At 38.8% G+C, this 277,496-nt stretch overlaps 2 protein-coding genes and 3 pseudogenes across 7 annotated transcripts; 2 read left to right on the top strand and 3 right to left on the bottom strand.

The window, feature by feature from the left end:
- Positions 1-35,813: 35,813 nt before the first annotated feature.
- DNMBP (dynamin binding protein) lies at positions 35,814-161,555 on the top strand. Of its 6 annotated transcripts, none has more exons than XM_074233166.1 (17): positions 35,814-35,913; positions 61,244-61,399; positions 68,290-68,412; positions 85,191-87,224; positions 130,441-130,634; positions 131,345-131,444; positions 136,100-136,247; positions 145,668-145,685; positions 145,811-146,010; positions 146,511-146,641; positions 149,128-149,232; positions 149,574-149,702; positions 150,289-150,621; positions 151,482-151,661; positions 153,092-153,290; positions 156,714-157,255; positions 157,497-159,832. In XM_074233166.1, exons 2-17 carry the CDS (start codon positions 61,255-61,257, stop codon positions 157,680-157,682), a joined length of 4,767 nt encoding a protein of 1,588 aa, XP_074089267.1. In that variant the 5' UTR covers positions 35,814-35,913; positions 61,244-61,254; the 3' UTR covers positions 157,683-159,832. The 6 variants fall into 6 exon arrangements, with proteins under 6 accessions (XP_074089267.1, XP_074089269.1, XP_074089268.1 ...); XM_074233168.1 differs by lacking the exon at positions 35,814-35,913 and adding an exon at positions 36,026-36,047; XM_074233167.1 differs by lacking the exon at positions 35,814-35,913 and adding an exon at positions 59,246-59,805.
- Positions 82,984-83,840, bottom strand: LOC141521055 (non-selective voltage-gated ion channel VDAC3 pseudogene; annotated as a pseudogene).
- LOC141520450 (ATP synthase F(0) complex subunit C1, mitochondrial pseudogene) lies at positions 136,344-143,872 on the top strand (annotated as a pseudogene).
- A 1,267-nt stretch (positions 161,556-162,822) lies between the features above and the next one.
- Positions 162,823-233,549, bottom strand: ABCC2 (ATP binding cassette subfamily C member 2). Its single transcript, XM_074233172.1, has 32 exons — positions 233,350-233,549; positions 222,195-222,368; positions 212,895-213,020; positions 211,232-211,366; positions 210,540-210,659; positions 209,927-209,982; positions 207,112-207,343; positions 204,198-204,373; positions 202,309-202,486; positions 201,038-201,292; positions 197,355-197,420; positions 196,388-196,525; positions 194,741-194,887; positions 193,016-193,100; positions 191,883-191,949; positions 190,241-190,367; positions 188,682-188,858; positions 186,732-186,899; positions 185,588-185,768; positions 184,147-184,276; positions 183,537-183,672; positions 182,598-182,817; positions 182,318-182,472; positions 178,924-179,079; positions 177,850-178,049; positions 176,282-176,408; positions 175,816-175,917; positions 173,684-173,827; positions 172,715-172,873; positions 167,941-168,107; positions 163,855-164,049; positions 162,823-163,529 (listed from the first exon to the last, which is right to left on the bottom strand). Exons 1-32 carry the CDS (start codon positions 233,380-233,382, stop codon positions 163,403-163,405), a joined length of 4,659 nt encoding a protein of 1,552 aa, XP_074089273.1. The 5' UTR covers positions 233,383-233,549; the 3' UTR covers positions 162,823-163,402.
- A 28,288-nt stretch (positions 233,550-261,837) lies between these two features.
- On the bottom strand, positions 261,838-262,405 carry LOC141519915 (coiled-coil-helix-coiled-coil-helix domain-containing protein 2 pseudogene; annotated as a pseudogene).
- Positions 262,406-277,496: the final 15,091 nt, after the last annotated feature.

Consider the following 277,496-nt stretch of genomic DNA (forward strand, 5'->3'; position numbering starts at 1 on the left):
GCAATGTTACAGTCTTGCAGTGTGTCTGACTGGCTGAACTGACCAACGCAAGCTCGGAATGTTCTCCTACAGTTTAGTACAAATTTAGTATCATAAGGATCTATCATGGTTCAGATTCTTCAGAGCTTGGATCTTTTTTCTTTCTAGGACATCCCTAGAAATGAATTAAGCTCCACAAGAGTTCAAAGTCAAGGGATATGTCAAATGCTCCTGGCATTTTAGTTATAGTGTAATGCAGACCAGTTTTATATCCCTTAAAAGAGTCTTAACTTCTATGCTGTAAACAATTATGTTTCCACAGAAGGATGCTCAAAGATAGGAAATTCAATATCCTCAAAGAATTAATTTCATGTTTGCTATTTACAAAGCACTGTACTAGGCCTGGAAAGACAAAAGAAAGATTGAAAAAGAATTTGTACTCAATAAGGAGCTTCTAGTCTACCAATTTCAGAATTTCCCCTTGTATCTCTATTCTCAGTTCCTCTTTTATCCAAACTTTTGGGATCTGATCAAATACAAAATTCTAAGCCAGCTTATTTTCTTTTTCTTTTTCTTTTTTGTAAGACAATGGAGTTTAGTGGCTTGCCCAAGACCACACAGCTAGGTAATTATAAAGTGTATGAGGCCGGATTTGAACTCAGGTACTCCTGACTCCAGGGCTGGTGCTCTGTCCACTGTGCCACCTATCCACCCCAAGCCCCCTTATTTTCCAGAGAGATCAGTTTTCTGAGAAATTTATGTATGTTGACCAGTCTCAATAGAAGACTGTCTTATAATCAGAGTGCCAATTTATTTTATACTTTTATAAACTCTATTAATCCTCCTTGAACTCACACACCCTGATGAGTCATATCCCCAGAGCAAAGTTAATAATGATGATTCTAAGGGGGTTATACTATCATAAGTCTCCAATATCAGTACAAGGGATTATCATCCCATCATCATTTAATCAATGAGCTTTTACAAAAGTATATTTACTGCTGGGAGAAGCTTAGTGGTTCAGTGGACAGAATTCCTATCCTGAAGTCAGGTAGATTTGGGTTCAAATGCATCCTTAGATACTTAGCCAAATTGGGCTGAATACCTTGGAAATAATGGCATTAACTTTCTTACCTGGAAAGTCAATTAACTCCTTTTGCCTCAGTTTCCTCATCTATTAAACTGAGTTGGGAAGGAAATGGCAAACCACTCTAGAATTTTTGCCATGAAAACCTCAAATGGGATCATGAAGAATCAGGGAACTGAACATTAACTGCCAAAAATATACCAAGAATAGAAGTTACAAAGCTCTCTTGTCTTTTCAAACTCTGGTAAGAAGTGGATTCATTCTCATTGTAGTTAGCTACCAAACAATTGAGCTTCCAGGTTTCACTTCTTTTTTCATATATATTTTATTCGTTTTCCAATTATATTTAATAGTAGTTTCTAATTTTTTTGGTAAGGTTTTGAGCTTTACAGTTTTTCGTCCATTTCCCTCCCAATCCCTTCCCCTCCTCCCACCTATAGAAAGCAATCTGATAATCGTTACATTGTTTCCATGCTTTGCATTGATCAAAATTGAATGTGGTGAGAAAAAACATCCCTGAGGAAGAAATAAAATATTTGAGCAAAATTATGTAGTACATAAGACAACTTTTTAAAAAATAATTGAAGGGAATAATCTTTGCTCTTTGTTTAAACTCCAGTTATTTCTCTGGATAGAGATGGTATTCTCCATCCCAGTAGCCTAAAATAGTCCCTGTTTATTGCACTGATGGAATGAGCAAGTCCATTAAGGTTGATCATCAACCCCATGTTGTTGTTAGGGTGTACAGTGTTTTTCTGGTTCTGCTTATTTCACTCGGCATTAATTCATTCAAGTCTTTCCAGGCTTCTCTGAAATTCCCTCCCTCTTGATTTCTAATAGAACAATAGCGTTCCATCACATACATGTACCACAATTTGTTCAGCCATTCCCCAAGTGTGATGGACACGACCCTCGATTTCTAATACTTTGCCACCACAGAGCCGCTACAAATATTTTTGTACAAGTGATCTTTTTACCCCTTTTCATGATTTCTTCAGGTTATAGACCCAGGAGTAGTATTGCTGGATTAAAGGGGTTGTGCATTTTTATTGCCCTTTTTTTAGGTTTTTGCTAGACAATGGGGTTAAGTGGCTTGCCCAAGACCACACAGCTAATTATTATGTGTCTGAGGCCGCATTTGAACTTGTGTCCTCCTGAATCCAGGGCCGGCACTCTATCCACTGTGATACCTAGCTGCCCCTTTTATTGCCCTTGGACATAATTCCAAATTGCTCTCCAGAAAGGTTGGTTCAGTTCACACAGGTTCACTTCTAAAGGCAGCAAATCTGATGTATGATTATGAGTCTATTACTTTCAGGATGGGTCAAGGAGGTCCCTTTTCAAATAAATCCTCAGATATCAACTCATCTGTACTCATCTGACAAATCTGAAAATGGACTCTGGCTCCTGGACTTCTGTAGCCTTTGACACTGATTGCTCTCTTCTTGATATTCTAGATTTTTATGACATTGCTCTCTCCTGGTTCTCCTTCCTATCTGACCATTCATTCTCATTTTTCTCTGCTAAATCTTAGGAAGAAGTCAAGTCAAGCTCACCAGTCATAGATGTCTTACTCAACTTTGTTTTGGTCTCTCTTCTTATAAACTTTCACTGCTTAAACTCTTCAACTGCCATGGATTCAATTATCATGTCTATTTAATGATTCTCAGATCTACCTCTCCTGCCTTAAACTGTCTGCTGACTTCTGTTATGGCATCTTCAACTGCCATTTGAATGTCTCAGACAGGATATTTCAATATTTCATAGATGTTCTAAACAAAACATCCTAAAGTGATCTGAAAGCATAAGTTTGACCATGTTCAATTCCCTATAAATATACTCAAAACTCATAGATATTCCCTATCACCTTCATGACCAAATAGAAAATCCTGTTTGGATTCAAAGCCTGTCTCTCCCTTCCTTTTCCAACCTTATATCTTACTACCACAATTCCCCTCTCACTCCCCCACAGACATAGATACTCCAATCTAGTTACATGAGCCTCTTTGCTTTCTGTTTGTCCATCAAGAAACTTCAAATTCCTAAATGTGGGCATTTTCGCCCCATTCCTGAAATACTCTCCCTCTTCATCCCCGCCTCCTGATTTCCTTGGTTTCCTTCAAGGCCCAGTTAAAATTTTACCTTCTAAAGGAAGTTTTCCTTATCCACCTTAATTCTAGTGTCTTCCCTCTGTTTCTTATTTCCACTTTCCTATATATAGATTGTTTGAAAATAGTTTGCAAGTTGTGTCTACCAATTAGGCTGTATACCTTGAAAATAGAGCATTGACCTTCTTTTACCTTTCTTGATACCTCTAACACTTAGCATGGAGCCTACCTCATAGGAGGATGCTCACTAATCTAACCTTTGGAAGGTCATAAAGTCTTATCTATCTCCAATACTCTACCTAACAAAAGAAGCAATAGGTCTTTAATTCACTGGCCCTGTGGCAGCAGCCCCAGTGAGGTTCACCAACTTCACTGGTTTTTGTATCCTCATTACAACACAACCAGGAAAGAAAGAGAAATTCAATTTGGTCAGTTATCAACTCATCAGCCAGTCAAAAGTCTGATTCTTGCCCTCTAGAACAAACTAGAAGCAATTACAAAATGTCTGTTCCAATGTCCATTTAGAGATTACATCAGATAAGCACACTGTAGATGCTTATAAATGTTGAGTTTCCTAATTTCTGTTTCAATTAATTGACAATTTTCTGGCATAACAACTGACATTTTTCTGGGAGGCATTGTGGAATAGTATAAAAGAAAGCTGAATTTGGCATCAGAGTATATGTCATTATCCTTGAACAAGTTCCTTGATCTTTAATCCTCAAGTTTTCTATAAAATGAGGGGATTAAGGACACTAGTAGATGACAGGTAAGGTCCTTTTGAACTCTTAAGCCTAAAACTATCCACAAAAGAGAAACATTTTAATAATGTATGTCTGCCAAGGAGACGAAATATAAAAAACATCTAATTCTTAGTGATTATAGACACTTAGTAGCAGTGTGACCCTAGGCAAGTCACTTACCATGTTTACATCAATTTCTCACAAAATAAAGCTGGAGAAAGACTCCTCTTTTATGATTGTTTTATATCACTCATTTTGTAATTTTTCCCTCTATCTTTCCTATTTGATTTTTAAAATCTTTTTTTTAACTCTCCCAGGAATTCCTTTTGGATTTGATAATTCACATTTTTCTTTGAAGCCTTACATGTTCTGAGTTTTTCTAAACATTACACTGACTTTCTATGGTCAGGTTCTTTTATTTGCTCATGTTTCCCCCAATCTATTTCTTGTCTTTTAACTTCATGTTAAAGTTGGACTCTGCTTCTAACGTGGAGGGACACAGTCCCAAGTTTCAGATTTTATTGCTGCTGTTTTCAGAGCTAAATTTTGGCACCTTTTAATCATTTCTTCCAAGGTGTGTTTACTATTCTGGTCTGTGAGTAATCACAAGCATTCTTTTCTACCCTAGACTGTGACCATGGTCCTAGTTGTCCTGGGGGGGGGGGGGGGGGGGGGGCAATTAGGTGGTACAGTGGATAGAGCATTAGCCTTGGAGTCAGAAGGACTGGAGTTCAAATCCAACTTCAGACACTTGACACTGACTAGCTGTGTGACCTTGGGCAAGTCACTTAACCCTGATTGCTTCACATCCAAGGCCATCTCCAGTCATACTGATTCATATCTGACTACTGAATTCAGATGATTCTGGAGAACAAAGTGAGGCTGATGACTTAGACCCCCCCCCCCCACCTCCACTCAAATCCAATTAATGTGCTTGTCCTGGCATCACCTCCCTGATGTCATGGTTGTCTTTGAGAATGAAGGACAGACATCACTTCTGTGGTTGTGAGTTTTAGTGCACTAGTGCTCCTCCACCCTGCACCAACAACCTGGATCTCCACATAGGCAATGCAACAGAGTTTTGCTCTGTAATCTGCTCCATTGTTCAGCCTCCTTACCATCTGTGGGCTGAGCTCCAAAAGCTGATTCAGTCACCCCCAAGGCCTGCACCGGCTTGCCAAGGTGTGGCCTGCTCCTGGTTATCTAGACCTGCTCTATATGGTGCTCCACTCACACCAGTGAGATAGAGACCTTTCCTGTCTACCCTCTAAGTTGTTTTGGGCTAGAAAATTATTCATTTTCAGGCATTATGTTAAGTTTATTTGGAAGAGAATTTGGAAGAATTCAGGTAAGTTCCTGCCCTTACTCTACCTTCTTTAGCTATTGCTCTCTACCCCAGGGAATCTGACTTTGTCAAAGGAGCTTATATCAGCTACCAGAATTGAAATGTCTTCCCTTCTTGTTGAATGTTTTAGCATTCCTTATGTATCAGGGGAAGGATATACAATTTCATCAGTATAGAGAATTCCTTGAATTAGATCTTCTTCCACAATAAACAGATTCCAACATTCAGTTTATGCTTTACAAGATAAGTCTTTTGGAATGTTACACCAGAGGGTTATTTGACTTGCCCAAGGCTACACAGCTAGTAAGAACCTCCTGTCTCTAAGATCAACACTCAACCTACTTCCCCACACTGCCTCTGTGCAATAGTCCCTGCCAGCTACCAACAATCTGATAGGACCATAGATTTAAGAACTGGAATTGAGTTTAGAAAGTATCTAATCCAAACCTCCCATTTTACAGATGAGAAAATGAGGCCTGGAGAAGTTATCAAAGTCAATTCCAGATCACAAAATAACTTAAACAACATAGCTGTTTCAAACTCAGATCTTCTGACTCCAGATAAATTTCATAAATATAGCTAAATGTTTACTCACATGGGTGTATATATATGTGTATGTGTGCTTATAAAATTCTCATTATCCTCCATTTGAGCAAATAAAAGAAAATAAAGACCAGGATACCTAGATAAAATATAGAAAATGTTCATTTTAGCTATGTCTAAAGGCATGTTTTTTTCCCTACATTTTAAATTAATCACCTTTCTTTTTGGAGGTAAATGTGGTGTGATTCATCTTGATTCATTTGGACTTAATGGTTTATTGTTTTCATCAGCATTCTAAAGTCTTTCAAAGTTATTTTTCTCCATAATGTTATTGTACAAATTGCACAATACATCAGTTCAGTGGGGTCTTCTCAGTTTCCTATGAAACTGCCTGTGCCAACATTTGTTATAGGACAATAATGAATGCATTCTTTCCACAGCACTGCACTACTTCCTATACCACTAGAACCTTCATAACAGATGTTACAATTGCCAAGATGATAATTTATCATATGAGTTAAGCATTAAGGCACATGTTTCTCTTTAGTGAGATTCCCTAGGCCCATTTAGGAACTAACCCCCAACTTTATCAGCAACAAAAGGGGGGAGGGGAGAAGATACTTCAGAGAGTGTTATTTTCTGACCTTGATCCTAGTTTATGGTATAGTACTCTATTTGGGATCTATAACCCTCACTGACTACACTTGTTTTCTCAATTACATGTAGACAAGTTTCAGTATTCATTTTAAAAATTTTGAGAATCTAATATTCTCCCTCCTTTCTCCCCTTTCTGAGATGGCAAGCAATTTGATAACAAGTTGTATGAATGCAATCAGTAAAATATTTCCATATTGGTTATTTTGTAAAAGAAGACAGAAAAATTCTATTCTGCCCTGAAAAAAATAAAGTGAAAAATTATATATTTTGATCCTGCATTCATACCCCATCAGTTTTTTTTTCCTCTGGATGTGGATAGCATTTTTCATTATGAGTCCTTTGAAATAGTCTTGATCATTATATTGCTAAAATGAATAAGTCATTCATAATATATTGTTGTACAATTTTCCTGGTTCTGTTTACTTCCCTCTGCATCATTATGCTGTATTAGTCTTCCTTAATTTTTCTGAAATTGTCTTTATCATTTCTTATAGCACAATAGTATTCCAGCAAGTATTGGTCTGATCAGGCACAGTTGGGCACACTTTTAACTTGATTCTAACATAGTGATGTCATTTTGATTCTCTTTGAGAATGAAAGACAACAACCAATTCCATAATAATCATATTACAACTTATTCAGCCATTCCTTAATTGATGGACATCCGTTCAATTTCCAGTTCTTTCACTGACTACTTTTATTGTCACAGCAACTCATTTATGAATTCTTGTCCTCACCCAAGTACTAGTGTGTTATAACAGAGAGCTGGCCCCTAAGCCAGAAAGAACTGAATTCAAGCCCAACTTTTCACATATTGTCTGTGTGATTCTGGGTAAGTCATATAACCTCTCAAAGCTCTAGATTACTCTGTTTTTTTTTTTACATTTTATGTTTTACATTTGCATTTAAAATAAGGAAATGCATGCAAACACTTTAAGAAGGTTTATTTTAGATCCATGCAGGCAACTTTTCAATGAGTATTATATCATTAAATGAACAAACATTTTCCACTTACATGGAAAAGGAAGTAGAAGGAAAATAACTACAGCATTCCACAGTATTTATAATATTAGATAAGTATTATTTAACCTAAGAAAAGACATTTTAATCTTTATAATTTATTACATTGTGGAATCCCTTTATAATTGGGACAGCGATTTCCTGATGATTATGTTAAGATGACTATCTCCAAGCAGGTGACAAGACCCAGTTGCTGAGGACTTAAAAGTATTTTTGTTCTCATATCCAGAGCAAAGCGGTTTTAAAAATAGATCAGCATTCAAGAGATTCCTTCCAACTTTCATATTTATCACATTTTCACCCTGAAATTCACAGAAGAGCTCCTCAAAGAACAGCTCCAATAAATGTATAAAATAGAGCTACTGCAGCCAAATAAAGATCTGAATCGTGGAGGCTGATGGGGACATATAGAAGGGCAGGAATCATATTCTTGGCTATGGCAAGTCAGAAGTAGGCCCTATAACCAGTTTTCACTCAAAAAAGTAAGTACTTTCCAAGTAGTACAGTATACAATAGCTTTGAACCCCCCCCCCTTTTTTTTGCAAGGCAATGGGGTTAAGTGGCTTGCCCAAGGCTACACAGCTAAGTAATTATTAAGTGTCTGAGGCCGAATTTGAACTCAGGTACTCCTGACTCCAGGGCCAGTGCTGTTATTCACTGCGCCACCTAGCCGCCCCCTTGAATTCTTAATCTAACTTTTTTCTTTCGAAAAATGAAAACACATTGAAAAACATAGCCTTAAACATGTAAAAACAATTACAAAAAAATAACTGAACTGTAATGATTAAAAGAAACAAGTGATTTTGTCCATATATTATGTTGGCATATTCTAGTGCCACAAAAGTGTCTTTTATCATTTAATAAGAAAAGATATAAACACAAATGTAAACAAATCATTTTCCTAATAGTCTGACTTTGAATCTTAAAGCACTACAAAAATGGTGATTATAATGATTGGGGCTGAGGGGAGTGTCTTCATCAGGACCCCCTTCACATCAGCAAAATCATAGGTCTAGTACTTGGTCATTTCTAAAAGTTGGTCATTTTTCATCGGTTTCACAGCACTTCAGGCCACTGCTATTTATAGAAAGTCTATCCAGTCATTTTCTCCACTAAAGTCTCTATTTATCCCTTGGAAGTGAGCCTAGGTTCTCAGGCTGGGTCAGCAAAGGCCATCTCTAGCATGTCCTTCCATACTGGAAAGATATCAGATATAGCTGAGGATCAGCCTAGCTATGTTCAGAAAGGTTCATTAATATCAGATTGATTACTAATCATAGCAACACATAAAACTACTTAGGAGGGAAAACTCATGCATAGTCACATATGTTTTTAAATATTACTCATGTCTTTATCTGAAGGTAAACAAAATACCTGGATGGAAGCTTGGTCATTTCAACATTATCAATATTTATCTTGTCTTAACAAGAAGAGGAGCTCCTCCCCTTCTCAGAGGCCTCTCTCCTATTTCTTTCCACATGTTTTTCATTGTCAGCTTATCTGTGTGGCAATATAGCAAGCTCTTTCTCCATCTACCACCTTATCTTTTTACTGTTTCCACTCCTGATGTATTTTGAGCATTTTAGGGGGGGGGAAGGGGAGGGAGGATAAAGCCCTACTTTCTGAAATATGTATTTTTTTGGTTAAATATTGAAACAAGGCTTTTAAACTTGTCTTCAATTCTACTTCTAATAATAGTTGGCTTGTATGTTTTACTTTGGATAGCTTAGGTGATGAAGTGGAATCAAGAAGACTCTCTTCATGCATTCAAATCTGGCCTCAGATACTAGCTGTATGGCCCTGGGTAAGTCACTTAACCCTGTTTGTCTCAGTATCCTCATCTGTAAAATGAGTTGAAGAAGGAAATGACAAATCATTTCAGTAGCTTTGTCAAGAAAACCCCAAATGGGGTGACAAAGAGTCAGATACAACTGAACCAACTGAACAACAACAAATGTAGTAAAGTACAAAGCACTTGAAAGGCATCTCATTTGATCCTCAGGCCAACTCAGTGAAATAGTCACTATGAATAAGGTGATGATGATGTCCATATTATAAGCTAGGACTCTCCTGTGGTTATATAAGGGAGCTACTGATGAGAGCACTGTTCTTAAAGTCAGGAGGACCTGAGTTCAAATCGGAGTGCAGACATTTGCTAGCTGTATGACCTTGGTTAAGTCACTTCACCCTGATTGCCTCATATCCAGGACCAGCTTTAGTCATCCTGATCCATATCTGGCCACTGGACCCAGATGACTCCAGAGGAGAAAGTGAGACTGACAACTTAGCATATACCCCCTCCCCCCATCAAATGCATGTCATGGCATCATGTCCCTGATGTCATGGTCTTCTTTGAGAGTGAAGGAGTGGGGGCAGCTAGGTGGTATAGTGGATAAAGCACTGGCCTTGGAGTCAGGAGTACCTGGGTTCAAATCCAGTCTCACACTTAATAATTACCTAGCTGTGTGGCCTTGGGCAAGCCACTTAACCCCATTTGCCTTGCAAAAACCTAAAAAGAGAGAGAGAGAGAGAGAGAGAGAGAGAGAGAAAGAGTGAAGGAGTGAAGGACAAACATCATCTTGGTTACTCACGTACATAATATCTGAAGGTATCCAGCACAGTGTTCAGGATACAGTAGGTGATAAATGTTTGCTGATTAATTGATCTGAACTCAGGTCTAGTGCTCTAACCCCTATTCCCTTATATCACAGTATAGACCAGTGGTTCTTAATCCTTTTTGTGTGTCATATCCCTTTTTGGCAATGTGTATTGAAACCTAGAGACACATACTCAGAAGAAAGCTTCTAAATGCATAAAATAAAATACGCAAGATTAGAAAAGAAACCAATTTATTGAAATACATTATCATCATATTTTTCAAACATTCAATTGAAAAATCCTTGTTATACAGGAAAGAGTCTGAACATAGTCAACAGGGGAAAATTAAATAGGAAGAATTCCTGACCTCAGACTCATCACATTTCAGGGCAGAATTATCTGTTTACAATATGAAATTTTAGGTGTGTGTCAAAGACAAGGGGGAAAAAAATCTGCATAGGAAGTGAAACTAGCCTCTATTTCCTGTGAGGGTTTGCTTGATCAGATTCAAAGAGAAACAGATTGCTGCAGACCATGTGGTGACTTAGGAAGTCACTCTGACTATATCCTATTGAATTTTTTATTTATTTTATTTAAACATTTCTCAATTACACTTTAATCTGGCCTAGCATTTTGTGGGCAGGGAGTTTGTATAGAGAGAGAGAGAGAGAGATAGACTAAATATTCTCTTTGAGAGGTAGCAGGAGTGAGTGGCCTGAACAGACTTGCTATCAAGAGAATTGAATCCTGCCTTATGCATGAGCAAGTGAATGAATGAATGGAAAAAAGAATTTTTTATTAAAGATTTTATTTATTTTGAGTTTTACAATATTTCCCCCATCTCACTTCCCTCCCCCACCCCCCCACAGAAAGCAATTTGTCAGTCTTTACATTGTTTCCATGTTGTACATTGATCCAAATTGAGTGTGATGAGAAAGAAATCATATCCTTAAAGAAGAAATATAAAGTATAAGAGATAGCAAAATCAGACAATGAGATATCAGTTTTTTTTCTAAATTAAAGGGAACAGTCTTTGAACTTTGTTCAAACTCCACAATTGTTTCTCTGGATAAAAGATGGTATTCTCCATTGTAGACAGCCCCTGATTGTCCTTGACTGTTGCACTGATGAAATACACAAGTCCATTAAGGTTTATATCACCATCATGTTGCTGTTAGGGTGTACAGTGTTTTTCTGGTTCTGCTCATCTCACTCAGCATCAGTTCGTGCAAATCTCTCCAGGCTTCCCTGAATTCCCTTCCCTCCTGGTTTCTAATAGAATAATAGTATTCCATGACATACATATACCACAGTTTGCTAAGCCATTCCCCAATTGAAGGACATTCACTTGATTTCCAATTCTTTGCCACCACAAACAGGGCTGCATGAAAAAGAATTTTAATAAAATATCATATACAAAACACTGTACTAGACAGGAGCTCTCAAGGAGCTCACATTATATAATGGGGAAAGACAATCTGTAGTAGAGGTTTCAGCTGCAAACCAGATGGAAAATTCCAATGAGCCATACTGAGCAGTGGCAAGAAAGAAAAATATGTATTAATTCAGTTTTTGCTACATGTCAGGTTGTATGATAAACACTTTACAGATATCTGACTTGATCCTCACAATACTGTGAGGTAGGTACTATAATCATTCCCATTTTACTGATGGGGAAACCGAGGCAAATGCTTTAAATGTCTTGCCCAGGGTATCTAAACCAGATTTGAACTCGCCTTCTGTCTGATTCTGGTCCAATGCACCATTCAGGCAGATGTCATATTTTATTACTAAATATTTGGCATCATATTTTATTACTAAAACCCTATTTCTGATGTCCAGTCATTTGATAGTAACAGGAACTTTGATGGACTTTCTTTTCTGGGCCTTCAGTAACTTTGGCTTCTGAGAAGAGCGAATAGGGTGTGGGTGTGTCTTTGTCTGTCTGTGTTGCATTTCTTCAAAAGGAGCAAGTCAGGTGGCTTGAAAATTTGCCTCTTCCCTGGGATTGGGCTTCCCTGCCAAATGATGGGAGTTGGTGGCAGGGACAGTGGCTCTCCCCCCCCCACCCCACCCAAGGGTTGCTTCTAATCCAATGAGCATTTAGCCATACATCAGATGATAGAAGAGAGAAGAATGCTGTCCAATTGGAGTCTAGGAGTCTTGGGTTTAAAGTCGTTGGCTAACACATGTTGTCTATGAGGCCTTGACCATACCACCTACTCTTCTTCAACAAATCACCCAACCTTCCAGACCATCATACATTTAAGACCATCAAACAATAGTTGCTGATATGCATTATTGGAGGGAGTTCTCACAGGTCTAGCCCATGGGCAATGTCCAGGGAATGCAAAGATACAAATGAAAAATGTCTGATTTAAAGATGCTTATATTCCTCTGCTGGGCGGAGGGGTAGCAGGGTAAAAAGAAAAGTTAGAGCAGATATAACACATACATATAGAGATATAAGTAGTAATACCCTGCTGTGAAAAGCATCATATTCCAAAGGCCAAATTGTACCTATTCTACCTTAGAGATTTTATTTTAGATGAAAATTCTGAGTTCAGTCATTGTCTCTCTGAGGCCTAGTTAGGAAAATTCCTAAACCTAGGTAGAAACTGGGCTCTCTGCCTAACCTAACATTTATATCTACCTCTAGTTAACCCCTGGCCTCTTTGTGATAAAATTCTGTTTATTGGAAACACTGGAATAATGAAACAGCAGATTATGTTATAATGTCTGTTGATATAGAGGGATCAGGAGGGGAAATTGAGGAAAGAGTACACCTATGCCCTTGGTATTACCTTTACCACTCTGAGATACCTGTAGAACAAGTGAGTTTTCTTGATTTCTCCTTTCTGTCATACAGCTTCAACTTGCCTTTGCTCCTCAAAGGTGCAGTCAAGGGGGTAGCTAGGTGGTGCAATGAATAGAGCACTGACCCTGAAGTCAGGAGACCTGACTCAGACACATAATAATTACCTAGCTACATGACCTTGGGCAAGTCAGTTAACCCCATAGCCTTGTTAAAAAAAAAAAAAAGTTCATTCATTCTATTAGAAACCAGGAGGGTTGGGAATTCAGGGAAGCCTGGAAGGATTTGCAGGAACTGATGCTGAGCAAGATGAGCAGAACCAGAAAAACATTGTACACCCTAATATGGGGGTAATGATCAACCTTGATGGACTTGCTCGTTCCATTAGTGCAACAACCAGGGACAATTTTGGGCTATCTGCAATGGAGAATACCATCTGTATCCAGAGAAAGAAGTGTGGACTTTGAACAAAGACCAAAGACTACTACCTTCAATTTAGAAAAAAAAAAAAACCCGTTATCTTCTTATGTAATTCTACTAACCCTTATAATTTATTTTTCTTCCTTAAGGATATGATTTCTCTTTCATCACATTCAACTGAGATCAACGTATACTATAGAAACAATGTAAAGACTAACAGAATTCCTTCTGTGGGGAGTGGGGGGAGGGAAGCAAGAATGAGGGGAAAATTGTAAAACTCAAAATAAATAAAATCTTTCTAAAAAAATGCATTCAAATGCAGATTTCAACTTCTGGGAACCCAAACTCAGAATCTCTAAACTCCTCCTCCATCTCTGCACCAATTCTGAGATTCTTTATCTAAATAGGTAGCTAGTATTATCGAAGTATATATACAGGCATACCTAAAATTGTATGTTCAGTTCCAGACCCCTGAAATGAAGCAAATATAGCAATAAAGTGAGTCATGTGAGTTTTTTTGGTTTTCCAGTACATATAAAAGTTGTGTTCATTTTACAGTGGTCTATTAAGTGTACAATAGTATTTATGTCTTAGAAAATGTACCTAGCTTAATTTAAAAATACCTTATTGCTAAAAACTGCTGACTATTATCTGAGCCTTCATTAAGTCATAATCTTTTTGCTGATGGAGAGTCTTGTTTCAATGCTGATGTCTACTGAACTAGTCAGGGTTGTGGCTGCTGAAAGTTGGGATGGCTGTAGAATTTTTTTTTTCCTTTTTGGAGGCAATCAGGGTTAAAAGACTTGACCAGGGTGTCATTGCTAGTAAGAATCTGAAGTTGTATTTGAACTCAGATCCTCTGACTCTAAGGATGATGCTCTATTCATCACACCAACTACCTACCAAGCAATTTCTTAAAATAAGACAACATTGAAGTTTGCTCCTTAGATTTATTCTTTCTCTTATTTGAACATGTAGAAGACATTGTAGGGTTATCCAATTAGCCAGATTTCAATATTGTTGTGTCTTGGGGAATAAAGAGGTCCAAGGAGAGGTGAAGAGATTGTGAGAGAGTCAATTCAAGGAGCAGCCAGAACACACACAACATTTATTGATTAGGTTTACTGTGGGTGAGATCTGGGGTGCCCAAACAATATAATTGTTTTTGTTTTATTTTGTTTTTGCAAGGCAATGGGGTTAAGTGGCTTGCCCAAGGTCATACAACTAGGTAATTATTAAGTGTCTGAGGCCGAATTTGAACTTAGGTCCTCCTGACTCTAGGACTGCAAACAATTACAATAGTAACATCGAAGATCACTGATCACAGATCACTATAACAGACATAATAATAATAATGAAAAATTGCAATATTGTGAGAATTACCAAACTGTTACTCAGATACATGATGCTAGCCCATGCTATCAGAAAAATGGTGACAATGTGCTCAATTCAGGGTTGCCACAAACATTGAATTTTTTAAAAAAGGCAAAGAGAAATAAAGCAAAACACAACAAAAGGATGTATGCCTATAATTACTATATTATGTAGTATATTTAAGTATTTATATATATATAAATTAGAACTGGAATCTTCTATTCAGATTGTTTGATTCACTCTAAACATATTCTCTCCTAATTAAGGTGTCAGCTAAAATGGGGTGGTTTCAAACCTGCCTTCACATATGAAAGGCTTGAATGAAGCTAAGAGTAGAGGTGAAGAAGTGCATTCCAGGCAAAAACAGTGTATGCAAAAGACATATAAACATATATCTCTCTCACTCCTATGTGATGAGTGAAGGTAATACCTTATAGTGCCTACCTCCAATGTTTATTGTGGGGCTTAGATAAGATTGCTCTATCAATGTTAGCTATTGTTAATAGGGCTTCTTGCATGGCAACCACCATAATAGAGTGCTTAGTGTTCGTGGTAACCAAGCTGCAGGTATTTAGACTGCTGGTCCTATCTCCACCCATCTCCACTAGTGATGTAGCACCTCATTGACCCTCCACATACTTCCCCTCCCCTCCATGTCCCCAGACTAACTTGAAGAAATCTAGCTAATTGTTCCTCAAGTCAATCCGGAGACTCCCCCCCCCCCCCTCCAAGAAAATTCAGAAATATCAAAGCCATTTCCTGGACAGCTTCAGCTGTCAGAGGGCAGTTAAGGTGACTCTGATAACTTAGTTTGACATAAGACTTCTTGAAACTAAAAATATGAAAGGGTACATATCATATATTCTTCTTATTCTGATATGATCACAAACAGTTAAGAAAAGAGACACGGAGATTTCCGTGGTAAATAGGAAAGGGGGACGGCTAGGTTGCACAGTGGTTAAAGCACTGGCCCTGGAGACAGAGTATCTGAGTTCAAATCCGGCCTCAGACACTTAATAATTACCTAGCTGTGTGGCCTTGGCAAGCCACTTAACTCCATTGCCTTGTAAAAAAAAAAAACCTTAAAAAAAAAAAGAAAGGAAATATGACCTTTTAGTATCTTTGTCTGACTTAGTGGATGAGCTGGCTGATATCATTTCCTTTGCTGACTAGATTTCATGTTTTCATATTAATCACAATAACCTTTTCCTTACAAGGGAAACATGTCAGCAGCTGGAACCAGGGCACATTAAATAGAATTCCATTGCTAGGACATTTAATACCTGTCTAGATAAGATAATAGAAAAGGTATATGGGGAACAGTTCACATATGAAGATATAAGTGAATTCCAACAACTCTAATTTATATTTCTACTGACCATTTTTTCTACTTTTTATTTTTGTAAATGAGACTAGATCCTCCAAATTTGCTCAGAATAGAAGTACAGCAGTCCCTCAGGGCAACAATTAAGCAGCAAGTTTTGACCTGCTCAGTTCTGACCTAGGCTGATTTGTCTTTCTTTAGGAAGCCTGAAGACACCCCTCCTCCCCTCTCCCCCGTTCCCCTCCCAATTTCCATCAATATTGATGTCAGATTTAGTGTGAACACCAAATCAGTTGTAGCCTTATTGCAATTCAGAACTCTCCAAGTGATCCTCAAATCTCAGGCTACCTGGTTATTTGGATTTATAAACATGAACAACCATGTCTGGTCATATTTTCTTCTTATAACTCCATACTGGGCAATGCTATAGTATTACATAGTTTTATCGATTAGAGAAAAGCATTTCAAGCCTTTGAAGTCATAATGTATTTTTTTTAAAATAGAACTCTGATCAGGTAGCAAGTGCTTAAAATCTTTTCTTGATGCATTTTATTTTTTTCATCATCTTTATTTACAAATCCATCTCTTTGCTGCCCTCCCTATGGAAACCAAATTTTGTAACAAAGGATTAAAAAGTGAGACATTAAAAAGCAATTCAGCAAAATTAAAGAACAGATTCACATTCGCTAAAATGAAAACACATTTATTATTAAGAGTTTGGGGCCGGCTAGGTGATGTAGTGGATAAAGCACTGGCCCTGGAGTCAGGAATACCTGAGTTCAAATCCCATCTCAGACACTTAATAATTACTTAGCTGTGTGGCCTTGGGCAAGCCACTTAACCCCATTTGCCTTGCAAAAGCCTAAAAAAAATAAAAAAAGAGTTTGATACATTTCAGATCCTGGGCTAAGCACTGCAGATACAAAATAAGGCAAGCAAAATATTCCCTGCCCTCTAGGAGCTAAAATTCGAATAGGTACACAATATTGATGGCAAGAAGGGAGAAGGAGAGCAACAACGAAGGCTGGGAAGTAATTTGGAACCTGGTGCAGATAAAAATAAAGGCTCACCTGACAGTATCTGCAATCTTCTGTAAAGAAGAGAGAGGTACATTTCCTTCTCTCTTCACTAATGATACCTACATAGCATTCAGTTTCTTTTTCTCTTGTTTTTCTCTACTTATACTACTTGTAATCACTATATGTATTACTTTCTGTATTCATTGTATACACTGTACATTGGTTCTGCTTGCTTCACTTTGCACCATTTCCTATTGTGTTCTAATGCTTTAACCTTAGCAGATAGCTTTAGCTGAAGTAAATATTAGGTTCTTTTAGGAAAAGGCTGTGACCCATAATCTAAGTTTGGCAAAAGCCTCAATTCTACTTTTTGGACCTGATTCTTCAACAAGGCAGAATATTTTTCTGCCTTTTTTCCTTATTCCCAGCAGCAGATGGCAGTTCAGAGCAAAGTTCCATTTGTGCTATTCAGAAGCAGTGGAAGCAATATTCAGCATCATTTTGTTAGTGGAATCTGCCTGGCATCAATTGACAGTGGAGAGAGAGGTACAGCTTTTTTTATAGTTTATTCTTTTACTTCAGTATCATCTTGGATTATTAGTTGGACTCTTTCTTGGCAAGTGATTTCAACTTAACTATATAATATGGTTAAAAATCAAATTCTTATTTTCTATCACTATGCCATAATCAGGTAATATATATCTGTCCCATAATCATAAAATAGCTCTGGTTTTCATGGTTTTCATATTTCCCGAGTATTAATCTCAGAAATCTCCATTTTTTCATGTACATAAGAACCTTTGAAATGCAATCATCTTTTTCTGTTCTACTATGTATATGCAATTATCTGTCCTGTTTGATGTTTATTAAATTCAAAATAAAAATTAAGTAAAATGTTAGGTCAACAAGAGAGTTACATATTAAATTTATTAAAAAGAAAACAAAAACTATATGATGGAAATTCAGTTTCATTTTTCAGCCTCTGCCCTCTATTCACTTCAAAGCTCTATAACTTGTTTTATGCAAATAAGCAACTGCTTGGTCTGGACACTGCCACAAACTTAGCTGAACAGCTATTTGCTAAGAATACAGAAGCCGACTTATGATCTACCCTAGTAAATTTTACAGCTCTACCAACATAAACTGGTAAAGTTTTGATGTACTACATTATATATAACAATTTGTAATCAAGAAGACATCTAGCACTTTGTAGTCATATTAAGAAGTGTCTAAAATAGTAATATAATAATAATATTAAGTATAAGGGTCCTAAGGTTGAGGTGAAGGTTAGAATTATAGTCAACTTGCTTTTTCAATGAAAAATAATTAAATGCGTACTATTTACAATGCAATGTGTGATACACTAGAGTTAGAATGATTTTTTTTTTTGTCTCTGAACTCAATCTTACATTCTAGTAGGGGAGTCAATAAATATAATAGGTTAGTAGAAGTCATCAAAAGGATGTTTTGCTTTGGGTTGATGAATGGAACTATAGGAAAATTGGCTTGGCATGTCCTTTCTGCTAGCTGTGGCAGTATTGATTTGATTATGGTTCCGGAGCTAAAAGAGTGGTGATAGTGCCTCCCATTCAGTATCAGAGCACAAGGCAAATTTCAGTTATCCAAAGAGTGTATCAATAAGCAGATGTCTATAAAATGACTGGAATGGAATGTGACAACTGGTTGGAGGTAGTTTTAGCATAATTCCAAATTTTTCTCTAGGGTGGTTAGACCAATTCACAGCTCCACTAACAGTATATTATTATATTCTAATGTATTATTGTTTTGTTACAGTGGCTCCAGCAGCACCTAGTTGTCACATATTTATTTTGATATTTCACCTACTTAACAGTATCAAGGCTGGGGGTTCAAAAGAAGAGTAAGTTAAGACAGCTTATTGGATCAATGAATAGCCAGAATCAGTGTCCTTGCTGGTATCTTTTGATCCAGGGCTGGGCTTGTCTCTGACAAAGTAGGTCCAGGGTATGGAGCAAGAGTCAGGCAGAGAGAAAATGAAATCTCTATTTTTCAGGGAGCATAGGAAGAGAGTATGATCACTAGATCTTGTAACCTAAGGTGTTGGGAATGAGTCCAAATTAGACATAACATAATAGGATCAGTGTGAAATAGTACAACTCAGATATTGGAGTCAAAGGTTGTGAGTAACCTTCTGAATTTTTCAAATAGCCAAAGAAGATAAAAGGGGTTAATTATAGCACCTATTTCCAGGGTTGTTCAGATAATCAGATGAGATAGTTTTAAACTGATTAGTACAAAGTCTGCTACACAGTAGGTGCTTAATACACATTTATCCCAATGGTCCACATTGACCAGGTTAATACAATGTGTAACTCTTGTTATTCTTATTTTTTTATTAATTTGTATTTTGAATTTAACAAACACAAAATAGGATGGGTATTTGTGTGTGTATATATATATATATATATATAGTAGAATAGAAAAAGAGAATTGTACATGGAACTGCAAGGCTCATATATATATATATATATATATATATATATATATATAAGCTGTTTTTCTTTTTTAAGTATATAATGAAATCAAAATTCAGCCTTTAATGCCATTCTACTTTTCTGAGATTACTTCTGGTCTTTCTCTGTCTTATTCTCTCTTTCTTTTTTTTTTAAGTTTTTGCAAGGCAATAGGGTTAAGTGGCTTGCCCAAAACTAGGTAATTATTAAGTTTCTGGGGCCAGATTTGAACTCAGATACTCTTAACTCCAGGGCCGGTGCTCTATCCACTGTACCACCTAGCCACCCCTTGTTTTATTCTCTTTTGAGGTTCTCTTCTCTTTTTGGGGGGCATGGGACCTTATCCCATCCCTCTTCTTCTTCCCATCACCCTCCCCCTATTGGAAATAAAAGAAAAAGAAAACTATTATAACAAATATGTAAACTCAGGTAAAACAAATTCTCACATTTGCTGTGTCCAAAATGTTTGTCTCTTTCTCAGGAATTGAGTATAGTAGTTTGTCATTTCACAGATTAGCGTTCTTAAAGTCTTTCAAGTTTAATTTTCTTTAAAATGTAGTTTTTGTATAACAGGGGACTGGCCAATGAGGGCAGTAGATATGTTAAGTGAGTTAAATGGAATATGGAAGATTGACTAGGAACAAGCCAAAGAATTCCCTGTTTCTGGTCCACAGGTTGAAGAAATGAACTTTTTATTGTCTATTCAGCACAAACCGGATGTGCAGTCAAAAGATATTAACTGGTCAAAACAAATCTGTCTACTACTCAAAATCTGATTTTACTTAGTTTTACTTGGGGCCCACAGAACATTCCCAAGATTCCTCACACAATTGAAACATTTTCTCTAATTACGTAACATCATTCTTATTGTTTAAGAACTTTTTTTTGCACTTAATCTAAACTGATGATTGATTATTTGAGGCATGTTCTCACCTGGTTAAGGAGTCGGGAGTAGCATTTTTATCACTTATTTTTAGTGGGGTGGGGTAACTGGATTTATTCACTCAGTCTCCACCCTTCTACTGGAAACTTGGTAACACCCTGTGGAGCCTTTATAACATAAAGCCAGGGTTGTAGTTTGGGGGAGGGGGGAGAGGGAAGGACTGAGAGACAGATGAGGGATTTGGCTAAGTGCCTTTTGAATGAACACCCAGTTCTAGCTTAGCATTAGTCAATAAAAAGTCAGTATCTCTACCATTTAGTTAGCAGATTGGAAATATTAATAGAATATCTGCACTGGTATTCTATTTTTCATTTCTATTCTGAAGTGGAAAGCAGATCTTCCTTTCATTCTATGTCATCAGGCACTTCTATAAATGAGATTTTATTGACCAATCCCATATTATCCTTATAAATTATTCTCATTCTGCTCAGCTAACCTTTAATCAATTCATATAAATCTTCCCAGGTTTCTCTGAATCCCTCCTTGTTGTCATTTCTTTCATCACAAAAGTATACCATCACATTCCTATACCTTACTATCTATTCTTCAATGGACAGGCATGTATTTAGTTTCTAGTTCTTTGCCACCACAAATAGTAATTATAAATATTTTTGTACCTCTGAGTCTTATTCTTCCTTTGGTCTTTTTGGGAAGTTAGTGACTTTAGGAGCTCTGTTGTCCAAATTGCTTTGGGCACTGTTTTGTTTAACTCACCTAAAAGTCTTGAGTTCATTTTATTCTTTTTTAATCATTATACAGAACTATTTTGGTAGGTCCTAACAAAATAATTAGGGAGGGAAACTTGGTTTACCTAAAGTAACCTTCATCATTCACTGTGAGGGAAGTGGCTACTCTCCCAGTTAGGACCAGGGATTAAACAGGTTATTTGGAGCTCTTCTCAGAAAGGATTTCAGTTGTGACAATCACCTGTGTTAGCTTCTAGTTTTAACATTGTCTTCTCTTCCTGAATATTTCTGTTCTCAAGATCTATCCATTCAATGTGATCTTCTGAAGCAACTACCATAAACAAGATACTACACTAGGGGGGGGGCAGCTAGATGGTGCAGTGAATAGAGCACTGACTCTGGAGTTAGGAGTACCTGAGTTCAAATCTGTCTTCAGATACAATCATTACCTAGCTATGTGGCCTTGGGCAAGTCTCTTAAACCCATTTGCCTTACAAAAACCTAAAAAAAAAAAAAGATACTATGCTAGGTAGGGATAATGAGGCAAAAAAAGAAAGGACCTTTAAGTCAAACAATATTTGATATAGATAACAATGAGAGCCAAAAAATTTTAGATTTAGAAGTTGTCTACTTTCAACCCCTGTTACTATTATTCTGCAGATGGAGAGAGTGAGATCCAGAGAGATAAAGAGACTTTTCTGAAGTCATCATATAGGGTAACTAAGTAGCAAAGGCCTAATATGAGGCAGGTCTTCTGATTTGCAAATCTTTGACTCTAAAATGTGAATATATATATATATAGTTATCTCAATATAATTGGTTTCTTTGCTAATTGTATGTATTTTATTTTGTACATTTTAAAAATTCTTCTGAGAAGGCCATTGCTATAACTGAAGGCAGAAGTATTATAATTTATTATTCTAGAAATATGAGTAGAAAGGACAGAAAAATGTATAAATGGGAAAATCATTCTGACTCACCAAGAAGTGAGAACCAAACTGATTGAGAAAGGTGAGCTGGGAACCTTGACAACTGTTTAAAAGGTCCCTTTTTTTGGTGTATGTGTCAGATACCAGGACTATTGGAAAAGTAGCTAAGCTGAAAATGTATTGACCAATCCGAACAAACGATTTCTAATTAATGAAGCTGTCACTTTCTGTAGGAAGCAGCAACTACCACAGGAAACAGATGGCAGCTATGGAAGTGGGATGCAGTAAGGAGAGTACTAGGCTCTTATCTATGGTGGAATGTTGGGAGGGCATGTAGACCATACCAAGGTCCAAGGAGGATGACACAAGATACATGATGCAGAGGAGCAGACGCAGACCTTGCCCTTCAGTAGTACTTGGCTATGTGATCTGTATAGGTTCTGAAAGATAGATGGGACTTAATGGAGGAGGCTTAGATAATAATTTTTTTATTTGCTGTGTATAATCTATAAATCTGAACCTTATTAGTTTGGTGCTGGGAAAGAAACTGAAACTACCTAGATAAGATCAAGGAAGGAGGCCAAATCTAAAGTTCCCAGGGTGTAGGCATGAGCCATAATTGTGATTTTATTATTACTAAGCTTCCCAGATTCAACCTGATCCATCTGTCCTTTAATAGATTTATGGGTTATGCATTTCTTCTGTAGACTATATAAATAGTATATCTCATAGTTATATGTATTAGGCAAAATGGTGTAGATAAATGAAAGATCTGGAGTCAAGAAGACCTGAGTCCACATTCTCCTTTAGATAATGTGTGAAATGCTGCCTGTCTCAGTTGTCTCATCTGTAAAATGGGGATTAATAATAACATCTGCTCCCTAATTGTGAAGTTAAAATGAGATAGTATTCATACAGTACTTTGCAAACCTCAAAGTGCAATATAGATGCCAGCATTTTTTGGTCAATAGTCAATTTTTTACTTACATGAAAAGATAGTTTCAACATTCATTTTTGTAAGATTTTAGGCTTCAATTTTTTCTCCTTCTATCCCTTTCCTCCCCCCTCCCCAAAACAGCTCGAAATCTGTTAGAGGTTATACATTTATAATCATGTCAAACATATCTCTATTAGTCACTTTGTGAAAGAACAACAGGGAAAACCAACAAATAGAAAACAAAATTTTTTAAAAGTGAAAATAGTATGCATCCATCTGCATTCAAACTCCATAGTTTTTCCTCTGGATGTGGATGGCACTTTCCATCACAGGTCTTATAATATTGTCTTTGATCATTGTATTGCAAAGATGAGCCAAGTCTAAAATAGTTGAACATATAATGTTGCTGTTACTGTGAAAAATGTTCTCCTGGTTCTTCTCACTTCACTTAGCATCATTTCATATAAATCTTTCCAGGTTTTTCCTGAAATCTATTTGCTCATAATTTCTTATAGAACAATAGCATTCCATTATATTTGTATATCACAACTTGTTCAGTCATTCCCTGATTGATGGGCATCCCTCAATTTACAGTTCTTTGCAACCACTAAAAAGAGCTGCTATAAATATTTTTGAATATGTGGGTCCTTCCCATTTTTATCATCTTTTTGGGATATAGACCTAGCAGTGGTATTACTGGATAAAAAGATATGCACAATTTGGTTGCCCTTTGAGTTTAGTTCCAAATTGTTTTCTGAGGGGGGGGGGGTGGCTAGGTGGCACAGTGGCCAGAGCACTGGCCTTGGAGTCAGGAGTACCTGAGTTCAAATCTGCCCTCAGACACTTAATAATTACTTAGCCATGTGGCCTTGGGCAAGCCACTTAACCCCATTGCCTTGCCAAAAGAAAAAAAATACTAATCTAATCAAAACTCTTTTCCAGAATGATTTGATCAGTTCACAATTCCACCAACAGTGATGCCAGTATATTATTATTATTATTGTACTTAATAAAATATAAATTATTTAAAAGTAGTTTTTGCTTGTGTTTTCACAGACAATAGATATAACTGCTACTCATTTCCACTAACTTGAAGTGCTAGCAGCAATAGTTAGTAAATAGGTCAATAAGCTTTTAATAAATATGTGTCAAAAATTGAGCTAAGATCTGGGGATAAAAAAGACATAAAACTAAGATCCCCATTCCAAGAACTTCACATTCCAATGCAGAAAACATCTAAATAGCTATATACAAACCAGCTATATATAGATATATGTATATATATTTAACAAGTAATGATTACAGCAGAACTACAATCATTAAGAATCTGTAAGTTTTTATATTTAAATGGTTTTTTTTAAGTTGTAAAAAATTGGGAACCATCAATCTAGCTGATGTCCCATTTGACAGATAAGAAAATTGAGGAATCATAGCCCCTAACTCATTAAGTTACTTAAAACAGCTGAAACTTGAGCACAGGTCTCCTGACTCTACAGTCAAAAATCTTTCCACCACACTACACTGACATTCTTAGGGAATAAAGCTCCTTTATAAAGAAGCTGGATGGGGGGGGGGGGAGGCAAAATATTCATAAATCATTTGAAGGCGTGTTGGTATGCATCGTGTGGCTCACAAGCAATGTTTTTCCCCTGCCCCCCACCAGGCTGCCACTATGGGTAGAGGAAGACAAAAATACCTCCTGACAGAGTTTCTATTTATGAAATGGCCTTAAAGGTAAACAGGGATGACCCTTTATAAAATTGTGAAATGAGCCAACCTTCTCTCCCTCTTTCCCTTCCCTTTTTTCCTCCCCTCTCTTTTCCTTTTCTTCCCTCTCCTATCTTTTCCCTTCCCTCCTTCCCTCCCCTCCTCCTCTTCTTCTTTTCCCTCCCCCCTCTCTCCAGTTCCTTCCCTTCTCTCCTCTCCTTCCCTCCTCTCTTCTTCCCTCCTCTCCTCTCCTTGCCTCTCCCATCTTTCCCTTTCTCCCTTCCTCCTCCTCCTCTGCTTTCTTTCTCCCCTCTCCTGTTCCTTCCCTTTCCCTTCTTTTCTATTCTCTTTTCCTCCTTTCTACTCCTCCCTCCTCTTCCTCTCCTTCTGTCTTTTATTTCCTGCCCTCCCTTTTCCATATCCCTTCCTCTCCTCTTCCTGTTAATTACTGCCTACTCAACTGGAAACACCTAGTCTCCAGTTTTATAACTATTTTTTTTAGATTTTTTTTAGATTTTTTTTGCAAGGCAATGGGGTTAAGTGGCTTGCCCAAGGCCAAACAGCTAGGTAATTATTAAGTGTCTGAGGTCAAATTTGAGCTTGGGTCCTCCTGACTCCAGGGCCAGTGCTCTACTGTGCCACCTAGCCACCCTATAACTCTATTTTTGATATGACAAAAGTAATCTCACCCAGTTATTTACACTTGCTGATGAACTGATGACATTTAAGTGGGAATGAGTTTCATTCAAGTGAACTGTTTGTATGAATGAAAGATTTATTAAGTAAAGAGATTTGGGGCAGCAGTAGCCAGGTAGGTGGAGATTTTGAGGACTCAAGAGGGACCTCACTTTAAAAGTTGCATTTAAGGTTGGGTAGGAGTAAGAGATCCCTTACTTTGTACAAAACAAGCTATTGCCTGGCTTAGCTCCAGCTGCTAAAGACTCATTATTCTTCAGGAGTTGTTCCCAGCCAAGAAGCTTCCATCACTGGTTTCTTGCAGGATCTGAAGCCTACACCAATTAAGCAACCCTTCACCATGCAAGCATCCTCCCTTTATCCCTAGTAATTGGTGTGGTAGTAGAACACTGGCCTGGGAGTAAAAAAACCTGGGTTCAATCCTGCCTGGTATACTTACTAGTTGTATGAAAGTAAGCAATTCACCTAATCTCTTTCTCTCTCAGTTTCCCCAACTGGAAAAAGAGGAAAAGGACAGTACCTATCTTGCATGGTTGTTGAAAGGATCAAATAAGATACTATTTGTTTTTTTTTGTTTTATTTAGTATTTTGTTTTTTCCCAGTTACATGTAAAGATAATTTTTATTTTATTTTATTTTTTTTATTAAAGATATTATTTGAGTTTTACAATTTTCTCCCAATCTTGCTTCCGTCCCCCCAACTCCCACCCCTCAGATAGCACTCCATCAGTTTTTACTTTGTTTCCATGTTGTACCTTGATCCAAATTGGGTGTGATGAGAGAGAAATCATATCCTTAAAGAGAACAGAATTCTCAGAGGTAACCAGATCAGACAATAAGATATCTGGTTTTTTTTTTCAAAATTAAAGGGAATAGTCCTTGTACTTCGTTCAAACTCCACAGCTCCTTATCTGGATACAGATGGTACTCTCCTTTGCAGACAGGCCAAAATTGTTCCCAACTGTTGCACTGATGGAATGAGCAAGTCCCTCAAGGCTGAACATCACTCCCGCGTTGCTGTTAGGGTGTACAGTGTTTTTCTGGTTCTGCTCATCTCACTCAGCATCAGTTCATGCAAATCCCTCCAGGTTTCCCTGAAATCCCATCCCTCCTGGTTTCTAATAGAACAATAGTGTTCCATGACATAGATATACCACAGTTTGCTAAACCATTCCCCAATTGAAGGACATATACTGGATTTCCAATTCTTTGCCACCACAAACAGGGCTGCTATAAATATTTTTGTACAAGTAATGTTTTTACCCTTTTTCCTCATCTCTTCAGGGTATAGACCCAGTAGTGGTATTGCTGGGTCAAAGGGTATGCACATTTTTGTTGCCCTTTGGGCATAGTTCCAAATAGCTCTCCAGAAGGGTTGGATGAGTTCACAGCTCCACCAATAGTGTAATAGTGTCCCAGATTTCCCACATCCCTTCCAACAATGATCATCATCCTTCCTGGTCATACTGGCCAATCTGAGAGGAGTGAGGTGGTACCTCAGAGAAGCTTTAATTTGCATTTCTCTAATAATTAATGATTTAGAGCATTTTTTCATATGGCTATGGATTGCTTTGATCTCCTCATCTGTAAATTGCCTTTGCATATCCTTTGACCATTTGTCAATTGGGGAATGACTTTTTGTTTTAAAAATATGACTCAGTTCTCTGTATATTTTAGAAATGAGTCCTTTGTCAGAATCATTAATTGTAAAGATTGTTTCCCAATTTACTACTTTTCTTTTTGATCTTGATTACATTGGTTTTATCTGTGCAAAAGCTTTTTAATTTAATGTAATCGAAATCATCTAATTGGTTTTTAGTGATGTTCTCCAGCTCTTCCTTAGTCATAAACTGTTCCCCTTTCCATAGATCTGACAGGTAGACTAGTCCTTGATCTTCTAATTTGCTTATAGTATTGTTTTTTATGTCTATGTCCTGTAACCATTTGGATCTTATCTTGGTAAAGGGTGTGAGGTGTTGGTCTAATCTAAGTTTCTTCCATACTAACTTCCAACTATCCCAGCAATTTTTATCAAAGAGGGAGTTTTTATCCCAGTGGCCGGGCATGTAAAGATAATTTTAAACATTTATTTTTAGCATTTTGAGTTCCAAATTCTCTCCCTTCCTCCCTCCCCATCCCCCTTTCATTGAGAAGGCAAGAAATTCAATACAGATTATACATATGTTGTCACGTAAGACATTTCCATCACAATCATGTTGTAAAAGAAAATATAGGCAAAAAAGCCTGGCAATAAAGTATGCTTCAGTCTATATTCAGACATCAATTATTTGGGGGGGGGGATGGAGAGCATTTTTTCATCCTATGTCCTTCAAAGTTGTCTTGGACCATAATATTATTCAGAGTAGCTAAGTCATTTAGAGTAGATCATCTTACAATATTGCTGTTATTCTGTACACAATACACATCACTTTGTAAGATAATATTTGTTTAAATTTATTTTTCCAACATGCAAAGATAGTTCTCAACAATCATTTTTGTAAGGTTTTGAGTTTTACATTTTTCTCCCTCCTTTCCTTTCCTCCTCCCTTTCCCCTGACAGACATCAATCTAATCTAATCTATACATGTTTAAGTATATTAAATATATATCTAAATTAATTTTGCTTTGAAAGAAGAATCAGGACAAAAAGGGGGGTAACCACGAGGGAGAAAAAACTCATGATACATATAACATTAAAAGATTTACAAAGAGTAAACTTTGGTCTACATTCAGATTCCATAGTTCCTTCTCTGGATGTGGATGGTGTTTCCTATCACAAGTCCTTTAGAATTGTTTTTGATTATTGTATTGCTGGGATGGGCAAGTGCATCATAGTTGCTCAGCACACAATGTTGCTATTAATGTGTACAATGTTCCTTTGGTTCTACTCACTTCCCTCAGTTCATGAAAGTCTACAATTGGTTTTATGATTATAGATTTAAAGCTGGATGAGATTTTGGAGGTCATCTAGTTCGACTGACTTATTTAACAAAATCTGGAAACTGAGGCCCAAAGGGAGGAAATGACTTGCTGAAGATCAAACTGGTAGATGGAACTTTGATTCTCTTGATTCCTATCCAGCTCTCTTTCAAGCTATCATACCACAACTGCCTCCAGGCTTTCAGAAGCTCATTATATTTTTCCTGGCCCAGCTGTTACTATTTTAAGTAGTATTTAATTGTGTTTTTGTACTCTAATCCCTCTTTTCAGAAATCCTAAAATAAAATCCTCTGCCTTTTATATTGTCAGACAATGCATTTGCTACATTAATAGTGATATTTTTATAAATCTTAATCTCTCCCAGAATTATCTTTCCAAGAGACTCTTTGGGGGGCTGCTAGGTGGCGCAGTGGATAAAGCACCGGCCCTGGAGTCAGGAGTACCTGGGTTCAAATCAGGTCTCAGACACTTAATAACTACCTAGCTGTGTAGCCTTGGGCAAGCCACTTAACCCCATTGCCTAGCAAAAAAAAAAACACCTAAAAAAAAAGAGACTCTTTGGAGTTTGGAACTAAAATATGCCAGTATTCATAGTCACTTCCTAGTATACCATTTGTAAATGAGTAACCTCAGTTAACCCCTGATAGAATGGAAGCTCCTTGGGGGCAAGGTACTACCTTTGTATTTCCTTCACCTAGCACATTGCCAGGCCCCAGGGGACTAAAAAATGCTTATTGACCTGATGATTAACTGGGCCATAAAGAGATGAAATGGTCTTTGTGACTAAGCAGCATGCCACTTGTATCCTTTGTCACTGCTCACATGAGGTTGCTACTTCTAAAGGTGCTAAGAATGTAGAGAGAACGGAGGAAGAGCCCTGTAAGGAATCAAAGCAGTTTGCTGAGGAATATCAGGTTATGCCCTATACTTCACTATCATACCTGGTTCATTCTGACAATAGCAGCATCTTTAGGTGGAATTGTTGTGGCTCTTAGGACTTTCATTTAGAATTCTGATATTTTAAAAGATAACACTCCAGAACTCATTGTGCAAAATCTTCACTGCAAGTTGTTTCAGAAAAATTTTTAAATGCAGGAGACTACCTTTAAAACAAAATTCAGATTAAATAATCTGAATTTAAAATAACTTCAGATTTAATAATAATATGCAATAAAATAAGAATTAGATATCAATATTCTAATAAATAAAATAACATAAAAATTATAATATGACAAATTCTAATTCAGAACTGTTCTAAGTCAGAAGACTTAGATAAAGAAATAGCTGGTATAAGATCAGATACTCTAAAGTAATGCACAGATGTATTTTTACTACAATTAAGGATTAACTCAAGTCAACTAACATTTATAAAGTGCCTACTCTGTGTGTAAAACACTGTACTAGGTGCTGATAATATAAAGATGTGAAACAACAAAGGTTCTGCCCACTAGATTATAATCTAAGAAGAGATGGAACACACACACACACACACACACACACACACACACACACACACACAAACACACACAAACCCTTATATGGATGGCAGAAGGTAGACTGTGAGCAGGACCTCCAAAAAATGCTTTAAAAATCTGGGAAAGGAAAAGAAGTAGTTTTAATAGCCAGATAGGTAGAGGGAATATGTTCCCAACATTTGAGATAGCCCATAAGGTTATACAGATATAGAAGTCAGGATAAAGTTATCTAGAAAAGTGAATAGCAAAAAAAAAAACAAAAACAAAAACTGAATAGCAGAGTTTTAGCAGAAACTCAGAGTCCCTGAAGGGGAGTCCTGTGAAGTTAGGAGGGGTAGGTAGTTTAGAGCCATAATGAGAAAGATCTTAAGTACAAAGTTAAGGAGTTTGTTTATATTTTATCCTAGAGGAATTAGGGAGCCTGGGAAGTTTCTTGTGTATAGATGACTTGTGTAATGGAAGCTGATTTTCATTGCTGCATAAAGGACAGACTAGAGATGAAAGCCTGGAGGCAGGGAATCCATTTAATAAGCTTTTATAATCTAGTAATGAAGGAATGCTCTATGGTGATAGCAATGCAAACAGAGAAGACGGTAGTTACATGTGAAGATTATTGACAAAGTACATAATAGAATAGATGACTCTGAGACTAATTCAATATAAGGATGAGGAACATAGAAGAGACAAAAATGACTGAATTTTGAACTTGGGCCACTAGAAACAGTGGTGCCATCAACAGAATTACAAATATTGAGAGATTTAAGAGTCTGGAGGCAAAGGATTTAAAATTCAGTTTTTAGTGTGTTGAATTTAAGTGATCATCCAGGTTGTTGGAAATAGGAAATTAAGAACTCAGGGAATGAATTAGTTTGGATATATGAATTTAAGAAATAATCACTGGAGACATGGGAGTGGATGAGCAGCTAGATGTTGTGGATAGGATCTTAGCTCATAGCCAGAAAAGCCTGGGTTCAAATACTCCCTCAGACAGTTACTAGCTCTGTGGCCTTGGACAAGTCACTTAACCTTTTTCAGACTCAGTTTCCTCATCTATAAAATGGAGATAATATCACCTACTTCTCATGATTGTTGGATGGATAAAATGAAATAAATGTAAAGGGCTTTGCAAGTCTGAAAGTAGATGACTAGAAGCATTCAGAGAGTATAATATGAAGGCAAAGTAAGATAACAAGAAGTTTGTAGTAGCATAGTTTTCAGAACCACAAAATCAGAGAATCCCAGAGGACTGGAAGGGAAATCCACCAGTTCAGTTCCTTCATTTGATCCTCATGTAACATTAGCTCACAGTTCATCATCTTGGTCATGCCTTCAAGTTTATCAATGTCGAGATCTCATCTGACCAATACAGTGTCATCACTTCCCTAATCCTGGATACTTATGCCTCTCTCTCACTGTCTTTCTCATATTATACCTCTCTTAATGGACATTAAGATGACTTTAGAGGCAGCTAGGTGGCACAGTGGATAGAGCACCAGTCCTGGAGTCAGGAGGACCTGAGTCCAAATGTGACCTCAGACACTTAATAATTACCTCGGTGTGTGACCTTGGGCAAGTCACTTAACCCCATTGCCCTGCAAAGCCCCCCCCCCCCACGACTTTAGTTTTTTTGGCTGATATACCACCTTACTAATTATTAATTCATATTGAGCTCTATTTCCAACAAACTGTTATCTATGCCCTCCCCCCATTTTGTACTTCTAAAAGTTAATTTTTTTAAACCAAATGTAAAGCTTTTACATTAATCTCCAATCTACTCTCCACATAGCTGTCAAAGCAATAATACTAAAATAATAATACTAATACAATCCCCCCCCCCAAAGCTCCAGTGGCTACCTGATGCCTCTGGAACCAAAAATCAAATACCAAACTTTGGTTTGGTATTTAAAGCATTTAACAATCTGGGGCAAACCTATATTTCTAGACTTATTATATATAATTTCCCTTTTAACAATCTATGTTCTAAAACAGAATTACCTCATGATTTGTCCAGGCTGTCTACCTCTTCCCCTCCTCCAATACCTAAAATCCACCTCTTCCATTTTAGTGGAATGGAAGTTTGGAGCATGTCCAGACCACCTAAGATGGTACCACTCTTGTGGAAGGCACTAGGAGACTTCTGGAAAAATGGAGGACAAGGGTGAACATTTTGTGTTGAACTATCATATATCTCTGAGTAGCCTTTTTCCATTGGCTGTGGAGTCTGAAGAGTTTAAAAATAGTCTGAAGGGCTTTTTGGGCATTTAGGTCTGAGGGTGAAGAATTCTTTCCCTTAACACTATGTAAAAGGAGAGAGTGGGGAAGGGATGCTTTCTTCCCTCCATTCTCACCCACCCCCATTTTAGGCCATATGATTCCAAGAAATGAGCCTAAGTATTTGGCACATTTGCTCATTTTTTTTTCCATTATAGTTTCAGGGAATAGAATCTCGGATCTGACCCAGAAGCATGAGCCATGGGGATCCAGGAATCAAAATCCAGGCCAGGTGTTGCAGACAACCCAGTAGAAGGAAGCCTGGAGGAGCAAGGGTCTAGGGATGCTAGCCAGCCCAGCTGGGTTTTGGACTTGAACTTGGTGGTAGGAATAATACTGTATAGGAACTGAACTAAACTGTGAGCTTAATCTCTCCCTCTATCCAGGCCACAGTAATATTTGGGGGTGAGAAGGGGGAAGAGAATTATGCCCAAATGTATGGGGGGTAATATTTATTGTTATAGTTTTCAAGTAAATTCTTTCAAAAAAGCTAATTTGATGTTGAGGTAGTTAAATAGAATTGGGGCACTAGCAATTTGTGTCCTACAATGGGAGGAACAAAGCTGGGGAGGCTTAAGCCAAAGGCCAAGACTCCCCAATATCCTTCAGGTAGTGGGAATTCTGTGTTGGATAACAGGCCAACTGGTCCCCAGGGTGGACCTAGTCATAAAAGTTACATTAGAATTCTTTTGTTGAGTTTCAGTTGTGTCCAATTCTTTGTGACCACATTTGAAATTTTCTTGGCAAAGATACCGGAGCAGTTTGCTATTTCCTTCTCCAGCTCATTTTATAAATGAGGAAATTGAGGCAGACAGGGTCAAGTGATTTGCCCAGGATCACACCACTAAGCAAGTATCTGAAGGCAGATTTGAATTATATTTTCCTGGTGCTTTCTATTCACTTCACCTCCTAGTTGCCCTTGGAATTATTAAATTTCCTTCCAGATTCCCCAAAGCCTATCTCCTCCAGTAGGTCTTTCCTAAACCCCTTAATGACTCCCCTTATTATAGAAATGACTTTTTATACTATTAAAACTGAGGATTTTCTAATTCTTTACTGTTTGTCTTACTGCCTCCTTCACCTTCCCCACTTCTCCCCACAAAAATTCCTTGAAGGCAGGGAATATTTTCTTTGAAGTTCACCTGTGCAAATAGGTAGTTAACAAATGATGGATGGTCAAACTGACCTTCTGTCTCACCTTTTGCGCCTTGGTCAATTGGTGCTCAGGCCTTGGGAGAAGTAGAGAAGGTATTGCAGTCAGGTGACCTGGGGGTGGTGAGTAGCAGGATGGAAACAACAAAATGATTTGGAAGGTAAAACTGAGTGATCAAAATAAATAGGATGAAGGCAGGAAGGTCTCCAGTATTTTGGATGGACACAGTGGCTAACTCTTGGGAGGGTAGAGGCAAGAATCACACATATAGCTAGGATGCTATCTGCACCATTAGTGGAAATTCTGAAATAGGATCACAAATGTGTTTTAATATTTGAAAGGGCATACAAAGGGTAACAGTAGAAATTCAGCAAGGGGTTGAACCAGACATCTCTAACTTCTATGGTCCATGTTAAAAAAATTTAAAATCTTCCCAAGTGATTAATTTTTTTGTCTTAATAGTTTTTTATTTTCCCCCAATAACATATAGAGATAGTTTTCAATATTCACCTTTTTTTATTCCCCCACCCAGTTACATGTGAAAAACAAGTTTCAACATTCACTTCCAAAAGCTTCAATTCTAAATTCTCCCCCTTCCTTCCACTCCACTTCCCCTATTTGAGAAAGCAAGTTACTTGATATAGGTTATAAATGTGTAGTCATGGGGAAGCTAGGTGGCCCAGTGGATAGAGCACTGGCCCTGGAGTCAGGAGTACCTGAGTTCAAATGTGACCTTAGTAATTATCTAGCTGTGTGACCTTGGTGAAGTCACTTAACCCCCACTGCCTTACAAAAACTAAAAAAAGGTATAGTTATAAAAAAATTGCTACAATAGTCATGTTGTAAATGTAAACATATCCCCTCCCCCAAAAAGAGAAACCTCAAGAAAAAGTGAGAAAAAAAAGCATGCTTCAATCTGTATTCAGATACCATCAGTTCTGTCTTTGAGATGGACAGAATTCTTTATTATTAAGTCCCTCAGAGTTCTCTTGGGTCATAGCATTGATGAGAATCTTGCAATCTTGCTGTTATTTTGTATACAGTACATTCCCCATAGCATCTGCTCATATGAGTTTTTTAATGGAGAGCATCCTGTTCATCATTTCCCATAACAGAACAGCATTTCATCTCAGTCACATACCACAATTTGTTCAGCCATTCCCCAAGCAATGGGCATCACCTGAATCTCCAGTTCCCTGATATCAGAAAATATAAATATCCCTATTCATATAGACTCTTTTCTTCCTGTATTTCATCTGGTCTGGAACATAGACCTAGCAGTGGCACCACTAGGCCAAAGGGTAGGCATGGTTTTTGCCCTTTGGGCAAAGTTCCAAATTGCTCTACAGAATTGTTCAATCATTTTGTAACTCCTCCAACAGTGTGTAAATATCTCACTTAACCTACATTCCTTCCAATATTTGTCATTTTCCCTTTCTGTCCCATTAGCCAGTCCAATAGTTGTATCTCAGAATTGTTCCAACCTACATTCCTCTTATCAATAGTGAGTTAGGACATTTTAAAAAAATGATTTAAATAGATTGCATTGATAACCTTATGTGAAAACTGTTCATATGTCTTGTGATCATGGGGAACAGCACTTATTTTTAATAAATTTGACTGAGTTCTCTACAATATTCACCTTTGTAAGACTTTCTGTCTCTCCCTTTCCCCAGGACAGCAAACAATCTGATATAGGTTGTACATGTACAATCATGTAAACCTATTTCCATATTAGTCATAATGTAAAAAAAAAGGAATCAGAACAAGAGAATCATAAAAAGGAAAAACAAATTTTAAAGTGAAAATAGGATGCTTTGATTTGCATTCAGACTCGTCTTTTTTTAGTTATAATTTTTTGTATTTAATTCAATTCCATGTAAATAAATTTTTTTTTAACATTCTTGTTGCTTTTATTTTTTGACCCTCTAGTCACCTTACCTCTCTTTTCAGACAGCGCAGAAAATTGCCACTGAGGGCACAATTACTACAAATAACTTTTAAACAATTATTGTTTTGTTCACTTTAACAGGTATTCGTTTTCTCTTCCTCTCAGGAGGAAGAAGAGGGAAAGGAAGGGGGGAAGGAGAATGAGAGAAGGAAGAAAATAAAGTCCTTGTTAGATATATACAAAGTGAAGCAAATTATTTTCCCGTATTGATGGGTCACGTCCGAAAATTTAGGAGTCCTCCAGGAGCAGCAATTGAGCGACTGCTCTGGAAGTGGTGGTGTTTGTCATTACATCGATCTAAGTTCTCAGGTCTCTTAGAAAAGCTGTTTTTCTCTCTAAAGCTGTGGTACAGGATAGGCTGTTGTGGGGCGGCTAGGTGGTGTGGTGCAGCGGGTGGAGCGCCGCGCGGGGAGACGGGAGGAGCTGCGTTCAAATCCGACCTCAGACAATCATCGCGGGGCTGTGTGGCCTGGGGGTCGCATGGGTTCCCCGGCCCCGGGCCCCGGGCCCCTCGCCTCCCCGCGCCGCGCAGCCCGGCCCCGCCCCGCGCCCCGCAGCCCTCGGGAGGGGCCGCCCCGCCCCCACGGCGCCTGGGGAGCTCCGCCTCGTGGGCCGGCGGGCCGCGGACGCGCGGGGGCGGCCTCCCGCGGCTGCTCGCCCTCTTCGGGGCGGCCTGGCGCGCTCCGCCCGGGGCCCGGCCCGGTAGGTGGGGGGGCGGCGGCGGGGGGCGCCGGGGCGGCGGCGGGGTGTTCGTGGGGGGCGGAAGGCCGGGCGGGAGGCGGGGCGGGCCCGGGGCCGGGGCGGAGGCGGCGGAGGCGGCGGAGGCGGCGGAGCAGGTCAGAGCCGGCCGGGCCGCGGGGGGAGGGGCGGCGCCCCTGCCCCGGGCCTCGCGGAGCGGTCACGGCCATTATGAGCCCCTCGGGGCCGGCGGGGCGGGGCGGGGGCGAGCGGGTCCCGGGGGGACGCGGCCGCGGGGGGACGGGCCGGAGCGGATCCGGGGGGGACGCGGCCGCGGGGGGACGGGACGGCGGGAGCGGGCCCCGGGGGGACGGGCCGCGGGGGGACGGGCCGGCGGGAGCGGGCCCCGGGCCCCAGGGGGGACGGGCCCCTCCGGGGGGAGCGGGCGGGGGGTCCCGGCCCCGCAGCGCCCCGATGACGAGCCTTGCCCGGGCCGGGCCGGCCGAGCCGAGGGCTGGAAGCCCCCCCCCGCTTCCCGGGCGTCCCGGTGCGAAAAGCAGCGTGTCCTCCTGATCGTGCAGCGTTGGCATTGCCGCCCCGCGTGTGTGCACGGCCGCAGTCATTACGAGGGCTTAAACTCGAATGTTAGGAGAGTACAGACTTCTCAAGGTCTGAGCTAAAACCATCCTAACAGCGGGTTAAAGGTTCAAGCGCGGCCTCGGCCGCTCCTAACGAGCCGGCGGCGGCCTTGGGCAGGGCACTTCACCCCATTTGCCTTGCGAAAAAAAGAAAAAGTAGGCAAGTCACATCAGTTTCAGGCCCTCAGTTGCCCCATCTGTAAATTAAACTGTACCTTATTTGAAGTCTTTTGCTCTAAAATTCTACAATTCTTTTAGATAACTGATGTAGATGATTTTGATAGCGTTCTGAATACAAAAATAGATTGAAATCTTAATAACAAAACAGTTGTGAAAATATTTTTATCTGTTCCTTGTATGATGTACAACGGTGGTATCAAACTCAAGTAGAAAAAAAATTATACATAAAGGATCTTTGCATGATTTGTGATTTAGATAATCACATATTAACATCTATATTCTGTTTTTATTTTGTCAAATATTTCCTATTTACGTTTTAATCTGATTTGGACTTCAGCAAGCAGCTGACTCCTCTGATACCTTCGAATGATTTCAGTACAATGCAACAAAAGATGTCCTCTGTGATGACTGAGAGGCTTTAGGCTCAGAGAAGAGATCAAAGTGTCTAAATCTGTTATATAAATACAGTCTTATAACCCCATTACCGGCTTACCATTTGTTTACCTGTTTTGATTTTCATTTCTTCTTTTTATAAAAGTATAGTTGCAGTTCAGTTCTCACATAGAGGAAATAGAATGAGAGTTCCCTCATTTGCTTTCATATATCTGAAACTTTTAGGAACAAGGTATTGAGCTTCTAACCCTAGTAGTGACTCAGGTGTTCTGCTCTGTTTTCTGCCATATTTTCTATCATATCTAACTCTTGTCTTGATTGGGAATGTTTTTATAATAGGATCATGAAGTTTTGCTTCCACCCAATAGACTCCACTCATTAAAAAAAAGTTCATTAGGTTCTTTAAGGATAAACAGGATTAGACTCTCTCTTCCTTCTTTAAAATCTTTACAGTTCCACAACAGCAAATACAGTTCATTCAGCAAACATTTACAAGGAGCCTAATACAATAAGTAAGACACTATGGGAGACAGAAAATTGAACAACAGAGGATTCTTACCTTCAAGGAATTTATACCCAAAATAGGTAAAAAAAAATTTTTTTAAGTTTTTTGCAAGGCAAACAGGGTTAAGTGGCTTGCCCAAGGCCACACAGCTAGGTAATGTTAAGTGTCTGAGACTGGATTTGAACCTAGGTCCTCCTGACTCCAGGGCTGGTGCTTTATCCACTACGCCACCTAGCAGCCCCAATAAAAAAAAGTTTAAGGGACATTTTACAGTCCCCATTGAATTATAGCATAGAGGTAGAGCTATCAATGTTTTTCAGAGATTGCATTATCTCATTGGTTTTGAAATAATTTCATTGATTGATGAGTTCTATCTCACTCTAGATCACATCTTTGCACTTAGTAGATTGCTTCATCATTTCTTTGAGAGAGAATGACGTCTGGTAGCCAACTTTGGGATGATGAATCTATCCAAACTTAGTTTTTTTGACGGGGCTGACAGTGATGGGAAGCCAGGTACAGTGTGGTAGTGGAGTGATGGGGAGGTGACCAGCTTGTTATGTAACACCATAGACCATGGAGGGACAGAATGAGATAGTTGTGATTCCCTGATGCTTTGGGTTCAGTCATCAAGCATTTATTTAGTTCCTATTATGTGCTTAATGTCTGAGACCCTGGGGATTTAATGAAGAAGTGTGATATCTCTTCCTTGCTCTCCAGAGTTCTAACAGGTGAGGAAGGAGAGCATTCTAGGTAGAGGAAGCAGTAGCCTGTGGACAGGCTTTCTGTCAGGGAAACGCAAGTAGGTAGTAGGCTTGTTGGTCTGCAGTATGGAATGTAGGAAGGGGATCATGCTTAGAAAAATAGGCTAGAGCCAGGTTGTAGAGGGCTTTCAGTGCTAACCAGAGTTTGGGTTACTTCCAAGGTAGCATTTTCCCGATTTACTGTTCTAGACTTTGGATCACAGGCCCTGACAAGCATTTGAGATGTTACCCAGATAACTGTTGGACTTAATTTAGCACAGCATTCTGTTTTGTCCTTTCATGACTTAGAAACTATACCTTTCCTACCACCCAGATGAGTTCCTTCCCTCTCTGCTCCTTAATTGTTCCTAATCATAGGTCCGCTTTTGGTGCATTCATTTGGGTAATGGAGAATTTAAGAATCTTGCCTCCTGTGCTGACACTCCAACCCCTAACCCCAGATAGTGGTGAACCCCCAACCTAAACCTTGAGATAGGACCTGGAGCTGTAGGTACAGACAATTGTGTTCTGGCAGTGTCTGGCTCAAGGTCAAGTATAGAACTATTTAATGAAACCCAGGAGTCCCACTGATTTTTGGTGTGTGTGTTTTTTGGTGTTTTTAAGATCTCCCTTGTTTTTATACCACCTATATTTCCACATAGAGCCTTCTCACCACTTTTCTCCAGTAAGCCATCTGTAAGAGTCAAGAATTAAAGGGGGAGGAGGGGGAAGTGATCCAACCAAACCAGCTGAGTATGACAGCTGATGAGTGTCTCAGATCCATGGGCCCCTACCCCCTGCAGAAGGGGAGAGCTATGTTCTCTCATTTTTTTCTCTAGGTCCAAACTTCTTGATCATTAAAATTACAGTTTTCAGTTTAGGATTTTGTTCTTTCCCAATAATAAGAATAATTAGCATTTATCTGGAGCTTTCTCTATAGCAGCTACTGTTACAACAGCTTTACAAAGATCTCATTCGATTCTTATAATCTGAGGACAGGTGCTATTATTATACTTGAGAAAACTGAAGCAAACAGTTTAAATGATTTACTTAGAGTCACAGAGCAAGTAAGTGTCCAAGACTAGATTTGAATTGAGATTTTCCTGATTCCAGGCCCTGCTTTATCCATAGCACCTGGCTGCCCCAGCTTTTTACATTGTATATGTTCTACTTATTTGACCCTGGATCAGTTGAATAACGTATAAAGTATTTTGCAAACCTTAAAACACTATAAATACTGGCTGTTGTATGTTTTCCCATATTTCTCTAAATTCTTCTTAGTCATTTTTTTCTTATAGCACAGTAATAATTACATCATTCATCATGGTTTGTTTAGCTGTGTGCTAGTTAGCATATATACTGTTTCTAGCTCTTTGATACTACAAAAAGTGTCACTCATGAATATTTGAGTATATATAGAGGGTCTTTCTTTTTAGTTTTTGACTTTGTGGTGTATTATGTAGCAGTAGGCACTCTGGGTGAACTTTTTTTTTGTTTTGTTTTGCTTTTGCAAGGCAATGGGGTTAAGTGGCTTGCCCAAGGCCACACAGCTAGGCAATTATTAAGTGTCTGAGGCCGGATTTGAACCCAGGTACTCCTGACTCCAAGGCTGGTGCTTTATCCACTACGCCACCTAGCTGCCCCGCCCCGGTAAACTTATTCTTAATGAAAATAGCAACAAGAATTCAAACTTAATGCAATTAATTTTTTAGCCTCTCCAATCCGTGAGTTCTTACTATGAAGCGTGTTTCTATAAGAATACTGTTTGAGATGTGCAGATGTGGAATAAAGAATAGAAATGATTAACTAGGAAGAGATAAGTAAGGATAGGAAAAGGAATAGCTATAATTATGGAGCTTTAGAGTTTTTTTTTAGTTTTTTTTTTGCAAGGCAGTGGGGTTAAGTGTTAAGTGGCTTGCTCAAGGCCACACAGCTAGGTAATTATTAAGTGTCTGAGGCCAAATTTGAACTTAGATACTCCTGACTCCAGGGCCAGTGCTCTATCCACTGTGCCACCTAGCTGCCCCAAGCTTTAGATTTTTATCCTTGTCCTTGTATGTCTCTTCTCTGTCAGGATATTTGTCTTTCTTTCCTGACTTCTCTCAGTACCGGAAGACACCATAAGAGACACATTTGTTCTGAATTTGACAAACTGAACCATTTTTCTTCTTACTAGCTACTATCCATGTCCCTTTGCTTACCACTCCTCTTTTCTTCTTAATATCCTGATTCAAAGTGTCTTTTCTCCCTGAGAAATCTGAATTTCTTTAAAGTATGTTATGAACTCTTCTTGAGCTTTACATTACTTTTTCATATCTTCAGAGAGGCTTTAATCTTGGTTTTATACCACAGCTGAATTACTAATTCAGGTCAGTCTGAAATCTTTCAAGGTCTGATGCAAAACTTTATGAGACTCTGGCTCTAGATAAGGAATGAAATGCATTAGAGTTTTTAGTCTTTTTTTAAATTTGTTTTTGCATTCTTAAATTATGTTCTTATAGTTTAGTATGCTTGAGGGGTGGAGAAGAGCGACTTGCTAACTCTAAAGGGTATCATGTGGAAGAGGGACAGCTTATTATTTTGTTTATCATTATGCTTCCATTTCCACAGGCTCACATCCTAGGAGTCTTCCTGAAATCCCCAGGCTTTCTCACTTCTCCCATATCCAAGCTATTGCCAAGGCTTTGTTTCATCTTTGCAACACCTTGTAAACACATGTTCTTTTCTCTTCTGGCACTGCTGCCACTCTGGTGCAGGCCCTCATGACTTCATTCCTTGATTATTGCACTAGCCTGCTGGTGAGTCTACCTGTCTCAAGCCTGTCCTCTCTCCAGTCCTTCTACTCAGTCACCCGTGTTTTTTTTCTAATGTGTCACTCCTTTACTCAGTAAATTCCAGTGACTCCTTGTCACTTTGACAATGAAATAAAAAAAAAATTCTTCTTAACATTCAAAACCCCTTCATAAACTGCTTCCTCATTTCTAGACTTCTCACCTTTTCTACCTTCCCCCTTCCATTCACTTCCATTTCCTCTTTGATTCTGTGACCTGATGGCTTTGCTGGTCCTTGAACATGACACTCCATCTCTTCCTTTGCGAATGCTCCCTCTCCCCATCTCTCTTCCATGTAGTCTCCCTAATCACACTGTGACTCCTTGAGGGAAAGGGTTTGTCTTCTAGCTTTTTTTGTATCTTGATTGGCATCTAATAGGTACTTCATAATGTTAATTGACTTGACTGCTTAACTTGTTGCTGCTTCTACTATGAATTAGGCAGAGTAGCTGAAATGTAGTAATTGTTCTTTGGATTCAGTGCCTTCTGACAAGCTATGAGAACTTCAGTTTTCTGTTCTTTAAAATAAGGTCACTGAATTCAGTTCTCTCAAAGACCCAATGTAAAGGGGGATGTCCTTGGAATGTGGATGGAGGATTCAGAATAAAAAGTTATAATATAAAATGAGGAATGATGTTAGTTCATATCATACATCACTGAATCAGTGTATACTGTGAACCCAACTCTAGCTGGCTCATTCTGAGGCAAATACTTTATTTGCCAAGTAGAGAAAGACAACAGTCAAAGGTAACTCTGGTTTAGTATATAATAAATTAATTTGTAAAATCTTAGGGAGAAAGATGATAGAAGATGGAGCCCGAGAAACAGTAGAGTAAAAACCAGGGAAAGAAACTTGGGCATAATAAATGCCCAAGGAAATTGGAAAGATGAAATGGAAAGGAGAATAATAATTGGAAGAAAAAAGTAAAAAATCTACAAAGATTTCTTTTTAAAAACTCTTGCTCATAAAGATAACACAGAAGTAGATGAATTAGATCAAATGTAACTAGAGGGAACCCATGCTGAAGGTGACAAAGTTATGAAGGCATTGAAGTATCAATTTATAAGATATCTGAGAGGGAACACAGCATTTTACTTTATTACTATGTCCACAAAGGCACCAAACCTTCATTAATTTTGACCTTTTGAACTTTCCCATTTAGGTTTTTTTTTTTAAGTTTTTGCTAGGCAATGGGGTTAAATGGCTTGCCCAAGGCCACACAGCTAGGTAATTATTAAGTGTCTGAGGCCAGGCCAGATTTGAACTCGGGTACTCCTGACTCCAGGGCTGGTGCTCTATCCACTGCGCCACCTAGCCGCCCCCTTGTTAAATATAGTTTTAATGAAAATGATCTGCATATGCTTTGAAGATGTCTTTGATTTAGAGTATTAGTAGATATAGGATTTTTCAAGTGACTTCACACTAGATTCCCCCCCCCCTTTTTAATCCAAAAGAGCATTTAATGATTAAAATTAGCCTTGTAATAGAATTATTACAAACTTCTACTAGTGGCATATCTTTGTCCCGTTCCACCCCCCCCCCCCATGAATAGCAGCATTATGGTTCACATGCTATATATATAATTATCTCTGCCAACTTTAAATTCAGTAGATTTTAAAAGTCAGTCCTGCAGTTCAACTTATTTTCAATGAGATATAAAGCAATAGAAGGCCATTTTTTTCTAGCTGAACTCATCTGTGTACTCTTAACAGGCTAGCTTGTTTGAATATTTGATAGTGAAAGATAACTCACTAAAAATGGGATGGTATCCTTTACTGGTGATTGTTATACAGCAAAACATATTGATATGCCTTTCAGTTATTGAAAAGCAGTATTTTAATCAAATTATTGTAATTGGATTGTTTTCCACTTAGAAAATTAGGAGATTTAAATTAGAAATGTCTACTTTTGTTTTAATCCAGTCCTTGCCTTTGGACAGTCCTTGGTTTTGGTTCTCTTATAAAATGTGACAGAAGCAAAGGCATGATGTAGAGAGAGAGAGAGAGAGAGAGAGAGAGAGAGAGAGAAGATACTTGGCAAACCCTAAGTATATCCTCTCCCTGAAACAACAATCATCTTCACCTTTAACAAAGTAAAAAGCATAGACTTGATAGCATTATCTCAGAAAAACTGTCCATGAATAATACTTGTCTCTTTATTTGTTACAAAAAAAGTTTCTTATGAGACTATTGTTATTTGTGCTTTTCTCAATTTGGTGGTTAAGTAGATGAGAGGGCTGGACCCGGAGCCAGGAAGACCTGAGTTCAAATGTGCCTGTAGCTATTGGCAGTGTGACTCTGGGTAAATCTCTTCACTTTTGTCTACCTCATTTTCCTGAACTACAAAATGAGGATAATTTCAACACCTCTCTCATAGAGTTCAACACAGTGCTTGGCACGGGGTGGGGGTGGGGGAGAGGGCTTAATAAGCGCTTATTCCCTCCTTCCCTTTTCCCACCCCACACATATGCTTGTTTACCACCATTTAAAAAAAATTTTATTTTTTCAATTATATGCCAAGATACTTTTCATCATTAATCCTTTTTATGGGGGGGGGGCAAGGCAATGGGGTCACACAGCTAGGTGATTATTAAGTGTCTGATGCCAGATTTGAACTTAAGCACTTCTGACTCCAGGGCCAGTGCTCTATCCACTGCGCCTCCTAGCTGCCCCCATCATTAATCTTTTATAAGTTTTTGAATTCCGCTTTTTTTCTGCCTCCTTCACTTCCCTCCTCCCCCTCCTCTTGACAGTGAGCAATCTGATATTGTTGGTTCTTGTACTTGTTATCAAAGAAGACCAAAACGACATCACTATGTTTTATAATGGGTTCAACTGTGACTGATCAGACCAATATGACCTGTATCACAGGTCAGGCACAAATAGTTCTCTAAACTTATTATAAATGTCATGTTTCCTTTGAGCTGCTTCCATTCTGCCTTCCTCAAAGGGTGCAGCCCCATCACTATTGAGGCAATGCCATGCAGGACAGTCCTGTGCCAGTGTCTCCCATGCTGTACAATCAGTTCTAAAGTTCTTGAGAGAGACCTTCAGGGTGTCTGCTTCTTCTGACCCCCTTGTGAACATGTCCTGTGTGATGATAGTGTACACTGGCATTCTGACTATCTGTTCAGCCCATCGTAGTTGCACTCTCTGTAGTAATGTTGGAATGCTTGACTGGGAAAGGATCTCGGTATTTGGTACCTTCTGGCTGGTGATCTTCAGAATCTTCCTAAGACAATTTGAGTGGAAGTGATTCAGTTTTCTTGACATGGCGGGTAGACTGTCCAGGTTTCAGAGGCATATAGCCATGAGGTCAGCACATATGTTTAACATATTTCCAGATTAGTCATATTATGAAAGAATCAGAACTAAAGGAAAAAATTAATGAAAAAAGAAAAGACAAAACAAATTTTAAAAAGTGAAAATAACTTTGGTCTACATTCACACTGGTTTTTTTCTCTGTATGTAGAGGGCATTTTTCATCATATCTTGTAGAATTGTTCTTGATCACTGAATTGCTAAGAGGAATCAGTCCATCATAGTTGATCATATACAATGTTGCATTTATTTAAATTTTTTAAAATTTTGTTAAATTTAATTAAAATGTAAATTTTAAAAATTTAATATTTTTCCCCTAATTACATGTAATAACATTTTTAACAGTTGCTTTTTTAAAATTTTTGAGGTCCAAATTCTTGCCTTCTCTCTTGCCTTTCCCTCATTGAAAACCAAGCAATTTAATGTAGGTTATACATGTGCAGTCTTGCAAAACATTTCCACATTAGTCACCATTACACATTTACACATTACACATAGAGAATACAAGAAACTGCTGTGCTTATTGCTTGTTGACAATAAAAAAGCATTTCATTTGGTAGAACAAAATACTACTTTAAAAGGTTTAATTCTGACAAGATATTTTCCCATTTACACATTAAGATTATTCATGATTCTTTGAACATAGAATAAAGTGTTTGCCATGTGATGGGGAAGAGGATTATCTTTTTTTTAAATTTTTTAAATCTTATTTAATGCAATGGGGTTAAGTGACTTGCCCCAGGTCACACAGCTAGGCAGCTATTTAAGTGTGGATTTGAATTCAAGTACTCCTGACTCTGGGGCTGGTGCTCTAGAGGATTTTCTTATAAAGTGTTGCAGATAGTTCTGTCTGTGGATAGCCTTGTGTAGGTTGCCTTAAATCCTGGAACAAGTGAAGAATATTCTATTTAATGTCTCTCCAGCATCATATGTAGCTTAGTAGCAGTGGATAGAAGACCAACTAGGTAGAGGCAACATTTCTTTAAGTCATTGCTTCAGTTTGTTCTCCTCACCAATTGAGTTTATTTCCATTTTAATCTTTAAGAAAGTATGTACAAAGAGTAAAGATAAGTTTGTAGCTTTTTCTCCAATTTCTGTGCAGCCATAATTGGTCAAACTAAAATACATTTTTATTCTGTGGCTGATGCATTTTTTTCAATGTAAAGGGGTTGACAAGAAAGGTAATGGTAAAACTATTCCCTACTTTCTCTAAACATATGCTATTTGGTGAGTAGTGGAAAGTGACAGCTTATCACCTATGTCAGACCCAGCATAATGAAGACCAGCCCTGTAAAATTAGCTAAATGAAGTTCCAAGTCAGATAAAAGGAAGGGAATGTATTGAACCTAATGAAAAGTCATGTCTTTGGGGTCTCTGGGTCAGGTGAAGCCTCCCCTTGGCCAGCCTCTGGCAGCCCCTCCCGTTAAGGGGACCTTTTCCTGAAAATAATGTTAACAGAGCTGCTGATGGGCACGTGGCTGGGAGAGGGAGTTTAGGAGAATGGCACTGCTGACGAGGTGGCAGGAGGGCTGGGCCCAGCACCAACTCTGCATTGTCTTTATGAGTTGATTCTCCCTGGACAAATAATCCTGCTCTGTCAGCAGAAAAAGGGGTAAAGGCTGGGCCTGACTGTGCTTAACTCCCCATCCCTATACCCCCTTCCTGACCCTTTCATGGAGCTCCGCTATTCCACCCTCCCCAGCAATGGAAAAACCTCTCTGCTTCTGTGCTAGTTCTGAACAGTAAGGTTTCCTGATATGACTCATGGCTTTTCTCACAAAGTTATAAGTTAAAGAAATAGAGAAGGAAAGAAAGCTCCCCATTCAGGAAAGAGGGGGTGGTGCCAGTCATTAGACATTTGTTAAGGACCTGCTATGTTCCAGAAGGGGCAAATGATTTAACTTTCATGGGCCTTCTTTCTCATCTATAAAAGCTGATTGACCATCCAATCTTGAAGTTTCCTTCTATCTCTACTAGGATTACTTGAACCAGTCTTGAGCATCTTCTCATCAAGAAGAATGGGCTTCAAAAGGAACAGTGTGCCACCGCCACTGACCTGGTTCTTTTCTCCCCAAAGTACAAAATAGTTCCTTTCATTGCTTTCTGTAACTGAATTAGACTTCTAAAAGATATCAGAGTAGATAAACACACCTATATCTTATAACTTTAATAGTAATCTTGAAGTCTATTTTAGGTAAATTCTCAGTGTTTTGAAGATGACTTATCTTTCTCTACCCTTCCTTTCTTTCCCATCCAACCTGAAAATATCATTTTTCTCTACCTCTCCTCTTATTTAACCCATCTCTGTATTTCCACCAGGTTCATGGATTTCTGTACAGGTATAGAGATGTTTCTTTTGTACAGCAAGGTGGTGTAGCAGAGTGCCAGGCCTGGAGTCTTGAGGACCTGGTCTCAGACACACTAGCTGTGTGATCCTGAGCAAGTCACTTTAACCTAGTCTGCTTCCCTTTCCTCATCTGTCAAGTGAGCTAGAGAAGGAAATGGCAAAACCATTGGGGTCACGGAACATTGTACACGACTGAAACAAAAGCCCTTCCATTACCAGACTCTAATCATGAATTCTTTTCTACTAAATTTCAATGCTATTTGTGATGTAATGTTTAACTTAAGATAAAATTTCTAGTTCTCTCTGCATTTACATTTTGTTTCACTTTTATTGATAGACTTTATTTTTGTGTCATCTTTATTTAAAAAATGCTTTTCCTTAACTAGCAAACCATTCTTTGTAACATCTCCTCTCCCCCCAAAAGGACAATTCAGCAAAACTAATTAAGATAGCAACTGAGTTTGACAGTATTTGTAGTGTTGCACACACCATAGGGGTACCAGTCCTTCCCCTTCCACTTTTTTTTTAAGGTTTTTGCAAGGCAGTGGGGTTAAGTGGCTTGCCCAAGGCTACACAGCTAGGTAATTATTAAGTGTCTGAGGCTGGATTTGAACTCAGGTACTTCTGACTCCAAGGCTGGTGCTTTATACACTACGCCACCTAGCTGCCCCTCCCCTCCACTTCTTTAAAGAAAGGAAAGGAATTTTGTCATCTCCTGCCATAGGTGGCACGTAGACTGAGAGTGCTGGGCCTGCAGGCAGAAAAACCTGAGTTCCAATGTCCCCCACAAACTTTTGCTAGCTCTAGGACTCTGGGGAGGTCACTTTACTTCTGTCTGTTTCCTTACCTATAATTTGAGAATAATCTTAACCCCTCCTTTGCAGAGTTATTGAGAAGGTCTAATAAGATCATATTGGTTTTGTTATTAGCACAGGACCTGGCCCCATGGCCGATGATGGATAAATGCTTTAGCTCAGATGATAGATGTGGAAGTGGGAGACAACATAGATGAGGAGGAAGGGCTAATGTCAAAGAGGGACCAGACTTCATCTGCTTGCCATCTAACCAGTCTTTCAGACTCCCAAGCTAGGAGTCCTCCTTGGACCACTCCCCCCATATCCAAGCTGTTGCTGGGGCCTTTTCATTTCTCCTCTGCAACATCTATTGTCTCCTCCATTATCAAAGCCACAAGAGTTCGAGTCTCTATCCCCTTATACCTAGGCTATTGCATTACTTTGTCAGGGGTTCAGTCTACCTTAAGTCTACCCGTCCGCCTCTCTTTCCTCCTTTCAGCTATCGAAGTGAGGTAACCTCAGCACAGGTCTGACCAAGGCACACCTCCCAATCAATTCCAGGTGTATCCTATGGTTTTTAGGCTTAAATATTAATCCTCTTTTGGGCATTCAAAGTTCCTCACAACCTGGTCCCCCATTGCCCTTCCAGCCTTCTTCACCTTACTCTTCTTCCAGTATGCTTCAGTACAAGACACTTGGCCTCCTGGCTGTTCCTTGAATAAGATATTCTGTCCTTTGGCTCTGGGTACTTCTACTGACTGTTCCCCTATACCTGTATTGCTCTCATCTCTTACTCCTAAGGTCCCACCACTTCTAGCAGGCCCTTCCCACTGCTCAGTACAGTGGTATCCCATGTACATAGCTTATTTGTACATCATTATTTGCAAGTTGTTGTCTTCCTGAGGGTGTGAGCTCCTCTGGGGCAGCACCTGATTCTTACCTTGCCTTGCATCCCCAGTGATAGTGATATCATAGTGCTTATCACCTAATAGTTATTTCATAAATGCCTGTTTGATTGACTCAATAAACCTTAATATTTTCTGGATGCAACTCTTTTGACAGTTCCAAATCTACTTTGTTGTATTTAGCTCTCATCTCTCCATCTTTCTGTGGTATGTCATTTGTAAGAAATCACAGAATCTTCACATATCCTTTTCACTTCTCCCCAAGAGACAAGTTTGTACTTGTGGATATAATTAGTTACCTCAGGGATGAACAGAAACATGGTGCCTGCTTGTCAGATTACTGCAGTAGTAGGCCTTTTGGCATCCTTAACTCATGGGAAAAACTTCCCTTGTTTACTAGCATAGAAATTGCTTGTTTCTATACCTCTTCATAAATCTCCTGTGTAAAAATTTCACTTTAATTTACATATGCTGTAAGAACTATATTTGTATTGATCTGAGCAGTTGATATAAAGCATAATTTGTGCGGTTAAACTCTTGTACAGCTAATGTAAATTCCACCTGTGATTGAAGCATGTTCAAGATATGTTACATGGGGGCAGCCAGGTGGCACAATGGATAGAGCACCAGCCCTATCCAGGACCTGAGTGCAAATCTGGCCTCAGACACTTAATAATTACCTAGCTGTGTGGCCTTGGGCAAGCCACTTAACCCCATTGTCTTGCAAAAAAAAAAAAAGAAAAAAAATGTTATATGTACCTCCCTGTGTGACCTTGGGCAAGTCACTTAACCCCATTGCCTTGAAAAAAAAGACATTATTTACATGTAAATTTGTGTGCATCCTTGACTTTCTTCCTCCTCGGGGTATCTTAATTTCATCTATTTGAAAATGTGGCTCTTTAATACATTTTCTTTAAGCTCTATGAACCTGGGGAGGCCCTGTATTTATTTTCTGGGTTAATTGAGCTAATCTCTTTAAATATGGATAGACCTAGATTAAGTATAACCCACTAGTGAAGTGATTGTGGATAGAGGTTAAACCTCATCAGAACCATATCTTTATTCCAACCCCTCTTTCCAGTACTGAATCATCTTTCTCTGTTATCCTTCCAGAGAACACAAAGTTTCTTGTGGGAAAAATGGTTATGGGGAGCAGAGGTGGAACCTAGTATGAATGTTCTGAAATCATGTTGGCACAAGCAAGAAAAAAATGTTTTCTTAAAAAAGTGGTCCCTTAAATTAGGATCCATAAAAGTTTCATACCCTAAGATTCATCATTATTATTTTGTATATTTTAAATTTCATTTCTATTGAAGCGGTGCTTTTCACAGATGGGCTTGGCAGAAGCTGACCTGCTTCCTTTGTCTTCTATCATGTGTAGAGGAAGCTTCAGAAAACATGCTCCATCACTGACTGAGGGTCACTTTGGCCCTCATGAGCAAAAGCTGATAAATCCCAAGTATTTCTTTTATTCAGGTCATTTTTTTTCCCAGTCTTCTTAATGGAGCCACAATAGGAACATAAAAAAGGAGCTTTTCCCCACAATTCACATCAAACCAGGAGAGAGAACTGGGAGTTGGAGAACAAACAATATTAGTTGGTTGGCTGAACAGAATGGTCCAAGGCCTGCTGATCTCTATGAGGAGGACTTTATTGAGATGAGTAAAACTTGTTCCTCTACAACCAAATCCCTATGTAATACCTGGCAAAAACACAATCCAGAATGAAATATCCAGTAACATAAACTAGAGGAGGAAATGTTATTTTCCTCCTCTTATTTCCTTCCTGAACTAGATTTAGTCTTTATTTCCTGATGTTTCCTATCATTCTTTAGGAGTAGAGAATGTTCCATCTAGGTCCAAACTTCAAGGGCCTAAAAAAGGTGAGAATTTTTCTTCTGAGGTTGCAAAAACATTTCTTTTGGAGAGTTTATTCTTGCAAAGTATTGGTTAAAAATAAAATGTTGGTTAGTCAACAGTGATCTCTCTTGATTGTTTGGTTGTAAGGGTTTGAGAGAATACACAGAAAGATAATGTAAGATTTTACATGGATTTATTTGGTAGGCATAAATGTAGATAATACCAAAAGCAAAGAAGAAAGTAAATAAGCTTATACCCAAGGAAAAAGTAAGAAAATTCACCACCTTTTCCTTTATCCAGAGATGGCTGATAGATAGGTACGTATCCTTTCATGTAATATCAATCTCAATTGATGCCTTGTTAGTTTTCTTAAATACCTCTTTTTTTCCTTTTTAACTTTTTGATATAAATGATGACTTTCTGGGGATGGCGAGAAAATCTAAAAATGAAGATTATGTAAAAACAATTTATTTTGTACTTGACCTGTGATTTTATTGGTTAATCTTTCTAATTCATTTGTCTAGTTTATGGGGAATACTTATATACCTTTTGTAAAATATGCCAAAAATTTAATTTAAAAAGAAATAGCCTTGGGTGGTATACTGGATAGAGCACTGGCCCTGGAGTCAGGAGGATCTGAGTTCAAATGTGGCGTTAGACACTTAATAATTACCTGGCTGTGTGACCTTGGACAAGGCACTTAACCCCAATGCCTTAAAGAAATAAATTTTTTTTTAAAAGTTCATAGTCTATGGGGGCAGCTATGGGGTGCAGTGGATAGAGACTGGGTCTGGAGTCAAGAGGACTTGAGTTCAAATTCGATCTTAGAAACTTAATATAGCTGTGTGACCTTGGGCAAGTCCCTTTAACCCCATTGCCTTGCAAAAAAAACAAACAGACAAAAAAGTCTGGCAACTTTGTTAAGTGACTCTCTGAAAGTTTTTTTTGGGGACCACGATTACTTTTGCACTTCAGATGGTGAGAAAAGGTATTGCCATTTGCTTAATGAAGGAAGAAATGTTCTAGGTATATGTATATTGTGGCATGTTCCTAATAGTAAAAAGAATCAGACTTTTAAAGTAAGAATCCTATTCTTATTGCAGCAAATTTTGCAAGAATAGCATAACAAAACTGAATTTTTTTTTAGTTTTTAGTTTTTGCAAGGCAGTGGGGTTAAGGGGACTTGCCCAAGGCCACACAGCTAGGTAATCATTAAGTGTCTGAAGTCGGATTTGAACTCAGGTACTTCTGACTCCAAGGCCGGTGCTCTATCCACTGTGCCACCTAGCCACCCCTAAAACTGAAGTTTCTTTAACATGTTACACACCCCTTTGAGAGTTACATCTAACAGCAGCCAACATGAGTTACATTGAATTGAGTGCTTTTGAAAGGAAAGGACTAAATGAGTTAAATGGCTGGCTGGTGGAGAAGGGGAGATTATAGATTAGTCAGTACCTTGAAATCAGGTACACTCTTTTAATTCTGGAGAGCAATCTCCCATTTTTCATTGTTTTGTGCTAAATAAACATTCTCACACTTAATCAGTTTTCATTTAATAGTGACTGATAATTTGACTTATCAGTAGGAGTTAATTCTCCAGTTTATAGATTGAGATCTAATGATTTATCTCCAGGCCATTTGTTGTCTGGTGTATTCTTCCACTTCTTCCCTAGGCTTCCCAGAAGTATCAACTCCCTCTGATAGCCACAGCATCCATATATACTAGCTTTCTTTCTCAGATGTGCCTAAAGGTTTTAGGAAAAAAAGAAAAGTAGCTTCTCCATTAATCACAGCAGCAATGTGGAGGTGTTCCTTCTAGATGTTGCAGGTAATACTAGGAATCACTCACCTGTTTTTTAGGTTAGAGATGACACATTACCTTTTCCTTCATATAACTGTTTCTTTACCTGGCACTGCAAAAAAGTAGCCAATACAATATTCTGCTTGATTTGTCCATTAAAAGAAGATTTTTGACATTAAACTTGGATAATTAACATTTATTTTGCACCTCAGGCAGTGTGTGCTGGATGCTAGAGATAAAAGTCTAAAAAAAGTAATGATTTAATCTCTACTTGAAAAGAGTTTAAATTATTTTTTAAAATTTTATTTATTTAAAGCAATAGGATTAATTGGCTTGCCCAAGGTTACACAGCTAGGTAATTATTAAGTGTCTGAGGGCACATTTGAACTCAGGTCCTCCTGACTTCAGGGCTGCACTGTCCACTGCCCCCACCTAGCTACCCGCCCCCCCAAGAACTTACATTCTAAAGGGGGAAGGAAACAGCATATGAGTAAATATATATAGTATGAATATAAAATGAATAAATATCACTAGATAAAAGGTAATTTTAAAGGGAGAAAGAATCTTGGCATGGAGGATTATAAAAGGCTTTGTGCAGAAGGTGAATGTCTAAACCATCTCTTAATGAGAGAAAGGGATTCTGAAGCAAAGGTAAAGGGGGGGCATTTCATACTCAAGGGACAACCAGGGTATAAGGTCAGAATTGGGAAAAGGGCTAGTTTGGATGGCTAGCAGCCAAAGGGAGAAGGGGGAGTAAAGCTGATAGGAAGGTGGCATGTGTAGGACTTTAAAAATCAAACAGCAATGTTTGTTTATATCTTATTGACAGTAAGAAGACACTGGAATAGATTAAGGACTTTCATGGTCAGATATGCCCATAAGGAAAATTACTTAGGTGGTAGTATATAGCACCAGTGTCAAACTCAAATAGAGCTGGCATCCCTAAATCATCCATCAGGATCTCTTCTGACTTGGAAAGCTACACATTAACATTATCTGTGTTCTGTTGTATTTTTTAATTAATACTTCCCAATTGTATTTTAATCTTGTTTTGGTACTTGGGAATGTTGTGGATCTTTGTGTCCTAGGGGTAATGTATTTGATATCTCTCATATATAGGATGAACTGGAGTGGTAAGAAACTTGAGGTAAGGAGTAAGAGTTGACAATTGATTGAATTTATGGGATGGAGAAAAGTAAGGAGGCCAGAATAATGCTGAGATAATAAATCTGAGATACTGGAAGAATGGTGCTGCCTTCAGCATGAATAGGGAAGCTTGGAATTGGGGAGAATTTGGGAAAAGATAGAGATCATTTTTGAAGAGGTTAAATTTGAGATATATTTTCTAATAATACAGATTTGATAGGTTGAAGATATAGAACTTAATGAAAACTTGTTGATTTCTGATGAATGAATGAATGGTTTGATATATGCCATACTTTGAAAAGTTCTTATCACATGTGTGGAAAACCTTGAAGAACAAAGGAAATATCTAAGAACTGTTGGTAAAAAAAAAAAGATATTTTTCTCCCTCAAGGAGTTTTCTCAGTCCCTTTCCCCACATGAATACAGTTGCAACAAAAAAATTTATGTATGAATAAAATAAAATCCATTTTCATCACATATCTTTGCTTCGCCTTAACTCCCTCTTTTAGCATATTAGCATGGAAGTGATGTACTCAGGAAATCAAGATAGTTCTAACAATGTCTTCGAAAGTCAGATGATTAGATTTAAGGTTAATATGACAGAAAGTTTATTCAGTATTTTTTATTATTGTTCTCCTCTGGAAAGAGGTCTGACATGCATTTTAAAAATTATTTCTTTAGAAATATTAGAGGTCATTATAAAAGGGCTTGCTCATTTCAAACCAGCATCAAGCCTCTGTGGACATTTTAAAGGTCAGCATCCTAGAAGGAATGGCTGGAAGTAAAAAAGTATGCTCTCAGAAATAGGTAAGAGGAAAAATTGTTCCAACTAAGTTTGTGGCGTAAGAATTAAGAATCCTGTGAAAATCTAGGTAGAAGGAACCAAAGTAGATTATGTTTATTTAGTGACATTTACTTTAACATATGGCAAACAGGAACACTCTAAGTTGGGCGAATTTTCCAATAAGAAGATACAATTTTTTGGAAGATAATCTGTTGCTTTTGGAAAAGATTGTATACAATTGTTAGGTAGTGCAGGTGACTGAGGGCTTATTTTTATTTAGAAAGAAGTATATGCAATAAGTAATATGAACAGGAGGACTTGTCCTAATAAAAAAAGGTATCTCAAGAGTTTTCCATATTAGGGGCATGATAAGAAAAGATATTCTGTGAAGAAGGACTGATTCAGATTAAATTGAGGAGGGGAAAGGTAGGTACTACTAAAGAGAGATTGCTTATCATGTGTCTCCCCGGGAGGCTCTGTGCTGCTTTTGGAGCTTACTGACTGTGGGGTCATAGCGGGGAAAAGGGGCAGTATCACTTCTATGATTTTGAGGGGCTGCCTGTTTCTGGTGTTTGGGGAGCCAAGGGATTCCCAGGGAGAGACAGGTGGCAAGCAGTGAAACTGTAGATGGTGGTCAGAAGCTTTTCAGAAAACAAAATGTCCCAGGTGATAGATATGTAGACAGGGTAGGCTTGTTCCAAGGCCAAAGTCCCACCTTGCAGTGCTGCCCCCTTCCCTTTGTCAAAACCTAATATTGAGAAAGATGTAGTAGTTATTTTATTCACACTAAAGTATAAGTAACTATGAGCTTGAAGTATTGACCCCTTCTAGGAAGATAGTGCTAACTGGTTGTAGAAATGTTAGCAGGGAGGCTTGTTTTGGGCAGGTACTCCTGTGTGGGAGAATGCCGCCTTGGCCTTCCCACTTCTCTTCTTCAACTTTTCTTTGTCCTGCCCAAAGGGAGGTAGCTGGGCAACATCCATCAGCTACAGTAGGTGGTGTCTCTTAACATTTTGTTGGGGTCTTCACACATCCCAAGTGTGAATGATGAGGTTTCCCTTTTATTTTATTTGCAGCATCCAGAGATTGAGATGAATTTTATGATAATATCTGAAGAATGCAGGCACTGAGGTTCAGCTTCCTGCACATGAATCACTTCATTTATAGAAGTCTTGGAGCTATTTTGTTACTGTAGCAACCTTCTAGGGTGTGTATTTCTTTGGAATTATATACTCATTCCAGGAGAGCAGAAAGTCATTGGTAATAAGTATTGATTAAACCATATTCTCCCTTAGACTTGGATCATTGCCCAGTATTGAAATAAGGTTCTCAGGGAGAGGTGCTTTTAACCTTTTTTTTTTAAACTACAATAATCCTGGCTAATTTGTTCCAAACAGATGACTTGAAGTTCACTTTATACTTTTTAGAAGAACAGTATTTGTCCTATGCTCTTTTTTTAAAAAACTTTTGGCAAAGCAATAGGGTTAAATGACTTGTCCAAGGTCACACAGTTTAGGTTATTATTAGGTTCTGAGGTCAGATTTGAACTCAGGTACTCCTGACTCAGGGCTGGTGTCTATCCATCATACCACCTAACAGCCCCTCAAGTATCATTTTAATGTGATACATCCTAAGGGAATGCCTTTTTTAAAAAGATTTTATTTATTTTGAATTTTACAATTTTCCCCCTAATCTTGCTTCCCTCCCCCACTCCCCATAGAAGGCAGTCTATTAGTCTTTACATTGTTTCCATGGTATACATTGATCTAAGTTGAATGTGTTGAGAGAGAAATCATATCCTTAAGGAAGAGACATAAAGTATGAGATATAGCAGAATTAATAAGTTTTTTAAAATCAAAGATAATAGTCTTTGGTCTTTGTTCAAGCTCCATGATTCTCTCTCAGGATACAGATGACATTCTCTGTCACAGATATCCCAAAATTGTGCCTGGTTGTTGCCTTGTTGGTATGAGCAAGTCCATTAAGGTTGATCATCACCCCCTGTTGCTGTTAGGGTGTACAATTTCTGGTTCTGCTCATCTCACTCAGCATCAGTTCATGCAAATCCTTCCAGTCTTCCCTAAATTCCTAAGGGGATGCCTTCTATTAAAGCTGGGGGACTTTGTAAAGAGGAAAATAAATTTTTGCCATAGTTGAGCACTTAACCATTGTTGTGGTGGTTTGTAATAAAGATAAGCTATATATAAGACTAGTTATTCCAATCATATCCCAGTTATCTGGAGATAAGACTAGAGACGGTTTCATCCCTTCTGAGCCCTGTCAGAAAGTAAGCAAAGAATAAGAAAATCAAACCCCCAAACTCTGAGCAGCTGAAATAACTTTCACTGCCCTGTGAAAGTGACTTCAAACACTGAAGTCTTGCTCTTTCTTCTAGGAAAAGACCTTTAGAGTCACCCTTAAAATATGGTTTGTTCTTTTACTTATGTAAAAAAATTGAAACTTGTTTAGTTTGCCAGATGAAAGCCTGAGAGGCTAACTGTTAGAGGTATAAACTAATTACAAACAAGGAGTTTCACTAAGAATAAGGAGAAATAGGAATGAATAGGAACCAAAAGACCATCAGAATTTGTAATAGCTCTAAATAATACTGAGTCTTAAAGATTGCATATAAGAAAGGAAGAATGTGAACAAAACATTTTAGGATGATTTCCATCAAATTTACTAAAAATAAACCACTTTTTGACACTGAAAGTCTTCAAACTTCAAAGTGAAATTTCACTCTAAATAATATATATTGAATTTATAGGTGCCTGGGAAAATGGCATATTCTATCTAATTGTAGTTTATGTGATGAATAAAATTGTAGGAAAAGTGTTAGTTGGGGGAGAAAGCAGGGAGATGTAGGAAATGTTCCTCATAACTCCTATCTTCTTCCTACTGGAATATGAAGTCAAAAGATATTTAATCCACTAACATATAAAAACAATTTAAACTTTTTTTCAAATTTAGAGTTCCAAATTCTCTTCCTCCTCCTTTCCCCACCCCTCTCCTCTTTGAGAAGATAAGCAGTTTGATGTAGGTTATCCATGAGCAGTCACATAAAACATATTTCCATGCAAGTCATGCTGTTAAAGAAATCAGACCAAAAAACCAAGAGAAATGAAGAAAAATGATGTTTCGCTCTACATTCAGATACTTATCATTTTTTTCTTTGGATATAACTAACATTTTTCATCATAAGTCCTTCAGAATTGTCTTGGATCATTATCATCATACTTTGTTGCTGTTACTACTTTTGTGGTTTTCCTGGTTCTGCTCATTTCATTTGTATTAGTTCAGTAAGTCTCCCCAGCTTTTTCTGAGATTTGTGCTCATATTTTATAGCACTAATGTGCCCTCAGAATCAAATACAAGAACTTGTTCAACCATTTTTCAGTTGCTGTACATAACCTCAAATTTTCAATTCTTTGTCACCCTAAAAGTAGCATTGCTATGAATATTTTTTGTACATATAGGTAAATCCTTTTCCTTTTATGTGCGTGGTTTTCCTGGAAAACAGATCTAGTAGTGGTATTGCTTGATCAAAAGGTATGTATAAGTATGTATGATTTTATAGCCCTTTGGGCATAGTTCCAAATTGCATTCCAGAATAGTTGAATCAGTATACAACTTCAGCAACTGTGCATTTGTGTCTTAATTTTCCCACATCCCCTCCAATATTTGCCATTTTCCTTTTCTGTCTTATGAGCCAGTCTGGTATATGTGGAAAGGGTAACTCAGTTGTTTTAATTTGCATTTCTCTAACCAGTAGTGATTTCATTTAGAGATTTCTTGACAGATGGCCCCAAATCTTTGAGCTTTTGGGCCAGTTTTTAGTTTTAACTATAAACATAAGCCATCATGCCATAATTCCCCAATAAATGTAAATAGTGTGATGTCCAAGGTTTATTTCTTTAAACTGTTAGATATTACTTTTAGACACTTGGTTATATATGCTTAACATTTCTCTATGAGATTATAAACTATGTGGTAAAATGTGAGTGATCCTACATTACCGTTATTAGCTCTCATTAAGAAGACTCCAAAGAACATTGTATACATTAACTACATTATAAGATGATCAACTATGATGGATGCAGATCCTCTCAGGAGATGGTGATCAGGGACAATCCTGAGAGACTTGTAATGGAAAATTCTGTCCACATCCAGAGGAAATTATGGAGTCTAAATGCAGAGCAAAGCATATACTATGTTCACTTTTTAAAACTTTTAATATTTTTCTTTTTTTTCTTATTTTTTTTCTTCTTAGTTCTAATTCTTCTTTCATAGCTTGACTAATATGGAAATTTGTTAAACACAATTCTACATGTACAGTCTATGTTATTCACTGCTATGGGGAAGAAAGAATGGTAGCAAAATGTGGAACGCAAAAGCTTGCAGAAGGATGAATGTTGAAAACTATCTTTGCATGTAATTGGGGGAAAAAATAAAATATAATAAAAAAACAAGGCTCCAAAGAACCTTAACCTTAATTTTATTTGACAATATACATTCAGTATTATGTTGGACTAGTGTAGCTTAACCATGTAATTGTTTTTAAAAAAAATATATTTTGATAACTGTGTTTCAATATAATTGGTTTCCATTATGCATTTAAAAAAAGATTATTCTGGGGGCAGCTAGGTTGCACAGTGGATAGAGCACCGGCCCTGGAGTCTGGAGGACCTGAGTTCAAATACTGCCTCAGACACTTAATGATTACCTAGCTGTGTGGTTTTGGGTGAGCCACTTAACCCCTTCTGCCTTGTAAAACCTCCCCCCCCAAAAAAAAGATTATTCTGAAGGGGATCCATCGACTTTTAAGATTGTCAAAGAGGTCTATGACTCAGAAAAAGTTAAGAACCCCTAAACTAGATGATCTCTAAGGCCCTTTCCAATTTCTCTTTCTTATATTGAGAGTGACATACATTCATTAGGATACTAAACAATGAGATTATCATATATTCTCTTTAAGAAGCTTTATACTGGGGGCGGCTAGGTGGCGCAGTGGATAGAGCACCAGCCCTGGAGTCAGGAGTATCCAAGTTCAAATCCGGCCTCAGACGCTTCATATTTACCTTGCTGTGTGGCCCTGGGCGAGCCACTTAACCCCATTTGCCTTGCAAAAAAAAAAAGAAGCTCTATATTTAGGGAGTAGACACAATTTTCATTCATATTTAACATACACTAGGTAGGATCCAAGACCCTGCATGTTTTTGTAATAGTTGTAAAAGCATTTTCTGTCTGTCCAGCCTTTTTTTGACCCTCTTGTATACTTTACCTTTTGACATATCTTGTAAAGGCTTGAAGGGAGTTGGAGGCACTATATGACTAGTTGTTAAGTGTTGTTTGCTAGGCTTTATTAAGTGGAGAAGATGCAAAGAAAGGGGAAAAAAAACTCCTTGCTTTTAAGGAGTTCACAGTCTAATGGGAGAAGAAAGCTTGTGAAAAAGCATGATAAACAACACTTCTTATAGACAGACACTGTGCTAAGCGCTCTCTCTCTCTTTCTCTTTATTTTTAATATTTTTACCACTGCACGTAGAGGTAGTTTAATATTTTGTTTTTTTATTTTTTAGGTTTTTTGCAAGGCAAATGGGGTTAAGTGGCTCGCCCAGGGCCACACAGCTAGGTAATTATGAAGTGTCTGAGGCCGGATTTGAACCCAGGTACTCCTGACTCCAGGGCCGGTGCTCTATCCACTGCGCCACCTAGCCGCCCTTGTAGTCATTATTTTGTAAGGTTTTATGTTGCACATTTTTCTCCTTCCCACACTCCTATTCCCCCTCCCTTGACAGAAAGTGAACTAATACAGATTAAATATGTATAACTATATTAAATATAAATCTGCATTAACCAAATTGAAATGGAAAAAAATTAGAGAGAAAAAAAGCTATATAAGACAACTTTTAAAAATTGAAGATAGAAAGCTTTGGTCTGTATTTAAACTCCATAGTTGTTTCTCTGGATATGAATGGTATTTTCCATTACAAGTCTCTTGGAATTGTCTTTGATTTCTGTACTGTTGAAATGAACATATCTGTCATAGTTTATCATCACCTAATGTTGCTGTTAATGTGTAGAATGTCCTTCTGGTTCTGCTCACTTCACTCAGCTTCAGTTCATGCAAGTCCTTCCAGGCTGCTATTCTGAAGTCCCATTGCTCATGATTTGTGCTAAGATCTTTACAACCTTAAATCATTTGATCCCTCCTAGCAGCCCTGGGAAGTAGTATTATTACCCCCATTTTACAGAGGAGGAGACTGAGGCAAATAAAGATTAAAAAATATCTGAGGCTGCATTTGAACTGTCTTCCAAGCCCTAGTACTCTCTCCATTGCACCACCTAGCTGCCAATCCTGTACATACAAGGACTATCTATAAATACTTCCCTCAAAGCCTTTTTACAGAAGGGAGGTTTGAAATGAATTTAAAAGGAAGCCAGGCAAGGCAAGAGGTGATGAGGAGAGATAACCCAAAGTCAAGAGAAGGAATAACAAACATGAAGGACAGTAAGGAGGCTCATGTAGCTGAATCGTAGAGTACACAGAAGAGAAGAACTTAGAGAAGACTTAGAAAGTCAGCAAGGGACCAAATTATGATGGTATTTATTAACTGGACAGAAGATTTTCTAATTGATCCTAGAACTAATGGGGAATCATTTATTGAATAGATAAAGGCTTGTACTTTAGGAAGATCACTCTTGCATCTAAGTGGAGGATAGAGTGGTGTGGGGAAAGACTGAAGGCAGGGAAGTCCTCTGTCTATAGATAGAAGGTATCCTGCTTCTGCTCTTCAGAATTGCTTCTACCCCACTGCAGATCTGCATTTCCTAATGTATTTTTTCAAGCTCTCATGTGTACAAAGCATCTATTACCTGCCTACTTTATAAGAATAGTCATTGAATCTGTTGAGAAAAAGACCTTGAAAGTTTAAAAAGCACTGTGCAAAATCAAGTTACTTGTGATCTAGTAATAATCAATCTAGTTAACATGGATGTCACTCAAAATAGGACAGTGACATCTACATATTTCCTTGACTATGTTATCCAAAAGTAATTTTATTTTGTGGCCTTTTCAGTTTCCAATATGACTATTTTTCTATCTAGGTTTTTAAGCCATGGAACCTGGCTCAGTGGTTCGTGCTATCTTCGACTTCTGCCCAAGTGTATCAGAGGAACTGCCCCTGTTTGTAGGAGATGTCATTGAAGTGCTGGAAGTAATAGATGAATTTTGGCTCCTGGGAAAGAAAGAGGATGTTACAGGTAAGAGGTCTTCCACTTAGTCACCATGCATGAAATGAATCTTTCAGGTTATAATTTAAAGTGAAAATAGGGGAAAGAAAGCTCAGAAATGAGCAAACTTACTTTATTTGAACAGAGGATGGTAAGGGGTAGCATTACTTAGGGAAAGAGTGCTAGCTCCCAAGTCAGAGGAATTTGATATACACTCTACTGCTGATACTGAACACGTCACTTGTACCTCTGGACCTAAGGATTGGGTTCATTGGCTTTTGTGTGGGTCCTTAAAGTTCTAAAAATGTAATCCTATGCATTAGTGACAATAAAACTCTTGTGTATCCCATATCCACCTTCAATCTTTGGTAATCATTTAGCTCTTTTTTTTAAGGATAGCAGTTTGAGATCATTTAATACCAACTGCTCTCAGTATCCTTAAACTCATTCTCCTTACCTCCTCCTTCCTTGTCTTTTTTTTTGTTTTTTATTTTTTTTTTAGGTTTTTGCAAGGCAATGGGATTAAGTGGCTTGCCCAAGGCCACACAGCTAGGTAATTATTAAGTGTCTGAGACTGGATTTGAACTTAAGTACTCCTGACTCCAGGGCTGGTGCTCTATCCACTGCACCACCTAGCTGCCCTTATTATTATTATTTTAGGTTTTTTGCAAGGCAATGGGGTTAAGTGGCTTGCTCAAGGCCACATAGCTAGGTAATTATTAAGTGTCTGAGGTCGGATTTGAACTCAGGTACTCCTGACTCCAGGGCTGGTGCTGTATATCCACTGCACCACCTAGCTGCCCATTCCTTCCTTGTCTTTTGCTATGAATTCTTTCTCTTTGAGTAGGTAGTCCTGACTGCTTTTCTTTTCAAAATCTGAATGACTTTTCTCCTCAAAACCTGATCTCAAATTTAGAATGACTTTCACAGGCTTTCTAGAAAGTGGAATTTTAATCTACACTTGCTTAAGATCCCACTCTATAACTAATCAATAGATATTCATGTAGCCTTTGCTTAAAGACTTCTGTTTGGAGAGAAGTCACTCCTTCCACATTGGATAGATCTGATTGAGGAAGTTTGTATAACATGCCCAAATTTGTGTCTTTATAACTTTTACTGAACATTCCTTATTCTATGCTTTGGGGCGAGATGTAGTTGGGGGCTGCTGAGCTGTTTTGAGGGCTGCTTTCCACCTTTGGTCTCCTGGTCCACCTAACTCTCATCTCCTAGAAGTTGTAGCATGCACAGTGACCACACCCTGATAAACAGGGATAAACCAGATGGTGAGTCACTGAGGGGTCTTAAAAAACTTGTTCGTAAGTTAGAGGGGTGTCATACTCCAAATATATGAAGACTTCCCCCAGTGGCATAAGGTGGATGAGAACATGAATGATCATGAAGGCAGCTGAAGCAGGTGCTGTGAAGCACTTAAATTAGAGCTTGGTAGACATCAAAGATGCCAAGATCATCCACTGCATCTAGAGCTGTCACCAGTTGTCTTGACTCTGTCTTGCCACTGTACTGTGATGGCTTTGAAAGAGATTGAGGCTGTCGACTTTGTGCATCTCTACCTCTAAAGTTCAATTTATGCACAGATAAAAAGATATTACTTATATCATTTTACCCTTATGACCTATCTCAAAGTCCTGTGGCAACAAAGCAGCAGATGTGTATACACTGAAAGCTGTAGTAACAACCCTGCGTATAGGTGGCCCAGGCCATAGGGTGGTCTCCTCATTGAAAGTAACAGTGGGATTTGCCAGCCCCTGTGTATCTGAACAACCATTTAAAAGATCACACTGCTCACTTCCTGGTGTGAGGAAGGCGCTAGTGCCTATTCATAGACTTTACAAGATTCAATAGACTTGAAAGAATAGCTCTTGTCATGAGAGAACTCAGCAAGCATCACATCCAAAAAGCAGCCTTGAGTGAAACTAGGCTGGCAAGTAAAGGGCAACTGATTGAAATTGGAGCTGGCTACCTGTTTTTCTGGAGTGGCTGAAGTAAAGGGGAGCACCTTGACACTGATGTAGGTTTTGTAATTAAAACTAATCTAGTCAACAAGCTTAAAAGCCTGCTAAAAGGAGTGAATGATAGGCTCATGGCAATGTGATTGTCACTTGCAGGAAGCTGCCATGCCACCATCATCAGTGCCTATTCTCCCACCCTGATGAACCCTACTGAGGTCCTCATCATCATTGTGCTGAAAGAGGACAAGTTTTTAATTTTGAGTGATTTTGTTAGAATAGGTTCAGACTACTAGGGAGTCTTTGGGAGAAATGGAGTTGGGAACAGCATCAGTGGTTGCTTATCATTGAAGAAAAATGAAGCAGTGATGATCTCATCAGCACTATCTTATATTGACCTAAATACAACAAAACTTCATGGATGCTATTGCAAGGTAAAGAGATAAATAAGATGTGAGAGTGAGGAAGACAATGTGTTGGGTGGCAGACTAGACTAATCATAGATTTACCTTCTCCAAGCTAAATAGTTGCATTTAGCTGAAGTATGGACTCTAAGGCAAAATGACTATCAGAATTAATGTCAAAAGATTAGAGCAGTACTCTTTTCTAAACTGTATAGTGAACTGAATCAAATTTATAAAATTACAAGTCTTTTCCCAATTGATAAATGGTTAAAGGATATGAACAGGCAATTTATAGATGAAGAAATTAAAGTTATATATAGTCATATGAAAAAATGTTCCAAATCATTATTCATTAGAGAAATGCAAATTACCTCATACCTATAAGATAGGTTAATTTGACTAAAAAGGAAAATAATGTTGGAGAGGCTGTGGGAGAGCAATAAAAGTGATCATATCCTTTGATCCAGAAATACCAATTCGGGGTCTATATCCCAAAGAAATTATAAAAATGTGAAAAGTCTCATTTGTTCAAAAATATTTATAGTAACTCTTTATGTAGTGGCAAAGAACTGGAAATTGAGAGGGTGCCCATCAGTTGGGGAAGTTGGGGAATAGTTAAACAAGTTATGGTATGCTAATATTATGGTGTACCAATTTTCTATAAGAAATGAGCAAAAAAAAAAAGAAATCATGAGCAGATAGACTTTAGAGAAACATGGAAAGAATTACATGAATTGGTGCTGTGTGAAGTGAGCAGAACCAAGAGAATATTGTACACATGAACAGCATTGTGAGTTGATCAACTATGATGGATACACTTCCTTTCAGCAGTTCAGAGTTCCATCCACATCCAGAGGAAAAAATTACATTCTGAATGCATACTATGTTCACTTTTTTAAAACTTCTTTTGTGTTTTTCCTTCCTTTCTCATGGTTTTTTCTTTCTCCTTAGTTTTAATTCCCCTTTCACAACATGACTAATATTTAAATATGTTAAACATGAATGTATGTGCACAACTTTTATCAGTCTGTTTGCTGACATGGGGAGGGAAAGAAGAGTGGTAGAAAAATGTGAAACTCATAGATTTGTAAATTGATGAATGTTGAAAAACCTACCATTGCCTGAAATTGGAAAAACAAAATAAAATTTCATTTAAAAAAATCAGTGATTCTCTTGACTGGGAGCAGTTTATTGCTGACTTAGAGGCAAGATTGAGCCTACATACAAAATAGAACAGAAAAGATGTGAGCATCTTTGAGAGATCTGGTGTATAGCACTGTATTTGCTCATCTGGGTCAAAACACTTATAAACATCAAGACTGGTGTGATGAAAATGATGGAGAAATACAGAGGCTGTTAAATGAAAAATGAGAACTCCATAGGGTTTACTGGCAGGATAGTTCATCCATTTTTTTTGTTTTAGTTTTTTTGCAAGGCAGTGGGGTTAAGTGGCTTGCCCAAGGCCACATAACTAGGTAATTGTTAAGTGTCTGAGGCTGTATCTGAACTCAGGTACTCCTGACCCCAGGGCCGGTGCTATATCCACTGCACCACCTAGCCACCGCAGTTCATCCATTTCTAAGAAAGCAGCATTTAATTCCAACAAAATTAAGTATAAGTGAAGCTTAGAGAGATTCAGAATTATTGATTCAGAAGGCAGATGAAATTCAGCTTTATGCAGATAATAGCTATCCAAAGTGCTTTTATGATGTCCTGAAGACTATGGGCCAAAAAATTTATGTAGTACATCTCAACTACTCAATGCTGATGGAGCCACATCAATTAGTCTTAGGGACTTGAACCTAGAGAGATGGCCTGAACACTACTTAATTCTTTTTTTTTTTTTCCAGGTTTTTTGCAAGGCAAATGGGGTTAAGTGGCTTGCCCAAGGCCACACAGCTAGGTAATTATTAAGTGTCTGAGACCGGATTTGAACCCACCTACTCCTGACTCCAGGGCCAGTGCTTTATCCCCTATGCCACCTAGCCGCCCCAACACTTCATAATTCTTAACAGACCCTTATCAGTCAATGTAGATGTTGACTGTTTATCTCAAATTGAAACCAACCCTCTCTAGCTGAAGCTCCAGCTGAAGAAGAGGTTTTGAAGGTCATTAGGTGGGGCAGCTAGTTGGTGCAGTGAGTAAAGCACAGGCCCTGGAGTCAGGAGTACCTGGGTTCAAATCCGGTCTCAGACACTTAATAATTACCTAGCTGTGTGGCCTTGGGCAAGCCACTTAACCCCATTTGCCCTGCAAAAAAAAAAACAAACTTAAAAGTCATTAGGCTCCTTTCAAAAGCAGCTGGTGCTGATTCTATTCCAACTGAGATTTACAAGGTGGGGGATCCATAGTTCAAACAAAAGCTGACTGAAATTTTCCAGCTTATATGGATGGCATAAAGAGATTATTCCCCAGAAATTCAAGGATGTTTCCTCTAAAAAGGTAAAGGGAATAGACTGTCATGTGATGATCATAGGGGTATTTCAGTCATTGCTGGTAAGATTCTTTGCAGAATCTTCCTCAATAGGCTGATCCTTCACCTGAGAGATGGTCATCCAGGAACACTTGACATGGTGTTTACTGCCCAACAACTCCAGGTTAAATGCCAGGAGAAGAGAAGTCTGTGTCAAAATTTGATTGCCTAGAGAAGTTCAATAGTATTTATGTCAGTGTTATGATGGTATGCTTACCCGAGTTCTGGATAGTAGATGATTTCCCAGTCATTAATGGAGTGAAATAAGGCTGTATCCTTGCTCCTATGCTCCCATGTTATCAATTGTCTTCACTGAGGATGAACACAGTATCAAGGTTAGCTACTGCACTGATGGTAAAATTTTAATTTGAAAAGGCTACAAGCCAAGACCAAAGTATAGGGAGTATTGGTGCAAGATCTTCTGTTTTCAGATGATTATGGGGTCAGTGCAGCCTCTGAAGCTGAGATACAACAAAGTGTGGATTGATTCTCTGCTGCCTGTGCTCATTTTGGCCTAACAGTTAACACCAAGAAAACTCAAGTGCTCCACCAGCCAGCACCACACCATCCAAATGTGAAATCATCTATTATAGCAAATGGAGAAGTTCTGAATAGTGTTCCAGGGAGGTACACATTGATAATGAGATTGCCAGAGCTAGCTCAGTGTTTGGGAGGCTCTGAAAGAAAGTGTGGGAGAGAAGTATTAGACTGACTACCAAACTGAAAATCTTGAGCTGACATTGCTGTATGCCTGTGAAACCTGGACAGTCTACTAGCACCATGCCAGGAAACTGAATCTCTTCTATTTAAATTGTCTTGGGAAAATTCTGAAGATCACCTGGCAGAAGCAGACACCAGATGCTGAGGTTCTTTCTGGAGCTAAACTGCCAAGCTTTCAAATTTTACTAAAGAGAATACAGCTATGATGGACTGGCCATGTTGTTAAATGCCAGGTGTATGCTTGCCAAATAAACTATTTTATGGAGAACTTGTGAAGCACAACCTCTCATGGGGTAGTTAGAAAAAGTGAGACAGGGACAGCCTGAAGGTATCTCTTAAGAACTCTGGAATTGATTGTGCAGCATGGGAGACATTGTCACAGCACTGCCCAGCATGGCATAACCTCATCAGAGAGGGTGCTGCATTCTATGAGCAAGGCAGAATGGAAACAACTCAAAGGAAACATGAGATGAGTACATTTAGAGTAGCCATCCCAGGTGTTGACATGAACCTGTGGTAGAGCATTCTGAGCCCGTATTGGTTTGATCAGCCACAGTTGAACGTTCTGTTTTTGTCCTCTTTGAGAATGAAAGACAAGAACCAACCATTTGGGGGCAATGAGAATAAGTCTGATCTTTCTTTCATTGTGCCAGCTCTTCTGATACTTGAAGACAGCTAACCTATTCTTCCCTAAGACTTTTCTGTTTTAAATAATCTTAACCTTCAACTAGTCATGAATGTAGGTATTTAATTCTCCTGAGTGCCCTCCTCTGAATGCTCTGCAGTTAAATTTCTTTTTTGAAATGTGATGGCCAGGAGTGAACATAGCATTCCAGATAACTGGGCTGCAGAATATGGTGGTACTTTCAATTCCAGGGTCTGAATGCAGCTAGAATGTACTCTTGTCCTTCAAATACTCCGAGACTTTCCACTGCCTTTTACATCAAACAGCATCTCCTAACTATGATCTTTAAGATCCTTTATTTATATTTCCTCATACCTTCATCTTCTTAAATGATCCAATTTATTTTTCTTCCATTCAGATTGACTTATTTCTTTTCATGCTCATTCTTTGGAGATTGACATTTAACCTCTTTGCTCAAATTATTTTCCATTATTCTAGAAGAATTCTTAGTTTCCATTTTCTGGATTGCATTACTTTTATTAAAATCAGATGGGGTATTTCAGAAAGCCCTCATTAATGAGGTTGTGCATATTTTCATTTAAATAATTAACCTTGTGTATATTTTTATTTCTATGAATCTTGTTTAGAGTAGATTTTGAAGATAAAAGTCTATAGATAGTCTCAGGGAAAAAATTTCATATATATTTCATGTATATTGTTTCTATTTCTAGGACAATTTCCTAGCAGTTTTGTGGAGATCGTGACCATTCCCAGTATGAAGCATGGAGAAAGACTGTTTGTCTGCATTTCTGAATTTTTATCCCAGGATACGGATAGTCTCTCCCTCCATCGAGGTAAACTGATGATCTGGGGAACAGAAAAGTCTACTTTAAAATGAAGAGAACCTTTCTTAGCTTGGTGATTTTTAGGCTAAACTTTCTGTGTTTAAGTTCCCACTCTTGAGATAGGAAGTCTTTCTATCATGATAAAAAGAGAAATGAAATTCAGGGATTAGGTTGTGGATGACAAAGCAATTCCATTCTTCTTTTCCAGTTCCTACATATGGTTGGAGGTTTTGTTTCAAATTTAACCCTGATTGCCTCACATCCAGGACCATTTCCAGTCATCCTGATTCCTATCTGGCCATTGGATGACTCTAGAGGAGAAAGTGATGGGGCAGCTGGGTGGTGCAGTGGATAGAACACTGACCCTGGAATCAGGAAGACCTGAGTTCAAATCTAGCCTCAGACACTAGCTGTGTGATCTTAGGCAAATCGCTTAACCCCATTGCTGTGCACAAATTAAAAAAGAAAAGAAAAGAAAGTGAGACTGGGGACTTAGCACAGCACCCCCTCACTGAAATCAATTCATGTGCTTGTCATGGCATCACCTCCCTTGATGTCATGGTCTTCTTTGATAAAGAAGGACAAAAATATCCTCAGTTCTCCCCTCAGTCACTAGGGGTTGTTATGAAATCAGTATTTTTAAAAGCTAATTCTAGCCATAATCTTGGACGTATACCTGCTACTTCTTAGAAACTAAATTATTATTATATCTTTGAACTTCTAAATATGGGATATAAAATATTTTTGAATAAGCATATTTGAAGTCAGTACATTCAGGCAGTGAAGTGAGAATTAAATTGGAAATGTACTTTTAATGTTCAATTTATTTATGACAGTAATAATAATTGCAATTGATAAGGGCTGGTTTAGTGCTTTAAGATTTAAAAAGTACCTTTATTACATTACTTCTTAATCTTCTTAATCTTCACAATAAAGTAGATACTAAGTGTATGATTTTTTTTTTAATAGAAGAGGAAGCTAAAGTTCAGAGGTAAATTATGTATGTACACAAACTAGTTAGCATCAGAGATAGGAGTTGAGCCCAGGTCTTTCCTGGCTGCAAATCCATCAGTCTCTCTTGTACTGTATTGTCATAGAAGCAACAGAGAGTTCTAGATGAAGTACTTGAGGAAAATTTGAGTTGGGGAAGAGATACCTTTAGTTTTTGAACAGGGAAAATATTAGAGAGTTGACATTTGAATAGAGATTGAGAAGAGAATGATTTCCATGGGTAACTGAGATGTGAGGGTCTCCCGAAACATGAAGTATGACTTTTCATGGAGGCACAGACTTGGGAAATGGAAGATATGAATAGAATGGTGCAGGGGTCCAGCTTCCATGGGGTCCTTGGAACCTGACAAGAGGGATAGAGTTGGTGAAAGGAATTGAGTCAACGCAAGGGTTTGAAGTCAGAAGCAGGTTGACTGACTGCTGCTCAGATTTATTTTTATAGTCTCAGAATCATATAAGCATCAAGCAAGCAAGCTAAGATCATTTCCTTGCTTACAAAAGTTTACAATTTTCATTATCAATCATATATTTCATGTGGTTACAAGTTTGATCATGTAGTTCATATGGTTACAAGTTTCATTATGTGGTCACAAGATTAATCTTATCCCTGCTCAGACTGTGATGACCTTAACCTATCTCTCACCTAATTTATCTCTGCATTGTAAAGTTATTAATTAAGCAATTTATTTAAAGTTATTAATTAAGCAGAACTTTCCTAATAATAATCTCCGATATAATTCATTTAATGGAATACTTTTTATGTTTCTGTGTAATGTTTTTCAATACGCTCCCTTGACAACCTATAGTAAGGGTAGTTATATTTGTCCACTCATCTGTTGACTCCTTCAATAACCAATTTCCTTTCAGCCCTTGTTAGTAGACACCATGGTTTCTATGACTTTTTTATTCTTTCCCAATAAACTAAGGCTGTTAAAGTTCACATATCGGTCACCTACACTAACTATTCTTTCACCATCTTTATCAGATATTCCTGTGTATGATAAAGGGGGCAAAACTGTTGATTTCCCAGAAATTCTACCTAACCCATCTCGTATCTGTTTTCCCTGTATATATTCTGACATCTCCCTGGAATTCCCAGTGCTGTATTTTCCAAAGATTTCATAATATTGGAACCTTTTGTATGCCTTGGGGGGAGGCAGTCCTCTTAAATTTGGACAGAGTTTACAATCTATTTTATTCAAAGAATTTCCTTGAAAATCCTTCCTTTATAGTCATTCCACTATTAGGATGAGTAAGTTTTGCAATAATATTAGTCCTACGAATATTGGTATACATGGAATCCCTATATATATTGAAGAAGGAAATGTTGTTCCATCAGGCGGTGTGGTCACCTTGAGTCTTCTTGCTGTGACTGTGTCAAGCAGCTTTAGAGACCCTGGCTCCCAATAGAATAGGAAGCTGTTTATGGGCATCTGGGTGAGGGCCATAAGCTCCTAGTCCTAGACTCTGCTTCCCTTAGTGCCACAGGGTACAAATTCTCCCTGCCCCCATATTTGCCTTTGTGTCTTAACCAGGAGCAGGCAAGGCCTTTGCTTATTGTAGCTTCTTAGTATTCTCATTTCCTGAAATTTACCCTGGAATGTAGAGTAGAGGAAGGCAGCATGAAGGAAATCTGTGAAGGGGGTTGAAGGTGTATTAGGGTGGTTCTTAGCTGCCAGGCTAAGGAATTGGCAGCTTGTGGCATAGACAATAGAGAATCAGTTTATCTCTGAACTTCAGCATCCTTATCTGTGAAACAGGACTGTTTGGGAGATAGTCTTTAGGACTGCAGTTGCTTGCTGCCAAGAACTTGGGGAAAATGTGAACATGATTCATTTGGTGATATTAGTTTTTTTTCCTTTATAAACAGAAATTTGAGTTGAATAGATTTTCTTTAAACATAGTTCTCAACTTATTGTGAAATGAAATCAGACATTTAAAACACTTGCCACTTTTCCTCTACAGTCCTCTTATGATTCTTCATGGTTTTTAAATGTTTTATATAAAGAAATATTTCCTTGAAATAAAAAGTGAGAGGGTTGGACTCAGAAGTCTCTAAAGTCCCTTCAGTTTCTAGCAATCTGGAATACTGGGATCCCAGGACCTTTCTTGTGATGACAGCAGTGAGTAAAGAGAGTTAGAAGTGTTGAATCAGCAACATTTAAATACCCATTCTATTCAAAGACCTAGAATGATACACAATGAAAAAATATATCATGAGAGACCTAGAAAGCATGCATAGTAGTTAAAAGAGTTTTAGGATAAGTATAGTTTAGGAAACTATATTTACATATGAATATTTTATTTGGGATGTTTATTTTTATATTTGGAATTTAGGTCAATTTATAAGTAAAAAAGTTTTCCCATTAAAAAGAAAAAGTAAATAAAAAGTTTATGCTGTTTTTACCATCTTGAAATTACCTTCTGAATATAAACTAAAAAGGGCCCCAATATTTTCTTTGGGGAATCAAATTATATGAATAATAGCTATAAATTTCTTTCTTTTCTCATAATCTGAAATTGTTCTTCTCATAACAGAAGTGCTTTCATCATTAATACTCATTTTTTTCTCCTCATACCATTGTTACTCACCTATTCATCTTCCTCTCAACCCAGTATTGCCCACTAGCACTATTTTGTTACACTATCCCTTCTTCCTTGAGTTAAAGAAGTCTTTGGTGGAGGGATCTTATGAGTTGGTAAGAATTGTGGAAGCCCTGAAGCCTTGTGGGATAGAAAAGTCTGAGACCTCACTAGCTTATGCTGCCTCTTTTTAAACCTTTCCTTCTTTCAGTTCCTATGGAGAGCTCAGTAAGATGAATGGGAAATAGATAATAATCTTCTGAAGAATAAAATGCTCCACCCTTGGACCTCCAGCAGGTGTCATCTGCCCCTCCTTTTTCTCTTCCATAAGCTTCTCATTGACTGTGGAAAAATCAAAGTGTTTTTTTATATTCCTCCTTTAAACAAAGAAGCCAGCTAGCTTCTCTTTCTCTTGAATTTCAAGAACTGTATTAAAACTGAGCTGTGAGTACCATTGATCACTGAACACACAGGGAAGAAGGAAATTAAAATAAACAGGAATGAAAAGGAAGAAAGAAAAAGGGAAAAAAGGCAAATGTGGAGAGAAATGTCAACAGTACTGCCTGTAACCATTTCAAAAGTCCCAGATTCCTTGTCTCTAGTTTAGGACTACCTTCCGAGACTGGTGACACCTTAAAGGATGTTAACCCCCCAGTGACAATTGCCAGTGAAGAAAGTGAAAGTTTCCTTCACTGATGCAGATCAAAGCCTCTTTATAATTCTGTATATTATTTGGTGTTTCAGTTCATAATTTGAAAAATGAAAACATGAGATTAAACAAATAAAATTAAGAGCAGAAAAAAGTCTGAAGACTTTAGAGGCTCAATATAAGTCAAAAGTGATAAGGCAGCCAGAAAAGCCAGAAGAGCTATATAGTCTGTATTAGTAGAGGTATGATGTACAGAACAGGGTTGGGGCTAGTGTGGCAGTTGCTCTGTCCTTTATCTTGCTTAGATCATATTGATAAGTGAAGGACATTGATTAGTTGAAGAAATTCAAGAAAAGGAAGATGAAAATGATGAGAGAACTTGAAATCATAGGAACATCAGCTGAAGGAGCTAGGGACATTAAACCTTGAGATGATTGTCCTTCCTTTTTGGAGAAGACCATGACTCCAGGGAGTTGGTGCCATAAGATGTATGTGAATTGAATTTGGGTGAAGGGAAGGGGGACTGTGCTAAGTCACCAGCTTCACTTTCTCCTCCAGAGCCATCTGCCTTCCAAAGCCAGATGTGTATCAGGATGACTAGAGATGGCCCTGGATTCAAGGCAGTCAGAGTTAAGTGACTTGCCCAAGGTCACATAGCTAGTAAATGTGTTAAGTGTCTGAGGCAGGATTCGAACTCCCTTCCTCCTGACTCCAAGGCCTGGGCTCTCTGCTGTGCCAAGAAAGACAGTAGTGAATGCATGAGTGTCATCTTCCAAAATTTGGAGGGAATGTGAAAGAGTGATTATTTGCCTAGTTTGACTCCAAAAGGGAGAACAGAACAGTGGGTAGAAGTAGCTGAGAGGCAGATGTCAGGCTATAATTAGAGCAGTCTGAAAGTAAAAGAAGAAAACTAGTTCTTCCTGATTAGAGGCTTCATGCAGAGATTGGGTGACTGCCCATGAGACTGTGGATTGATTAGGGAAGAAGTGAGAGATAGGTCCTTTACTATGTTGGAATTCTATGAATCTTGGACATACTTTTCCAGTTTCTTAGTAAGATGAACTAAACATATGCTAGTATTTATCATCACTACCTTTTATACAGTTCTTAAAAAACACAGCCAGGCAACCAGAGGGCTTATGGCTTACCTGGCAGCCACATGGGGATAGACTGCCCTACTCTCACATACCTACTCTAGCAAAGGCCTGGGATTTTCAATTGACTGAATGATGATCAAGAAATCCAGTGAAATGTTTTCCCCCTTAATTCTTATTCATCTTTCACAACATGACTAATATGGTACTCCTGACTCCAGGGCCAGTGCTCTATCCACTGTGCCACCTAGCCACCCTAACAACATGACTGATATGGAAATATGTTAAACACAATTGTACATGTACAATCTCTATCAGATGGTTCGCTGACATAGGGAGGGTGATAGGAAAATGTGGTATTAAAAAAAAGTACATTGAGAAACCATAGTAATTGATTTCTCCCATACCAGAATTGTACAAAAAGTCTCACAGAGAGTAGGAACAGGGAACCTCTGGCAAAGCCAGAAATAGCGAGTGCAGGCAGACAAACCAGTAGCTTCTCAGTGCAGAGTGGAGATGAGCCAGAGACATGCCTAGCCTAGCAGTGCCTGTGTCTGGAGGCAGCAAGAGGATCTCTGACCAGTGCCTCCTTAGGTTCTGGCACAAGGCCCCTTCCTGTCTAGAAAAGTCCAGGGGTTTGATGATGCAAGATAGGAACCTTGGGAGCCCAAATAGAAATAGAAAAACCACAATTTAATATTAAGTTACAGTTTTTATTTATTTTGTTAAATATTTTCCAATTATATTTAAATATTTAATTTTTTTGGTAACCCTCTCAAGTTTTGCCAGTCATTAGAGCATCAGCAACCAAGTTTCACCACAGAACTCCTATCAGGACATCCCAGATACCCAAAAACTTAGGTTCTGTCCTGAGATACTTTAGAGAACCCTGAAGATCAGTGCTCTGAGCTGCAAAGATTCAGGGAGGCCTGGTTGAAAGATGGGAGTCATTGTAAGAATTCAGAGAACCCTGGAGGAGATTGTGCAGAACAAACCACTCCCTCCAAAAAGCATAATAGGGAACCCTGGCACAAAATCCAGCTTAAGGAGTGAAAGCAGGAGAAATGAGCCAATCAAGATGCTGACTAATATTTAAAAAATTATTCTGGATTGAGAAAAACCTGAAAAGGAGTTGGAGAGTTTCTCTGTAAAACTGTAAACAGATACTCAAATTCCAAAGGACTACATGAATACTTAGAAGAAATGAAGCAAAACATTTTTGAAGTGAGATAAAAGTTTGGGAAGAAAGTATTAGGAAGAAAATAAATAACCTAGCAGAGAAAGTGATAAACCTTACCTGAGAAATGGAATCTCTGAAAATTAACATGTTGGGCCTAGAGTCAGGAAGACTTGTGTTCAAATATGGCTTAAGATGTTTCCTAAATGGGCTACCCTGGGCAAGTTACTTCACTGATTTGTCTCAATTTCAACTCTTCAACTCTAAAATGGAGTTAATAACAGAAACTGCCTCCCAGAGAGGTAGGAAAATCAAAGGAGATATTTATAAAGTACTTAGAACAGGACCTGGCTCATAGTAGGCACCAAAAAATATTCTAATAACCTTTCTTCCTCCTTCCCCTAAAGTAAACTAAACAGAAAACTGATTCTATGATGCTGTAAGAAATATTAGAAGAGGGGCAGCTAGGTGGCCCAGTGGATAGAGCACTGGCCCTGGAGTCAGGAGTACCTGAGTTCAAATCCAGTCTCAGACACTTAATAATTACCTAGCTGTGTGGCCTTGGGCAAGCCACTTAACCCCATTTGCCTTGCAAAAATCTTAAAAAAAAAAAAAAGAAATGTTAGAACAAATGGAGATGGAACAAATGAAGGGAAAGGTATCTGATATAAATAATTGCTCTAGAAAACAAGTTAAGGAGAGAGAAGATTTTTAGAATCACCACAATCCCTAAAAAACTCTGATTTGAAAAAAAAATAAAGCCTGAATAGTGAAAACAGCAAGGAATAGACCCAGAAGGCAAAGTAAGAGAATCCACCGGACATCTCCCAAAAGGAAACCCCAAAGGAAAAAGTCCTAGAACTGACAAGAGAAAAACTCTCGTCAGCATCCAGAAGTAGTTGAAGTACAAAAGGGGATAGGACAGCCACCAACCTCCAAGACCTGGCAGCTCCTCCAATGAATCCACTAGCTGGAGCAGAGGATGGAAGGCAAGATTCCAAAAGGAAAAAGTTTCATGCCACAAAATTAGTATAATCAGAGCAGAGAAGACAAACTTTTTTAAAATTAATTAATTATTCTTATTTTGTACAAATAATTTTTTATACATTACTAAAATATTCTTTTTTAGGAGTAAACATAATACCCCCTCCCCCCAAGAAAATATAGACCCGCATAAGCGATAAAGTAAAGGGGAGAGAAAAAAATTAAAATAAAAAATAATAATTGTAGGTATGGCCAGGTGGCGCAGTGGATGGAGCACCAGCCCTGGAGCCAGGAGCACCCGAGCCCAAATCTGGCCCCAGACACCCAACAATCACCGAGCTGTGTGACTTCATGCAAGCCAGCCCAACCCCATTGCCCTACAAAACCCCTCACCCAAAAAAAAGACCCAAAATAAAATAAAATAGTAATAATAATAGTAGGGGTGGCTGGGTGGCAGACAGATCACTGGCCCTTGAGCCAGGAGCACCCAGGTCCAAATCCGGCCTCAGACACCCAACAATCACCCAGCTGTGTGGCCCCAGGCGGGCCACCCAGTCCCATTTGACCTGCAACACTCCCCCAGAAAATAATAATAATAAAAAAATATGCTTCAATCTGTGTTCCAACACCATGAACTCTGTAGTGGGTGGATCACATTCTTTAGGATAAGTCCTTCACAAAAGTTACTTACATATTTTTCCACCATTGCCATTGCTGATCACAACTCCCTCCATTCATACTTTCTACTACCATGAACTATATTTTCTCTCTCCTTTCACTCTGTCTCTGCTTTAGGGTATTTATTTGAATGGCACAGCAGACAGATCCCTGGCCCTATGATCCTGGACAGGCTATCCAATCCCAGCCCCTTGCAGGAAGTAAAAAGAAAATTTGTTATATCTGACCACTCTCTGCCCACGTTCCATCCTCTCCTCCATCACTCACATACCCCCCCTTCCCCTGTCCCCTTCTCTCCTTCTTACTCCAGATGTCTATACCCCATTGAGAGTAAATATGGTGTTTCCTCTCCTAGCCACCTCTGATGAGGGCAAAGATTCCCTCATTCCCCCCTTGCCTTCCCCCCTTGCATATCATTGCAATAGCTCATTGTAATAAAGGAAAAATCATATTATATGAAATATCTTAGCCTATTCCTCCTCTCCTTTTTCTTTCTCCCATTACATTTCCCTTTTATCTATTGACTCCATTTTTACACCATATTTTATCTTCAAATTCAATTTTCTCCTGTGCTTCCATCTATAAAAACCCCTTCTACCTGCTCTATTAAATGAGAAGTTTCAAATGAGTATTATCAGTATCATTTTTCTATACAGGAATACATGTAGTTCATCATCATTAAATCCCTTATATTTTCCTCCTCTACTCTCTATGCTTCACCTGAGTCCTTTATTTGAAGATCAGATCTTCTATTCGGCTCTGGCCATTCCAACAGGAACATTTGAAATTCCCCTGGTTCATTGAAAGTCCATCTTTTTTCCCTGGAAAAGGACATTCAGTTTTGCTGGGTAGTTGATTCTCGGTTGCATTCTAAGCCCTTTTGCCTTCTGGTATATTTCAAGCCCTATGAGCTTTTAATGTAGTTGCTGCTAAGTCCTGTGTGATCCAGACTGCAGTTCCACGATATTTGAGTTGTGTCCTTCTGGCTGCTTGTAATATTTTCTCTTTGACTTGGGAGTTCTGGAACTTGGCTATAATATTCCTGGGGGTTGTTTTTTTTTGGATCTCTTTCTCAGGGAGATCAATGGATTCTCTCCATTTCTATTTTGCCCTCTGCTTCTAGGATATCAGGGCAATTTTCCTGTAATAATTCTTTGAAAATGATGTCAAGGCTCTTTTCCTGGTCATGACTTTCAGGTATTCCAGCAAATTTTAAATTATCTTTCCTAAATCTGTTTTCCATATCAGTTGTTTTTTTCAATGAGATGTTTCACATTTTCTTCTAATTTTTCATTCTTTTGGTTTTGAAGTATTGAGTCCTGATTTCTGGTAAATTCATCAATCTCCCTGAGTTCTATTCTTTGTCTGAAGGATTCATTTTCCTCAGAGAGCTTTCTTATCTCCTTTTCCATCTGGCCAGTTCTGCTTTTTAAAGCATTCTTCTCCTCAATAACTTTTTGAACTGTTTTATCCATTTGACCTGTGCTGGTTTTTAACATGTTATTTTCTTCAGCATTTTTTTGGATCTCCTTGACTAAGCTGCTGACATTTTCATGCTTTTCCTGCATCTCTCTCATTTCTTTTCCCAATTTTTCCTCTTTCTACCTCACTTGATTTTCAGAGTCTTTTTTGAGCTCTGTCATGGCCTGAGCCCAATTTCTGTTTTTCTTGGAGTCTTTAGATGGAGGAGCTTGTGCTTCTTCATCTTCAGATTGAGTGTTTTGATCCTTCTTGGGATCACAGGCAAAGTATTTCCTCAGTGGTGTTCCTCTTTTTTCTCTGCTTACTCATTTTCCCAGCCTGAGCCTGTTTTGGGGGTGCTTCCTGAACTTTTGGGACACCCCCACAAGGATCTCAGTGTGTGAGGCTCTGTCCTCCCTCCTGGTCTATGAATGAACATATGTGCCCCCCTCTGCCATGGGGCTGAGGTGGGTGGGGCTAGACTGCGATTAGTATCTGAATGTGGTCAGAACCCCAGAGTCCTGTTCCAGGGGCAGAGGACAGTGCTCGACAGTCTCTCTCTTCACTCCCCTCCCTGGGCTAAATGGGCTCATGCCCTGTAGGCTTCTGCTTAGGGGCTCTGCCTGCTTCTGTTCCTGGATCTGGGCTGCAGTGGCCAAGCTGCTCACTGTGTGCCCTGAGGGCTGGGCTTCACGTGCTCACTCTGGCAGAGGTCCCACCGCTGTTCCCCCAAGCTGTGCCTAGTGCTCCCCCAGGGTGTAGGTCAGGAAACTGCCCCCGCTGCTGTGAGCCACAGTTCCCAGGGCCTTGGGGCTGCCTCTGGGAGGCTGAAGTTCCTTGCTCTGGTGGGCCACCCCTCTGACCCCGTGGAGCCAAGCCTTTCTGCTCTTTTCCAGGTTACCTTGAGTACGAGAACTGCCTCCCTGGGTCCCTCAGTGGGTTCTGTCTCTTGAAAATTTAGTTAGAGTCCTTAGCTTATAAGTTTTGCTCCAGAGCAACTGAGAGAAGGTCCTCCCTGTTGCCATCTTGGCTCTGCGCCACCCCCCCCAGACAAACTTTTAATGTAGTAGAGTATTAGCACTTTTGTTGAAAAGACCAGAGCTGAATAGGAACTTTGAAATAGAAGTATTAGAGCCCAAGAAACCTAGAACGGGAAATTTATTTGAGCAGTTGGAAAAAGCTGTATGAAGATAGAGTGCTGCCATTCTTTTTTGTCCCCAAGTTTTTTTGGTTTATTTGAGGGGGGTGTTTATTTTTGCATGGCAATGGGGTCAAGTGACTTACCCAAGGTCACACAGCTAGGCAATTATTAAGTGTCTGAGACCAGATTTGAACTTGGGTTCTCCTGACTTCAGGGCTGGTGTTCTCTCCACTGCACCATAAACTGCCCCAGTGCTATCATTCTAATGGAGAAGATCAAAGTGTCTTCTGAACCTTCATTCCTTTAGAGTATATTGAAAGAAATAAGAAAAATAGAGGAATTGGGGATGGACATTCTAAAAATTTGAAGAGGGCAAGGAGAAAGGAGAATACCAGTTATAAAGGCAAAAATTTAGCACAAACAAGGTGAGGAGAGGGGATGGGCATCATTTTTATCTGAAATGGACAAAAGTACTGACCACACTTAGGAGTTTTAATTAGAAATGTTAAATTCATTTTTAAAAAGTCAGAGAGAAGGTTGGGGCATTAAAGAGACAGAATAACACTGAAGCAGGAATAACCACATGTAAAATACACTTGTTGATACGTGAAAGGGAGATTATAAGGGAAAAGCGACTGGAATGATGGGGTTACTTAAGAAAAGGCTGAACAGATATCACAAGAAATCAGTGTAATGAAATGTCAATTCACTAATTAAGGATGGAAAAAGCAGACTGAGAAAATCCTGAGGCAGAGCAAGGCAACACATGTGCCAGATGCTTTGCTAAGCTCTGGGGATACAGGTAGAAACAAGAAGAGAGACCCTGTCCTCTGGGTGCTCATGTGCTTTTTTTAAAGTTCCACATCTTTCTATTTCCTTCCCTTCCATCCCTCCGTTCCATGGCAGCAAACAATCTAATATAAGTTATGCATGTACAGTGTATTTAATATATTTCCATATAGTCTTGTGACTTAGAACTGAAACAATGAAAAAGAAAAAACAAAAGAAATTTTTAAAAAATGAACATAGTATGCTTTTCTCTCCAGAGTTTTGGGATTTTTTTGGATGTGATAGCATTTTCCATAACTAGTCTCTTAGGACTGTCCTTGATCACTGAACTGCTGAGAGGAGCTTCATCGGCAGGAGCTTAAATTCTAATGGGAGAAGACAATATATACTAGGGAGCTTGGACAGTGGGGAGAAGAGCAGGTATGTACATGGAGAAAGGACTGATGACGAGGTCCGGACAGCCAGGAAGATAATGAAGTACAGCCAGGCCGGGCCTCTTCCTAGAATGTGAACTCCCTCAGAAGGAACTTGCCAGTGGGACGGCACAGCACAATGGAGGGATGTGGAGGGGGAGAGGTCCCTGGGAAGTGAGGGAAGAGCCAGGAGGAGAAGGCAGTGGTGGCAAGGTTCAGAAAGTCAGCAGCACTGTCAGGAGGGAAGTGAAAGTGCTGCGTCCAGATGCAGAGTGAAGGCAGTAGATTATAGGAGGATAAAGAGGACAAAGAACTCTGATGAATGCCAGGACCAACTTTCCTCCAGAGGATCAGTATAGAAGAGCTCAAGAGGTGATTTACTTCAGTGAGGATACATGGTCATTCTGTGAATTTATTTGCTAAACTCTACTTGTTTGTAACAAGGAGTTGTGGTGTTATTTTTATTTTTGACTTTGATCGGAGGGGTTGTTATTAACAAAACAAAAAAGATAAAGGCCAAGGAAAACTTTTTAAAATGCCTGAAGAAAAATGGAAAGAAGTTCAGAAGGAAACAGATAAAATAAGTACAGTAGTTTTAGAAGTAACACACAGACTTCAGTTATCAACTTTTTTGGTTAAAAAGCAAGGTGTGTGAAACAGGGAGTCATAGTTTCATGCTTTTTTTTTTTTAGGTTTTTGCAAGGCAATGGGGTTAAGTGGTTTTCCCAAGGCCACACAGCTAGGTAATTATTAAGTGTCTGAGGTTGGATTTGAACTCAGGTACTCCTGACTCCAGGGCCTGCAGGGCTGGTGCTCTATCCACTGCACCACCTAGCTGCCCCGATTCATAGTTTCATATGTAATTCCTTTTGTATACTGTTGTGTATATAGGGAATGACCTCTCTTGGTTTTAAAGTTCAGAATGAAACTATTTTAAAATGCAATCAAAGGTATGGCTAATATAAATTTTGATCTGTAGGGATGCAAAAGATTTTGGCTCTAAAAACGGTTATGTTAACTATTCTCTTTTGAAAATCTAGTCAGTTTGATCTTGATTCACCCATACTGGTGAACAGGAACCTCAGAATGACCCCCTAGCTTTTCCCTCTATGCCAAGAGACACAGAGGAGCCCATAGGAATGACCTTAGAGAGCTGCTTCTTGCTATGGTGGAAAGCTCGTGCAAGGACTCCATTGGTTCATATAGAAACTGGAAACCTCCAGCAATGAAAGAAGATGTTGGAGGGCAAAGATCCCATTCTGGCTTAGATTCATGTCCCTTCAGAGGGACCCAGACTGTACCTGAGGATGCTCCCAGGCTGTCATATCTGCTACTAAGCCCATGTTGGAGGCAGTGACTGATCATCACTTCTTCTGATCTGGGTCATAGCAGTAGCAATGTTAGTGAGAGGATTAGTGTCTCTCATCTTAACATAGCATGGTGCCAAGCACTTTAGAGAATACTACCCCTGGAGGAAGGTGCTGTTAGGATCAAGGGTTTGCCCAGGGTCACCCAGCTACCAGATGGTCTGAGCTGGATTTAAACTCAGGCCTTCCATTCAGACTTTTCTGTTATGTACCTTTCTCTCACTTGCTTAATATAATCATAGATCTAGAGTAGCTAGAAAGACTTTAGAAGTCATTCAGTTCAATCTTCTCATTTGACATATAAGACAACTGAAGCTACCAAATAGGAAAAGAGCAGAATGAGAATTTTGACCTGAGTCTCCTGACTGTTCCTGATCTGTCCTACTTGGTTGGGTCTGATGTCATCCTGTGTAGGCTCTGTCCAGTAGTGCCAATCCCAATCCATCCTGGCCTCCTGCACTCACTCAAGTCCAGTGCTTTCTGTGTGAGCAGCCATCAGGAAGCAGCTCTTAAGTGACTTTATTGTATACCCTTCTGGAAAAGATGGAATACCATCCATAGTGGCAGTAATGATACAGGAAAGAGTGTTGGTGGTGATATGTTTTAGTACTCTTCTGTATACATGAAAGAGCCAACTGTGAAGCTGGTGAGACCTGGGTTCAAGTTCTATCTCTCCCACATACTGACTGTGTGACTTTGGGCCAGACACTTTTTAGTAGGGAAAGCCTTAGGAAATAAGCTATTTTATGGTGTCACCTATGGTCCAGGCACTGTGCTGAGGGTTTTTTTTTTATGTTCCAAATGTGATGAATTTATTTTACGCTGATGCAAAACCAAAGCTTTCACTATAGCAGAGACCAAGTTGATAAAAGGTCATGAAAAAGTGTTGTAGGACATGCAGTATGTGATGTATGAACTAGAGGATCAGGTCATTTCCTTTATAACATGACACTACACTGTCATTGAAGAACAAATTTAAAATAACACTGAGAAACTGAACTGAAATGTGGCACAAACATTACAACTTCCGTGCATGCCTTCAAGTATTTCTTTCTTATAATAGACTCAAAAACCTCTAGACATCAGCGTGGTGGTGCTACAACAATTCTTTGGAAGAATAAAAAGTTCACATTGTTGAAATTTCACAGAAGAATATTAAGGCCAAAACAGAGTGGGTTCATTTTTCTTCATTTTAAGGGGCAGATAGCTGATACTTTACTTAAAAACTATATTTAAGCTTCCAATTCGAATCCCAATCCAACCTTATGACCTCCTGCATTGAAGTTTTTTCCATCAATTAAAGCTGAAAGTGTCAATTTTACACCTTCTCAGAGTGTCTGAGTATAACCAAGTCCAATAAGGCTGGCATTATTCACTTTACCAGATAGAGAAGTTCTGTGATCCAGCTTGTATTTAGCAGCAATACCAAAACGAGTGTTGTTACTGCCAGCAGTCCAAGCAAGATTTATTGATGTTTCAATGTCATCATTAACCTTTTGGTAGATTGACCCTCCAAATTCAGTGCCATCATTCACATGTGTGTGTAGCTGGAAGTCAACAGCCCTATAACCCAAGGCAAAATTATTCTGAGACAGTTTAGATTTGGCTGTGTCAAAACTCATCTGATGGCCAGCAAGCCATCCTTCATAAGCTAATACAGCCCAGCCATAGAGGGTCGGTCCAGAAAAATCAATGTCAACATTTCCACCAAGACTGAAACAGTCCCGCTTATAGGAGGCCTTTAATTTTCCACTCTTCTTTCCTGTGTTTGGTACAAATATGGTGTCAAGAGTCACCTTCAAACCTTCAGCCAATTTATCCTCCATGCTGATTTCTATACCCAGAGTATTGTCTGTGTTCCATTTTTGAACGAAGGTAAGCCCATAGTCACAAATCTTGTATTTCGTTTCCAAATTACCCGAAGCTTTTCCTGTGTCAGTGTACGAATGACCAGATGTGGAAAATTCCACTCCACTGCAAGACTTGGTTTTAAGAACTATTTTAACCAAACCAAACCCATATCCTTTGTTGAAGACATCTTTGGCAGCCTTTCCTAGGTCACAATAACTCGGAGTGTTACACATTTCTTTGTGTCCATGTGCGCGGGAAGGGGCCCCTGTGCTGAGGGTTTTTATAGATATTACTATGTGATCCTCACAACCGTGGGAAGGAGATGCCATTCTTATGCCCTTTTTACAGATGAAGAAACTGAGGCAAATAGAAGTGGCATGAGTTTTGCCCAGTGTTGGTGTCTGCAGTTGAGTTTGAATTCAGGCCTGAGACTTGAGGCACCCTTTCCACTAGTACAACCTAGCTGCCAACTGTGGCACTAGGAGGTTTGTGTCTAGTGTTTGTCTCTGTATCAGGGTAGGGAACTCTGAATGTGGATACTAACCAGAGACTTATATTTTGTAAAGCCTTAGTGAACTCTCTTGACTCTTCACTATCCCTTTCTTCATCCTTTGTTCTCTTCTTGTCAGTTCTTTTTTTTGGTTAGAATCTACATCCTTTGCTTTTAATAAGTGACAAACTACAGAAGTGGACAGTAATGTACTCTGAGTCACAATCACTCTATTAGTCAGTTTTACTTAACTGTTTCAGGTAGTGTACCTCAGGGTAGGTACTGAATTTTAGGTCTTTGTGGAGAACTGTTTCTGGATCAAAGAAAAATATTAGTTTTTTTAAACCCCTTCATTTTGTGCTGTTTTACTCCCACCAACATGTTTCTAGCTGTTGTTGGCTTTATACTTCATGTTTTGATCCCAGGCACAGTGTCTGTCATCCCAAATTTAGAAATGAAATATGAATCCAGGGAATAATGAAAAAGGTGCAAAATGGTCTTCTCTCTCTAGTTAACTGGGAATCTGGAAACTTGGTTCCATAACAGTTCTAGCAATAATAATTAGATAAGTCACCTTGAGCAGTTACTAAGCCTTTCAGCATCTCATTTTTTTTCATCTAAAAATGGGAATACTGTGCATCTTGTTTATCCCTTGCAATGAGAACAAAATTAAATACTATCTATTAGGAAATATTTTTATGAATAGAAATGCTTGTATATGTTTGTTTTATAATAACATCTCATGATTGATTTGGGATTGAGGAGCTTGAATAGGGCCTTTGAGAAACCAAGGTTTAAGCATAGATAACTTCTTGCCAAAGGTTGCAGTTTTATGTTAGACCTCTCCTGAGCCACTCTTCCCAGAAAATTTAGTTACTGAAATATCAAAAATATTTTGCTTGCATATAAATATTTATGTTATTTTGCATTTTTACTTTTAAAATATTTGAAAAAAACAAACTTCCAAAGATGTTATAAGGAGGTGCCAGGATATTCAATTGTTGAAGATTCCTAAAGCTCCTCTTATGTTTAATGAATTTGTACTGAAGATACTTTCTAAGGATGTTCATAGCATGGTATTTTCCTCCTTCTGCTTTAGGTGACCTGGTGATTGTGGATGGCCTTCCAACCTCCAGCTGGCAGGAAGGTCGAAGTTGTTGGGGCACCAAAGGCTTTTTCCCATCATCATGTGTACGAGAACTTTGCCTCTCCTCCAGAAGTCACCGATGGGAATCTCGGAGTACCCTGTTTCAGATTCCTGAATATTCAATGGGCCAAGCCCGGGCACTGATGGGACTTTCTGCCCAGTTGGATGAGGAATTGAATTTCAGAGAAGGGGATATAATTACCATTATTGGCATGCCTGAACCAGGCTGGTTTGAAGGGGAACTTGATGGCCAAAGAGGTATTTTCCCAGAAGGTTTTGTGGAGCTTTTAGGGCCTTTGAGGACTTTAAATGAGCCAGTAAGTACAGAAAACTCAGGATACATTATTAATGGTATGTCAGATGTACCTCAGGAAGACAAGAGAGGACCAGAGGAAGATGAAAATGAATTTGGGGCTTATGGTATTGCTCTCTATAAATTCCAAGCCCTGGAGCCAAAAGAACTGGACTTTGATGTGGGAGACAAGATCCAGATTCTGAGGACATTGGAAGATGGCTGGCTGGAAGGAAAACTGAAGGGCAAGACAGGCATCTTTCCTTACAGATTTGTAAAATTGTTTCCTAGCCCAATGATGGAGGAAGCTATAGCTATGCCTCAGGAGAGCAATCAGAGTAAGAGTCCCATAGCTCCATTAAGTAATCTGGAGACTTCCTTTGTAGTCCTTGAGGAAAAGAACAAACTTCATAAATGTGATGTAGAGTCTACTTGTACTATCTCTGAAACAGTCAGGTTGTCCCTGAACCATCTGACTTTGGATTGTGAAAAAGATAAAATTCTTCTCCAAGAAAGGGAGAGTGTGAGTGAGCTTATCCGGAGCCCAGAAGGGGCTCTTAACAAAGACGTTCTTGATAATGATTCCACAAAACCAATCAATGGCATTTTCTCCCAAACTCCAAGCCTTTTTCAACCCTCAAAGCAAAAAAATCTACATTTCCACACTATGGAGAAGAGTCAATTGAATATGAAAGCAGTAGAGAGCCACCGATCAGAAGGGCAAGGGCGCTTTGACACTCTTCCTTCTGAAGCAAAGAATAGGAATAACTCTTCTCTATCAGCCAGAGAAACATCTTCTCTACCCAGAACCTTTGGTAGTCTAGTGAGCCCTTTTCAGAGCAGCTCTGTAGCTTCAGGCTCTGGGCTGTTAAAGTCCAGCCAGCCAAGCCCAAAGCTCAGAGATGGGCCTGGCTGGACAAAAGACCAGCAACACAAATCCGGACAGCATTCCTCCAGCTTTAGCAGTCCATCGAAGGGACTGGAGAGACAGACTGGTCTGCAGTCCAAGAGAACTGTCTCCACAGCATCAATCCTTTCGCAAGGAGAGAGCAATACTGATCTGGATTCTAAACTGACAGAGCAGTTGGCACAATTTGAGAAGAGCCTATCTGGGCCAAAGGCAGAGTTAGATAAAAAAATAGCCCGGCACTTTTCAATCATGGACTTTAGCTCTGAGAAGGATATTGTCAGGGGTTCTTCCACACTAACAACCCAGCAAGAGCAGCAAGAGCCTCCTGGAAGGCGAAAGGCCCTGAGGCCACCACCTCCCCGCCCTTGTGCTCCAGCATCAACTCCTCCTCATTTATTGGTGAACCGGAACCTAAAACCTGAATCCCGGTCTTTTTCTATGAAGCCCTCCCGTCCAGCTCCTCTCCCCCCTTTAGCAGCCCAGAGGATGAATTTAACATCAACCAGATTCCATCCTCCTAATCTTCATCACTGTGATACCTTAGAGAAAGAGAACTCTAGTTACCTTGACAGGACTCTGGATCCGACCTCCCAGTGTTCCTTTCTGCTTGTCAGAACTCAAGAAATGGAGCAGGACCTGGAGGAATTTAGCAGGACTCGAGAGGAGCTAAATCTGTTGCTAGAAGAAAAACAGGATGAAGCGCTAAGGGCACAGGCACTGGAGAACCTGGAGTTCTGTGACTGTCAGATTGAGCGGCTGAATATAGAACTCCAACATCTTCGAGGTGAGTGGTGCAGAAGTGAAATGGTCATGCTTGCTTCATGATACATTCATGTCCAAAACTTAGATGGGCTAACTGAAGCTATGTTATGATTTTACACAGAGAACTACTATTTTACTTCTGGATCTTTCACTTTCACAATTCAAATTGTTCTCAGTGTCATCCTTCTAATTGGGGGAGCCTGTGAAAGCGACTTAACCTCTTTACCTCTTTGAGCCTCAGTTTCCTGATATGTAAAAAAAAGGAGGAAACTTTTTTTTTTTTTAGGTTTTTGCAAAGGCAATGGGGTTAAGTGGCTCGCCCAAGGCCACACAGCTAGGTAATTATTAAGTGTCTGAGGCCGGATTTGAACCCAGGTACTCCTGACTCCAAGGCCGGTGCTTTATCCAGTACGCCACCTAGCTGCCCCGTGATAAACTTTAAAGGGTCATATTGGTACCCAGATTATTGATTCCACAGGGCTGTTGTGAGAAAAACTCTTTGCATACTCCAGGGCATTATATAAATGAATTCTTATGAACTGTGACTTGATGGTTGGCTGACTTTATTTTACTCTTTATAGAGTCTAATCTCCTACCTTTATTAATGACAATTCTATAATAGGGGCAGTATCTATGGTGCATAGGAATAAAATGCCTCTGATTCTATCTTCTCTCAGACTGACTGCAAGGTCAGTAAAGACTAGTTGATGGGTTCAATATAATCCAAAGTTTAAATCTCAGTTTTCCAGGTTCAGAATACTACCCAGGAAAAGCATTTCAAGCTAGCCAAACTGTTGATAAACTGTAAATCAGCCCACTATTTTTAATAGTTAGCACTATTAAACATAACTTGTCTGAAAGGATTTGCTTTGCCTTGAAAACCAAGATTGATTATCCTCTTTGCTGAATAGTAGGTTCCTTGTAGACTAGGAAATAGATCAGAAAGTTTCTTGCTGAAATGATCTTTACCTGTGGTATAGTATAGACAGGGAGAGGCCTATATAGTAGTAACTGACATCAGGCAATATTTTAGGTTGTAAAGCATAAAGCAGTTGGTTATTCTTATCCCTCTCCTCCCCCCAGTTGTGAACAATGGAGAACGTTTAAATGATTATGTTCCAATATACTTGTTCTAGAAAATTATAACTTAAAAATAGTAGTGCAAATTATTTACCTGCCTTTGGTAAGAGAGGCAGAAAGTCTGGCCGTGATACTCACTTTCAGTGGCTTCCTAGTGCCTCTGGACACATTTCTCTACTTGGCATTGAAAGGTTTTTTACAATTTGGCTGTAGCTGACATTTGAAACTTATTTTCACATATTCCCCTTCACACACTACATTCTAACTGAAGTGTTCTTTGACTTTAGTTCTTTTTTTAACCTCCATTCCTTTGTATTTACTCTTCTCTTCTGCCTCTTAGAATCTTTACTTTCTTTAAAAGACTCAGCTCATTAGCTGAAGTCTTTTCTGATGCCTAAGGAACCCTCCAATTGAAAAGAAGTTGCTTGAGGATAAGGGGCTGTTTTTTTTATTCTCAGTGCTTTAGACTTAGTTGGTGTTCAAAGAATACTTAGTGAATTGGATTCTATACAGAACTATAGTCAGGTTTTCAAGAAATAAAAAACACTCTAGTGAAATCCTGTACTGTAATGCCCTTTGATTTTTATTATGATTGTTATTAACCACCATTTCCTCTGATACTGATGTTTTCTCATAGCTTAGCAGAACACATCTGTATTCAGTGATCTGTGATCTGATGATAAACTGTAAATCAGCACACTTTTTAATAGTCAGCACTATTAAACATAACTTGTCTGTGATCACAGTCTTCTGAGGCCAGGCTTACCCTTAACACAGTTCCTCACTGCAATTTAGACATTAAATGTTGATATTCTCTTTTTGTCTACAAAAAGACTTTCTTTAGTATTTATTCCATTATTAGGGCCAGGAATTTAATCACTTCCTGTATTCTTGCCCTTGCTTTTTCCAGTGGCTTCTTTCATCTCCTAATTTCATAACATCAGGAACCTGGGAGTGACAGTGAAAGAGCACCAGAGAGTAGTCCTTTAGCAGTTAACTCTTCCCTCTTTTCTCTTCCCAAAATATACTTCTTCTTGTTCACTCCTCAGCAATATCTGTAGAGAATTGCATCAACCCTGGAAAATTTATAATCTGACTAACTACTGAGAATCTCTGGAAGCTTTTTAAAGGGTCAGAAAATTCTTCAAACTGAAATATCATAAACAGTTTGAATGGAATAGAAAAAATATAAAATTTGGTTGAAATGATGGTTTCCTCACAATGGCACACCTATTCTTTGTCCTGATTGGAACCTCTGACCCTTCCATACCTCTATTTTCTTTGAGTTTCTCCATTCTTTAGGACATTACCTTTGCTTTGATTCTCCCCTCACCCAGTGTTGACCCTATTATTAAAAAACTGTTACTCTGTACTGTTGTCTGCTCCCAAAATCCCCTCCCACAAAAACTACCAAAATTTCTCTTCTCTCCTCAAACCTCCCCTCCCCCATTAATCAACAAGCCTTTATTAATTACTTACTACGTACTGGGAATACAAATAAAAAGAATGAACAAATCCCTATTCCCAAGGAGCTTATTATGTTCTAATGGGGAAGACAAGTACATAATTGAATCTATATAGAATAAATAAGAGATTAAGTGCAAATAAACACAAAATAGTGAAATCCGAGGTAATTTGGGATAGTGGGCATTAACAGAAGGGAAGATGTGATCTTGGAGGAACAAAGTGAAGACTATGTAGAAAGGGGAGAATCTTCTTAAGTACTAAGTACATTTGCTCTGAACTCCCTCTTTTTGTCCTTTATTTTTATTGGATATCTTTTTCTTTCTCTCCTTGATTGATTCAGCAGTTTTGCACTCTCTCTTTCTCTCCCTCTCCCACACACACACACACACACACACACACACAAATCTTCAATCTATCTACTGTTTCTTCTCTATTTATTTATCTATCTATTCATCTGTTTATTTGTTTATTCATTCATTCATTCATTCAAGGTAATGGGGTTAAATGACTTGCCCAAGGTCACACAACTAGACAGTTATTAAGTGTCTGAGATTGGATTTGAACTCAGGTCTTCCTGACTCCAGGGCAGGTGCTCTATCCACTGTACCACCTAGCTGCCCCTCTACTGTTTCTTTCTTCTCAACTGCTTTCAGATAGGCCAGCATCTTTCCCATCCTTCAGAAATCTTAATTAGATCCTCCTTTCCTCTCCCCTCAAGCCATTTTTGTATATCTCTCTTCTCTTTCTCAGCTAAACTAGAAAAACTGTTGACTTTACTTCCTGCTTTCTTATTTGAAATTAGGTTTGCAACCTTGTTGTTTAAAATTGTCTTTACCAAAGTTAGCAAAATTCTGGTCTTTTCTAGATCTCATACTTCTTGACCTCTCTGCTAATCTGATATGTTTGACTACTACACCTCTCCTCTCTGTTTTTGTGACCTTGATTTTACTATTAGCTGTCTGATCCCTCTCTGGCTCCTCTGACTAGATCTTTATCTTTATCATGACCTCTAATTGTGGGCATTCTGAAAGACTCTACCCTTGGTCTTCTTTTTTTCTGGCTTTTTCTTTCACTTGGAGATGACTTCTAAATGCTTATGTTCAACCCTATGCTCTCCAACTGAGGGTATTTCAGACTAAATTTCTTGGAGATATTTTAAACTCATCAAGTCCAAAATAATTTATTTTTGCTTCCCTCCTTCTCCCAAAATGTTCGCCTCCCTCAACCTTCTCTCAGGCTTAGGGCACTGGAGTCCTTTTCCAGTCACTCAGGATCACTACCTTGGTGTTAGCCTGGACTTCTCCAGTGCTCCAGGCTCTCCCCAGAGTTGCCAAATGGATCTTGAAGCTCAGATATGACCATTTAATTCTCTCCCTCAGTCAACGCTAGTGGTTCCCCATTGTCCCTAGGATCCAGTAGAATCTACTCATCTGTGACCTGGAGGCCTTCACAACTTGGCCTTATTTATTTGGCACCCTGGAATTGACCTCCTCTCTGGACCTCATATTCCATGGCACATCCTTCTAGGCAATTTCTTCCCTGATTTCTTCAACAGCCAATACCCTTCGTTCCTAACTATGTTTCATTTATTTGATAGTAATTTTCTATACTGATGTGGAGGTTCCTTTTGTCTCCAGTAGAGTGGAAGTCCATGACAACAGGGTTTTTTTCCTTTTTTTTTTTGCCTCTGTATATGAGGGCCCAGTATCTGGTATAGTAAATGCTTAATAATACTTGTTGCTTGATTGAGTGAATGATTTTTTAGTGAGATTTCTGCTTCACTGGGGTGGTTTATTAGGTATATTTTTATTCAAGAACTGGGATCAGGATCTAGATTCAAAGAACCTTCTACTCAGATATTGATAAATCTTTAATCTCTAATTCTTATTTTTCTTGACTCTATTACTAATCAGTTTGCTTGCATTTATTAGTGATAGGGTACAATTCCCAAATTTACAGGTTATTTTTCATTGATTATATTTAATTTGGGTCAGTGATCCTTGGCACACTTTAGTTCTCAGGACAGCTGCTATTGCCAAATTATCCAACCCTTTCCTGCTCATGAATTCTTTGTTTTTTCCTTTATTTCTAATGATTTCTCAAGTAATGTTGACTTAGTTCCCATTTCCCACCCCAGTAGGAAGCATGTGCTCAGTCATTCCCTTATACCTCCTCCCTAAACACACCAAATGGAAGGCAGTTGACAGTTTAGCTAGAAAGCCCAGATGCAAAGCAAGGTGGGTATCTTAATGATCATAAAGAAGGATGACTGACTTTTGGTAATGATTTTTCTAAGTAACCTTACCTGTGACATACAGTTTCTGGTTTGCTTCCCTCATGACAGGTTTTACTTCATAGCTTTTTCTAATTTGGGGATATTTCCTCATTTGGAGCTCTGATATTTCCTAGCCTTCTCACCTCAGGACAACCTGCTCAACCCCCTAGGGGACACCTAGGTTTTTTGGGGGTTTTTTAAACTACCACTGCCTCTCTTGGCTTTTCTAGCTTTTACTGTGAATTTAGCCTAGCCATACTTTTCTTGTACCTTGGTGATCTAGAATTCTGAGCTCTGCAGTCGAAATCTCTTTGTCTTCACTCTATTTAATACAAATACCATGCCATGTAAAATTTTTTCATTAGCCTTCCCACCTCCAAGAAAATGTTGAATCAATGACTGAATGAGCTGATAGTAAATAGATGAAGTCAGTATTCATTTTTACCCACATGACTAAAATTTTTGCACTAAAATTCTGAAGAAATGTTCGCTTCCAAGACTCTCTTTATCCTAGCTAGTGTTTTATATTTCAAATTATTTTTAGTTGTTAAGTAAAGATCTAGAATTGAAGGTAAGAGTTTCATGTAGGTAAACTTTATTTCTTATTTGCATTCTTATTAGTCTCTTAAGTGTTTAATTCCATCTAAGAAAATGTTTGGCATAGAGTAGGCACTAAGTAACTACAGGTTGATTGAGGGCCATCACTAGGTTTCTCAGTCTGACAACATTCACATGGTATTTCTATTGTCTGGTCATCTGACCATAGAGAACTCTTCTAGCCCCCAGCCACCCATATGACTTAGCAGCCGACCAGACCCAGAGCTCTGAGTGGTAGTTTAGTCTCGGAGCTTTGCAGTTTGATAGTTCTGTTAGCTCAGGCTCAGGCTGAAGTGGTGGCTGGGCTTCCTTCACTGTTGTTTCACAACCTGTGGAGACCTAGTTATGGAGCTGCTTCCCAGTGCTGTTGGTATAAGATACCCACATCTGTCAGTTCAGAATAGCCAAGAGCAAGGGAGCCTCATGCTTACCAGTCACCAGAAGTGATTATATGTCCCCTTCAGGCTCTTTGAGGGGAGTAGGCATGGCCAAATTGCTGTTGCCTCTTGGGAATTCCATGACAAAAGCAGCTTGAGGTAGTCCCTAAAACACTAGACTTAGAGAGAGAACTATCCCATCCACCTAGGATAAAACCTGTGTTCAAATCTCTCCTCAGATATTTATTAGCTATGTGATGCTTGACTAGACAGCCTCTCTGTGCCTTGAAGGATTGGACTCAGTGGTCTCTAAGATCCCTTTTAGTTCTAAATCTATGATCCTATGAATTCCAGAGTCACGAAAATTCTTTTGTACCTGCATATACTGAAATCCCTATCTTATCACTTCCCTCCTCCCAAGTCCTTTTTTTCCCAGTGAGAAATTTGTGGTTTTTTTTTTAATATGTTAAATAGGGAGAGTTAGGGAGTCTTTAGACATATAATACATTAGGGGGTAAAACATTATTCTGTAGAATTTAGAGGGATGACAAAGTCCCAACTACCAATCAGTAGACTGAGATCCATAGCTATCCTTAGATGATAATATTTCTAAATCTGATCAGTATTTTTTTGTACTGGAAAGAACACTGGATTTTGAGTCAGAAGACTTAGTTCAAATCCTGGCTCTGCTCTTTACTCTGGCACCTTGAGCAAATTACTTCACCTGAACCTCAAGAAACTGTGCAGACTCTAAGACTATAGATCTGTGGTTCTAGTCTTAAATAAATATTCAGTCTATAGAGATGGGGTAGCTATGTGGCACAGTGGATAGAGAGCCAGACTTGGAGTCAAGAAGACCTGAATTCAAATTTAGCCTCAAATATTAGCTGTGTGACTTTGGACAAACTATTTAATCCTCTTTTCTTCAGTTTTCTCATTTATAAAATTAGCTGGAGGAGAAAATGGAAAACCATCTTTGTCAAGGAAACATTAAATGGAGTCACAAAGAGTCAGACATGACCGTAAATATTGCTTTAAATCCAGTGAATCCTGTAAGCTGATTTCTACTTCAGTAGAATACCTTTGGGCTTAGTTTGTAGATGGTTATCATTTGTAGATATATATGTCTATTTTGACCTTATCTTGTTTTATGGAGTGAGATGTTTAGTCCATAGACCTACTTATTGCTAGACTGCTTTCTAGTTTTCTCAGCAATTTTTGTTAAAAAGTGAATGTTTGTCCCTTAAAGCTTGGATCTTTGTATTTCGCAAACACTAGATTATTCTGGTCATTTACTATTTTGTACCTAAACTATTCTTCTGATCTCTCATTCTATTTCTTAGCCAGTATTTGGTTGTTTTGATGATTGTTACCCCATTATTTTCAAAGGATTTTAGCTATATTGTGGGCAAAAAACAATTTTGAAATCTTTATGCTTTATCACATACAATCTAAATAGTAATAATGATAGCATAGTAAGCACTCAGTAGTTTTTTGGTTCATTTTAGGCCATGAAGGATTGTATTAATGACTGATTATTTGATGGACTGTTTTCAATAGTAAGTCTAAAATAAAGCACAGTATAAATCAGGAATAGTTGCAAAAATGTATTCTTTATTTCCAAAAAATAATTGTCTTTTATTTGAATATTCAAGCTTGACAATATACATCATCCACAAAGGGAATTAAAACCATTGGGGGGAAACCTTTGATATAAGTGTAGGGAAGAAAATCAGGTCCACACAATGGCCAACTCAAAAAGCATGGTTCTCTACCTGGTGTCCATTATCTGTCTCTGTTGATGGGTCATATGGTTATTGCTTTGATCAGTGGGAGTTGTTTTTCTTTACATTGTTATATAAATTGTTGTTCTGATTCTGCTTGCTTATTCCTTGCTATTTATACTACTGAGGTTTCTTTGAAAATAGTTTCATGGAGGGGTGGCTAGGTGGCGCAGTGGATAAAGCACCGGCCGTGGAGTCAGGAGTACCTGGGTTCAAATCTGGCCTCAGACACTTGATAATTGCCTAACTTTGTGGCCATGGGCAACCCACTTAACCCCATTTGCCTTGCAAAAACCTTAAAAAAAATAAAGAAAATAGTTTCATGGGGCAACTAGCTGGCATAATGAATAGAGCACCTGCCCTGGAGTCAGGAGTACCCGAGTTCAAATCCGGCCTCAGACACTTAATAATTACCTAGCTGTGTGGCCTTGGGCAAGTCATTTAACCCCATTGCCTTGCAAAAACCTTCAGAAAAAAAAATAGTTTCATCATTTTTTACAGCATAATATTTCATTATATTCATATAGTATTTTGTAAGCCCTTCTCCCATTGACCAAGAGGCAATCTAATGTATTCTCTTATATCTTATACCTTTTCTCCCCTTCCCCACCTTTTCTTCTCACTTTCAGGATCAAGAAGCTTGTTTTACTGATGACTATTCACTTCCCAGTATTATCCTCCTCCTCCTCTTTGTCCTCACATTTTTCCTTTTATACTTTTTGAATTTCTAAGTCTTTGTGTGTATTTGTGAGATGTGAATATGCAACCTTCTTCTTTCCATTTCAGATAAGAGCAAAAATTATTCAAGGTAGTTAGGTGATGTAGTAGGTAGAATGCTGGACCTGGAGTCAGGAAGAACTGAGTTTAAATATGACCTAGCTATGTGACCCTTTACAGCTGTAAGATAGAGTTATTGATAGTATTACCTACCCTTATCTCTCAGGATTGTGAGGACCAAATGAAATAAATTTTGCACAAGCACAGTGCCAGATATCTTTGCTTGTTTTCTTCTTTCCTTCATAGTTTGAAGAATTTACTCTTTTTCAATATTAATACAAACATACATATAAAATGTATTTCTTTTTAAATTTTGATTTCCAAATTTTCTCTCTCCCTCTCAATCTTCCCCACCCACTGAGGAGGCAAGCAGAATGATGACAATATACATGTGAAATCATTGAAAGCATATTTCCCTATGAACCATATCATAAAAAGGAAAAAAATTAAAGTAATAAAATTATACTCCAATTTGCATTCAGATTTTTTCTTTTTAGGTTTTTTGCAAGGCAATGGGGTTAAGTGGCTTGCCGAAGGCCACACAGCTAGGTAATTATTAAGTGTCTGAGGCCAGATTGAACTTGGGTATTTCTGACTCCAGGGCCAGTGCTCTATCTAGTGTGCCACCTAGCCACCCCCACATTCAGATTTCATCAGTTCTTTTTCTGGAGATAGCATGTTTTTCAGCATGAGTCCTTTAGAATTGTCTTGGATCATTGTATTGATCGGAGTAGTGAAGACTTTTCCAGTTGATCATCCTTATAACATGGCAGTTACTGTACACAATGATCTCTTGGTTCTTTTCACTTCACTTTGCATCAGTATATATGGGTTTTCCTATATTTTTTTCTGAAACCATCCCCTCATCATTTCTTATAACATGAACAGCACTCCATCACAATCATATACCATCTCTTATTCAGTCATTCCCCAACTGATGAGTGTTCTCTCAATTTTCAGTTCTTTGTCACCACAAAATTATTTTTGTGCACATAGGTTCTTTCCCTTTTCCTTTGAATCCTTTGGAAGACAGACCTAGTAATGGGATTGTTGGGTCAAAGAGTATGCACAGTTTTTTAGTCCTTTGGGCAGAATGGCTGAACCGCTCAGTACTCCTCTAACAGTTAGTATACCTATTTTCCTTCATCCCCTCTAGCATTTCTCATTTCTGATAGACATGAGTGATTTAGAGCATTATTTTCATATGACTATAGGTAACTTTTAATTTCTTCTTTTGAAAGCTGCTTGTTCATATCCTTTGAGCATTTATCAACTGGTAAATGCTCTTGTTTTCATAAATTTGTCTCTGTTTCCTGTGTATTTGGGAAAGGAGATCTTTATCAGAGAAATTTGCTATAAATTTTTTTTGATATTGTTTGTTTTAAGTAAAATGTAGTAGTAGTAAAATGTAATTCTCTTTTAATTATGTCTATTTTTGCTTATGCTTTATGCTTTGTCTGATAACATGATTCCTACTCAATCTTTTTTACTTCAGTTGAAGCATTTTGCTGCAGCCTTTCTCATTTGAACTCATGTGTTTTTCTGTTTCAGTTGTATTTCCTATAAAAATACAAAATTGGATTCTTATTTTTGCTTCCTTTTTATGGGTGAGTTCATCCCATTCACAGTTAGGATTACTAATTATGTATTTCTTTCTATACTATTTTCTTTGTTTTGTCTTGTCTTGTCTGTCTGTTTCTCTCTCTCTCTCTCGTCCCTCCTCAAAACTCTGTTTTGTTTCTGATCATTACTTCCTTTATTTTTTTTTTTTTTGTTTTAGGTTTTCGCAAGGCAAATGGGGTTAAGTGGCATGCCCAAAGCCACACAGCTAGGAAATTATTAAGTGTCTGAGGTCAGATTTGAACTCAGGTACTCCTGACTCCAGGGCCAGTGCTCTATCCACTGCACTACCTAGCCGCCCCATTCCTTCCCTTATTAAGTCAGATTTCTGTATCCAACTGAGTGTGTATTTTATATTTTTCTTTCTTTAAAACAATTCCAAAAAGAGTAAGATTCAGTCATTGCCTGCCAATCCCCCCACATACATTTCCCTCCATTATAAAAGCTCTTCCTTGCATGCCTTTTTTATGTTAGAAAGATTTCATCTTTCAACTTCTCCCTTCTTTCAGTGCATCCATCTTTCTCACTCTTGTGATTTATTTTTGGATATTATTACAATATAATTGATTTATCTATGTAGACTCCTTCGAATTACCCTATAATAAAGTTTTTAGGAGTTACAAATATTATCTTCTCATATATAATGTAAATAGTTAATTTTCTTTTCATAATTTTCTTGTGTCACTCTCCACTTTTATCTCTTTAACTCTTCCAGGCATTTGTTTTTTTTATTAAAGATTTTATTTTGAGTTTTACAATTTTTTTCCCAAGTCTTACTTCCCTCCCCCATCCCCCCCCCCCCACGGAAAGCAATCTCTCAGTCTTTACTTTGTTTCCATGTTGTACATTGATCCAAATTGAGTGTGATGAGAGAGAAATCATATCCTTAAGGAAGAAACAAAAAGCTTAAGAGATAACAACATTAGACAATAAGATATGTGGTTTTTCTTTTTCTCCTAAATTAAAGGGAATAGTCCTTGAACTTTGTTCAAACTCCACAGTTCTTTATCTGGATACAGCTGGTATTCTCCATTGCAGACAGCCCAAAATTGTCCTTGATTGTTGCACTGATGGAATGAGCAAGTCCTTCAAGGTTGAACATCACTCCCATGTTGCTGTTAGGGTGTACAGTGTTTTTCTTGTTCTGTTCATCTCACTCAGCATCAGTTCATGCAAATCCCTCCAGGCTTCCCTGAATTCCCATCCCTCCTGGTTTCTAATAGAACAATAGTATTCCATAACATACATATACCACAGTTTGTTAAGCCATTCTCCAATTGAAGGACATTTACTTGATTTCCAATTCTTTGCCACCACAAACAGGGCTGCTATAAATATTTTTGTACAAGTGATGTTTTTGCCCTTTTTCATCATCTCTTCAGTAGTATTGCTGGATCAAAGGGTATGCTCATTTTTGTTGCCCTTTGGGCATAGTTCCAAATAGCTCTCCAGAAGGGTTGGATGATGAGTTCACAGCTCCAAGAACAGTGTAATAGTGTCCCAGATTTCCCACAACTCTTCCAACAATGATCATTATCCTTTCTGGTCATATTGGCCAGTCTGAGAGTTGAAGTGGTACCTCAGAGAAGCTTTAATTTGCATTTCTCTAATAATTAATGATTTAGAGCAATTTTTCATATGGCTATGGATTGCTTTGATCTCCCCATCTGTAAATTGCCTTTGCATATCCTTTGACCATTTGTCAATTGGGGAATGACTTTTTGTTTTAAAAATATGACTCAGTTCTCTGTATATTTTAGAAATGAGTGTGTCAGAATCATTAGTTGTAAAGATTGTTTTTCAATTTACTACATTTCTTTTGATCTTGGTTACAGTGGTTTTATCTGTGCAAAAGCTTTTTAATTTAATGTAATTGAAATCATTTAGTTTGTTTTTGGTGATATTCTCCATCTCTTCCTTAGTCATAAACTGCTTCCCTTTCCATAGATCTGACAGGTAAACTAGTCCTTGATCTTCTAATTTGCTTATAGTATTGTTTTTTTATGTCTAAATCCTATATCCATTTGGATCTTATCTTGGTAAAGGGTGTGAGGTGTTGGTCTAATCTTAGTTTCTTCCATACTAACTTCCAATTTTCCCAGCAGTTTTTATCAAAGAGAGAGTTTTTATCCCAATAGCTGGACTCTTTGGGTTTATCAAACAGCAGATTACTATAATCATTTCCTGCTAATGCACCTAGTCTATTCCACTGGTCCACCACTCTGTTTCTTAGCCAATACCAAACAATTTTGATGACTGATGCTTTATAATATAATTTTAGATCAGGTAGGGCTAAGCCCCCTTCTTTTGCACTTTTTTCATTATATTCCTTTTTCCAGGCATTCTTGCTGACTTTGGGGTACAATTAGCATTTGTCTTTGAGTCTTTGTTGGTGGTAGCTGTTTTCACATTGTTGTTTTCTTCTTAGTTTGTGTCAGTCTTCTCTGCCACCATAGTAGGTTTTTATAGCCAAATTCTTTTTTTTTGATGCTTCCTCACTTTTCAACCTATTTCTTGACCTTGAACTTTATGGAAAAAGTACGATTCTGCTCACCTTAGGATGGAGAGTCACTGTCCCAAGTTTCAGGCTTTTATGTTCTGTTTTTAGAATTAGTTCTGGAGGTTGTCAGATTTTCAGTGCTTCTTAGGTAGTTTGATCTAGTGAGAGGTATGGTCACTGTTCTTTTGGTATATTCTCTGATCTTTCCTGTAACCAGAAAATGTTAAAACTGCTCTCCTCCTTGGAACTGCAGCTAGGATCCCGCCTCCTTGTGACCAGTCCTTGTACTCTTCCCACCTTGGAACTACAACCCAGAACTGCCTATGAACAAGTGAGTTGCCAGATATTGTCATCTCCTGAATCCAATTCCAGCAAAAAGTCCCCTGTAATCCTTTTTTTGATTAATTATCTGACCTCTTCCTGCCTTTGGACAGAGATCTCCCTGTGGCAGTTATCTTTAAGACCTCTGACTATTATTCCTGCATGGGCTCTGAGTCAGCCACTGCTCCATTGTCACTGACCTTTCATGTGGACCTCCTCAATTATTTTAGACTGGAAAAAGTCTCATCCCCAATTTTGTTGTCTCTGCCACTTCAGAATTCAATTTGAGACATTATTTTAAAATTTGGATGGAAATGTTAAAGAGTTTGGATGGGTTGCTCCTCATACTCTGCCATCTTGACTCTTCTCTGCCTTGATATTCTTTAATATTGGCATTTGTTCTAATGATTTAAAAAATAAGTAAATTTTCTGTTTCAATTTGTGAATCTGAATTTTAATTTATAATGTGTCAGAAGAGTTGTTTTTCAGAAACTTGGAATTTAGAGGACTAAATTTTATTTTGAATGGTTTAATTAAACTATTACCCCATTTCCCTGTTAAATGACTTTTTCTTTGTTTTGCTAAATATGGGAACCCCCTCCCCAACATCCTTACCCTATTTGGTGTCTTTAAGCTTCTTCCTTGATTTTTATGGACCTATCCAACTTAAATTCTGGGTTCTTAGATGTGTACATTTGTCTTTATCATCATATTTTTGTCAGTTCTCAGCATATAAAATAGATATTTTGGTATTGAAGCTGAAAATGGTTATTTTCTTATGAAATATCTGTCTATCAAGTAGGCTTATTGCCTACACACATATATATATCTGTTTTCTTTTAGACTTTCCCTTGAATTCCAGAAAATAGAAACATGCCTCTCAGCATATTCTGCTAACTGCTTTTTTCCTTAATCTTTTTAACTTAATTTTTTTTCAAGCTACAATTTTTTTTCTCTTTTCCCCCCTCCTCCCTCCCTGCACTGAACAAGAAAATAAAACCTTATAAGTATACAATCAAACAAAATAAATTCTTGCTTTGATCATGTCCAAAAAAATATAGCTTTTCCCTATTGTCTTAGTGCAGATTTAAGTTTTGGTAAATTTAGTTGACAGGCAGTCTCAGCTTCACAAAACTTAATGAAAAACTAGTTTATTACAAGAGAAATGAATGTGCATGTAGAACCCTATTCCAAGGCAAAAAAGCAATATAGTAATGTAAATGCAGCAAAAACATCATTTTTTCATGTTTAGTTCTGTGAATTCTGTGTAACTTAAAATTTTAAAAAGACATGACACTTGATCATCATGTACTGCATTTGTGACAGTTTCTGGATGACACTTTCTCAGATCAGTGGTGTTACTAGTTGAAGAGATCCTCATGGTAGACCCATCTCAGTGGTCTGATCTATTTTCAGTAGACTTTTTCTTCTGGGGCCATGTTTCCTGGATGATAGGACTGGCATTAAAAACATGGTTCTTTTGGAAATTAAAAGTTATGCCCCATCAATTGGGGAATGGCTAAACAAGCTGTGGTATATGATTTTAATGAAACAAGTAGAATGATTTCAGAAAAATCTAGACAGACTCACATAAACTGAAACAAAATGAAGAGAACAGAACCAGGAGAATGTTATTCACAATAATAACACTATTGTCCTATGAAGAATTGTGAATGACTTAGCTATTGATCAAGGCAATCCCATAAATTATTCTGTCTGCCTCCAGAGAAAAAGCTGATATTGTTTGAATACAGACTGACTGCTTTTTGTTTGTTTTTTTGTTTTTTGTTTTTGCAAGGCAATGGGGTTAAGTGACTTGCTCAAGGCCACACAGCTAGGTAATTATTAAGTGTCTGAGACTGGATTTGAACCCAGGTACTCCTGACTCTAGGGCCGGTGCTTTATCCACTGTGCCACCTAGCTGCCCCTGATGTATGCTTTTTAAAAAAATACAATTCTTTTAGTCACTGAACAGCAGGTCATGCAAGTTTTTACAAAAAGTAAAACTACTATAGTATTACATAGCACAAAATGGTGGGTAGGTGGAATTTAAATCTTATTAAAGTATTTTGGAAATTTTAAATGACCTTCCAAATGTTATTTTTGGGTTAATTTATAGCACTTATATTTCTTGAGTTATAAAAGCTCAAAATTTCACCTAGACTTTTGGGAAACCTTCTTAGTCTGCATCCTGTGTTCTTCACTTCTCTTTTAGGAAGTAGAGGCCTGTTTCTTTTCTTTTCTTTTTTCTCTCTCAGTTTTTTAGAGGAAGGCCAGGGGGAGGAAAACATATTTGCTGTAAGGTGCCAAAAAAAAAAAGATGGCAATAAAATTTTTTCAAATGTAGAGAGAAGCTTCAGAAGGAAACAAAAACAAGGGAAGTTTTGAAAATAATCCTTGGAATCTATTTTTATAAGTAAGTGGTGGGGGATGGAAGTTCAGTTCCACATAGAATCCTCTTTTTCTCTTTTGCTGTAGTGTGGAAATATGTGCATGTGTGGGCATATGTAAATGTGATCATGTTAAGTTCAGAATAAATACATTTTTTAAAAACTGCTTGCATTGGGCGACTAGGTGGCGTAGTGGGTAGAGCACAGGTCCTGGAGTCAGGAGTACCTGAGTTCAAATTTGGCTTCAGTCACTTAATAATTACCTAACTGTGTGGCCTTGGGCAAGCCAACTTAACCCCATTTGCCTTGCAAAAAAAATTGCTTGCAGCAAGAAAGGTTAAGTTATTTGCCCAGGTTCATACAGTACTTATGTTTCAGAGGTGGAATTTGAATCTTGTTGTTTAGCATTTTCTCCACAATTCTTTCTCTAGATACAGATGATATTCTCCATCACAGATACCCCAAATTGTCCCTGCTTATTGCCTTGATGAAATGAGCAAGTCCATGAAGATTGATCTAGACTTTTTTTTTTTTAGGTTTTTGCAAGGCAAATAGGGTTAAGTGGCTTGCCCAAGGCCACACAGCTAGGTAGTTATTAAGTGTCTGTGACCGGATTTGAACCCAGGTACCCCTGACTCCAGGGCCAGTGCTTTATCCACTGTGCCACCTAGCCTCTCCTGATCTAGACTTTCTTTGTAAAACTCTAAAGAAGCCAAAAAAAATTTTTTCCACAAAAATACAAAAAGACTACATCAAAACACTCACGAACATTTATGTTGAAACACAGTGGTGTATGCTGTTCTGTAGAATATATTCCTTTAAGTCTCAAGAGGAACTCTGAGCATGTTAGAGGCAGGACCATTTTGTGTGTCTTATTCTGAATCTTAACAGAAAGGAACAAGATTCCAAGAAAGCCACAGTAAAATTAGAAAACTTGATAGTCCATTAAAACCTATATCCCTTTCCTGGGATAGAGAAGATAATATTCAAAAATATGTATTGAAGACTGCTTTAGAAAGTAGGCTTAGCATGTAGATTTTAACTGTTAAACAAATTCAAGACTTTCCAACACATATTCAACAGCTTTTCCCAAAAGGAGAAATTGGCTTTCTGTCCAGGGCTCTGAATGACTTCATTAAAATTACTGCTGCATGCTGGGATGAGTGCAAGGAGAAGAAATCCTGCAACTTTTTTTGCAGAGCCCACACCCTGAACCAGATGTTTATGCAAGTTGAGCATATTTGTTTTTCTCCATCTCCTACAGATCAGAAAGACTGCCTCCTGGTCAGGCAGCCAGTTTGGCAGGAAACTTAGAGGCAACTTTCTAAGAGTAAAAATCTTAAGGCACTTAACTGAGGAGACTGGGGGGATTTTTTCCCAGGTTTTCTGCCTTCCCCTCAGAAATGGCATCAGCTCAACATCACCACTAGGGAGATGACTTGGAGATCTCTACTATTAACCAGCTCCAATCTCTCTCCAGACCCTTAGGCTTAGATCCTCGGTTGTCCTTTGAACTTCTAAAGCTGGACATCCCAGAGCCATTTTGAACTGCATGTCCAAAACAGAACTCGTTACGTTTCCTCTTAGACCTTCTTTTCCAAACTTGCCAATTTTTTCAATTTAATTTAATTTTTTTTTTTTTTAAGTTTTTGCGAGGCAATGGGCTTAAGTGGCTTGCCCAAAGCCACACAGTTAGGTAATTATTAAGTGTCTGAGGCTGGATTTGAACTCAGGTACTCCTGACTCCAGGGCTGGTTCTCTACTCACTGCGCCACCTAGCCGCCCCAAACTTGGCAATTTTTGTTGAAGTCATCATCATTCTTCTAATCTTCCAGTTTCATCTTTTCAGCACTTGTTGTTATCTTGGCCTTTTTGTTCCCTTATCCTGTAACAGCTAGGCATTTGCCCCAGTTTGCCTTACCACCCCACTCCCTATTCTCATTTAGCTTCTACCCCAGCTCAGAACCAGAAAAAGAGCAGCCTTCTTATTGGTTTCCCTACCTCAGCTCTCTCCCTAGTCCAGTTACACACCTCTGCCAATTTGTTCTCCCTGTCTTAACTCCAGGAGCTTTCTCTAGCCTGATTTTTTAAAGCCCTACACCAGTTATTCTAGTCTCCTTGACCATCACTGCCCTTCCTCAATTTGGGATCCAGCCACATTGTCTTCTCTGCTCCAATTTCCCTGCCTCTGCCCAGGTGATCCACATACCTGGGATGCATCAGCATCCTTCTTCATAGATTCATTCTTATTTTTAAGACCCTACTTCACTCTTCTAATGAAGGGAGTCTTTTCTGATGATCCCAACTATTTGTAGCCTTACTCATCAAATAGTGTATTTAAGTTTTCTGTATATGTCTATAATTATTTATTTAGGCTTTTCAAGGCAATGGGTTAAGTGGCTTGCCCAAGGCCACACAGCTAGGTAGTTATTAAGTGTCTGAGACCAGATTTGAACTCAAGTTCTCCTGACTCCAAGGCCGGTGCTCTATCCACTGCGCCACCTAGCCGCCCCTATAATTGTTAATTTTTTATTTTTCCTTGTATTATTAATACATAATTCTTGTCTTTCTCAGTAGAATGTAAGCTCCATGTTACCAGGGATTGTTTTTTTCCTTGCCCCTATCCCTTAAAAACGTTTATAAAATACTTTCCTTAGAAACATTAAATGATTGCCTCATGAGTTCAAAGCTCAGATTTGAACCCAAGTGTCCTTACTCCAAATTCATCAGTCTATTTTCTACACCAAGCTGCCTCCTAACTTCTCAGACATTTATCTGAATGCCTTTAGGAGAAGGGCCATCTACATTACACCATTCTTCTAGGTTAAGTCTGAGGGGTTAAATTTTGTTTAGGCACCTCCTGTATTACTTTAGGATAACTTCAGGGCAGAAGACCAGATCTAATGGCTTTTTCTCAGTCTTCATTCTTCTTGACCTCTCTGCAACCTTTGATATCAATTGCCCTCTTCTCCTTAATACAGTTTTCTCTCTGATATCATTATCTATATCATTCATGGCATTATTCTCTCCTAGTTCTCCTATCTGTCTGATCACTCTTCAGTCTCCTTTGCCAGATCCTCATCTAGGTCCTACATGTTAACTAGGAATGTCCCACAGGGTTCTGTCCTGATCCCTCTTCTCTTGTCATCTTGTTTCTATACTGTTTCACTTGGTTATCTCATCTGGATTCAGGTGTCATCTCTATGCTAATGATTCTCAAATTTATTTATCTAGGTCTATTTTCTCTGTTCTGTAAAACACAAGACTTTTTTTGGGGGGGGTGGCAAGGCATGGCATTAAGTAGCTTGCCCAAGTTCACACAGGTAATTAATTCTTAAGTGTCTGAAGCTGAATTTGAACTCAGGTCTTCCTGACTCCAGGGCCAGTGCTCTATCCACTATGCCACCTAGCTGCCTCTGACTTCTGATCTTTTTTTGTTTGTTTTTGTTTTTGCAAGGCAGATGGGGTTAAGTGGCTTGCCCAAGGTCACACAGCTAGGTAATTATTAAGTGTCTGAGGCTGGATTTGAACTCAGGTACTCCTGACTCCAGAGCTGGTGCTTTATCCACTTCATCCACTTCAACACCTAGCCGCCCCTAGACTTCTAATCTTGTATCTCCATTTGCTATTGCACATCTTGAACTGGATGTCCTGTAGACAATAGAAACTCATGTCCAAAACTGAAGTCATTATCTTTACTCCTAACCCCTTCCTCTTCTAATTTTCCTATTACTATCAAGGGCACCACCATTCTTCCAGTCATCAAGGCTTATGACCTAGGTTTCATCAATGACTCCTCATTGTTTCTCGCTCCCAATCCAATCCAATTTTATTTTGTAACATCTCTTTCATATTTTTTGATTGACTGATTTAAACTTCCAGATTAGAACTAATAATAATTTCCAACCTACTTCCCTAACTTCTTTCTCTTCTTCCAAAGAACTTACTTAATATGAGATAGACTCTGCTGAATTTACTTCAGGATGGATCTGATGTATCCCTCCTTTAAGGTTTAATACACAAAACAGAGGTTGCCATTGCATCCCATGTTATCCACCTTAATTTCAGATTTTATATTCTTTCATATATATAGAGTAATACACTGTAATGAATGCTTTACCAAAAAAAAAGTAAGAAGTTATCATATTTCTTCTAATTTTTCCCTGATTTCTTTAAGCTCTTGAAATACTTTTCATCTCTTAATCAAATTCAGATGGTTTGGTTTAAATTGCTTCACAATTTTGGATAACTGATGACTTTATTTGTGGGTAATTGGCTTCAAATACATTTCATTTGAAGCTCTATTTTGTGGAGTGGATAGTAGAATTGCATCATATAGTTTTTCTTTCCAATTTTATTAGATAGGTTAGATTATAGAATCATGGAGAAGGATAGAAATTAGAAGACCCCAGAGGTCATTTAGTCCAAGCTAATTATTTCATAGATGAAAAAAAATATTAAGCTTAACCTAAGTAGGCTCTTACATGGTAGTGAGTAACAGAGTGTTGTGGGGTGGAATGGAAGGGCTGCCCCTAATATCCAGTCCTGTAAAGCAGCAGGGTGAGAGTGTAGCTACTGGTATAAGTAAATAGCAGGAGGACCAGAATCTGGAGAAATTATTTCTCACCTGTGATATTAAGACTGAATAAAGAGAAGAAAATTGGGATTACTATCACATTTCCTTTTCTACAACTCTTAATATCCACACACATACACACACACACACTCACTCACTCACTGTGTAATCTTAAAGAAATCAGGACAAATATCTTCCCATTCAAAACTCAGTGATGTTCAAGAATAGTGGAAAATATGAAGGCAGATGCAGAACTGAGACAGTTACTTCCTTGTCTATAAAAGTGATAAACCAAAATGTAGCAAGTGATCTGCTAAATAATTATAAGTACAAATTGATCCTAGAAAAGGAAGAAGAAACCCTGAAATAATGTCTGAATCCTGGAAGATGTATTCTGAAAGCTAAGGTACTGCCATTCCAATTGCTCACCAATAGATGAATCTAACCCAGACTGCTGGGTCAGAAGTCCTCAATTTCACTTTTACTCCCTTCTGCTGTGCCTTTGACCTATTATTTTATCCTTCCCTTTTATCTCCTCTTAATTGATTTAAGAGGTGTGTTTTCTATGATACTAGCTATAGTAAGACTTTTTATTAGCTCTAGAGGGAACAAAGTTTGGTCTCTTCAGATTGTAGCATTATCAATTGTAAGAGCTGGAAGCTCATTTTACAAGGCAGCAGAGTGGGGAATGTGAAATGACTTATCTAAGATCATACAACTAGAACTGGGATTTAGGGTTTCTAGCCACATCTCTTAACTCTCCTAGTCATTCTACATTATATCTCAAAATGATTTATGGGTCACTAATGAGCTGTCAAATTGTTTTGCCAGCCCATTGATTTAGTTACACAATCACAGTTTAACCAGTGGTAAGACAGCAGCATTCATATTAGGATCTGGGTCAGTGCTTGCTCCTTTGCTTCCTCAATGTGTTGAGGAAGTAGGGTAGAGCAGAAGTGACCCAGTGCCTGGGGATGAAGAGGCAGTGGTGGGTATCTTATGAATTCAGACTGCCAACAGAAAATTTCATTTGAGAAGAAAGTTAGTTATATCTGATTGTTTGATTTGTCCCTATTTATAGCCTGGTGATTATAGATGATATTGAGAACTGAAGCAAACAGCAAACTCCATGTCATAACCAGCAAGTTTTGTCAGTGCTGATTCTGGAGCTGCTCTTCCACTCTCACCTGCACTTGTCCTAGGAAGGCAACTTCTATGTCTTCCCTCAAGAATATTAGGGGTAACCCTGAAGGGTTGAATCTTGAACTCATCATACCTACTGAATTCCTCCTAATATCAATCAGCTTGGTTGATGAAGATTATCTATCCACTGATTACTACCCTAGATCATTTTGATCATTTGCTCTTGCCTCAATATTAATTAGCCAATTAACATTAATTTTTACAAAGGGATAAATACTAAGAACATCTATCAAGACCTGAAGTAGAAAAACCTTTGAAACAGGAGCTCATTCTTTCTTACTCCTTCCATCCCTGGGAATAGGAGACTCACAAAATGGGGACTATCAACTCTTCAGCCTTCCCCAGTTCACTTTTTTCCTGGCAGGACTTGGTGTCCTGGCTGCTCAGTTTGCTGGGCTAGCTGCTTGTTAAAGTGGGGCTTCTCCTTGAGCCTGTTTTGGGTCCTGGCTTTTCACAGCTCTCAAGGTCATACCTTGATCCATTCTTTCTCTAATGCTTCTTCACATAAAATCAGGAAATAATATTCATATTAGAGAAAAAACTGCAGCACTGTGTATTGATAACTGTGTAGCAATGGGGTGGGGATCTAATGCAGCTTGTGGCAGGCAGGAAGCCCCTGCCACTTTTCTCTGCTGCATCTCTTAACTCTTCATGAGCAGGCATTTTGCTCACCAGCAGCTTTTGCCTGTTCTAATGTAGTTTGAGTGAAGTTTGGGACCCCAGGGTGCAGATAAGGAAGTTGAGGGCTAGAGATTGGGAGCTAAGACAAGTAAAGCACAAAGATGTTATTAGGGGAGATATTTTCATAGAGGCGGAATTGGACTCCAGATCCCCTGAAATGCCTGAAGACAAGGGGCCCCAGACCTGGGAGGGAGGGCTTAGGGGTATTTTAGGGGTCTTCTCTTGGCCAAGAAGAACTAGGCCCTGAGTGCCAGGTGGGGCCCTGGACCTTGGAGAGGTCATGGTTAGGGAGCTGGCGCTGATTCCTGCTGGGGAGGAGAGGGGGCTCCTGGAGGATGGACCCCACTGGCTTCATGCCTTCCTTTGGCTAGGCAACTCAGTTTTGTTTAGAAGCTGTGGAAGTCAGTTCATCCCCTCAGAGTCATGAGGCCAAACCTTTGCTCAGAACTTCACTCTGGCCTTTCCAGGTCCTTCTTCTCCCATTCCAGCACAGAGGCCTTCCCTTTCAGATTCTGTTTATCTGTCTGGCACATATTATGTCCCTAGTTATTTATAAGTTGTCACTCCCACTAGAAGGTGCCCTGAATCATCCCTCATGCAGTGCCTGGTACTAGTAAATACTTAATCTATACCTGTTGACTGACTGACCCTGATCAGGGGACACTCGGGTCTGGCTTCTCAGCCACTTAGAAAACCAACAGCCTTGACTGCATGACAGGTAGAACTTTGGCCTAGAAAATCCTTGGGTATATCTGTACTCACAGGTTGTATAAGTATATTAGGGGCATGAGAGGAAGAATATAGTATTTTAATACTACAAGAATAGATTTAGGGTTCATGAGAACCCTAACATTCAATGACTTTAACCCCTTCTCATTTTAGATGAAGTGATTAAGAACTAATCTCATTTTTTTAGATTAGGTTTCCAGAGGGTCTTGCTCACAGTTAATTACAAGAGTGGGACTAGAAGCCAGGTGTCCCAACTCTCCAGGTCTCATTCTTTTTTTTTTTTTTAAGGTTTTTTGCAAGGCAAATGGGGTTAAGTGGCTTGCCCAAGGCCACGCAGCTAGATAATTATTAAGTGTCTGAGTCCGGATTTGAACCCAGGTACTCCTCACTCCAGGGCTGGTGCTTTATCCACTGTGTCACCTAGCCGCCCCATCTCATTCTTTTTTACCATGCTATTATCAGGGACTGGACATTTCTGTTTAAGGATTCACTCCAAAATGAAAGAGATGAGCTAAAGAGTCTTATTGGAAGGCAGCTGGGTGATGCAGTGAATAAGAGCACTGGCATTGGAGTCAAGAGAACCTGAGTTCAAATTTAGCCTCAGACACTTTAAGTCATATGACCTTGGGCGAGTCAATTAACCCCATTGCCTGCCCCCCCAAAAGAAGCTAAATGAAGAGCCTTAACAATTCTATAAGGAAGAACATGAATATTCTATTTTTAACAGGCCACAAGTTTTTATTTTATTTTAAAAACTATATTATTTGTTTTTCTAAGTACATACAACTAGTTATTATCAATCTTTTTTTTTACAAGGTTTTGTTTTACTTTTTTCTCTTCCTTTCTTCCTTTCCTCCCCACTCCCCCTGAAAGAAATCAATCTGTTATAGGCCTATGCATTTATAAGCATGCCAAAGAATAGGTCCAGATTGATCTTGTTGTGAGAAAAGAATCAAATCCAAATGGAAAAAAAAATTAGAGAAGAAAAATTGACATAATATGTAAGACGAGTTTTAAAAATTGAAGATAATAAGCTTTGGTCTTCATTTAAACTCCATGCTTCCTTCTCTGGATAGGGATTTAATTTCCATCATAAGTCTTTTAAAATTGTCTTTGCTGTACTGCTGAAATGAATAAGTCCATCAAAACATATAATATTCTACATGTGATTGGAGTAGGAAGAAATAATTTTCCTCTTTCATTTCTTCAGTGCATCTAGGAGTTTTAATGGTAGTAGCTTATAATTTGATTATTCTGTTTCTGGTAACCTGATATTTTCCATAGTAAAACCCTGGAGAAAGAAAGCAGCTGACCTCTTAGAGTCTGGAGAGGGAAGCTTGTATTTTGGAGGGCAAGGAAAAGAGAAGACTAAAAAATGCAGAAAGGAGAGGAAAGGGGAAAAGAATTGGGAGGCTACTTGGATTTCATGTAAAATAATTTTATTTGACCACTTACCCAAGTATTTTTTCAAGAAGTTTCCTCTTTCACTTCTCTTTTCTTGACATCGTACCTAACCCTCATAGCAGTTCAAAAGGCTCCAGCCTTCACCATGACAAAGCCGCCCGGCCAGTTTGACCAGCTCGAGGGAAACACCAAACAATGCTGCCAACCGGAGTCACGTGGTGCTAGTTACTAATTACCTTCCACCCCAGATGGGGAAAAGATAAAACAGCTTCCCTTATAGTGATTGGGTCCCTAGGTTTAAATAGCTCCATACTCTTCTGAGCTATCAGGAGAAGGGAGTGTCTAACCCACAGAAATACCTAAGGAGGAACAGGGCCCTAGGCTAAGAGCTGCACCTGCCTGAATTGCAGCTCAGTGCCAGGTCATAGGAGAAAGAGGGCAGAGTGGAGAATGTGTCCACACACCGGGCTTGTTACACCCTGAACATGGGTGAACCCCGAAGGATTGGAGAAGAAGCAGGGACAGTGAAGAAGGGTCAGAGAATCCCTAGCTGGGAGTATGAGGATTGTAGCAGTCTACGAAAAAGAAACCTTCCTGAAGTGAACGGCCGTTACAGAGAGCGCCTTTGGGATTTGAAATACAGGTCTGAGGGGCAAACCCAGCACTGGAGGAAGCGGGATTGTGGTTATTGGGAATTTGGAACCGCTGACCCACACTGTGTTGACTCTGGGAATGTGGACACTACAAAAAGTATCAATCAAGACCACGGTGATTATTTGAAGTCAGAAATTAGAGACTTTGGGAAACAGAATTACAGAAATAAGAATAACTGCTATACAGAAAGAACAGATTTAGACCAGACACCTGGGGATTGGAAGAAGTCCACCGATCACTTTGCAGATTACAGGAGTTTGGATGGTGATTCTGAGAATTTCGATGACTTTCAACAGTGGTATAACCGGAGGAATTTTAATGACAAATCTGAGAATTTTGGGAAAGCTAATTGCTTTGATGGGAATCTTAGAAATTTGCATTATGAACCTAGTGATTATGGAGAAATTAATTTTAAGCATGTGGGCCTCAGAGATTTTAATTTTGATAATGAAAGTAGGAAGAAGGCTATCAACTGGAGTGTAGATCATAGGAATATTTATCAAGACAATTCTCGCCTGAAACTAAAGACTCAAGTTGTTGAGCATAAAGAAAATGAAGGATTTGATCCTCAGTTTTTAAAGTATGACTATAAATTTCAGGGCAGCAGAGATGCAGATTTTCAAGACCTGGAATATAACTACAATGATAAATCATTGGATAGTTTGGAGAAAATTGGGAAAGGCACAAAAGACCATCATCCTGTGGCTCTTCAAACCCCTTCACAACTGAGGCAGGTCTGGGATTTGGAGGAGGACAAATTGAAGGGCTCTGACTTGTGGGGAAGAAATAGTTGTTACCGAAGAACAGCTCCCAGCACCCTGAGGCACTCAGAATTTGTGCAGAACAGGAAAAGAAAAGGTACTAAATTGGCTGCTTAAAAGTAGACTGGGAAAGTGATGGGGGCTTTTAGTATCGGGGTGATCATTTCATTGCACACTTACTTACATTGATCCTTGGGCTTTATTCTGAGGCACTTTTGAAGTATTTCCTCAGAAGAGGAGAGTGCATAATGGTATAAATGTGTAACTTGGCCATTAAAATTATATTGGTTTTCTCTCAAGGACCTTTTCTGGGTCCTCAATGACCTCTCCTGTGTCTGAAACTAAAAATAATCTTTCTGTTTACTCTGGAGTTTGTTTTGATTCATTCATTTTGAATGCAATTATCCATGGATGGGCAGAACATATAAGTGGAGAACTATAATAGTGAAATAACTATTACCCTGGTTTATTTCTTGGGTGGTTCATATTGAAACAAATCTAAAATCATTAACTATTATTATTTTGATCTGACTAAAAATACTGATTTTTTTTCCCCCTCATACTGTCTTGCTATTTTTTTCTTGGTTATTTCTCTTTTCTTCCTGATCTCCAACAACTTTTGCTTGGGTTTGTTAACCTTAATTTTACTCTCTCAATCTACTTGTCATAGTTGAAATAGAATTTATCAATGCAAAGGCTCAGACAAAGGGTACATTTTGATGCTTTTTAGTCCCAAAGGCTAGTTTGGTTCCCCCTTCATCCTTGGAAATATAAATTCAGACCCATATGTAGTCAGTAGAAAGGAAGACAGAAGGAAATGAAGGATTCTTGACTTCAAAGTAAAACTCTGATTCAGAGTGCAACTCAGGCTCTAGTCTGAACTGAAACGTATCTTCCAGATAAAAGATCTACAAAATCTAAGACCTGGCAAGACTATGGCTTAACTTAAGATCAGGTCTTTTCTCACATCAATATCAGATAGTGGAAAGAGAAAGATTTTAAAATCAGATGAGATCTGATTTTGAATCCAGTGTATGAGTTGTATCTATCTGATTCACTTTCCTCATTTATTTTTTATTTTTTTAATTTTTCTTTTAGGTTTTTGCAAGGCAATGGGGTTAAGTGACTTGCCCAAGGCCACACAGCTAGGTAATTATTAAGTGTCTGAGGCCAGATTTGAACTCAGGTACTCCTGACTCCAGGGCTGGTCCTCTATCCACTGAGCCATCTAGCCACCCCCACTTTCCTTATTTATAAAATGGGTTTAATACTATCTGGAGTATGTGCCTCAACAAGATTGGTGTGAGAATCAAATTAATGAATGTTTGTATAGGACTTCATAAATTTTTCAAAAATTAGTTAAGATTTGAAACAGTAATCACCATACGAGACTCAAGACCTTTAGAGTGGCCATAATCTCAGCCTATCTTGGTTCCTTGAATGAAATTATTCTGATCCAAAGTAGAACTTTAGACAATGATCTTGGGGCTCCAGAGATGGACTAAACTCACATAAAGCTCTTCAGTGTGGAGTCCAGGTTATCTGTGACTTCATTTGACCTTCTGCTAATTGTTTTTTCATTTCCACTGCCCCTTTCCTACCCTGATTTTGGGGTTCTTCTACCTTGCCTTGATGGATTCTCCCTCCTCTGGTCACTTATTGTGTGAAACTGTCAGGCTCCTTTGGAGTGCTATATTCCTTGCTGAAGTCTCATTCCTTCTGGGCTATTAGATTATAAATGCTCTTGGAAGATTATACCCATTTGATCAGACCCACTAGACTTCATATTTCCATTTTTTAGCTTATTCTTCCACGCTTCTCTAACTACAGACATCATATTTTCTCCAACCCAGTTAACATCCTTTTCTCTTCCACTTTGCAGAGGTGATATTTGTGATGTTTTCTTAAGACTACATTTTAAATTTTGCTGTTATTCTAGAAATACAATACTTTCTGTTCCTTAGTACAGCATGTAGGAGGCGACCCTAGAAGAAAGTACTAACTAGAATGAAAAGAATTTTACACCTTGGAGATATTCTAAATCACATCGATCATTTTGCACATGTGGAAACTGAGAGCCAGAGAGGTTAAATGATGCACAAGTGAATTACTGGTATTTACAACAGAATCCATTTCCTCATTTTGTTCTCATTACCTTCTTATCATTTTGACATATACCTGAGATCCTGCTGTCCTATAACCTTGAGCAACAGGTCAGTCTCAATTTAGTTTTCTTATTCTTCACCCAATGAAGGGTAGAAGTTAAGTCTAGAATTCTCATGGAGATGGTTTGGGTACAGGTCAGTGTCTCTCCAAGAAGGGTCAGTCTGACTGCAGAGACCTTAACCTTAGTGTTTTAGGAGTCTCAGAAATCTGTTTAGCACCTTTATTTTAGGTTTTCACTTAACAAGCTCAGCTAAGGTTAATAGGGTGCTTAGACCTTTTCTACATTCTAAAGATATCTAAGTAGTGAATAATAGATTCCCTTTTGTGCAGAAATGAGACTTAGCCCATGGCATGGGTGATGGCAAGGAAGGATGAGATGTGATTGCTTCTCCTCTCATGCACTCTTCCCCTGTGCCATTTCAGTTCAGGGGACCTAGCCTATATGGTGTACCGTCATATCACAACATTGTGCTACTAAAGAAAGACAGGACAGACATAATGACACAGTTCTGTTCTTGATACCCCTTCTGTGTCACTCTCTGTGATCCTGGCATTTTAAGTGATATAGAGGTGAGGCATTATCACCTCTTCCTGACTCTACATCTTCACTTTTGAGATCTTTTGAGCCTTTTAATTGATCATAACCTTCCTTCTGAGATGGTCATTTGGTGTATATTTGAGTTGACTTTGGACAATTCACTGAAGCTTTAATCATTGTGAAATAAGGTATTTAGAAAAGATTCCCGATCCCATGAATCTGATAATCCTAATGTTTATGTGTCTTTGACAAGACATATCAAAAGGAGGCTTTAAAAGAATATTTTAAGAATATTGCCAAGCAAGCATAAGCTTTATAGACGTTTGTTTTTTTAAATACATTTTTATTTTTTGAATTATCAAGTACTAATTTTTTTTTATTTTCACCTTCCCCTCCCCATTTAGAGAAGGGAAGAAAAAGAGAAAGAAGAAAAAGGATGAAAAGAAAGAAAAATGGAAAAGAAATACAGAGCATTTGTATAATCTAAACACAGTTAGGCAAAACATATTTTCATTTTGCCTTCATTCAATATTCCTTTACTCATTCTGCATTTGTACTAGATTAGCATCTCTATGTGATCAGGTGGACATTGTTCTCTTTTATCAGTCCTCTGAAATCACAGTTGATCATGCTATTAAGTAGAATTTTTTTGTTGTTTTAAATAAAGTTTTATTGATAAATGAGTTTTTTGATATATCACTATAATTTTCTTCAGCATCCCCTCCCCTTCTCCCAGAGTTATCCAGTATAAAAAAATGGGATTTTTTTTTTTTTACAGTATAACATTTAGGTGCCTCCTTGTACTAAAATCTGGAGAAACTGAAAAAAGGAAATCCCTGCTCTCCAGGAGTTCCCACTCCATGGAAGGAAGAAAATACCAAAAAAGCAAGCTTGGGTGGAGGGGGGTGGGGCAAGAGGGTCTTCAGATTTGCTCTAGTTTTCCTTCCAAGGACCAAGGGGCTTTAATTTCATGGCAGTAGTCACTGTATCCAGTGATCTTTGATCCCAAGAATGTAAAATTTGACAGTTTTCTTTTCTTCTCCCTCTGTTTGCCATGACATGATGGAACCAGCTGCCAAGATCTTAGTTTTTTGGAAGTAGGAATTCTACTTTTGGTAGACCTTGGGGTAAAGAGGAATTATGCTGGGTGACTATTCTCAGAGAATTTATTTTTTACTAAGGAATACAGGTCTGCAAGCTAACAAATAAGTAAATACAAAATGATTTAAAGTAAACTAACAAGTAAGAGTCTTTGGGTAGCTCCTGAGGAAATTCTAAAAGAAGAGAGTGAGTTCAGTCCAGGAATGAAAGAAAGTCTATGCAAGGGTCCCAAGTTGGGAAATGGAATGCTTTGAAGCTATAGGTTAAGAAGGGGATCAGTTTGGATGGAATGGAAATCTAGAAGGTAAGTAATGTGAAGGGAGACTAGGAGACCTGAAATGGGGGATTTCAGGGAAGAGGGTTGGAGGGGCAACTTGGGGATTCTTTGAGAGGATGAAGAGACTTCTTGTCCTTGGAGAAACTGGGGACTCCAAAAGGTAGAAACAAAAGATCACTGGACTTTGAATCAGGATACATGGGCGGAGTCCCATCACTTAGGTAACATGACCTTTGTCACTTTTGGGTGATTCACTTAACTTCATCTTCTGCTATTTAGCTATAAAATGGGGCCAACAGAAGGCTTTTTAGGGAGAAAAATCAGTTTGTAAACTGTCAAATGGTATATAAATATGAGCTGTTGTTATTATGTAGAGCAGCACAGCAGAAGACCCCTTTAAAAAATTTGAGCCCCTGATTCTAAGGGGAAAAATGAATTAAATATTAAAATATTATATATAAAAATAATATATATTATGTATAAATTACATATAAAGTATTCTAGCAAAAGAAATTTTAAATTGATTAGGTTTGAGTGAAAGAAGTATAAAACATTCAGCTTAATCATTTTTAAAATGAAAATCAGGGATCAAAAAACTATTCAAGAAAAACAATAACTAAATCTTTTAAAACTTCAGTTTTTTAAGAGGAAAATATACATATAGGCATAGGCAGGCAAAAGGGACAGTCAGCCCGCAGAAGAGGAAATAAAATAAGAACAGGTTTATATGATTCTATAAGTGTACACAGCTTTTCTCCACATTGTGTATGAAGTTACCAATATGTTTTGCCTGTTTTACAGATGAAAAAATTGAGGTTCAGAGAGATTAACTAATTTGTCACACATCTGAGTTTTTCCCCTAGACTCCCAAGTTCAGCATGGAGGCAGAGATAGAGTCCAGTATCTCCCACCTGCTCAGTCTCAAGAATTTCCATAATTAGATCAAGAGAAAAGAGAAGGAAGTCTAGGATTTAATTCCCTACAAGTAGATACATACCTCTGTTTATAATATTAGACAACCTTAAAACTATAGCATAAGTTCCTGAGTATAAAACTGGAAAGACCTATAATATCATCTAGTACAATTGACTCATTTCAGAATTGAGATGGATGCCCCCAAAAGTTGTGCTTTTTCTGAGATTTGAACCTTTATTCCCTCATTCCAAATTCAGTGTTTTTCTTTTCTCAATATTTTTATATTTTAATTTAATAAATTTTTATTAATATTTAATTTTCAGTTCCAAATTCTGTCTCGCTCCCACCCATTGTGACAAGAAATACCATGAAGTTTTTTTGCAAAATATATTTTTGTATAAGCCATATTCTTAAAAAAGAAAAAAAGGGGGGAGAAAGAAAGTGGGGGCGGGGAAAGGTTTTAGTCTGTACTCTTGAATCCATCAGTTTTCTAACTGGGAGTAGATAGCATTTTTTTATCATTATCTTTTGGAATTGTTATGGATCATTGTATCTCAGGATTTAAGTCTTTTATAGTTGATTTTCTTTACAATATTGCTATTAATGTGTAAATTGTTCTCCTAATTCTCCTCACTTAACTTTGTATCACAAACCTCTTCATTTTTTATAGCTTCTGTTTATATACCACAACTTGTTCAAACATTCCCCAATTGATGAGCATCCCCTCAATTTCCAATTCTTTGCTATCACAAAAAGAGCTGCTATAAATATTTTTGTACATACAGGTTCTTTTCCTTTTTCTTTGATCGCTTTGAGATATAGACCTCTAATGGTATTACTGGATCAGAGTATTGATTGCCCCTTGAGGAATTTTTATTTATTTAAAAATAAATTCCTGCCTCAGACACTAAATTGCTGTTAGCCCTGGGCAAGTTACTTAGACTCTCTTGATCTCTGTATCCTTAATTATAAAATAGGGATAGTTAATGATAAATTACATTGATAGCACCTTCTATGATTCATTGGGTTGTTGACTCATCTTTAACCAAGATAATGTATGTAAAGATTCTCAAATCTTTAAACACTATATAAATATATACTGTTGTTATTTTTACCAAGGGTAGTGAATAAATTTTGGGCTAAGTAACTTGAACACCTTCAGGTGTCTAGGTGTTCTTTTAGTACATCAGTAAATCTTCATCACACTTAAACTTCTGTACTGATGTAAATAGCATGATTTGGCATAAAAATCTGGGTAATTTAAGTACAAAGAATATTTAATTTAAATTCTTTTAAAAAATTTTTTAAATTTTTCTTTAAGGCAATGGGGTTAAGTGACTTGCCCAAGGTCACACAGCTAGGCAATTATTAAGTGTCTGAGGTCATATTTGAACTCAGGTCCTCCTCACTCCAGGGCTTGTGCTCTATCCACTTTGCCACCTAGCAGCCTCCTTAAAACCCTTTTTTTAATGAAGATTTTTTTGGTTTGTTGTGTCTGACTCTCAGTGATCCTATTTGATTGGGTCAGTAGAGATACTAAAGTAGTTTGCTATTTCCAGATCATTTTATAGATAAGGAAATTGAGGCAAACAAGGTTAAATGTCTTGCCCAGGGTCACTCAGCTAGTATCTTGAGGTCAGATTTGAACTCAGAAAACTGAGGTTTCCTGACTCCAGGTCTGACAACTGTATCCCCGCCAATGGCTTCAGTAAAGTAGTAAATGGCATGTTCTTTCCTTTATTATTGACTGCATTTTAAGAGCTTAATCCATTTTTTGACATCAAATTATTGAATCCCTTGACCCAAATGAGATATTATTAAATCTCATACCCCAAATTATTGAATAACCCTTATTCCTGCTTGGGAGACTAGTTTCTTCTTTGAATCCTGGAAAAGAGCTAAGTTCTTGGTTGATATTTGCATAGCATTTTCAGGTTTTAAAAGTGTCTTATATCATCATCTCACTTAATCCTCATAATCAACCCTATTATGGATATGGATAGGCATTATACATCCATTTTGCAGATGAAAAAATTAAGTCTCAGAAAGTTTAAACTACTTGTCACTGTTATAAAGTTAATGTCAGAGTCAAGATACTAACATGTTTCCTGATCCCATTTTGGTAATGATGTGTCAAAATAAATTACTACTTGATTATTTGTAAGTTATGTCATCTTGTTTCATATGTTCATCTAAATTCTGAGAGTATCCTTTTTGTATCTGTTAGAACAAATTCAGTACTGATGACACAGTATGTAATAATTAATCACTGACTGAGAAATACTTTGAAAAATGATCTTATAGTTTGACAGATACAAGAGCTGAATGAAATTTGATGACATGGGAATAGAGAAAGACCAGTGGCTCCATAGGCAGAGTTTGCATACATTGTCAAAGACTATAGTCTTTTCACTCTGTGCTGTTTTTGTCATTTTCCCTGAACTCTTTTTTTTTGTTAGAAGAGAGTTTTGGTTTGGAATGGGGCATAGAGAAGAGACTGGTAGAGAAGGGTGTGCAATAGATCCAGAAATAACTATTGTAAAAGGCAAAGGGCACATCATCAGTAAAGCATTTTTTTTAAAATAAAATTTTATGGAAGAAAAGTGTAGTAATATGAAATAATTTTGGAAGAAAGGTTAACTGGATCCAGATTGTGAAGCCTTTTAAATACGAAACAGAAGAGTTTGTTTTCTTTAAGTAACAGGAGCCCCTGAAAATTTTTGAGCTGGATGTAACATGGTTGGATCTGTGATTTAATAAGAGTCTAATGGGAGCTATGGAAGGATGGATTAAAGAAGAAAGAGATTGACTGAAGGAATTGGGTTAATCTGTAGGTGAGGCTGGGGGGGGGTCCAATTAAGAGGCTACTGTAATAAAGGATATGTGATGTAGGCCCTATCTAATTAAGCTGTATATGTGAGAGTAAGGAAAAGTATAGATGTAAGGATAGGTTGTGGAGAAAATTGACAAAACTTGGCAACTAGATTGGACATGGCTGAGGAGGCAGATTTTAGAGTATGATTCCAAATTTGCAAAACTAGTTTACCAGAAGAAGGGTGATGTTCCCAATAGAAAATGGGAGGTTAGGAAGGGGGCAAATTTGAAGGGAAAAATTAGTTCCAATTTGGGCAGTTAGACATGGACATTCTAACTGGACATAGATGATGAGGAACTTTGAACTTGAGTGATAGAATCTGGCTATGTAGAGTTGGGAGTCATCTGTATAGAAGTGATAGATCATTGAACCCATAGGAATTAATGAGATCATATAATGATGATATCTGGCATTTATATGACACTTAAAAGTTTTCAAAGCATTTTACAGTAACTATTTCATCTGATTTCATAATAATTCTGTGAGGTAGATATTATAAATATTCCACACATTTGAGTGAGGAAATAGACCCCAAAAGATTGTGGCTTGCCTAAGTACAAATCAGAGGTGGGATTTGAGCCCCTCCCAATCTTAAAACCTCTTCATTATAAGGGGCAGGACTAGTTATGAATAGTGCTTCCCCCCCCCCCACCCCTTTTACTCCCTGGCTTGGTAGGTGAATGATCCTCCAGAAGGGGTCCTACTTGTTGCCAGTCCTGTGACTGAGCTTGTGCTCCAACCTGAGACTAGAATTCCCCATCAAGGTTCTCATGTTTGATGTGTTTGTATGTAGATATATATGTATATGTACTGTACATGTTTTCTCTTCCCTTAGATTGGAAGCACCTTGAGAAAGGAATTGCTTTCACTTTTTTTTTTCCAGTTTTTTTGCAAGGCAAATGGGGTTAAGTGGCTTGCCCAAGGTCACACATCTAGGTAATTATTATGTGTCTGAGCCTGGATTTGAACTCAGGTACTCCTGACTCCAGGGCTGGTGCTTTATCCACTGCACAACCTAGCAGCCCCTTGCTTTCACTTTTTTTAAAAAAAATCTTTAGTCCTTGGCAAATTGTAATCCATCAATAAACATTTATTAAGCACCTACCTGAGGTCTGGCAGGCCCTTAGAGGAAGCCTAAGAATACAAAAATGCCTAAGGCAGTCCCTGCCCTCTAGGAGCTCTCTATCCTAAGGGAGAGTCAACAAATTATACAAAGCAAGTTGTAGTCCGGATAAATAGGAATAATTTACTGAGGGGAAGGTATTGGAAGTAGAAGATGGGATTTTAGTTGGGATTTACAGGAAGTCAGAGAGGTGAGCTAATGGAGCAGTGAGGGGAGTGTGTCCCAGAAACAGAGGGCTGGCGGAGAACAATGTCTGGAGCCAAGAGATTTGGAGTATCTTGGAGGCTAGTGTCACCAGATGGGGGGGTAAGGGGTAAAAAGACAGGAAAGGCAGGAGGGGGTCAGGTTAGAAAAGCTTTGAATGCCCCAAAGAAATCTGTATTCTTGGAGGTAATTGGGAGGCAGTGGAATTTAAAGGGGGGGGGGGCGGGGTGTGTGTGACATAATTGGACCAGGTCTTCCTTAGCCTAATTACTTTGGTGGCTGAATGGAGGGGAGAATTGAGGCAGGCTGACCTACCAGGAAGCTGTGGCTATAGTCCAGATACACGGTGACAAAGACCTGCTTTGGAGTGGTAGCAGTGTCTGAGGGCAGAGTTCAACAATACAGACCCTGGATATGGGGGTGGGGGCTGGGGGCTGGGGTGAGAGATGGTGAGGAATTCAGGGTGGCCGCCTGAGGGACTGGGAGGGGTGGTGCTGCCTTCTGGAATAGGGAAGGGAGGAGATACTGAGGTCTGTTTTGGACTTGGTGGCTGCTGAAGATAAGAGATTAGGTTTAGATTTGAGAAATCTTCAGCGTAGAGTTGATAAAGGACTCCTAGGGAGACCTCTCTCCTGCAAAAGGGAAAAACACTCTGCCCTCAAGGAGTGAATTCTTTGGGAGAAAAACTGTAAGCCAGATTTGATTAGTCTTATTGTTAATATATATGCTAGGAATGTTCTCATGTTCTTTTTGTCTCTCTGGCAGAAAAATTCTTTTGTTATCTGTGTGTGTGTGTGTGTGTGTGTGTGTGTGTGTGTGTGTGTGTCTGGTTCAGAAGGCTAGAAACCTGGTTCAGTTTCTGATTCTACTTTTTTGATTTTGGGCAAATCATTTAACCTGCCTGTACTTCCTAAAGTTTCCTAAAATTGAAATACTTGTCCTATCTCATTAAGCTGCAATAAAAATTAAATTCGGCTTTTAGGTTTTCTTCAGAGACAAACTTGCATTATTTTGTTGACCAGTCAGAACCATCTGGGCTTGAATATGATTTAAATGAAATGATTTATTGTGTTATTGCTGAATTCAAGGGAATCTTTGTATTTTAAGGGCTTAAAGAAAAAACAAACCAAAAAACCTTCAAACTTGATAAATAAAGCTGCCTGGTGTCTTGTACTCAATAGGGCTGAACTAGTTGTGATTGTATTAAACTTATTGCCATGACAAAATGAAACTAGATTGTGAGTATATCTGAAACCTGGGACTTTTTCCAGTTAACTTTTTAGTTGTCCATGAAGTGCTGTCCAGGGAGGGATCACAGGAAAAAGAAATATGGAAATGATCCAAATTAGCAAATTGGGAAAGCCTTCTTTTAGGGATTTTACCTTTGACTTTGTGACCAATTTTAAGGGGAGGGGGCACTTACTGGGGAAAACAAAATGAGTCAGACCAGTGCTCCCTTCCCTGCACCCCAGTGCCCTTACCCCAGGATTTGGAACTGTGCTTTATGGATTTGGTTTTGGTGTTTGAAAATCTGGGAAGAAGCCTGTAACACAATAAGACAAAATGGGATTGCAGGACTACCAAGTGAAAAGGACACAAGATAAACTTTCTCCAAAAGGGAAGAAATACTTTCTGGAGTTCTAAAGGAAAGGAGTGTGGGGGCTGGGCTAATCTGGGTGGAGAGGTGTGGTGAAACCGAAAACCGGGATTTAGAATTCAGCTGCAGTCTGGTAAAGGGGCAAAAGGCCCCAAATCTCCATCTGACTCAGCAGGATGTTGTGAGAGAACAGTTACTAAGTATGTGTTGTGTTAGGGATTTCTTTCTAGCATATTAAAACTGATTTCGAATGATGGGTCATTATTTAATCAGCAGTTTAGTGTAGGGGAAGGAGAATGGATTTAACATTAAATTGAAACTAATATTAAATCAGTCTGGAAATTGAGAAAGGTTGGGGGGGGGGGAGATGGCATTTAGATGCCTCGTGACCCTGCAGAATCCTGCAGAGCTGACTGTTGAGATGGACACATATCCACAAAGTCTGACATCCATGTTCATCCTGGGGGTTCAGCTCAGTTAAAGTGTAGTAATTTAAAACCAATCTAGTCCTTGTCCACAAGGTTTAGCCTTACTTTCCATTGTCTAATTGTTTTTAAAAATTGTCCTTTTGTTTGTAACCCCTAGAGCAGTACTTTAATACTGTAACTGTTTCACAGGATAATGGGATTTAGGGTATTGGTATCCTTGTTGAGATCTTCCTTTGCTTTTGTATTAGTTCAGCTCATCCTTCATTTAATCAATGGAAAAATGATTTATCTGGGACCATATTTTACAAACCTGAAATCAGGACACTTGGTTTGATGTTATGATAAAAGTACTTTTCTTTTTTTGAAATCAGAACTGCCCAGAAAAATGCAGAACACTTTGTGGTCATACCCCCTTGAAGAGTGGGAGAAAGGGGGTGTGTGTGGGGGGGGCCATGGAGAGGGGGAAAACTACTTCTAAAGACACATCTGAGAATTCAGACCTCCCTCTCCCAATCTCCCTCCTTCCCCTTGCTTCCACTTCCAGTCTAATTCCTCCAAGCAGAAATTCTGTTTGATTGCTGATGAATACTTTAAAGGGGATGGGGGAGAAAAAGGGGGAGGGAGATGCAGTGGAACTAAAAACCTCTCTGTAGGCTACTCTCAGATTTCTGTAGAGACTGGAAAGGTGTGAATTAGCACATCTTTTTCACTGGGCACGAGAACCAGGAAAATGAACATTGAACTGGATGGGAAAGCCTTACTGTGTCAGCAGTTGTCGTTCCTCTTCCACTAAGGGTTGTGTTCCAGCTCCACCCTTTGGAAGCAGCCACGCTGAGATAGCCTCTGGGACTCTGGGCTATTCATATGGAAATGTGGGAGCTGGAGAATGAAGACCCTATTGCCTGGATGTGGGGGGACTTTGAGGAGAGTGAGAGGGAGTCAGGAGCTGTGGGGAAGACACCCCCAGACTATGCACATATTATTTTTGAAGCTGCGGGTACCACTGGGGATTGCAGTGAGGCCTGGAATAGATTGGGAGGAAAAATACCTTCCTAGCTCTCTGTTCCTTGGCACCCTGCCCTCCTTAAGAATCATGCCGAACTGATAAGGTTTCCACTGCCCAAGAAAGGAGGAGAGAGGACCCAAGGCCCAGTTAAAATCAGACTCAGAGGTGAGGGATGGTATGGAAATAGCTGAAAAACTTAAACCTTGTAATGGTTGGAATGCTCCCAAGTTAGCACCAGCGATCAGTTCCCAGCCACTCTGACCATTTCGATGTGATCTCTCAACTCTTCCTTACTTATTTCTTTTTTAGGAGGTAAGGGTGGTGGAGTGGGGAGGGGTGTGCATGGACTATCTGAACCTTCCCTTTTAGTGCTTGGTACAAGAAACCCTGGCGATGGGAATGAAATGAAAACCTGCTAAGAAAGAGGAGACCATGTGTGGAGCTTTTTTTTTTTTAACCTTTTTTTAACCTTTAGGACCATTTTAGGAAGAAACCCAGAGAAATAAACTGGACTTTGTTTTCCTCCATGAATTTTTCTCTTTATCCTTGAATTTTTATTCATTTAATTTGAAAAGTAGTTTTTCAGTATATTTTATTTGGTCAGACTACTTTTCAGTTATTTAGTGCTTGATATTTGGGTTTTTAAACTAGCATAATCTGGCAAGTCTTTATGTAAAGCGACTTTCCTCTCTGAGGAGTTTAAGAAGAGGTCTGCTGAATTTATGGATCAGAGAACTAGAATTAGTCATCTAATCAGACTCACATTTGGAGCCTGAAATAGCAAATTATTTTACAGTTCTCTTTAGATGAGGATGGTTGGTTGGCCTGGTGAACAGTTTTAGACTAGATGTTAGGTAGGAGGCTGTTTCCTTTGAGACTAACTCAGTCAGTTCATTGAACCTTTTAACTGCTTTTATTTTATTTTATTTGTGATTAGTTACTTCCTTTTAAAATGAAGATAATATTTACTCTGTACGATTTTAGGCAACATTTTTTAGTATTTAATCTGAGTTGGATTTTTGAATTCATCGACAAAATTACTGTGATAGCTCAGAGTTGTTACTTTTTTAGTTTCTTGTTTTCCTGTGAGAAACCCAGTTGAAATTTTTGTCTCTCTGTTGCTGGTTTCTGATTGCTGAGTAAGAGTGTTTTGGAACTTTGTAGCTTTAACTGAAATCTAATAAGGTTTTTGTCCAAGGGAGTGAATAGTTCAGATAAAAGATTTTCCCAGTAGACACTTAAGTTGCACAAAAGATAACAAAAATGTTCATGCATTTTTAAGAGAAGCAAATTTTCTTTATTGATCAAAAGAACATTTTCTCAGATCTGATAGCCTGTTTGATTTAGGACCCAAAGGAAATTTAAAATAAAGACTAAGAAAAAAATTAAATAGAATTTCCTGGGTCTGTATAGCCATGTTTAATTACCATTTTCCAAAATGAAATGGGGGTTGTACTTTAAATAACCCTTTCCCTAGAATCCTGGAGTTTTAGAGTTAAAATATGAAAGATTATTTAATACGACTTCTTTAATTTTACAGATTTGAAACCAAATCCCAAATCTCAAAATTTGCCCAAATCAGAATTAGGATTGTAGAACCCAAAACTCCTCCTTACTCATCCCCCCCCCCCCTCCCCCCCCCCCCCCCCCCCCCCCGCCCCAGTTTTTGTTTTGTGTTAGAAAGGGAAATCAGTTTGCTCTTTGTCTCTTGGCTTTGTCTGTGGTTAGAAAGATGGGCCTGAATTGAGGAAGACCTGAATTTAAATTGGGTCTCAGACACTTGCGAGCTGTGTTACCTTGGCCAAGTCGCCTAAACCTCTGTTTACTTCAGTTTCTTCATCTGTAAAATAGTGATATTAAGAACACCTACTTCTGCAGGATTGTTGTGGTGATCAAATGAGAACATGGTTGTAAAGTGCTTTTCATAGACCTGACATATAAGTCCATATCAATGTTAGCTGTTAAATCAAAAACCAGTTGTGGATATTTACTGTACTCCAGGGCTCTGTGGTAAGCACTACAAAAATTAGTGTCTGTTTTTTAGGGATTTCCATTCTGTTAAGGGTTAGAACAAGTTCCTAGATAAGTAAATACAAAATATCTACAAAGTAAATTAACAGAGCAGGAAAGCCAGAAGAGGCCTCTTGGAGGAGATGCTACTTACTGGAGGCCTTAAGAAAACTTGGAGATTCCAGGAATAGAGGTAAGGAATATGGCATTGTAGCAAAGGGAGAGTCTGTATAAGACCTGGAGGGAGGAGATAAATGGGTGAAAGGAAGAGTGGATGAAAACCCATCTGAACAGCTCAAAAAGGTAGGCAGGAGTTAGAATGGGAAGGGTTTGAAACAGGACCTTGTGCTTGATACTGGAGGCTGGGGAGTCTAGGTGAGCTTCAGAGTTATAGTGAGGTGGATGGAGTCATCCACCTACACCTAGTGGGTGCAGTTCCAGAGATAGGACAGTAGGAGCCCCTGGTCTCTTGATGGTGGAGATAAGGTGCAGCCAAAATGCAGAGGCACCAAAGTAGATAAGGAAAGGCTTCTTAATAATAATAATAATCCTAGTGAGCATTTATATGTATCACTCACAGTGTGCCAAGTGCTTTACAGTTAGCCCATTTGATCCTCACAACTCTAGGAGGCAGGTGTGTATTCCATATTTTATCAATGACAGAAAACTTGAGGCCAACTGGGTAAGTGATTTGCCTGTGGTCACACAACTAGACAGTGCCTGAAGTCAGATTTGAACTCAGGTGCAAGTTGATTCCAAGCTGGATGCTCCATTCATTGTACCTCCTAGCTGCTTTTCTTCCAGAAGGTGGGACTTGAGCTGAGGCTTGAAGAAAACCAGGAAAGATAGGGAGGGAGAGATGAGGAGGAAAGAATTCTGTCTCTGAAGGACAGTGCCAAGAGATGGAGGTTGAGGACAGTGAATAACAAAGAAGGCCTGATTGCAGACTGGTGGAGGAGAGTAAGGTATAATAAGAAAATTGGAGAGATGACAAGGAGCCAAGTTTAAAAGAGGGTTTGATTTTTGATAATTTGTTTCCTGCTAGAATTTTTAAATAAGGGATGAAATGGTCAAATTTACTCTAAGAAAGATCATTTTGGCAATGCCATTTAAGTGTAGGACAAACTGGAATGAGGAAACGTGGCAGGGAGGCCACCCAGGAGCCTATTGAGGACTCCCAGAGAAATTGAGACTGCACCAGGTGGTGGCAGTGTCTGAGGAAAGAGGTGGGCTATATAAAAGGGATGTTTTAATGTAAAATTCACAGATTGGATATGGGAGACCAGGAAACTATCACCTGGAGAAGTGACTTTCCCAGGGTCACAATGCTAAGGAGTGTTTTGTGGCTGGATTTGAAGTCAGGAGTTAGCTTTGTAAGGCATCAGATTTTTGTTAGATGAGGAGGAAGGGAGAAGAGGAGGCTCTCACTGAATAGGAGGGTCCAGGGTTCTCAAGCTTGGGAGGTTTGGGGAGGGATAAAAAGATTTGGAAAAGCCACTATGGAGAGTGGAAGAGTGAGCTGATTAGGGAAGTGTCAAACTTGCTGCTGTGAGAGCCCATTGAGATGACACAATATAAATTTGACCAGGCAGCCTGGTTTTGTGATTTTTCCCCAGCTTTGTTCAGCAGTATGTGAGAAAGAGTAAAGATGGCAGATGGTGAGAGTAATCTAAGACTTGGGTTTAGAGGGATGAGACCTTTGCTAGATTAAAGGGACAAGGGACCCTTGAAGAAGACAATACAGAATTGAACCAGTTCTTTCTCAGGCCTTCTTAATTCCAGGACTTTCCCCTCAGTTAATTATTTCCTATTTATCCTGTAAATAGCTTGCTTTGTATTTATTTGTTGGATTTCAAGCTCCTTGAGAGCAGGGACAGCTTTCTGCCTTTTTTTAGTAGCCCTGTCCCTTAGTGGGTGGCCCACAACAGACTTCCTCTGTGGACCTTGTTCTTCCCTGAGCCTGCCCAGAGGAGTTCTTGAGGGGGAGAAGGGGAAGAGGATAGTGAATGAGACAGTTTCAGCATCAGGGAGAGATAAGGAACTTCTAGGAAAGGCCAGAAACAAACCTGGGAAGGGTTAATAATAAATGAGGACTCAGAGGAGACTTAGTGGCCAGGGGTATTGAGTGCCTACTTAATAAATGCTATTGTTTTAGTGGAATAAGGTGCTGAGCTTGGAAAAGAAAATGTAGCCAGTTCATGGATGTGATGGCCTGAGAAAAAAGTGAGAAAGTAGAGGGATAAAACAGTGAGTGAATAGATTTGCTTTAATTTCTGAAATAAGCTAAGGAACCTTTTATGATTGATTTTTAGCAAGATGCTATTGTATAACCTTTGAGTGATAATTTTTTGTGACTTGGCTATATCAGTCTTTATCCATATTACTTTTTAAAGACTGAAGAGTTTCAGGAATCCTAGGGAAATAAAGTTAAAAACTTGTGATAAACTACTACTCTAGCTCCACAATTTTGAGTGATAACTGGTATTTTTTGCTTTACTGTATCCTATCTCATTTCCCTAATTTAGTGTTTAATGCTGTCATAAGTAAATAAAAGTTACTTAATTTTAGTATTTAATTTTCTTAAATGAACAAATAATGCATGCAAGTACAACAATACAGACTCTGGAATTCCTTTTTGAAATCCATCTCATTAGACATATCAGTCTTTTCATTATTCTTAACTGCCAATAATTTGATTTTCAGATAATTACAAAGTTAAATAATAGAATAAATACGTATTTTTTACTTTCAAAATCATCCAACTTGATACCTACAAGCAAATCCTTTTAGCATTTTTCTCCCAGATATTTGAAATAAGCCACTTCAATTAACATATGAACCTGGTATTTAGAAACACATTGTCAGCTAACATGTTTCATTAATCAGCCAACAAAAGTTGATCATTATAATATTTGTGGTAATGGAAAGAACCATAAGAGCTTTTTTGGGGGGGGCGCTACATTGATGAAAACCTGCCTTTTAGGTCCTGAGCATTATGCTCCAGAGTATCAGTTCAAAATTTCCTGGCTGGTTCTCCAGCACCAGACCCCAGAACCTTATATTCTTCAAGAAGCTCCAGGGGTGTCAGGTGTCACCGTGAATTCCCGCTCTTCCAATTTGAGTCACTGAGTCTCCTCATTCACCTCCTTCCCAGCCTTGTTTTGGCCCTTCCTAGAGCAATAGTTCATTATCTCTGCTTTATACTGAAACTGTATCATTCACCCTCCTTTTCCCCCGCCTTTGCCTCCTCCCTGACTCTTAGCAAGAACTCCTCTGGGCTGACTCTCAGAAGGATAAGAAATGCAAGGTAAGTCTGACTGGATAGTCGGTCACATGTGTATAGGGTTGTGTCAAGGTGGGATAGATCTATGGGCTTAAGAACAGCTCAAACTACTAAGGAGGGGGTCCTGTGGACACTGGAGCAGATTCAGCAGACTTGGGGAAGGAATGCTAGGAAACGTCACCTCCAACAGTAGCTGTTACCAGTGAAGGGAGCTGGGTATTAGGAGAAACACAGTCACACCTAGAATCGTAGAGAAACTTGTCGGGGTCATTATATGGCTTCTTTCAGTCCTAATCTCTTATGAACATGATATGTTCTGTGCTGTATATTGCAGGTGACCCTATCGAGAGTTTGGGTCTTTCCTTTGGACTCTAAAAGTCATTTCTTTTCATCACATTTTTATACCTTATTTAATGTTTTAGCTTCCTAGAATGTTGTATCTTTTTTTGGGGTAAGGGAGGCTTTGGGGACATTGGGATCATGATTTCATTAGTGTAAGATACCTGTTTTTCTTTCTAGAAATGACTCTTCTCTCCTCTCAATCTGCATCCCTGGAATCACCCCCTGTGTCTGTGGTCTCTGAGAACCCAGAGCAGAGAATGTTGGAGAAGCGAGCCAAAGTGATAGAAGAACTCCTCCAAACTGAAAGGGACTATGTGCGGGATTTGGAGATGTGCATTGAGCAGATCATGGTGCCCCTGCAGCAGGCCCAGGTGAGACAAATAGGGCACAATGAGAGCCTTTAGATGGATGAGAATAGGGAAACTTTTACTACCAGATCTTAATCAGGTTAAAACAAGGCAGGGCTTTGTATTGAGATAATTCTAGTATCCCCAATTTAAGGCTCAGTTGTCCTGGGAGTATCTGAATCAGCTACCATCTCAACTTCCCTGCTATTTTTCTGAAGGTCCCTGTTGATTTTGCTCCTTAGCCCCCTGTAAGAGACAGCGATTCCTAGAGGCTGAAGGGGGATACCAGTGGGGTTGGCTGCTACACTATTGAATGGAGATTTCTTCCAGGTGTGTGGCATCAGTTAAGTGGCACCTAACTTCTTATGGGGGGTATTCCTAAATGTTTCCTACAGAAAGGAGCATGGCCTTTCTAGGTGCTCAGTAGAAATTTCTGCCCTGGAATTTCCCTATCATGGCATTTCCATGGGTTAGACTGAAGAAATCCATAGTGATATTAGTCATGGGTTAAAGAAATGAATGGGTACTCTTTCATGAGTGATAGTATATCGTGATGTTGATAGTCTTGTGGAAGTTACACTATTATTAGACTTTTGATCCTGGCAACAGTGATTGCTAAAGAAAGAGCTCATGACAGGACCTTGTGGGATGTGAAAGGAGGTATTTTCAATGCCAAAGTAAGCCCTTTTAAGCTTTATGTATCATCATATGTATTTGTCCCTTTTGTCTCCCAGTTGCAGAACATGGATTTTGATGCACTTTTTGGAAACATCCAGATGGTGGTCAATGTCTCAAAGCAGTTGTTGGCTGCTTTAGAGACCACTGATTCTATAGGTATGGACTTCAATTACTTTTCTTTATATCAGCTTTTTCTGGACTTTGTCCTAGAAAGGCCATAGAGTGAGTGGCATTTCTGTCATAATTTTGAGTATAATTAATACAAACAAAATTAGGTCTTGGTTATTTTGTGGATTATTTACTTTTTTGTTTCTCTCTGCTTTGAGGTCATTAGAATCATAAAAAATCTTAGAGGAGAGGAGATCCTTTTTGCAAGACAATGGGCTTAAGTAACTTGCCCACAGTCACACAGCTAGGTAATTTTTAAGTATCTGGGCTGTATTTGAACTCAGGTCCTCCTGTCTTCAGGGCTGGTGTTCTTTCTTCTGTACCACTTAACTCTCCCAGGTGTAGGAGATCTTAATGAGCACGTAGATGAGCCTCATACTTTTTTACAAAGATGGAAACTTAAGCAGTGAGTAATTAAATAATTTGTCCAAAGTCATATTGCTTAATTGATGAAGAGTTCAGAATCAGAATCTAGGCCCCTTGACTTTTTATTAGTCCAATACTACTTGAACAGAACATGAACAGAAAATGAACAGTGGAAATAAAAGGAGATGCCATTCCAACTTAGCAATTTTATTAGAGTAATAAAGCATCTCCAATATAACTGATAACTTGAGAATTTTGGAAGAACCAAAATGCCCAAAGATTTGCCTGGAATGACTTCCAAGCCCCTGAAGCTGCCTGTGCAAATCTTGGTTATTCTTCAGGCAACTTAAGTCCCATTTCTTTCAGGAGCTTATTTGTATAGTAACAGCATAGTATCTTCATGCAGCCAGTAATCATTAAGTAAAAACTTTTTTTGAACTAATCATCTTCTGTCTCTTCCCCCACTTAAAAAAAAATAACTTCTCCAAACCTGTTAGTGGCACCACCATTATTCCAATCTCTTGGACTAGAAACTTTGAAGTGACATTTGATTCTTCTTCCCCTATCCAATACACAACATATTTTGTCATTTCTTTATTAGCAACATTTTTCTGCTTTATCATTCCCACTACCCTGTCCCCAGTTATCATACCCTGTCCCCAGTGCATACCTAGATTGCTGCTATTAGGTATTCCAACTTTTTCTGTTTTACCCATCTTACCAAAATAATTTTATCCTGAAGGTTACCCAATGTAAATTGTCACAACAGGGAAACCAAATCAACTAAGAAAGCATCTTGGTCAGCATATACCTAAATTAATGCCACCCAGAGAGAGATGACTGTGAAAGGCAACATTAAATTAGAATATATACTCTTCTGTAAACTCTTATAAAGAAGCATATTGGTTGATTATAAGCAGTGTTCTCACAATCAGAGAGCAGCAATGGAAGGATAAAATAAAACTATTTTAAAGAAATCTTGGTAAGATATACAACTAGGTAAGATAATCCTAAGAGCATTCAAGATAAAAATAGGATGACTAGAAATGGAAAAAATGAAAATGATTTTTTAAAACCATTTTAACAGTTCTCTCCATTGAATATCATGAAACTTCTACATCCAGCATCACAATCAGAGGAGATTAAAAATGCTACCAACAAGAACAAAGATAACAGAAACAACTGTATTAGATCAAGAATCAGTCCATAGAGAAGATAAATGTTAGCCCCAATACTATGGTAAAGGGATTAATATGCAAGGAATTTGATGTGGAAAAAAATCTTGGACCTTATTAGTACTAAAAAAAAGGCAACCAAGAGAACATCATCAGAAGTTTCAGACCTAAATCATCACCCTCGTCATGACAAAATCTGTATATAATGATCTTCTATCCATGAATTTAGGACATACTTAATGAGGGAGAGAGTATCAACAGGGAAAAAAAGCAAGACTTTTTTTACAAGTGATATTAACTGATGTATTACATCTTTTTCATCTCAGTGTGGCCTGAAAAATTGTAGATTATTTAAGATCTCATTTTGCTTTGTTGAGTATGAAAAAGTATTTTGAGTAGGGAAAAAACAGACCCTTTTAGAAGCAAAGTGTCTCCCACCAAAATGATTGAGTATTTTTTTTTTTGGAAGATGGAATAACAAGAATGACTCTGTTTCATTGATTTTCATAAATATCTGGTAAGACTTAAGACAGGAATATGCTCTTACTATTGTGATAGAGAAGCTTCAGTGAAGAATATGGGGTCACAGAAGAATTCTTTGTGGATTGGGAGATCTGGCTGCTCCTATTTTCACATAAGGACAATGCAGATCCTCCTGGTAATGAGTATTGACTCAAAAAAGTTTGACCTGTGTCCATACAAGAAAGAACATTATATAAAGAAGGCCTCTGAATTTGTATGGACACTGTACGGAATTTTGCCAAGAATGGGAATATCTGAAACTGCACAAATGCACAACAGCTGGATCCAGAGTTGAAAAAAAGGAAGAGAGAAGGCTTTGATTCTGATGTTTCAGGCAAATTGCTAAACTCTTTACTGACCTCACCCCAGGCTACTTATGAAAGCAAAGGACCAACCTTTTCAATACCTAATGTTTTATTGGCATTGTTAGATGGCAGTGAGGTATAGAACACTATTGATTCTGAAGAGCTAAAGATGAGAATATCATTTAAAAAGTATTGGGAAGATGTGTGGTGGGTGTGAACTGGTTGCAGCAGATGACCAAGGAGATTGTTAAATAATTATATGACAGGAAGAAAAGATGGACTAGTTACATGACAAGATTGAGAGATGATAAGTAAAATACCATAGTACTCCCATTGGTACCATGTAATATCAGAACAAATTGAGAAAGACTTCCAAAATATTGACTGTACCCCTGTTGCCTGTGTTTAGGAGTCTGGATAAGAGTTTTACAGCATAGACAGGCATTAATGGATTATAGTCTGCATCACTGGAAAGTATTCCTGAATCAGTGAGATCACACAACTGTGTTAGTTTCTTTTTTTCTTTATAGTTGATTATGTTAAGACATTAATCTTATCCCCAAAGTTGTTGTAGCAGTTCAACATTTCTTTAAAAATTGGAAAAGTAATGTAATAAGTAGGTACAATAGAAAAAAACAATATAGATAAGAAAACAAAATCAATGGAATATTTAAGGGACTATTGGCACTTTGTCAGGTATAGTAGAAGCATAAAAACCTCTCCCTGTTCATAAGATGCTTAGAGTAGACAGGTAACTATATCAGATAACAAAAGGACATATGAATGTAGTCTATAAAGGTCATATAGAGGTGAGGAAATTGGGTTTTGAAGAACAGAAATTATATTTATTCAATGAGAGTCAATTAGAAAGTTGACCTGATTGGAACAGATTATTAGAAATAGTAGAAAATAAGGACAAGATAAATGATCAGATTTTGAATGGACTTGAAAAAAAACCAAGCAAAGGAGTTTAGATATGATTCATATGTGTTGTAACTTTTTTAATTCAATTAGCTTGCATTAATTTATATTCTGGTCAGTGCTAGGTACTAGAAATACAAAGACAAAACCAAAAGTCCTCCCTCAAGGAGCTTGTATTCTATAGGGAGAGACCATAGGTATACTTATGAATATATGCAAAATACATGTCAGATGGAGGGCCTACCAGGGGAATTAGGAAAAGTCTCCTGTAGTAGGGAGTGTTTGAGCTTGAGTTTTGAAGGAAGCTTGAGGTTTCAAGAGGGGAAAAATGAGGAGAGTAAATTCCAGGAATGAGATTATCTGCAAAGGCAGAGATAAAAGATGGTAATATTTGGGGGACAACAAGAAGACCAGTTTGGCTAGACATAAGAGTTTCTGGGATTGAGAAGAGGGCATTGCATTTACCTAAAAAGAGAGGTTGTTAACACTACCTTTAGAAATAGCAATTATAATTATGGAAAAATAAGCCAGTGGAGGCATTGCAATAAAGGAATTGTTTCTGTGGAATCATATGAGAAATTTGACTTTATAAGGAATGGTAGAAATTTCATAAAATGAAAGAAGTTCAAGTGATGAGTTTTGGTTTTTTTTGCAAGGCAAATGGGGTTAAGTGGCTTGCCAAAGGCCACACAGCTAGGTAATTATGAAGTGTCTGAGGCTGGATTTGAACTCGGGTACTCCTGACTCCAGGGCTCTATCCACTGTACCATCTAGCTGCCCCTGTTTTATTTTAACTAAAGGAAATGTGCAAGGGTGAGTGAGTGAGAGAGAGAGAATGAGAATGTGTGTGTGTGTGTGTGTGTGTGTGTGTGTGTGTACGTGTATGTGTTTACATAGAAGAGTAGTTAACCTTTGCAAGGAAGAGAGCCATGATGGCTAATATAGATTAAATAAATAGAGAGCAAATTTTAACAGAATGGTCAAAGAATTTTGAGAGTTCTCATCCTCAATTTTCTCAGTTCTGTCTAGTTGTTAAAGAAAATTGTTACCCTTTAAAAGTTTACTTAGTAGGTTAAGAATTTCTAATACAGTTCTCAGTGATTTTGTTTTAAAAGCACCATACATCACTTTTTTAATTTCTTTCAGAATTCTTCCTCTTTTAATTGGAAGTAGGAGACTACTAATGAATTTAGTAATAAAGAGTAATTATCAATTTTTAACTAAACTGCTGCTTTATGTAATATTTAGAGTTTGTGTACTATGCTTTGAGATACCTAAAGTATCTCAAGGTGAATTTGATCTTGGAGAAGAAAGCTGTAATTTGGATTACTTAATATGCCTCTCTGTTTTAAAGGACCTGTATTCTTGGAACATCGGGATGAGCTCGAGGGGGTATACAAAGTTTACTGCCAGAATCATGATGAGGCCATTGCACTCCTGGAGATGTATGAGAAAGAAGAGAGAATCCAGAAGCATCTTCTAGAATACGTGGAAAAGCTTAAGTAGGAACTTTGAATCTTCTTCCCCCTACCCCCCTCTCAGGCCTGTTTTATAGCTCAGTCTATTATGTCATAGATAGGTTTTTTAATCATAGAGTCATGAAGCTGGAAGGAGTCTTAACTGGTGCAGACTTCGTATCCCAGGATGACCATGAAACCATCTCACTGGTGACCAAAAAGTGATCTTGGGATTCTAAGACTGGAAAAGATATCATTTACTTGTTTGGGGGAGGTAACACAAGGCAGGGAAGGGGAAGAAAAATAAAAAGAGGATGACTCTTGTTGTTTTTAATTAGAAATAATATTAAACATCAGCACAAACATTTAATATATTAACATATTTTACATAATAATATAATATAAATATACCCATGTGATATGCTACAATGTTATATATCATGGCATACAATTTATTAATATAACACATTAAAATATAATTATATATTTATATAAGCTATATGCTTATATAACTATATAACATAACTATACATTAATACAAATCATAATAACATTAATATGTACAGTGTTTTTATGTATGAACATATTCAATATTATTGTGTTGCATATCATATATAATATGATATTTCTTAATAATGAATTAATTTCAGTGCATAGAGCACTGATCCCTCTTGAAATTTCTGTCAGGATGCTTTCTTGTCTCTTGCCTTAGTTTATTTTACTTTACTTTATTGTATAGACATTCACTAATCTTTATTTTATTTTTATGTTTTATTTTTAATTTAATATCATTTTGTACAATTTTTAATACATTAATAAAATATTCTTGTTTAAGAGTAAACAAAATACCTCCTCCCCCCAAAAAAATATAGACTCACTTGAGCGATAAAGTAAAGGGGAGAGAGAAAAAAAATTAAAATTAAAAATAATAGTAATAATTGTAGGTATGGCCAGGTGGCACAGTGGATGGAGCACCCAAGCCCATATCCGGCCCCATACACCCAACAATCACCCAGCTTGTGACATGCAAGGCACCCCAACCCCACTGCCCTGCATAAACCAAAAAAAGAAAAAAACAGACCTAAAATAAAATAAAATAGTAATAATAGTAGGGGCGGCTGGGTGGTGGACAGAGCACTGGCCCTTGAGCCAGGAGCACCCGGGTCCAAATCTGCCCTCAGACACGCAAAGATCACCCTGCTATATGGCCCCAGGCAGACCACACAGCCTCATTTGCCCTGCACCCCCCCCCAAAATAATAATAATAAAAAATGTGTTTCAGTCTGTGTTCCAACACCAACTCTGTCGTGGGTGGATCATATTCTTTATGATAAGTCCATGGCAAAAGTTACTTCCATATTTTTCCACCATTGCCATTGCTGATCGCAACTCCCTCCTTTTGTATTTCTCCACTACCATGTACTATATTTTCTCTCTCCTTTCACTCTGACTTTGCTGTAGGGTAGCTGAGTGGCGCAGCAGACAGATCCCTGGTCCTGGGGCCAAGAGGCCCTGAGCCCCCCTACCACCCCTTAGGCCCAGCATCCACCTGGCCCTATGATCCTGGACAGGCCATCCAATCCCAGCCCCTTGCAAGAAGTAAAAAGGAAAATGTGTTATATCTGACCACTCTCCCCCATGGTCCATCCTCTCCTCCATCACTCACATTCCCCCATTCCCCCATTCCCCCTGTCCCCCTCCTTCTTACTCCAGATATCTATACCCCATTGAGTATATATGCTGTTTCCTCTCCTAGCCACCTCTAATGAGAGCGAAGATTCCCTCATTCCCCCTTGCCTTCCCCGCTTCCATATCATTGCAACAGCTCATTGTAATAAAGAAAAATCTTATTATATGAAATATCTTGCCCTATTCCCCCTCTCCTTTTTTCTTTCTCTCATTACATTTCCCTTTTTTCTATTGATTCCATTTTTACACCATATTTTATCTTCAAATTCAGCTTTCTCCTGTGCTTCATCTATAAAAGTTCCTTCTACTTGCTCTGTTAATTGAGAAGGTTCATATGAATCTTAGCAGTGTCATTTTTCTATGCAGGAATACATGCAGTTCATCATCATTAAGTCCCTCATATTTTCCCCTTCTCCAATCTCTATGCTTCACCTGAGTCCTGTATTTGAAGATCAGATCTTCTGTTCAGCTCTGGCCATTCCAACAGGAACATTTGAAATTCCCCTGGTTCATTGAAAGTCCATCTTTTTCCCTGGAAGAGGACATTCAGCCTTGCTGGGTAGTTGATTCTCAGTTGCATTCTAAGCTCTTTTGCCTTCTGGTATATTATATTACAAGCCCTACGAGCTTTTAATGTAGTTGTTGCTAAGTCCTGTGAGATCCTGATTGTAGCTCCATGGTATTTGCATTATGTCCTTCTGGCTGCTTGTAATATTTTCTCTTTGACTTGGGAGTTCTGGAACTTGGCTATAATATGCCTGGGGGTTATTTTTTGGGGATCTCTTTCTTGGGGGGATCTGTGGATTCTCTCCATTTCTATTTTGCCCTCTGCTTGTAGGATATCAGGGCAATTTTCCTGTAGTAATTCTTTGAAAATAATGTCAAGGCTCTTTTCCTGGTCATGACTTTCAGGTATTCCAATTTTTTTTTTTTTTTAGATTTTTCAAGGCAATGGGGTTAAGTGGCTTGCCCAAGGCCACACGGCTAGGTAATTATTAAGTGTCTGAAGCTGGATTTGAACTCAGGTACTCTTGACTCCAAGGCCAGGTGCTCTATCCACTGCACCACCTAGCCGCCCCCATTCCAATAATTTTTAAATTATCTTTCCTAAATTTGTTTTCCATATCAGTTTTTTCAATGAGATGTTTCACATTTTCTTCTAATTTTTCATTCTTTTGGTTTTGAAGTATTGAGTCCTGATTTCTAGTAAATTCATCAATCTCCCTGAGTTCTATTCTTTGTCTGAAGGATTTATTCTCCTCAGAGAGTTTTCTGATCTTTTTTCCAATCTGGCCAATTTTGCTTTTTAAAGCATTCTTCTCCTCAATGACTTTTTGAACTGTTTTATCCATTCTACCTAAGCTGGTTTTTAGTATGCTATTTTCTTCAGCATTTTTTTGAATTTGCTTGACTAAGCTGCTGACTTCATTTTCATGTTTTTCCTGCATCTCTCTCATTTCTTTTCCCAGTTTTTCTTCCAACTCCTTCACTTGATTTTCAAAGTCTTTTTTGAGCTCTGTCAATAGCCTGAGCCCAATTTCTATTTTTCTTGGAGTCTTTAGATGCAGGAGCTTGTGTTTCCTCATCTTCAGACTGAGAATATTGATCCTTCTTGGGATCATAGATAATGTATTTCTCAGTGGTGTTCTCTTGTTTCTCTGCTTGCTCATCTTCCCAGCCTTAGCCTGTTTTGTGGGTGCTTCCTGAGCTTTTGGGACACTCCCATAAAGGTCTCAGTGTGTGAGGCTCTGTCCTCCCTCCTGGTCTATGAATGAACATATGTGCCCCCCTCTGCCATGGGGCTGAGGTGGGGGGGGGGGCCTAGATGGCAATCAGGATCTGAATGTGGTCAGAGCCCCAGAGTCCTGTTCCAGGGGCAGAGGACAGAGCTCTGCAGTCTCTCTCTTCACTCTCCTCCCTAGGTTCAATGGGCTCATGCCTACCTGCTCCCCCTGCTTCTGTTCCTGGATTGGGACTGCCTTGGCCATGCTGCTTGCTGTGTGCCCTGAGGGCTGGGCTCCACGTGCTCGCTCTGGCAGAGGTCCCTTTCTGTTCCCCCAATTTGTGCTCGGTGCTCCCCTGGGGCGTAGCTCAGGAAACTCCCCTGCTGCTGTGAGCTGGGCTCCCAGCGCCCTGGGGCTGAAGCTCTTTCACTCTGGCGGGCCTCCCCTCAAACCCCAGGGAACAGAGCCTTTATGCTCTTTTCCAGGTTACCTTGAGTAGGAGAACTGCCTCATTGGGTCCCTCTGTGGGTTCTGTCTCTCGAAAATTTAGTTAGAGTCCTTATTTTTGAAGATTTATGAGAGAGAGCCCAAGACAGGATCCACTCTTGTCGCCATCTTGGCTCAGCCCCCCCACACACACACACATTCACTAATCTTGAACCACTGTCTTGTAGACTAGAAATGACAGTTCTTGAAGATTATGCTGGAGGAGTTCAAACTCTGACAGTTCACCTTAAGCTGTAAAGGATTCAGTTGCTGGTCCTGTGATAGGCTGTCTGTTGTCTGTGGACTAGCCTCACTAAGTTCAGAGAGTCTAATGATGGAGAAGATAATGATTTTTGTTGTCTACAGCATTTCATGAATACTCTCTCTTAAGATTTGGAGGTATTTTAATCTGTTTCCTTATTAGGGAATTTACAGTCTTTGAAGTGTTGCAGTAACAATTATATGCATGTACTGTACTAGATACTATACAAAATTCTTTAAAATTTTAAAATGTTCTCTTTTTTATGAATTTAATCAACATCAATAAATATTTTAAAAATACATTTTAATTATAATACACTAGTAATAAAACTCCCCTGTTTGGGTCTCCTTCTGAACTTTCCCTTTCCCTTGGGCAGTTTTCCTTGATGTTTTTTTCCCTTTCATTGTATCACTATTATTACCCACCAACTCTGCCTCCACTCCTTACTTTCATCTCCTCCAAATAAAAACTGTCCCTTTTAACAGGCATAGTCAATCTAAACAAGCCTACATATCGGTCATTTCTGACAATATATGCTTCATTATATCTCTAACTCAGCTGTTCTCAAAATGTGGTGCCCAAGTGTCCCTCTCAAGGAGTGTGCAAGGTCAGAATTATTTTCATAATATTAAGAAGTTTTAATTTTTATATAATAACTTTTGATGAACTTAACCCACAGAAACTGAAAATCTCTTTATGGGATTCTTAATTTTTTTAAGAATGGAAATGGAGGGGCGGCTAGGTGGCCTGGTGGATAAAGCACCGGCCCTGGAGTCAAGAGTACCTGGGTTCAAATCTGGTCTCAGACACTTAATAATTACCCAGCTGTGTGGCCTTGGGCAACCACTTAACCCTGTTTGCCGTGCAAAAACCTTTCAAAAAAAAAAAAAAGAATGGAAATGGATCCTGAGGCCAAAATCTGAGAGCTGCTGTTTTAATCCATTTGCCCTTCTTCCTGGAGATAGAAAAGATGCTTCAATTTCAGGAAAGAAGCTTTTTCAAGAGTTGAATCCTAGATTCTGAGTCTTGAATTTTTTCCTGTTAAGTCTACTACCTCCCTTAACTTTTCCTTAGAGATTCCTTTTTTTGTCTTTTGAACTGCTTTTTTATTCCCATAAACTCATTGATTCAAGGGTTATTTCCCTGCTCTTCCTAAGTTCCTTCTCTTACTATTTCACTATTTCAATCACTGATCCCACTCTGAACAATGTACTAAATTTCAAATCATTGTTGTTCCCAAACCAAATCCCTTTTCTTACTATAATCCTAAATGAGGTTTTACAGGTTTAATCCCTAAAAGGGAATAAAAATAATGCAAGCTTTTAAATAAATTTTAAATAATTCAACTTTTAAAAATAATGGTGTGTGGGATAGGGGAAATTTATGTGTGTGTGTGTGTGGGGGGGAGCACATAAAGGAAATCTTTCTGTGCTCTCCTCAATTGCAGATAAGATCAAGCCTTTGCTCCTTACACCAGAATGAAAGTGGGAATCCTGAGGCAATTGTAAATTAAATTTGGGGTTTGAAGAGAAGAAAGTCTTGTCAATTTTACCTTTGTAGCATCCCTTACACGCAGCCACACAGCCCCACACACACAGAGAGATCTGGAGTGCTGGTTAAGGTCAACACAACACACCATTAACTTTCATCTGTGTTAGTATCATAATTGTCCATAACCTTCTTGTAATTAAATTTTTTTTTTATTTAAGGCAATAGGGTTAAGTGTCTTGCCCATGGTCATACAGAGAGGCAATTATTAAGTGTCTGAGACCGGATTTGAAATCAGGTCATCCTGACTCAAGGGCTGGTGCTCTATCCACTGCACCACCTAGCTGCTCCATACAGCCACCTAATTCTAGAAAATCAGCATAAACAACAAGCCTGCTCAGCTTGAGAACAGCTGAGTTAGAGATATAATGAAGCATATATTTTCAGAAATGACCGATATGTAGGCTTGTTTAGATTGACTATGCCTGTTAAACGGGACAGTTTTTATTTGGGGGAGATGAAAGTAGTAGTGGAGGCAGAGTTGGTGGGTAATAATAGTGATGCAATGAAGGGAAAAAAATTATTTATAGCTGGGATAAGTTGACATCAGCATTCCTGTGCAATAGAGGTTGAGAGATTTATCTACATTGACTAATTAGAATCAGAAAGGGGATTTGAGCCCCTGTATTTATAGGACTAGAGATTTAATTCTTTACTTTCCCACCCAACATTTGAGTAACAGCTATTTGTCAAACCAGCCATGGGGAGGGGAAGGAGAAGGAGGACATAGATTTTTCTTAGGTACTAAATTCAAGTCTTATTTTAGTTTCCTGACTCTAAGCTCAGCTCTATATTCTGTAAGATATCCTTGTCTTTGCCAAATTTTTTTTCAAGGCAATGGGGTTAAGTGGCTTGCCCAAGACCACACAGCTAGGTGATTATTAAGTGTCTGAAGCTGGATTTGAACTCAGGTACTCCTGACTCCAGGGCTGTTGCTCTATAGACTGTGCCACCTAGCCACCTCCTTTGCCAAATTTTTTTACTTTCATTCCTGAATCCAGCCCCTGTGAAAGTCTTTTCACTCTTCTTCAGTTTCCCAGTACTAGCATCTCTGACCTTCACCTGACTCAACATCATTGCTATCTTTTTAGGAACTTTTGTTTGATTTACTTTAACACAACAGATCCCTTATTTCTAGCACATTTTTCATACTAAGATTTCTATTGACTCATTTTGTTAGATATAAAGAACATTTTCTTAAGCTTATCATTGACAATGGTGTATATTCTTTTTGCTTTTACTTTCCTAATTTTTGTTTTTATGAACATTAGATTCTCCCTTCATATCTTTCATTATAGTAATCTAGGTTTTCTATTTTTCCTTAGAAACTTTTGGCACCATTCCTGTTTGCTATCTTTTGTGGTTCTGAATTTAGCACATTTAGTAATGTTTACTTTCCTTGGCTTTCCTGTTATCTATTCCATCTCCCTAAAATTGTTAGCTTGAGGCCAGGGGCGCTCCTCGTTTCTCCAGACCTGATCTGATGCTGTACCAGGGGTTTGGTCAGGCCTGTGTCTGCATCTGTCCTGAATAGATCAGAGATCTATCTTCAACAGCCCACTTCTAGCAGTACTCCACTCCAGCTGGCCCGTTGGGAGTTCCAGACCAGTGCTATTTCCCGGGACATTGTCACGGCTGCCAAGTTTATTGGGGCTGGGGCCGCCACAGTTGGGGTGGCTGGCTCAGGGGCAGGTATCGGGACGGTGTTTGGCAGTTTAATCATCGGCTATGCCAGGAACCCATCCCTCAAGCAGCAGCTCTTCTACGCCATCCTGGGCTTTGCCCTGTCTGAAGCTATGGGGCTCTTCTGTTTGATGGTAGCCTTCCTCATCCTCTTTTCCATGTGAGGCTCTGTGGAAGCTCGCCTGCCTCCATCCCGCTGCTTTGACTGCAGCCCTGAGCCCCTTGCTGGAGGGTGTCAAGCTTTAACATTAAACACCATGTTTCTTTAAAAAAAAAAATTGTTAGCTTGACAAAATCTAGCTAGTATGGACTCCCTCTGTCTCTTAACTTTTGTGTTAACTTGATCTTTTCTTTAACTTGGAGAATACTAAATACATAGGATTATTGACTTTATTTTGCCCTGGAAAATATGGTTATTTATTATTTTTTTAAAATTTATTTTAAAAAAATTTCCAACCCTCCTAACTCTCTACATTGAGGGAACAAAAAAGAACGAAAACCAAAATCCTTGTATCAAATATGTATACTCAAGCAAAATAGATTCCTGCATTGGCAATGTCCAACAAATATGTCTCATCTTGCACCCTGAGTCATCACCTCTGTCAGGTTGGAATTGTGATTGGTCATTGAACTGATCAAAGTTCTTAATTAAATCTTTTATGGCATTATTATTGTTTAAATTGCTCTGGTTTTTTCTTCTTGTGACAGTTTATATGTCTTCTCAGCTTCTCTAAAACTTTCTTTCACCCTTTTCTTAAGGCACAGTGATCTTATATTTATATCTCATAATTTGTTCAGTCATTTACCAAATGATGGGCAGCATACCAATTTTTTCCTACTGCTAAAAGAACAGTGATAAAAGAGCAGTGATTTGTGTATATGGATTCCTTTTCTCTTTAAAGTACTTGTTTAGTGGTGTTATTGATGAGTCAGAAGAGATATATACAAGTTAATAATACTTTGGGAACAATTCTAGATGGCTTTCCAGAACTGCTAAAGCAGTTTATAGCTCCCTCAGTAATACATAACTGTTCCTATTTCCCTATAACCCCTCCCAACATTTGTCATTTTAAGTTTTCATTAACTTTTCAAGTCTTATTAATGTAAAATGGAACTTTAAAACTTCAAATTTTATCTTCTTAATATTTTACTGAATTTGGGGGTTTTTTTTGAAATTTTTGTTCATTTCTGCCTCTAAAGTCGCTGAAATATTTAACTTTTACAGTTTATTCTGATGTGTTTCATTTCTTTTGAGGAAAAGTAGATACTATTCTAATTTTCTTATTCTCAAGAACTTAATGCTTTGTATACTATTATACAAGATCCTTGAGTAGCTAAAATCCTTTTTTCCTCTACCAGTTTTGACCTAGGGATTACTGTAACTTTTTGTGGTGTGGAGATCCATGCCAACATCCTATCATTATACTTTGTTATTCCTTCTAGACTTACCTATAGGGACTTTAGTTGAAATTCATATTCTTTTTAACTCTTTTGGGTTGATTTATGTTTCGAGTTCTTTGTTGAGTTAACTTTCCTAGGTCATTGGGTTCAAGGTGACCCAAAACTTTCCCTAAAACATCATGGAGAGAGCATGGTCCAAATGAATAATCCCAGGATAGGGATAAAGATCACATACTCTTACTGTTGACAGATCACAAGCTGCATTTCCCTAGATATAACATGAGTTCTAGATCTTTTAAGGGAGACTTCAAATAATAAGATATGTTAGATCACAGATTCTTCATTCATGTATTTATAGGAGTAGAGATTTAATTCTTCACTTTCCCAACCAACATTTGAGAAAGAGCTTTTTGCCAAACCAGCCATGGGGGAAGAGAGAAGAGAGGACATAGATCTTTCTCAGATATTAAATCCTGGCCTTATTTTAAGTATAGAGCCATACTTTAAATGATAAGGTTTATTTCTTCTTTCTAGGAGCCTAGATATGGAAAGAATTTTAAGTTTCCTCTTCCTGTATGATTTGTTGTAACTAATGGATACCCCTGCTTTAAGATTAATGTGAAAAGCCTCTAACAAGATGTCTCTTTTCTTTTCATATTCTCTGCCTTATAGGAGCCTGTACAGTGAATGGTAAGTTTCCTTCTTACTTGCTGTGTCAGTCAAGTCAATCTATTTTATAAGTACAAATATTACGTTTTGTATGTATGTGACACAAAAGTTGTGATGTTTGAAGAAAATCTCTTTTTCTTCTACAGGGGTTGTACAAACTACATTAACTTGGGCTCCTTCCTCATCAAACCAGTGCAGAGAGTTATGCGTTACCCACTGCTGTTAATGGAGCTCCTGAATTCCACACCAGACTCTCACCCAGACAAAGTTCCTTTAACCAATGCTGTCCTTGCCGTCAAGGAGATTAATGTCAACATCAATGAATATAAACGTCGAAAGGACCTGGGTAAGATTGACATGCCCAAATTCTTAGAAAAGAAGGGGGTAATGAGAAGAAGGTGCCCTTTTAAGAGAGGCTGGCAGAAAAGGTTGGAAGTTACCATAGAGATTTGTGTAATTGTTTGGGGATGTAATTTTTATAGTCATTATAAACTAACTACAAACAAAAACCAATATTTAGATATACAAATAGTTAAATGAAATCATAATACAACTGTTAATTTCAAAAAACTCTTCTGAGCTCTTTTTTCTGTTGTACATTTTTGAAGATTTGTTTAATTTTTATTTAGTTGTAGTCTATATATATATATATATATATACGTATATGTGTGTGTGTGTGTGTGTGTGTGTGTATATATATATATATATATATATATATATATATAATGTCTGTCATTCAAGTTGCATTTTGGGACTAAATTCCAATTTTTTTAGCCAAATACTCCAATCCCTATCAGTATTTTACAGAGAACTTGTTCAGTCAGTAACTTAAATTTTGCTCTTTAGTCCTCAAGTACCGTAAAGGAGATGAAGACAGCCTAATGGAAAAAATCTCTAAACTTAACATCCACTCCATCATTAAGAAATCCAATAGAGTAAGCAGTCACCTGAAGCACCTTACTGGCTTTGCTCCTCAGGTAAGATCCTAACATATCTTGGGCTACTGAAGAGAAAATCGTTGTTGTTGTTCATAATTAGCTTAGTATAAGCTATTCAATGTATGAGTTCTGTATGTAAATTTGAATTGAAGAACATTATTTTATTTTTTTCCAGTTACATGCAAAGATAATTTCCAACTGTTTTTTAAGATTTTGAGTTCCACTTTTTTTTAGGTTTTTTTTGCAAGGCAATGAAGTGGCTTGCCCAAGGCCACACAGCTAGGTAATTATTAAGTGTCTGAGGCCAGATTTGAACTCAGGTCCTCCTGACTCTAGGACCAGTGCTTTATCCACTGTGCCACCTAGCCACCCCAGAGTTCCACTTTTTTCTACTTCTCTTGCCTCTCCCCTCCCTATGACAGTGAATAATCTGATGATGTATTTATGATCATGTTTAACATATTTTCATATTAGTCATGTTGTGAAAGTAGACTTAAGGGGAAAACAAGCCATGTGAAAGAAAAACAAGTTTTAATGAAAATTGTATGCTTTGGTCTGCATTCAGACTCCCTAGGGTTTTCTCTGGATTGTGATGTCATTTTCACAAATCTTTTAGAATTGTTCTTGATCACTGAACTGCTGAGAAGAGCTAAGTTCATCCTAGTTGATCATCACACAGTGTTACTATTAATATATACAGTGTTCTCCTGGTTCTGCTCACTTCCCTTAGCATCAGTTCATGCACATCTTTCCAGGTTTTTCTGAAGTATAGCCCCTTGTGATTCTTATAGAACTGAACTCCATTCATATTTTATAATCTGTTCAGTCTTTCCCCAATTGATGGACATTCCTCTCCATTTTCAGTTTTTTTGTCCACTACAAAAAGAGGTGCTAAAAATATTTTTTGTATTCCCCCCTTTTTATGATATCTTTGGAACACAGACCTAATAGTGGTATTACTGGATCAATATCACAATTTTATTGCTCTTTGGGCATAGTTATAAATTGCTCTGCTGAATAGTTGGATCATTTCACAACATCATCACCAGGGCTTTAGTGCCCCAGTTTTCCTACAACCTGTCCAACACTGATTGTTTTTCCTTTTTATCATTTTTTCTAATCTAATAGGTGTGAGGTGATATCTCAGATTTGTCTTAATTTGCATTTCTCTTAATAAATATTTATTTGGATGATTTCTTCATATGACTATAGATAGTTTTAATCATCTGAAAACTGCCTATTCATATTCTTTGACCACTTCTCAGTTGGGAAATGACTTGTATTCTTATAAATTTGACTTAACTATAAATTTTAGAAATTAGTCTTTTATCAGAAACAGTAACTGTAAAAATTGTGTCCCAGTTTTCTTCATTCTTTCTTATCTTAATTGCATTGATTTTATTTATGCAAAAACTTCTAAATTTAATGTCAAAATTATCCATTTTACATTTTTATAATGTTGTCTATCTCTTGTTTGGTCATAAATTCTCCCCTTCTCCATAGATCTGACAGGTAAACTATTATTTGTTCTTTGACTGACTGGTGATATCACCCTTTTGGTCTAAATCTTGTATCTATTTTGACCTTGTCTTGGTGTATAGGTGTGAAATCTGGATCTATGCCTGGTTTCTGCCATGCTATTTTCCAGTTTTCCTAGCAGTTTTTGTTATCCCAGAAGCTAATATGTATCAAACAGTAGATTATGAAAGTCAATTACTACTGAAAAAAAGCAATTTTTCTTAGGAGTAGAATCTCATCTGTCTCTTGGAATATATATTATAACTTAGGAAATGACTTCTGACACATTTCTTCACTAATCCCTAGGTAGTACCTACTACCTTCCCTCTTCTCCCACCAAAGTATGATAACTTTTTCATTCCAGAAATTCTCTCCCTTCCTTAGCTAACCATTCTAGTCACTGCCAGCAATTAAGTTTAGGGACCTAAAGCTACTGGTTCTGTATATTAATTTGCTTTTTGAATACATAGTATTCATGGAATATAAATACATGGAACTTTTTTTACTAGTCTCAAATAGCTATCAGACAGAGACAAGACTAATACAAAATGAGAACAAAATAAAACTAAATGCCTAATTCTATATAATATGTTTTTGAGTTCCTCATAGTTCACAGAAAGGAACAATGAAGACTAGAGATGGAGCAGAAACTTCATGGAGAAAGTGACATTTGAGATAAGTCTTAAATTGACATAAAAAGAAGTTAAATCAGTGGAGAGGAGGGAAGAGCTTTATAGATGAAGGCAATAAGAGGATGATCATGGAGGCTAGAATGGATAATGGTCTGTGCCAGGGACAATAATGAGAACAACTACTGAGATCAGATCAATGTTTTTGTAAGGAATAGTGAGAAATGAAGTTGGAATAGGTAAAGTAGAGACCTTAATTATAAGGCAGTCAGAGCAAATTAGATTTGGACTGTTTGGAAATTTGGAACCAAACAGAGTGATGAAGTGTTTAAGGAAGACAGAAAGAAAGACCATGTGTTTATTGTTTATTTTGCACAGATAAGAGATGAAGCATTTGAAGAAACTGAGAAGAATTTCAGAATGCAAGAAAGACTTATTAAATCATTTATCCGAGACCTTTCCCTCTACCTTCAGCATATTCGTGTGAGTAAATGATCAGCCAGTCATGTTTATATGTTATTTACTTACTTAGATTTGTCAGTACATTTTGTTTTGTTGCAATGGACAGTAAGTCACTCTTATAAAGTATTTTTCTCCAATCCAGTAGGATTTGTTAAGTTCCTAAACAGAAACGAAGGTCAGCCTTTAATTTGAAAGTGTGATTCATAGAATTTGAATAGGGATTAGTACAACTTGCTCATTTTAGAAATTTAGTAACAAAGTTATAGTGATTTGAGTATAGTTTTTCTTACTTTAAATGTAGATTTCTTTGAACTGTAATAGGCTGCCTTGATTATAAACATTTGCTACGATTCTTCTTCCAGGAATCAGCATGTATGAAAGTTCTGGCTGCTATCAGCATGTGGGATGTGTGTATGGAGAAGGGAAATGGAGACTTGGAGCAGTTTGAGAAAGTGCATCGTTATATCAGTGACCAACTCTTCACAGATTTTGTAAGTGACTTCCCCTGGTACTAACACATAAAAGTTGGTCTCCTCCTTACTCATAACTACCTTTGACATCCAGGTCCTGAAAAAAGTTCTAGAAATATAAATATTACTTGCAGGCTCTTGAGTTGTGCTAAACATCAGGCTTTTGGTTATGGAATATGGTACACATTTACTAAAACTGAAGTTATATGCAATTTTATACAAAGTATACAAAATTAAAAATCAAACTGGGTTAGCAGTTTGAATATTACTTTTTTAGATGTGTACTTTGTTATTATTGATCAGTTTATATTCATTGGTGAAACCTCAGTTGGATATTCAATTAATATCACTTACTGAATTTATCTGCATATTGGTGAATATTGGGCAAACTAGATAGGTTAAATAGATAGAAATTTTAAAAGTAGAATTGGGAAATAATATCATTCATTCTGAAGTGCTCTGGATGAATATTATCCTGGCATGAATCTTTAGAAATGTGTCTGTGTTCTACATGTGAACAAATTGTGGTTTGTGGGCAGACCTCGCAGATTCTGGGCTTAGAAGCCAAGGGATTTGCCCAAACAATGTCCGTTTGTCTTCCCCACAGAAAGAACGGACTGAGCGGCTGGTCATCTCACCCTTGAGCCAGCTTCTGGGTATGTTCACGGGCCCCCACAAGCTGGTCCAGAAGCGCTTTGACAAACTACTGGACTTCTGCAATTGCACCGAACGGGCCGAAAAACTGAAGGACAAGAAAACTCTGGAAGAACTGCAATCTGCCCGCAACAACTATGAGGCCTTAAACGCGCAGCTGCTGGATGAGCTCCCTAAATTCAGACTTTATGCCCAGGCCCTTTTCTCCAATTGCCTCCATGGCTACGCGGAGGCCCACTGTGATTTTGTCCATCGGGCCCTGCAGCAGCTGCAGCCTCTACTCACAGTAAGTGTCTGGGGCCCTTTCGGGATGTGAGGGAAGAGTAGCCTTTTTCTGAAATTCCACTCATTTGGAATGGGACATGACCCTATTATTTGGTGAATAATGTAAATCCCAGTAGTAAGATCTGACTGTGGGCCAAATCTAGCTCCAATTTGTATTCATGATCTTCTTTCATTGTTGGTGAAATCATTTCTGCTTTGGAAGTTTTTTAATTCCATTTGAATTGGAACCTTGGATATCATCTAGTCTACCCCTTAACCTGAGCAAGAACCAACCTCCACTATGGGAACTTCCTCTGTTATGGAAAACTTAGTACTTCACAAAGTAGCTCATACCACTATTGGACCATTTTCCCTTATATATATTGAAAAAAAAAATTACCGCCTGTTAACAAACAAAACAAAAATTATTCCACTTTTCAAATACTTGAAGTCAGGGCAAGTTAAATAGGCTGATCATTTTTGCATTTTGGCTATCCACATAAAATCACTGTTCATTTTGTTAGGGTTGATATTCCAGATCTCAATTTTGGATTCTTTAGATGGGGTTGGGGAGGGGCAGTGGCACACGAAGCAGAACCTTAACTTCAAGAATTAATTTTAGGGGCGGCTAGGTGACACAGTGGATAGAGTACCGGCCTTGGAGTCAGGAGTACCTGGGTTCAAATCTGACCTCAGACACTTAATAATTACTTAGCTGTGTGGCCTTGGGCAAGCCACTTAATCCCATTGCCTTGAAGAAAATCTAAAAACAAAACAAAACAAAAAAAAATTAATTTTGATGAAATCATTCATTCCTGCCGTTCTTTCATCTCTTTGATTGTTTCCCTGCCTTATCATTACTCTCTTTTTCATGGGCTCTAGCTGCTTAAGGTTGCTGATAAAGAGGGAAATCTCATTGCTATCTTTCATGAGGAGCACAGCCGAGTCCTTCAGCAGCTCCAGGTCTTCACTTTCTTCCCAGAGTCTCTTCCAGCCACCAAGAAACCTTTTGAGAGAAAAACTATGGAGCGCCAGTCTACTCGGAAGCCTCTTCAGGGTTTAGTGAGTACAAGACCACTTCTGTAGATGAAGTTTGTGTATCCAAGTCAGTGTGACAAGAAACAGTTTCTGTACAAAGTTTTTAGGAGCTTAAATATTGTAGCAGAAGGAAAATTAGAATTATTCTATTCTTGTCTCTTTTCTGTCAAAGTGACTTGGACTAGTGAACCTATTTGTAATTTTCACAAAATGTATTTATCTCATTCATACCTCTGAAAAACCTTCTTTGGATCTAATCTTGATATTTAGAAGGGAATGAATTCTTTATTAATCTTTTTTTTAATGGGGAAGTTTTTTTTTTAAGAAAGATTTTATTTATTTTGAGTTTTACAATTTTCCCCCCATTCTTGCTTCCCTCACAGAAGGCATTGTTAGTGTTTACATTGGTTCCATGTTATACATTGATCTCAGCTGAATGTAATGACAGAGAAATCATATCTTTAAGGAAGAAATACAAAGTATGATATGGTAAAATTACATTCTAATGCTTTTCTTTATTAATCTTGATATTTAGAAGGGAATGAATTCTTAATTAAAATTATGTATCGGGAGCAGCTAGGTGGCACAGTGGATAAATACCAGCCTTGGAGTCAGGAGGACCTGAGTTCAAATTAATTTTTATCAATTTTAATTTTTTAAAAATTAACTTTTTAGCTTTCCCTCATAACAAAGAAAAACAGATAAGCCAAGCCAAGTGACATGAAATGATGTGTAACAACTTAGACAATGTCCTCCCTTTTTGCACTTCTTCACAGAGGGGAGGAGAGAGGTAACTTCTTTGTTCTGTAAGGTCAAGAATGATCATTGCAATGACATAGAATGTGACTATTTGAATATTCTTTTCATTTACATAATTGAGGTCATTATGTGTAGTTTCCTGGTTCTATTTAATTCATTCAAATGTTAACACATTTTTAAAAAATTCTTCAGATTTGGTTTTCTTATAGCACAAGAGTATCCCACACAGTTCTTTATGTACTTCCCAATTTACTCACCTATTTAGGCACTGACTTTTTGGCCACCAAATTACATATATGAAGATAAAATGATTGTTTTCTTAACTCAGACAGCAAAACATTGAACATAAAAGAGTTCAAGTAGTCCTAATGATAACCAAAAACATTTATACAGAACTCACTCTGGGCCAGGCAGTGTGCTAATAATAAACTCTTTACAATTATGACCTCATTTGATTCCCCACAACAACCCTGGGAGGTAAAATGTTTTCTCAGTCACATAGCTAGAAAGTGTCTAAAGCTGGGTTTGAATTCAGATCTTTCTGACTCTAGGTGTGGAGCTGTATCAAGCTTGGCCCTATAACTTGAGTGAGAAGGGATTTTTACCATTGTTTGAGAATCTGTTTGAGCAGGCTGTGAATCAGTCCATTTGAAGAGCCATTATTAATCAGATATACCTTTTGTGTTATCTTTCAGCCAAGTTATATGCTACAGTCAGATGAACTCCGTAACACTCTGCTGGTGAGATATCCCCCTGAAAAACTCTTCCAAGCAGAACGGAACTTCAATGCTGCCCAAGACCTAGATGTATCCCTCCTAGAGGGCGACCTTGTAGGTGTAATAAAAAAGAAGGACCCCATGGGCAGTCAGAATCGATGGCTGATTGACAATGGAGGTGAGTGTTTGAGAAGGTGTTTGGGGTTAGCTGCTCTGTAAGGACAAATGGGATTGTGAGTTACTCATGAATTTGGTTCAATCCAGAATCACATGAGTTTTTTTGGTTTTTGCCTTATTGAATCAGATGTCTGAAAGAAATCTCAGTACATCATTTGATTTGTCCTCTTCCTTTAGATAGTATTAAATAGCACCCATGTTTCAAAGATGACTATCTATCCATTTCTTTTGAATCTCCAAAAGAGATTCTGTGGCTAATCGTAGAACTATATTTGGTAAAATACTGATTAAATTTACAGCCAGTAAATCCTACCTTGAATAGATAACTTAATTCCTTCTTGGCATACTTAAGCCTTTACAGTAGAGAATCTGAGGTAAAATGATCTTGGGTTCAAGTTCTAGGTCCTGTGGAAAATGTGGAAAAATTATTTAACTATGTGGAAAAATTATTTAACTTCACCGATCCGCATTTCCTCTTTTGTAAAAAACTATCATTAGTACTATTAATCACCTCTGAAGAAGACCCCCCCCCAAATCTATATATCCACACATAACCTCTCCCCCAACACTGCCATCTCCTAAATATTTCTTCTTAAATGTCTCATTGGCAGTTCAAATGCAACATATCCAAAACTAAACTGATTATTTTCTCTCCTAAACTCTCTCCTCCAAAACATCCCTAGTTCTGTTCATCATATTCTTGTTACCAAAGCTTAAAACTGCAGATGCCTCTTTAACTTGTACCTTCCACTCCCCACATCCAAGTTGTCTTTGTTGATTCTAACTCTTTATTATAGCCATCCCCTTCTTTCTGTTTATAGCTGCACCTTAATTCAAGTCCTTGTCACCTCTTACCTGAGTTCTTCGAGTCTTCTTATTGGTCTCCTTTACCTTTAGTAACCCCCACCCTCATTATATTTCATACAGCTGTCAAAAATAATCTTCCTGATGTTGTTTTGGTCACTTCCTGTTCAACAGTTTCCTCTTACTTTTAAGCTAATCCAGAGCCTCCATAGCTGGGTATTTCTGGCTGCCTTTCAGCCAACTCTTCCAAGAAACCAGGTTCCCAGAGCTTTTCTGAGCATGACAGAGCCCAGCCCCTCACTCACAAACTTCACACCTGAAATGCACTTTCCCTCGTCTCTGCCTTTCAGAGGCTTTCTTTTCAAGGCTCTGCTCATTCCCTGATCCTCAACTCAAATTATTTTTGTATAGATTTTTCAAGGGCATTTTGCCTGGCTCTTTGCCCAATTATTCTGTTTACTTATAGTATAGGTGTCTATATAGAATGTTTGCTCTTCAGGGATATTATGTTTTTGTAACATTTTCAGCAGGCAGGAGTCGTTATTAGACTTGAGAATCAGAGAAACCCTAGAGATAAAATTTGCTGGTATTTCAACAGGACACATCAAATCATAGATTTTAAGGAAAGGAACTTTAGAGACAACCTAGTCCAGAGATGCCTAACTTCGGAACGTGTGAAATTTTTAAAATCTTTCAACAAAATTGGTTTCTTTCTAATCCTTTGTGTTCTATTTTAAGCTTTCAAAAGAATTCTTCTGAGTTCTATTTTTTTTCCCCAAGGGTTAAGTGACTTACCCAGGGTCATACAGCTAAGTATTATGTATCTGAGGCTAGATTCGAACTCAGGTCCTCCTGACTCCAAGACCAGTGGTCTATTCACTGTTTCACCTAGCTGTCTACCCCCCCCTCCCCCAGTTCTATTTTAAGCATTTAAAAACCCTGGAATGACAGAAGGGTCCAATATATAGTAAAATATATCTAATTGAGTCCACTGGGTGAAAGGACCTGCATGGTTACATGGTTCCCTTGGGTCTAGAAGAAGCCAGAGCTTTGGACTTTGGCTGCATCGTCCTTTCCGTGGGGATGTATTTCTTGACTTAGTTCCTTTGAAGTAGAAAATTGGAGTAGATGTGATAGGCCAGTTAGGTAAATAACTATAAGCTTGATTTGGGTTACAAACTCGAGCCCCACAAGGGCAACAGGAGGAAAACATAGCAGGGAAACACTTGATGAAAGATAACTTTAGAAGTTTTATTTGATATAAATTTTGTCTCAGCTGTGTGATGTGACCATGTTATTAAGGTACAGTGTCTAGGAGAAAAGGAAGAGTTGTAGACCCATATCTTCTTGTTCAGTTCTGGACGGCATGTTCAAGAGGGGACAGTGCGTAGCCAGACCTTGTCCAGAAAAAGGTGACAAGGATGTAGAAGGGCATGTAACCTTGGCATGAGAATCATTTAACAGACCTGGAGAAGAGAAGTCTTGTTTTTGTTCAGACATTGTCCTGCCTTCAGGATACCCTGGACTATAGCACATCTCCACTATCTCTGTCCTGGTGTACTTTCCTTGCTTCTGTGACATTCTCTTTATCTCGTACTCTGCTATCCCTTCTCCTGTTGCCTTTAATCTTTCCCATCAGCAGTCTTTTCAACATTTGATTCTTGTCTTCTCATTATGTGTCCAAAATGATTTAAGTTTCAGCTTTAGGATATGACCTCCAATTAATAGCCTGAATTAATTTCTTTTAATAAAAGTATTGACTGATTTGATCTCCTTACTGTCCAAGAACCAGTTCAAAAGTATGGCCTTCAGCTTTCATTGTGGTCCAGCTAAGAAGACTTAGGGGATGTGATTTCTCTCTTGAAATAGTTGCATGGTGACTCTTTGAAAGCAGAAATAGATTGAAATTCAAAAAGCAGAGCTAGAGCCTTGGAATAGAACATATCACGAGACACATGTTGCTCAGTCTGAGAAAGCCCTTCCCTCCAATTAGAAGAGTCTATTAATGAGGGAGTGCATTACCTTCCCTGTCGCTGTTCTGACACATCATGTTAGTCTCTGTGGCCCAGGGTGGGGACATGGAGTCCATTTAACAAGTATTGTGGATGTGCCCTTTGATTTAGGACTTTTCGATCTAGCTCAGAAATTTATTTACATTTGCGAAGCACTACATAAATGATAGCTTTATTACTAATGCTTTAAAAGTTTACAAATTACTATAAAAAGTTTACATGTTCATTACTTCCTTGTAACAGTACAGCAGTCTGTAAAGTAAGAACTGCAAATGTACTCCAAATTTTTCCTATTTTACAGATGAGGAAACTTGTGATTTAGAGATATTATGCAGCTTTCCAATGATCACATAGTCAGTCATCAGAGGCATGATTTGAACTCAGCATCTTCATGACTTCAAGAACAACCCTTGGTTCATTATTTCAGGCTTCATTGAACGTGATGGGCTCTAACATTCCTTCTGATGCTGATTTTGTGATTTGAGGACTTCTTTTTTTCTTGTCATGAGACATCTGGGTTTTTTAAGTGTTATTAGTGACCTGTCTGTTGATTTTATTATTCCTTCGCTACCTTGAAGACTGCCGACCTTTGTATTTCTTTATTCCAGTTACCAAAGGTTTTGTCTACAGCTCCTTCTTGAAGCCCTACAACCCCCGACGGAGCCACTCGGATGCTTCTGTCGGCAGCCATTCCTCCACTGAATCGGAGCATGGCAATTCTTCCCCTAAATTCCCCAGACAGAATAGCAACAATTCCTTGTCCGTAAATCCTGGCACCATCATGGTTGACTGCCCCCCAGGACCACTCCAACAGTCTGCTCAGAACTCTTCCTTATGGCATGAGTCTGGTCAGGAGAATGCTGCTGAGGAAATTCCTTCCAGCTGCCTCCTGGACAAGGACCCTCCTTCCCACACCAGGGCCTGGCATACCACGGACCTGGTCGATGTGGCCAGAGACCCTGACCAACAGACTCCTGCCGTGAGGGGCCCCCGACACCCCAGGCACTCTGACCCAGCTAGCCATGTAGCACCACGGCGCAATGGGCAGCCTAGGCAAAGTGGAGACCTCTTCAAGAGCTATCCCAAGATGCTCCCCTCGGTGGAAGATCAAAATGAAGAGCTGGAAAGCATTGAGGCAGCAGGCAATCAGGTGAGGGCACCCTACAGGCCTCCTTTTGACTGAGATGGGAACGTTATTTTCTTTGACTTGATCATGTGAGGGCATAAGAGAAAGCCTGAAAGAGTTATGATTGGGAACCTTCTGTTGGAGCACTAGGCCATCCAGTAACTTGACTGAGTCTCAAGGCCTTGAATTCAGGTCCCTGAAGGGTTGAAGGGGGAATCTTCCTTGCAAGTGCTCTCTTGCTAACTCTTTTGCTTATCTCACACAGGTTTATTTTGCTGTCTACACTTTTAAGGCCCGGAGCCCAAATGAATTGAGTGTGTTGGCAAATCAGAGACTCAGGATCCTTGAGTTCAAAGATGTTACAGGAAACCAGGAATGGTGGTTGGCTGAATTGAATGGAAAGAGAGGCTACGTTCCATCCAATTACATACGAAAAACTGAGTATACCTGAATCTGCACTGCTTCCTAGTTAATCCTGGTGCTTGTGTTTCCAGCTGACAGCAGGGGTTCTAGGAGCCCACTGAAGAAAAGGGGGAAGGGGCACTAAGCCACCCAATTCTACTATAGAGGGGTAATCTGCACTTTTGAACCATGGAATGTCAGAGTTCAAGGTAGACCTTGTTGTCTACAATGGAATTAGGAATGCTGCTGCTCAATAGGATTAGAAGAATTTCTAAATGGACCCCAGGATTTCGAGGTGGTTCAGACATCACTAAGAGAAGAGACACGGTCTGGAATCCACATAGGGAAAGACCAGTTGCAACCAGAAAACTGGTGTTCCACATATGGTGGTGATGGTGCCTTGGTCTTGGGATTTTAGAGATGCTTGGCTCACATTGCTCTGCTGTAGCTGGATTTGAGCTTTTATGCAGCCCCAGCATGCAGGATGAGAGGTTAAGTTGGATCAAATGCAAGGTGATGGTTCTTTGAGTCATGGCCTGACCTGTGACCCATTTCAGACTTTGCTTCTGGTTGATTCTTTAAAGAAGGCAGTGACATTGTCGGACCTAACAGACCTAATGATTGTAAGACCCCCTTGATACCTCCATTCTCCAGTACACAAACACATATCCCCAACTTGAAAAAGCTCCCAGTACTAACAGTCCCTTTACTAAAATGTTTCTCCCTTCCCTAGTTTTGATATGTGAAACATAAGCTTTTCCTTTTCTCCTAAGGTGCTAGGGGCATTTATTTTTTACATGCCCCTTACCTGAATGAACTCTTTCTCTTGTCTTGGGGCATAAAATAGTTCTTGTCATTACAGCTCACCTTGACCCAAGCAGAAAATGACTTCTTATTATCTCACTAAATGTGAATGATAGTATTGTATGTCTTCTCTCTGGATGCTCCATAGCGCTGACCCAGTAGGACAAGATTTTCAGCCTTCTATTAAAGAGCTTTAGATCTGTGCTAGGGTGTTGAAACATTTCCAGGGATGTTATACTCTCATTTGTCCAGTTAGGCCTCCCTTCCCTAGTATATCCCTGGATGCTAGAAGGGTAGCCTTCTTTAGCTTGATAGACTGGCATTTCCTAGAACCATTCGGAGCTCTATAAGCTGGAGGAGGAGGAGGAGAAGGCCATACAATCACATGTGCTTGTGTCCTTGTCCAGACCTAGGATTGCCAAGACCAGTATTAGCTGTCATCATCTCAGAGCACACTCCCCGGTGCTTCTTCCTGTCAGGTTTATCCTCCACTAACACACATTACAGGCCCCTATGCCCTCAAAGACATGATCCTATTTGTTTACAAGAACTTTCCCATCCTGGAACCACTTATGATTGGGAATTCAGAAGAGCAGTCGTCTTTGCAATCTCCACTCCAGCTTCTGCTCCTCAAAATCAAGCCATCTTTGAATGAATGAGAAAGATAACAGTCTGCCCCTTCCTTCCCAGCACCAAAAGATGGCTGCTGCTCTGACTCAGAGAAGAGGTTTTCTCCTTTACCCTTGGACTGTGAGTAATGTTAGAGTTGTGGATACTGAACTAGTTCTTATTGTAAATAAATTTTTTAAAATGAATGACCCATGGCACATTTTATTGTTTATTCAATATATTTTTGGTTTTTTGGACATTTTCTCAATAGATGCTTTAGAAATAATCAGTTTTTAAATAAAAGAATGCTTTCATCAGGATTCTGTGTTTTCTTAAACTTAATAGAATGGGAGATTCCATCTCAGAAAGTGCAGATCAAAATTCATCTTTATTGCAGCAAAAATTGATGTATGATACGGTAAAAAAATCAAATTTTTATTTAAAGGGACAGTCTAAGCTACAAAATCTGAGAGCTCTTTCTAACAGGTTTGATCTGTACATAACAGGTTGAAGAATGTAGTTTTAAAATAGTAATCTTAAGGCAAATCTGGTGGAAAAAAAAAGAAGAGATCTCAAGCACTTAGGGATTAGAGACAGGTTAGGATTTAGCCAAGCGAGGAGGCAGTAACTTAAAAGGCAGGGAGGTGAGTCAAAAATTACTTTAAAAAGTTTGGTATGAGGTGATAAGAGCTTAGCCAGTGGTGGCAGGGAAGTTGGAGAAGAAAGAGCAGGTTCAAGATAGGCAGTGAATCCTGAAAAGGGGGGGGGGCAGCTAGGTGGCGCAGTGGATAGAGCACTGGCCTTGGAGTCAGGAGTACCTGGGTTCAAATCCAGTCTCAGACACTTAACACCTAGCTGTGTGGCCTTGGGCAAGCCACTTAACCCCATTTGCCTTGCAAAAATCTTAAAAAAAAAAAAGATAGGCAGTGAAGAGAAAAAGTTATTGGCAGTTAAGTTCAATGAATGAAGAAGATCAAGAAGGAGGGAAAAACCCATTTTCCTGCCTAGAAGTCTCAAAGAATGACAGTTCCCTCAACAAAAATGAGATCACTGAGAGAAATCAATTGTGGAGACTATCATGTATTTAATTGTGGAGAAGTTCTGTGGCAATTTGGAAATGAAAGGTCTGAAGCCTAGGTGAGAGATGTGGAGAGAAGGTAGGTGTGTAAGTGTTATGGACAGGAATGGTAATTGTAGCCCTCTGGAAGAAAGAGTGTAGAGCCCAGGACCAAGGAAAGATGCAGAAACAACCTGAGGAGAACAAGAATTAGAAAAGCCAAAAGAAGTATTGTTGCAAAGAGAATTTCAAGAAGCAGTGTTGGGAAGCAGAGAAATGAAGAATGAGGGGCTTTGCTTTCTAAGGCCTTTTTTCCATGGCAGTGATTCTGGCTGCAGAACTGTATGGTTATTCCCTTAGGCCTTGTGGAGGCAGCAGAACATGGTTGAGAGATGGATGGCTGGATTTGAGAGCTGAGGGTCTGGACTTGAATCCAAGCTTGCTCTTCCACTTTCTGCTTTTATGATCTCAGGCAAGTTTGCTAACCCTTCCGGGCCTCAGTTTCCTCATTGGTAAAATGAGGAGGCAGGGCAAAAATGAACTCTTAAGGGCTTTGCCAACTCTCAGTCCCATTCTTGATTTCATCTAGACTCTGAAACTAGGGAAGATGTAAAGGAATCATAGTCTCATTCTTTAAACATTCTGTAAATCTTAAAGCTGCCTCTACCCTACCTTATTCATATGTTTCACGAGAATGATAATTGCTAGCATTTATATAGTGTCTGCTTGGCTATGCACTCATAGGCATGAGACTTAATATCTCCTTTGGTCCTTACAAAAATCCTGGGAGGGGAGGGGAGGCACTAGGCATTATCCCCATTTAACTGTTGAAGAAACTGATAAGTGATTTGCCCAAGGTCAAACTATGTGCTGTAGCTTACCTGTATAGCATGTTGTTTCTAAAATAAGATCACATTTAACAAAATTTTCTTTTTGGCTTTTCCAAACATTTACAGTGTTCTAAGTGCTATGGATCATAAACACAAATTTCTAGTCTATCTAGTACAAGGTCTCTTGAATGTATTTTTAAAATACTTTGATAACTTTCATTATGGTTTCCTTGGGATTCCTATTAGTACCACTAAGGAGCATCATTCTGAGAAGGATGAATAGACTTCACCAGATTACCAAAAGGGGTCCACATCACCAAAGAGACCAAGGACCTCCTGGACTAGCCTGTTGTTATATTTCATAAAGTTTTCAGACTTTTCTCATAAGGCAGCCTCTGCCTCCTGCTGTTAACAAATGTTTATATAGAGAAACTTTATTGATCTGATATAGCTCCAACTTTCTTGCCTTAGCATTTGACAACACTCCCAGCAAAAAGCAACAGATACTAAACTAAGCAGCTGGCCCAGAGTTGTTTTGTGATGGGCTTGAGTATGGATGTGTAGTGATGGAGGCTAGACTGCACAAGAGCCAGGTCAGACGACCCCCCCCCCCCCAGGGTCTTGGGGAAGGAATGTTTTGTCTTCCAGATGGCTCCTGACAGTAGAGCTCTACGTCCCTTCATTGGTTCTGAATGTTTTGGTGACTGCTACTGGGATGGGGGAAGGTATCTGTGGCTCATTTTAAAGTTACATTTGTCCTCATTTTTCAGGCAACTGAAGTTTAGAGTCCAAGGGACTTGCCTAGGGTCCCATAACTAGTGTGAAAAGATAGGAGTCAAACCCACAACTCTTGACTCCCTGGACCCTCCCACTTCACAGGATGATTGTGTAAGGAAAGTGCTTCTTACTCTCCGCTGGCTTTTTTTGGGAGAGGGGTAGGAAATGAGGCAGGGAGAGGGAATGTATGGAAAGTCATAGAGGTTAGGAGTAGAGGAAAATAGAGGCAGCTAATAAAAGTACTGGTGGAAATGGTAAGAATGCAGACCCTTTGTTAGATTCATCAGTTCAATACCAAGGACAGCTTGGGAGTAAAATTTTTGGAAGGGCTTTGAGATAGAACTTACAAAAAGAGCAGGAAGAAGAGCTTGAGACATGATTACTTAGATATTTTATACTGGTAAACTGCATTTTGAGGTTAGTCACTGCTTAATCCTCCAAAACCCATGGTGAAAGTAATCATTATGATATTATTAGGAAATTGGGAGGAGGAGGAGGAGTTGCTATATTTGATTATTTTTTTTTGTTTTTGCAAGGCAATGGGGTTAAGTGGCTTGCCCAAGGTCACACAGCTAGGTAATTATTAAGTATCTGAGGTCAGATTTGAACTCGGGTCCTCCTGACTCTAGGGTCAGTGCTCTATCCACTGCACCACCTAGCTGCCCGTGATTGTTTTTTAATTTTTGTTTTTAAAATAACTAAAAATAGTACTCAAAAGCAACTTTCACATTTGGCACATAATAAGTTTGTTTTTAAATCTCTTGCTTGATTCTAGTTACTGTTTTTATTTTAATCTGTTTAAGGTAGACCTGCTTCTTATTTTTTCCAGAAGGGCTCTTTACACAGGCTGCACCTATACATATGAAGTGTCCTCCCAGGTTTGGCTCCTCGGTAGTTTGCTGGGGACCAGACAGTATACAGAGGAGTGTGAAGAGAGAGAGAGAAAGAAAGAGTGTGTGTATCCATCCATGGTGGCTGCAGCTGGTGGCTTGCACTAAAGGAGCTGTCTGTAGCCCTCCTTAATGCCCATTTGTTCTTCTCTTCTTGGGAATAAGGAGCTAAATGTTTTTTGTTCTTTCTCTTGCCATATACCATGAACATAGAGGTAGAAGCATCTACCTTTTTTTTTAAAAAAATGTTTATTTCAGTAAATATTTGCCAATTACATGTAAAAAAAAATTGAAGTTTTTTAAAATCTTGACTTCCAGATGCTCCCCCTCCCTCCCACTCATTGAAAAGACAAAGCAATAGAATATCGATTATACAAATACAATCATCCTGTGCTTTAAAGGCAATAAATTGAGTCAGAGGTACTTTCTGTACTAATAGATGACAAAAAGGCACTCACATCCCTTTACATTCATAAAACAAGGAGCCTAACACTCCCTTATCTCCAGGCAATAAGTACTTGCTGGGTACTGTGGATGAAGAAAAAGATACTGTTCTCAAGATGTTACTCAGCCTTCTCCTACAGCAGGTACTGCCACCCCTGAGATCTATTGTCACTTCTAATCATTTGTGTACATAAACAAAAGCAACCTACAAGGGTCAGGGCCAAAGGTATGGAATTCACTGCCTGTGTCCTGTGGGAAATAGCTAAATTATCCTGAAGATCTAGATGGTCTAGCTTCCTTGTTTGATGTCCTATGGACAGCTTGTATGCATCAGTAGCCTCAGGATGTTTGGATATGGCTAAAGTGATGTGTCCAAACTCTCAATGCCAGCATCTTTGGCCATGAAGTAAAAGGGACCATTCCTCTGTAGTAGGTTATCTGGACTGTCGTATTCTACAATCTTACCGCTATCCAATACCATAATCCTGTAACCAAGACAGAAAGGAAATGTTGAGTCTTAGAACCTAAAGGAACATCCACAATCCCTTTTACCTAGTATGAGGTGCCCATCTTCTAAAAACCATGATTTCTTCCCAATCCTCCCAGTTTATAGACTGTTCCATGGAAGGGTGCTATTCCTAGCAGTTTCGTGATAAATGATAGCACAAAATGATAATTTTTCCCATTTGTTATTCTGCTAAGTGATAGGTTTCTCCATGTACAGATTTCATAGCACATGGTCATTTGGTTCTTGTTCCCTCTTAATGTATTTCCCCTTCTCATCCTCTCTGTTGAACACCCAGAACTCACCTGTCGCTATCCATAATTGTGTGGAGGCGATGGGCAATGGTGATGACTGTACAGTCAGAGAACTCCTTTCGGATTGTGGACTGGATGAGGTTATCCGTTTCAAGATCCACAGCAGCTGTGGCCTCATCCATAATAAGAATCTTTGATTTCCGAAGTAGAGCACGACCCAGGCACAGAAGCTGTTTCTGCCCTACACTGTCATCGACATAATAAACCAAGAATGAGTACTCAGATTAATGATGCTGTTGTCTCATTTCCAAATCGACAGATCCAAATTCCCCACTTAAGTTTCCAGTTAGTGCAAATAATGAAGTCACTTCAAAGAGAATGGGTCAAATGTATTTGAATTCACCCTACTCAAAATTATAATTATGTTAAAATATGGTAATTGACTTCAGTCCAGTGGAAATAAATACAAATTTGAAGCCCCTATCCAGAGGCTTCATTATTTGTACTAATCAGTTGTACTTATTCCTCTCCTAGGCAGCAATGCAAATAGAGGGAAAATGATGACTATTTGGTTCTAGTCATAGTATGGTGAGATTCTATTACAACAAAAAACATTATCCCCTGTGGTACTCTTTATGTAAGGGGGATACCATAGTCTGAACTGTTTCACAATTTCTGAATAGTGATGACAAATTCATTTATTTTTGTGTTCTTTATACCTCAAGGCTACTATCAGTTTAAAGACCTGCCTTGACTAGAGTTGGTCATGTTTGATGAGCCTAACTTCCTGATCCAGATAGGCTTCTGAAATACAAACAAGCTTTAATTTATAAAGAAGCCATCAACAAGGCACAAACACCTGTTTAAACATCTGTGGGAAGAGGAGTGAAGCAATTAAGGAATGTGCTCACTGCCCTCCCCTGTTGATATTAGGGAACATTAAATAAGAGTGTTAAAAGATTAGAGTTCTACACTATTATGCAGAAGAAAAACCTTTCACTGGAGCAGCCATGCAAGATAACCCAGTTTTTCTCCTTGGCCACCCCAGAGAGACTTAACAGCTATTATCAAAAGGCTGCCATAGGCTAATGTGATTTTTGAGTCTGAGATGTGTAGGAAGCCGCTGGGGTGTGGCCAGGGAGCTCCTCTGGCTCTCTCTAAGAAAGATATTTTAAAAGGTCAGCATCATCTTCTGATTCCACATCAGACAAAATGATCAAGACTTTGGCAACATTTTAGTGTCACCTATGAAGGGCAAGATTATCAGGATCATTCATTCCTATAAAAGTCAGAACAAGATTTGCAGAACTGTTTGTAGACTTGGTGTCCTTCAGCCTAAGTTGGCTATAGATTTAAATGGAATAGAAATCATTATACCACAGATTGTAACTTATAAAATGTTTTATCAACCTCAAAGTACTATATAAAATGTTAAATAAGTTGATCTCAGAATTAAAAATCTTTCCCAAAATTAGGATTTATAAAAAACAACTGAATCTTTTGCATCTGGAAGATGAAAATCGCTCGTCTGGTCTTTGATAATTAGTCCTGACATGTAGCTGGGATTCTCCTGGCCCCAAAGCTATGCCAAATGGAACTGACATGATGCCACCCCATAATCGGACTTTAGCCAGTAGACCAGAGGGTCTACTAGTTCTTTAGGATATTCAAGAAAGGACTGACCTAGACAAGGCAATTTCTGTTTAAAAAAAAAATCTTTGGGGCAGCGGTGGCGCAGTGGATAGAGCACTGGTCCTGGAGTCAGGAGGACTTTAGTTCAAATTTGACCTCAGATACATAATTACCTAGCTGTGTGACCTTGGGCAAGTCACTTAACCTCACTGCCTTGTAAAAAACTAAAAAAAAATAGAAATCTTTGTCAGCATAGTATGCTGGGTAGACTGAATTCTAGTTCTAACCCTTGCTGGCTGTCTGACCAAGAGAGAGGCATTTAAACTCTCTAGCCTCAGCTTCCTCCTTGATACAATAGTAATAATAATAATAATAATAAGTAATATTTATACAGAACTTTGAATATATTATCTCATTTTACTTGGCTATCAAAACAGTCCCACAAGGTCAATGCTTTTATTATCTTCATTTTTATAGATGAAGAAACAGGCTAAGAACTGTTCCATGACTTGCCCATTTACACAAAACTCTAGCAAGTTCTCCTCTTGGGCATCCATCAGCTCTAATCACACTCCTTTCCTTATGGGAAGGTATTTAGCAAACTTAAAGACTACAGAAATATGAGTTAATATTACGTAGAAAAGGCTAATTTGGTTTATATTTCGCGAGAAAAGTGATAGACAACCCCCAAACTGGGCAGTAGAAGAGGCCTGGGTGATGGCCCTCTGTGCCATGGAATATATCTTGTTGTTCAGCTTGATTCTCCTCTTTCAGACTAGAGTCCTAGGAGTAAGGGGGAAGAGGTGAGGAGTGGGATGACCAAGGGGGAAGTGGGAACAAAGGCCACAAAAGGCCTTGAAATCCTCACAGTCCCACCTCCAGCAAGAAGCCAGTTTAGAATCCTGCTGTAGGAGGGCATGAGAAAGAAGGAAGCTTCAGTGCCTATGGAGACCTTGTGTTTCAAGTAAACAATCCCTGAGAAAAGAAAATGACTCTAAACAATGCAGTCTAGTTTAAAATCTAATCTCTAAAAGAACAAAGATAATGCAAGATAACAGCAGACTTTTCTCCAGCTTTTGAGGCTGCCTGAGCTTTCCAAAAGGGTTTCTAAGGCATTTTATCTCTTTCTGGGTGGGTAACCTTGAAATAATCTTTGAGGAACTTTGTTTCTCCCCAGTCATAGATCCATTGATGTGTGCCATTTCCCCCATACCCTTCCTGTAATTATATTTTATACATGTTCTTGGAAGAATCAGGCATGATTAAAATAAAAGGTATAGGAGAGCTAACTGGCTACTAAGCAGACACATCCACCTTCTCCACTGCCATTTTTTCTTTGGGTTTTTGAAGAGTTTGAGGACACATAGGTGACTTCCCAACAGGTGAGTCATGGAAAATCACAGTTGCAGACTACTGTGCCTTGATGGTGATCCCTCCTTGTGGCTCAATCTGAAGCCCCAACCACCTCATTCAAAGCATCAGGTGGCCCAACAAGGATTCCTGCCAGAAGCTGAGGGAGATAAATGAAACCCTACTCTTCAGCCACCAAGAGGGCAGTGTGTTGGCAGAAATGGGTCTCTGAGATAGTTTTAGATATGATGGTCTCAGGGGATTTGGCTAGTTTCTGGGGACAGTCCTAGAGAGACATAATACTCAACAGTTTTTCGTCCTGCAATAAGCCGTTAAAATTTTTACATTTTTTACATTTCAACTACCACCACCACCACCACCACCCCGGAAAAAAATCAGCATGACAAAAACCCATGACTGGGTTTGGTTATAGGAATATTTGACAACAAAACACTGCAAAAAAAAAAAAAGCCTGGCATCCTGTGCTGGGATTTAAACTATACCACTGTTCTAATTCCCACCTACAGAGAAACAACACTGGAAATAGTTAATGCTGCTAATCTACTGTCATCCATCTTTTCTGTGACTCCACAAGAGGGTAATAAGAACAAGTAATGAACAAATGGCCCTTTGAGGCTTGCAAAGCATTCTCTATAATCTCATTTTACCAGCATTTAATCCTGTGAGGGGTAGATGCTATTAATTTTACAGATGAGAAACTTAAGACTGAGAAAGGTGACTGCCTGGGGGATCTGTCCCCATGCCACCTATCTACACAGATGTGCAAACAAGCAGCACATCAAAGGGATATCCATCTGGTTTGAATAGAGCCGGGACCAGAACCCAGTTCTCTATATTCTTAGCATCATGCTCTTTCCATAAATGAACAATAAACTAGAAGGGCCACTTAGTAGTCATCTAGCACAATGTCTTCACTTTAAAAATGAGCCATGAGAGGCCCATTAGGGAGGTGCTGACTTAAGCATCCTTTCCACCCCTGGGAACCATCCAGGATGGCCAACAAGTTGAGGACACCCATGTTACCAGGTGAGGTCACCATCTCACAAGGAGCTCAGGTGAGGGAGAAGACATCACCTCCATCCTTTGGTCTAATGGTGGCCTTAAGAGGCAGCTGGTTCACATTTGGGGACTTACCTGAAGTTGTCACCAGCCTCACTCACTTCATACAACAGACCCTGCGGCAGGCCTTCCACGTAGGGCTTCAAGTGCGCCAATTCCAAGGCCATCCAAATTTCTTCATCAGAATATTTGTTGAAAGGATCCAAATTCATCCTCAGGTTTCCAGAGAACAAGATAGGGTCCTGCATAAACCAAGGGGAGGAAGTGTTGGAGGATGGCAGGCAGCAAACCCCCTCAGCCCCCTGATTGGGGACGGTGATTTTTAGAAATCTTGGTGCAGACAAAGGTCGTGTCCCTCCGGGACAGATGACAAAACTGCTACAATAACAATGCATTTTTAAATTCAGGACTATATTTCCTCCATTAAACCCGACCATCTCCCAGGGGATTTTTCCCAGAAATTTTATTCAGAAAGAAGAGGTGTGGATTGCTGAAACTATTTTTTTTAAACTCTGGGGTCTAACCCTGACAAGCACAGTCCTCCATTAAGAGTGCCAACTTTATAACCCAAAATGGGCTGGGATTAGCAGCAGTCAGAGCTGAGGTTATCCTTGAGTCCAGGAAGCAGAACTATACAAATGGTCAAAGTTAATAGGGAAAAGAAAGGAAATTAGCATTAAGCACCTATAAGGTGCTAAGCAATTTTTATAAATATCTCATTGGACCCTTGGGACAAACCCTGGGAGGTAGGGGGGTCCTAGTGCCCCCATTTTACAGATCAGGATTTGTCCAGAGTCCAGATCTGTATCTTCTGACTCCAGGCTGGGGGCTCTCCCCTCTGAGCCTTCTAGGGAGAAGACCTCTTTGATGGAAAGGGAATGAATTGCCTCAGGAAAGAGTGAATAAAGGTATTTGAGCAGAGGCTGGAGGACTTATGGGGAGGGCTTATGCCTGTGGATCTCCCAGGGCTCTTCTATCTGATTTTTTATGATTCAAAGCTAACTTGGGAGAAGTGGATGGAGAGCATGATGGGTGGGCCGGGGCAGTTTCCTTGGGTCTTCACACTAGATGCTACCCTTCCTCCCTCCAGGAGATTCCATTTCTCTTTTCTTTCCCAACCCAATGCTCAGAGCTGTCACTGCCCCCTGTCTGCTCCACCTTCCTTTCTCTTCTACATGTCTGGCTTCCAACTTTCTCCCTTAATTAAAATTGTTCTCTTCAAAATGACCAATGAATGCCCATGTGTTAAATCAGATGGATGGCCTCTGCTCAGCCCTTTTCCTCCTCCACAACTGTCAGATTGGACACTGTTGGCCACCCTTTCTTCATGGACTGTGCTTTCATGGCTCTGGGTTTCCCTATTCCCTGGCAGACTAGTCCTTCTCAGTCTCCTTTGTTTCCCCATAATCCCTAACTATGAGTATCTCTGTTCTAGACCCTCTTCTATCTCTCTACCCTTTTACCTGGTGAACTCATCAACTCCCAAAGATTTAATTATCATTTCTATACTGAGAACTCCTAAATCTATAGAAACTTAGCCATCTCTCTCTCTCTCTCTCTCAGACAGACATATGCCATCTCTCCCTCTCTTACTCATGCATACACACACCATTTCCCATGTCTAGAATGTCCTTCCCACCTCCCTTCTCTCGTTTAGGATTCACCTTTTCCTAAAAAAATCTATAAACTAACAACTTCTACATGAAGTAATTTCTGATGTCTCCAGTTGCTAGCACTTCCTCACCCCCACCCCAAAATCATTATTTTGAATTTCTTTCATATAGTCATCTTATGTCTATTTTGTTTTCCAGAAAAAAACACACACCCCTGATGGCAGAGACTTTCATTTTTGTCTTTGTATCATCAATACCTAGCACAGTTGATAGCTAATAAAGACTTATTCATTGATTGGATGGTGGCTAGAATAGTCTGTCTGGAGAAGACATGGTGTCTAATGGTAGACTGTTGGACTTAAGGGTAAGGGAGGCCTGAGTTAGAATCCTACCTCAGACAGGCATGACCCCAAGTAGAGGGCTTATTGTTCACATATAGAATTACATTAGATAGGCAATTTTCAAAGTGGGTTCTGCAGATCCCAGGCCCCAAATCCTCAAAACTGTGTTCATAATATTACTAAGATGTTTGACTTTTAAAATTAGGATCTTCTAACTACATAAATGCTTGAGGCCAGATTTTTTTCAAATGCTTCAATGAAAACAACAAGGCAACATAGAGAATGTTTAGTCTTCAGTTAAGACAGACATTAAAGAGTTCTGCAAAAGTAAATAAAACAATATCATTCCTCTCAACGAAATTTTTTGTTTTGAAGTTATTTTTCAAAAATGCTATTTATATGATTATAATGTTATTTTTAATGGATAAATCAGTTTTAATTTCTAATATGGTAAATATTGATTGTTATAATGCTTTGAGGTCTTTATAAAGTATCAAGGGATGCTTAGATCAAAAAGATTAAAAACTACTGGACAAGATAGATATCCTTTAAGGTCTCTTTCAATAATGAGATTATGTGGTTCACTGATAAGGAAATGCCTCTCCTTTAACCATTTATCCAAAGGAGGAGATATTTCTAAGTTGTCATGGAGAAGGACTGTTTAGGTCAGGAATTCTAAGAAAGATTGCAAAATTAAGAAATGCTAAATGATAATGCTACTAAAGAGAACTATTGCCACCTGCTGGTTATTTTCTAAATCACAGCTATGATTATTTTTTCTGTTATCTTTAATAAAAATACAAAGAGCACAAGATGGTAGTAGATAGTCATGATTTATATGGCTTGAAAAGTGCTTTGCATTCCAAGATATATAAAGAATTGATTCAGATATATAAAAATAGGAACCACTCCACAATTGATGAAACTCTGGAAGGATAGGAAAAGTAGTTCTTAAGGAAAGAAGTCCAAATAGTTATATGAGAAAAAATGTTCAAAAATTACTAATAATTAGAAAATGAAAATTAAATAAACTCTGGGTTTCCATTTCATATCCCTCAGATTGGCAAAGTTAGTTTAAAAAAAAGAAGGAAAATGACAAATGTTGGAGGAGCAATGGGAAAATAGACAATGTGAATGCAGAGTTGATAGAGCTATGTAATTGGTCCAGTCATTCTTTTTTTTTTTTTTTGCAAGGCAATGGGGTTAAGTGGCTTGGCCAAGGCCACACGGCTAGGTAATTATTAAAAGTCTGAGGCCAAATTTGAACTCAGGTACACTAGGTGGCCAAATGGATAGAGCACCGGCCTTGCGGGCCTCAGACACTTGATACTTACTAGCTGTGTGACCTTGGACAAGTCACAACCCAACTTCCTTGCAAAAACAAAGAAACAAAGAAACAAACAAAAAAAAGAATTCTGCCCCCAATGTATTGGGGCAGCTAGGTGGTATAGTAGATAGAACACTGGTCCTGGAGTCAGAGAACCTGAGTTCAAATCTGGCCTCAGACACTTAATAATTGCCTAGCTGTGTGACTTTGGGCAAGTTGCCTTAAATTAAAAAAAGAAATTTTTTTTTTAAATCAAAAGAAGAGCTGTTTTTCAGGTCTATTGAATTTTGTGTTGTCTATGAATGTGAGCACATTCCATGCCCTGATGGTGAGTGGAATCATCTTTGAAGATGATTTTGCATATTTTTTATGTGTCTGAACCACACTGTGGGATCCCCACCAGATGCTGTAGTCAGGGCAGGGTAGGGTAAACAGACAATTTTTAGGGCCCCTTTTCTAGCTCCTTCCTCACATCAGGAGGTGAGCAGTGAGATTCTTAAAAGGGCTGCTCAGATACCCTGGGGGCTGCTGAATCCCTCTGCCACTTCCAGTGAGGAACAGCCCAATGGCCTGGGCCTGTGTGTATCTTCCAGTATATCTGCACCTGCTGCTTCACCACTTGCTTGTCACCACATCCTTTTCTCCCTCTATATTTGTATATACCTCCTGTCATGGTTTTCTTTAAGAATGAAGGACAAACATCATCATTCTCATCATCATCATCATCATCATCATCATGTATTTCACAATACCACTGGGAGGGACCTCAATTATATAAAATCCCTGCAACTGGCCATATTTCTCAGTAATCTCAAATAAGAAGGCCTTTTAAAAGAGAAAAGATGAAGATGTAAATAGCCAAATGTCAGAACAGTACCTTGTCATAATAGATGTTCAATGAATATTTGTTGAAGGAAGGAATTCATTAACTCCCTGCCCACTCTCCCCCCTCCTGCTCCCAGGAGTGCCTGCCAAATTCATAACCCTCCAACAATATCTTTTTTGTTTTTGTTTCATGTACTTGAATGCAGCTGTTTAGAAGAAAAATTCTAGTTATATTGTCCATTTGTTTGTTCCTATTCAGTAAGGCAGGTAGTCAATCAACAAGCATTAAAGTGATCACCTCACTATTTGCTAAGCATGGGGGTGTGCAAGGAAAAGCAGACAAAACTGAACTAAAAACTCTACCTTTGCCCTCCAGGAGTATCCACTTTGCCAGCTACAGGTGTGAGCCCAAGTGGGACTTGGTCATTGGTTTAGAAAGCTGAGAATGGATTTAATACTCAAGCTTTCCAGATTCTCACAGAGCAGAGAATGAGAGCCTCAGACACTTAACCCTGCAGTACAGCAGACCCAGGGTTGGACCATGCGCTTTGCCAGCGACATGTCAGGGAGGAGTGGCTGGAAGTCTGAGGAGCTCCAGGAAATGGTCAGATCATCCCCAAGAATGATAGCATCTCTTCATCCGCACCACAGATTCAGCTAAGAAATGAGGACCTACCAAGTGTCCTTGGACTTCTCAAAAGTGGAAAAAGAAGGAGGGGTGGAAGGAAGGCTCCAGGACTCACCTGTGGGATGATAGTCAGTTTGTTTCGGAGGTCATGGAGCCCAATGGAGGCAATGTCTAGTCCATCGATTGTGATCTGGCCTCCTGCGGCTTCTAAGATCCTGAAGAGGCAGTTGGTGAGGGAAGACTTCCCAGCTCCTGTTCTGCCCACTACTCCAACCTGTAAAAGATAGTCTTGCTTTGAGTGATTTACCCCTGTTGCCTCCAAAAAGGAATTTTATTTGTCAGTAGCTCCCACGAAAGAGTTCCTGGCCCTTTGTAAAGTTTTTCATTTCTACCTTATCTTTGACCATGACTAAGCCAAGGACTCTATTGCATTACCCCCAAAGAGGAGCCAAGCAAAGTTAGGTCTCTTCTTAGGTGCGCCCCACCTCCCTGTTTCCTGCTCCAAAGGATTCTCTTCATAAAACTGTCCTTGGGATCTCACTAATAGTGTTGTTTCTAGAAAAAAATTTAATCCAGGATAGGAGGTAGGGACAGGAGTCAGATGCCCACCTGCAGGGTGGGGAAGTGAAGGAGGATATTTGGGATGCCTCTGTGGAACTGTGGACACCTAGGGGAAGAAGTACACAATGGAGGTGGGCAGAGCTAGGCAGAGGAACAAGGGCTCCAGCAGATAAGAAGGCCAGTGGTAGGGTGAGCAGGGGAGGAATCACCCCCAGGAAATTATCAACCTTAGAACACGGCTGCCCTACCCTAGTCATTGCGCCAGTCACTTTCCTCCTCAACAACAAATCAAGAAACTCTTGGGAGAACCCCCTGGGGAAGTAAGGACAAGTATAGAGAGAAGTGCCCAGGACTCTGCTCGCTCGAGGTCCTGCAGTCTGGCTATGACAACATCTTCCTAATTCTCCGCCAAGGCAGTGCCATCCTATAGCCCCAGACCCAGAAGGAAGGATCCAGAGGTCTCAATGGGCCTCTGATCTTTTGTCCAGTTGCCCACCACCTCGGCTGCTGCTGCCGGGCTTACCTTCTCTGCACTCTTAATGTCACAGGTTATCCCTTGTAATGTCAGGTCCAGCTCTGGGCGATAGCGCACTTGGAAATCAGTGAAGCGGATCTCACCTTTGCTGGGCCAGTCAACTGGAGGCCTCTTCTCTGTCACCCAGAGGGCCTGAGCGAGAAGCCAAACATAAAAATCTCAGCACCAACCAACTCTCCTTTAAAAATTTTACTAGTATCTTACGTTTTTACATCACCTTTACTTCTGACTATATATCCTTCCCCCTTCCCCTTGCCAGCAAACCATCCCTTGTGATAAAGATTTAAAAAAAGGAAGAAGGGGGGGGGAGGCCATAAAATTAAGTCACATCCCAGATTCTGACAATACATACATTATTGCCTCATCTACAACCTCCCACCTCCTGGAAAACAGGGGAAAAAATACTTCCTCTTCTAAAAAGAGCATCTGGAATTGAAAGATCTGCTATCTGAGAATCTGGGTTCAACTACCAGCTCTGCTAGGGTGACCTTCAACACCAGCCTTACTGTGTGTGAGCTTCTTCATCTCAGTCATAGAATGTCATTCCTAAATTCCTTTAAAACTCCAAATCCTACATTTTTAATCACTTGACAGATTTTGCTGCCTTGTATCTGTTTGGGAGAATGGCAGATCACTCTAACCCAGTGTTCTAGTTTCTCAGCCCAGCATGTGGAGTCTTCTTGCCCACTGTCATGGATTGAACTAGAAGCCCCCACTCCCTCATCCATTCCAGTTTAGCCCACTGAAGTCTAGGAAGTTGTGTCAGTCTTCATTGTGAATCCCAATCCCCCTCCTAAGTTCATGAACAAGTCAAGACACAAAGGGGATGTCACTGGTCTTCTCTGAGAGAGAAAGACTACCACTAACAAGGGAAGCACAAATCTAACTTTTATTCCCATGTTGGAAAAAATCTTACTCCTTAAAAATCTTGCAAGAAGATGCTGAGGTGGGGCAGCTAGGTGGTGCAGCAGATAGAACACTGACCCTGGAGTCAGGAAGACCTGAGTTCAAATCTGGCCTCAGTCACTTAATAATGACCTAACTGTGTGGCCTTGGGCAAGCCACTTAACCCCATTGTCTTAAATAAAAAAAAAAGAAAAGAAAATTTTTAAAAAAGAAGATGCTGAGGAAAACCTTCCCTCCACCCCCAAACAATCATGTGAAATTTAGAGGGGGGAAATGTGCTCATTGAACAGTCTTGAATTCATGACAAGTATGAATAATCAATCTGGGTTAAATAATCAATACTGGGTTAAAAATTATTGATTACTTTTGTTTTTACATTGACTACATTTCTGAGTGCATCTCTCTCCCTTCTAGGGGTCTAGGAGCAAAACAATCCCCTTTTATGTTTTTAGCACTGAGTTAATTGCTTTTAAGGAAAGAAAAGACCAACAGAGGAATAACTGAGGACAGTGACATACAGAGAGTTGAGGGAAGAATATTTCACATGGGGAAACATTTCCAGGGAAGACTTCATGGAGGTAAGGAAACTTAAACAAGCCATTGAAGGATGGAGCATTTGGGTCTTGGGAATAGAATCAATAAATCAAAATGCCCCTTCCCACTTCTTCCATGGTTCTCTCACTTATGAGAGGGACTTACTTTTCACTCTTAAGTCTAAAAACCTAATGTAGTGGCATGCTTCACCCAGAGAACCAACTCTTCTAACAAAAAATAAAAAAAAGAAAGGGTGGGGGAGAAAAAGCAAATCAGCAAAGCTAACCCACATATTAACCAATTCTGACAGTATATGCCGTGCTCCCTCTCCATAGTGCCCAACTTATTCAAAGAAGGGAGGGAGTGATGATTTCTTAACTCCTCCATGGGAGAGAGCTTAATTAGGATTGCTATCCAGCATTCAACTTCTATTTTTGATGTTACTAACAATATTATTTCAATTAACATCCCTCAAATTCAACTATTCTGATCTGTTTGTCTTAGGAGGTAAGGAGACAGAGAACTAGCAGAAAAGAGATGGAGTATGAAAAGAGGAGAAGGAGGAGGAGGAGAGCTTTAAAGGAGGTAGAAAAGCACAAATCTATAAAGGACAAGGTCCACGTAAGCCCAAATTGTTCCTCTCTCCTTTCTCCTCCTTTCTCTCCCTGGCACCTTCTTACCTCATTTTTTACTTTGATGTATTCCTGTATGCGCTCAACAGCCACAATATTGGTCTCCAGTTCAGAAGTCATCCTCACCAACCAGTTCAGAGTCTGTGTAATCTGCACCAAAACCAGAAGATGGTGAGATGGCTTCTGACCCAGAAACCTTTCAATCAGCCTATCAAATAACATTCATTTGTGGTTGTATGTCCCTAACCGTAACACAGACAAGGCAGTCCTTCCCCAGGACCAGAGCAGAAGGAGTTTGCCAGGGTGGGTGTGAACAGGAGTTCTGGGGGATTCAGGAGGGAGGAGAAAGCAGACTATGGCATCTTTATCAAGATCTGACTCTGGCTCTCTGCCTTGGATCCCAACAGCCAACCTTGGGAATGGGGCTTGGAAAGACAAAGGGGAACCTTGGCTGAAAAGCAGAGTGCCTTTGAAATTAGTCCTTGGGGTTCTGGGACTGAATCTTCAGACTCACATTGAGGGCATTGGAAAGGACCAAGCCAACGACGTCCCCTTTCAGGCTCTCTCTATAAATGACAATCAGCAAGGCAGAAAAGAATACCACCAGGTTCCCAATCAGCTCCAGTCGAATTGCTAACCACCTGTGGGGAAACAGAACCAAGATAAAAGAGTTCTGAACTCCCCAATCCTCATGATGCAGCACTCAAAGTAGTTTAGGATTTAAGGGAATAGTGTGTGTGTGTGTGTGTGTGTGTGTGTGTGGCATAGGACATCTTAGGCGGGACATAACAAGGAGGTACCCAGTAGTGAGCTTGCCTCCCTCAGAGGAATGTGGGTGTCTCTAAAAAACTGTATGTAAATTCAGTTTTTATAGAGTGAATCTGATTTTTTAAAGAAATCAAAAACTGAAAAAATGGGAGCAAAGGATCACAAATGAACCAAGGAAAAAGCATCTATTATGTATTTATTATATGTGTGTGTGTGTGTGTGTGTGTATGCTAATTTCTAGGGTACAAATTCACCAGTGAGACTCCTAACTGCCAAATAAATGAATGAATGAAATGAAATGGATCTGATTTTAAAGATGGGTAGAAGAATGATATCTAAAGGAATCCCATAGTGAGTCCCTTAAAACAATAGACAAAAACTTCCTAATTGGTTTGTTCTGTAAACCTGTACTTTGACAAATTATATTTACTTAAACCAAAGTGTGTCTGTAATTTCTGTGGGATTTGGTTTGATTTCCTGTTTGTTTTTGTCTTTTACAACAGCTGTGGAGATAAGCTTCAAGTCCAAGTACATAGAAATATCTTCTTGGCTCTATGTACTCATTGTTTCCCTTTCCAATGAAGTTCCTGACTTCTTAGTGTCCCCCCATGACTCTGCCACTCCCACCTCCAAAAAACAAATAATCCAAGGAGCCCCAGTTTTTCTGCTCAAGTGTCTTCTGTTCCTCACAAAGGAGGAGAGGTCTATATTTTTAAAATGGTCTTCCTGTTCGCTGGGTCTTTGAGTTCACAGGGTGTCTTATGTGGAATGGGGGAGGTCCCCAAGCCCTTTCACCTCCAAAGATGTGAGCCTTTTAGGTAAGCCATACAAAAACATTTTGTCTCATTTACTTTCCCTCCCCTCCATCCCTAAATACCAAACAATCATCATAAAGTCACATGAGTTGGTCTACTTCTACTCAAGGGGGAAGAGCTAGATACAAAAAAAAGGGACCTTTTGTGCTTTGTACTGTATATCGGGAGTGTTTCTATGATACTATAAGATATAAACCTTTACTTCAAACTCTATCCCTCTCCTACCCCTCCCCAGCAAGTCGTCCCTTATAAGAAGGTTTAAAAAAAAGGGAAAAAAAATACACAAAGTAGTGAGTGAACACACTGCATGTGTCTGGCAATATAGGCAATATCCTTGACTCACAATCTCCTACCTCTGTGAAGAGAGGAGGAAGGTAGATTTTTTCTTATTTCTTATTAAAAGAAAAATAATAGTTGCTGGGCTCACCACTCCCATCTGTTGTGAACCCCAAGACTACAGAATTCAAAAGCATGACTCCAGACTTGAAATGCCTCTCACCTATTGGAGATGATCCAGGAAAAGACACATTTAATGTTGGTATCAATTATTTTTTCACAGTGCTTCAGAAAACGCTGCTGATGCTCAAAGGCTCTGATTATAGGTAAACCAGACACCGTTTCACTGAAGTGGGAGTATATTGGAGATTTAGTGACGGAGTCTAGACGTCTCAGTTGGCGGGATGTGGCTACGTAGAATCTCTGGAAGCAGAAACAGTTTGCAAAATGAAAAGGGGGGAGGTTGGGGTGGATAGCAGAAAGTCAGGTCCCCTTCCTGATTCTGGGTGGATGTGGCCCGTTTATGTACAACATAGGACCCTCAGCATTATAATAAAAGGAGTGGAGGAAGGAGATGAATGCAAGGAAAGGTGAGAAAAATGAGAGGTGGGGAGTGTCCATATACATGTAAAGGAAGATGACTTCAGCTATGGCAACAGCCTGGAAATCATTACACATTGAAGGTAAACGGTGCCCCCTCCCAGGTTTGGCATAGGCCAAAGGAGAGTGATAGGAAGACAGTATCCACCCCGGGTGGATTCCTTCAAAGAACCCATTAGAGAAAAAAAAAGGTGCAGCCTGAAAGAGCAGGTAAGTCATTCATGTTGCAGTGAAGAAGATCCGGGTTCACATGTTGCCTCAGACTTTCTATAGTTGTAGGACTCTGGGAAAATCACTTAAATTTTCTGTGCATCAGTTTTGTCATCTGCAAAACAGGGTGAGGGGGGAATATGGAGCTCCATGGCCTCTCAAGGGCCTTCTCTCTTTAAATCTGCAACCCTATAGCTGGACAAATCTCCACATTTTTATTCTATTCCAAACCTATGCTCGTGGCACAATTTTGCTGATCTCAACAACACTGAAGTCTGGGACAGAAGCTGAACTGATAGCACCAGGCACATCTGGCCTGGTCCTCGGGGCAGCAGCTTCTTCAGGATGGAAATATTTAGTGAAAAGGGGAAAGAGCTGGAGAACAGTGACAAAGGGAAGAACATAAAGAGAAGGCTTTAAGTTTTAAGAAAGCAGAGATGGGGTGTGTCTAGTTCTGAGCCTGAGCAGTTTGTGGAGAGATCTCTACCTGTATGAAGATATAAATGATGGTCAAGGGAATGATGATGATGATGAAAACTGGGGTAGCCACAGAGATCATGATGAGGGTACTGATGATGCTCAAGAAGCAAAGGATCCAGCTTCGGAAGGATGCAGGTATGATGTCATCCACTGTAGAAATATCCTGGGAGCACAGAGTGAGGAAATAGGTCATATGAATGATAAGATATTATTCCCAAGGGCCTTTCCCATCCCACCCCCTCATTCAAGATTTATTTTAAAAAAAGGTTTTCTATTTCTGCTTTTGTTTTTAACTAGTTTTTAGAAAAAGTGAAGTATATCTCCTTTACTCCTTTACTCATATTCACAACTGTCATTTCCTTTTTTTTTTTTGTTGGAGAGTAAGTATTCCAATCATGGGGGTTCATGCTATTGGCTTTTTCAGCCAGGAAGGCTTTTACAAAACTTTAGATGATATTGTTATCTTTTCTTTTCCCCAGAAATGGGGAATTCACCTTTCTTTCATTTAAGCTGTCCATGACCATAAGAAACTGATGAATGCTAGTAGATAAAATGGTTACTAATGATTTTTTAGAGGTAATGGGGTTAAGTGACTTGTCCAGTCAAGCTAATAAATACCTGAGACTAGATTTGAATTCAGGTCCTCCCTACTCTCGGGCCAGTGCGCTATCTATTGCACCACCTAGCTGTCCCACAATGATCTTTTAAATAACAAATCCAATGGTTTTTTTCCTCAGTCTTCAACCTCCTTAACCTCTCTCCTTTTGACATAGTCAAGCCCCTTCTTTTAGCTATACTGAATCCTTGGCTTCAGCAATTCCTCGTTCTCCCGTCTCTCTGACCAATCCTTGTGAATTCCGATTCATCGGCTCCTCATCATCCTGCTCTTGCCCTCTAATGGATGCCTCCAAAGGTTCAATCCAGGAGCCTCTTCTCTTATAGGGACTTTAGAAGTCATCTAATCCAACCTTACTCAGATGAGGAACTCAGGCCCAAAGAAGTCACAAAGGTAATAAATGGCAGTAAAAATGTAGTGAGAAGAACCAGGATTTCAAGCCAAAGTTCTCTTGTCTTCAAATCCAGCAAACTTTCTATTGTCTCACGCTCCTTTAAAAAAATCTTCATCCTTGGTGATCTCCTCTACACCACCGATTCAGTAATCATCTCTACAGAGACATTTCTCAACACATCCAACCCTCAACTCTCTCCAGAACTCCATATCACATTACCAACTGCCTACTTGGTATCTTAGACATGTCCCATTGGCATCTCAAACTCAGCAGATCTAAAATGGAACTCATCATCTCTCCTAAGCCTATTCTGTTTCTAAACTTCCCTGGTTCTATTGAGATTACCATCATTCCATTAATAACTAATAGTTTGGGAGTCTTTTTTAAAATTCCCTTATTCCTCAGCACCCAGATGCAATTAATTGTCAAAACCTCTCAGCTCTACCTGAACCCTTCTCACATCCATCCCCCTTTCACCACTCACATAACTCCTGCACCAACTCCCTGGCCCTCAGTTGAACAATTTTCTTAACCTTCTATTTGGTCTCAGCCTTCAACCCTTCCCTGATCCTACCCATATTCCAGAGAACTTACAAAATGAACTTTGTGAGGCACAGCTTTAAACATTCTACTTTTCTGCTCAAAATCCTTCACTGCTTTCCTGTTTCACTTGAGATCAAATATAATTCCTCAGCTGGACTTTTTAAAGACCCCCTGCCATTTGATTCCAGCTTTCTAACCTTGTTACTCTCCTCTGCACACTCAATGTTCCAACCAATTTGGGACTGTTCCCCAGATTCATGCATGTCCCACTTGAAGTATTTATATAAGAGCTCTCTCCTTCTCTCTCCTTCTCTTGGTCTCTCTCTCTCTCTCACACAGAGTCATCAAATCCTATAAAAAAGTTTACTAGATTGAAGTGAACAAGAGCTTCTTGTGGGGACAACACAAGAGTTGAGGATTAGATGTCAACTGTTATTTATTTTCTGTGTGAACCTAAACAAGGAATTTGCTCATCTTGGTCTGTTTCTTCATCTACAGAATGAGAAATTTGGCACCAAAGAATTACTAAGGTCTCTGTTAGCTCTAACATGTTATCTTTTGAATGCTCCTCTCCCCACAGGTAGATTCCATCTGGTACTAACGCAAAGCACACCTCTCTTTTAGCACAGTAGAGAATTGGAGAGACAGTAGCCCTGCAGGTCCTATGGAACAAGACAAGGAATCTTTAGGCTCTTGACCTGAGGCAAGAGCTATCCTTTTCTAGCATAGGCTTAGCTTTGCCAGAGAAGAGAAGGGGAATTATCATTAATAGGTAGGTTTTGAGGTTGTCTTTTTCCCTACAGGGAAAGGTGGCAAGATCCAGATCCCAGATGCTCTTCAGGAAGCAGGGAACTAGATCCCAATTCAATTCATCTCCATATCAATCATCCAATAAATGTTTAATGAGTGCTTCCTATATGGTAGACACTGTGCTAAGCATCAAAGTTTCAAAAATTCCTGTGGTTGAAGAATTATATTCTATTATAATGACAACATAGATGCATATATATGTATATATATATAGATATATATAGATATATATAGATATAAAATTTATTAAGCAATAGAACAAAAATAGAACCAAAGCCTTAATGGGGGGAAAGGGAGGAAGAGACTGGAACCCCGACATTTAGAAGGGACAAAATTATAAAACAATGTTTCTAAAAGGCTATACAAAAACCCCAAAACAAACAAAAAAAATTATACAACTTTAAATTTTGTTACATTTCTGTCTTTTTTTTTTTTTAGTTTTTTTACAAGGCAAATGGGGTTAAGTGGCTTGCCCAAGGCCACACAGCTAGGTAATTATTAAGTGTCTGAGACTGGATTTGAACCCAGGTACTCCTGACTCCAAGGCTGGTGCTTTATCCACTACGCCACCTAGCCACCCCTTACATTTCTATCTTGACAATGCTTGTACTCCTTCAATGTCATAAAAACTAGTTAGCAAGAAAAGTAAGAAACTAGGAGGCTGCTGAAAGCTTCCTCCCAAAATCACAGGGCAGCTCCACCCCACTCTATAGTTTTGCCAACAGTGATTTCCCCAGATAAACCTAGGACTTTTATGTTTCTCCTCTTCTGGGGATGGTATCTGGAGTTTCTACCTCCCCAGTTGATTTGAGAACATGTTAAAGGCTATTTGCCTCAGTACATTAAAAATAATCAATATTCACAGTCTACATAGAATTGGTTACAGGAAGGACCTTTTTTTCTTGTCCAATTATGGACACCTCAAAACTTCACTGCTCTAAGAGAGAGGTGTGCAACATCTGTAAAGAGACTTCAACCCTAGACAGAAATAGAGGGATCTTCAGATCTCAAAACCCCCATTGTCTTGCAAGTACTCACATTGGCAAACCTGTTCACAATCCTGCCTGTGGGTGTTGTGTCAAAAAAGCTCATGGGCGCTCGAAAGATGTTGTCCAGAAGCTGCATGTGCAGGGTTCGGGAAGCATGGGTGGCACCAAAGGCAGACATGAGGGTTGCCAAAAGCACAAATAAACCTAAAAATATTCATTACTCCAGTTAGTATCTTGTTCCAGGTAGAGAAAAGTTGCTCTAGTCCTCTTCTCCAGCCCCCAGAGACATGAAATGTTTCCTTTATTATAGAGGGGGTCATCACACCAACCTTGAGCAAATCCTAGAACTGCATAGATTCCAATTCTCAGGTCCCGCTCAGAGGTTGGATAGGTTTGATTACTGTATTTCTGGGCATCATTGGTCCATTCACTGAGCCAGAAGTTAGATCCCATGAAAGCCACAGAATTTCCCATGTAAGCAAGGAGGATGAAGATAATAAGCCACCATCCTGTTGCATTCAGGTATTTCAGGAATACAGAAAACTTCACCTGAAAAACCCCCACACAAATCAATATCAACATCATCATCATCATCACCACTACCACCACTATCATTATGGTCATTATCATCATCATCATTCCATCCCCTGACACCTGTGTGGTTAGGAGTTGCCTATAACATTCATCAGAGCAGGCTCAACCCATCAGCCTTGACAATAAGAGAGGCTGGCAGAAAAGTCTAGCAGTCATTTTTCCATGATGCCTGAGCCTCAGTCAGGGCAAATGCTCAAATGCCCATCAAGGTAAATACCCACCAGAACCAGATTAGTGGTATTTCCCCTGGAAATAGTGTATATATATATATATATATATATATGGGGAGGGGGGAGGGGGGAGTGCAAAGGGAAGAGAAAGACGGATATAGATTTACCTTGTATGGACTGCTTACCAACCAAAGCTGTTTTCTACTATCATCATTAGTATATCACAACCGAACCCTATTAATCACACTATCAATTGACTGAAACACAATTCAGATGGTGTTTGAAGCCCAGTAGCATTAACTCTCTTGAGCATCATCACTATCTTACCCATATATGCATAAACATTGCTTCTGTGGAACTAACTGCCTCATGTAAAGTTATTTCATCTGGCATTTAGGTAGGAACAATTAAACTATCTAGTGGGATATACACCTATGCTTCTGGTTCTGAAGTTCTGAGTTAAAAAATGACAGTACTAACGGTGATGGATTTTTGTTTCATTACCTTTCCAGTTTCTACCACTTCTTTCTCAATTAGCTTCTGTCCTTTCACTTCATTTTCTCTTTGCTTTGGCTTCATATTAACCACTTTCAGGGAGTTTCGGAGGGACTTTCGATGTCTCTTGCTGTCAGACCTGGATCTGAAGGGAAGTGGAAAAATGTCATTCTTTGGTATGTTGAAGACAGCCTCACAAGCTAATATTTCAACCCTCTCTCTTCTCTCTCTCTCTCTCTCTCTCTCTCTCTCCCCACACACACACACACACCCTTAATCCATCCTCAAACCTTCCTCCACCCCTCCAAGAAAGACAGTAGAGTGGAAATGATGCTGAACTTGGCATCAGAAGGCCTTAAATGGAATCCTATATATCACTTCCTACCAATGTGACCTTGGCCAAGTTATTAAACTTCTCTGTGTCTCAATTCCCTCATCTATAAAATGAGAGAATTTTACAAGATGACCTCTGAGGTTTCTTTCAGTTCTAAATCTGGGATTCTTTGACATCGAGTCTCAACAGCTCCTTCCTTTAGGCTATATGATCAGAAGGAAGGGGTTGGATAAAAATCAAAATATAAAAGCAACTGGGGCTGCTATTAAAAAACAGGTTCCTGACCTTTGACTGAGTGTTCGTTGAAAACTATTCTCTCTTCTTAAGGTCAAGTTGACTGCCTCATTAGGAATTTCTTCTACACTTGGTATTAATCCAAGGTCATCTTCATCTTCACTTTCATCCCCATCACCAACTAGAGATAGACATAAGGATTATAGAAATAAATGCAAAAAGGGAAAACAAAATTCCTATCTCCATCTTACCATTTATTCACATACCAATAATCTCATAAAGAGATTTTTAGATCTGAAGAGACAAAACAGTGATGCTTCAGGAATTATCTATCCTCTTTGCCTGCAGTAGCCCCTAAAATGGTGGGGAAAATTTCCTTTTCCAACCACTACTGCTCCGAGCATTCCAAGCCTTCACATGAAACAAATAAATTCTGTTTCAGAGGGAGGAAGGTGGCACAGTGACTGTTAGACTTGGAGTCAGGAAAATCTGAGTTTGAATCATGCCTCAGACATTAGGTATGTGACCCTGCACAAGTCACTTCATTAGATCCTACCTCAGATTTTTCATCTGTAAAATGGGGATGGTACCTATCTCCCAGGACTGAGATTTGAAATATTTGTCAAGTGTTTTTCAAACCTTAAAGCATTCTATAAATGCCAATAATTATTATTGCTATTATTCATCATTTCAGTCATGTCTTGTTCTTCATGACTCCTTGTTGAAGATCCTGGAATGATTTGCCATTTCTAGCTCTTTTTATGGATGAGAAAACTGAGGCAGAGTGAAGTGACTTACCCAGGGTCATACAGCTAATAACTGTCTGAGGTCAGACAAATTTTCCTGATTCTAAGTCTAAAATTATCATCCACTACACACTCCCCCTCCCCTCCTGGCAGGAGCTAAATGGGAATGGCAGAAATTTTTCCATCTGATAGTTCTTCTAGCAATGGAATCATTGCTAGCTTCTATCCCCATGTTATCTAACAGTTATGGTTTATGGATAATTTTTTTCTCATTTAATACAACCTGCTTACATGTTAAAGGGGGTGGATAGCAAAGGAGGGAAGTACCAAGGAGTGACTCTTCCAGGTTTAGGGGATGAGGCTCTAAACCAATAGAAGTGTGACATGCCTAACCAATGAACTTATGATTCATCTGAGTTGAAGAACAGTTGGGTTTCACTTTTGAGATTGACCTGATAAGGGATAAACATTATTTTTAGGTTTTTTGTTATATCAATACAGCTTTTTTTATAAAATTGTCTTCTAAACACTGCCCTCCCATATATTTCATTCATTCATTATAACCCAGGCTTGAGCCAAGGACAGAATATGAATAAATAATCTCTAAGCACCTTAATTAAAGGTGATGGTGATCCCAAACATCTCTTTTAATAGAACCTTAACTTGTGTGCTCAGTACACAGAAGAGTAAACCCCATGGCCTGCTCCTAAAAGTAGTTGGATCTTATATGATATTCACTACCATACCTGTGGCCTCTCCTTCTGAGCTGCTCTGCTTGGAGTATAGCTTCAGATTCTTGGCAAATGTTGCTCTGTTAGCCATCAGAACATTGTAAGATCCTTTCTCAGCTATGGTGCCATTTGCCAAGACCACAATCTCGTCTACTTGGGGAAGGAAGTGAATGCCATGTGTCACTAAGAGTCGAGTCTGCAAAACAGAATCATCAGGTCACAGGAGTCCATCATTTACTCCTGTTGTGGGTGCGGGTGGGGAGGGGAGGGGACTATAAATATAATCTCCCTCCATCCCATAAAAGCAATCAAGGAAAGAAATTCCTTTGGAAGTCACTCTAGGCCCAATCTGGGGCTCTACCTTGCTTCTTTTCCTAACTTTTCTTGAGTCCATAATACTAATTATTCTACTCCACACAAGGAGATGATGATACCTTTAACCTGCCACTTAATGCGGCTAGCATTTTGAGTTGTTTAGACCATGTGAAGCCACAGGGTTTGCATTAAACACTCCCACTCAGGAACCCTGCTGATCAAGAGAAAGCATCCACAAAACATCTGATTGGTGTGCAAAGGGTGCTATAACCTGTGACTATTATTAAAGTTTAAAGCTATACCAAGATCTTTGGGACACTTCTATATAATGAAGCTAATACGGTATTTTTGCAGAAAGATCCAAAACGGTAATAGTGGTCATTTACATGGCATTTTAAAATTCACAAAGCATGTTTTTCATAATAATCTCTGGGGCTGTTAGAATCCCTTTTAAAAGATGGGAGAAATTAAGTAACTTGACCAAGGACAGTCAGATAAGTGGTCCCACAAATATGAGACTACAAGTCCAGTGTTGAATGTAACTTTGAGCTCAACACAATGCAGTCTTCTAAAAGAAGGAAGAGATTTTCTCTCTCTCTCTCTCTCTCTCTCTCTCTCTCTCTCTCTCTCTCTCTCTCTCTCGTTCTCCATCTCTCTGTCTCTGTCTTTCTCTCCTTACTCCCAAAGGAAGTAACAATGATTGGGAAAAAAAAGCAATGTAAATTTAGCAAGACCATAGACAAATGGTCTTCCATAATTGTACCCCTGGTAAACAGTGGGTGCTTTATATGCTCACTAATGAATTCATGGTTTGGCTGCCACAGCTGTCCATCTGTAGTCTTACCTTGTCCTTCAGTAACCCATTTGAGCCAATGACTTTGGTGAAAAGATGCTTTGCTACATGAGAATCTACAGCTGAGAGGGGATCATCCAAAATGTAGATGTCTGAGTTGCTGTAGACAGCTCTGGCTAGGCTGATGCGCTGTTTCTGTCCTCCACTGAGGTTTATGCCCTAAAAAAAGAAGAAGAAAAGAGAAACACATTTCTGTTCAAGCTACTTCTTAAGCACAAGGGAGCTAAGAATAGCAAAAGCTCACATCTGTTACTGTTTTTGAAGTATTTCAGTCACATCCAACTCTTCATGACCCCATTTGGGGTTTTCTTGACAAAAATAGTAGAATGATTTGTCATTTCCTTCTCTAGCCCAATTTATAGATGAAGAAACTGAAGCAAACAGGGTTAAATGACTTGCCCAGGGTTACACTATAAAGTGACTGTGTTCAGATTTGAACTCATGAAGATGACTCTTCATGGTCCCCTGTCTAGTGCTCTATTCACTGCATCAACTAGCTGCCCCAGCTCAAATTTAGATACTTGCTATAAAGTTTACAAATTGTTTTACCTGCACAATCTAATTTGATTTCCATCACATGCTCTGGGAGGTAGATGTTATTATCATCATTTTACAAATGAGGAATTTGAGGCTTGGAGGAATTGAGTGACTTGCCCAGGGTCACATAGCTGGTAATTGGTGGAGGATGATTGGATTATCTCTCACAGAGTGAGAGTGAATGATCTTCCTTCAGAGATAAGTGTAGAAAGGCGTTTTACTTAGCAATAGTTTTTATTTACCAACTTTGAAAGTCACCATAAGCAAATATCTATCTTACCATTTGCTTAGCTATCTTATTATTTATCTGTCTACTTTTTGTAGATATATATATCTAGATATCTATCTAGTCATCTATCTACTATCTAGTCATCTACCTATCTCGATATCCATCTACTAGTCTATCTATCTATCTATCTATCTATCTATCTATCTATCTATCTATCTATCTTAGAAACAATCAGGATTAAGTGATTTGTTCAGGATCACACCACTAGTAAATGTCTAAGTCAAGATTTGAATTCAAGATTTTGAATTTGAATTCTGATTCCAAGACCAGAACTATATCCACTGCACCACCTAGTTTCCTCTTAAAAAACAATTATTTGGCTGCTCTTTTCTGTTGAATCCTTACCAACTGTTTTCTCTAGCCTTTTATCTCAATATTTCTTCACTGTGGACCTCACGCAGTAATAGTGTACTAATAAAGCCCCCAAATCATTACAGATCACAAAACACTCTGAATCACTCAGAGAGGGTGAAGAGGAAGACTTCTAGCTAGGGGTAAGAAATGCAGAGGCTGCCATTACCCTCACCCTACGAAGGAAGACTGTGGAAAGAACATCAGAACAAAAGTCAGGAAACCTTGGTTCAAGTCTTGACTGTCACTTTACTGAGCAACCTTGGGCAAGTCACTTAGCTCCAACAAACCTCCGTTCATTCATTTGTAAAATAAAGGGGAGGGTCAGAGGTGTGAAGGTGGCCCTCAAGGAGCCCTAAAGCTCTGAGTAATCAGTCCATAAGGCATGGAAAATATTGCCACTGGGACCCAGCTCAGGTTGTCATGAGGCACAGATAAGGTGATCTAGGTAGAATTTTCTGCATACCTTATGACATTCACTCCTATTGAACACTTTGCTAGAATGCATGGCATAGTGGTGCAGTGGAGAGATGGTTGGAGCCATATAACCTGGGTTCAAATCCTGGTTGACCATTAATATTTCTGTAATCTTTGGCAAATCACTTTATCTCTCTGGGCCCCCTTTCCCTCATCTCTTAAAGGGGGGGGGGACTGGACTAGAAGATCTCTAAGTTCCCTCCTTCTAAATCTATAATCCTCTGACTTGTATGGATCCTTCCAGTTCTCTGATTCTAGGGTCCCAAATCACTTGGAGTTCCAAGTACCTTCTCTCCAATTTCAGTCAGATCACCTCCAGGCAGTATTTTCAAATCTGGGAGAAGAGCGCAGGCCTCTAGAACCTCTTGGTATCTCTTTTCATCCAATGGGGATCCAAACAGGATGTTGTCTTTTACAGTGCCATTCTGGATCCATGACTGCTGAGGAACATAGGCTATGGAGCCCTGGAGAGAGAAAGATCAGGTCACACAGTTCTAAAAACAATGACAATGAAGGAGCAAAGAAGAGGAGAAAAAAATGATGTTTCTAGAGCTTTAATTTTGAGAAACAGAGATAGGATGAAGTCACTTGGATACCCAGTATCTGACCTTGGAGACAAAGACAACCATTCCATTCACCATTTGAAATTCCATATTTTGGGGAGGAATTTTGTCTTCTCTGTGTGATCCCCAAGGATAAAGAACAGGTGGCTTTGGAGGTGAGTGAAGGTATATGGTATATAATTGTAGATACTTAGGTTCTAATCAAGCTGAATGATTACGATTTTATAGATTTGCCATTGATGGGGAAGATAAGAAGAACGGTAGCAAAGGTAAAGAAAGTAGAAGTATAGAAAAAGGTAGAGATTAGGTGCCAGAGAGAAAAACATCCAAGATAACATAGAACTGCTTTCATACTTCTCAAGAGAAGACCTGCTTAGAATTGTACCTCACAATAGCACAATTGAGTGGCAGAATGGGATTGCCCTGAGAGAATGATATTTTTGGATAGTTCCTAGGTAACCCTTGGCTCAAAGGGTGAGTATATATATCAGCTTCTCCCCAGAGTCTTTCTCTCCCTTCAGAGACCTGAAGAACGTCTGGAATGGGATAAATGATCTCTGAGTGGGAAGTCAGAAAATCAGGATCTCCTCTGCAGTTTTCACCAATTCCTCCCTCAAGTCTGAAGCTCTTGAGTAATCAATCTTTACCAATGAGGCACTTAGCTCAATATCTGAACATAGCAGGGACTAACTAATTGTTTATTAAATGAATGAATGAAGCTAATCTGGTACAAACCACTCCTTGACTCAGGGGTCAACGGTCATAGTCTAGGAGGAGAACCTGACCTAGCTGAACTGACTGGTGAAGGAAGAGCCAAGACATAAAACAGAAAGGGCAGCCTTTTCAGTCACAATGGGGTAACATAGGAAGAGACATTCATTACCCTCTGCTTTACTGCTTCAGCCTAAAGGAGCATGGTGCCCTTCCGTTGGTCTTGTAGTTGAAACCTCCCTTCGATATGCTCTCTCTTCCATTAGAATGTGAGGTCCTTGAGAACAGATCAGTCATACTTTTCTACTTGTATCTTTATTATTTTACATAGTACTTTGCCTATATAGTAAAGAGTTAATATTTCATTCATTCATCCAAGGATGAGGTTCTAATTAGGCTTTCACACTGTTGTGCATTTTTCAAATGAGAAAACAGGGCTAATGGTGACTTCCAGTTTTTAGATCTGAAAGGTCTTAATTTCATTAAGAAATTTAATTTTATTTCATCAAGACATTTATTCCTGCCTCTGTGGTCAAGTCTCAGAGGTGAATTTTCCAGCTGTTTCCCCTCACCTTGATAGTGATGTGTCCATGGATGGGTTCCATTTCTCCCAACATGGCTGCCATTAGGGAGGATTTTCCACAGCCAACACTCCCCACCACAGCTACCAGTTGTCCTGTCTTAATGTCCAGAGTCACACTGAAAGAGAAAAGATGCTATTTGGGGGGGACTGAGGGAGGGCGGGCAAGAGAAATATATAGAGACAGAGAGACTGAGACATAGAGGAGGCCAAAATATGGAGGCCAAAATCTAGAATCTTCAAGGGAGTCTGGTATTGTGACACCCTTATCCTTTAAAGAAGGAAATTTTGCCTTCTCAAACCCATGATTTATACAAACCCTCATTTCTACCAGAGCAATGCTCAAATTTTCAATTCAGCAAGTTTTTATTAAGTATTCTACTTTCTATCTTTCAATATTTAGAACCTTAGACAATGTCTCCAAGTCTTTTCTAGTCTACACCAAGGAGTAAAAGAATCTTAATCTCCATTCTCATTGAGTCATTCCCTAATCTACCTCTTTTTCCATGCATACTTCATAGCTCCAACTATACTTTATTTACACAAATACAGAAATACACACACACACACACACACACACACACACACACACACACACATATACATATGCATATTAAGTGTACACCAATTTTCATCCTCCTCTTCCTTGCTATAGTCATCAAATCCTCTACCTTCTTCCTATCTTTCTAGTATAGCTTCTAAGTATAGAAGTTAGGCTCTAGGATTATAGATTTAAAGATTTTTAAATCTAATCTAATTTTACAAAGGAGAAAACAGACCTCTAGAGATGAAGTGAATTGTAAAGATGGGAATCAATCTCAGTTCCTCTGATTTCTAAAACCTGTACTCTTTCCAATGTGCCCAAGAAACCCAAGAGATGGTAGCTCATCAATAGATCTCTTTGTTCAGAAAACAATGTGATCCAATGTGAAATACATAAAGATTCAGATGGTAGAATTTATGCATCAAGAGGCAGAATGGAATTGTAAATAGAGGTCCTAGAGTCAAGAAGACCTAGATTCAAGTCCTGACTTGATAATGGCTGTTGTGACACTGGATGAGTCCCTTAACCTTTGAATGTCCTCTCTAAGACTGTTTCAGAGGAGTTGCTGAAAGAGCCAAGGTTCCTATGCCAATTGGAATCAGGGATCTAGTGTTAAAAGCACTAAACTTTAAATAAACTTTAATTAAACTTTAAATAAACTTTAATTTTGAGTTTGAGACCAATGCCCTGTTCTAGAAATCTTTCTGTTCTACTGGCATTGACTTTGATAGCCCAGATTTCCTCCAAATAATGAAGAGGTTTCAGAATAGGATCCAAGCAGAGAATATCCCAGTAAGGGCAAAATTAAAGACTGTGATGGGGCCTGAGTTGGATCTATAGTTCCACACCAATCATACAGTCATGGGAAAAGAGATTTCAGTTACTTGATGCTATCAAATTCCTCCAAACTCTCAACTCATCATAAATCTGTAGCTTCTTTTCTTCCTCTCCACTATCTTATAAAATCTTCTATGACATGGGTTTTTCTGTCTGTTTCATTACAGAAAAATACTTCATTCTAAGGCTTTTAAGATTCCTGAGTCCAACAATGAGAAATCTCCAGAAAAGGGCAGAGGAATTGGCTACTCACTCTTGGACAGCTGGTTGGATAGCTCGGTCCCATGTAAAGGAGGCCTCATGGAACTGAACAGCTTTGTCTGTTGAGAGAAATATAAGCTCTTTCAGTTAAAGGCAAGGCAAAAACTGTGTCCAGGTCTATTATTTGAACTGTTCCTCAGTTTCTATTCCAACAAAATGGATCTCCCTTGTTCCAGATACTCCATTCTTAAAGACTGGTTCCTGCCACAATAAGAAGCATATACAGGCCTCTAGGATGAGACAAGGATTGATTCAGATATTTCCCATGATGGCGGGGGGGGTTCAAACTTTCTCCAGTTTCCTTGATTGGAGTCTTGGCTGCCCTCAATGCCAGACCTGATCTTTTTAGTCCTTCCTTAGTAACTAGTCTTGACCATGTGTTGCCTACCTCAGACCTTCATTTCCTGAAGGCTCCTCCCTCTTCAGAATGTTCTTTTGATCAATTTATCTGCTAGTGTCCATTCTCCAAACTGCCTCATGTTTATTCTCTCTCTATATTTGTCACTATTATTTGAATACAAGCACAATGAGAGAAGATGTGGTCTCATTCCTTATACTTGTATCTCCGGCACCAAGGATAGTACCTTGCTCAGAGTAGGCACTTAATATATGCTTATTGATTGATTGATTGCTGCGCTTTACTGCTTTGATTTCCAGTTTTTAGACCCTTCTGAAGATCTGCATATATCAATACCTCTCCTTTATCTGCACTCCTGTTACTTCTTCTGGCCCCACTACTCTGTGCTCATGATCACTATGGTGGCACACCTAATACATGTGGCCCAAGTTACAGGAAAGATTCATGGATGACCTTTGGCTACAACATATATATATATATATATATATATTTATTTATTTTATTTATTCTCAGCCTAGTCATTTATCTTCTAGGTCTGTGATGCCCAATGGTTGTTCAATATACTATATGAGATTTGTACTTTTAATATTTAAATGTAAAGGAATTTTGTTTTGAGAATTTGGTGTGCCCAACCTATTCATTTTTCCTTGCTCCTCTCAGTAGAAATATTATAATTACTATGGAGGTGAAAATACAGGCATAGGAATCACTGCCCAGCATGCTACCTATGAAGAAACTTAACCTAATTTCCAAAGATCATCATTTACCAGAATGGACATCCCTTCGAATATTGGATGCATCCAAGTCATCTCCAGTCAAGTACTTTTCCAGACGATCGGTGGAAACACTAACCTACAAGAAAATATAAAGTATTCTTAAGAATTAAAAGAATTAAAAGCCACCCAATAAGCCTAGACTCCTTAGTCTTGATACTCCCTAGCTATGCTTCAGTTTATCTCCATGTAAGGTATTTTTCTTCTCTTTGTGTCACTGAGTTTCCTGCTTCTATTAGGGCCCTCTGAGAGAATAGAAAGGGATGAAATGTTGAAGAAATCACTGAAAGTGTACATAGTTGTGGAGGCTGGAGACTTAAACAGAAGAAGTCATAAAATCTCAGAGAAGAGACTCTTTAACTCACTAGGAACAGCCTAGGAATATTTCAGACTCAAAGGAGAATAATAAGTCTGGTTAAGAAGTGTTTATACATCAAACAGAACATTTTTACCTGTTACTTTCCAGTGAGACAGGTACAATAGATATTATCTCCATTTTACAGAGGATGAAATGAAGGGTTAGAACTATTAAGTGATTTAACAAAAGTAGACTATTTAGCTCTAAAAGACCAATAAGCCCCTAGAATGGCAAGGCTGGGAAAAGCTCCTTGTCTACCTGGAAATGCACTTCATCTAGGCCTTAGGGGTTTCTTCAACTTTAAATTGGGAGATTAGGAGATGATGATCTCTATTACCTATGATGGGGTATTCTCATTCCCTTTGAAATTAAATGTACGATAGAAATCTTATCATTATACACTCTTAGCAGCAAGGTAAAATAGTGGATAAAACACCAAATAAGGAATTAGGATGACCTATATTTGAATCCTGTCTCAGATACTTATTAGCTGTATGATCCTGGGAAATCATTTAATCTTACTTATCCTCAGTTTCTTTTTTTATTTTATTTCTTTATTTTTTTTTTAGGTTTTTGCAAGGCAAACGGGGTTAAGTGGCTTGCCCAAGGCCACACAGCTAGGTCATTATTAAGTGTCTGAGGCCGGATTTGAACCCAGGTACTCCTGATTCCAGGGCCGGTGCTTTATCCGCTATGCCACCTAGCCACCCCTATCCTCAGTTTCTTAATCTGTAAAATTGAACTAATAATAGCCCTTACCTTACAGGGGTATAAAGATCAAATGATGTGATATAAGCAAAATGATTTGTATTATCTTAAAGAGCTATCTCAATGGTAATTATCATCTTTATTTTTACCACTATCAGTATTACTACAACTCATTATTGTGATTACTACTACTACTTTCAGTATCACTACTACTACTACAACTCATTATTGTCATCATCACTACTACTATTTATTATTATTATTATTACTATACTATTCCACTAGTACTCATTATTTTCATTATTATTACTTTTACTATTACTGCTTATTATATTGTTATTACTTCTACTGCTGTCACTACTGCTACTGTTACTATTACCACAACAACTAAGTATTATCATTACTATAACTATTGTATTACTATTCATTATTATCATTACTATTACTACTAAGTATTATCATTATTACTATTACTCCTCCTCATTATTATTACTACAACTATTCTACTCCTCATTATTCTCTCCATTATCATTACTACTACTGTTCCACTACTCATTATCATTATCATTGCCACTATCATTATTATTATTACTACTACTATACTCATTATCAGTATCATTATTACTACTGCTGCTGCTGCTGCTGCTACTTACCTGGAGCATGGAAGAGATCAGCATTGGGAGCATGGCCAAGGGGAAGCGGAGTATATTGAACAGAGTGATTGAAGTGAAGGCTTTCTGTGCATCTAAAACATTATTCTCATCCACCAGAACATAGACAGTAAAGGTTGTCACTGATACCTGAGAATCATGAGGTCACAGAGAAAACTGAAAGTGTTTGAAGGGGAATAAGTAACCTAACTCTAACTCTCAAATATATCCCCTCAAAACATTTGGGGATCAATCAATCAAGGAGCATGTCTGAGAACCTACCCCAAACCTCTGGGCTTTGTCTCATATTTTAAAGAATAATCAGGGAATTTCCCATGAACCACCAGTCCTTTCCACCTTCTCTCTCACATGAAGTCATTCCCCATGAACCACCTCTTGTTTCTACTTTCTCTATGTGATCTCCTGCTTTGCAGCTGCCTCACCTGAGAAAGTAGAGGGACTTCTTACTAGCACATCCCATTTCTCCCACAGATTGTCCCTTGGGACTTCCTCACTCTTTCCCTTATCTTCAGCCTCTCTATCTACTGCACAGTGCTGGAACACAGTGGTTGATTCATAAATGGCTGGGGATTTGAAGACAAAAATGAGATTGTCCCTACCCTTGAGGAGCTTATGGTCTATAGCTCTCTGTTACTTGTACTTTAATATCTTATCCCTGAAGTGGGTTCATTCCATTTCCCAAAGGGGCACCACCATCTTGTAGGTTCCATGCAAAGCCCAGTTACATTTTAAAAGGATTTTTGATTTAATAGGGAATATTTGGATAGTTGTGACTTTCTAAATAAAAGTTGAGTCAGTGAGTCAAGAGGCTGCTTTAAGCCAAGGATAAGAGGTGTAGGTGGAGTGCAAAAAAGAACTAAACAAAGTAAGAACAGGACAGGATGGTGGGGAGGGGGGCAGGAGGGGGAAGTGGGGCTCAAAAAATGCAGCTCAATCCTTTTGTAGCTGGAGGCTGATAGAAGGCTTCCTCTGATTGGTTAGACAGAGAGATTTAATTTTCTAGGCCAAGAGCTCACACCAAAAATTTAACTATAGGCTTTCAATAGTACGCAGTTTAGACAGGGTGTGCTAGAACCAACCCATATAAGGGGATTGTTAAATTTTCAGTGTGGACATTTACATTCCTGAAATTTGCAAATTCTATAAATCGGTGGCTTGTTTTAATGTTGATTACCTAGATTGAAGAGTGATGGAGAAAATGTTAATAATGAAAATTAAACTTAAAAGTGTCTCTGATGTACTTTTGATGCCCTCCCAGCTGATTGTTTAACATTTTTACTAGTTATACCTCTGACTCTATCTGACTTTGCCTGTAAGCCCCATTGCATCTTATTTACTGTGTTATTCTGAGGGATTCATCAGGATAAGCAGGAAACTCAGCAAAGGAAGCTTTGCCAGTGGATTTGTCTTTTTTTTTTGTTTGTTTTGTTTTTATCTTTTTTTTGTATCCTTTGCACTTAGCATAGGGCCTGCACATATTAAAACCTCAGTAGATGCCCATTGATGATGTCATGACATGGTACAAACCCAGAACTTCTAGGGCTTTGTGGGACTGGGAGTGGGGCAGTCTACTCCTCCCAGGTACTGCCTCAAGGTACCAAAACCACCTATTTGTTCCCTCTCACTTACCATAACAGGGGCCAGGTTGAAGATGAATACCACAACAGACTGCAACAAAGCAAAGGACCTCAAGTTCTTCAGTTCCGTCTTTCGAATCCCCAGGATTTTCTCTATAAATGAAGGCTCCCAGGCAAAGTATTTCAGGATCTACCAAAGTCAAAGGGTCATTGAATTTTAGAACTGGAGGGAAATTTGGGGATCCACAAGTCCAAAAGCCTCATCTTACAGATTAGGATGTGCAAGATGAAGTGATTCATCAAAAGTTATGAAGCAAAGATTTCTTGATTCCAAGTTCTTTGACTTTTCTAGGATATCCTACTGATCATGGTTCACTTTGGAAAGTTTCACCCATCAAGAACTCAGGACACAATCTCTTGGGCAAAAGCTAGAATAAGATCTCTACAGGAAAATGAAAAGCTTTGAGAGAGAAACATTTGAGCTGTGTTTTATCAAGTCAATGAAAGGACCCTCAAAATCGAGAACCCAAGTCTTGGAGTAAGTTAAAAAAAAACAGAGGGCAGTACTTCAACTTTTCAAGAGCCCGCTATTTCACTGTTTGAATAGTCTTTCCAGCAGTGTAGATTGCGACCATTAGATGGTCTTCCAAAGTAACAGTGGTTGAAGAACTCACAGTGGTGGAAGAACTCATCATTCTAGTGACAAACAGGTGAGGAAACTCTCTGAACTTAGCTAAACCGGTCCTCAGACAATAGCAGTTCACCTCCAGACCCCTACTCAAAATCCTTCCAGCTAGGTAGTTACTGCCAGAGTCCATCAGAGGATGGATAACTTTAATGGTGGAATGAGGGGCAGTAAGATATGGAAAATGAGATTCTGCAGGGTATCATTTAGTCTGTGACACTCACCAGGACAAGGGGTTAGAATCTCAGATCTCTGAAGTGTTCATGAAAATTAGGAAGCTAATTAGTGCCTATGACCTCACTGGGGGAACGGAGCCCCAGATCTTATTTCTCACCTTTATTCCATTGAGAATCTCATTCATGAGCTTCAGGCGACTGTCTTTGTTCTTCATGTTCTCGACCTGCCCCCAGGGGAAGGAATATATGTATGTATGAATTTATGTAGAAATATACATGAACACCTATGCATAAAATATGTATGTATCTACAGATAAATATATACAAATATATATATATATATATGCTTAGAAATGGCTCAGTAGATAAAGCACTGGACCTGGTGTTAGGAAGACAGGAAGACCTGGGTTCAAATCCATCCTCAGTCACTTACTAGCTGTGTGACCCTTAGCTTCTGCTTGTCTTAATCCAGGGTTGTCCAAAATGTAGCCCATGGGCTGCATGCGGCCAAACTACCACAGAGCTCTCACCAAAATGGCAAATCAAAATATATTGTCTATTGTTTCAATAAAAACTTTTAAAAGTAAAGTTGGACAGCTCTGCATAAGCCATTAGAGAAGGAAATAGAAAACCACTATATCTTCGCCAAGAAAACTCTGGACAATATTGCCATGCAATGATCCACAAGGTCACAAAGAATAGGACACAAACAACTGAAGAATAACAACTACTTATCTGCATCTATAAATGCATGGATATATCAAAAATATATTATGTCATGTATATAAGTACATATATATGTGTGCATGTGAATATTGCATGTGAGTATATCCCATCCACTTTCATTGTTTCTAGAAGTTCCCCCCTGCTGTCATTCCTGCCCTCTCTAATCTTCAACATATGTAAGTTTAGAATACCCACTCCAGGTGTTCACCCAAACTATTTGTGCCCAACCTGTGGTAGAGCATTTGGAGCTGGTATTGGTCTGATCAGCCACAATCGGACACACTATAATTTGTCTCAAACATAGTGAGGTCATTTTAAGTCTTCTTCGATAATGAAGGACAAGAACTAATCAGTCTTCAACTTCTCCCTATCCACAGGCATGCTAAGTCTCCCTTATCTAATTTAAAAAAGGAAAAAAAAACCTGTGCCAGATCCCATTAAAAAAAAAATCTTTGCTAGAGCCTTTATTCACAATAACTATCATCATATATTTCTCCCTCCCCTTCTTAAATTCCTTGGGAAAAAAGCTATCTACACACAATACTGTTGGGAGCCAGGGTCTCTAAGCTGCTTGACACAGTCGCAGCAAGAAGACTCAAGGTAGTCACACTGCCTGATGGAACAACATTTCCTTCTTCAATATATATATAGGGATTCTATGTATACCTATATTTATAGGTCTATTATTGATTGCAAAACGTACTCATCCTAATAGTGGAATGACTATAAAGGAAGGATTTCAGAGAAATTCCTTAAATAAAACAGATTGTGAACTCTGTCCAAATTTAACAGGACTGCCTCTCCCTGAAACATACAAAAGGCTTCAGCATTATGAAATCTTTGGAAGACACAGCACTGGGAGTTCCAGGGAGATGTCAGAATATATACAGGGAAACCAGATACAAGATGGGTCAGATAGAATTCCAGGGAAATTAACAATTTTGCCCCCCTTATCATACACAGGAATATATGATAAAGATGGTGAGAGAATAGTTAGTATAGGTAACCAATATGTGAACTCTAACAGCCTTAGTTTATTGGGAAAGAATAAAAAGTCATAGAAACCGTAGCGTCTACCAACAAGGGCTGAAAGGAAAATTAGTTATTGAAGGAGTCAACGGACAGGTGGACAAACATAACTACCCTCGCTATAGGTTGTCAAGGGAGCATATCGAAAAACATTACATATGTGGTACAAAAACATAGAAGCATTTCATTAAACAAATTATATCAAAGATTATTATAAGGAAAGTTCTGTCTAATTAATAACTTTACTATGCAGCAGCAAACTAGGCAACAGGCAGGTTGAGGTCATCACGGTCTGAGCAGGGACAAGAAAATTAACTACGTGATTGATAATCACACTTATAACCACTACATGATCAAACTTGTAACCGTATGAACTATGTGATTAATGATGAAAATTGTATACTTTTGTAACCAAGGAAATGATTTTAGTTTGATTGTTTCATATGATTTTGAGATTATAAAAATAAATCTAAGCAGCTGACAGTCAGTCAACCTGCTCCTGCCTATACCCACTTGTTGACTCAACTCATTTCGTGGACTCTATCCCTCCTGTCAGGTTCCAAGGACCCCGCGGAGGCTGGACCCCCCCGCACAATACTTCTATTTTCTCCTTTTTTTGTTAACCCATCTGCAATCTGACTTTCAACCTCATTGTTCAACTGAAGTTGCTTTTTCCAAAATTACCAATATCTAATCAACAAATTTATTTGTTTTCTTTTCTTAATCCTCACCTTACCCTGGGGGCCTTTGCTCTTTTCTATTTATACTCTCCCATTTAGTGACTTCATCAACATCAATGAATTCAATGATCATTTCAAAAAATGTTTTCCAGATCTATATATCCAACCCTAGCCTCTTTCCTGAAACCCAGTCTGAATCAGTAACTGCTGACTCAACATTTAAAACTGGTTGAACTTCGGCATCTCAAACTCAACATTTCCAAACAGACTTATTATCTATCCCTCTCCAAACCCATTCCTTTTTCTGAAATTTTTTTATCATTGTCTCAGTTACCACAGTTCTTCTAATCCTCCAACCTTGTATCCTTCAGTCTTCACTCTCACTTATCCCTCAAATCTAATCATAATCGAATTTTACTCTACCTCAAATTCAATCCATCCTTCATACAACTGCCAGTGTAATTTTTCTGAAGTACAGATGGTGTCACTCACTATTCTGAAAATCTAGTGGTTGCTAATCCCTTCACAGAGTAAATATAAACTCCACTGTTTAGCATTTAAAACTTTTAATGACCTAGATCTTCCCTCTTTCCACTCTTCTTTCTCTCTTTCTTTTCATGTTCCATACACTCCAGTCATACTGGCCTATGTGCTGTCCTCTATATTTGATCCTTCTTCTTCTCTGTCCCTTTTCTTAGAGGTCCCTTAGAACATTGTCCTTTCTCACCTTTGCCTTGGAATCTCTGGCTTTCTTCAAGATTCAACTCACATAAAATAATAAAATAACAATAATAATTTTTTTTTAAAAAAGGGCAGGCAGCCAGGTGGCACAATGGATACAGTGTCAGCCCTAGAGTTAGGAAGACTTGAGTTCAAATCTGACTTCAGACATTCACTAGTTATGTGACCCTGGGCAATTCACTTAACCCTCACTGTCTCTCCCTAAAAAATAAAAATTAAACATAAACGATTCAGCTTATACATTACTTGTTGCAAGAGGTTTTTCTCAGTGCTACCTTGCTCCCAACTACCTTCTCTTCCCCTTTGTTGCCTTTCATCTACTCTATGCATACCTTATATAAACTATTTATATACATGTTGTTTTTGCTGCTAAAATGTAAATCCTCCTGGGACCAGGTCTGGTTTTGCTTTTTCTTTGTATACTCAGCCCTTAGCTTCTTGAATACATAGTGCTTAATGGATCAAATGTCTGATTGATGCACAGTAATTCTATTTTCCTGGTTTTGCCTACTTCATTTCTCATTATTTTATCTGAGTCTTACTGTGTCTTACCTTCACCTAGGTTATAAACCCAAACTTCTAACTCCAGAAGTTACAACAAAAGTAAAATTTCAAATTATATTTCCATGTATAAAAAGAAAGAAATTATTCCCTTTTAGTCTTACCTGAATTGCTCTGCTTTTGGTGGCCAGCACTCCATTCAAGGGGATAAGTAGTATCATTAACCCTAGACCTGCAAGGATAGAGGGTCCTAGCTCCATCCACAGGAAGATAATGGATAACACAATTTGCAAAGGGCACGACCATATCAGGTGAATAAAGTTGGCCACATCTGTAAATCGCTGGGCATCCACAGACATCAGGTTCACTGTTTCTCCAACAGTGTACTGCTTCCGGGCATTGTTAGAGATAGTCATTGTCTAAAGATAAAACCTTAGATTAGTACTCTAGATTGCCACTACTTTGGAACTGGAGAAGAGGGGCTTAAAGGCTGTCCTTTGCTCAGGAAAATTAGAGACCTTGGAGAAAATAATTAGCAAATAATTTATTGAGTGATTGGTTCTAGTCTCAGATAGAGGATAGAGGGATCATTTTGAACCATCTCCCCATTGGGGTGGTGTGGCTATTTTTAACAGGTGAAGAACCTTTGAAATGGAGAGAAACATAGAATCCACACTTGAGGTCAAGTAACTTGTCTTTTCTAGACATAGTTCATTGTTTCTAGAGTCTGAGACTTATTGGTATAAACTCACTGAATAAAGTATATAGAAGAACATGGTTCTGAGCCATATGTCTATGGGAAGTGTTGATCACTTACAGTGAAGGACCAGAACTAGAGAGTTTCATGCTTAAGGTAAAGTGAATTGCCTTTTATCAGATACTTTTTGCTATTTCTAGGCACTGAATCTTGTTGGTATAAATCTCTTATTCTCATGTGTATGGGATCAGGTTAGATCCACCTCAGTTGCCATTTCTCCTCTCATGTCTTTTCAGTCCCATCAATTTACTATTTGGCAGGGGACATACCAGATTTCTTGGTCATGATATGAAATCAGAAAATGTCTCAAATGCCTAAAGGTTAATAATGTTTTCTTTTCTGGATTTAAAGAAGCAGCCAGATAACCCCATTTTTGCCCATTTACCTTCTGCAGTTCTCTAACCATAAGTGATGATGGAAAGAGTAACCCTAAAAGTTCTCCTTTTGTTTTCTTGTGATAGCAATTTTCTCAGTGTTACCTTGCTCCCAACTACCTTCTCTTCCTCTTTAAGTTTGCCTTTCATCTATGCATATCTTATAAACTATTTATATACATATTGTTTCTGCTGCTGAAATGTAAATCCCCTTGGGACCAGGTCTGGTTTTGCTTTTTCTTTGTATATCCAGCAGCTATTTGGGAGGAGACCCGTAATTCTGATTACCTTTAATTATGCTTACCTTTCTATAAACAGCAGCCATGAGGGTTGTCCGCACAGTCATGCCCAGGGCAAAACAATACTGAAAGTACCACTGAAGGCAGAAAGACTGGATGAGGGCCACCACAAAGAAGAGGACAGAAAAGATGTAGCCTTTCCACAAATACGGTGAAGAGTCACTAATAAATGAGATCATCAGCCTGCCAGAGAAAAGTCAAATAAGTGACACCATCCAGACTGCCAAGATCCAAGAACCCCTCACTTTGTGAGAGAGACAGGAGCTCATTCCATCACTGAAATGCTAACCAGTCTCCTGAATGGACCAACGTATTCCCTTCCTCCTACCCCCAACCCTATCCTTTGGTGGAAGTCAGGCAAGAACATCAGATTTGGAACCAAAGAGTTTGATTTCAAGTCCTGCATCGGCCACTTAATGACCCCACCCACCCACCCAGTTTCCAGATCCACAAAACTCCATCCAGGTTGTTCTTAATGATCTCTAAGGCCCCTTCCAGCTCCAGGTCTATATCCTATGGAGAATAGCAAAAGTGGAGTGGGCAATGTAAGGCATTGAGATTATCTTTGCCATTTCTTAGTCTTTCTTCCCCTGAATGAGCCTAAGTAAAAGTTGAGTAAACTGAAAGGGGTATAGCTGCCCTTACCCCGTTGAAAATGTTGACTAAGCCAACAGGAGATGCCTCCAATGTAAACTGAAGGATTTCTCCTCTAGGATAGTGTTTTCGACAGACCACAGGAAAGAAAAGGTTTATAAAGTATTAGAGAACTAAAAGAGTTCTCTCATTTCAAACCTGGGCAAACTGAGACCTAGAGAAGTTCTCAAGGTTACATGTCTAAAAACATACTTAGAATCCAGGTGCCGTGACTCCTAATTTTGTGCAGGTTATTGCAATTTATCTAAACTCCCAAGGAAGGGATGTCAGACCGAAGTCTAACAAAAGCAAAATGGGAGTAGCTCATAGCCAAGAACAAATCTATTGTTTAAATTTTCCTAAAAGCCCAATCTAATTCAACAAGCATTAATTAAGTGCCTATTATGTATAAGACATAAGGCTCCAATAGACTAAAAACTAATGGAAAAGCTTCCTTCAAAGAGTTGTTTCTACTGGGAAAAGGCAACAGGTAAATAGCTAAACATAATATGGGACAGGGACATAAACTTAATTATACATAAACATAATACAAACTTAAGTGCAGAGAGCACTAATACCTAGAGGGAAGAAGAAGGCTTTCTGTAAACAGAGGTACCTGAGCCCTGAAGAGGTGAAAAAATGAGGAGGGAGTGCATTCTATGCAGGAAGGTCAGTTTGTTCAATGGCATAGAGGATGGAGATAGAACACTTAGTTTGGGGAACAGCCAATAAGTTTATATGGTTACTAGAATTCATAGTGTATGAAGGAGAATGATGTAAGACAGGCTTGAAAAGGTAGACTGGGAGCCAGCTTGTAAAAAGCTTTAAATACCAAACTGAGTAGCTTGTATGTGGTCAGTGATGCAATAGGGAGTCACTGAGGGCTCATGATGAAGAGAATAATAGGGTCAGATGTGCTTTAGAAAGATTATTTTGGCAACTGCTCAGAACAGGGATTGGAGAGGTGACAGATTAGAAGAAAGGAGACTATGAGGTTAATTAGAGCAGGGAAGAGGCAATGAGGGCAGAAACTATGTGAATGGAGAAAAGAAAAATAAGGCTGGATGCCAGAAAAGCTTGGACATGGTGAAGGGTAGTGAAAGGGACCCACTACCATTCCAAGTAGGTTTTGAAAATTGCCCCTTTGTTTTCAATCAAGTACATGTAGTAGATTGCAGTGAAAAATGCAAGGGAATGGTAGAGTTCAGCCTTCTACCTAGATAGAATAACCTCTGTGACTAGACAATACTCCACAACTCACTTGAGGAGCTGAGGACTCAGAAACGTCAGGATATCTTGAATTAGCTTGAATATGAAGGACTTCATCAAGACACCACGAAAAGTTTTTAACAGAGTTTTGATTAACCAGGACTTGGCATAGTCTTCAGTGGTTCCAGATTTTGACTTTTTCTTCTTTTTTTTCTGTTTCATGTCTTCCTAAGGGCAAAGACAAGTCATTGAGAAAGTCTAGAAGAGCCTTGAGTTAGGTGCCTATCAGTCTGTTTTTGTAAGGCAATGGGGTTAAGTGACTTGCCCAAGGCCACACAGCTAGGTAATTATTAAATAATTAAGTAAGGTTAGATCTGAACTCAAGTCATCCTGACTCTAGGGCCAGTGCTCTATCCGCTGCGCCACCTAGCTACCCTCTATCAGTCTTACAAAATGGGTATCCATGTTCATACATGTCTTTTGCAGTAAGGATTTAGGATCACAAGTGATATAAGAAATCTGAAAGCCTGAGACAAAAACATAGAGCTCAGTTCCCCCCTTATGAAACAATTGATGGGTACTCTTGCCTTAGGACCCATTTTTTTCAGTCTTCTAATTCTGTGTATTTTGTATCTCCCAGCTTCCTTGGGTTAGGTCTCTGTTTTTTCCAACTCCTTAGTTTGACTCTTACCTCAAACTCCAACTACTACACCACTCCTTTCTACTCTGGATTTTGAACTCCAACACTTCCAACCTTCCTATATATGCTGCTACTTCCTCAGAGCTTGTGCATTAATGGTAAAATTTTGCTCAGCCATGGCTGATGGTATATGTCTGTCACTCTGCTTCATCCAAGCCATTCTCCTCACCATCTCTTGGCACTCACTGTGCTCATCCCTGTCTTCCATTCCTTTGCTCTTTGGTTCACTCTCCCCATTCCTTTCTACCAACATCAAGATCTTCAACTCAAAAAAAATGTTAATTTGTGTCATTATCTCCACCTCACAACTTTTAGACCTGAAGATGGTGGTCACCCAGCATTAAATGGTATCATGCATCAGCTCTTTGAGGACAAGGAATTATAGAAGTTAGGATTACAGGTGTTTGGGAGGTAATCTGATGGTCATCATGGTACATTTAAGAAAGTTATTCTGGGAGGCAGCTAGGTGACACAGTGAATAGAGCACTGGCCCTGGAGTCAGAAGACTCTGAGTTCAAATATAGCCTTAGACACATAATACTTGCTTAGCGGTGTGACCTTGGACAAGTCACTTAAGTCCATTGCCTTGCCAAAAAAAAATTCATAATGGTAATGATATGTAGGAGAGATTCAGAGAGAAATTGGCAGCCACGAGGCCGGACAGGGGACTGCTGCAGTAGTTCAAGCAAGAAGTAGGGAGGGCTTGGACTAGAGTACTGGAAATAATCCTAATATTTGTATAGTACCCTAAGGTTTTCAATGTGCCTTCCATGTTATATTTGATCTTTACAGCAATCATGTGAGATCCCTCATTCAGGGACATACAGTAAATGTCTGAGGCAGAATTTGAACCCAGTTCTCCCCTGACTCCTGTACTTTTTCAGCAGATTGCTCTGTTTTTCATGGAAACAAAATGAAAAGGAGATTACTATGCAGAAAATACTGCAGAGATAGATTCATTATGATTTGGTGATGTGTGCATCTAACTGGGGAACAGGTGGAAGAAATAAGATCCATAGTTGAGTATCAGGTTTGCAGTCTGAAGGACATGAAGAATATTAGTGCCATTAACAGAAAAATGGAAGACCAAGGGAAGAAATTATCATGGGAAGAAAATGTTCTGCATGTGTTAAATTTGAGAAGCCAGTAGAACATTCATCTGAAGATACCCAGTAGAAGTTTGAACATGTGGGACTGGAGTTTGACAGAGTTTTACTACTAGCTATCTTAGCTCTAAGTTTTTTTTGTTTTTGTTTTTGCAAGGCAAAGAGGGTCAAGTGACTTGCCCAAGGTCAAAAAGATAGTATCAGGTATCTGAGATCAAATTTGAACTCAGGTCCTCCTGACTCCAGGGCTGGTGATCTATCCAATGTGGAGGGTGAAGAGAGTGGGTCAAGGGTAGAATCATGAAGAACAATTATATCTAGACATTCAAGGCTCACTGAAATCCCAAAGCCATCTCAGGGGACTCTCCTTTCTCTTTGTTTAGTTGTTTCAGTTGTATCTAATTATTAGTGACCCCTTTGGAGGCTTTTCTTGGCAGAAATACTGGAGTGGTTTACCATTCATTCTCCAGCTCATTTTACAGATGAGGAAACTGAGGCAAATTGGGTGAAGTGACTTATTCAAAACCACCCAGCCAGTAAGTGTATGAGGCTATATGACCTGTGGTAGAGTGTTCTGAGCTCACATTAATCTGATCCACCACAGTCAGACACAATGAAATTTGACTCTAACATAGTGATGTCATTTTGGTCCTCTCTGAGAAGGAAGGACAACAACCATTAAGCGCTTACTGTATGTGAGTATATGGAATGCTGTATGGAATACAAAGACACAATGAAACCATTCCCCATTATTATAGAAAAGCTTCCTTTCTATAATAATTTTGGCTTGGAACACAATTTAGCATTTTGCTTTGGACTTATATTGCTCTTAGTTAAAGAGCTCTAGATTAGGAGCCAGGATATTTGATTTCTAGTTGTATTTCAATCTCATGCTGTGTCTCCTGGAGCCAGTGACTTGAATCTCTCTAAGCCTCAGGGTCTCTATCTGCCAGTGAAGATAATAATCCCTTTTCTTGCTATCATGGTGAGAGTCAAATGAAATCATCTATCTAAAAGCACTTTGAAAATTGTAAAATGCTTTACAAATATAGGGCATTGCCCTCGCTATTACTACCATGTACACTGACATGCACCTAAGAGAGAGAGAAGCATGCCCATCTGCACAATCCATGTGTTTACCAGCACTCTGAGAAAATTACCAACACAAGGTTGTCTTGGCTCTGACTAGAGTTTAGCCCATTCATTCTGGCTTCAGAAGTCTCCAGAGACTTCCTCTTCTGACGCCGTTTCTGTAGCTCCTTTCTGGCCTTCTTGACCTCTGTATCCATGTGTTTGACAAATATCTTAGTGACCTCTTGCGTTTTATAATCTTCATCCAAATCCCAGACATCTTCCAAGGTCAGGGGCCGTTTGTAGCCTTTAAAAATGATGCTGTAAAAGAACATTCACAGAATTATTGAGTTAAAACCAGACTTTCCAAGCTCATCTTCTCCTCTAGATCCTTCCTCTCTCACATTCTTCTCACTTTTGGAAAAAACCAAACCAAACCAAACTGAACACAGCACCTTCACTTATCTCCACTGCCTCCTCCATCCTCCTATTTTCTTAATTTTTCTCTAATTTTCTCAAATGATTCTATAGCCACTTCCTTACCACCTCATCTCCCTGTTATGTTTTCCATCCAACATTCTACTGAAAATGACTCATCAGCAACCACAAACAACACAACTAACTCCTCCTTGATCTCTCTGTAGTATTTAACATAATTTATTCTTTTCTTTGTTGTTTTCAGTATATTTTATTAACCAATCCCTTATTCTTTAAATTCCTTTTTGTTTCTTTCTCCTCAACATCACTTCCATCCAACCCCTTCAATAAATATTTATTAAGGCTCCCTATTTGGTACCCTGAGAGATTTTTTAAATTGTAAAAAACCATCTCTGCTCTCAAGCACTTATAGTTTAGTTGTAGATATAAATGATGCCAAACATAGAATACAAAATTTTCTGTGGCAATTCCAAGATATAAACAGAGCACTACTAGAGTTTTACAAAAGGAGAGATCATTTTTTTTCAAAGAAGACTTCATAGAGCTGCCCAGTGTGAACAGGTAGAATTATGATTGTCAGAGATGTGTTATCAGGTTGGTAGAGGAAGAGGCATTTTGACTGGAGGGAATAGCCTGGTTAAAGATACAGAGGCAGAAAAGTGAAAAGAAAATTCAGAAAATAATGAATGGAATAGTAGGAATAGAAAGTAGCAGGAAATAAAGGTTGAATAAGATTATGGAGGGTATTTCATGACAACCTATGAAATCTTGAGATGGGGTCATTATCTTAGTCCTCATCCTGTCCTAGCTGGTCTCCCTATCTCATATCTCTCCAAATAGCTACCAAAATGATTTTCCATAAGTGCAGATCTGACTCCTATGGATGTCACTCCTATGACTCCCCATTGCCTCCAGGATCAAACATAAAATTCTTCATTTGGGCTTTAATTCCTTTCACAACTTGGTTCAACTTGGCTTTCTGGTTTCATTCTATATCATTCTATGGCCATTCTTTTTTTGCTTGTTTGCTTTTGCAAGGTAATGGGGTTAAGTGACTTGCCCAAGGTCATGCAACTAGATAATTATTAAATGTCTGAGGTCACATTTGAACTCAAGTCATCCTGACTCCAGGGCCAGTGCTCTATCCACGGTGCCACCTAGCTGCCCCTTATATCACTCTATGGGCCTGCCTCTCATTATTATTGTGGTTCTAAGCAAATCTTCCTCTTTCCCCCAATCTCTCTTCTGAACTCCAGTCCTTATATTTCCAGCTGCTTATGGTACATCTGTCTGAATACTCCAACTGATTCAGTAGAATGAGCTGTCTAGTTTTAATATTAAGAAAATGCTATTTGTGCCTGTCTGATGTTTTCTGATGGCTCTCTTGGCAGTAAGGGCCCTAATCAGATGTAAATTCTGTCCTATTGTTCAATGAAACAACTCTGTAGGTAAATGTAAATTTGCCAAGATAAGACCATCTTCAGCTCAACCCTCTACCCCTCCTGCAGCTTCCAGCCTTTCAGAATGGTCTCAATTACATAGAGGGGGTGGGATTCCCCTTTACTGGATTTTTCCTGTTTCCCTGCACAGGAAGTGGCAAGACTAAAGTCTGCCCTAAACTCTCCTCCTGGCCAGACTCACTCAGTTCTAAGCCCAGTTGGCTCTTATGGCTCCTTTCCTTTCCACTCTTTCCCTCAAGCACTCTTACTTAGATCTTTTTTTATCTACCCTGTCCTCAAGCAATTTCTTGTCTCTTCAGGAAAAAGTTTTAATCTATGAACTTTGCATGCTTGTGAAAAAATATCCTGAGCTTTTCTACCTCCAGGGCTAGTCATGAGTTTTTACACTTCGAGAACTCTCATTTTTATGATGACACCACCAAGTTGATGCCAATGCATGCATTTCATTTGTATGCTTGAACTTTCTTTTTTAGGTTTCTTTGCAAGGTAATGGGATTAAGGGACTTGCCCAAGGTCACACAGCTAGGTAAAGTATCTGAGGCTGGATTTGAACTCAAGTCCTCCTGACTCCAGGGCCTGTGCTCTATTCACTGTACCACCTAACTGTCTCATATGCTTGGACTCTTAAAAATAATAGCCAGGATGTTTGTTTCCCTTTCCCCTGTCAGCACTTTTCTTCCTTTAGTCATCTATTCACAGCTAGCACTGAATTGTACTCAATAAAACTTAAGACATAATGTTCTCTGTTTGTATCTGAATGATGAATTGTGGGTATCAAAAAGGACTTCAAAAATAATCAAAATGAGTCTATGATAGTGAGTTTAAAGGCAAATTGATGGGTAATTATTCATCAATAAAAACACTTGGATTTAATATTCTAAGCTTATTTTGTCTCCAAAGACAATCAGACACTGGTTCCATACCCATTCTTATGTAACTTCCCATGTCCTCTAAAGGGGTGAGGGGGAGTAAGGTGAAGAGACAATGCTAAAGGGCTAACTCATACCTGTCAAACCAACTAAAGGTAATGGAACTAATAAATGAGGCCGTGGCAGATGGATTCTGCAAGACACAGAAAAGAAAAAAATCAGACATTGACACAACAATAAATTCTGAAATCAGGAACAGTTCATTCTCTCATAGATATTTCCTGTTGCCCAGGAATCTGCCAATCAAAAGTGCTTGTTGAGCTTGTTTGAAGTTCTCAATATGCTAATGACTGGTTCATGATTCATCACGAGTTTCCTATAAACAGTCAGTTACTTTCCATATATAACAATCAGCTATATAAAGGTCCCAGGCTGAGACTAGGAGATTTTTCTAAAGGCAACAAGTCAATGCTATAGCCATCCTTTATTTCTAAAGTCCCTGAGAGGAGCTCTACCACTCTACCCTGGGCTTCCTGCATCCCCATGTGGGACTGCTGAGGTTGCCATCTCTCAAAAGACTTAAAGAATGTAAGCTTTTGGGGACAGGGACTGGTTTACTTTTGGTTTTATATCCCCAAGATCCAGTACACTGCCTGGTATATTAATCGATTGATAAATATATACTAATTAAATACCTGACTGACTATCCCATGACATAGTGGGTAGGCAGTCAAAATTTCAAAATCTCACATTTGATGATGCTTTGGTTTCTGGAGTCCTCTCTGAAATGGATGATATTATCACAGTAAGGAGCTGAATACCATAGGAAATAAAATACAGGCAGAATCCAGCAAGATTGGAATTGTTTCCCTAGGAGAAAAAAAAAATGTCAAAAAAACCCAAACCAAACAACAATAGAGTATTATTATTATTTTTTTTTAGGTTTTTGCAAGGCAAATGGGGTTAAGTGGCTTGCCCAAGGCCACACAGCTAGGTAATTATTAAGTGTCTGAGATTTGAACCCAGGTACTTCTGACTCCAGGGCTGGTGCTTTATCCACTGCCCCACCTAGCCACCCCAACAATAGAGTATTATAGCTTGTGCCCTCAAGGTGATTCTAGACCAAGTGTTCTTAACTTGAGGTCTGTGTTGTTTTTTTAAATTTTGGATAACCATATTTTTATAGGATTGGTTTCCAGTAATCTAAGATATTTTATTTTTTGCACTCATAGCATTATTCTGAGGAGGTGTTAGTAGACTACAATGACATTGCCAAAGTGTTCCATAACACACGAAAAGACTAAGAACCCTTTTTCTAGATTGACCAGATCTTTGTCCAATGTTTAGAACCCATTAATAATCAAGCCCCATTTCCCCAACTCTAGCTGGAACCCGATTTCCTTAAACTTAAGGGATTCTTGTTCCATTTTTCCCACACTAACCTTTAAGAGGATCCGGATAAGAGTCTGGAGTTGGAAAATCCCACAGACCAGAGAGAGAATCCAGAACATAAACAGTATCCAAGAGTCTTTCTGTATGCACCATCTTTTGCAGTGATGGATCACCAAAACCAGGAGCTGGAGAGGAAGCAATGTTTTGTAAGAACGTTGTTCACTAACAGAACCATGGAATCCATGATGGAAATGGGAAAAACAGACCCAAGAAAAGATGGTAGCCAGAGATGTTTCCATTTCCCCTATGAGTGACCTTCTTTCCCCTCCCCAGATTCTAGGAAGCAACTTTCCAGTCACCGGTTATCAGCTAGCAGTGAACTAAACTTAAAATACAAGATATGATATCCTTTGTCTTTGAATGGGGAACTGAGGAGTAAAAAAGAAAAAAAAAGGTTTCTAAACTCAAAAACATGAATCTCTAATTAAGAAAAATAAAAGACAAAAACATGTAATACCTCTGTGCCTATGCCTTCTATTAATATTAGCCAAAGCAAATGGAAGAATCAGAGAAGTGAGCTGCCTCCTCTCTTCCATGTTCTTTTGAACCTAGGTTCATATAAATAATACTAGACAACTTTCTGTCTGAATACTGCCTCTGGCTACCTAGGATCAGGTTTAGTTTTTGGAGTGATTATTTTTGCATTCATAGCAGTTGAATTTCTCTTTCTGCTTAAATCAAAAAACTCACATTTCATCCTCAGTACTTAGACAGGAGGACATAAGAAAAACCATTTCACATTCTAGGAAGCAGTGTGCTAAAGCAGAAAGCATGATGACTTGGGTATAGGAAGACCTAGGTCCCAGTCTTGGTTTTGCCACTAACCACAGTTTGGAACATTTAACTGAGCATCAGTTTCTGCTTCTGTCTCACTGGGGAGATCATTTTGTTTCAAATAAAGCTTGGTTTGGAATCTTATTACAAATTATTACATGTTCCAAATGACCTGTGCTTAGATCTTCATTCCCTGGCTGGGCAGGGACAATTTCTTCTCTAAACTTTGTAATGTCCCCGGAACCTAGAACTGTTTCCCCTTCAATAAATGTTTGTTGGATTGTATAAAATAAGAGGCTGGATTAGAATTTGCATTACATAATTCTTTTATCTGAGTCCATAAAGCTTTCATTTCACTTAGGGAGATGACTTCACAGAAAGTTAAAGCCTATAATTATCTGTTCTCTGGTTTTGCTGTTTTGTTTTGTTGTTTTGCAAGGCAAATGGGGTTAAGTGGCTTGCCCAAGGCCGCACAGCTAGGTAATTATTAAGTGTCTGAGGTCAGATTTAAACTCAGGTACTCCTGAGACTCCAGGACCGGTGCTTTATCCACTGTACCACCTAGCTGCCCCGAGTTTTACCATTTTATAACTGACTTCCTCCTATTATATGGGCAACTCCATCAGAAACAATATTTAAGACATAGGGAAGTAGTGGAAAGCCCACTAGACTGGGTATTAGGAGGTATGAGTTCTCCCCACCCTGCCAGTAACTTGTTAATCATGTATTCTCTATTTGACTCAGTTTCCCTCATCCAGAAAATGAAGAGATTGGACTAAAGTGTCTCTATTCTGGATCTCAGATTCTTGCATCTGGATTGTTCTCATTTTAAACCAAAAGAATAAATTTCAGACTCAGAGGCTTGTGGATGTTTCTTACCCAGGTGACTATGAAGAGACATGGATTAGTGTATTGAACCGCAGGGCCAGTGGTCTGACTCCCACTCTTAACAAGGACCAGGGCCAGCTCTATGACTGATGTAATTAAGAGTAACACAACAAGCACCTGAAAAAAGAAATAAATAATGTTAGTAAGAAATCACTCCCTAGACTACAGAAGTAGAGTCAAGAGATTGGATTAGAACACAGGACTTTAACTTAGAGTCTGTGAACCTTTAAAAAGATTTTTGATAACAGTATTTCAATATAATCACTTTCCTTTGTCACTCTTAATTTTATTTATACATATTTTAGTTTATATTGTATTTAAAAACATTCTGGAGATCCATGAGGTTTTATCATATTGCTAACAGGGCACATGATACCAAAAAGGAATCCCTGGTCTAGACTAAAGTTCTCTAAGTTCCTTAGATTCTCATTTTATATCTAAGATCCTTTGAGTTCCTAGTGAACCAAATGTCTCATATACAAAGAATTTATACATGTTCTACATTAGTTCCAACAGGATACTTAGTAAGATTATCATTAGGAATGTTTGAAAAGGTCAAAATGTTAGAGGTTTATTGCCATCCCAACTCTAGGCTAATCCTTTGCTCCTGATCCAGAACTGAGGGTAGTCCCAGAGAACAGAAAGAGGTGAGATCTTAGGTGAAAGTGTTGATAAAATGGATCACTGACTTAGGTAGTGGACATGTAATTGATACATTTTCTGAGGCTCCTCCATTTCCTCCATTAGATATATTTCTGATAAATCATATTTCTTTATAATAATTAAACTTTGATGAAAAATCAATATTTACAAAGAAAAATCATCAAACTTGACTGTGCAGGACTGACTGGAAGGATATGAGAACTAAAAGAATATTGTATAAGGAAAGGGAAGAGAGAGAAGAAGGAAGAGAAAGGGAGAGGGAGGGGAAAGAAAGGGAGAGTAGGGAAAGGGAGAGAAAGAAGGGGAGGGAGGAGAAGAAAAGAGGAAAGGGGAGAGAGGAGGGAAAGGGAAAGGGGGGAAGAAAAAAGGGAGGAAGAATAAGAGTTTTAAGAGGAAAGAAGGTAGAAAAAGTGTCAAATGAAGCAGAAGGAAAGAGAGGACAAGGACTGAGAAAAATCCCAATGCATAAAGTAATTAGTATAACCCTTGGGAAGACTATCCCAATAGAGCAGTAGGGTAGAAACTAAATTGTAAGGAATTCAAGAATGCAGAAACAGTGACAAAGTGGAATGCCTCTAAGAAGTTTCAGTGGCTTCTTACTGCCCCTAGGATAAAGTACAACTTGTAATTTAAAGTCTTTCACCATATAGTCCTGTCTTATATTTCCAGCATATTTCACATTGTTTCACAATCCTTCACGAATTCTGTGTTTTATCAAAATTGGTCTCTTTGTTGTTCCCTGAACTCAGCATTGCATCTCCTGCCTCTGAGTCTTGCTCAGGTCTTCAGTCATGCTTCGCCTCCATCTTAGAATCTGTGGCTTCTTAGCCAATCTCTAACTCATTTCTGGCAACACTTTCATTGAGAGAGTCATCAATGCTATCTTCCCCTTCAAGTTATCTTGTATTTATTTATCTCTGTACATGCTGTAATCTTCCAGTAGCTTCTGGGAATCAAAGGATCAGAGATTTAGAGCTGGAGGCAATCTCGGAAATCATGTATTTGTCAATGTCTTCATTTTATAGATAAGAAAACTGAGGTCCAAGAGGTGATTTGCACATAATTATTCAAATACTGAGCAGCAAAATTAGAATTCGTTTTCAGTTTTTCTGAAATGCCTGAACCATTCTGCCTCTTATTTAGGGAAAGTGCCTTTCAGAGGGTTTTGTCTTTATATCCCAGCCACTGGCACTAAGTCTTGCATATAAGGGTTAAACATTGAATGGTTTTTGAATTGAGTTAATGATGCTAAGTCCTAGTGGAAGTGGGAGGCATAAGGATCCAAAATATTTGGACAAAATATAGGAATGTTTCTGACAGAACTTATTTAATAAGGCTATTTAATAAGTCTTCTTCTTGGGTTCCAAAAATCCACTGTTTCTGTTATTCTAGATTCCATATCTTCTGTGAGAAAATATTCTTTTTTCCCAGATAACAATATTTTAAAAGGGAAAGGAAGAAACCTAATAATCATGTTCAATGTCCTCACTAGTGAAAATTGCTTTTATCACTGTCTTCTCCTGAGGTAAGAGTGGCTACTGGTTGCTAACATAAACATTGACCTGGAAACATGACACTTTCTCCATGAACAAACCTTGACAAAAGATAATATGTTCTGACATATTGCCAGATCCCAAGACAATACAGGAAATGTGTTTGGAAGGTTCTCAGGGAAATGCTGAGGTGGGAGAGTTTGTTAAAAAAAAAAAGGTCCTCTGAGGCTCTGGATGACTCTAGTTCACTGAAGACATAGCTATCATAGATTTTGTAAGATGATCGATTGGGAATGACTTAGCTTTTCTCAGCAAAACTGTGATCCAAGAAAACTTTGAAGGATTTATGATAAAGAATGTTATGCATCCCAGAGAAAGCTTATAGTGTCTGAATACAGTTTGAAGCATACTTTTTTTTAATTTTATTTTTCTTGGTTTCTTTTTTGGGGGGAGGAATCTTTGTTTTCTTTCAAAAGACTATTTATGGAAATTTTTGCATGACTACACATTTTTAATCTATATCAAATTGCTTGCTTTGTCAACCAAGGGGGTGGGACAGGGGAAGGGAGAGAATAACCAGGGAAAATTAAATAAATGAAATAAAAAAACTATTCATGAAATTTACAGCATGTCAAATAAGAGACTATATATCAAATTGAACTACCTGTTCGAATCTGTTCTGTCATTTATTAGTTTTATGACCACGAGTAAGACCCTTCATTTCCACAAACTTCAAATTTTTCTGCTATAAAGCATTAATAATCCTTGATCAAGTTATTTACTATATAAGAAAAGAATTTTATAAGCATAAAATTCTATGAGGTATTATATCTATTAGTAGTAATAATTGATGTTTGATGTACAAAAAAAGCACACACTTGTGTTTTCACAGTCAGATGACAAACCAGATAACATCTCTGTATCTCAACTTCCTCATAAGTTAAGATCAGAGTGTTAGACTAGAAATTTCCTTCCAGCAAAAATTAAAATCAGCATTAAATTAGAAGGCTAAAGATGAGAAGCGGCCTTCATGCAATTGCAGCAACTTTAACTGACCTCCTTGAAAAAGCAGTTGACTTTGAAAAAGGAGAAATAGATAAAGGTAATAATAATAGTTCTCATTATCCCCATTAAAAAAAGTTTAAATGAGCTGAAGTTATTGTCAAAGTAAGGAAGACAAAAGAACATAAAGACAGTTCAGACATTAAATATTTGATTTTTTCCCCCACCAAATAGAGCAACATAGCAGTCGAGGAAAACATTAGTTCAGAATACAAACATCTTTTGCAAAACCTCATCAAGGACTAAAAATTAGTAGAATTTATCACCTCACAAAACAATGAAAAGCAATGAAAAAGAAAAGTTTGTCATGAGACTTATCCTTTCAAGAGAACTTGCAGATAAAACTGAAGGACAAATAGACCCCCCCCAAAAAAAAAACAAAGAAAGAAAGAAAGAAAAAGTAAGAAATAGATTTGCTAATTATTTCTATAGCTACTTTCATTATTTATTTTCAGTTATCGATGACTATGGAACTATCATATCTAGACTTTAATACTTCAGTAAACAATGTGCTCTTTGAGGAAGTAAAAATGGCACTTAATGATGTTAGGAAAACTCACTGTTGTGGTTGCTTAGTTAAGTCCAGTGCTGTGTGACCCCATGGAACTTTCTTGGCAAAGATTCTGGAGTGGTTTTGCCTTCTCCAGTGTATCTCCATTTTACAGATAAGGAACAGAAGCAAATAGAGGTTAAGTGACTTGCCCAGAGTCACATAGCTATTAAATATCTAAGGCCAGATTTCACCTCAGATATTCCTGACTCCACATACCACCAACAAGTTGTCCTAGGAAAAAATACCAGATCTAATCAAATGCCTACAGATATCCATGTATAAAGAACATAATTCTGAAAGCAATTAGGAATGTCTGTTTTAAGGCAATTTTAAGGTATTTCCAAAGAAGGGATGATTCCAAAAGAGGAGATCTCTTGGCTCTGCTACTTACTACATCTGAAATCTTAGGCATGTCACTTAACTTTGCTGGGTCTCAACATTCTCATCTGTAAAATGAACCCTCTGAGGTTCTTTCTAGCTCTTAATCTATGATAATTAGCAATCACCAACTCATATGTTCATTTTTTTCATTGCTATAAAATTTTTATGATTTACGCACACTTATTAACAGTATTTTTGATGAAAATTTGTGAATGTTGCTTTTAACCAGATTATTCCTATGTTTCACAAGGAGAGGGTGGCTTCCAGCTACCCCATCTAGAACAGTAGCAGGACCATTTCAAAGGGAAGAGGTCTAGGGTCTAATTACCCAATGCAAAAGAGAACAGAACCTGAAGGAAGTTCAATTCTGGGCTCAGATATTTTCTAACTGTGTGAACCTGGGTGAGTCACTAAAGCCAGTATCTTTGTCAAGAAAACACCAAATGCTGTCATGAGGAGCTGATCAACAAAAAAAATTTTAAATGTATTGTAAATAAATGTGATATAAATGTAAATGGTATCTATTATTATAATTCACCAATACAAGCAGGCTACAAAGAGACTCGAGGACCCCAAAAGTGGATGAAAAAGGAAAGCAGAGATTTTTTAGAATGAAATTAAAACTCTTGAAGGAAAAAATGAAACAAAAATAGATTAGAACAAAAGGTGGGAAATATGACCCAAATGTTGGACTCCCTGAAAAATAAATGAATCAAACAACTCAATGATACAATGAGACAATGACAAATATTGAAACAAAACAAATGACTTGAAAAATGAGTGAAGAGAGAAATTATTTAAAAATCTTCAAACTTTCTAAAAATTAAGACTTAAAACACACAAATACACACACTCACATAAACATACAGCCTGAATATAGTATTCCAAGGAATCATAAAAGAAAACTGCCCAGAATCAGAAGGCAAGCTGAATATAGAATTACTGGTCATTTGAAAAATATATCTTCCCCAAAGACAACATTATGATTGTCCTAAAAACTAGTAGAGAAATGGGTATAAGTAACTGCAATGGCTTATCTAGGATCATTTGCATACAAAAGTGACCAAAAATGTTATCAAGGAAATGTATAATTGAAAACAAAGATAGGTCCATCATGGAATAAGATCAAATGACCATGAACAGTTCAAGCTCTGCAATGGAATCCAGGAAGACAGAAGAAAATATTCGTTGTGTTGGGTAGGTCTTTTACAGAAAATTCATGGAAGGCATGAGTGGTAGGAGATGTGAACAGACTATCCTCTGAAATGATGGGATGGGTATTCACATTGAAATGATTGGGAAGTCAATGAAATAGCAAAGTGAGAAGTAATAATTATTATAAGAAGAAGCACAAAACTCTATTCTTAATTCTTTTCCCTGGGGAGTGTTCCATAGAATAGAATGAAATACCTATAGAATAATTGAATCTGGCATGGCATAATAGTTCTGGTAGAGAAGAATAAGACAAATTAATGGTCATCTGAGGCAAGAGTCAGGTATCTGTAGGTAAAGTCCAAACAGGAGCCAAAGGCAAGTTATATGTCATCTGTAAATTTCTACCTATCATTTATATCTGTAAAATGAGGGAGTTGGATGAAATAATCTGGAAGGTCCCCACCAGCTTTCAATCAATGATCCAGATATAGAGGTCATTGGTTTGTAAATGTAGTGCTAGAAAAATGTGAGACTGAATCATTTCCTGTTGGACTCTTGGGAAATGATTATACTAAAAACATTGATCTCATACAACAAAGAAAGATTTCTCATTCTAGTTCACTCAGTGCCAGGACTCTATCAATAAGCTTTTGAACTATGATTTTTGAAGCTCAGCCTATTACTATTCCTTTTTTGCAGCATAGTATAGTTCAATGAGCATTTCAGTGGAGCTACACATATCAGTCTGAGGGATCTTGCATTTCCCACCAAATCACAACTTGTATTTTTTTTTGTTTACAAGGCAATGGGGTTAAGTGACTTACCCAAGGTCACATAGCTAGATAATTATTAAGTGCCTGAGACCAGATTTGAACTCAGGTCCTCCTGACTCCAGGGCCAGTGTTCTATCTACTGTGCCACCCAGCTGCCCCACAACTTATATAAGTATCTATTCCCTCACCTCTAAATTGAGATGGTTGTACAATATGATCTCCAAATCTATGATCTTTTAAATGATTCTTAGCTGTGAACAGCTCCCCATGGTAGCACTATAAGAAACCTGTAAAGGCATTAGTATATACCATTCAAAGGATTAATCTTGGACTAGAAAGGGTGTCAGAGGCAATTTAATCCAATTTCTCTGAGTAAACTTAGGTTCAGGAAAGTTGAATAATTTGTCCCAATTCCACTGTTTGTGACTGTCAGGATTCTCTTATTCCAGAGTCCCTAAATTTTTCATTGAAAGTCTAGATGTATTTGTATTCAGGAATCCAGGGATTGATGAGAGACCAGATCATTGACATTGTCAGGATTCCAGATTGTAGGTACACCGCTCATTACTGCAAACCGAAATTTATCTCTCTGCAACCTCTGCCCATTGATTTCAGTTCTGCCCTCTGGAGTCAAGAAGTTCAATTCCTCCTTCTATTTGACAGCTCATTAAACACTTGACAGCAGCTATCATTTTCCCAAAATATTCCCTTTTCCAAGCTAAATACCCCCAATTATTTCAACTGTTCTTTTTTTTTTTGCAAGGCAAATGGGGTTAAGTGGCTTGCCCAAGGCCACACAGCTAGGTAATTATGAAGTGTCTGAGACTGGATTTGAACCCAGGTACTCCTGACTCCAAGGCCGGTGCTTTATCCACTATGCCACCTAGCAGCCCCTGAAGATTTTTTTTTAGATTTTTTTTTCAAGGCAATGGGGTTAAGTGGCTTGCCCAAGGCCACATGGCTAGGTAATTATTAAGTGTCTGAGGTTGGATTTGAACCCAGGTACTCCTGACTCCAAGGCCGGTGCTCTATCCATTGCGCCACCTAGCTGCCCTTGTTCTTCTTTCCCTTGTTGGTTTCTCATATTTAAATCTTTGCCTTGCATTTTTAAGGGGGTTGTTGTTCCATACATTAACTCAAGGGTCTTCAGATACCCTCTCTGGACACTTCTGCACTTATCAATATACTTCCTAAATGTGTTGCCCAGGATTGAAATATTCTGATGACCATCCAGTCACCTCTCTTCTCCAGGAAGCTAGCCATCATTTAGTGGAGTATAAGACAATGTTTGCTTTCTTGGTTCTCCAATGTTTATTGATATTCAGTTAATAGCTCACTAAAAGTCCCAGAGAAGTTCTCAGAGAAACTGCTACCTAGCCCTGGCTCCTTTGCCTTACATATATATATATATATATATATATATATATATATATATATATATATATATATATATATATATACACACACACACACACACACATATATATATATTTTTTTTTAACTCAAGCAAAAGACTTAATATTTATCCTCGTCAAATCTCATTTTATTAGATTTAGTCCAATATTCTAGTTTGTCAAGATCTTTTTGGAACTTACATATAAAAGTATTTGCACCTTCCTCCAAATTTCCAGTGTCTCTTCTCATACCTCTTGTAATACTGTAATATCATTCCCACCTACCTAGCCCCATACACTGTCACTAGAGTAATGAATTAAAATTTTAAGACTGATTCCTCTTCCCCCCAACCATACTTCTGACAGCTCTAAATCTTTCCTTCTCTCCTTTTCCATTCCAAAATTGACCTATAACTTTAACTCTCATTCCCATCTGACTTAAAGGACTAAAATATTTAATCTAAATATGAATTAGTGCTATTTGTCTAGTACCTACAATCCTTATTTAAGAGTAAAGTCATATTGTCAAAAGATATATTGATCTTAGTATATAAGAATTCAGCCTGTCATTATGAAGTCAGTTTTGATCCTTGTACAGGCAGGGTAAGTGTATGAAGAAGACTGTAGACCTATGAGTTACAGAGGAATGATGGTCAAGACTTCAAATCAGGGATCCCCGACCAAGAAATATCACTATAGCTCACAACCTAACTTGATAAATCTCCAACAACTTGAAGATGTAAAAACCCACTCTCTTTAGTTAGCTGATATTCCTAGTGGGAAGGAGAGAAAGAAACACCTATCTCCCCAACCACTCCCTTCTAAGACTTTGGAAGAATGAAGTTTCTTTCCTAACAAAGATTATATTTTATGGGAGTGAATTAACCTTTGGTTGGAGGAACGACAAACAAGTTGTTTTAAAGAAATGACTAATGAACATTTAAAAAATAGTTTCATAAAACAAATTATTATTATGGAAACCCATTCTCTAGATGGATATTATCAAAGGCATGATAGATAAGAATTGGTCTTGGAGTTCAGTAGACCTGAGTTCAAATTTCACCTCATATACATAAAAACTGCATGACTCTGGGCAACTCACTTAACCCAACATAGTTTGTTATACATCTGTTATACAGGCATTACAATAGCCCTTCAATATAAACCTTAGATCCAAAGGTTCCTATAGTACCTGCGTACTGAAACTATTCTGAGGATAAAATAAGATTGTATATTTAAAACATTTTGTAATTTTTAAAGTCTAATTGAAATATCAGTTATTATTTTTGTTGGAGGCTCAGAAATGTTGGAATCTGATAAAGAACTTTAGTGAAATCAAATAGGTTTGAAATATGAATTTAGAATAACATAAGTCTCATTTATCTGAAATGCTTTCTGGAAATGAGCTTATTTCTCTCTCTAAAAAAAAGTTTTCATCAACTTCACTGATCAACCATTTCTAACTGTAGTTAATGATGTCAGATTGCACCAGAGTCTAACAGCACAGAAGCTCCCCCTTGGAGAAATTATAAGTTTTGTAGGCAGACAAGATGAATATGAGATGTGTGGGTATGAAACATGGGGAGGAGAATGAGTTCAAGGGTCTCTGGGTCTTGACTTAGATATAAAATGAGGGAGTTGGACTAAATGGTATCTAAAGTTCCTTCTAGCTCCAGATGTAAGATTATGTGGGACTGTTACAGGAACCAGATCATAGGGTAAAGAGAGGGTAATTTGGTTGCTCCCTTATTTCTTTCCTTGAACTTCTTTGCAATGAATCAAGGCCAGAGGGTAGAAAAATGGGGAGATCATCATACCTGCTTTGTGAGGTAGAGGCTGGTTAAAGATGATTTCTTTGTTCTGGATTTATAGATGTGGAATAAATGCCAAGGGGCCAAAAGCCAAAGGAAACACAGAGGTATCCAGACCAGAACAGTTTGCTCAAAACACAGAGGAAGGTCAGCATCGGAGCGGTCCAGGTAGGAGTCATTCTGGTGAAAAGGAGAGAAAATCTGGATTAGCCATATCTGTTTTAAGCAATAGTATTTTCCAATTTTTCATTAGACAGTTCTTTATTTTTTTAGAAAGATTTTATTTATTTTGAATTTTACAATTTTCCCCCATTCTTGCTCCCCCCCCACACAGAAGGCATTCTATTTGTCTTTACATTGGTTCCATGTTATACATTGATCTCAGGTAAATGTGATGACAGAGAAATCATATCCTTAAGGAAGAAAAATAAAGTGTGAAATAGTAAAATTACATAATAATATAACTTTTTTTTTCTAATTTGAAGGTAATAGTCTGGTCTTTGTTCAAAGTTCATAATTCTTTCTCTGGATACAGATGGTATTCTCCACTGCAGGTAGCCCAAAATTGCATTAGACAGTTCTTTAAAACAACATGCCTGTCCTCTCTGCAACTGAAAGTTGACGCATTACTGTTGGAATGTCCATTAACAGCAGCCCTGTTTCCCAATCATCCTTAAGTTAGGCAAAACTTGTAAGGTCCCAGGTAGGCCTATAGAGAAAAGACCAACCCTTTGCTATTCATAGTCTGTGTTGTACCCCAGAGATCTATTGCAGGGATAAAACTCAGAATGGAAGAGATGAAGGGTGGAGTACAGTCCTGTTTTTTAGGTCTGGCATGTCCTTATTGTACAGCCTTAAGAGATGGGTGCAATTCACGTGCTTAAATGTGGGATGTTGTAGTTCTTATTTTTGTTTTACTTATCTGTCATCAAATAAGAAAAAAAAAGCTGACTAAGTACTGACGACTAGAAACTTAAGGCAGAGAGATGGGTAAGGAGTTCTATAATGATTTTACTTACTAATTGATACATGGAATGCATACACGTTCATGAACAACACAAAATTCAGAATACCTGAAAGAACAACAGCTCTTTTTTTGTGAGAGAGCTCAGCAGGTATCATATTCAAATATTAGCCCTAAGTGAATCAAGGTTGGCAAATGGAGGCCAGCTTATCAAAGAGGTGAAGACACATTTTTTTTCCTGGAGTGGATATAATGAAGGGGAACACTGTGAAGCTGGTGTAGGTTTTGTATTCTAAACTACCCTAGTCAACAAGCTTGTATGACTTGCAAAAGGAATGAACAACAGATCCAAAACAATATGACTGCCACATGCAGGAAAAAGCACCTCTACCATCATCAGTGCCATATGCTGCCACCATGATGAATCCTGATGTGGTCATAGAAAAATTTTGCGAATACCCAGAAACTCTCATCATCAATGTGTCAAAAAAAACCCAAATTTATAATTCTAGATGACTTTATTGCAAGAGAAGGCACACACTATTAGACATGGCAGGGAGTTTTTGGGAGGAAGAGAGTCAGAAACAGCAACATCAATGATCACTTACTACTGAAGACTTGGGTATCACAAGACCTTTTCAACCCCAACACTCTTTCTTTTACCTAAATGCAGTAAAATTTCATAGATATACCCTCACAGCAAACATTAACATTTAATAGAGTATATCATTGTAAGGAAAAGAGATGGAAAGGATGTAAGGATCTCAAAAGCAATGTGTGGGTCTGAGTATAGGACTGATTGTGGACTTATTCTCTCCAAGTTAAGTATTCTCATTCCACAAAAGCAGTGACTCCAAGGCAAAAGAACTATGAGAAAATTTAATATTAGAGCATTTCTCCATGCATTAACAATTTAATAGCTAGGAGGAGAAAACAGAGCCAACATACAACTGGCAACAGTGGAACAGAAAAGCAGTGGGTAGCTTTTAGAATTGTAATGTATAGTATTGCATTTACTCATCTGAGTGAGAACATCAGCAAATATCAAGATTAGTCTGACAGAAATGATGGAGGAATTCAGAAACTTATAAGTGAAAAAACAAGAACTCCATAGGATTTACCAGCAGGATAGTTCATCCATCTCTAAGAAGACAGTATTTAACTCCAACAAAAGTAAAGTACAAGTGAAACTTAGAGAAGTACAGGATTACTGGTTCAGTAAAGAAGACTGATGAAATTCAGTTTTATGGTGATAGTAGTGATCCAAAGGGCCTTTATGATTTCCTGAAGGTTATTTTTGGGCCAAAGACTTATGGTGTATCTCAACTAACCATGCTGATGAAGCCACACTGATTAGTGATAAGAACATGATTTTAAAGAGATGGACTAAACACTTCCATAGTATTCTCAACAGACCATCATCAGTCCTGAAACCATTGAAGTCAATTCCTCTCTAGCTGAAGTTCCAATTGAAGGAGAAACTTTGAATGCCATTAGCCTTCTTTCTTGTGGCAAAGCACCTGGTACTGATTCTATTCCAACTTAAATTTTAGTGGAGAAGGGGAAAGGTTCATTGCTCATACAAAATTTGACTAAAATTTTCCAGATTATATGACAGAAGGAGATTGTCCCTCAGGAGTTCAAGGATACTTCCATTGTTCATTTCTGTAAAAGTAAAGGAAATAGGGGGCAGCTAGGTGGTACAGTGGATAGTGCCTCGACCCTAGAGTCAGGAGGACCTGAATTCAAATCCAGCCTCAAACACTTAATAATTGCTTAGTGGTCACTTAAACCCCATTGCCTTGCAAAAAACAAACAAACACAAAATGGTAAAGGGAATAAAAATCATAGAAGCACCTCTCTCTCTTAATAAAGCACCTCTCTCTTAGTAATTGTGGGCAAGATTCTTTCCAAAATACTCCTTAATAGATTTGACCTTTCAGCTGAAAGATGGTCATCTACCTGAGAGCAAGTATGGTTTTAGAAAAGGCTGAAGAATAGTTGATATGATGTTTGGAACTCCAGGAGAAATTCCAGGAGCAGAATAGAGGCCTGTAAACAGTACTTGTAGAACTGTTCAAAACCTTTAATATTGTAAGTCATGAGGGCTTATGAAAATGAAATTCATCAGTATTGTACAATAATCAATTTTATGACAATGTCCTTGCCCAGGTTCTGGAAAGTGGATGGTGCTCTTGCACTTTCCCAGTTTCCAGTGGAGTGACACAAGGCTGTGAGTTTGTTCCTTTGCTTTCTAACATGATGTTTTCAGCCATATTGTCAAATCCCTTCACTGAAGATGAGCACAGCATCAAGGTCAACTCCACCACACTGATGGTAAAATCTTTAACTTGAAAAGGCTACAAGGTAAGACTAAACTAGAGTGAGTGTTAGTGCAGATCTTTTGTTTGCAGATGATTATGAAGCTTCTGAAGCTGAGTTGTAACAAAGTATGGCTCAATTCTTTATGCTAATTTGGTCTAACAATTAACACTAAGAAAACAGGAGTTTTCCTCCAGTCAGTACCACACCATTCATACATGGAACCATTGGTTACAACAAATGGAGGAGTTTTGAATACTTATACTCTCCAGGGATGTACATATTGATAAAGAGGTTGATTGCATTGCCAGAGCTAGCTCAGTGTTTGGGAGGGTTCAAAGGAAAGTGCTGGAGAAAAGACTGATTTCCAAACTGAAGATCTATAGAGTCTATCAGTGGCATGCCAGGAAATTTGAATTGTCTTAGGAAGATTCTGAAGATCATTTGGCAGGATGGAACCCCTGAGGGGCTTTCTTGAACTAAACTGCCAAGCATTCAAACTCTACTATAGATAGTGCAGCTTCCAATGGGCTGACCAAACACACACTTGCAAAAAAAGACTATTTTATGGAGAACTCACAGAGCGTAAGCAGTCCCAGGAGGGTCAGAAAAAGTGATACAAGACATTCTTAAGAACTCTCTTAAGAATTTTGAAATTGATTGTGCATCATGGAAGACATGGCATAGGACTGCCAGCATGGCATGCCCTCATCAGAGGAAGTGTTGTGCCTAATGAGAAAGGCAGAAGTGAAACAGCTCAAAAGAAATAGAAAATGACCAAATTTAAAGAATCCATCCAAAATGTTTGCATGGTCTATTTGTACTGGCCCTGTGGTTGAGCACTCCAAGCTCATATTGATTTGAACAGCCACAGTCCGACACACTGTAACCTATCTCCAACATAATGATGCCATTTTTGGTCCTTTTCAAGAACATAGACAACCATCATAACCAGCAAATAACCTGTCTCTCAAACAGTTTGACCACCAAGAAGTAGCCTCCATTATTGGCTATTTCCCTCATTTTATACTAGCCACCACTACGAATATTTCTCCATGTTCCCACTTTTTAAACTGGCTCTTACCTCCTCCTGATAGCAATGCCTAATTGTTCAAATCAAAGCCCAAGTATCACAGGATTCTGCTTTCCTGTTTTCCTCAAAGGAATGTTAGCATGGAATAATAGAAAAGGCATTGAGTATGGAGTCCATAATGTTTGAGTTTTAGTTGTTCCATTCACTAATTGTGTGACTATGAGCAAGTTGCTTCAGTTCTCTTAGCCTCAGTTTCCCCACCCATAAAATAGCGATAATTATGCTTCTTCTGGTCTCAAAGGATTACTGTGAGGGAGATGCTTTGAAAATTGTAAAGTGTTACAGAAATATCAGCTGTCATCATTACTACCCAGGATTGACCCTTGGGACTGGTAATTAAGGTAATCTAGAAAATAAAGGTAAATGAAAACTGATAGTTTGATACCAGATCAGACACAACAAACTAATATAATTTTGGAAAGCTATTCAGATATTCTCCCCAAAGGAAATTCTAGAAATATCAATGTCTGACTCACTTCTCTCCCAAAAAAGTCATTAGTTCTGCTGAAGGCATTTGGGTTGATATTATTCAAATTTAGGTCAGGTTACATTAAACATGGGCAAAAAAGTAGAAAATGGCTTATATGAGTCACTTCACTGTCAGATAATCTTGATAATCTTTTCTGGAGAGTATCAAGCAAAATTTTCTCTTCTGGTGGATCCTGCTTCACCTCAGGACCTTTGCATTCCATGTAAAACAGGTAGATCTGAGATGTTACTCATGGTATTTGGTTATGCTCACCTCTCTGGTATCAACAAAAACAAAAGTCATGGGTTTGCTCATCTATATCATGATTTTGTAAAGTATTATTCCTCTAAGCTTATGGTTCTCTATTGAGTTGATTTGCCTAATGCTAGTAAGGGCAAGTTCTGTGGGTTGATTCCTCCCTACCATTGCTCTATGTCTCATTGCTTCTCAGTTTTCATGGTTACTTGTGATCTCTTCTATATTAGAAAATGGGGGGGGGGGGCGGAGCTGGTAAGCAGGAGCCCCCAGGGCATGAGCCCATTGAGCTGAGGGAGGGGATTGAAGAGAGAGAGACTGCAGAGCTCTGTCCTCTGACCCTGGAACAGGACTCTGGGGCTCTGACCACATTCAGATCCTGATCCCAGTCTAGGCCCCCCATAGAACAACAGGGCCCCCCCACCTTGGCCCCATGGCAGAGGGGGGCGCTTATGGTCATTCACAGACCAGGAGGGAGGACAGAACCTCACACACTGAGACCCTTGTGGGAGTGTCCTAAAAGCTCAGGAAGCACCCCAAAAAACAGGCTTAGGCTGGGAAATGAACAAGCAGAGAAACAAGAGGAAGACCATTGAGAAATATTTTTCAAATGAGCCCAAGAAGGATCAAAATACTCAGTCTGAAGATGAGGAAGCACAAGCTCCTGCATCTAAAGACTCCAAGAAAAACAGAAATTGGGCTCAGGCTATGATAGAGCTCAAAAAAGACTGAAAATCAAATGAGGGAGTTGGAAGAAAAACTGGGAAAAGAAAGGAGAGAGATGCAGGAAAAACATGAAAATGAAGTCAGCAGCTTAGTCAAGGAAATCCAAAAAAATGCTGAAGAAAATAGCATGCTAAAAACCAGCTTAGGTCAAATGTATAAAACAGTTCAAAAAGTTATTGAGGAGAAGAATGCTTTAAAAAGCAAAATTGGGCAGATGGAAAAAGAGATAAGAAAACTCTCTGAGGAGAACAAATCCTTCAGACAAAGAATAGAATTCAGGGAGATTGATGAATTTACCAGAAATCAGGAATCAATACTTCAAAACCAAAAAAATGAAAAATTAGAAGAAAATGTGAAATATCTCATTGAAAAAACAACTGATATGGAAAACAGACTTAGGAAAGATAATTTGAAAATTATTGGAATACCTGAAAGTCATGATCAGGAAAAGAGCTTTGACATCATTTTCAAAGAATTACTACAGGAAAATTGCCCTGATATTCTAGAAGCAGAGGGCAAAATAGAAATGGAGAGAATCCACTGATCCCCCCTTGAGAAAGAGATCCCAAAAAACCAACCCCTAGGAATATGATAGCCAAGTTCCAGAACTCCCAAGTCAAAGAGAAAATATTACCAGCAGCCAGAAGGACACAGTTCAAATATCGTGGAGCTGCAATCAGGATCACTCAGGACTTAGCAGCAACTACATTGGAAGCTCATAGGGCTTGGAATATAATATACTGGAAGGCAAAAGAGCTTAGAATGCAGCCAAGAATGAACTACCCAGCAAGGTTGAATGTCCTTTTCCAGGGAAAAAGATGGACTTTCAATGAACTGGGGGAATTTCAAAGGTTCCTTTTGGAATGGCCAGAGCTGAACAGAAGGTTTGATCTTCAGATACAGGACTCAGGCGAAGCATAGAGATTGGAGGAGAGGGGGGGAATATGAGTGACTTAATGAGGATGAACTGCATATATAGAAAAATGATACTGATAATATTCATATGAACCATCTCAGTTAATAGAGCAGGTAGAGGGAGCTTTTATAGTTGAAGCACAGGAGAAAGCTGAATTCAAAGATAAAATATGGTGCAAAAATGGAGTCAATAGGAAAAAAAGGGAAATGGAATGGGAGAAAGAAAACGGAGAGGGGAAATACGCCAAGATATTTCATATAATAAGATTTTTTTTTTATTACAATGAGCTATTGCAATGATATGGAAGGGGGGAGGCAAGGGGGAATGAGGGAACCTTTGCTCTCATCAGAGATGGCTAGGAGAGGAAACAGCAAATATACTCAATGGGGTATAGACAACTGGAGTAAGAAGGAGGGGGGGAGCAGGGGGAAGGGGTGGGGATGTGAATAAAGGAGGAGAGGATAGACCATGGGGGGACAGTGGTCAGACAGAACACATTTTCTTTTTTACTTCTTGCAAGGGGCTGGGATTGGATGGCCTGCCCAGGACTATAGGGCCAGGTGGATTCTGGGCCTAAGGGGTGGTATGGGGGTTCAGGGCTTCTTGGCCCCAGGACGAGGGATCTGTCTGCTGCGCCACTCAGCGACCCTACAGCAGAGTCAGAGTGAAAGTAGAGAGAAAATAGAGTATATGGTAGTGGAGAAATAAGAAAGGAGGGAGTTGTGATCAGCAATGGCAAAAATATGGAAGTAACTTTTGTGATGGACTTATCATAAAGAATGTGATCCACCCAGGACAGGGTTGATGGTGTTGGAACAAAGACTGAAGCACATTTTTTGTTATTATTATTTGGGGGAGGGTGCAGGGCAGGTGGGGCTGGGTGGCCTGCCTGGGGCCACATAGCAGAGTGATCTTTGGGTGTCTGGGGCCGGATTCGGACCCAGGTGCTCCTGGCTCAAGGGCCAGTGCTTTGTCTGCCACCCAGCCACCCCTACTATTATTACTATTTTATTTTATTTTGGGTCTTTTTTTTTTCTTCTTTTTGGTTTTTGCAGGGCAGTGGGATCAGGTGGCTTGCATGTCACATGGCTGGGTGATTATTGGGTTTACGAGGCTGGATATGGACTCGGGTGCTCGTGGCTCCAGGGCTGGTGCTTCATCCATTGCGCCACCTGGCCATACCTACAATTATTACTATTATTTTTTTTAATTTTAATTTTTTTTCTCTCCCCTTTACTTTTTTGCCCAAGCAAGTCTATCTATATTCATGGTGGGAGGGGTATTTTGTTTACTTGTAAACAAGTATATTTTATTAATGTAAAAAAACATTTGTACAAAATGAGAATAAAAAATAAATTAAAAAAAAAGAAAAAAGAAAATGGAGGATTGAGAGGTTTTCCTTCACATCATGGTTTGGTTGCTATTTCAATATCTTTGTCTGAATTCAGTTCCTGGTGACAGTGGTTCCTTGCTAGGACCACATGGAGCCATAACTTTATGAATAAGGAAGCAGAGATCATACTGATCCACCATTTCCTTCAACCATTGGAGAAGAGTGATGAGAATAACTAAGAAAAGATACTTTCCAAATATTGCTTTTAAAGAGATGGGCATGATTTCTTTCCAAGGGGAATATCCCCTTTTATTATTTTGGAAGTTAGTAATTCTTTCCCCTGCATGTGAGATTCTAGACAGGTTCATTTAGTACTAAATTTAGGGACCTAAGATGCAAGTTATGTAGCCAGCTTTGGAGTCAAGTAGATCTTTGTGACCACAGGTAAGACATTAAAATTTCAGGAAATTCTCTGGTACTATAAATTACAAATGAGTTGTCTATTTGCATTGATGGAGAGGATTTTCATACTGGAAATTCCTCATATTGCTGAAATTACAGGTTTAGATTCTCCCCCACATTAAAAAAAAAAGCTAGAGGTTAGACCTTTGTAATATGAATGGAACAATTATCCAGCAGCAGGAGGTTCTCAAAAAGGTCTCTTTTGGGGTTCTGTATATTATTTAATTGCTTCAAACTCTGTAACAGATTTCTGTGAACTCCAAGAGATTTAGTCTTTGAAATTCTAATTGGAAGATGATTGCTTGAATTCAGACAGGGGCTGCCCAGTCCCCTAATACCAACTCCAACAAGAACCTACCATTTGTATCAATTCACCAAAAGGAATCCTAAAAGGAAAAGCCCCAGAAATGTCATAGCCAAAAATCCAGATCTCTTATATCAAAGATAAAATTCTGCAAACATCCAGAAAAGGCAATATAATTACCAAGGACTGCCTAAGACTTAGAAACTTAGAAAGATCTTGAAAGACAATATTCCAAATGACAAAAGGTATAGTGTTTCAGTCTAAAATAATTTACTCTGATAACCTCCAGAGTACAACGCTTCTGGGGGAATGAGGCTTTAATGAATAGAGGACTTTTGTATATTACTGATGAAAAGACCAGAGATAAGTAGAAACTTTGAAATTAAAAAGTTCTAGAATACAAAGAAACTTTATTTTTAAAAAGAAAGCAAGTTGCGTGAAATGTAGATTCATGACTTTTACAAATTCCTCTTTTAATGTTCTGTTTTGATATAGAAATGTTCTTTTTTTGCTTTTTAAGAGTTCAAAATTAAAAATAAAATTTCATTAAAAAATTCTATGACACTTTTATGTAGGCCATAGGCTTTTCTGTTCATCATGGATTCATAGGAAGCTTTCATTCCCCCCTCCCCAAAACTCCAAATTTCAACATTTACTTTAGAAATAATAATGTATTTTTCAAATAGCATGCTGAAAAATTTTTAATGCAGATTTAGGAATGAAAAGTTTAGAAATTTATTTTAGAAGTTTTGAATCAGTTTCTTAGGTAATCAAGTATCTTTGACATTCAATAAAAAAACTACCAGATTATGTTTTTCCTATTCTTTAAAAAATTAAGACTATCTTTCCCTATTATATCTGAATTAAAATTGTTCTGAGTCTTTGCTTCAAATTAAAACCAAACTCAGAATTTTTAAATGGCTAGTTAGATCCTTAACAGCACAGCATAGCATACACAACAACCAAACAAAATCCTTTAGAATGAAATGCTAAATGGGGTTAAGTCATTATCGTCTACTAGACTAGTACTTCTCAAAAATTTCAAGGTCGGAAAGGAAGAATAATAAACTAGTGCTTTGTAACCCTTTTAATTCATATCTTGCTGATCCCCTAGCAAACTCATTGCAATAGCTGTTTCAAAATTACATTTCTCAACATTAATTCTTCATTCAATCTCCTTTCCCTCTCACCAATGAATTATGAGCAATATCTAATCTATGAATGTCTGACTCTATTACCATTCTATTTTTTTCTTTCCTTCCTTCCTCTGCCTTTAACAAGTTAATCTCTCCATTTGTGCCTTTTGACCCCATCCCTCTCCTACCTCCTCTGTCAATTATCCCCTATCTCTAAAGATTTACTTATCTTTCTGTCCACTGGTTCCTTCCTCTCAATCTTCAAACATTCAGATCTTCTCATTCTGAACAATTATTTAAAGTAACTATAAGTCAAAGTACCATCCTATTTCTCTCTTTCTTTTACTTACAAACTTAAATGAATCTGCTTCAGCCTAACCCTACCCCAATCCCTAAACCCGCCCCCCCCAAAAAAAAGAAAGAAAAGGGACAAATAATTGTAGGTGTCTTTCCAATCATGTCTTAACTAACCCCTTCCAATTTCTTCTCCATACCAATCAACTCCACTCTACCAAAATTATTCTCTATAAGGTCAACAATGACAGCTTAATCACCTAATCTAGTGAGTTTCTTTCAATCATCATTCTTGAATTTTGGTATAATACAGACCACCTCTCCTTTAAAATTCCCCATTTTCCCCATTATATATTCCATATTATCCTGGTCTCTTCCTACTTCTTTGACCATTCCTATCTTCTCTTCTTCCTTGTGTCCCTTGAAGCTTGAACTTATCCAATATTTTGTCTTCAGTCTCTCTGTTCTTCTCTCTATATACTTTCTTTCCAAGAAAACTTCAGCCTCTTTCATGGTTCAACAATGATCATCTTGATGTAGTTATTCCCAAATCTACCTCTTCACTACTTTCTTTTCTCCAGTGTTCTAGTCCCATTCCTTCAATTTATAAGTGAATCTTTCTATGTGAACATTTTCACTGATCCTTCAGCCTCAACATGTCTAAAATCAAACTTCTCTGCTTTATTTCCCAAGCATCAGTTCTTCTTCCAATCAAAATCTCAGTGGGATGATTAGATTTAATGACCTCTAAGGTCCCCTTAAAGCAGCTATGATTCCAATGTGATAAACTAATCCATGCTAAAATATTGATAGAGGATGACTGTTCTATCACTTTCTAAGTCACTGGACAAAGATCTTCAGCAAGGATAAAAAGGCAAAATGCTCACCCAGAAAGTAGAATTGCAGAATTCTTCCAACATGATTCTTAGTTTGTACACAAATTTCTACTGTGAATCACAATTCTCCTTTTCCTGAAGCCTATAATAGATGAACAACATAACATGTTCTCTATAGTAGTCTGATGGGTGGGGATAAATGATCTTACCCTCCAACCAAGTGCAGAGTCTCTCCAACTGATTTCATGAGTTATTTAATCTTTAACCTCATAGCTGGGAGGATGTTTATATAATCCCAAGAGACATGTGACTTTACTGGGGAATGTGAAGTCATTCGGGTAGAATCATCAGCTCTCAAAATGCAGATCATTTCTTTTATCAGAGAAACCCTGGATGAGAGTGTCTAAAGAACTACATTGAGAGATAAGGTTAGGCAATGCCCCAAATATGTGAGAGCCACTGAACTGTAAGGGGAAAAACAAAAACAATGGGGACTATACACAAATGAAAAAAAAATTATTCTAATTTGATTTATGAACAAAACAAAACAATACACCCTCCCTAAAAAAATAGAAAGAAAAATATCCCACCCATTTCTGAAATGATTCAGCCAACTTTCCCTAGGTTTTAAGGTTTTGGTAATAGAAATTATAATAGCATTGATTGCTGGAATTTCAGTTCAGTGCAAGAAATGCAAGACAAGAATAGGTATGTTTTCAACTGTACAGTTACTCCCATGTGCAGGTATGCTGTGTCAAAACTATGTGACAGAAATACTTTAACCAAGAAGTCCTCTGGTTTGTTCAGGAGAGAAATTTGAATTGAGGGGTTCAATTCAGGGCCCACCCCTTTTTTTGGTCTATTTTATAGAGGAGTGTACATATTGGAGGAGAAGACAGAGAAAAATAGATAAGAACATCTAATATGTTTTGCCCCAGAAGCAAACTTACATGTAATCACATTTTGACTTACATCTTATCCACAAATCAGATTCTGCTTAGAGAACCAGTTTATCCACATGAGTGCTCAGTTACTTAATTAGCAATGTTAAATATTTAGTTTGTGTCAGCTCCTGGAGAACACAAAGATATCTACTCAATAAATCCTCGAGGACATTGCATTCTGATAGGACAGACCATATGAACATGTATAGATGTATATTAGGCACAAATAGAAGAGGACGTCAGGGGCTGGTGGGAAGACTCTTATAGCTGAGAGGACCAGAAAAGGTCTCCCCAAATAGATGTTGTTTGTCAGACTTGAAGGAACTCAGGGGTTCCAAGAGACAAAAATAAGGAGGAAATGTCTTTCAAGTATGGAGGAAAACCAGTACCAAAGCAGGAAGAGGGGAGAAAGAACGATAAATGTAATGACAAATAGGTCTTTTTGTCCCCTGAATTAGAGAAAGAAGGGAATGGAGTAAGATGTAAATAAACTTGAAAGGTAAATAGAGACTAGGTTTTTATAGAGCTTTAATTGACAGACTGAGGGATTTCTATTTGATCTTAGAGCTGATGAGAGGACCAGGGGATCCTCTTGCCCTAGTCAACAACCTTTAGTTGTAATGGGAGGCATACATATCTGAGTCTGTCTCCAACTCTATCCATTGGACTTCCTTAGGTCCTCTCCCATTCCATTCCAGTCTTTCTTTCCTGTCCAATTCAGGTGTTATATATTTGGGCATACAATTTCATGGGACTTATGTCACAAAAGGACCGTTTTGCCCCTGGATACTCTATCTGCCAGCTCTTATAGGATGTAGATTTCTACATAAAAATGCCTAATCATATTATCTTTAGAAGACTTTGAATCAAGACAGATTGACATTCTTTCCTGATGAACATGACCAATGTATCCCAAAGTCCACTTTTTTTCTCTTTGCCCCTCCCATCATGTGTATAACAGAGTGACCAGAGGAACACAGATTTAGAATTGGAAGGGTTCTTAATGGTTACCATGTTCAACCTCCTTGCTTTTCAAATAAAGAAATGGAGAACGGGGTGGCTAGGTGGCACAGTGGATAGAGCACCGGCCCTGGAGTCAGGAGTACCTGAGTTTAAATCTGGCCTCAGACACTTAATAATTACCTAGCTGTGTGGCCTTGGGCAAGCCACTTAACCCCACTGCCTTGCAACAAGCCTAAAAAAAAAAGAAAAAGAAAAAAAGAAATGGAGGACTATAGAGATCAAACAATTAACCTAACACCATAAATCCAATAAGTGGCAAAACCCCACTAGCTCAGGCCCTTTGGCTCCATATCCATAATCTTTCCGATAGATAACCATATTATGTGCCTTAAGTGTTCCTCAACCTTCTGGAACCATAGACTCCATTTGGGTAGTTTTATATGGTCTACCTTCACTCAGTTTAGCTTCATATTTCTGCTGTGATTACTGGTTACAGAGAATTCTTAGACTGTGGGTGTAAATTGGTATGGGTTATCCATCCACAAGATACCTTCAGAGCTCCAGGATATTCTTCTTGTGGCCTAAACTTCAACTCTCCTTACCATTTTCTGTCAGGGGTTCTATTATAGATCACCCTTCAGCTGATCTCTTCTTCTCAGAGATTCAGGAACCTGGTTGTGGTTGTTTGTCTTTCATTTTTGAAGAGGACCAATGAAAACACGGGGTGATATCTTGACTAGTGCATGAATTGAATATATATGAGCAGAATTGCACAAAGTCATCAACTTCCTCTCTCTTAGTCATCAAAGTCCAGTTGCAGGACAAAAGTCAGGATGACTGGCAATGGCCCAAGATGACCTTGGCACCTTCATAGTCTAAACAAGGTCTAAGCACTCTACAGCACCTGTTTGATCTGTCTTCTTGACCATTGGAACAAAATTGTTTTCATCCACCCATTCTAGTTGGAAAGTCTTCATAGGCTTGAGGTAGACATACCCCTGCCCCCAACACAATACCAGGTTTGAGAAATGTCAGTTAATCTCAATCTCATTTAGCCCATCTGTTGAGATGGTTTCCTGGAGTGTAACATAGGTGAGAGTTGGATGATGGTGGACATCAAAAGTGGATGAGCAGCCCTAAAAAGAGTTTGTAACCCCCACTCCCACAGAAGGGCTAGACTTCCTTGAACATCCCACACACCCCCAAAACCTTGCATGAGTGCTAGAAGAAATCTTGACTTTAAAGTCTCCCTTTCATGGAATGGATCTAGTCAGAACTAGGACAATTGTATATCCAACACATGCATATGTGTGTGTACGTAGGTTATATGGAGACACAAATCCAGCCTCAAACACCCAAAGATCACCCTGCTATGAGTCCCCAGGCAGGCCACCCAGCCCCATTTGCCCTGCACCCTCCCCCAAATAATAATAATAATAATAATGAATGTGCTTCAGTTTTTGTTCCAACACCAACTCTGTCATGGGTGGATCACATTCTTTATGATAAGTCCATGGCAAAAGTTACTTCCATATTTTTCCACCATTGCCATTGCTGATCGCAACTCCCTCCTTTTGTATTTCTCCACTACCATGTACTATATTTTCTCTCTCCTTTCACTCTGACTTTGCTGTAGGGTAGCTGAGTGGCACAGCAGACAGATCCCTGGTCCTGGGGCCAAGAAGCCCTGAGCCCCCATACCACCCCTTAGGCCCAGAATCTACCTGGTCCTATGGTCCTGGGCAGGCCATCCAATCCCAGCCCCTTGCAAGAAGTAAAAAGGAAAATGTGTTATATCTGACCACTCTCCCCCCATGGTCCATCCTCTCCTCCATCACTCACATTCCCCCATTCCCCCTGTCCCCCTCCTTCTTACTCCAGTTGTCTATATCCCATTGAGTATATATGCTGTTTCCTCTCCTAGCCACCTCTGATGAGAGCGGATTCCCTCATTCCCCCTTGCCTCCTCCCCTTCCATATCATTGCAATAGCTCATTGTAATAAAGAAAAAACTTATTATATGAGATATCTTGGCCTATTCCCCCTCTCCTTTTTTCTTTTATCCATTACATTTCCCTTTTTTTCTATTGACTCCGTTTTTACACCATGTTTTATCTTCAAATTCAGCTTTCTCCTGTGCTTCAACTATAAAAGCTCCCTCTATCTGCTCTATTAACTGAGAAGGTTCATATGAGTATTTTCTATGCAGGGATACATGCAGTTCATCATCATTAAGTCCCTTATATTTTCCCCCTCTCCTCCAATCTCCATGCTTCACCTTAGTCCTGTATCTGAAGATCAAACCTTCTGTTCAGCTCTGGCTATTCCAACAGGAACATTTGAAATTCCCCTGGTTCACTGAAAGTCCATCTTTTTCCCTAGAAGAGGACATTCAACCTTGCTGGGTAGTTCATTCTTGGCTGCATTCTAAGCTCTTTTGCCTTCCAATATATTATATTCCAAGCCCTATGAACTTCCAATGTAGCTGCTGCTAAGTCCTGAGTGATCCTGACTGCAGCTCCACGATATTTGAACTGTGTCCTTCTGGCTGCTGGTAATATTTTCTCTTTGACTTGGGAGTTCTGGAACTTGGCTATCATATTCCTAGGGGTTGGTTTTTTGGGATCTCTTTCTCAGGGGGGGGGATCGGTGGATTCTCTCCATTTCTATTTTGCCCTCTGCTTCTAGAATATCAGGGCAATTTTCCTGTAGTAATTCTTTGAAAATGATGTCAAGGCTTCTTTCCTGATCATGACTTTCAGGTATTCCAATAATTTTCAAATTATCTTTCCTAAGTCTGTTTTCCATATCAGTTGTTTTTTCAATGAGATGTTTCACATTTTCTTCTAATTTTTCATTTTTTTGGTTTTGAAGTAATGAATCCTGGTTTCTCATAAATTCATCAGTCTCCCTGAGTTCTATTCTTTGTCTGAAGGATTTGTTTTCCTCAGAGAGTTTTCTTATCTCTTTTTCCATCTGCCCAATTTTGCTTTTTAAAGCATTCTTCTCTTCCATAACTTTTTGAACTGTTTTATCCATTTGACCTAAGCTGGTTTTTGGCATGCTATTTTCTTCAGCATTTTTTGGGATTTTCTTGACTAGGCTGCTGACTTCATTTTCATGCTTTTCCTGCATCTCTCTCATTTCTTTTCCCAGTTTTTCTTCCAACTCCCTCATTTGATTTTCAAAGTCTTTTTTGAGCTCTGTCATAGCCTGAGCCCAATTTCTGTTTATTCTTGGAGTCTTTAGATGCAGGAGCTTGTGCTTCCTCATCTTCAGACTGAATATTTTGATCCTTCTTGGGCTCATGTGCAAAATATTTCTCAATGGTGTTCCTCTTATTACTCTGCTTGCTCATTTTCCCAGCCTGAGCCTGGTTTTAGGGTGCTTCCTGAGCTTTGGGGACAATCCCACAAGGGTCTCAGTGTGTGAGGCTCTGTCCTCCCTCCTGGTCTGTGAATGACCATATGCACCCCCCTCTGCTACGGGGCTGAGGTGGAGGGGACCCCTGCTGTTCTATGGGGGGACCTAGACTGCGATCAGGATCTGAATGTGGTCAGAGCCCCAGAGTCCTGTTCCAGGGGCAGAGGACAGAGCTCTGCAGTCTCTCTTCACTCCCCTACCTAGGTTCAATGGGCTCATGCCCTGGGGGCTCCTGCTTAGGGGCTCTGCCTGCTTCTGTTCCTGGATCTGGGCTGTGGTGTCCAAGCTGCTTGTTGTGTGCCCAATTTGTGCCTGGTGCTCCCCAGGATGTAGCTCAGGAAACTCCCCTACTGCTGTGAGCTGCGCTGCCTCTGGGAGGCTGAAGTTCTTTCGCTCTAGCAGGCCACCCCTCTGGAAAGCCACCCCTCCAACCCTGGGGAGCAGAGCCTTTCTGCTCTTTTCCAGGTTACCTTGAGTAGGAGAACTGCCTCACTGGGTCCCTCTGTGGGTTCTGTCTCTCGAAAATTAAGAGTCCTTAGTTTCTAAGTTTTATGAGAGAGCTTCTAAGAGAAGTTCCTCTCTTGTCACCATCTTGGCTCTGCTCTCTCTCTGTCCTTTATTTTCAAAGAAGAACAAAGTATGACAAGCATGTGAATTAGATTTGAGTGGGGGTGGGGCTGTGTTAAGTTAACAGCCTCACTTTCTCCTCTAGAACCATCTGGGTTCAATGGCCAGATATAAATCATGACTGGAGATGGCTTTGGATACGAGCCAGTTAGGGTTAAGTGACTTGCCCAAAGTCTCAGAGCTAGTAAGAGTCAAGTGTCTGAGGCTGGATTCGAACTCCTGACTCCAAGGCCAGTGCTTTATGTGCTGTGCCACCTAGCTTCAGTGGATGGAACACTGGTCTTGGAGTCAGGAGGACAGGCATCTGACTCCAACCTCAGATACTTACTGTGTGACCTTGGGTAAATCACTTAACCTTGACTGCAGTGCATCCAGGATCATCTCCAATCATCCTGATTCATATCTGGACATTGGATCCAGGTGGCCCTGGAGGAGAAAGTGAGGCTGAAGACTTAGCACAGCATCCCCTCACTCAAATCTAATTCACATACTCATCATGACATCACCTCCCTGTTGTCATGGTCTTCTTTGAGAATGAAGGATAAAAAAACATTGAAAACTTTGTTAAAACTAATCTCTCACAAAATAGGAGTAATCTGTAAGCCTATATATATGTGTGTGTGTGTGTTTGTGTGTGTGTGTGTGTATATATAAAATGCAAAAACAATATATGTGAACAAAATTGAAAATGGACAGAAAATAGAACTTTGATTTACCTTTGATTTACAATGACGCTGAATCCTGGAGATAAGGAAAACAAGAACTGAGAATTCATCTTCCTTAGTTTGAGGAATGACTAGTTAATAGGGGCATTTACCCTCTAAAGTCCTGTAAAGCCTAAGGAAACCCAGGAAAACCTAGACAGCACTACACACATGTAGCTCCAAGAAAAGCCCCCCCCCCCCCCCCCCACTGTACCTTAGGTCTATGGAGGCTTGGGATCTGGGATGGCTGAGTTCCCTTTGGAGCAGATGCTCTGCTGAGCCAGAAACTTGCAAAGGATTGGAGAAGGAAGGTGAGCTTTATGGAGGAGTGCTCTAAAGGGAAGTTCTAAAATGAGCTTAAACTAAATGCTGGTGCCAGAAGCCGAAAAACACACAGAAAACGTAGCACTGCTGTTTTACCAGGAAAAGGGGATAGGAAATTGAAGAAGTAAATATAATAATTCACATCATACCTTCTCTGAAATTTTCCTTTGAATTTTTGACTGCTAAGATTAGAGGGTGGCTGATTTCTAAAACTCTGTCCCTCAGATAGCTTCCTAACTGTTGCAGTGCCCTGGAGTACAAGCAGTTCAATAATTACAAGATGAAGGAAGTGTGATTTCCCAAGGCAAAGAGAGAGGAAGTTTAGATTCCAAATGACTATATCCTGACTAACAACAGAAATGTCCAGATATCCCTGGGGCTAAACAGCAAAATTCATAGCTCCTTTTTTTTTAAAAAGTCTTTTTTTTTTTTTTAAGGTTTTTGCAAGGCAAATGGGGTTAAGTGGCTTGCCCAAGGCCACACAGCTAGGTAATTATTAAGTGTCTGAGACAGGATTTGAACCCAGGTACTCCTGACTCTAGGGTTGGTGCTTTATCCACTACGACACCTAGCTGCCCCTTTGTAGCTCCTTTTGCCAAGAAAATGAGCTCTCTCTGAGGAACTGAGGGACTGAGAAGAAGATGGTACCTGTTTCATATAGACAGATAGATAGATAGATAGATAGATAGATAGATAGATAGATAGATGATAGATAGATAGATATAGATATAGATATAGATAGCTGTATATATATACATACATATATATATATATATATATATATATATATATATATATATATATAAGCATATTTTCCATTCCCTAGAGGTGGTTCTTGTACTTCTGAGAGGAAGATTAAAAAGCAAGTCTGTGGGGTAGCTAGGTGGCACAGTGGATAGAGCACTGGCCCTGGAGGACCTGAGTTCAAATTTGACCTCAGACACTTAAGAATTACCTAGCTGTGTGACCTTGGGCAAGTCACTCAACCCCATTGCCTTCCAAAAAGAAAAAAAAATGCAGGTTTATGTGACTGACAAGGGTAGACCAAAAACATCTTGAAGGAGATGTCAGTAATTTGCAGCTCTCCCAGTCTATCTCAGTGGTCCTATGAGGGAAGTGCATGGTGATCTAATGGGGACAAAATTCTTCATAATGGTTAGTCACTAGCTCTCCTGAAGGTACTATGACATTATGTTTAGATATCTGCCATAGGAAGGATAGCATCAGAAGTTTTCAGAGAACAGTGTAGGATAGAGGAGAGAGAGAAGTTGTTTCAGAGTCAGAGGATTGGAGTTCAAATCCTATCTCTGAGAGTTATGTGATCATTTCCCCCCACTGAACCTTAGCAAAGTTGGAGATCACTGTCAATAAAATGTAATGCCTCATGATCAAGAAGACAGAGAACTAGTCATTTTTTTCTGATGTAGGACACCAAGTGCCTTAAATAGTAACACTGAAGGATCACCACTAACCCCTAAAATGTCCACTCAGCACCCACTCCCCTGCTGTCCACCTCCCTGGGGTTGCAAGACTGTACAAGTTGACCTACCACTTCCTAACAGAACTCAACTCTGCATCCCCTTCTCCCTCCTCCCAGGGACATGGAAAACCAACAAGCAGAAGCTAGAGAGTCTATGAGCATCGAGATGCAGTGGATAGAACACTGGGCTTGAAATCAAGAAGACTCATCTTGAGTTCAAATATGGCCTCAGGTACATATCATTTGTGACCTTGAATAGTCAATTAATTTTGTTTCCCTCAGTTTCCTCATCTGTAAAGTGAGCTGGAAAAAGAAATATCAAACACCATTCTCCAGTATTTTTGTCAAAAAAGTCCCCAAATAAGGTTTTGAAGAGTTGAACATGACTGAAAAGTGACTGAAAAATAAGAAGGCAGTTATGCTAATGCAGTATAGGTAAAGCTATTTATGGGTCCAGCTATTCTGGAAAGTAATCTGAAACTGTATCCCCAGATTCAGAATCAGTACACATTCTTTGACCCATTAATAACATTTACCCAAAGAAATTAAAGGAGGAAAAGAATTATTATGCACAAAATATTTGTAACAGTTCTTTTCATTGTGGCAAAAATTGGAAACTCAAGGAAGTGTTCTCTTTACAGACTTGTCTGGACTGATACAGATGGAAATGAGCAGAACTCAGAGAATAATTCACTTAAGGGCAACAAAATTATGAAGTAAACCAACTCAGAAAGACTCAATAACTCTGATTGATACAATGACTAACCATAATTTCAGAAGACTGGTGATGAAACATGCTATCTAGCCTCTTGATGATCTGATGATGAACTCAAGGTGCAGAATGAGACATACGTTTCCAGACAATATAAGTGAGTTGTGGGTAGAGTTGTAAACTAGTTCAGTCATTCTAAATAATAATTTGAAACTATGCCCAAAGGGACACATACCATACATACATACCCTTTGACCCTGCAATACCACTACTAGGTCTGTATGATCAAAAAAAGAGGAAAAGGACCTAGGTGGACAAATATATTTAAGCCACTTTTTTTGTGTGTGTGTTGGCAAAAATTAGAAATTGAGGGAATGTTTATCAAGTAGGATTGAACAAGTTGTATTTATGATTAAGATGGAATACTATTGTTCTATAAGTAATGCTGAGGGGGTTGGTTTCAGAAAAAAATGGAAAGACTTATATGAATTGACGCAAGGTGAAGTGAGAAGAACCAGGAGATCTTTGTGTACAGTATCAGTAGTGTTGTAAGGATGATCAACTGCAAAAGACTTGGCTACTCTGATCAATACAGTGATCCAAGACAATTCCAAAGGACTGAAAAAATGCTGTCCACCTCCAGAGAAAGAACTGATGAACTCTGAGTGCAAATTGGACTATAATTTTCTTACTTTTTTTTTTGCTTTTTTTTTGGCAATATGTATAACATGGAAATGTGTTTTATGTGATTTCACAAATTTAATTGATATAATATTTGCCTTCTCACTAGAGGAGGGTGTGGGAGGGAGGAAAAGAATTTGAAACTAAAAATTATTAAAAAGAAAATATTGTTGAAGCAAGTAAATATTTTTTTAAAATGAGGAAAAGGGCCGTTGAAACATTTATTTTAAAAAAATGCACAAAAGAGAACAGAAAGACAGTAAGAAACAAAATAACCTCAAAAACTGCATGCTGGGACTTATATAGAAATGTTTTGCATAACTTCACTTGTATAACAGATATATAGTATTGTTGTCAATGAGTGGAATAGGGGCTGGAAGGAAGGATATAATTTGGAACTGAAAAGAAAGATTTAAAAAAGAAAAGTTGAATTTGTCATATAATTAGAGAGACAAGCAAATAGTACAGATTTGTAGTTATCTGAGTAATCTTTTTTTCTGTTTTGTTTTATAAATCAAAATGCTAATCTTAATATTCTTTAAGTTCAGAATTAAAAAAAAATTTAAATACTGTGACTATTGAAGAATCCAGGAATCAACCAGGAACATGAACCTTTGGTATTATTTTTATGACTATCACACTCTGATAATTCATCCTTTATTACCTCCCCTAGTTCTCTTCTTCTTTACATTTTGTTAAAATTAAAGTTTGTTGGTGAGTGCCGGATATATACTTATGGGGGGGGGGTGACAAGTGGGGCTAAATGATTCAGTCACACAGCTAGCAAATGTCTGAGTCTGGATTTGAACTCAGGTCCTCCTGACTCCAAGGCAGGTGTTCTGTCCACTGTACCACCTAGCTGCCCTTCTTATGTGTAATTATTGATTTTAAAATATCCCTTCTTCATTATCATTCCCCTATTTGTCTACTCTCAAAGGAGTTCACATTTTCTTTGCTTTTGCATTTGCATCCCAGGTACTTAGAACAGATTTTGGTAGCAGTAAGTACTTTTTCATTCATTCATTTTTTCCCCTCTAATGTAACTTTTTTTAAAGTTTAAAATGTTTATTTAGTAATATTTAAAAATGATAACAAATGCATTATCCTTATGAAAACAACTGTATTTTGATGCAATTTATCTTTTAAAAAATTTACATTTTTATTTACACATTACTAAAATAGACTTCTTGTAAGAGTAAACATAATCTCCCCTCCCTCCACAAAAATAAAAAAAATCACAAGAAATAAAGTGAAAGAAGAGAAAAAAAATGTGCTTCAGTCTGTGTTCCAATACCATTGGCTCTGTCTCTGGTGTGGATTGCATTCTTTATTATAAGTCCATTAGAGAAGTTACTTCCATATTTTTTCCACAGTTGCTGTTGCTGATAGCAATTCTCTCCATCCATTCTTCCCCTCTACCATTTATTATATTTTCTTTCTCATTTCACTCTTTCCCTCTTCAAAAGTGTGCTGTGGGGCACCCAAGTGGTGCACTAGACAAAGCACCAGCCCTGGGGCCAAGAGGTCCCAAGCCTAAATCCCACCCCAGAGACCCAGTGACCACTCAGTCCCTTGGTCCCTGTCAGACCACCCAATCCCACTGAATTGCAAAAAAGGTAAAAAAGAAAATGTGTTATATCTGATTACCCTCTCCCATGATCTACCCTCTCCTCTATCACCTACATCTCCCCTCCTCCATCCCTTTTCTCACCTTTTTCTTCTAGATTTCTATACCTTATTAAGTATGTATGTGGTTTCCTCTCTGAGTCAATTCTGAGAATGAAGGCCCCCTCATTCTCTCTCATCCTCCCCACAACTACAGCATTGCAAAAGCTATTTCTTAACTCTATTATATAAATTATCTTAGTCTATTCTACCTATCCTTTCCCTTTCTCCCATTACATTTTGTTTTCTTCCACTGACTCCATTTGTATGCAAAATGTGCCATGGTATCATATCTTTTTTTTCCTGAGAAATTAGGTTTCTTCCATATGAATAAGAATTATTAATTATTCTGAACTTTTTCCAATAAAATGTAATGGCATGAGGGTTTTTTTTTCCATTAAACTATTATTCTAATTGGGTGCTGGTGGAGGCTGAAACATTTTTTTAAAGAGTCTGGGGGCAGCTAGGTGGCCCAGTGGATAGAGCACTGGCTCTGGAGTCAGAGGATCAGAGTTCAAATGTGACTTTAGACACTTACTAACTGTGTGACCCTGGACAATTCACTTAACCGTGGTTGCCTCCAAGAAAAAAAATTCTGAAATGTCTGCAAGATAGAAAAAAGAACTCTCTTAATTACTTAGAATAGGAAAAAAAGGAATAAGGAAAAAAAAGAGATAAAATTTACTGGCACAGTGGAGAATGCCAGACTTAGAATTAGGGAGATCTGGGTTGAAATTCTGCCTTTGTGACTTATTAATTGACTGACTATAGGTCAGAACCTGGGTTTCCTCATCTATATAGCTGGAATGATGAGGTTGTTGTGAAGCTCAGATGAGATAATATGCATAAAAGTGCTTTGCAAACCTCAGAGAGTTCCATTAATGTCAACTATTTAATCTTTCATTTTTGAAGACCAGGACATCAGGGAGGTGATGAAATGACATGCATAGGAATTGGATTTGAGTCTCACTTTCTTCTCTGGAACCATCTAGGTTTAAGTGGCCAGATGCGGATCAGGATGACTGGAGATGGGAAACTTTGATCTTTTAAAGATAGGTTTTCCCAGGTCACAGTTTAACTAAGGCAAAGTCCATCCAGTCATTAAGGTTAATTAAGAGAGGGATGAAGTGAGGGTAGTTAAGTGGCACATTGGGTACAACACCAGCTCTTGAATCAAGAGGACTTGTCCTCAGACACTTAATACTTACTTAGCTGTGTGAACTTGAGTAAGTCATTTAATTCCATTGCCTTGAAAAAAATAAAAAAAGAGAGAGATGAGGCAAAGGGGGAGGGAAGGAGAAAAATTTGGAACTCAAAATCTTATTTTTTTAGCTTATATTTGGAATTTTTTCCAATCAATATTTTATTGGATTTTTTCTAATTATATGTTATGAACATTTTTCAACATTCAAATGCATATTTTAAAGTTACATAATTTCCTTCCACCTACCCTACCCACTTCCCTCCCCTCAGCAGTGAGCAGTCTAATGAATATTGTACATACACATTTATATTTAACAAGTTTATAGATTAGCCATTTTCTGTATGATGAATTGTTGTTGTTTACTTGTCCTTCATTCTCAAAGGAGATTATAACATCAGAAGAAGGGATTCCATAACAAGTATGTGAATGAATATGAGTGAGGATAGTGCTGTGTAATATCACCAGCCTCACTTTCTCCTCCAGAGCCATCTGGGTCCAATGGCCAGATATGAATCAGGATGACTAGAGATTGCTGTGGAAGTAAGGCAATTAGGGTTAAGGGAGTTGCCCAAGGTCACATAGATAGTAAGTGTCCTTTGAGGTCACATCTGAATTCGGGTCCTCTTGACTTCAGGACCAGAGCTCTATCCACTGTGCCACTTAACTACCTTTGACAAATTAAGATTAAGGGAAAAGAAAGAAAACAGAATTTAGAAATAATCTTTTGCTCTTGGGCTTTGTTGGAACTCAAAAATCTTACAAAAAAATGAATGTTGAAAACTATCCTTCCATATAATTGGAAAAAAGAAAATTAAAAAAAAATTGCCAAAACCTCCTCAAACTTTAGTAACTGCCACCCTGATCAATCAGCAGTATCAACATCAGATGGTGGTTAGCAGTTTTTAGCAATGTCAATTATTAATGAAATTTCACCAGACCTATTGCATGAATATTAACAGAGATAGCAGTACTACTCAACTTTTATTTTGCTGCTCCCTTCCTCAGTAAGTAGAAAATGGAAAAGGTTAGAATAATTATGGGGAAAGGATCCTAGGAAGGAAACTTAGAAATCATTCATGACAATCATGATTTTAAAGATGAAGACATGCAATCCCATTTCATTTATGACTTGGTCAAAACGTCTTAGAGGTGGTGGAATAGCAGAGCCAGAATTACAACAGAGGTAATCTAATTCCAAATTCTATGTTCGAACTGCAACCTGATAATAAATGACTAGCTGCTTGTTGAATGAGTAATCCCATAGGCCCCCATTGAATTCTCAAATCGGGTATATTTCAAGGTATTCAGAGAATTTGTAGATATCACTTCAGAGTCACTCTTAGTGATCTTTAAATAACCAGCAAAATCAAAAAAACTGCAGATGGCCCAATTTTATTTCTCTTTTTTATTTTTTAGGTTTTTTTTTTTTTTGCAAGGCAAATGGGGTTAAGCGGCTTGCTCAAGGCCACACAGCTAGGTAATTATTAAGTGTCTGAGACCGGATTTGAATTCAGGTACTCTTGACTTCAGGGCTGTTGCTTTATCCACTGTGCCACCTAGCCACCCCATTTCTCTTTTTTTTTAAAGCAGATTTATTACAACAAAAGTCAATACTTATTAATTGTACATTAATCCACACCAAAATCTTTTAATGAATTTCTTTCTATTTTTCTATTTTATTTATTTATTTTTCCAACTATATGCAATGGTAGTTTTCAACAATCATTTTTTTTTTGGAAGGTTTTGAGTTTCACAGTTTTCTCTTTCCCTTCCATCTCTTCCCCCTCCCTCTGAAAGAAAGCAATCTAACATTCATATATAACCATGCTAAACATAGATTCATATTAATCATATTGTGAAAGAAGAATCAAATCAAAACAGGAAAAAAAAACACTCTAATGAATTTCTAAAGAAATGCTTTCCAAGCAGTTTATGACCAAAGAAGAGATGGAGAATATTATAAAAAAAACAAACTGAATAATTTTGATTACTTCAAATTAGAAAGTTTTTACACAATCAAGATTAAAAGGAATGTAGTTAATTGGGAAACAATTTTTACAAATAGTGTTTCTGACCAAGGATGCATTTCTAAAATATATAGAGAATTGAGTCAAATTAAAAAAAAACCAAGTCATTCCCAATTGATAAATAGTCAAAGGATGTGGAAAGTCAATTCTCAGACAAAGAAATCAGAGCTATTTTCATATGAAAAACTGGTTTAAATCATTATTGATTAAAGATATGCAAATTAAAGCAACTGAGGTACCATCTTAACACCTTTCAGATTGGGCAATGAGACCAGAAAGAATAATGATCAATGTGGAGGGAATGTGGGAAATCTGGGACACTAATTAATTATTGGTGGAGTTGTGAACTGATCAAACCTTTCTGGAGAGCAATTTGGAATTATGCTTATAAGGTAATAAAAATGTGCACCCCTTTAATCTAGCAATGCCACTACTGGGTCTGTATTCTGAAGAAATCAAGAAAAGGGATAAAACTTCCATATGCACAAAAATATCCATAGCATTTTTTTTGGAGTGGCAAAGAATTGGAAATTGAGAGAATGCCCATCAATTGGGGAATGGCTGAACAAATTATATGTATATGATGGAACACTATTGCTTTATAAGAAATCATGAGGGTTGGCGGCTAGGTGGTGCAGTGGATAGAGCACCGGCCCTGGAGTCAGGAGGACCTGAGTTCAAATCTGGTCTCAGATACTTAATAATTACCTAGCTGTGTGGCCTTGGGCAAGCCTTGCAAAAACCTAAAAAAAAAATTTTTTTTTAAGTTGTTCCATGTATTACCATTTTGTTTTCTCTAATTTTTTTTCCTTCCTTTTGGATCTGATTCTTTTCTCACAGCACATTCAATATTGACCTATGTTTAGCATGGTTACAAATGTAGAGCCTGTATTGAATTGCTTTCTGTCAGGGCTGAGGAGAAAGGAAAGGGAGGGAGGGAGAAAAATTTTAAAACTCAAAACTTTGCCAAAAAACCCAATGATTGGTAAAAACTACCCTTGTAGGTAGTTGGAAAAGCAAATAAAATATTTATAATTTAAAAATGCTTTCAAAGCTCTTAGAACAGGAAATAATGCTCACCATGAGTCAGCACAGGCTAGCAGAAAGACAAGTCATGCCAGATAAACAATTTTTTTTGGCAGGACAATAGGATTAACAAGATGCTTCTATCTTTGTGGACAAGATAGAGAAGGCAGATTGAATAAACAATGGAAAGAGAAAGAACAACAGCAACAACAAAAGAAATTGGACACTAGGTAATTATAATTACCAAGGCTGATTCTGAAAAAGAGATGAGAAAACATACCTTCATTCAGCTTTTTTAGTAGTAACCCCAATGAATGGAGCAGAGATATTGCTTAGAATCTGGGTTCAAATTCCATCAGATTTATTTGATGTGTTGGTCAACCCTGAGGACTTGCTTTCTGTTTTTTTCTCTCTCATTTAATCTTATTAAGATTTTTAATTTTAATCTTCTCTAAATTAAGAAAGGGAAGAAATTTATTCAGAAATTAAGGTAAAATAAAGACAAAATATCAATTTAAAAAGAAGCTTGGAAGACAGTACATTGAATTGAATGTGTAACTTGTTAAATAACTATTCTTTAAAAAATATAGATCAATCCATCTAGCCCTAGAAGAATGTCTTTATTGGATTGATTCACAGCTCTATACTTGAGTCAATATTTTACCAATAATGTGGATGAAGACATAAAGATATAGTTTATTTGTCAATGATGCAAAGCTAAAAAGGAGCACTAATATACTGAATGACAAACCATAATTCAATCAACCAACAAGCATTTATTAAAAACCTACTATCTGCTAAGCACTATTCTTGAGGCTGCCAGCCAGTGATTCAGCCACCAAACTGTAATTTTCCTAAAGCACAAGTCTAACCAAGTTGCTTCCCTTTTCAATAAACTCCAGTGGCTCCCTATTGCCTCCAGGATCAAATACAAAATCCTCTGATTAACATTCAAAGATCTTCATAACTCTCCCTTGGTCTTACTCCCTACAACCTACTCTTGGATCTAGTGACTTCCAGGTTGTTCCATGAACAAAAGACTCCATCTTTCGCTTTGAGAATTTTCTATGGTTGTCCTCCATGCATGTAATGCTCTCCTTTCTTCACTCTGCCTATTGACCTCTCTGGCTTCCTTTACATACTAACTAAAACCCCATCTTTTAAAGGGAATCTTTCCTAACTCCCCTTAATTGCAGTGTCTTTTATTTGTTTGCCTGATGTCTCCCCCCATCAGGTTATAAGCCCCTTGCAGTCAGTAATTGTCTTTTCCTTCTCTTCTTTTTGTATCTTTGCTGTTTAACATAGTTCGTGGCACAAGGTAGGAACTGAACAATGTTTATTGACTGAATAGTTCGTGAAGATGCAAAGAAAAAGAATAAAACAATCTCTACTTTTAAGTAGTTTACATTCTAATACACATACACACACATAGTCTCAAGAGTCAATGTAGCTTTAAAAGTTTAAATATCTATTTAATAATAATTGATAATTGATAATATATGTTATATAATATTCTAACATACACATTATTTTTATTATCTATTTATGATAAGTATTATTAAATCATTAGCAAGAACTGTTTAATAGCTATTAAAGCTTAAAAGGGCACTTTTTTGTATATGGAAAGAAAAGAGTGAAACAACTAAAATTACATTCTGTGATATTATAACCCAATTTTGACCCAAAAGATACAAAGTTTTCTCCTTCCTTTCTGGGCAGAGGTCAGAGACTATGAGAATAGAACACTACAATATCAGACTTTTTTTTTAATATGTGTTACTTAGTTTGACTGAATTGTTTCTTTTTAATTTTTTGTTACATAGGATGGTTTTTCTGGGAGGAGGAGGAAGAGGGTTACATTGGGAAATGTAGACATTATAAAATTGACTTTATAAAATTAAATGGTAAGCAATCAATTTTAAATATGCTATAACTTCCAACATTCCGTCCCACTGACAATCAATGAGACAACAAGAAATTGCTCTCATTTCTTCTCTCAATACTTGTCAAGCTAATGACTTTTCAAGTACCTCCCCATCACATTAATAAACTACTGAAAATACTCAAAGTTCAATGTTCAAAGATATAACTAGAGCCCTAGATAGCTTGTAATAGTTAATTATTAGTAACAATTTTATCAGCTTCAGATCTTTTTGGTTTAGAAACATGTTTTGAAACATGTAGTAGTAACACAGTTCAAATATATTTTTAGCTGTCTTCAAATATCTTCTTTTAAAAAAATTATTGCTACATTTGGTTTTGACACAGCAGAAACATTCCAACCAGTCTAAACTGAATCCCTTACAAAATACATTCTCGGAAATTCTCAAAGAATGGTTGGGTTTTGATAGCACCTGCCACTTTCCCCTTCCATATTTTGCCATTTATTAACATAAAGAATTCTTTCTGTTGTGTGCTTTGACCTTAATAATTTGGTAATCACATTTTCTATCATATTTAGCCTGAGTTTTACTGATATGCAATGTTAATTTACATTATTATAGCAATCATGTCTATTAGACTTCTGGTTCTTCTTTCTTCACTCTACCTTTCTACATACAAGTCTTTTCACATTTCTTTTTTTTTTTTAAGGTTTTTTGCAAGGCAAATGGGGTTAAGTGGCTTGCCCAAGGCCACACAGCTAGGTAATTATTAAGTGTCTGAGGCTGGATTTGAACTCAGGTACTCCTGACTCCAGGGCCAGTACTCTACCCATTGCACTATCTAGCCGCCCCTCTTATAGCTTTTTTATTTTTTTTAAAACTTTATTTATTTATTTATTTTTAGGTTTTTGCAAGGCAAACTGGGTTAAGTGGCTTACCCAAGGCCACACAGCTAGGTAATTATTAAGTGTCTGAGGTCAGATTTAAACTCAGGTACTCCTGACTCCAGGGCGGGAGCTTTATCCACTACGCCACCTAGCCACCCCTTTTATAGCTTTTTTAAACAAGTATGGTGACTCAATGGATAGAGTACCAGACCTGGAGTCAGGAAACCTGAGTTCAAATTTTACTTTAGTTACACACTATAAGCAAATCACTCAACCATATTTGCCGGAGTTTCCCCATCTTTAAAATGAGGGGGAGAAGGAATCAGCAAATCACTCTACTGTCTTTGCCAAGAATATCCCAAATGGGATCACAGAGAGTTGAACACAGTTCAACAACATGAAATACTTTAGATAATTAATGCTTTATAGCACATGAGATACTAAACAGGGTGATTTATTTACAAGTGAATTATCTTCACAGCAAATATAATTCCCAGTTTTACAATACATGGTTTAAAGTACATCCTGTAGGATACATTTGGACTTCAATGAACTGTGACTTAAACATTCCAAAGCAAGTGATGGGCCTCTTCGTTAAAAATCCAAGGAAGTATGTTTAAATGGGAAAAGAATGGAAGGCCTGTCCTTTCCTTATAATGAGCATAAGAAAGTACAACCCCATCCCAGACACTTGACCATTCAATCTTTGTCTCATAATACCTAGTGATAGAGCCAGCAAAATCTAGGTGACCTTGGGCTAGTCATTTCCCTCCCTTAAGTCTGTTACCGCCACTATGGAACATAAGCTGATTTATTTTTTTAAATTAATTTTCTGAGTGCAGATTGAAGCATACTTTTTCCCCTTTCTCTATTTTTCTTGGTTTTATGAGTGTATGCTTTCTTTGGCAACATAGCTATTATGAAAATGTTTTACTTATTACATTTATAATCAATATATTGCTTGTCATTTCAAAGGGTTAGGTAGGAGCAAAAGAGAGGGAGAGAAATTGAAATTCAAAAATATTTTAAACTAAATGTCATATTATTTTTAAATGTAATTGGGAAATATTTGATGAAATAAATAAAAATATTTTTAAAAATAAAATTTATTTGCAAGATTGTGTTTCTTTTAATGAGCATTGGATACACACACACACACAAACACACACACACACACACATATATATATATATATATATATATATATATATATATATATATATACTTATGTGTATATGTGTACATACTTTATCTCCAAGTTATTTTTATTCAGCTTTTTCCTTTCTGTCTCATTTCCATCCCCAGTAATTAGTTTCAGCGTAGGTTAGCTTACAGAGTAGCATCTTATCTATGATCAGAATACCTGGGGTTCAATGCTTGTTCTGCTACTCTAAGCCTCAGTTTCACTATCTGCAAAAATAGAGCTGATAAGATATATGGGGTGGTGGCTCTCGCAGTTAGCTATTACTATTGCTTCCCCTGCCACATCTCTGAGAGGTGTGAGGACCAGACCAGATGTTCTATATGTTTTGTGGTTATAAAGGGTTTATGGAACTGTCACAATATCATTTGCCTTGATTGATTACAGTATGAGAGCTATTATTTCTTTTTTGTTTGTTTTTTTCTTTTTAGGTCTTTGCAAGGCAAATGGAGTTAACTGACTTGCCCAAGGCCTATTATTTCATAGGTATAAGAAACTCTTAACTTGAGGAAATTTCCCAGGGTCACATGCCAATATTTGTCAGAGGCAAGACTTGAACTCATGATTTACTGGCTTTTATGTCAAATTGATATGCAACGTACTATGCTGTCTCTTGTGCTGATAATAATTTTATTTATCTTAGGGAAAACATCTACCAAAAGGGAAATCAAGATGGATTTCTGGGGGGGGGGGGGTAACAAAATGATGATTTAAAGGAGATTTATTTTAATAAAATCAATAATTTTAACAACTCCTTTCATGCACATGTTTAAGGATCCTATACTATCTAAGAGAGACAAGGTCTTTGACCTTTGAAGAGAAAAGAGTCTGTTTCTCTAACAGTCTTATGACTAGGGAAGAAATATTCTAGATAGGAATTTATTTGTTTATGAGTGATATATATATATGTGTTTGTGTGTGTGTGTGTGTGTGTGTGTGTGTGTGTGTGTGTGTGTATGTAAATAGGTTATCTTCATAGCAAATATAACCCCACTTTTGCAATTCAGGATTTAAAGTGCATTCTGTGGTATGTGATGAACTGTGTTTTGAGCTCTTGGAAGAAAATGAACTTTCTTTTCATGAAAAGCCCTCAAAACTAGGTTTAAGAGGTAAAAGGTAAGATCAGAATAGAACTATCTTTTACTTGTAATGGACACAAGCAAAAATGATAGAAGGTATAAATAGGGTTTACCCTAGAACTGAAACTAAATATTTCATTCAATGTGAAAACTGTGAAATATATGTTCCATGACTAAACTAGGATGAGTTAAAAAAAAAAGTGGATCTGTAACATTCAAAAAAAGGAAACACAAATTTTCCATCTCTAGGAAGAGAGATATTTTGAATAAATAATAGACCCAAGTCTTAGGATAAATAGTTCACCAGGGTATAGTAGAAGATTATTTTTTCAGATTTCTGAGAGTCTATTTAAGTCATCTATTTCTTGGTACCTGAGTTCTTGCTTATCAGGAGAAGTTGGATTGAGTTTTCTAATTAGAATTAGCTACCATACTGAAATTTCCTCATGTATGGTGTGAGTTCTGGGTCAGGTATGAAAAAATGACTTTTTCACAAGGGTTTATTACTACTGCTATAACTAGAATATTTATATAGTTTTTCTGATACGTAAAATGAAAGCTGGAAGGAAACCCAGATGCCATCTTGTCCAACTTTTACTTCTAATAGTCCTGACAAGTAGTTATCTTGCCTTTACTGTTAGGGTATCTATTGTCCAAAGTGGTCCATACCATGGAATACCTCTTAACTATTACAATTTTTTTCTCTCCCTGAAACCTGTCTCTGTAACATTTTAAAAAATAAGTCTTCTGTTTTTTACATAATTACAGTTGATCCCCAGTATCCCTCTTCATCTCCTTCCCAAAGAGTCATTTCATTTAAAAAAATTTTAAAGTCAAATTTTAAAGCATTTAAAAAATTTTTTAAACTATTTTAAAAGAAAAAAGAAAGAGGAAAAAATATTAGCACAGCTGATCAATACATTCAAAAAATCTGAGAACATATAAAATGTGTAACATCTGTGAACCTCCCAAGTTACAAAAGTATTTGTTAAAGGTGTTCCTTCATATCTTTTCATTTAAATCATACTTGATTTTTATACTTTCTTTTCATTCCCTTTTTATAATATACTTTGTTTCCAATTCTTTGCTATTTCCAAAAGTGTTGCTACAAATATCTTGGTGTATATGGAAACTTTCTTTTTATCAATGGCTTCCTTCAGATATGTCTAGTAATGGAAACTTTAGATCAGAGATATGGACTTTTTAGTCACTATATTTGCATAATTTCAAATTGCTTTCCAAAATAGTTGTATTATTTTACAGCTTCGCCAAAAAATTAAACTTTCTTTTTTTTTCTTTTGTAGTTTTTTTTTTTTTTTGCAAGGCAATGGGGTTAAGTGGCTTGCCCAAGGCCACACAGCTAGGTAATTCTTATGTGTCTGAGGCTGGATTTGAACTTAGGTACTCCTGACTCCAGGGCCAGTGATCTATCCTCTGCACCACCTAGCCACTCTAAACTTTCTTTTAAAAATTAACTAGCTGATATATTTAATTGATTTACTTTATTTTTACCTCATTTACATTTCCCACTTCATTTCTATCAGTCCCCTCCCAAAGAATCCTTCGTTATAATAAAGAATTTTTAAGGGGGGGGGAATAGTTCTGTAAAACTAACCAAAATACTGAAAAAACTGGAATTCTGTGGCAGTTATGTAGCATTGTGGATAGAGCACCAACCCCGGAGTCAGGAGGATCTGACTTCAAATCCGACCTCAGACACTTAATAATTGCCTAGCTATGTGACCTTGGGCAAGTCACTCAAATTCCATTGCCTTAAATAAATTTTCTAAAAAGTTAAAAAAAAACTGGAATGCTATAGCCAAACTCTTGTTCCCTACTTCTCTAAAGAAGTTGTAGAGAGGTGTCATTTCATATCATTTTTGGAGGGGACCAATAATCACTTAATTTTACAATATTCAATTTAGATCTTTTTATATTTTATCTCCATTGTTGTAGTCATTATCCATATTGTTTTCCTGGTTCTGATTATTTCACTTTGAATGAGTTAATGTAAGTCTTCCCATTCTTCATATTACTCTCTTCAATTTCCATCCTTTGCTTCTAGCTCCGCCCTCTAAGATCAAGCAAAATGATTTTTATTCCTTTTCCTCATGACTTCCCTTCAAATATTTGAAGAAAATAATTAATTTCCCATGATAGTTCTCTTTTCTAAGCTAACCATTCCCAATTCCTTCAACCAACCTTTGTATGGACCTTTGTATGACATGATCACACAAAGGTCTCTTACCACCTCAGACCCTCTCCTCTGAATGATCTCCAGCTCATCAATGTCTTTTCTAAAATGTGAAAACCAGAGCCCAGCATGACCCTTTAGATTTACTCTTTTTTTGGTTTTTGCAAGGCAAATGGGGTCAAGTGGCTTGCCCAAGGCCACATAGCTAGGTAATTATTAAGTGTCTGAGACTGGATTTGAACCCAGGTACTCCTGACTCCAGGGCCAATGCTTTATCCACTGTGCCACCTAGCCACCCCTAGATTTAGTCTTACCAGGAAAGCATGTGGTGAAATTATCATCTCCATTATTCTAGACACTATGACATTATTGATGCAGTTTAAGATTGCCTAATTTTGGGGCAGCTAGGTGGCGCAGTGGATAGAACACTGGCCCTGGAGTCAGGAGTACCTGGGTTCAAATCCAGTCTCAGACACTTAATAACTACCTAGCTGTGTGGCCTTGGGCAAGCCACTTGACCCTATTTGCCTTGCAAAAACCTAAAAAAAAAAAGATCGCCTAATTTCTGTTGGCTGTTATGTCATCAGTTTCATTCCCTGAAACCATTTCCCTGTCACCTAGACTCCCCACTAAGGTGTCATTTTCAACACTCCAATCTCCCATCCTTCAATTCAACATGTTTACATTCTTTCATTTTTAACTTTCACATCATCTCTCCTGTACCTTCTCTTCACTCACTTGGTAACTGCTCTTGAATGGGTTCTAATCACCTCTCCTCTGGATAATTCCAATAACCCCCTAAATAGTTTACCTTAAGTCTTCGCATTCCAACCCATTTTCCCCACAGCTGCAAAAGGACAGGTCAACCACTTGTCACTAGATTACAGATTTGACTCTGTAACCCTTTTCCAATCTCATGCCACTCAATGAATCTAGTGACTATTTAATTCCTCTTAAAACAAAGATAAAATTCTCTTAGGCATTTTAAAGCTTTTACAACCTGGCCCTTTCCTGTTTTTTTCCAAGTCTTTATTTCCCTCAAAGAATTTTATAATGCAGTTTTAATGGCCTTGTTCCTTTCACATGAAGCATCATCTGATCTTGAGAAAATTTAATAGATAGACTGAGGCAAAGAATTCTGAGCTTTATCAGTTTATTAACAAGGCATGAACCTGTTGACAAAGTGGGTCAAATGGTTATCTCAGTTTGGTCAATGACCCAGAAGAAGAAGTACAGTTGCCCCCTCCTTTTTCAATTTTATATGGTTTTTACCAGGCAGTGGGGTTAAGTGACTTGTCCAAGGTCACACAACTAGTAAGCATCAAGTGTTTGAGAATGGATTTGAACTCAAGTCTTCCTGACTTCAGGGCTGGTGCTCTATTTACTGTGCCATCTAGTTGCCCCACACAGTTCCTTTTTTATAAGTCTAAAACAAAGAACAATATTGAGCAGATAAGGAAAATAATATAATTGGTTATAGGGTTGGTAGTATTATAGAGGTGAGGAAAATAAGATTGGTTACATTTAAAGCTAGCACCTGTATGGGTGTGTATGTATCCCTCTGTCTTAGAGAAATGCTCAATTAATTTATGAGACCTATATATATCCTGAGTCTCTTGATAGTGGGATAGCAGACTCCTTGGCTACTAGAAGGGAAAACCAAAGATAGGCAAGGGCAGACAAGAATGTCCTGTGGAGATGTAGCAGGTCAGTTCATGGACCTTCAGCATGGACCTTAGCAAACAAATGTCGTGGGATTTTCTAGGAGCTGAAGGTATAAGGGATAAAAAGTTTTCTTTTAAGTAATTCAGAGGGAAACTTAACTTTTGCATCTTAGAAATGTTCATTGTTTGAGTCCACTTGCAAGGATAGAGATAGTAAGCTAGACTCCCAGGTTTCCACCTGCATCCCTCAAAAATAACAGATTTCTTTGTGGCAAGAATAGAACAATGATTAGCAGGAGAACTGAACTTCTAAATTTAACTCATTACTGGACAGATGAATTCTGAACTAGATTCAGAGACATATTTCCAGGACTTAGGCAGTTGCAAGACAAAAATCAATTAATTGTGAATAGAATCAATTAAAAATGATACAGAGTCAATCTGATTATTTCAGAAACATGCATGTCTTTCATAGATGACATAGCTACAGGTTAATTCTATAAGATTTTTAATAGTCATTATTAATAGTACATATCAGCATCAGTTTTTCTGGCACAACTTTAGAACAAATTTTATCCCAGCAACTAATACAAAGTCTTAAAAGGATTATAAGGTAGAGGACAATATAACTGCCCATTTATCAAGGGTATTAACATGGCCTCTCCTCACAGCCAAGGATATCACTAGGGGTTACCTGAGGAAGATAGTTGTGTTTCTGCTATAACTTGTGGGATCTTATATAGGTTTGCCACAATTCCTACTGACTGGTTAAGGTAAGAAAAGCAAAATTAATTAATCCATAGCATAAACCATAGTAAAAATGTCTAAAATCATGGACTAATTTTAGTCTGGGCCTCCAAGGTAAATAAGAAAGCTCAGCAAACAGACTCTGTGAAATAAAAAGTCAAAGTAGCACAATAATGATCATCAACATTATTTAACATCAAGTTTGCTTGTAGCTTAGTAAACCCCTCCCAATGTTTATTTAATCAACACATTTCATCTTGGATCCCATATATACACTATAGTCATCTGGTCCCTAGAAACATCTTCTCTTGGAATTCTGGAATAGATCTCATTCTCAGGGTAGTTCTGGGGGCTCCTCTTCAGTAGTTTTGTGTCTCTGGTTCTGAGTCACTTGCAGTCTTAAGCAATTTTGCTAAAATCTGACAGTTATAAGACTCATTACAATTTAGTAATATAAACTAGTAATGTAGTAATGTAAAAATTAAAAAAACCTAAATTTTACTTTTTCAATAACTGGGTCACGTTGAGAAAACCAACTCAAGTCTTGTGGTCCTGATCTCATCAACAAGAGAGTTATAAGAACATCAAAATAGGAACCCATACATAGTTCGCTAGAAATTTCAAAGAATGTAAAAATTTGCACATTTTCCTTGCTGTTTCTCTCTTTATTTGATATGGACACTGTCAATAACAGACTGAGAGTCTTAAAAAGAATCTATGAGGACCTGAATTGTAAAATGAACCCTTCCAGTTAAAGATTTAATATTTACCAAGGTAGATATGTAGGCTGATGTTAAGGTGCTCTTCTAAATTGGTAATGACTATTATCATTTAACTTTTAAAGGCTAGCATTCATTTATTTTATTCTTTATTTTAGATTTAAACCTCATAAAGGGAAAAAAAAACCTTAGTTTCACTACTTATAACAGTCCTGTAATGTAAATTATCAAATTTTAATATTGATATGTTTAAGAATTTCAGATAACAATGGAGGAATCGGAACCTAAATGTCTTAAAGTATCACAGGAGGCAGAACTCTGAAAACTTTTTAAATTATATAAATCATCTGATCTTATTGCTTTCTCAAAATTTTCCAGTCAATTTCCTCCTTAGAAAGATTAGAAATTGATAAGATTCTAAATCTATATGTGAAAATATAGGTAAAAATACTCTTTGTAAGATTTGAACAGAGGTTCAATAGCTTCACAAATAAATTTAAATGATGATTATTGAACTTCAATTGTAACAAAAGACAGAATGTGTAAATATCAAGTAATTAATTTCAAGTTGCATGCAGAGAATAGTATATATCGAGTGAATTGTTTATAGTAAAACATGTTCAGTTGTTAACTATGTCTAATTTGCTCTCTCCACCCCTAAACACCTTTAAATATGCCATTAAAAAATTCTTGAATTGGCAGAACTTACAAAAGAATGGGATAAAAAAATTTTACAACCAAAAACATCTTAGGGGGTTGGCAGTAAAGGTCTGTTGCACCTGGGTGAAAGTGGAACACAGTACAGCACTGGCAATGACAACCCAGTCCCAGTCCCAGCAAACCAAGAGTAGACTTTGGAAGCCACTGATTCAGTGGCAATAGCTGCTTCTAGAACTCTAAGCCCATAGAAGGTAAGAGGATTAACAACTGATCAGAGGAAATTACAGTGGTCTCTTTGCTGGCACTGAGATCAGGACTCTGTTGCTTTGCCCATATTCAAACATAGGTCAAAATCCTGGGTAGCAGTCCCAGGGTGAGGTGGAACGCTGGTTTACCAGAGTTGGCAACCACAGGACAACAGGGACTCTGAATGCAGTGGTTGTTTGTAGACCAAAGCACATGCCAGGAGAGTGGTAAATACACCTCTTCCTAGATCATGCCACCTTGGAAGAATTGAAAACTCATAGAAGTATATTTAAAAACAGCTGACGTTTAGAACAGTGCTCCCTCCATCCTAGAAGCAGAATTCCATTTGAACAAAGATTTAAAAGTCAAGAAACAAATTGGAAAATGAGCCAACAACAGAAAAAAATTCTGGTCATAAAAAGTTACTATGGTGACAAGGAAGATCAAAACACCCACTCAGAAGAAAATAATATGGGCAACTAGGTGATGCAGTGGATAGAGCACCAGTCCTGGAATCAGGAGGACTTAGGTTCAAATCCAGCCTCAGACACTTAATAATTACCTAGTTGTGTTACCTCTGGCAAGTCACTTAACCCTACTGCCTTGCCAAAAAAACCCCAAACCAAAATATAATAAAGTCAAAGTTCCAACATTCAAAGCATACAAGAAAAATATGAATTGGTATCAGGTCATGGAAGAGCTCAAAAAATTAAGTAAGATGTGGAGGAAAAGTTGAGAAGAGAAATGAGAGCTTTGCAAGAACATGAAAAATAAGTCAATAACTTGGTAAAGAAGACACAAAAAAAGTACTGGAGAAAATAACATCTTAAAAATAACCTAAGGGACGGCTAGGTGGCTAGTGGATAAAGCACTAGCTGTGTGGCCTTGGGCAAGCCACTTAACCCCATTTGCCTTGCAAAAAAAAAAAAAACCTAAGCCAAATGGTGAAAGAGATACAAAAAGTCAATGAGGACAAAAATACATTGACTAATTTATTTATTTTCATATTATTACAATAATCTTGTTGTGAAAATGAACATAAACCTGCCCTCCTCCAGAAAACAAAGAGAAACCTCAAGAGAAATGAAGTGAGGAAAAAAAAAGTGTATTTCAGACTGTGTTCAGATATTATTGGCTCTGTTGCTGGGATGGATTGCCTTCTTTATCATAAGTTCATCAGAGAAGTTGCTTCAATATCTTATCCCACAGTTGCTATTGTTTTTTTTTCCAGGAGAAAATAACTTTGAATTATTAACCATAACTTAAGATGCTCTTTCTGTTAAGAGTTTACATTACAATCATTCACTTTGATGAGACCACACAAGCATTTGCCTCATCCCAACATTTAATATCACCTCATGTTCTTTAGTGGGAATATTCTTCTCCCCCAAGGCTGTTGTGAAATGAAAGGATATTAGAGACATATAGACAAAGAAACAAAGTACTGGTAGTCTCAGCTTTTTTTTTTTTTATCATTTCACTACCAATTATGAATCATGCTAAATTAGAATGATCTTCAGAAATGATTTTTCCATTTCTTCCTTTTGAAGGTCTCAATTTAGGATAATCCATTTGCAAACCGGCATTGCTTCAGCACCTCACTTAAGCCCTCGTACAGCTTGAGGTCACCCTGGTTCTGGGTGCACTCTAAGAACTGCTTCATCTCATAGTGGCAGGGGCTGAACTGCTGCTGCCACTGCTGCTGCTGGTACCCTGGGTGGGCTCCCTGAGGGTCCTGGTCAGTGATGTCAGGCCTTGTGGGCTGGGCATTACCCCTGCCCTGAAGCCCCCAGTGATGGCATGACCAACTGTGTGCCCAACTGCCGAGCTCACTGCTACTCTGGTCTCGGTGGTGGCCATCTGGGCCATCAAACCTGGCTGCCTAGGGGCGGCGGCAGGCATCTGAACTTCAGCTGGCCGGGCCGGGGCTGGCATTTGAGGGAGTGGTGCTGGTGCTGGTGCCGCTCTCATGGGGGTGCCTGGCTGGCCAGGCCCGGCTGGCCGGGGGCGCCACCCAGGAGGTCCGACTCCTGCTTCCCCACGGCATGGTCGACTACTTGGGTTAGCGGTCCAGGGAGAAAATCCCACAGTTGCTATTGTTAACTATATTACCCTCCATTCTATTCCTTCCTACTCCCATTCATTCTATTCTCTCTCCTTTCACCCTATCCCTTCTCAGAAATGTGTGGTATCTGATTACCCTCTCCCATGATTTTCCCTCTCTTCTATCACCTACTCCCCCCCTCCCCTTCACTTGTCCCCCTTATCCCATTCCTTTCTTCTCATTTTTTCCTCTTTATTAAGATAGGTTTCCATTTGCCACTGAGTGTGTATGTTATTTCCTCTCTAAGCCATTTCTGATGGGAATGAAGACTCACACATTCCCTCTCCTATTTCATTGCAAAAGCATTTTCTTGACTCTTTTATGTGAACTATCTTAGCTCATTCTGCCTCTCATTTCCCTTTCTCCCAGTACTTTTCTTTTTCACCCATTGACTCCATCTTTATACTATATCATACCAATATATTCAACTCCCTCCTGTGCCTTTCTATATATGCTCTGAGAAGAATACATTGAGACACAGAATTGGTCAAATGGAAAAAAGAGACACAAAAATTCACTGAAGAAAATAATTCCTTAAAAATTAGGATTGAGTAAATGGAAGTTAATGACTTTATGAGTACTCAAGAAACAGTAAAAAACAAACCAAAGGAATGAAAAGATAGAAGACAATTTGAAATATCTTATTGAAAAAATAACTGACCTGGAAAATAGATTCAGTAGAGATAATTTAAAAATTACTGTATTACCTGAAAGTCATGATCAGAAGAAGCCCTAGACATTATTTTCTAAGAAATATCAAGGAAAATTGCCCTGATATTCTAAAATCACTGGGTAAAATAGAAATGGAAAGAATCCACCAGTCAGCTCCTAAAAGAGATCACAACATGAAAACTCTCAGGAATATTATAGTCAAACTCTCAGCCAAAGAGAATATTGCAAGCAGCCAGAAAGAAACAATTCAAGTATTGTGGAGTCATACTCAGTATAGTTTAAGAATTACTAGTTTCTACATTAGAGGACTGGAGAGCTTGGAATATTATATTCTAGAGGGCAAAAGAATTAGAATTTAAACCAAGAACCACTTATCCAGTAAAACTGACTATAAATCTTCCAGGAGAAAAATAGACATTTACTAAATGAAAGAGGGACTTTCAGATTTTCTTAATGAAAAGACCAGAGCTGAATGGAAAATTAGACTTTAAAAACAAGACTCAAAAGAAGCATAAAAAGGAAAGAGAAATCATAAGGGACTTAATAAGGAAGATGCTACTTGTAACTCATGAAAATTTTCTCATTATTAGGGCAGTTGGGAGTATAGTTGGACAGAGGGCATAGGTATGGGTTGAATATAGAAGAATGATATTCAAAAAAATTAAAATTGAGTGAAAAAGAGCAATGTACTGGAAGAAAGGAAAAGGGAAGAGTAGAATGGGGCAAATTATCTCACATAAAACATGACAAAGGGCAGCTAGGTAGTGCAGTGGATAAAGCACTGACCCTGGAGTCAGGAGTATCTGGGTTCAAATCTGGTCTCAGACACTTAATAATTACCTAGCTGTGTGGCCTTGGGCAAGCCACTTAACCCCATTTTCCTTGCAAAAACCTAAAAAAAATGACAAGAAAAAACTTTCACCAGGAGAGGAGAAGATAGGGAAGATGGAGGGGAGGAAGTATGTGAACCTCACTTTCATCAGAATTGGCTTAAACAGGGATAAACATACATACATACTCATTTGGATATAGAAATCTATCTTACCCCTGCAGGAAAGTAGGAGAGGAAGGGTGTGAAAGAAAGGGAGAGATGATGATAGAAGAGAGGTTAGATTGGGGGAGGGGTAGTCAAAAGCAAAACACTTTTGAGGGATGAAAAGAGAAAGAATACAATAAAAGGGGGTGTAGGATAGAGGAAAATACTATTGAGCAATCAAAATTGTGAAAAAAAACTTGAAGCAAGTTTTTCTGACAAAAACTTCATTTCTCAAATTTATATAGAACTCAGTCAAATTTATAAAATTAGGAGCTACTTCTCAATTGATAAATGATCAAGAGGTATTAACAGATTTCAGATGAGAAAATCAAAGCTATTTATAGCCATATAAAAGGCTGCTCTAAATCACTATGGATTGAAGGAATGCAAATTGAAACAATTTTGATGTACAACCTCATATTTAATAGATTGGCTAATAGAAAAGAAAAGGATAATGACAAATGTTGGAGGGATATGAGAAAAATGAGACGTAATGCAATGTTGGTGGAGTTGTGAACTGAGTCGACCATTTTTTTTTTTTTAGTTTTTGCAAGGCAATGGGGTTAAGTGGCTTGCCCAATGCTACACAGCTAGGTAATTATTAAGTGTCTGAGGCCACATTTGAACTCAGGTCCTCTTGACTCCAAGGCCAGTGCTCTATCCACTGCGCCACCTAGCTGCCCCCAGATTCAACCATTTTTAGAGCAATTTGGAACCTTGCCCAAAGGGCTATACAACTTTTGACCTAGCAGTGCCACTACTAAGTCTATATTCCAAAAAGACTAAAAGACAAAAGGGAAAAGGACCTCTATGTACAGAAATATTTATAGCAGCTCTTTTCTGGTGATAGGGAGTTAGAAATAGGGAGGATGCCCCTCAACTCAGGAATGACTAGCAAATTATGTTTTGTGAGGAGCAGCTAGCTGGTGCAGTGGATAGAGCACTGGTCCTGGAGTCAAGAGGACCTGAGTTCAAATCCGGTCTCAGACACTTAATAATTGCCTAGCTGTGTGACCTTGGGCAAATCACTTAACCCCATTGCCTTAAAGAAATAAAATTTTAAAAAAATTTAAAAAGCAATAAAAAATTATGTTTTGTGATTGTGAAGGAATACTATTATGCTATAAGAAATAATGAGCAGGATGCCCTCAGAAAAATCTGGAAAAATTAAATGAGGTAATGCAAAGTGAAATGCATTATGTAAAAAGTTAACAGCAATACTGTAGGATGATCAGCTGTGAATGATATACCTATTATCAGCAATACAAAGAAAGAAGATAATTGTGAAGGACTTATGATGAAAAATGCTTTACATCATCAGACAAAGAACTGATGGTATTTAAATACAGATTGAAGCATATTTTTTCAAGCTTATTTTTCATGAGTTTGTGTGTATGTGTGTGTGGGGTCTGTTTTCTTTCACAACATGACTAATATGGGAGTATATTTTGCAAGACTACATGTGTATAACCTATATCAAATTGTCTGCCTTCTCAATGAGAGGGGTGGGGAGGGAAGAAAGGAGAGAGTGTGTAACTCAAAGCTTTAAGAAACAAATGTTAAAAATTGTTTTTATATATGATTAGATAAAATAAAATATTAAATAATTTTTAAAAAGACATCTCTATTATTACTTGTAAAACTTCATAATTTTCATAACAAATCTTAAAAATCCCCTTTTCAAGGAGTGTTTTAATACAAAAGAAGATCCTATATTCTCATTAACCAATTCATAAGTTCTTTCACAGGACTGATAAGATTTTATGACCTTACTCAGGCAGATGGTTCCAAGAAACTTGGTAAGTTTACAGATAAGGAGATTTTTACAAGATCTCTTTTTTTCTTTTTTGCACAAAGTAATTATTCTTCTTCGCTTCTAAAAAACATTCAATTTAATACTTTATAGGTTCTAAGAGTAATCATAACCCTTAATAATGTAGTAATTTAATAGTATCCAAATCAAAAAGGAATTAAATTCTCTGATGACACAATCTAATCATTCCTTAAATAGTATTTCTGAAATTATTTCCCTGAATTTACAATACAAGAAGTAGAAACACAGTAACAACATTCACAATTTCATGAGTTTAAAGCAAGCAACAAAACTTATTACTGGTCAGATGAAATTAAATCAGTGAAATGCATTTCTAAATTAACTTAAAAACTATTCAACTTTTTACAAGTGACTTTAAATCTAGAAATCTTTGTAATTTTAAAAGGCAGGTATACAAAACATATTTCATTAAAGTTAAGCACAAAAAGCATATACATGGAACACGTGTAGTGGGGTTGGGGGCTGTGATTAGTCGTTACTATTTATCCCTTTAGAGAAACAGAAGTGAGAAGGAAGGGGAATGGTAATGAATTTGGACTAAATATCCTGCTACAATACTTATTTTGCTATAAATGAAATCACAACAAACGAATCTCACATTAAAATTACTAGGAAATTCATATAAAACTCTACTGTTTAAATTTACAACTGCTATTGTTAGGTCACCTCAAAGTATCTTGGGCTAAATATTATAAGCCATTATTGTTAAAATTCCTTATTCTATCAATCTAAGTGTAGGGGATTAGATTTTTGTCCAAGCATAAGGCTCCAAGGAGTCAGGTCTCACAGGTTATGATCCCACTTCTTCAAACCAAAATTCTCGATAATTTTAATAGGGAAATTATCTGAAGCATAGAGACCAGGGGACATAAAGAAATCTAATCTAATGATTTCCAGATTACATGATATAAGAAAACACCTAAAGCAACATATAATAGTCATCCAGGGTCATATCTCCAGTCATCCTGATCCATATCTGGCTACTGGAGCCAGATGGCTCTGAAGGATAAAGTAAGGCTGGGGACTTAGCACAGCCTCCCCTCACTCACATCCGATTCACGTGTTTGTCATGGCATCACCTCCTTGATGTCATGGTCCTGTGCAAGAATGAAGGACAAACGAAAAGAAAATAACAATCTAAACCCTAGTATATAATTATCTAGATAGGAACACTGAGAATGAAGTAATCACAATTAGCCAACCCTTGTCTAGTGCTTGCTATATGATAAGGCCAAGTCATTGTGCCAAGTCCTTCACAAAAAACCAAAACCACTTTCTCAAAATTATTCTGAGAGGCTGGCAGCTTTGACAAAAGATGCTAGTCTAATTTCATTTGTAACACAACAAAAGACTAAAATATTTTCAGTTTCTTGAAGATTACTGATTCTACTGAAGTTCTTTTCATTAAAACAAAACAGATGTTTCTCATTTTAACCCTAATAAATAGATTTATATCTTTGTCCTACAAACATCTTTGTATTTGTTCAATTATTTCCTTTTCAGTCTGAGATGGTTCAAGGTTGCCTGTGTATTTATTAGCACATGGATGGCAAGTTTAGGAACCTATATTTCATTATCTTAACTCAGTCTAAATAGATGCCTCTTCCCACAAATTAGTGAGGTTCACCTTGTAGTTTTTTTTCTCTTAAAAAGAGGGAGAAAATTGTAAAACTCAAAACCTTATAAAAAATTTGGTAAAAACTAGTTTTGCATTAGTTGGAAAAACAAATAAAATATTTAAAATTTTTTTAAAAAGAGCTACCTAGTATACCTAAGAAGATAAGTTCTCATACCTCTTGGGGCAGTGTGGTATAAATGGCAGAGGTAGAAATTAAATCTCTCCTCTTTTTTTATTTCCTCATCTGTTAAATGAGTTAGCTAAAATAACCCCAGAGGCTCCTGCCAATTCTATGCATCTAGGAACCTTTCCAATAATAACCATCTTTCCTGGCCAAAAGCAAATTGAAAAATAACTAATCAAAGTGAGAGAAGATGGATGGCCAGACAACTGGAAAGGAAGGAGACACATTGGCCCTTGGGCCATATCTTAAGCAGTAAAGTTGACTTGCCAAATCAGAGTTAATTCCTGATTTGATCCAGGTTGGTCTGCCAGTTTACCCTAGGATAGAGTTTGGAATATAGTGGAAGATGGAAGAAGGGTCTGGTAGGTTCTAATCCATAGGGTCATGAAGATTCAGATGTGGTAGAGGGAGGGGGTGTGATGGGTTTGAAGGAGGATAACTCTGCCTGCTTCCAAAAAGGATCTGAAGTAGTATAATTCTGTATTTTGAGACTTTTCAAGGAGATGTAAGCACACCCTCTCTCTAGGAAATAAAGATTAACAGTCAAAAAAAATAAGTAAGAAAGTAGATGTATTGTATAAGCTATTTCACATTATTCTCTATCATGGGGAGGTGGGAAGAAAGGAAGGGAGATAGAAAAATTGTAACTCAGAAGCTTAGAAAATGATGAATGATGAAAACTAACTGCATGTAATTGAAAAAATAAAATAAAACAACATTCAATAAAAGAAAAAAGAAATGATCAATTTAAAAACTAGCATTTCCAATTATATATAGTTTTTAACATTCATATTTATAAGATTTTTGAGTTCCAAATTTTTTCTCTCCCTCTTTTTCCATCCCTCCTCAAGACAGTAATCTGATATAGGTCATATATGTACAATCATTTTAAACATATTTCCATATTAGTCATGCAGTGAAACAAGAATCAGAGCAAAAGAAAAAAACCTTGAGAAAGAAAAAACAAAAAAATTTAAATAAGGGGAAATAATATGCTTTGATCTGCATTCAGTCTCCATAGCTCTTTCTCTGGATGAGGATGGCATGTAATGACAAATTTTGATTCCATAGTTTCTAGAATTAAACAGATTTCTCTCTTTTTAACAGTCATTGAAGTATATAGTACCTGAATTTGACTTTGCTCAATTCTAATGATTACACTCTACTGGGAGAGAAACAAACAAACATGGACACAGATCAATAAATATTCCATTTGAAAAGGAGAGGCGTCCACAGAAAAGTTGGCATCATCCACAGAAAAGCTGACATCGAGGTTGGCCATCAAAGGAAGCTAGGAATCTGAGAAGAAAAAAGGAGGGACAGTATTCTAGGAACGTGGGTTTGCTAGGACAAATGCAGAGGCAAGAGATACAAGAAGCTCCAGGAATGACTGGCACACTGTGAAGAGTTTGTTTTCTCATAAATTTGGGTGTTGGACGAGTTGACCTCTGGAGGGAAGGGAAGAAAAGGGAATAAGCATTCATATAGGCCAATCTTGCCAGGAGCTCTTCTAAGAGTTTCCTCATCACAACAAGCTTGCAAAGTAGGTTCTGTTATCATCCCTTTTTCAATTGAGGAAACTGAGGTTAAGTGTTTTATCTCAGTGTCACACAGCTAGTGTCTGAGGTCAAATTTGAATTTGATTCTTCCTACCTCCAAGCCCAGTTCTCTATCCACGGAGCCACTAGCTCCAGTTCTGATCCTAGTGCCAATAGGAGCCACTCAAAGTTTGGAGGCAAGGAAGAGATAATGGTCAAAACCTATGCCTAAGAGAAGATTGACAGCTATGTGGAAGATGATAAGTGGGATGATAGATGGGGAATTAATTGGTTTAAAAAATATCTATTAAACTCATACTATATGCTTGGAATTAGTAGATGTTTGGGATACAAAGAGAGAAAGCAAAGTATTCTTGCTCAAGAAGCTTATTACTTATCACCATTCCAACACCCTCCTGGTACCCACTCCAGCCATGGTTCTTCTCCACCTACCCTGAAAAGTCCTTTGACTTTTCCTTTTGGGCAGCCGGGTTCTACCTTAGTTTCAAGGTCTTCGCTGGCACCAAATGGACATGACCAGTGTGTTCAATAATGAGAGTTCAATCAGGAGAGATGCGGAACAGGTTTTATTAACAGGACACTACATTTCTGCCTTTGCAAGCAGACAGTCCTTTTTTTATACATGTAAGACCACTCTATCAGCCTCTTTTAGGCATGTAAAACAGTATAACTCAAGGATCACTCCCAGGCTTCCTCTTTCACAATTAGATGTTCTCTTTTCTATCAACTTCAAAGGTGTAAGATAATGGTTAAATAAAGGACCAGAGCTCCTTCCTGAGTACAGCACATTCAGATATTTGCAGTTATCAGAGCATTCTGAACTTGTGCAAACATCTGGGTCTCATGTTTTCTCAAGAGAACTTCATGGTCAACATTCTTAACCCCTTACACTTCCCCAAGTTTTCCAACCACACATGCCCACCTGACAACCTCTACCCTGAGGCTGACTCAAAGACTCAGGTGAGTTCCTATCTGGAATCTCTCTCAATGCAGACATTATGAGAAGTCCCAGCCATCCTGACCACTCTACTACCAGCCTAGGGATGTTAACCTACCTTCTTTTTTATTTTTTAAATGCTTTTATTTTTTTCACTTTAATGCAACAAGTTTTCAACATTCATCCTAAGTTTTTGAGTTCCTTAATTTTCTACCTACTCCCTTTCCTTCCTAATAACCTACCTTTTTAGCTCATTTCTCAGTAATTAGGACTCTGAATCCACTGGCCATCATTATACAAATCCTGCTTTCTGGTTTGCCCAACCCCCAACTCTAAAGCTGCCCCCACCCCACGTTGTGCCTTATGAAATGTCTGTTGCATAGATAACATCTTTCTCATTTCATCTTGTACTCCCTGAGACCTGGCTCCCTCCTGATATACAACTTCCCAGCCCTGGATGTCTCTTAACTTACATACCCAACTTACAGGTGTGATGGAGGGGAGATCCACCTTGGCCCCCACTGCTACTTCCAGACTTTCCCTCTACCACTCTCAACCACTCCTCCATACCATACAGTCCACATTTATCACCCACTCAGGATCCTGGTGGCTGTTATCTGTTCCTCCTTTAATGAGTTCAGTGTCTGGCTCAGGTTTTTTTTCCTCTCCCCAACTCCTGCCCTCCTCCTAGGGGACTTCAGCATAAATACTGACAGTCCCTTCAATCATCCAGTTTCTCAGTTCCTCAGTTTATTCATTTCTCCTCCTCCTCCACCTCAACAGTTACTGGAGAGATGGTAGGTTTTCCCATCACCCAGTGATGGCCCCATTCATGGACTCTCCATTTATTCTTAAATGTGTTGTCAGCATTTGACTTTTCTGCTGCCTTCTTATTCTCAGTGGCCTTCAACACCTCCCAACCCCCTATCACTCGGAACACTTTCTCTCTTCACCATCCTGATCCAGTGGGTGAACCAGTTCAGCAGTACGCTGTCCTCTTCTCAAGTCCCTTTGCCCCTGTCATGCTATGGATCTTGCCCTGCCAGGCCAGTGTCTTGAATGATTGCCACCACTTCCTGCCTTCATTCTGATTCAAGTGCAGCTCAATGAAGCTGGTAAAAATTGAGAAACTTTTCATCCTCCTCTGAGAGCCTTGTTTCTGACTTTACTGAAAAAAATTGAGTCCATTTGCTGAGTTCTCTCTTCCTGTCACATAATTTAGGCATTTCCCATCATCTCTTCCTTCACCCATGTCAGATGAAGAGGTGATTTCCTTGCCAAAGTAAACATCTTGGCTTGCTCAAGTCAACCCAACTCCTTTCTACTGGCCTACAAACATGCCCACAGCCCTCATTTGATCCTTTCATCCTAGTTATTACTGTCCCATCTCTCACCATCCTTTTGTATATTCCTTGAGCAAGTCTACAATCATCTTCTGTTTTCTGTTATCTTCCAATCTTATCATTCAACTCTAAAGGCTTTCTTCAAATTTATCAGTGATTTCAATTGCCAACCCTGGTCTAGAGATGATCATTTGTTAGAATTTTTATGGGCCAAATTCCTGTTCAGGTTATGTGCTGCTGGAGATGAAAGAATGAGTTCGTACTTTGTATCAGACACTGGGAAAGTGTAGTGGTGTAAAAAATGACTAAGCTAAAATAAATCGGGCTAGGTGGAATAGTGGATTGAGCACTGGCCCTGTAATCAGGAGGACCTGAGTTCAAATCTGGCCTCAGACACTTATTACCTAGCTGTGTGTTAACCCCACTGCCTTAAATTAAAAAAATATATAATAAATCCAGTAGGGGGAAATACAAGAACACCAAAAATTATAATACAGAATGTTAAAATTTGAGATTACAGAATTTAGAGCTAACAGGGATTTTAGAGGTAGAGACTTGAATTCCCCGCCCCCTTACCCTTTTAGAGATGAGGAAATAAACAGAAACATTAAATGATTTGTTAAAGGTCACAGAATTGGTAAATAGTAGAGCCAGGAGTTTAACCCAGGCTGCCTGATCCTAAGTCCAGGGTACTCTTCACTACTCCATGATGCAGATGCATAAATAAAAAAATTTATGAAAATTCACAGGAAGAGCGTTATTTCTTACTGGTACAATCAAGGAGGATAGATGAGAGGAAAGTTTTGACCTAGACCTTGTAGGAAGGATAGAAATTGGGCATACTGAATAAAGGACAACAGACTTCAAGAAAAGAAAAAAAAACAGACATGGAAGTAGCAAAGTGAATGGTATGACTGGAAAAGGGGCAAATATTTGAAAAAAACATGGCTTCTGCCCTCTAGGAGCTTAATCTAATTAAGACAAGGCAAATACACATGAAGCAAAAATTAAATCATATCACAGAGTATTAATCATGTAACACTGCCAAAAGACATTTTGGAAATTGAGAAAAAACAATTAGTGGAGTCTGAAACGTGCCGGGTTTTTATTTACAACGCCGGCTTCTTTATGCTAGTCCGTCCTCTTACTCACCAGTCCAACGCGTGATGAGTCTTCGGGGTACCTCCGGCCCCCACTCTTTGATGGGGGAAGAACCAGACAGAGCGCCTGAGGTGGGTAATGAGTCTTTATTCTTCTGTGATCACATTCCCGCTCCCCCCCACCTCTCAGCAGACACTTTTATCCCCTCTGTCCTCCCTCCCATGAACTCTTACTCAATGAGGGGCCGAGTTCTGTAACATTCCCTTATAAGGTGATTATGTTTCCCCCTCTAAGCGACCGCCAAGCCTCTTCCCCCCGCCCCCAACATCTCCCCCTTTCTGTTTTACAAGGTTATCACTTGGTGTGACCTTAAGCGGTGCTGAGGTTAGCCTTAAGCGGTGTCATTTCTACTGGCCTCTGATAGCCGGGGGCGAGGAACCCTGTCTTAGGTCATCTCCTTCAACCCAGGACCTTGCCCGTCCTAGGCGCCCGACACCCTCAGGGCCTGTCTTAGGTGGCTGGGTCAGGAGAAGTTGCCCGTCTTGGGGTTTACCTCGTCTTACCCCTAGGTGTCACATGTCATGCATGGCGGCTAGCCAGACTTGGGGATCCGCCGGGGGCGAGGAACCCTGTCTTAGGTCATCTCCTTCAACCCAGGACCTTGCCCGTCTTAGGTGGCTGGGTCAGGAGAAGTTGCCCGTCTTGGGGTTTACCTCGTCTTACCCCTAGGTGTCACATGTCATGCATGGCGGCTAGCCAGACTTGGGGATCCTCCCCCGTCTCCATGGCCATGAAGGCTTTCTGAGTAAGAAGCATATAGCCCCTCTGTCGCCTAGCTAGGCGGCAGAAACAGACAACAAGTAGGGTGATTCCCAGAATCAGCGTCCTTGTTCACCCTCAAGGGGGTATCCTCCCGCCATCTGGCAATCCCTCCATGGTATGGGATCCTCGATGTCTTCCCCTGTGGCCACACATGAGGGGCCCCACCGAGGCAGAAGGGAGCCCCATCGATGTATTGGTCACTAGCAGGCGAGGGTAGATCGGGGAGTTCCGTGCTACCGGAAGGGGAGAGGGAATAACTCGGAGTATTCCCCATGTCGGATTTCCTTCAGATGGAGCACCTCCAAGGATCCCTACGATGATCAGAAGGCCTGAAAAAGAAAGAAATTCCTCTCACCCCGTAGGGTTGGTCATTAATCAAGGTCTCTTATCTTGTAAACAGGGAGCCATCTTTCTGGCTCTTCTATCTTATCCTCGGGATGAAATGACAGGTGGCCCTGTCTTCTGTTCTTTACCGTTACAGGGCCATGCCAACCTCCCTCTTCATCTCTCCACATGACTTTAGAGCCTGGTAGGGCCTTGGTGGGAGAGGGCAGGAGCGTTGGTTCTTTCTTAGCATGTCCTTTTGGGGAGAAAAATCTCTGGGCGGCTGTAGTGCCGTCATCCCTGACTTGTAGGAAATTCATGGTAAATAGTACCTGAGACAGGTCTGAATGGGTCAGTGACCTGCCAACTCCCCCTTTCTGTTTAAAAGGATAGGATGTAGCAGAGTATCCATGTAAAGCTGGCACAGGGTGGGGCTATTGGCCATTCCCTGAGGTAGGACGGTGAACTGATAACGTTTACTGGGGGCTTGGAAATTGATCGCGGGGAGGGAAAAGGCAAATTTTTCTTTGTCCTCCGGGTGGAGGGGAATGCTATAGAAGCAGTCTTTAACATCAATCACTATAATAGTCCACCCTTGCGGGACTGCAGTGGGCATAGGGAGACCAGGTTGGAGGGTCCCCATGGGTACCATGTTGGCATTTACTGCCCGAAGATCAATCAACATTCTCCAACTCCCCCCTTTCTTTTTTATGACAAAGACGGGGGAGTTATACGGGCTAAGGGACGGTTCCACTTTGTTCTCGTGCAGGAGGGTCATTACTATGTCTGTGAGGGCGATGAGCTTTTCTTTTGTCAGGGGCCACTGCTCAACCCAAATAGGTTTCTTATTAATCCATGTTATTCTGGGGGAAAAGCTCATCTCTAGAGTGGCCCCAATTAATTTCCCCGCAGGCTATCAGGGGTGGCAAGTGTCAGGTTAAGCTGGCTCAAGATATCTCTACCCCATAATGCATAAGGGAGGTCGGGTAGGCACAGTGGGGTGAAGAGTCCAGATTCTTCCAAAGCTGACCACCGTAGGGCGTGTGCTGCTTTCATGGCAGATCTATTGCCCCCCACCCCCGTCACTGCTTGAGGGCTCTGTAGGAGTGGCCACTCGCGCCTCCACTGTCCCCTATTTATGACAGAGCAATCGGCTCCAGTGTCAATTATCCCTTCGAGCTTCTGATTTTCCACCGTGACGGTTAACAGTGGTCGCCCAGAGCTGACCGGGTGGACCCAGTTCACATGAGCGGGAGGGGCCCGCAAGGGCAGCGCCTTTCCTACCTCTTGGCCCTGTTTTACCAAGGTGGGAAAGGGGTGGGGGTTTGTGACCCTTACGGATGTGGGACTTCCGGGACCAAAAATGACCTGGGTATGGGTGACTAAGTCCACACATCTCTCAGCCCCTGTGATGAGCGCTGGGAAAATATTTAGCTCAATGGGAATCATCGAGGTTTCCCAAGGCCCGATCTCTCTCTGCTGTGTCCCTTCTCTATAGTCAACCCTCACGGGGATAGTCACAGTAATGGGGCCGCTGTCTTCGAGCACGGGGGGGGGGGCCCCGCGGCCGGGCCCCTCCCTTTCCCTTTTCCCGACTTCCCTTTGGATCGGCAGAACCTGGCTATGTGACCTGGCTTTCCACAGGAATAACAGGTCGGAACTGAAGTGGAGGGGGGCCGCTGCCTGCACTGTGCTTTGAGGTGCCCTGGCTTTCCGCACCCAAAACAGGTGGGTCCCACCTGCATACCGTGAAGGGCGGTCAGGAGGCTATCCTCCCGGTTCTCCATGGCAGTCACTAAGGCTTGAATTGAATCCTCGCTGGGCATGTCCAGCAATTTGTCAACAATTCCTTCTAATGAAGCGTCGGGGGGAAGGCTGCTAATGGCTGCGATCCCTTTGGGGCGAAGACCCTCTTTAATCAATTGTCTCATAAGTAGGTCAGATCCCGGGGTGTCTCCCATTATACGAGTCACTGTCTCTTTAACCTCGTTCACAAATGAGAGGGGTGTCTGATCTGCTCTCTGCTTCAGCCCAACCAACTTCTGTGTGGCTCTCCCCCCTTTCATGGCTCCAATCTTATCCCAAGCTGCAACATGTGTTTCTTTAACAGTCTCTAGCTCAAACTGGCCATACTGGGCCTGAACAGCAGGGTCAGTATAGGCTCCAGTTCCACACAGGAGGTCAATGGCTAAATCCAGGGGAGTATAACCCCGGGATTTTGCCAGCTTAGAGGCCTCTCTGCGGGCCTGAGCCTTAAAAGCTAAATGTAAGGAGGCATCTAGGCACGCGGCTGCAATTTCGTCAAAGTCAGCAGGGGTCCAAGGGTGCATAGCAAAGAGGTTTTGCATCAGTCTTTTTACATAAGGGGAGCTTGGGCCGTATTTAGTCACGGCCTCCTTAAGTTCCTTAAGCATCTTAAAAGGGACAGGGCGGTAGTCTCGGGCTCCGGTAAGGGGGTCCGTAAATACCGGGTAGAGGCCCCAGTCATCCCAGTCCACCTCCTCCCCTTTCTCTATTGCTATGGAGGCACTGGTGGCAAGTAGGCCGGATGGGCGGAGCCCTTGAGGGGATCTCTGAAGGGCGGACAAGGAACACGGGGGATTTTTTGCCTCTGTTTCCTGGCTGGGCCGCCAAGCCTGGGGCGCGGCAGCTGTCCAATCAGTGCGGACCTCTCCCTCCTCGTCAGCAGCCTCCCGGTCCCACCTACTCACGCTCCTCTTCCTGCCACCCCTGAGGGCTGTTTGCACCCCTCCCTTCCCGCGCTCGGAAACTTCCGGCCCTGAATCTTCTCCCTGGGGGCCCCTTGTTCCCCCATTGTTTCTTCTAAGTTCCTCCCACGGATACAGGGGAGGGGGTGGCCTTCCCTCTTCCTCTGAGCTCTCTGAATCCGATCCCGCCAACGAGCTACCCACCTGAGTGCTGATTGTTCGTGCCAAAGTCACCTTCTGGGGATGCAGGGCTGCATCCACTATCTTATACACTGTAAAATCCTTGGGGGCCAGTTTTCCCGGGCAGGTGTCATTATAGGAGGCCATCTGCTGCCCTACCACCTTCCATTTATCTGGTTGGATCCCACTATGTTGCACCCAAGGGCAGATGTTCCAGATATTCTCAACAAAAGCACGGCACGTCTTGATAGGTAATTTACGGCCATGCTTAGCGCAGAGTTTATAAAGCTGCGCTGCAACGGCCTCTTTTTCCTCCGGCTCAAAGGCGGGAATACTATTCCGGCCCCCCATGCTGTCTACTAGCCGAGGCTGCAATCCTAACAGGTGGCAGAACTGGAAAGTTCCCGTTCGGCAAAAGAGAAGGAGGCAGCAGGGCACAATCAGAAAGCATAGTCAACACAATAGGGATATGTCCCTCAGGCAATATCTGAGAGTAAACGCCCTCTCCTTCCTCCCGGTCAGAAACGACCGAGGCTGTCTGGAGAATCCGACCAGCGGATTCAGACGTTCCCTAGCAAAATCAGGTCCCTGTTCCGGGGGCCACTTGCCGGGTTTTTATTTACAACGCCGGCTTCTTTATGCTAGTCCGTCCTCTTACTCACCAGTCCAACGCGTGATGAGTCTTCGGGGTACCTCCGGCCCCCACTCTTTGATGG

This window comes from Macrotis lagotis, chromosome 4 (genome assembly GCF_037893015.1).
Source record: "Macrotis lagotis isolate mMagLag1 chromosome 4, bilby.v1.9.chrom.fasta, whole genome shotgun sequence".
Taxonomy (NCBI): domain Eukaryota; kingdom Metazoa; phylum Chordata; class Mammalia; order Peramelemorphia; family Peramelidae; genus Macrotis; species Macrotis lagotis.

Bases quoted from the DNA above. Each gene is read 5' to 3' on its own strand.
- DNMBP (XM_074233166.1), top strand. From the start codon at position 61,255: ATGGAACCTGGCTCAGTGGTTCGTGCTATCTTCGACTTCTGCCCAAGT. The intron at 146,642-149,127 runs GTAAGATCCTAA...TATTTTGCACAG, and splicing joins TTACTGGCTTTGCTCCTCAG to ATAAGAGATGAAGCATTTGA. The intron at 157,256-157,496 runs GTGAGGGCACCC...TATCTCACACAG, and splicing joins TTGAGGCAGCAGGCAATCAG to GTTTATTTTGCTGTCTACAC.
- ABCC2 (XM_074233172.1), bottom strand. From the start codon at position 233,382: ATGTTGGAAGAATTCTGCAATTCTACTTTCTGG. The intron at 182,818-183,536 runs GTAATGAAACAA...GGGGTTTTTCAG, and splicing joins AAGTGGTAGAAACTGGAAAG to GTGAAGTTTTCTGTATTCCT. The intron at 175,918-176,281 runs GTGAGTCTGAAG...GTTTTGGTGCAG, and splicing joins TCCTTTCCAATGCCCTCAAT to ATTACACAGACTCTGAACTG.